The following is a 288,358-nucleotide window of genomic DNA, read 5'->3' as shown; positions in this document are numbered from 1 at the left end:
GCTCATGCAGCTTAATAACAAAAGAACAAACAACCCAATCCAAAAATGGGCAGAAGACCTAAATAGGCATTTCTCCAAAGAAGATATACAGACTGCCAACAAACACATGAAAGAATGCTCAACATCACTAATCATTAGAGAAATGCAAATCAAAACTACAATGAGATATCATCTCACACCAGTCAGAATGGCCATCATCAAAAAACCTAGAAACAATAAATGCTGGAGAGGGTGTGGAGAAAAGGGAACCCTCTTGCACTGTTGGTAGGAATGTAAATTGATACAGCCACTGTGGAGAACAGTATGGAGGTTCCTTAAAAACTACAAATAGAACTACCATATGACCCAGCAATCCCACTACTGGGCATATACCCTGAGAAAACCATAATTCAAAAAGAGTCATGTACCAAAATGTTCATTGCAGCTCTATTTACAATAGCCCGGAGATGGAAACAACCTAAGTGTCCATCATCAGATGAATGGATAAAGAAGATGTGGCACATATATACAATGGAATATTACTCAGCCATAAAAAGAAACGAAATTGAGCTATTTGTAATGAGGTGGATAGACCTAGAGTCTGTCATACAGAGTGAAGTAAGTCAGAAAGAGAGAGACAAATACCATATGCTAACACATATATATGGAATTTAAGAAAAAAAAATGTCATGAAGAACCTAGGGGTAAAACAGGAATAAAGACACAGACCTACCAGAGAATGGACTTGAGGATATGGGGAGGGGGAAGGGTAAGCTGTGACAAAGCGATAAAGAGGCATGGACATATATACACTACCAAACGTAAGGTAGATAGCTAGTGGGAAGCAGCCTCATAGCACAGGGAGATCAGCTCGGTGCTCTGTGACCACCTAGAGGGGTGGGATAGGGAGGGTGGGAGGGAGGGAGAGCAAGGGGGAAGAGATATGGGAACATATGTATATGTATAACTGATTCATTTTGTTGTGAAGCAGAAACTAACACACCATTGTAAAGCAATTATACTCCAATAAAGATGTTAAAAAAATAAATTAAAAAAAAGAATGGTGGACACCATATGCTGGTCAGGCACACTCCTACTCATCCTACAAGTCTCAACTCGAAGTTTCCTCTCTGCTGAGACTTTCCCTGGCTTCCCCAGGCAGGGTACATAGATGCCAGCCGTAAACACATGAAAGCATGGAAAGTTCAGAGTACTCTCCAGAGTTGGGTTTAACCAGCACATGAAATGTGAGGGAAGAGGAGGGGGAATGAGGTTAAACAAGCAGGTCTGCGCCAGGGAATAAGGAACCTTGTGTGCCAAGTATGAGTCAAACTTAGAAAGATTGGTCTGGTGACACGTGGAGGATAGGCCAGAGGATGTAAGATTAGAAAGACAGAAGCTAATCAAGAAGATGTTATAGGCAATGACAAACTGAACTTGCCTCCCAGCAGGAGGGATGGAGAAGAGTCATGATAAGAGAGATATTTAGGGGGTTGTCAAGACTTACTGATTTGATGCCAAGATTGAACAGATGAAGTCACAAATGACACCCTCATTTCTGGTTTTTACAATTAAATGACTATTTAGGAAGATAAGAGAATACAGGAAGGAAAGGGGGTTCAGCAGGGAGAAATCATGGGTTCAGTTTGCAGGATGCATTTGGTGCTAATGGTTTACCCATGTAAAAATGTCTAGCACATGCCTGAATACATGGTTTTGGAGCTCAAGAAAGAAGGATGAGATCAGACTGTATAGTCAGCTGAAATAAAGAAGACCAATAATAGGTCCCTGGGTAACAATAAAGTCTAAGGAACATGCAAAGTTAGAGAACTTTGAAAGGAAGGTCAGAAATGGCCAGAGGAGGAAGCAGAGAGTCAGGAGTGTAAGAAGAAAGCAGAGAAAGATAGAACTTCAAGGATGGAGAAGTCATCAGGGTCAAATGCTGCTACAGATGATAAGGTGGGGCTTCCCTGGTGGCGCAGTGGTTAAGAATCTGCCTGCCAGTGCAGGGGACATAGGTTCAAGCCCTGGTCTGGGAAGATCCCACATACCGTGGAGCAACTAAGCCCGTGCGCCACAGCTACTGAGCCTGCACTCTAGAGCCCGCGTGCCACAACTACTGAGCCCATGAGCCACAACTACTGAGCCCACGTGCCACAGCTACTGAAGCCCATACACCTAGAGCCCGTGCTCCACAACGAGAGAAGCCACCGCAATGAGAAGCCTGTGCACCGCAACACAGAGTAGCCCCTGCTCGCTGCAACTAGAGAAAGCCCGCTTGCAGCAATGAAGACCCAGCACAGCCAAAAATTTAAAAATAATAAAAAAAAATTTTTTAAATAAAGTGACTGTTATAGTTTGTTGGACTTATAAATTGAAAATAATTTTTAAAAAAAGATGATAAGGTGATGAGTCCCCTTTGGATATAGCAACTAAGGAGTCCCTGTAACTTAACAGGAGCTTTTCAGTGAGGACAATGTGGTGCATGGCACATTGCTAAACCTTTACAGTGAACGGAGTTAAAAAAAGAAGATAAAACCTGTATTTTTAAAGAAAAACCCATAAAGCTCTCCTTTCATAGGCTTATAAACCTCATATGTATGATAAATCATCCACGGGAGCAAATTTTTCATCGCTGCCGAAAATTTATAACCTTAACAGACTTTCTTGAAAAATTGTGTACTTCAAAATGTTCTTCAAGAGTTAAGCAAGTATTACTGGAATAGATGTTTGCTCACTTAAATTACCTGATTTCTTCTATGTCCTAATTTACACAATGGGTATAATCTTGGTTTGTTCTAGCTCCCTAATCTGAAAGTGGGCATAATAACAGAGTACCTGATCTCCCCTTCTTGTCAGAGTGCTTCTACGCAAGGATCCATTGATATCCTGAATATAAAAACTAAAAGCTCAGTATAAACTGGACAGTAATGTACAAATGTTGATTATTGTACGCAGGACCATCCTTAGGGAGGGCAAACCCAGGTTAGTCCATTAATTGGCAGGTTTGGAGGATGTGGAGGCATGGGACTGGAGCAGGGCATTACTGTCAGGGGCAACGCAGGGCTGCAAGAATCAGAAGCTCAGGCCAAACAGCCCACCAAGGAGAGATGCTCAGACTCCAAAGCAGAAAAGACGTGTGACGAGGCAAAAATAGACCTCTTTAGGCCAGGAATTCAGCAATTGAGCGCCACGATCAAGTGAGGAATAAGCGTGTGTGTGTGTGTGTGTGTGTATGTGTGAGATGGGTTCTTTTCCACAGGGGTCACATGCTAAAACCCATCAGGTTTTATGGGCCAACAGGTTCTTGACTCTTGGAATGGTCAAGATGATCACCTTGGAACAAAATCAGGAACAGTCACAAAGTCCCAAGTCCCAAGTCCATGGAAAGGTCAATATAATACCAACAGCCCATACAGACCGCTGCTTGAGCATGGATTACTGACTTCTAATAGTAAGGAGATGATCATTAACCTTTAAGAAGCACTAGATTCATCCATCAGGAAAGTATCTGTTGCACATAATATGAAACTATGATGCAAAGGGCTTCAACGATAGGGACATTAATTATCTCAACAAGAAATCCAAATGTAGGGCATCTCCAAGATTGGTGCTTTCTATTGGTTCTTTCTATTCCATCATGCTCCGTTTGTTGGCATTCCCCTCAGGCTTTGACAAACGTCGTATAAGAAGGTGGCTTCAAGGAGAAGCAGGACAATGTCTTTCTCATCCTGCATGTCCCATTTAATAGCTAAGAAATCCTTCCCTCGACATATATCCCCTCACAACACCTTGGCCAGAATTGCATAGCATGTTTATTGCTAAACCAGTCACTAGCAAGGGGAATGAGATTCCCATGATTAGTTCAGGTCAGTGTGGCACGAAGTATAGTCCCTTGGCCAGCAACACCGTGGCCTGGGACTTGTTAAAAATGCAATTTCTCAGGCCTGAATCACTGACTGGGGCTGGGGCCTCACAATCTGTTTTTTGTCCCAGTTTACTCTCCTTTTTATTTATGCATCATTCAAAAAAATATTTATTTTGTGCCTACTTTGTGCTAGGCACTATCAACACAATCATTATTAACATATCAGAGACAGTTTCTGCCCTCGTGGAGCTTACAACCAAAATAAAGAGACACCCACACATACCTCATCACAAATTCTTCACGATAAGCTACGAAGGAAAAGTACAGGGGTTTTCAAAGATCACAGGAACTTTAGACTAACTTGATATAGCCTGAAGGGTCTGGAAGAGTTTCCACAGGGAGAATGGTTCCCAGTGGGGGGCTAAAATTTTCTGTCCTAAATCCTATGAAACCAGGTTGTTAGAGAATCCTGGCTAAAATAGTCTAAGCAAAGGGAGCAGCATGGACAAAGCCCCTGAGAAGGGAAGAGATGTAACCAATTTGAAAAAAATGTAAGCAGCTCACTGTAGCTGAGGCACAGAGGTAGTGGAAAGAGGAAGCCAGACCACACAGGCCCTCCACAGCAGCAGACTTTTCCCAACCGGTAAGGCCAACTTTCAACACCCATGGGCGAGAACAGTCACATGGCAGTCAACGCCTAAAGAATTAACAACTGAATAATGACACAGTACACCATAAGTCAGAAAAAAAAAAAAAAAAAAAGGATGTAAATAAACTTATCCTGAATAAGGAATGCACTTTCAAGCTGTTCTAAAACTTTTAAGCATACAGTATTACACCATGTACTTCAAACTAAGACAGGCTGGGCCCTGGGCCCTGGGCCCCTTTGCTGCAGCACTTGTACCTGGACACACGTTTCCTGGAGCAACAGAATACAAAGAAACTATAAGGGACTAAAAATAACTGTGTGCATGTGCAGTTGGGGCACATGATGGACAAGATACAAAAAGACCAAAAAAAAAAAAAATCCCTTCTACTCCCTCAAAAGCTTCTTTTTTTTTTTTGCTTTAAGATAAAGAAAAGGCCATATTCCTATGATACTCTTTGTGAAAATTATCTCAATACAAGATGCAAAGATTTCCATTATTCAGTGTCCGTACTCAAAATCACCCACATGTACCAGGTACAATTTTCTGAACTTCACCACTGATGAGCCTATCCCAAAGTAGAATTCTTCAGCAATACAAAAGACACAGGCTAAAACAGTCCTCAGAATTATACTTTAAAATAAGTGTATTCAAAATATAAATATAATAACTCTCCAGACCATTATTTTTCCTAACAACTAAACTCTAAATTTGAAAAAAAAAAATAAAGGAGTTTTTCAAACTAATGATGTGTGCAGCCCATTCTCATGACACAGTCATTTAAACTTCTCATTCTGCATGAGAAAGTTTTGTTTCTTCCCTTTGTCTTGCAGAATAATTTAGGTTCCCACCTTGGATATGATTCAACAAGTGGAGTAAGACCACAGATAACAGTGACAAAGAAACACAGGCAATGAAGAAAACTTCTAAAAACAAATATCCCCGAGTATCCAATATCATGCCAGCAATGATGGAAATGATGGCCAACCCAAGATTCTGAATGGACTGCATGAAGCCATATGTGGTTCCCAGTTGATGTTCAGGAACTACAAATGCCACCATTGGCCACAATGCACAGGCAAGCAACAAATAGTAGAGTCCCAGGAGACACATAGCAATCCAAGTGTTCCACAGCATAAAGGCCAGCATCATGTGGGAAGCAAGCGTGGTCACCATTGCACACAGATGATGTTACTTCCCATTTTATCCACCAGCAGCCCAAACACTATACTGCTAATATCACTCGCTGTCTGGGAGAAAAATCCAAATTTCTCTGTAAAGAAATCTCTGTGAAGTCCAATGAAAGGGAACACGGCAACATAATAGCAGACACAGGTGATAAATATAGCCACAGGGGTAAGAAGAAGTCCTTCACATCAGTCAACTTAATAACTTCACCTGTTTTGCTTTGTTCTTTATGAAGGATTCTTTCTGCTGTCTGATCCAAATAAGCAAGGGCCAAGGCACAGACTAGTGAAAGAATACATGTTATACCCCCAGTCATAAGTGTGACCCCAAGGGTTGTGTGACCAGCAGAACCCAAGGAAGCTTAAACCTTAGAATACAGCCATCTCATGAGGTTCATGTTTACTGTTCTTCCAATTCCAGCCATGCTAAGCTGGAGTCCAACTTACACCAAACACCAAGTTTAATTCTTTGCCTTTAAACCAACTCACAGCATACGTATTCTGGGCAACTGCTAAAGAGTCCCCACCCATCCCAAACATAACCGTCCAAACTCCATCAGCCAAAAAGCATTAAATATTCCACCCAGGGCAAAAACAAATAGCAACTAAAAATAATGGTGCCCCATCGTATTCCAAATGCTTGCTCTATCAAAAAGCCACCAAAGAGGGGCTTCCCTGGTGGGCGCAGTGGTTGAGAGTCCGCCTGCCGATGCAGGGGACGCGGGTTCGTGCCCCGGTCCAGGAGGATCCCGCATGCCGCGGAGCGGCTGGGCCCGTGAGCCATGGCCGCTGAGCCTGCGCGTCCGGAGCCTGTGCTCCGCAACGGGAGAGGCCACAACAGTGAGAGGCCCGCGTACCGCAAACAAACAAACAAAAAGCCACCAAAGAAACACAAAACTACATTGGGCCAAGAATACCAGGCATACCGCAGCATGAATTTCGTGGTATTCACCTGCATATCCTTGTAACCTGAGTCTGAGGTCAGCAGGATTATCATAGCCGAAGCCAAGGAAGAAAGCAACAGCACCAAAAGCCTGTGCGCCAGGAACTGGGGTCGCAGAGGTCCGGCGGGGCAGCGGGGCGGCGGGGGCTCTTGTGCTGGCGTCGTCTGGGCCGCCTGGCAGCGCCCTCGCTTCCTCCCCCCCTCCCCCGGGCCGGCGGCGGGAGACCGAGAGATGACCGTGACCGCAACTTACCAGAGGAAGCCGCCGCCAGAGCCCCGCGAAAACTGTGCTCACGTGACCGCGGTCGTTCATGTGATGCGTCACAATCTTTTTAACAAGCCCTCCAGGTGATTCCAATGCAGGATAAATTTGAGAAGAACTGGTTTAGAACAGAAAGGGTTTCACCTGAACTGCGGCTAAATCCACCCATTCCGAAGTGTTTGGATACCTGAAGAAACTCAGGATTTATTAATGAAGAAGGGGAAATAGTTTTGTAGCATTGGGAAGGATGTTCAAACTTTCAGAGGCTGAATAAGACCCTCCACATCCATAGACCAAGGTCCCCAAAGGCCTCTCACCTCCATAACTATGGAACCACCTGTATCTTTAAAATGACATTGTCTGACCTGTAAACTTCATGAAGGCAGGAATTGGTCTACTTTGCTCACCAGTCTACCCTTGTCCCTAAATGGAACTTTGCCTGGCATACAGTAGGCACTCAAACACTTTCTAAATTAATAGAAGAATCCTTCTACAAATATTCAAATATCCTATAATATTTTGGTGTCATGGAGGAGGGGGTGATTCTAGAAGCAGAAGAATCTGAAAATGCATATTGACTCTTGCCCACCATTTAGAGTTCTGTCCAGTATCTGAACCCTTCAGTTACTGAAGCTTTCTTGGAACTAGTTATCCAAAACTCACCTAATCTTCACCATATGCTTTCTCCTTCTATCCAGTAGGTATGATTAAGCCTCAAAATAATTCAGGTTGGAGAATCTGAAGATCTAAGTCTCTAGTTCAATTGCCTGTTACACAAGTTCAATTGCAGGTTACAACCCCGTTGTTTCAATCCTGCCTCTTATCACTTTCTGATAGTATAATTTGGGAAAGTTACTTTACTTCTTAGGCCTCAGTTTCCTTGTCATTATAATGAACTAGTGTCGGTACATATTCCGTGAAGTAATTGTGAGGCTTAAGATAATCTACGTACAGCACTCAGTATAGTATTTGGGGCACACAGTAAGACAAATGTGTGTCTAAAAACTCAAGAGCTGTGGGAAACTTTTATGAGAATACTTACACTAAGGAAGCCTTAGTAAACTTTCTTCAGAGTTACAGGACATCACATTGCTGCCTAGCACATTATAGGGGGATTCTAGCAGTTGACTGTCCAATGGGTTTTTGAAGCCAAGCCACACCTGCCCTGTGCTGTGATGTGGTGGAAAGCCATCATGGGAGCCCTACAAGAGCACTGAATTTAGAGCCACAAGACCTGGCTCGGTCACAGATCAAGGCTTCCAACATTTCTGAGCCCCAGGTTTCTCCCCTCTGAAACTTGAAAATTAATGCCTGCTTGTCTGCCCGACCCACCAACCTCATGGGTTATCACTGAGGCCAGATGGCACAGGAGCAGGTGTGGAGGTGCTGCGACACACCTTCATACCACCAGGTCAAGCTTCAGTGCTTGTGCTCCCCCCCCAGAGTGCTCTCCCTGGAGCCCCATCAACCTCACTGCAGCTTCGGGTCTCTGCTTACTTGGCTTCTCATTTGCTGGCACAGTTGACCACTCCCTTCTTCTCCAACCCCCTCTCTCTCGGCTGCTGTGACACCACCCTCGCCCCCATCCTCTGCCCAGGCTCCTCTGCCCATTCTCCCTCTAGAACTCTCCAAGTCCCTTGGAACACTCTCCAAGGCTGCCTTCTTGCCGTACTTTCTCTGTAGGCAATCACATCTACTCCACCTTCCAATGCTATCCGTCAACAATTCCAAATGATTCCTAAGATTCAGTAAGCTATCCTTTTCTATTGCTGAGAAACATTCCATGGTATGGATTTTCCACAGTCTGTTTTGCCTTTCACCCACTGAAGGGCATCTGGATTGTTTCCAGTTTGGAAAGGGTGCAATTTCTGGGTCATATTTGCATGTTTAGTTTTTTTAAGAAACTATCAAGCTGTTTTCCAGAGCAGCTGGACCATTTCACATTCCCACCAGCAACGTGTAAGTGATTCAGTTTCTCCACAGCCTCACTAGCATTTGGTGTCATCATTATTTTCTATTTCAGTCATTCTGATAAGTTCATGTTGATATCTCACTGTGGTTCGCATTTGCATTTCACTAATGGTTAATGATGCTGAACATCTTTTCATGTGGTTATTTGTCATCTGTGTCTCCAATTTAGTGAAACAACTGTTCAAGTCTTTTGCCCATTTCATAATTGATTCTTTTTCACTATAGAATTTTGAGAGTCCTTTATATATTTTAGGTATATATGGTTTGCAAATATTTTCTCCTAGTCTGTAGTTTGTCTTTACATCCTCTTAACAGAGTGTTTTTCAGAGCCAAAGTTTTTCTCCGTTTTGATGAAGCCCAACTTAGTTATTTTTTCTTTTATGGATCTTCGTTTTAGCCATGTCTATGAACTCCTCACTTAGCCCTAGGTCCCAAAGACATTCTATATTTTCTTCTAAAAGTTTTATATTTTTACATTTAAAATCCATGATCTAATTATTAATTATACTGTGTGATGTTTACGTCAAGATTCACTTTGCACCTTTGGCACAAAGGGACTGTCCAGAATAAGGGTAGAAAGATCTCCCAGGAGGATGATGTGTGCAAGGCATGGGGGATAAACAGTCCAGATGGAACTGTGTGGCTAAAGAGACAGCCACGGTGAAGACGGCCACCATGATACCTTCTTCTGCTGCCCCATCTGACAATGTGCTCCAGCAAAACAAGCAACTCCACCAAGAAAGAAGGAGACTCAAGGCATCCCCAGGAGGAGACTGTGCAACAGACCGAGAGAGGTCAGTCCCTATGGAAGGAGAAGGAAGTGTCCAGGAGGGATTTTTTTTTTTTTTTGGCGGTACGCGGGCCTCTCACCGTTGTGGCCTCTCCCGTTGCGGAGCACAGGCTCTGGACGCGCAGGCTCAGCGGCCATGGCTTACGGGCCCAGCTGCTCCAGGGCATGTGGGATCTTCCCAGACCGGGGCACGAACCCGTGCCCCCTGCATCGGCAGGTGGACTCTCAACCACTGCGCCAGCAGGGATGCCCAGGAGGGATATTTTTAGGAAAAACAAAATGGAACACATATATACTGATATGATAGCACTTGTAGAAAAGTGCACCAAGAAGCCATTGGAAAGCGTAGAAAGAATTCGAAACAGGACTAAAAACAAGCAGATTGAAAGGGTTGAGGTGGGGGGAGGGTGGGCAGGGAGAGGCCATTATTAATTTTAGGAAAAGACAAAAAGTAGGAAAGCAAATATAATGTTCTGTACACTATAATGCTTAGCCTGAACAATATTTACAAAGGCACAATAATATCAACATGCAATTGTCAATTAAACAAAGGCTGTAATATGACCACTGTACTGGGATAGGAGAGAAAGGAAGCAGAAGGCATGGTGGTATAAGAGAACAAAAGGCTCAAATACCATAATAAGAAATTAATAGAGGTTAAATATCGATAAATCAAAAGAGAGCATAATACACAAATTAATTAGAAATATAGAGATGTGCACATGTCGGAAACAAAAAGCCAAAATTGTTGAAGGTGGTTGGGGAAGAGAACTAAGGGAAGGAATGAGATAAGACACCCCTGTAATGTGCTATAATCGCCTTAATAACATTTGACTTTTGAACTCTGTGTGCATAGATTACTTAAATAAAATAAAAACTAATTTTTTAAAATAATTAATCATGCCGTGTCTACATAGCAGAGACATGATGCTCCTGTTCTTTCCCTCCTTTGGGTCTGATTCAGTGATGTGGATTATATATTAAGATTCCAGGAGCTAAAGGGGCAACACATATTAAACATATTCCTTGGCTCGTGCCTCAGCCGCATTCTGGTAGTGACCTTACTTCTAAGGATTCTGCCTTACGATTTGTTAATCCTTTTCTGGTAACATTGCTTTCAAGCTTAACTGAGCACACTTCCTCCTTCAATGACAGGTAATGCAATTTCGGTGCCGAAAGGATGAAGAGCGTTCTTGAATCACATACAGAAAACTTCTGCTTGATTTGATTTAATCATTAAGTATGTTCCTGAAAAAAAAGTTAGATTCAGAGCAAATTGTTGTATATTAAATACTCTGCAGTAAATTTTAACCTGATGTTCTTAGGGGGGGAAGCAATGGGCCCTAACCAACAATAATGACAGTGAACTTTAAGACTCTCTACCCATTATTTTCCAAAAGCACTTGGAAGTCATTGATCTGTAGAGTCTGTTTACATGATTTTCCTACACAGCCAATGAAAGAAATCAGTCAAGGAGAAACTAACATTTACTGAGTGCCTATTGCGTGTCAGGCACTGTGCTGGGGACTTTAATAAATGTATTGTCTGCTTTAATCTTGGCAACGATCCAGAGAAGTAGATAGTATTATTCCCACTTTACATTTAAGGAAACCGGAGCCTAAAGATATTAAGTAATTTTCTCAAAGCCACACAGCTCGTAATTCAAACCAACCATCAAGTCTTTTCACAAGAAATGTATATAATTACAATTCCCAGTGTTAATTTGAGCTTTGAGTGCTCTGTGATTCCATAGGGCTTTAATATTTAAGCAACCACATATGATTTAGCATTATTCTAAGTGGGAAACTTAGAAGACGATGACCTAATTCGAATCTTTTAAGTATGACTACCTCTTTTGATGTAATAGCCTGGATACCAACAACTATTTATTGACCTAATGATTAACTAAAAGGCAATATGAGATTCAAATATCAATATTAAAAGAACATTGTACTAGGGAAAGAGTAACTCAAACCGAATCAAAATAACTGCACCTCTTCTGGTCCTGTGACTTGGAGCAACTTGCTTCAAATTTCTAGGATAAAACTGTAGAACTTGTAATATCTCTCTCTCAGGGTTGCTCTACCATTAAAACAGTGAGAACACTTTCCACTTTTGGATAAGCACATAGTAAAGTGAAAGCCCAGAGTAAGAATTTAAAATTTGCCATTATTATAAAAGTTTTATAGCTGCAGCTGAAGTAGTTTCCCCCAGTAGGTAAGTGAAATGACATCAAGTAGATGAAACTGAATGTTCACTGGAGTGTACAATGGGAGATTTACCTGTGTTGGCACCGAACAGAAAGCTGAGTGCCAAAATGTTGGTGCACCTCCCCTGACAGCCTTTGACTTAGGAAAGCAGCTATTTCTTATGGATTTCTAACTATGTTTTGACACTGGCCTTGATGCAAATGATGAAACCAAAAGATTCCCTTCCTGCATCATGTTACCCTTCCATCAGATATCCACCTCCTCCCTGTGCACATGTGACGTAATGAGCTGACACATCGACAAACCATAAAGAGAAAATATAACCTGGTGAACGGAGCATAACTGAATCAACCCTTTGAAAATGGAAATGAACAACTGCAGATAGCAAGTCACCCTTTACAGGATCTAGTTTACCCTGGGCCTGACCTGGAACCAGGTGACCAGCCAGAGAACATTACCTTGCGTGGTAACACATGACTTTTATTTACATCAGTGATTTTCTAATAAACAATAAAGTAGAATTATCTTTGTTTCCTGAGAGAGTCAAGATGTGCTGTGGAGCCCTGTTCTGAAAGGCCATGTCCTCTAGATCATTCATTTATTCCCCAAGTACAATATTTAATAAAATCTCATCAGCCATCCTCTGGTATTACTTTATTCTTCCCCATCCGCATTTACCACCTAACCACATCTCCTTCAAAGGGTATTGCAACATGATAGTGCTCTTACAATTTTAAGAAAAAAGCAAAAATTTATCAGATAATTTGGTCCACCTACTGTACTCACTCCTCAGAATTAAAGAAAATCAGGCTATTATTACCTGTAATGACAGATTGAAATTTTATTTCATTGCCACTTTTAGTACATTTCTTTTTACAAGTTGGTCATATTTTAACCAAGAAAGCATTCACATTTCTGCATTGGATGGTCATGCATTCAACAATAGTAAGAACTGTTATTGTCAGGCAGATGCCAGGTCCTAAAGACTCATTAGTGACCTGTCCTAGTGCTCACAGAGAGACACAGCACAGAGAGGAGTTAGTCCCTGGACTCTGAAGCCAGTTTTCCTGGGGTCAAATGCTGGCTCTAATACTTACCGGCTGTGTCACCTTGGGCAAGTAACTTAAGTTCTTAGTGTCTCAGTTACCTCATCTATAATAATAATAGTACCTATTTCACAGGGCTTTCAGGAAGATTAAATGACTTAATATTTATAAAGCAATTAGAAATGTACCCAGTACACAGAAAGTGTTCTGTAAATGATCATTAAATAAAATGGAACTCATTTTCTAGTGAGGGAGTCAGACAATAAATAAATAAGGAAATTATAATCTAGTCGCAGGGACAAACATCAAGCAAACAATTGACAATAAAATTAAAACACACCCACTCCTGTCAGTGGCAGCTAGGTTATTTGGCTGAATTCTCCTGCTGGAAAAAATTGGGCACCAAAACAACTTCAGTTTTCATAGCCCCCTGGAGCATAAGGGACAGAATTATAAGTGAGTGTAGGGCTCATCCAAAATAGAGCAATTAATAGAAGATTTTTCCCTTGATAAGTGTCAGACCCCAAAGGGCCATACCCTCAGGCTCCGGGCAGCTCAGAAGTAAACTATACCCATCCCCCCAACAGGTCTTCATGGACAATTAAGTTAATTTGGAGCAGAAAAGATGGGGAGGCGGGTAGGGAGGGAATGGACTTGTCCCTGGAGTGTGACTATAGGCTAATGGTCCTGTGGATCTCTTGTTTTTGGTTATCCCAAAATCCTCAAGCCATGAACTGAGTGTAAAGTGGTCCTGCCTGGTAGTGTCCCTAAACTCTTGAAAATCCTTTCTAGAAAAAGTGACTTTTGTCTTAGGTCTTAAATTTTCTTACAAATAATTTTTTAAGGAAAATGAGGAACATACAATGATATCCAAGAATACTAAAGGAACCAGATCCACAAAAGGAGGAGGTGTGGGAAGTTACAAAGAGTCAGCTGGTGTCGACTGAATTTTGCAGGGAGGCGGAACTGTACAAACCAGCCTTGCTTAGGTCAAGTGTGAAACTGACATGATTAGTCATATTTTGTGACTGTAATTTTGTTTGTTTTTTCTTTTTTTGCGGTACGCGGGCCTCTCACTGTTGTGGCCTCTCCCGTTGTGGAGCACAGGCTCCGGACGCACAGGCTCAGCGGCCATGGCTCACGGGCCCAGCCGCTCTGAGGCATGTGGGATCTTCCCGGACCGGGGCACGAACCCGTGTCCCCTGCATCGTCAGGCGGACTCTCAACCACTGCGCCACCAGGGAAGCCCGTGACTACAATTTTTATACTTCTAGGTATGCATTCATGTTAACCTGACAGGGCACAGGATGAGATGATGTGAACAGTGGATTCCAAATTCAGGCACAGGTGCAACACCCTCTCTTTAAAAGTTTACAGACTAGGGACTTGCCTGGTGGTGCAGTGGTTAAGAATTTGCCTGCCAGTGCAGCGGACACAGGTTCTAGCCCTGGTCCAGGAAGATCCCACATGCCCCAGAGCATCTAAGCCCGTGCCTCACAGCTACTGAAGCTCACACGCCTAGAGCCCGTGCTCTGCAACAGGAGAAGCCACCACAATGAGAAGCTTACGTACCACAATGAAGAGTAACCACCACTCGCCAGCAACTAGAGAAAGCCCACGCAAAACAACGAAGACCCAAGGCAACCAAAAATAAATAAATAAATAAATTTATTTTTAAAAGTTTACAGATTAAATCCAACAACACTGATGTGCATACACAGAAAGGAGAAAATAAATATTAAACTACAAGTACACGGGTGACTATAAAGGAAAAGGCCATAGGAGAGACAAATCTAATTTTCAAAGAATGGAAGAGTCCATAAAAGAAAAGGATGATGGAAGGGAGGGAAGGGGGATAGGGAAGGGGTAGGATGAATGGAGTAAATGTGAAAATGTGGGCCATAGTTTTCCTTGGGTGAAGAGACTATAAATCACCTTTATTTTCTTCATTTTGATTAGCTGTATATTTTTAACATCTTTATTGGAGTATAATTGCTTTACAGTGGTGTGTTTCTGCTTTATAACAAAGTGAATCAGCTATACATATACATATATCCCCATCCTCCCTCTTGCGTCTCCCTCCCACCCTCCCTATCCCACTCCTCTAAGTGGTCACAGAGCACTGAGCCGAACTCCCTGTGCTATGCAGCTGCTTCCCACTAGCTATCTGTTTTACATTAGGTAGTGTATATATCTCCATGCCACTCCCTCACTTCGTCCCAGCTTACCCTTCCCCCTCCCCATGTCCTCAAGTCCATTCTCTGCGTCTGTGTCTTTATTCCTGTCCTGCTCCTAGGTTTTTCAGAACTTTTTTCTTTTTTTTTTTTTTTAGATTCCATATATATGTGTTAGCATATGGTATTTGTTTTTCTCTTTCTTATTTCACTCTGTATGACAGACTCTAGGTCCATCCACCTCACTACAAATAACTCAACTTCGTTTCTTTTTATGGCTGAGTGATACTCCATTGTATATATGTGCCACATCTTCTTTATCCATTCATATGTCGATGGACACTTAGGTTGCTTCCATGTCCTGTCTATTGTAAATAGAGCTGCAATGAACACTGTGGTACATGACACTTTTTGAATTATGGTTTTCTCAGGGTATATGCCCAGTAGTGGGATTGTTGGATTGTATGGAAGTTCTATTTTTACTTTTTTAAGGAACCTCCATACTGTTCTCCATAGTGGCTGTATCAATTTACATTCCCACCAGTAGTGCAAGAGGGTTCCCTTTTCTCCACACCCTCTCCAGCGTTTATTGTTTGTAGACTTTTTGATGATGGCCATTCTGACTGGTGTGAGGTGATACCTCATTGTAGTTTTGATTTGCATTTCTCTAATGATTAGTGATGTTGAGCATTCTTTCATGTGTTTGTTGGCAATCTGTATATCTTCTTTGGAGAAATGTCTATTCAGGTCTTCTGCCCATTTTTGGATTGGGTTGTTTGTTTTTTTGATATTAAGCTGCATGAGCTGCTTGTAAATTTTGGAGATTAACCCCTTGTCAGTTGCTTCATTTGCAGATATTTTCTCCCATTCTGAGGGTTGTCTTTTTGTCTTGTTTATGTTTTCCTTTGTTGTGCAAAACCTTTTAAGTTTCATTGGGTCCCATTTGTTTATTTTTGGTTTTATTTCCATTTCTCTAGGAGGTGGGTCAAAAAGGATCTTGCTGTGATTTATGTCATAGAGTGTTCTGCCTATCTTTTCCGATTAGCTGTATTTCTTAACTTTTCTCATCATGTGTTTTCCTTTGCCCTGTTCCCACCATAAATGCTTTAAAGGAAGAGAATCAATTTCTCAGCCTCTGATACAATGCCAGATTTGCTAGGATTGCAAATGCCAAGTTGAACTTCTAAAGTTCCTCTTTTCATTTCTAGTATGCAAATCCTGCTCTCTAGAAATTCATTATCTATTGTCTTTTAGTGTAATCATTTATTGCACTTAAAGGGTCACCTGAGAAAGAAACAATTTAATTTTTTTTTTTTTTTTGCGGTACGTGGGCCTCTCACTGTTGTGGCCTCTCCCGTTGCGGAGCACAGGCTCCGGACGCACAGGCTCAGCGGCCATGGCTCATGGGCACAGCTGCTCCGCGGCATGTGGGATCTTCCCGGACCAGGGCACGAACCCATGTCCCCTGCATCGGCAGGCGGACTCTCAACCACTGCGCCACCAGGGAAGCCCCAACAATTTAATTTTTTTAAAAAAGAAGAGAAGAAAGAAACTGTGTCCTTTCTCAAACCATCAACACATTTTTGAAAAGTAAAAAATGACAAGAAAAAAATATTATAAAGAAATGTAAGCAATGCCCAATGTAAGCATATTTAAATTCTGTAACATTGAAAGTCCCCTACTATTCACCGGGTAGATAAATCAACCTTTAAATGCATCTATACTGTATTCATAGCTTACCAACACAGAGGTTTAGGACAGCCCATGTTCTCCTTATAGAAGCAAACAGCAGGATTCCTAGATCAATAGTTACAGAACACAACTATATTTGTTTAACACTAACTCTCTTTGTTGTTTTTTGGTTTGGGGTGGGTTATTTTTTTCATTTTTTTATTTTTTGGTACACGGGCCTCTCACTGTTGTGGCCTCTCCCGTTGCAGAGCACAGGCTCCGGACGCGCAGGCTCAGCGGCCATGGCTCACGGGCCCAGCCGCTCTGCGGCATGTGGGATCTTCCCGGACCGGGGCACGAACCCGTGTCCCCTGCATCAGCAGGCGGACCCCCAACCACTGCACCACCAGGGAAGCCCTGGGGTGGGTTTTTTTTCATGGGATTGGTTATGAAAATTTTTATAGATTTAAACAGTTCTAGATTCAATAAATGGAGGAAAATAAGTCAATTGTTTTGATTTAAAATTCTATCTTTAAAAGTCAAACTACCATGAGATCTCAGATAATCCGATGCTGCTTGCCACCGTATGTACACATGTACACATACCTTTATCCACTCATTCCCTTAACTCCAAGCCTCTTTTTTTTTTTTTTTTTTTTTTGGCCTTGCCATGTGGCATCTTAGTTCCCTGGCCAGGGATTGAACGCATGCCCCCTACATTGAGAGTGTGGCGTCTTAACCATCAGACCTCCAGGGAAGTTCCAACTCCAAGCCTTTTCAGTGAAGTGCCTTGTTTTGCAGATGCATCCCCACCTCTAAAAACTTCCCCATCACTTAAATATTTCACTAAGCCCTTCTTCCAGGAAGAACTTTTCATATTGGTCAAGGAAAAAATGTGACAACACTACCTTTTTGCCTTTTGAACAATATATGTTTTTTCTATAACTCTACTAGACTGTACCAAGAAGGAATGTTTGGGGCTGCAAGTAACGGAAAACTGTATTTAAAGCTGCGGTTAAACCATAGGAATCCACCTTATCTCACGGAACTAGTAGTCAAGAGATACGTCATCCCAGGGTTCTTTCAGGGGCTCACCAGTATCATGAAGGACCCAAACACTTGTCACACTCCCATGCCATCATCCTTAGTGTGCTGGGTTTTATTTCCATGTCTGTTGCCTCACTGTTGCACAATGGCTGCTGCACATCCTCACACTGTACTTAAACATAAGAATCAAGGGTATTGCAAAAGATGTTCTTCTCTCAGAAGGCTCTGTCCTGTATTATTTTTCAAATTTATTTAGTCATATTTATTTTTGGCTGTGTTGCGTCCTCGTTTCTGTGCGAGGGCTTTCTCTAGTTGCGGCAGGTGGGGGCCACTCTTCATCGCGGTGTGCGGGCCTCTCACTATCGCGGCCTCTCTTGTTGCCGAGAACAGGTTCCAGACGCACAGGCTCAGTAGTTGTGGCTCACGGGCCCAGTTGCTCCGCGGCACATGGGATCTTCCCAGACCAGGGCTCGAACCCGTGTCCCCTGCATTGGCAGGCAGATTCTCAACCACTGCGCCACCAGGCAAGCCCTCTGTCCTGTATTTAGGAAGAAACATTTCCAGAAGTCTTCCTTATAGCCCCATAAGTCAGAACTAGATCACATGCATGCTCCTAGTTACAAGGAAGACTGTAAAAGCATCTGTTTTAAGCCTCTAGTTAAACTCAGGCTCCTCTTTTGTATGAACTGAATGAAAGCGTGTCCTGTTGATTTTACCTCCTAACTCTCTTTTGCATACATCTAATTCTTCTCACCTCCCCCACTGCCAGCACCCTCCCACCAGCCATCAAAATATCCCACCTGAACTACCCCAACAGTTCCAGACTGGTTTTCCTGTAGCCCCACCTTGTCCACTCTACCATCCACTCTTTACAGTTTCAGTGATATTTTAAATGCAAATCTTACCATGTCACTTCCTCTATAATGGATTATGTTCAAAAGTCCTACCAGGTCCTGAAGGGTCTGGTCGCACCCACCTTTCTAGCTTTGTCTCCTGCGGTGCTTCAGCTCACTTTGTACTCAGATCACACTGACCACCTCTTTGCTCCTTAAAAATCCTAAGCTCCTTCACAGCTCATGGCTTTTGCACGTGCTATTCCCTCTGTCTGGAGGGACACCCATTCTCCACCTCCCTAGTCCCTTCTGCCTCATTTCTCCTTAGTTTTCATGTCTCCATTTAAATGTTTTTACTGCATGCAAGGGTTATTTATAAGGTGTTATCAAGTCAATGAAATACAGAAATATTCAAAGTTGTTAAATACAAACGGGAGGGATGGAAGAGAATGAATTTTTTAATTTCAGCAGTTAGCTGATGTTCATCTATTTAGAAAATGCTGGCCCTTTGTTAAATCATGCTAGATGAGAAGCCATTTGCAGGACTCATTTTCTTTTCCTAAATGTCTTCCTTCTTTCACCCATTTGATCAACAAACAACGTTTGGAACCCAGCTCCACCACTTTCTAGCGGTGAGGGTTCTTCAGACAGGACTTTCCTCCTTGGCACTATGACGATGTATCCCGTCCTCCTCTCATGGTTGGTGGCCTGTCTTTGTTCAGTTCTGGTGCTACGATTGCAAGTTTCCTCTCTAAAACGAATCCCAAGAAATATATGGAAATGTATCACTTTCAAATACACGCTGCTGTGCATATCATTTAAAAATCCAAGAATGCTAAACTAAGGATATAAAATATTCATATTTTACCAGATTTCATACATTGAAATACTCTATAACAATTTCTTCCTATGAATTCCATATTGTAAGTTATGCAATAGGTAGGCATCATGGCTTTCACTACTTCACCACTTTAGAAAATCCTCAGAACAAAGATGCTGGGATGTCAGTTGCTCCATACGCAGTCCTTCAGAGGAGTTACACACGAGCTCAGTGAACATCAAAATAGTTCTTTGAAAAATAAAAGCATCCTAGAAGATGCAGCCGGTTGCACCTCTGCCTTATTAGTGAAAATGCCCTATGTCAAAACCTTTCTGTCCAGGTAATAAAAAGCACCCATATGTTCCTGGGAACAAAAGCCTCCTGAAACTTGACGCCATCCGCGGGTTCACTTGACTTCCAGCTCAGGGCTGGATCTGTACTCCTCAGGCGCGGTGGCTGTCCACGGACTTCTAGACCTGAGGGAAGGAAATTCACATCCTCACTGAGTCACGCTAAGAGACCGACACTGACTGGCAGGCTGCGGTATAAGGTGCCGGTTAAGACCGCGGGAGCCGGAGTCAGGTCTCCAGGGTACAAATCCGGCTCTGCCACTCACCAGCCGTGCAACCTTGGCAACCCTTTAGCCTTTCAGAGCTAAGTTATCCTCAAGTGAGGATAACAGTAGTTCTTACCTCCTAGGGTTGCTGTGAGGAGGAGTAAATAAGTTAATCCACAGAAAGCGCTTGGAAGAGCGCCTGGCTGGCACATAACGAACTTGTTAATATTACAGCCTTTCAACTCAGGGCGCCTGCAACTCTGCAACACTGTGCCTGGGTATGGAACGGCTCCTGTAAGTTACAGAACTTGAGATTCTGGGAGCTGAGTGGCCACGGTTGGGGACGCGGAGAGGAAAGGAAAAAAAGAAATTGGGGTAGGGGCAGAGGGAGAGAGAGCTGCGACGTATATCCGCCGGAGCCCACCTGCAGCCTCGGTCTCCCGGCCTCCGGTGTCCTCTACCGTTTCTTCTTCAGGAGTCCGACTCGCGAGAGGCGCACGCAGCCTTTCTCCAATCAGACATCCCAAGGCTGGCGCCACGTAGGCGACCTGGTCCAATCTCGTCCCTGGAAGGCGGGAACGCGAACTTCCTACCTGCACCTGTGGCAGCAGTGGCCGCCTCCTGGGTTATTATTTTTTTCTTCCCGCTGCCCCGGGGCTCTGGTTTCTAGAATCACTTGGCGAATAACCAGCAGGTGAGCAGATGTCTTTCCCCGCGCGGAGGACCGACGCGGTAGGGAGCTTCAATGCATCAGACTGAGCCCCTGAGATCCCATCTCCCTGCGGCTCCCGGGCGGCGCTATCAGGGAAAGGGAGAATGAAAGGCTACTAGGCGGGAGAGACTGCCTGGCCATTCACCTGGGGCAGTGAGCCTGGCACTCACTCGCAGGGGCGGCCTCCGGTCGGAGCCAACAGTACTTCGAGCTCCGGGCTACTGCCGCCGCTGCGCCAGGAAGCTGGAGGAGCCAGGGGAGACCAGCAACAGCAATCGGCTTAGCTGGACTGCGGCGATTTCGGCTAGCACACCTTCCAGAAAGAAACCTGACCTCTCCAAGACCGCGCAGAGGGACGCCGCGCCCCGACTTCCAGATTAACCCAAGCGCACCCCCTCCCGACTCTGCGCGGGAAGAGAGGCGCGGAGCCGCGGGGTCCTGGGAAGCCCGAGCAGGTGAGCGATCAGGGTGATTCTCCGTCCGCCAAGACAGAGCCCATTCCGGGGTGTCACGCTGGGGCGCTCCCTCAGCGCCCGAGGAGAAGTTACTAGCTGCAGGCGTTCTGCGTAATTTGCAATCTTTCCCATGAGCAATTTGTGCAAAACCCTTCCGTGCATACAACGTTGATTGTGGAGAAGAAAGCGTAGGGTAGAAGACTGAAAGTAGCATCAGGAACACCCACCACTATCACCAGCACCACCACCACCAGAGAATAAGTTGGGGGTGCTTTTCCGATCTATAAAGCGGAGGGGGAATGGATGTTTGCAAACCCAACTGCAAACTGTGCCTGAGGGTGTGGGTGCCTTCTGTAAGGAAAGAACTTTTGGCCATTTTTTCTTCTATTGTTTTCAAGTCGAGTGTGCCCTCGGGGCGTTCTGGGGAGGAGCTGGTGCCAAGGTCTCCTTGCTCAGGGGAGGCCGCTGCGGCCGCCGGCGTAGGCCCTCCGGCTGTCTCCCCCCGGTTGGGGAAGGAGAACCTCCAAACCACAGACACCGCCGAATTTTCGCTCTCCAGAGCGGGCGAATCCCAGCAGCGCCGGGCGCGTGGGATGGGAAGGAGCCCAGCGGAAACCTGGAAATGAGCCGCGGCGCCAGCGAATCCTGCTTGTTCGTGGAGTTAGTGCCCAGCACAGAAAATGAGCAGAGGAGCCTCGCTTCCGATATTCGCACCTTAAGTGCTAACAAACAGCCTTTTCGCTCCGCAGTGCTATTTTAAAAGCTGGGAAGAGGCAAATTGGAGTTCTTGGTTGTGCGCTCTCTCCTTTGGAGGAGGGAATTGCGCAACGAAAAGAACAGAAGCCTTTAATTTGTAACTTAAAATCCCATGAGTTGAGTTGCCTAGTACAAACAGACGCGGTGCATATTTTAATACAGAACTAAGGGAAGGGGACTTGGGCTCATCTCAACCGCAGGCAGCGGGTGGCTTCAAAGAGACGCAAGATTGGTCTCTGGGGAATAAAAGGAAGCGTTAGGATGGCGGTTTTCAAGGCAAGTTAGGTCTAGACATGCTTCTCTGAAGGTCATCAGGCATAAGTTTTGTCGAAAGCAGAATTTAAAAGAAACAAACACCATGAGCTTGTCCCTCGCTCTTACTGGCCTGTAAATCCGCCCCCCACGCCCCGCCCCGCCCCGCCCCCGAAGAATCACATCAAAAAGGATCCCGGGACAGAAGTCCAGGGAACAAAAACCTTTGAGGGAAATTTCGGAACTGTTTGACAGGGATCTAATGTTCATGGCTCACCTATAGCGGGGGCGCGCTTGCTTCCGGGCGCCCTCCTCGCAGGTGCCCTTCTGGACCCGGTGGGTCACCTTTGGGCTTCGTCTACAAACGGGTGGAGTGACAGGACAGGCCATTTTCCCTCTGGGGCCTGGTTAATCCAGAAGCCCCGGCACCCACCCCTGGGTGGCCCTCGCGCGCGGACCACTGCGCTATCCTGGAAGCCAGACTAAGGCTGAGGCCAGGGAGTGCCAAGACTCAGTCTCGAGACCAGAGGGTGGCGCCCCGGAAGCCCTTGGTCCGCCTGCGCCGTGGCGGGGGGCGGGGGGGGGGGCGCGGCGGTGCCCTCTGCGGCCCGCGCGGCTGCGGACCCTCGGACCCCAGCCGCCCCGGTGCCAGACGGAGCCAAGGGGAGGAAGTGGGATTGAGGGGCACGTGACTTCGACAAACCCAGTAACGAAGTTTTGTTTTCCTCCCCAGCACAAGCCTCTGCTTCGGCGGCTCCCAGCCCGCAGCCCGCTTGCGAGAAGCCGGGGCAGGGCCGAGGTGGACGAGAGAGGCGCCGCTGCCGCTGAGGCCCTTCCCCGCTCGCCGCGCCCCCCGCCACTTGGCCCGCTGGCCATGGCCGACGGCGGCGGCACAGGCAGCTCGGGCTCCTGGTGGAGTTCGTTAAAGAACAGCAGGAAGAAAAGCAAGGACGCCGCGGGGGGTGCGAAGCCTCCCACCCAGCCTGACCCCGGGGAACCCGCGGCGCCCGCCCCGCCTGGCCCCGACTGGACTAGCAGTTCCCGGGAGAATCAGCATCCCAATCTCCTCGGGGGCGCCGGCGAGCCCCACAAGCCAGACAAGTTGGGCGGGGAGAAATCGGGCAACAGCCGCCGAAATTTGAAGATCTCGCGCTCGGGCCGCTTTAAGGAGAAGAGGAAAGTGCGCGCCACTCTGCTCCCCGAGGGAGTCAGGTCCTCGGAGGAGGCGAGCTTCTCTGGTGACCCGCACGAGGACAAGCAGTAGCCCAAGCGCTCCGGGACTCTCTTCGCACCACGCCTCCCCAACCCCCAGGTCTAAACCCGAGAATTCTGCCCCGCCCCTGTTCTTGGAGTCTCATCCCACCAAATTCAGAATATTCGCACAAGGCCTCCAGAGTTTATTTTCCTAGAAATTGACGTGACAAAACAACGTGTTCCGTGTATCACGACTCAAGGATGCATTAAATATTTATTCGTGGTAAGAGAAGATACCGCAGAGGAAGTTGGCACAATTTTTTTCAAAAAACTTCAGTGGCCTCGTTTGCGTCGCCCGTGGGAGTGAGAAGGGTACTTTTGTAAGAGACCTTAGCTCAGCTGGAATTGCGCAGCCCTCCACTGAGAACGGCATGCTCTGATTCCGAACTTGCTATTGGAAAGCAAATCACAGTGCTATCTTTAATGCCTGAGAAATGCACTTTAGGAGTACTTTTGTAGACACACCTTAAGTGAAGGGATGGAAGAGAGCAGGAAGCATTCTTAAGTAGAAGCATTTTAATTAAGGCAGGATTGCTTTTAATGTTGAACTGCAAAACTGTACTTGCCTGTTGTAGCGTGGACTATTAAAACTGTTGCACTGTAAGACTTAAGGTGACTTTTGTATTTTTTTTTCCATTGCAAGACTGAAGCTCATCATACTTAAAAGCAGGCATGCAAAATCCAGGGTGACAGAGTTAATCATTTGCCACATAACCTGACAGTTCCTCTTGAAAAGCTGCAGGGAGGAGACCATGTCTACAAACTACCAACACCCAGATAGGAAACAGCTAGCTGGATATCCCTATTTACAAACCAAGTTCGAGGAAGAGAGGGAGAGGTACCAATTAATTATTCCTAAGTTTTCTTTTTTACTTCAGTGCATCTTCATAGAGTAAGTCACAATGCTAATAATAATTCTTTCTGTATTCATTATTAACCTGATTCAGAATTGTCTAAAAATACTTATTCAAACAGGTGGACTGAACTCTCAGTTTGTGCAAAGCTGGCTTTTTTCCCACCCTCTTTGCTTCAAAAGCTAATTTCCTTAGTCTGAAGTAAGAATTTATCTAGGTGCAAGGCCTTAAAGATCTACCAACCTGTAGATTTTTAACAAAAATCTACCTGTTTGCTTTTGTTATGAACTTCAAGTAAAAGAGTAAATCAGTACTGAAATCACTTGCTTTCAGCAAATTACAAGAGAGTTATTGTAGTTGTTAAGATCCCTGGGACCTCTTCCCACCACAATTCAGTTCATTTATAACCATTTAGAAATGCATAGCGGGGAAATTATAATGATCGAAGTGTGTGTGTGTGTGTATATATATATATATATATACACACACATTGTACATATATATAATAGATATATAATATATATTATATTAATATATTTAATATATTAATAACATGTATAGTTATAAAGCAGAAACTAACACACCACTGTAAAGCAATTATACTCCAATAAAGATGTTAAAGAAAATAACATATGTAATATATATAATATATATAAATATATAAAATTCTGATTTCACTGAGTTGGGATTAAATCAGTGCATTCCTCCCACTGCATAATTAGGACTGCTTTAAAACTATGTAATTAAAAACCTCAACTGCCGATTGTGCATTGCACTCATATATATATATATATAAACTATATATATAATATATATATAATTTATATATGTGATGTCTACAATATATATATATATAATTATTATTATATATATTATATATATATAATGTGGATAATGACAGGCCAGAACTTGATTGGAGCTCCTGAATTTGTTATATATAGTTTTTGGTTTCTCTTAAATTAATAATTTATAACAAAGTAATTTATAACAAAGCATGTTGATTGTCCAAAGAGATTTAACAAAGAAACTTGCTGAAAATGGCTAAAATGGATTTAAATTAGTGAATCAAGCTTGGATACCAGCAAAATCATAGAGTTTACCATTTGATACATGCACTCCCACATACTAAAGGCTTACTCCAAAGGAAATTGTTTACATGGGGATTATGAACACCTTAGTTTCTTAAAAAAGAGTTTGTGAGGGTTTTTTTTTTTTTTTTTAATCAAGAAAAGTTTTTTTTTGCTTTGTATTCAGAATTGGGAAATACGTGACTGAAGTCTCATCAGGGTGAGCTTTCTGGATGAGGAAGACTTCACGTCAATTTTAAGTGGGTCTACCTACCATCTCTAGACTGACGAAGAAGAGGGAGTTGGGATATTGGACTCAGAAGAGGTTCGTGCTAAGGGAGGGGACTGTGGGCTGACCAGCAGTGGGAGTGAAGAGAGCAGACGCTGTCAAATCAGGCTTTGGAACACCTTCATACTATTTTAATTTCTGTAGAAGGTAATCAAAATTAGAGTAGATAACTACCCAAAATACTTCTCCCCTCCCAGGAAGACCAAGAGATTAGATCTGTACCCATTTATAAAAGTAAGCCAGCCATTGCATACTTTTAAAATCTTATACTAACCCTTTCATCCAGTTTTATTGTTTTAAAGAACTTTTTTTCCTTAAAAATTCCTTTAGATTCACAAAACATTGGCATTTTCCTGGGTTGTGTGTCTAGTTTTGGATCCCATCCAAGTCTGTAATTGCTGCAGATAATCAATAGCAGACATATAGCAGTGGAACTTATTAACATGACATCTTTCCCCACTGCTCTGAAAGAATTTAAAACCATGCTAATGGCAGTTATGACAATGAATGCAATGCACAATTGGCAGTTGAGGTTTGTAATTACATAGTTTTAAAGCAGTCCTAATTATGCAGTGGGAGGAATGCACTGACTTAATCCCAACTCAGTGAAATCAGAAACCAAGAAAAATTGGTGGGATAAAAGGATCATGAGTAAGATGAGATAATTTGACAAAGTGTCTTGCTGGGATTTATGTGCTCTGCAGATGATTAATTACATTCCCATAACATATATACAGATTTTGAAAATGTTTAAACCTCTTGATATTTTATAGTAAATAAAAGGAAAATGTTGAATTAAATTTGGAGTTAATTAGGTTGGAGACTTTTGTTTTCTTAAAATGCCTTACAAATGAAATTTCACTCACAAATTTGGAAACGATTAAAGAAATTCTTATGCCATGCTTCCAAATTATGTGAAAAAGGGACAAAAGTCTAGCAGCATGTTTGCTCAATATTTTCATACCCATGATAATTATATGCACAGGGTGGTTTTTACCTCAGGGACTGTCCTTGCAGTCGGTGGCTGAGCAGTAACTCATATTACAGGTCACCTGAACGTCCCTTTGTGTTCGTGCTTCTGTTGTTCCTCCCATTCTGATTTGCATTTCAAGAGCAGGGACTCTATTTTGTATACAGTTAGGACATTCTGCTTCATATAACACTGGGAAATATTTTTCTCTGCTTTGAAATGTAATGCAAACTCAGAACACTGATCTTGCCGAGTCCTTAGAAGGGAACTATAAACCTAATGAACGGTAGCATGGGCTGAAGCTCTGTCAGAAATAGTTCTTCTCATGGGATACACAGAAGAAAATCTGGGTGTCTTGAAATAAATAATAATAAAAGTGGGCACCTTTCAAATAAAAGGTGAACTGGAAAGGAATAAGGGGGAAAATAGGGCACTAATATCCAGTGATCACAAGGCACCTTTTATGAGAAAAAGAGAATATTATTTTTCCTTAGTTGAGGAGTATCAGCCAGACTAGAAACAAACACTAAAAAAAAGCTAGCATGATAGAGATGTAGGGGTAACTGATCTTTAAAAACTCTTATTTTATTTGCAGAGCATCTTATGATAATTACCCAGAAATGTAAGAGATCCTTTCTTGGAATAAGCATGAGTTTATCTCCATGGCAAGTAGAGGGTGGGACCAGAGATATTTTATACCCTTGGGTGTCAACATAACCAGTACCTTAGGCTAGAAACAAGTGTGCAGCCCAGGGTACACTGTCACTGACAAGCTGGCTGTCCCATCACAGCTTTGTTCTTCTCACCTGTTTCCTGTACCCTCGGCCCCATTCTCACCTCGCCTCTGAGCGATTACATGTGTGTAATGTATATGTAATGTACATGTAAAGGCTGAGAGACTGGAAGAGGGGCCGCCCGGAGGGAGGCACAGGGCCCTTCCCCAGCCTCCTGCAGCCACAGTGTATTAACAACCACTTTGTCAAAAGATGGCCCCGTACATCTGGAACATGGGATGAATAGCATTCGTGGCGAGAGAAGATTATCATTAAGGATATAAATTGTAAGGAAACGGCACAGGTCTTGCCCTGGCAGAGGACAATTGACCACAGTATAGAAGTGGTAGTAGCTAAAGATCACGATATATAAGACTGACAGAGGATATCATTGATCCTTCCAGGTATTCAAAACAAGGAATTCAGCCCTTCTTCCAAACCAAACTGTGCTGCGGATGACAAAGCGATGGATGCGTAACTGTCATGTCAGAGTTGTTGACATAACCTTGTGCAATAAAAAGATGGAGTATCTTCATCTCTGACATGTGTAACAAGACTGTTAACCCACGAGACAAAACTTTCCGGCCCTTAAACTAGAAACGTTCATGTTGAAGAAGATGAAGGTTCCTACCCCTGAAAGGAGTTGCTGACTCACCTGCCATTAAGTGGGGAATACGGGACCCATCCAGGACCTCCCTGTGCTTTTTCTGAAGGGATATTCCTTGAGTTACAAGTACCCTAGATTATTAATCTTTTTCTCGTGCCAGTCAACAAGCATATCCTACAAAGATGGCAGCAAAGAGCTCCTGCAAAGTTTTCCAAGACACCCGGTCATAATTCTCTCTCTCTCTTGCTCTTAGATGAATCTTAGATGATCTGGGTGTTGGTTTGCTCTTCTGTAAAATGATGGGATGGAGTCTATATTCCCACTTTAAAACTCTCTCTTAGGAATTTGCTATTTTGAACAACAGGCTGTGAAAGCTCATTCATAGAGTGCTCATTGTTTACTATAAAACACAAAGGCACCAACTGGCCAGTACTGATGGTCAGGTGGGAAGTTGGGAGGGAGGTAGAGAAGCATAAATGCAATAAAGCTGCCACGTTATCCTATGGTGCTGTCACCACACTGTCATCTGGCCCAATAATCAGGGTAATTCTGCTGTATAGGAGCATGGAGCCTCATTATTCATGCCTAGAATCAAATTGCAGCAAGGCTATATAATTATATACATATTATTTTAAAAGTGTGTTTTCACAACTATCATCTCAGTTCCTCATAACTAGCCCTCGAGGGCCCCAAATCCCACCAATCTACCTGATTCTGTACTCTTGTTTAAACTCATCTTTTTCCATTCTCATTGGTGGTGTCCTTGGTCAAGAATTCATCCCCTCTAGGCCAGGGGCCTGGAAACAATCATTTTTTAACTCTTCTCTACACTGTCTTTAAAACTGTGAAGGATAAGGTCAGACTCCTTCACAAGGGCTGCCACCCCTATCCAGCCATTCCATATTACTGACAATTCCCGAGAGTACCTTGCCATGCCTGCAGGCTTCTGTCTGTCCTGTTGCCTCTGCTTGGAATATTCTTTCTCCACTACCTGCCTGGCAAAGCCTCAATCAACCGTTAAAATTCAAGAGTCTCTTCCCACGCGCCTGTCATGGTCCTCCTTCACTCTGTTGGGAAACACCTATGCATAGGACATTCAAGTGCATGTTACCACTCCCACTGACCATATTATATGCATGTGATCACATGCCTCACTGCCCTTTTAGTCGAGGAGCTCAGGGAAATTCCAAGGGCAATGTTCATTCTTCACACCCCTTCATGAACTCCTGGCTAACCTACAAGGTCATGGGCCCTCCATGCTGTACTTGCATGTGATTCTTGGTGGGACCATAATCTTTTCTCCTCTAGGAAAGCAGGCTGTGTCTGGCTGATAGAAAAATTTAAGAGGGTTGTAATCAGTCAGAGCCTGATCAGGAGAGAGAAACCACACAGTAATTTGAACAGGGAGCATTTACTGTACAGAACTATTACCTGTGATACGGATTGCAGTGAGAAGGGATTGCCTGCTAAGAAGTAACAGGAACCCAAAAGAACACAGTAATAATATAAGGTGCAACTACGACCCCGGAGCTGAGATTAAGCGCTCAAAGGAGACCCCCTGTTCGCTCCAAACCCCTGCACCTTGTTGGAAAGGGCATGGCTAAGACACACTTGTAGGCAGAGAAATCACACCAGTGAAACTTGTTTGGAAATCCACCTACCAGAACTGGTTTTTTTGTGCCAGTGGGCACTAGAGCACTAATCACTAAATTATTTGAACAGCATGGGTAAAAATACAGGCAATATTGCTGTGTTAATACACTATGGGAGGGAACTGGTGTTTCTGTAGGCTGGGCTACATTCATTTCAAGAGGGCAATTGCTTGCCTATAAAGTGCCTGTGAGAGTGAGAAAAGGGGGCTACTTCCTCTGGGTGGGCTTCAGCCCCCCCCAACACTCCCATAGCAGGCACCCTTGTCCAGTAACAACCTACACGGCCTTATACAGCAGCTGTGAGTCCATGAATAGATGGAACTATGCCCTGAAGGTGATGGGCTTTGGTAAAGGACAGACTGGCCTGCCTGAAAGGAAGCCCAGGTTCTAGACCCATTTTTCTAACTGGTAGTTGTGTGGTCTCAGGCAAATCACTTAACTGCTCTGGGCTTTCATTTTCTCACCTGTAAAACAAGAAGTTCAGACACTTCAAGTTCAAAAATTCTGTTATTATAGTGTCTATTAAGAGAAGCAGTGTTTACCTTTATATTCAAAACAGACCAGATCTCCAACTACATGCAATAAATTTTACAGTAGGATTGTGGTCAACGTCATGTCCCTCACCATTGACATGATATTTTTCTGGGCTGTGATCAGATCTACCAATACCAGCTCTTCCAGCTAACTTGAAATTTCCTCCTTTGCATATATATTATTTTTATATATTATAAATATATATATATTATAAATAGCCATAAACGCCTACTCTTCCACTAAGTTTTAACTGTGACATTGGTTGCTTCGCTCAGAGCCTCCAAGATAGAGTTAGATGCCCTCGTCTGTGTCCCTGCCGTGGACACACAGACTCCTGCCGCAGCCCATCCCATGGACAGTATTGTTACTGTCTCTACCACCAGATGGTAAACTCTTAAAGGGGAGGGACTCTAATTTATGCTGGCTCTGCTGTGGCCAGCGCAGCGCCTAGCACGTAGTACTCATTAAATATTTGTTGAGCGAATGAGGACTTAAATTTCTTGCAGGAGCAGTGAAGTAATATAGTAGTTAAGACAGAGGGTTCTAAAGTCAGATGAGTTAGATTTAAATCCTGGCTTTTCCATTTACTGTCTGTGAACCTATTTGAGTTATACAACCTGCCATGCTTTAATTTTTGTTGTTGTTATTTGTTAGTTTTGTTTTGTTTGTGTTTGTGTTGTTTTTTTTTTGGTCCCGATATTGAGATATAATTGACATATAACATTGTATTAGTTTAAGGTTGACAACATAATGGTTGGATAGATTTATATATTGTGAAATGGTTACCACAGTAACTTTAGTTAACATCCACCATCGCACATAGTTTTTTTTCCTGTGATGAGAACTTGTAAGATCTACTCTCTTAGCAACTTCCAAATATACAATGTGATATTGTTAACTGCAGTCACCATGCTGTACATTACATCCCCAGAACTTACTCATCTTACAACTGGAAGTTTGTACCTTTTGACCACCTTCACCCATTTCCCCCACCCCCTCTGGCAACCACCAGTCTGTCCTCTGTTTCTATTCAGTTAGTTTTAGATTCCACATATAAGTGAGATCATACAGTATTTGTCTTTGATTTATTTTACTTTAATTTCTTTTCTTTCTTTTTTCTTTTTTTTTTTTTTTTTTTTTTGCAGTACGCGGGCCTCTCACTGTTGTGGCCTCTCCAGTCGTGGAGCACAGGCTCCAGCCTGTCGCAGAGCACAGGCTCCAGACGCGCAGGCTCAGCGGCCATGGCTCACAGGCCCAGCCGCTCTGCGGCATGTGGGATCCTCCCGGACTGGGGCACAAACCCGCATCCCCTGCATTGGCAGGCGGACTCTCAACCACTGCGCCACCAGGGAAGCCCTCCTCCCCCTCTCTTGCTGTTCTTCCTTCAGTGCTCTTAATTGCTCAAACCAGAAAACTAGAAGTCATTCTTGGTTCCTCATTCTTCCCAACTCACTGGCTCTCTTCATTGAATTGATCGGTCTGTTCTGTATTTTTAATAAACTCTTTCAAATCTGTCCACCTCTCTCCATTTTCCCTGCCACAAAGAGAATCTAAGGCACCAGTTTCTCTCCCCTGGCCCAGCGCAGCAGCCTGCTCTCTGGTCCTCTCTTTGTATCCACTCCTGCCCCTACTATAATCTGTTCCCCAACCCACCACTGAACTGAACTTCGTAAAAAGTTAGATTTCAAAACTTTTTAACATAGAAAGCTAATCCAGTACCTCCTTCCCCTGGTTAACACTCTCTGATGTATGATGAGACAGCATCCTCCAGATAAAATCCTAAACCAATAAACGTGCTTTAAGCACCCCGCTGGGTCCAACCTCTGCCCACTCCTCCGTGTCTCTCTCCCTGCCATCCCTTCCAACACGCTCTATTCCGGCCAAAGCAGGCTCCAGGTCTTGCACTATGTTCTCCCCTCTGCCTTGGAGGTCAGGTTTTCCAAGGTCCCAAGAGCTTGATGAACCTCTTTCGATAGACCCTTTCTTTGCAGACCTTCAGTGCTTTTGAGGACATTGCTGCTGCGTGAGCAGCCACGGGGAATGGAACTGGAGTGGAGTCATCTACCTTCTCCAGCTCAGGTTTCCTTGTGAATAAATGCAAATACCACTTCATGGTGTTTTGCTTGAACTAAGCACACATAAAAGCATACCTCTTAGAGATAAGCTGCGTAGCCCAGAGGAAGCCCTCAGTAATATCAGCTGTTTTTATTCTTGTTCCTGAGTGATGGGTTGAGATTGGCCTGAAGGAATTATTTCAGCAGTTTCCTTTAAACCCTGTCTGGAATGTGAAGGCTTCATTCCTTGGGGAATGCCAAGAGGCATTTTGGAAAACTGTGGTCATGTTTTTGTTTCAAAAACTCAAGGGCAGTTGGACATCTAGGAGATGGAGAAAAAGAAAGAACCTCAGGTCCAAGAGGACAAAATAAGAGAATCGGATTCCGTGCTGTCATCTATATGTTTAAGAACATACCCTGAATCTGGGATTATATGACGAATGTATTTTAAGGTGTTGTCAGACTCCCCAAAAAGGGAAGTAAAATTGGGAAGAAGAGGCAATTAGCTTAGTAGGGAAATGCAATGCTAAGTTTCAGGAATGCCTGGGGGATGGCTTAGGGATGTGGAGACACCACATTGTCAACAATAAAATCTCTAAAGCCCTGGGAGTGACCATCCTCCCTGCATTTCTGATCCTAGAGACGGTGAAGGACGAGAAAGCAGCTTCATCGCCATGATCCACCTGCTTCCCTCTAGCTGTCCACTGCTGTATTACTGCAGGTGGGGACTTCACATGGGACAACTTTTGCAGATAGTGGAAATCCAAGGCAGCCTTAGGTAGCTCACTGTCAGTTCCGAGGAATATGTCAACACCTATGAGCCCTGACAGACCACTCTCTGCAAGAAATCTCTCTCAGCCTGAGTTTGCAGAAGGGTACGTTTTGATTGAAGGAAGCCGCTCGCATCTTCACCCTTGGACATATTCTAAGTTTCTTTTACACTGAAGCCAATTCTCAGGAATTAGATGGAGAGATTGAGGCAGAGGGAGCACAGGGGGAGTAGGAGATGTAGCCTGGTGAGGCTCCCAACAGGCATGAGTTTTGAAAGAAAGTTCCCTGTCAGTCCCCCACTGATTGTAATGAGAACGAGGGGGCTGTAGGTGCCCCTGACCCTGGTATAGCCAAGGCTACAGGCACTAGGAAGTTTTTGGAGGGAAGAAGGTAGGTCTTTCCAGTCTACAGGGGCACAGAGCTATGGCTTTTCAGGAATGAAGGGTAGAATTTTGCCCATTGCACCTTTTAATTGGGACACTTAGCTGTCTTATTTTTGTAATGTAATATTTAATTTGGGGGCTATGTAACTTCACTGCAAATCAGCAAGTGTTTATTGAGTACATAGTACAAGGGCCTTGGGACAAAAAATAAAGTAGATACTAATATTTTTAGTCCTTCATATACTTTATAAATTTAAACCCTGACTGTGTCCTTCATTTATTTTGTATTGATTTATCAATTTATTGAAAAAATATTTATTGAGTTCATTCATTCTTGTATTTATTCAGTGTGCCTATTAGGTACCAGGCAGTGAACTAAACTGCACATGCAGAAGAAAGTAAGATCTTAATCTATACCTACTTATAATCTTACTGCAATACAGTGTAATACAAGCAATAATAGTTTGGAGACAGGCATTGGATCATTCAGGAACCATTCAAGATGTTTTGATGAGTTAATTACATCTCAGGTATTGTGAGTGACCTGAAGGTGTTAAACATGCTCCCAACCCCGGGGGGCAAATCACCCCCCTTGCTTCTGGACCAACATACCTGCCTACTTAAGCCAATACATAGGAGAGACTGCCAGCAGAGTGTGACGTTCTGCCTCTTAACTCCCCAAGTTTGCAGATTTCCAGAGGCTGAAGCCTCTCCCTTTATCCTCTCAACCCTTTTGACTTCTCAAGGTACACAGATCCACTTCCCAGGAACCACTACGTCTCCATTGCAGTCAGAGCGCCATGTCTATCCTCACCAATGAAAGAATGATGAAATATGCTATGCTGTATAATTTAACCTGTTCGCAGTTGGAACAGAAGCACCAGCTTGCCGGACTATCCGTTCTGACAGAATAACCTCTCTTTACCACAAGTGTCAGTAGGATTTCTGCTTGTAGCTCTGCGCAAGGACAGGAGATGATCGGGGAGATGATCAGGGCAAAGGCTTGTGAACCTGGACACAGTCTTCAGGACTCATGGGCAGGTCTTTCGATGAGAAAAGAGTCTGATGCTGTAGCCACAGATATTCCTCCCCGGCGGGCTGCCTCTTTGACTCAGCAGCCTCGTTTTTCCCTTGGTCTCTCAGGGAGGTGGTGAGCATGGATGACTAAGTTCACTAAATCCGACCTGATTTGCATCCTTCTTTTCTACTATTCATCCAGCCATCAAACTTCCTGTTCCTGAACTCACTGAGTGGGATACTCATTCAAATACTTATTTTCAGGCTTTTCTAGCTATGAAAATGCAGTCTTGCTTTCCGAAACCATGCTACTTCTCTGGTTAATTATAAAAATTATAGGACTTCAAAAAGGACAAAAATAAATACACAAAAATTTGTATAGAAGATTTATAGGACTTCATTCACTAGGCAGCGACTTTTACTAACTCCCTGGGAACAGTGTACTCCCCAGACACATCTATACAACCACATCACCTGGTAGTTAAGAAATGGTCACAACTGCCACAAAGCGCGACAGGCTGCATGCCATAGTTAACATTGCTATAGGGCTTTATGATTAAGGACGTGCCTTCATATCTGTAATTTCATGTGATCCATAGAAAAACTATGTGTGGCAGATGCTTTAGATTATTACTGCTATATCCATGACCCTTTGACAGGGGACTTTGCGGCTCCTCCCATCAAGATGTAGAGTCTATTTCCTAACGCTTTGTCTTTGGGCTTATTTCTAGTGTCTTGCTTTGGCCAATGGAATGCGGTAGAAGTGATATTTTGCCAACTCCAATTGTATTAGTCTGCTCAGGCTGTTATAACACCACAGACTGGGTGGCTTAACCAACAGAAATTTATTTGCTCACAGTTCTGGAGGCTAGAAGTTCAAGATCAAGGTACCATCAGGGTTGGTGTCTGGTGAGACCTCTCTTCTTGGCTTACAGAGCTTCTCACCTTAACCCCACATGGCCTTTCCTCTGTGCTTGTGCAAAGAGAGAGAGATCTCTGGTGTCTCTTCCTCTTCTTATGAGGACACGTCCTGTCAGATTAAGACCCCTCCTTTATGGTTTCATTTAACCTTTATTACTTCCTTATAGGTCTTGTCCCCAGATACAGTCACACTGGGGGTTGGGGCTTCAACATATGAATTTGGGGGAGGGGGACACAATTTGGTCCATAGCACCAAATCTAGGCTCCAAGGGGCCTTATGAGCTTTGACTCTCTCTCAGAAGCTGTCTCCAGCTTAAGGCAAGTCCAGGCTAGTCAACTGGAGAAGAGACCTCAGGAGCAGAGATAAGCTGTCTTCCTGAGGCTACCTGAGACCAGCTGGCTTGGCTGCTCACTGCAGAAGCAGGAGAGAGCCTAGATGAAACCAGAGCCACCCAGTTAAGCCAGGTCAAATGGTGACCTGCAGAACTGCGCATGAAATTCATTGTTTTAAGCCACTACGTTTTGGGTGGTTTGTTAGGCATCAAAAGCTAATTAATGTTGCAGCTATTACTTTGACACCCATTTTGTTGATGAGAAATGGAATCTCAAAGAAATTAAGTGATTGTTCAAGGTTCTATGGTTAGTGAGTCCTAAAGAGCTGCATCTTCTGAATTCAAATATTTGCTTTTTCCATTGTCCTCTGATTCTACGCTAGGAAAGATGGACTCAGAGTCTGGAAACATAAACATATTGATGTGGGGCAATTTATGATCCTTTTCCTGGCAAATTAATTCCTAATGCACTGGACTTTAGATTGGGTGAGTATGTATGTGCATGTGTGTGCATGTGTGTGTGTACGTGTACATGTACCTGTATTTCCTCTGAAGGGTACAGACCCAGGGTTTATCAGGCTATTTTATTCCAAATGAATAGTTTTATTGGCTGTGATAGATCTAGGCCCTGCATGTTTATGTTAGTGTGACTGGACCATCCTCTGGGTAAAAGTGGGCATGGGCTTCAATATGCCCCTTAGGTGTGGACCTCAATGAGAATGTTTCCCAAAACTTTGCATGAAATGCTGAACACAGTTGTAAAAACTAGGTCAGGAAGAAAGCAAGGCTGCAGAGAAATCCTTACTGGAATGGAAGATGATTGCTACTTGCGAAGAATGATAGACAAAGGCCAAGAAGGGAGGCTTGAGTCATGGGACCCCCGCCCCCCCATAATGACTTCCCTGGTACTGAGCCTCTACCTTCTTTAACAGTCATATTCCTCAGTTGCCCACTGCAAAATCTTTGGCTCATTTCCAATATTTTGCTCTTTAAGACAGTGCTATATAGAATAATTTGAACATAGATCATTTTGCACCTGTGTAAATTTTTTGGTAAAGTAACATCCTAGAAGCAGGCATGCTGGATCAAAGAATATATACTTCACAACATTTTTATAGATAAGTTTTAGAGATATCATCAAATCGCCACTGTCAGGGTTGTACCAATTTACACTTCACCCGCAATGTATGAAAGTGACTCTCTCCATAGCCTCACCAGGAGAGTATTACCAAACTTTTGGATTTTTGCTACATAACAGGTAAGAAATAGTATATATCCAAGGTAGTTTTAGTTTGCATTTCTTTTCTTATGAGTAAGCTTGAGCATCTTTTGGAACATTTAATTTCTATGTCTTTTATATGAACTCTCTGTTCACATCCTTTGTCTGTTTTTCTATCACGTTATTAGTTTAATTGCTCTTTAATCATGAGACATATGCTAGTCTTGTTTCTCTAACTAGATTACTCTTAATTATATTTTACATGGCATTATTGAACTATTGTGTTCTTTAACTTTCTTGTGTTATGTTTTATATGTGGGGGGTTGGGAGGAGAATTTATTGTGAATTTCCAACCACACTGTTGATTCTCTAAGTACAGGACCCATGAATTGCATTTACTTTTTACTTGCTCTATTCTAGTGTGAGGCTAAGTAATAATTCATCATCAGAACTACATGGCTTACTGAATGAGTGAGAACAGAAGAATCAAACGTTGTCTGGAGGTTGGAATCTCATTTGTCATGGGTTAAATGGTGCCCCTCCTCCCCAAAAAAGATATGTCCTAACCCTCAGAATCTATGAATATGATCTTATTTGGAAAAAAGGTCTTTGCAGATTCATAAATTAAGGATCTTAAAAACTGAGAAGAGGCCACGTGAAGAGGGGGGCAGAGATGGAGTCAGGCAGCCACAACCCAAGGAATGTCTGGAGAGGAAAGGAAGCATCCTCTCCTACAGCCTTCAGAGGGACTGCAGCCCTGCCAACACCTTGATTTCAAACTTTTGGCCTTCGGAATAAATTTGTGTTGTTTTAAACCACCAAGTTTATTGTAGTTTGTTATGGCAGCCACCAGAAGCTAATGGTCCTTCACGCCTTTGATCTTGTCTCTGCCATGTTCACTGAATACGTGTTATTCAGTTGACTGTGAAGAGAGAGAGGAATGAAGGAGATACAAAAGCACAGGAGAGGAGGGAAAATACAGGTTTGGGGGTGTAGGGGTGGAGAATGAGAAGAGAAGAGAGAGGAGAAGAAGGAAGAGAGAAAGAAAAAAATGAAATAAAAAAAGAGAAAAATGAGGTAAGGATGGGTTGGCATCTGCTCAGACATTTGGCCTTTTTCTTGGTCCTCATCTTTCTCCACGTGGCATCTCTTCTACTCTCCCTCAGCCTCTCCGGGCCCCTCAGGCATTCGGCCACACTAAGCAAGTTTATTTTTATGCTCTTTACATTTTTTGTCCCATCCCACGTTTCTGGTTTCCAACCTGCAAGCACCAGTGGGCTGGTTAGAAGCCTGAGCAGAGACACACGCTCACCCAGAAAGCTCCCCTCCACTGTTCCATCAGTCACCCTTAGCAGAGGCCTGGGATCCCGGCCATTCTAGTATTCGGGGCCTCCCCAGCCCAGGCAGGGCATTGCAAATCTATAAGCACCCACTTGGAATGCTTCTGCGGTCACATCAGCCCACTGTCTGCCGCCCACAGTACAAGTGAGGGAACAAAGGAAGTAACCCAGGATTGCCAAGTGTGCCCTCTGAAATATTCCAAAGGTGGGAAGAAGGTTTTGATTAATTTGCCATTTATCTTCTGGGTTTGACTAAAGTGCTTTAGACATCTCTGTACTGCCTCTAGTGGTCGCCAGCCGTTGTGTTCTCCTAAAGGACCTCATGGTTTGTAAATTCCTCACCCACTTTTTGAAATTTTCTCTGTGTTTTAGTTAGGAACTTCATTTAGAATTATTTTTACATAGAGAAGATATCTAAATATTTTTAGAATCAATTCCATTTTTTTCTTTTATGATCTCTATTATTTTAAAAAAATACTTCAAAATATTCATTCTGTGAGTTTTGATAAATTATAGCATGGTATAACAACCATCACAGTTAGGACACAGACAGTTCCTTCACTCCAAAAATTCCTCCGTGTTGCAACTTTATAGTCAAACCCCCTCCCCGCCACATACACACCCTTAAATCATAGTAAACAACTTTTGATCTTATTTCTATTCCTACAGTGTTGTTTTTTCCAGATATTCATATAAATGGAATCATGCAATATGTAACTTTTTGAGCCTTGCCTCTTTCACTTAGCGTAATATATTTGATAAACATAATGCATCAATGTTGTTGAGAATATCAATAATTCATTCCTTTTAATTCCTGAGTAGTATTTCATTTAATGGATGTACCTCTTTATCCATTTGCCCAGCTAAGGATACGTAGGTTGTTGCAGGTTTTTGTAGTTATGAATAATGCTGCTACGATGATTTGAATACAGGTTTTTGTGTGAACCTAAGTTTTCATTTCTCCAAGGTAAATACATAGAGGTAAGAGTGCTACATTTCTATGGCAAGTGCAAGTTTAACTTTACAAGAAACTGACAAACTGTTTTCTGGGGTAGCTGTACCATTTTCATTCCCATCAGTAGTGTATGAGAGTTCCAGATACTCCATATCCTTGTACTGTATTGGACTTGGTATTGTCAGTTTTTGTTTTTGTATTAAACATTTAAAAAGATGTGTAAAGGTATCATATTGTGGCTTTAATTTGCATTTCTCTAATGACTAATAACGTTGAGCATCATATCTTGTGTTTATTTACTATCTATATATCTTCTTTGGTGAAGTGTCTGTTCAAATCTTTGCCCAGGTTTTTAGGGGTTTTTTTTGTTGTTGAGTTATGAAACTTTTTATATATTATGGATATAATTCCTTTGTCAGAAATATGATTTGCAGATATTTTTTCCCAGTCTGTATCTTATCTACCACTCTCTTAACTGTGTCTTTCACAGAGCAAAAGTTTCTAATTTTGTGAATTCCAAGGTAGCAAATTTTTCTTTTATGTCTTGGACTTTTAATGTCATATCTAAGAACTTTTTGCCAAACCCAAGGACATAGAGATTTTCTTTAAAGTTTTCTTCCAAACTTTTATAATTTTATATTTCATTACATTTATTTTTTGCATATGTATACTCAATTGTTCTAGTACCATTTGTTGAAAAAACTACGGTTTCTCCAGTGAGTTATCTTGGCACCCTTGTCAAAAAATATATTGGGCGTATTTGTATGCATCAATTTATGGACTCTGTATTCTGTTCATTCATCTTTGTGTCTATCCTTTTACAAATACTTCACTGTCTCGATCGCTGTGACTTCATAGTAACTCTTAAGATCAAGCAACATGAATCTTCCAACCTGGTTTTTCTTTTTCCAAACCATTTTGTCTATTCTAATTATGTTGGCTTTCCATATAAAGTTTAGAATGATATTGTCAATAGCTACTGATAAAAAGAATCCTGCTGGGATTTTTATTGGGATTGTAATATATCTATAGATCAATTTGAGAATTATCATCTTTTTTTTTTTTTTTGAGAATTATCATCTTAATATTGTCTTTCAGTACACAAACACAATAAATGTAGTTCTTTGATTTCTTTCACCTGTGTTTTGTGGTCTTTATCATGCAAATTATGCTAATATTTTGTTGTTTATACCTAAATATTTCATTTTGGGGGCCATTGTAAATGATACTTCAGTATCTTTTACTTTTCCTTGCCTTATTGCACTGAGTAGTATGCTGCTAAATAGGAGTGGTGAGCATCTTGTCTCAGTCTTGAATCTTATTCCCATATCAAGGCAAAAGTATTTATTCTTCACCATTATGTATAATTTACTACATATAATTTATAATGTCTAATTATGTCTAATTTAGCTTTAAGTTTTAGTAGATGTTTGTTATCATATTGAGAAAAATTGCTGCTATTCCTAGTTTATTGAGAGTTTCTATCATAAATATATTTTTTATTTGTCAAATGATTTTTCTATAGATATTGATATAATTATGTAGTTTCTCCTTTTCAGTCTTCTTTAGTCAATGTAATCCACATTAATTTTGGAATGCTGAACTAGCCTTGCTTCTTGGTGTTCACCCCATTTTCTCATGATGTTATCTTTTGCATATGTTGCTGGATTTAACTTGCTAAAATCTTTTTGAGAATTGTTGAATCTATGTTCATGAGAATTATTGGTCTATAGTTTTCTTGTGTCTTTGTCTGGTTTTGGTATCAGGGTAATATGGGCCTTGTAAAATGAGTAGAGAGGTACTCTCTCCTCTTCAATTTTCCTAGAAGAGCGTTTGTAGAATTGGTATTATTTCTTCCTTAAATTTTTAGTAGAATTCACCAGAAAAGCCATATGAGTCTTGAATTGTCTTTGTTGGAAGGTTTTTTTTTTTTTTCTTTTTTGCAGTATGTGGGCCCCTCACTTTTGTGGCCTCTCCCGTTGCGGAGCACAGGCTCCGGACGTGCAGGCTCAGTGGCCATGGCTCACGGGCCTAGCCGCTCCCCAGCACGTGGGATCTTCCCGGACCAGGGCACGAACCCTTGTCCCCTGCATTGGCAGGCGGACTCTCAACCACTGCGCCACCAGGGAAGCCCTGTTGGAAGGTTTTTAACTACAAATTCAATTTCTTTAATAGATATATGACTAGTCAGATTACCTATTTTTGTGTATGTGAGCTTTGATAGTTTGTGTCTCTCAAGGAATTGGTCCTTTTCATTTAAGTTGTTGAATTTATGAGCATAACGTTGTTATAGTACTTCCTAATTATGCATTTAATGTTCACCCCTTCTTTGTCCAGCTTTTGCTTCTGGTATATTAATTTGTGTCTTCTATCTGTTTTTCTTGGCCATTCTTGCTAGAGCTTTATCAATTATATTGTTCTTTTTAAAGACCCAGTTTTTGGTTATGCTGACTTCCTCCATTGTTTTTTGTGTTTTCAGTTTCATTGACTTTCTATTCTTATCTTTATCCTTTTCTTTCTTTGCTTTGGGCTTAGTTTGCTCTGCTTTTTCTTATTATTTAAGGTGGAAGATTAGATTACTGATTTGAGACCTTTTTTTCCCCCCTAATATAAGCATTTATTGCTATAAATTTCTCTCTAAAAATGGCCATCATCAAAAAATCTAGAAACAATAAATGCTGGAGAGGGTGTGGAGAAAAGGGAACACTCTTGCACTGCTGGTGGGAATGTGAATTGGTACAGCCACTATGGAGAACAGTATAAAGGTTCCTTAAAAAACTACAAATAGAACTACCATATGACCCAGCAATCCCACTATTGGGCATATACCCTGAGAAAACCATAATTCAAAAAGAGTCATGTACCAAAATGTTCATTGCAGCTCTATTTACAATAACCCGGAGATGGAAACAACCTAAGTGTCCATCATTGGATGAATGGATAAAGAAGATGTGACACATATATACAATGGAATATTACTCAGCCATAAAAAGAAACGAAATTGAGCTATTTGTAATGAGGTGGATAGACCTAGAGTCTGTCATACAGAGTGCAGTAAGTCAGAAAGAGAAAGACAAATACCGTATGCTAACACATATATATGGAATTTAAGAAAAAAAATGTCATGAAAACCTAGGGGTAAGACAGGAATAAAGACACAGACCTACTAGAGAACAGACTTGAGGATATGGGGAGGGGGAAGGGTGAGCTGTGACAAAGCGAGAGAGAGGCATGGACATATATACACTACCAAACGTAAGGTAGATAGCTAGTGGGAAGCAGCAGCATAGCACAGGGAGATCAGCTCGGTGCTTTGTGACCACCTGGAGGGGTGGGATAGGGAGGGTGGGAGGGAGGGAGACGCAAGAGGGAAGAGATATGGGAACATATGTATATATATAACTGATTCACTTTGTTATACAGCAGAAACTAACACACCATTGTAAAGCAATTATACCCCAATAAAGATGTTTAAAAAAAAAGAAACCAGTAAAAAAAAAAAAAAAAAAATTTCTCTCTAAAAACTGTTTAGCTTCATTGTGCAAATTTGATGTGCTACATGTTTCTTTTCATTCAGTCCAAAATATTTTCTAATTTCCATTGAGACATTTTTTTGTCCCATGTGATATTTAGAAGTCTGTTGTTTAATTTCTAAATATGTGGGGATTTTCTAGATAAGTTTGCTATTAATTTTTGGTTTAATTTTATCATAGTCCTGATTTCAATTCATTTCAAAGTGTGCTAAGGTTTGCTTTATGGCCCAGAGTATTGTCTTTCTTGGTGAATGTTCTGTGTACACTTGAAAAGAATGTGTGTTCTGCTGTTGTTAGGTAGAGAAGTAGAGTTTGAAAATGAAAATATTTCAGTTCAATCAAGTTGCTTGATAGTGTTTAGGACTGCTATAGCTTTGGTGATTTTCTGTGTACAGTTACCCTTGAACAACATGGGGGTTAGAGGCACTGACACCCCACTGAGTCGAAAATACGAGTACTGCTATCTCTGCCTCAAAAACAAAGGAATTGATAAATGACTCACCCAAGGGCAGGAAGCTGAAACAGTGGATAGAATCAGGACTCAAACGCTAGTTCTTTTGATTCCACATATTGTGATCCTGTTGAACACAAACATTGCCCCACGTTAGTTAATTTGAGATCTGTAAAATGAAAATACAGGTACTATATTTATTTTCTTAAATCTGCGTATAAATGGACCTACACAGTTCAGCCTGTGCTTTTCAAAGTTCATTATCTGTCCCTCCCTACCAGAATGCGAGTGTCCCAAGTACAGGACTTTGTCTTATTCGCTGCTATATCCCGAGCATCTACATGCCTGATCTGACCCATAGTAAGTACGCAGTGAACATATGGTGAATGAAAGAAGACCTAGTGAGAAAACAAGCAAAAACACTATTCTCTTGTATATTTTAAAGAAGTTGATTTGCAATGACAGAATTTTGAAATGTCTAAGAGCACATGAAAGACTTTGAGATCATCTTATCTGGAGGTTATCAATCTTTATTTCTCTGAGCATATCTGAAGGATACAGAACAAGCCAAAGCCATAGATCTCAACTGGAAGGGATGCCCTTGCTGGGGGGAATATCAGAATAGGAGGGAGGAGGAGGACCTAGGTAGAGTTTATGGTTTGAGGAACCTTTCCAGGTGATAGGCTTTTCTCGGGAGACATGTTTGTTCATGCTCTTCTTTTCTAAGCTCCTTCCACTCCTACTTCCAAAGCCCCTTTGAAAAATACCAGTCTGGTCCAACTCCTTCCTTAAAGACAGTGATTCTGAAAGGTTAATGATTTGCCCAGAGTCAAGAAGCTAGTGGAACAGCTGAAGTAGAAACCAGTATCCTGACACTGTCCTATAGGATCAAATAAGGAGCACTGAGAGTCCAGATTGTCAAAATCCATATCTCTAGAGAAGAGTTTGGCACAAAGATTTGCGAAGGAGAATAGTATAGTGGTTAACGGAATTTGGAGCCAGACCGTCATGACTCCAAATGAAGTTATTAACTTCATTCAGTTTCATTTCCTCATATGTAAATTCTGGATTTACTTGAATATCCAATAACCACCTAAAACTCAGCACATCAAAAGTAAGTGCTCTTTTTTTCCTCACTCCAAAACCTTCTCCTCCTCTGTTCCAAATTTCATTAAATGCCAACTGCCTCTCCACAGAATCCCTTTCTCTTTCAACCTCCCTCACTCCCACCTTTGAGACCTACCAAATCTACATCCTAAACGTCTCTCAAATCAAATCACATTTTATCCATTCACATCGTCACTCCCCTGGTGTCAATCATTTTTTGTTTTGTTTTTGCCAAATGACTGCAACCTTTCTAATTCATTTTGTTGCCAACAGTCTTGCCTCTGCCCCCATCATTCAACCACATGGTTGATTATGTTTTATTTTGTCCATGTTGGTCCTCTCTGCTCCCACCATATTGAAAATTTTTTCAGTCCTTTTGGAAATGTCATGCATATTCCACCCTTTGGATATTTCTTCATGCTCATTTTTATTCTGGGATTTTTTTTTTTTTTGGTGGCCAATTCATCCTTTTATATCTGTTTGTGTGTGTGTGTGTGTGTGACACATACCTTCTCTTTATGCCTCAATAAAATGTGGGTCAGACACCCCTCCAGTGTGCTTCTGTAACACCCATACTTCTCCCACACAGCCCTCACCACTTTATATCATAACTGTTGATCTGTTTACACCTTGTCACTAATCTTAATCTCTATAAGGTCAGGGATTGTGCCTCCCATGTACACTATTATACCTCAGGTGCCTAGCAGGTACTAGGTACATAATGGCTGCTTAACAAATGATATCCATTGTCATCATCTTCCTTATCTTCATCACCATCATGATTGAATAGAGTCGTGATTTACGTAAAATGCTAAGCATGATGACTGGTTGACAGCAATACAGAGTAGTTTTAATTATTTAATATTCTTATTTTCTTCACCAAAAGTTAATATTTCTGAGCACATATATTATAATAAAACTCAAAGCAAAACACAATTACATCCGTTTGGTATTTTATCATAAGGTAACAAGTAATAAAAATATAAAATACTTAGCATTTACATGTATACGTGGACATACTAGTGATATTTTCTCCCCAAATTCACTGACGTTCTTGAGGAAGAGCAAAAACATGACTGGAAGTTCTCTTGCACTCTGCTGACTCACATAGTAAAGGTCAAATATTACTCTATGCGTTTAAAAAATCCTTTCTGTAAACAAATCATTTAAACTTTAGCCACACCTTAACTATTCCACGAACAGATACATTCTTAGTAGATGAACAGCTTGTAATAGGCAGCCTTATCTTTCCTAATTCTCTAACTTACTTTTAACACAGTATTGAATGGCAAAGGTCTTATAATAAGAATTGTTCCCTCTTCTATAAAGTTGGGGGGAGCAAGTTAATTATGATTGAGTTTTAAGATAATACAAGATCACTAAGGGACTCAATTTAAAATACTGACTAGCTGAAACAGAAAAAAAATCAGTTTAATCGTTTAGCAAAATTTTATTTTCCTTAGACTAATTCTAGAAATATACTTAAGAAAAATAATTTTCTTTCTATGGGGAATTAAAACTTGAAAGAAGTATTAATTTTCCCTCTGTTTGGGTAGATTCTAGGAGGGATTGTAGATTTTAAATTCACAGTGAGCGCCATAGTGGTTTTTTTTCCTAACTAGCAAAATTAAATGATAAGGGAATTCCCTGGTGGTCCAGTGGTTAGGGCTGGCTCTGCGCTCTCACTGCCGAGGGCTCGGGTCTGATAAAATCCCACAAGCCTCACAGTGCGGCCAAAAAAATAAAAATGTCATAAAAACCACTATTCTATACAAAACTTAGTTTATTTCACAACAAACAGAGCATGTTGAATATTAACAAAAATTTTGGTTTTTATTAGTTTGATTCCATGAAGTAAAGTTATTTACATAGATATTTCTACAGTGAAATCTCAACCTCTATATTTCAGGATTCACAGGGAACATTACTTATCAAAATCTTATATTTTTAGGTATGTCCCAGTGTAATAAACTGTAAGTTAAGAGAAGTTTGAATAGATAGAACAGATGACTGAGGGACAGAAGGTTTTTTTCATTACCAAAATTCTCTGCCAAAAGATTTGCCAAAAATATTCTTGAATTCAGAATCACCATAGTGCTTGTAGGTGCAGAAAAGACAAAAGGGAGAAATTCCCAAAATGAGACTAATGAAGCCCCAAATTGAAGATAAATTTATAAGCAAACAAAAATGGCTTGACTTTTAATGTAAGCTAATAGATAAATCTGATTTGCTTTGCCAAACATTGATTTATATAGGAGATACTATAAAATCTATAAAAGGAAATACAGTGCTTTACGTAGCAGATTGCATGTTTGGAAGATTCTGCACCTTAAAACAAACAAACAAAAAACCTTTAGTTAGGGTTAAATATAAACAGATACTAAATATTAGCAAAATTGGTACATAGAAATGTCACAATGTTAATTAAGCCAATAGTTTATTTCTACCTTATCTTGTTTCACAGAGTGTTGAAGAGCTTACAAAAATAACAAAAACAATAAAATAAATATTTAGACACCCAGAAATCATGGTCTTATAGTAAGTTACTTAATAAACACTTTCTGATTTTATTTGATAACTGATTATCAAATGGAACAAAAAACAAAGGTTGTAATCTCCAGTGGGGGAGATGCAGCGGTGGGCGAGTGGGCCAGAGGTAGCCGCTTAGAAGGAGAGGGAAGAGGGGGGTTTTTTGGTGTTTTTTGTTTGTTTGTTGTTTTTGGCCACTGCCGTGAGGCATATAGAATCTTAGTTCCCCGACCAGGGAACAACCCGTGCACCTTGCTTTGGGAGCACAGAGTCTTAACCACTGGACCGCCAGGGAAGTCCTGGGAGCAGTTTTTATGGTTCCTAAAATATCTCTAGGATAACTATAAAACATGATGCCAATTAATTCGGCTTGCCATACACAATTTCTCTTATGGCAAAATATAAATTACTTTTATACCTTTGAGTTAAATAGAAAAACATTTCTCTTTGGTGCTGACATTTCCCCTTCTCATTTCTTACAATGTTGAGCGTATTTTAAAAGAATAGGATATCAAATTATTAACCTACTTTGAGCACCAAGTTTTTATCAAACTGGGTTTGCACACATCTTGGTTTGGCTTAAGGATGGGGACCATATCTTGTTTTCAATGTGCTACAGCATTATAGGGGCCCAATAATATGTGTCGAATGCATGAATTAACAAATTAATGGTATTTGTAATCTCTGAAGATGACATGGAAAAAACTAACATATTCTTCAGCCAACCAGGACTGAATGGGACTATTGTCAGATTCAATATGATGTGTTATACTCATTCATTTCCATTTTCAGGCTCTAAAGCACATTAGAAGTCTTTCTAATGACAAGATGACCTGGGAAACCTCAAGATTATCTTGAGCAGTCCAGCTAGAAGCATAGAGTGTAGGAACTTTTCACCTAAAAGGGACTCTAAAGGATATTTTGTCCAACTTCAACCTTTTCAGATAAGGACATTAAGGCCTAGTTGAGTCACTTGCCTAGATGACATAGGTAATTAACATTATCGATGAAAATAATACCGTTTCCCAGTCTAGGGCTTTTTCCACCATACAGGCTGCTTTTCCTAATTCAATTATGGAGATGATCAAATAAGGAAGAAAAATTTTGCCTTGCTTTTTACCATTTTATAAAATTTGATTTCTTTCCCAAAATCAAGATATGTTGAAACTGGATCTAGTCAAATGTGGAGAGCCAAAGATGCTGGGAAGTTCCTGGAAGGCACTGCTGCAGAGAAATAAATGGACAGGAACTATCTTGCTCCACTCTCTGTGGTAGCTGGGAGGGGAGTGGATTGGGGAGGATTCAGGTCTGGCTTTCACAGAAGGGTAGCGCCCATCTCTGGCAAGATCTGACTCAGTTTGAGCGGTCGTTTGAGGGTATTGACTATGTTGACATGGCCAAAGAGATCTGAACAGAATATTATGTCCAAAAGTCGACTTACCAACTAGATAACAAACTCTTGGACAGATTTCTGGAGTGAAAATGTTGCTTGGAATGCAGTCGTATTCCAAGTAAGTGTTTTTGCAATAATATTCACAATTTTAGCCCACATACACCCACTCTTCCAAGCAGTAGTTAAGCAACATTATCATGCTGGTACAATCAAATGATTGCTGATCAAAAATATTGCTAGTGAAACAAAAGATGAATTGTAATATCTTTAAGCCCTAATTTTTAAAAATGTACATTTTGGAATGGTAATAGTTTTCTCTAAAAATCATTTATCACTGAATAACAGAATTACAATTCCAGGGCCTCACTGAATTAGCATATAAGGCGCTACACAAATACACATATGCATACATGCACATGCACAATACACCTATAAACATACAGTTGATTCGTACAGTTATTCATGGTAGTTATGTCCTATAAAGGTGCCACAAACACCGAATTGGCAAATATTGAACCATTGATGCTAGGGGAAATATAGAGTTAGGTCCTGTGAGTCTCTTGTTGCAATGCTTAAGTCCAACTGATGAATACATAACCTTATTTTGTGTGTTTTTGTGTTTAAAAGACCCCTTATTTAATATACACTGGTGTTTCATTAACACTGAACTCATGGCCAACAACACTATAAGTCACGCCTGAACGAAGCTCATCTAACACACATTTTCTCCATAAGGCACATCATAGCCTTCTGTGCTCAGGAACACTGCAGACACTTGGAGACCATTTGAACTAGGGAAATCACCAACAAACAGCACAAAAATGTGAGTAACATGGCATGATAGAGACCACGAAAAGGACACTGTTTATAGTATGAGAGTTGAGACAGGAAGCTAGAGAGTCACTTTGACCTCAGCGGGGAAAGTGCACATCTGGCAACTCAAATTTTCCACTGCTCTGTGCCTGTCTGTGAACGACACCAAGGTGCCCTGAGTGTGAATTTGAGGGATTACAAATAAATTTTTGCAAGTAGGCAAATTCACAAATATGGATTCTATGAGTAACGAGGACTGAGTAAACACATATCCTGTGTGTACATGCCTGTGTCTGTGTGTTCACATGGGCATCTCTCCAATGACCGAATAAGTCAGGCCAGTGTTGTTGGCAGCTGTGACTATTTGCAGTCTCAGTGTCATTTCTAAAATGTAACACGAGCCTGTTATTCCTTCACAGCAGGTTGACTATGTAAGTCCCCTGTGTTTTGGGGGTGTTTAGATAGCTATAAAATTTCCTTTCTTCTTATTCCTGCAGTCTTAGAACTGCACCTTTTCTTGAACCTTTTTCTCATTGCTATGCTTGAAATGAGACAATACTAAGGTTCCTCTTTTTTGAAAGTAGAAGGAAATCTGAAACTTAAAAACTTCCTCTATCTTTCCGGAGTTGGGAAGCGTGCGAGCCTACACCCTTGCCCCGGTCAAGAGCTACCAGGGCTTTTTATGTTACTTGGCATAAATCCATGTAAAGAGGGAGGGGTCTACAGACTTTAGATCTATTTATTGACTGGCTCTTCTTATTTCCTGAGTGGTCTTCATCTGTGAAATGAGAATAATAATGTCCACGTCCTGGTGGTGTTGTAACAAATAGAAAGATGTATGTTAAGTACTTTGTTCTCATTATCATTAACAAGAGCAACAAAAATCATACCCATACTAAACATGGAGAATATTGCAAATTCAGCTCCAAAAGGGATTCAAAGGCAATTTAACAAGATAAACATCTCCCTCCGTCACAGTAAGGCTACTCTATGTCCCTATAAACCTTGTCGTGATTAGCTTGGACCTCTGGCAGGACTGCTCTCTCCAGCACACTCAAGTGCCAATAATTCCAGGCTGTCAAAGCCGTCAGCTCTTCCAAGAGCAGTAATTGTTGCCCCACCCTCTGAAGAGCTCCAGTGTTCAAGGTCCATGTAAATGATTCCACCAAAGACAGCTGATCTTAGCTTAAGGCCACAGGAAGGAATGCTCAGTGCTAGTGAGGTTTCTTCTATGCCCCTTCTGTCTGTCCCTCACCCTTTGGTTTTGTCCTTCACCCTTTGGTCTTGCATCCACATCACCACCTCCCAGCTAGTAATTGTCATCTGCTATTGCTAAAGCATAAAGAATAGAAAATGTTGAAGAAAAAAAAAAAAAAGAATAGAAAATGTTGAGACTAAGGAATATGATAGGAAAAGAAGGTTTTCTGAAAAGAGGTAGAAATCAGAAGAGAAATATATATGCTAGACAAATGTTAATATATATTTCACATTTAATATATGTATAATATACAAAGAGAAGTCCAGATATTTGCTGTAAACATTTATCAGAAAACAAAAGAAGAGTAAAATTATTTGAAATCAAAATTTTCCTATGCAAAAAATGGGAGGGATTCACAAACAAAATCACCAGCAGCCTTGCAAGATAACGAGTTTCCTATCACTTGAGATAATCAGAAAAGACCAGTGACAACTTGCGAAGTGCACAGCAGTTGAGGGCTGGCTCATTCCCTCATTGAACCAGTCATCAGTCATGGAGCATCTGTGGTGTGGCTGTCACTGTGGGAAGCACGTGGTCTTTGCTTTTTGAGGAATTCATTGTCTGGAGGCATCACTTAGATGATTTCTTTAGAGACTTCCAGTATCTCCCAACTCAGGGATTCTATAATTCTCTATCTTTACTTTCAGCACTGACACTTAGCAGGTACGCACTGATAAGACCCCGTTGACTATTAAAATATTAAAATACTTCCATACTGGTTGGTAAACAGCCACTGTGGACCCTACCATGTGCTCCCATCCCCCAGGAGCCCTGGATCTCTCCAGGACCCAGTAACTAAAGAGTTAACTCTGTCCCAGGATTCGAACTCTAGGATTTGGCTCCACCCTAACAGCTAGAGTCCTCCCAATTGATCTGTGCCCACGTTTTACCAATTGCTAAGTAGCTTTTTCTTAAGATTTATTTTTATTTGTTTATTTATTTTGGTTGCACCAGGTCTCAGTTGCAGCATGTGGGATCCTTGCTGATGCATGCAGGATCTTTAGTTGCGGCATGCATGTGGGATCTAGTTCCCCGACCTGGGCCCCCTGCATTGGGAGTGCAGAGCCCTACCCACTGTACCACCAGGGAAGTCCCTACCAATTGCTAAGTAGTTTTAACATCACTTGTCCCTACATCAGTGTCTCTCAAACTTGTTAGACTTTGCAAAAGATCCCCTGCTCTTCTAGGCCACCTACTTCCACATCCTTTAGGAAAGGAAATCAATGAAAACAATGGAGTGTTTTATATGAACAAATGAGAGGGAGAACAATCATGTGTCTATCTATCTACTCTAACAGTAGAGGATTAGATGATTCTTACATGAAACACAATATAAGGTATCTCAAAAATCAAGTTATTGAAATATGATGGACCCCAACATTACTGATAAGAATATTCACCACTACCCACCGTTGAGTTAAACTACCTACAACAAAGTAAACCTTGAAGTTAAACTAAAAGTAATGTATAATTAAAAAGAAAAACATCAGTCAAAAATTACAATCACCTAAGACAGCAAGATGCTCACAAAGAATTCTCCCCCAGTTTGCTGAAATCACAGTATCTAGGTGTCCACATCCACAAGAGAAGCCTTTTATCTTTACAAGTCTTGTATGGCAGCAACTTTAACAGAGAAGTGAATGAGAGAACTCAGCAAACTCTAGAGTAGGAGGGGAAACCCTGCTGCTTTAAGGACCCTTTGCTGTTTATGCTCCTTACTTTGAGTGACTGCAGAATTCTTCTTTGGAAGAGATTTTATTTTTTTTAAACATCTAGATCAACATAACTCTTTTTCTTAATATAAATTTATTTATTTATTTATTTATTTTTGGCTGTGTTGGGTCTTTGTTGCTGTGCACAGGCCTTCTCTAGTTGCGGTGAGCTGGGGCTACTCTCGGTTGTGGTGCGCGGGCTTCCCATTGCGGTGGCTTCTCTTGTGGAGCATGGGCTCTAGGTGTGTGGGCTTCAGTAGTTGTGACTCGCAGGCTCTAGAGCACAGGTTCAATAGTTGTGGCGCATGGGCTTAGTTGCTCCGCGGCATGTGGGATCTTCCTGGACCAGGGCTTGAACCCGTCCCCTGCACTGACAGGCGGATTCTTAACCACTGTGCCACCAGGGAAGTCCAGAACAGATTTTTTTTTTTTAATTGGGAAAACACGTTAATGGGTGTTCTACTTACACTTAAGTAGAAAGGGCAGGAGTGGTTTGGACAAAACAAGGCTAAAACTTCTCTGTGTTAAAAAAGCTACTTTCTTTGGACAGAGATACACATCTGTTGTGCTGAGAGCTCCTAGGGTGTCCCCGGACTGGGTAGGAGGAAGCACTGGGGACCAAGGGGTAGGGACTCCCCATGGAGCAAAGATGGGAGAAGAGGCTCTGATTTGCAGAGAGTAGATGCCAGCCAGGGACAGGAGAGAGGCAGTATTCATGATGCTCATATGCCGTCACCCTCCCCCAAGCTTTCCTTTTCTGCACTGTGAAGCCTCCAATATTCAGTCTGTTAAGCCAGCAGCCTTGCTTGGTGATCCTGGGGAATTAGGAAGCGGCTGGGAGAGAAATCTTCAGTTTGCAGAGTGATGGCAAGAACGCCAGAGGTAACCAGTGGGAAACCAGGCACCGCCAAGCAAAACAAGATGGGATGGACGACAACCAGAAGGCCTTGGTAAGACCTTCCAAGATGAGGGCTGAGGCACTTATTTGGATTTGAAAGGCTGGAAAATGTGTGGAAACTTGAATTGCCCTAGAAACACTGCAATTTCCTTTATAAATATCAAATTGTAATCATCCTTAATAATTTATTTAGGAGGTTACCTGTGGTACATAACTAAATCTTACATAAAAATGAAATCCTTGGATGTACATTTGAGTCACTCACAAGTACCAAAACCAAAACCAAAACCAAGACCAAGGAACTTGCTTTTGGTTTTGTTGGTCAGTGGGCGGCAGAGGACACTTATGGCCCACCAGCGTGGCACGGACCCCATTTGGACTACACAGGGACAGTTAGTTGCCTTTTTTCTACTCACTCAGTCATCTTACAGACAGTTCCATCCTTCCTTTTTTTTTTTAATGGCTATATATTTTTTTAATTTTTATTTTATATTGGAGTATAGTTGATTTACAACATTGTGCTAGTTTCAGGTGTACAGCAAAGTGATTTAGCCATACACGTATCTAGTTTTTTCCAGATTCTTTTCCCATATAGATTATTACAGATTATTGAGTAGAGTTCCCTGTGCTATACAGTAGGTCCTTGTTGATTATCTATTTTATATATAGTAGTGTGTGTATTTGTTAATCCCAAACTCCTGATTTATCCCTCCCCACTCCCTCCTTTCCCCTTTGGTAACCATAAGTTTGTTTTCTATGTCTGTTAGTCTATTTCTGTTTTGTAAATCAGTTCATTTGTATCTTTTTTTAGATCCCACATATAGGTGGTATCATATGATATTTCTCTGACTTACTTCATTTAGTATGATAATCTCTAGGTCCGTCCATGTTGCTACAAATGGCAATATTCCATTGTATATATGTACCACATCTTCTTTATCCGTTCATCTGTCGATGGACATTAGGTTGCTGCACCAATAGTGGCTGCACCAATTTACATCCCCACCAACAGTGTAAGAGGGTTCCCTTTTCTCCACACCCTCTTCAGCATTTTTTGTTTCTAGACTTTTTGAAGTTGGCCATTCTGACGGGTGTGAGGTGATACCTCCTTGTAGGTTTGATTTGCATTTCTCTAATAATTAACGATGTTGAGCATCTTTTCATGTGCTTTTTGGCCATCTGTGTGTCTTCCTTGGAGAAACGTCTATTTAGATCTTCAGCCCATTTTTTGATTGGGTTCCGTCCTTCCTTAAAGAGCCCCTGTGATAATAATCTCAGGTGCTGAGCACCAGTGCCCTTGAAGCACAGAAGAGTACAAGTGTTCGACGTCAGTCATATCACAAAACTATAGCATTTTTGTTCATTCTGACCACGTGAGTAAATGTGCTTTGTAGTAACTTTGGAAAATAACAAAATTTATGAAAAGAGTTTTAACATTACCTATAATTTCAACTCTCCAAATCACATTAATATATGTAGGCATTTTCTCCCAGGCTTTTTTTCTATGTATTTTTAAAAACAAAACAAGTATGATACATTATGTATGATTCTATATTCCATTTTATTTATGTATGACTTTATATTCCACTTACCATATAATGAATGTTTCCATCATTTAAAAATCCTTTGAAAATATAGTTTTTAATGACTACATAGTATTCTATTGCATGAAATATATTAAACAACTTAGTTATTTCCAAGTTTTTAGTGTTATAAATACACCTAAAAGAAAAATGGGTAAATAACATGAAACAGGAGCTCACAGAATTTGAAGTGCAAATATCCTACAAACATACGAAGATATCCAAGTTTATTAATATTAAAGAACTGCAAATTAAACAATAAGATGTTAGTTTCACTTATAAATCACAACACATTTAAAACACTTGATAATTCCTCACGCTGGTGAGGACATAGAGAAAGAAAACAGTCTCCAAAACCAGAGAGCGGTGTAAATTAGTATAGAATCTTCTAAGGGCATTATGGCAATTGCAGTATTGTTTGTAATATAGAAACTTTAAAACAACCCAGATGTCCATAGAGGACTAACCAGGAAAATTACAGTAAATTAATACAAAGGAATATTATCGAGTGTTTAGAAAGAATGAGGTAGATTATATATACGCTGACATGGAGAGATATCCAGAATATATTGATTTTAAAGTTAAAAATTAAAAGGATAATGCCAACATACTTTGTACTCTATACACATACTCTATTTAGTGTAAGGGACTAATCAGTTCCTGGAAATGGGAGATGTAGCTGAGTCAGCTGGGTATGCACGTCCTTACAGCCCTGCCCGTAGGGAGCTGAATTTCTTAGATTCTACATTGGCAACTGCTTTTCCCTGCTCCTCCTTACATTCCTTGAAATAATCGAATGATTCCAGCTACAGTTTATGTAATTGTAGGTCCATTCTTCCAGTCTAAGCTGTTGTTTATGATGACCTTTACGATGTCAAGAGCTCCTACAATCACTAATTGCCTATTAATCTTTAGCCTCTGTTTCCTTGACTGTTTTCATGGAAGTACCTTGAAGTTTCATAACACTTTTCATTTTAACTTCTAAGCATAATTGTCTTCTGTCTCTTTGGGCCGGGTGTAGCACCACGAAACCCCAGCAAGTGTTCAAGCACTCCCTGTAAGCAGTAACACACCAGTAAATCCTTTGTTAGTAATAGTAGGTTAAACTGTCTTCCAGAATTCGAGATAAATAGCAGAAAAAGAAGCCATAGGTATTAAAGAAAATCTTAGGCTGTGATACACACCAAGGGTCCACGGCACTGTGTTGCATAAATTAGTTACATTCTTGATTAGTTAGTTTGGGTGGAGATAACGGGAGCTATCAATATTTAGATCCAGTTCCATGATTGAGAAACTAAGGCTTCAGAAAATAATCCTGTGAAATTAGCAGTTTTACCACTACTTCTCATAGCTTCCATTTATCGAGCTCTTGCTAAGTATCAGGTATGTGCTAAACACATTTACAGACGTCATTTAACCCTCAAAATAAATCCATCAGATTTGTGTTACTGTCTCCAGTTAAACGTAACGAAACAAAGGATCAAATCAGTTAAGTATTTTTGCAAGTCATCCAGCCTATAAGTAGCAGAGGGGGAATTTGAGCTGTTCGAAGCATGACATCTCATAGGTTCTCTCTGGGAGACTACGGAAGCTCCTTAAACTATACTCCTACTTAATTATGGGGGAAACGATCTGTAATGGGGGCTCCGTTTTATGTCTGGGTCCAAATACAGTTGAATAAAATATAGTGCTTCCTAAAAGTTTGTCCACCTCAGGCTACTTTGCCACAATGGATCCAAGTAAGGACCACACCTGAGGGGCTCAGTCAGACACAGCGCAAAGGCCTTCACTTTCCCTTATTCCGTTCGAGAACTGCATTCAACCGCTGACTCTCCAGACAGATGTTTCGAATTATAGAACTGGGAGCAAATTTAGAGCGCCTCAGATGGAGCCATTTCATTTAATGGATAAGAAAACTCAGGGGCAGAAATGTTAAGGAGCATGTCCAAGGCCACAGGATGGTTAGCAAAAGAGCTAAGACAAGAATTCAGGCCTCCTGACCCTCACCAGGACTTATTCCACAACACCACATTCACAGTTATGAAAAGGAACCTTTTGCTTTGCTCTACCTTTGACATTTTCATAAAATCTTTGTGCCAAATTAACGACTAACGACTTACTTCCTCTTTGCTTTAGTGAGAAAGATTCTACCAGGACTGCTTTCCAAGCTCAGGAAAAGTGTGAAGCAATATAAATTGCATGCACTATTTAAAATGAGATATGGGTAGAAGAAAAGAAATTTCATACAAAACTCTGAAAAGTAACACAGGCCTACAGCAGCACGCAGGGTGAGTCAGAGGGCGCGGTGAGAGAGCAGAAACAGAAAACTGATAATCACCCAGCCAGCTAAAGTGAATGCCATAGGATCTCCGTTCTTCTTGCTCAGGGACAAAGGCTAATAGGCATCTGGTGCTTGGAGGCTGGTATTTCATCCTCTGTAAAGAACAGGTCATGAATGGAAGAGCTAAGTGCACAGTGCTGAGAAACAGCTGCCCTTCTTCACCTCCGTCACTGCAGCAGCCTCGGAAATGGCCTCCACACCACATCACTGACAGTAGGCAGGGATTTGTCAGATTAATGCTGATTTGTCGGGTCAAGCCAGGCGGTCAATATCTCCTTGCATCTTACAGGGCAAAGTCTAAGCTCCTTAGCCAGCACCTAGGCCCTGCAGTCATCCAGGCCTCAGCCCGGCTGGCTGATCTGTTTTCCTCTCATTCTGTCGATTGGCTGTCTCACCATGCCCCAAGTATGCATTATCTATTCCTACTTTTACTCCCTCTACCCGAAATTCTCATACCTTCCCAGTCTCTCTTCTCCATGTTTCCCTGCCCTTTCTAAACCTTCAGACCCTTCATGAAGCTTCCTTGAGCATCCTAATACTCCATGTTAGTGACTCCTGGGGCTGCTGTGGCTGGTGGAGGTGGGTAAGGCGCATTGAGCTCCCCTACGCCAGACACTGTGCTGAGTGCTTCCTCCTGGATTATCTCATTAATCTACACAACAGTCCTGTGTGATAAGCATTGATTTCTTGGTGGCAAGTGATAGAAACTCCAACTCAAACTGGATTAACGCATGGAAAAGTTATTGTCTCACTTAAAAAGTCTAGGTTAAGAGATGGCTCCAAAGAGGTCACCAGGAACCAGTCTTTCCTCATGTCTTCGCTCAGCTTCTCCAGAGCAGCTCCCTTCTAAGGCTCAGGGAGGGGATGCTCAATTTCAGGTTCTCATCTCTCAACACTCAGTCCAGCAGGAGGCAACGGGAATCTTTCCCAGAATTCCCAGCAAAGGCCTCATTCTATCTCCAAGCTCTGAATAGGTGATTTGACCATCTCTGAGTTAACCATTGTGACCAGAGGAATGGAACTTGTGATTGCTTTCACCCAGATTCATGTGTCCTGCCTGCCCTTGCCACTTCTTCCAAGCACAAAGGCCAAAAGTCCCGTAACAAGGATATATTGTACAACACAGAGAATCTAGCCAATATTTTCTAATACCTATAAGTGGAACATAACATTTAAAAATTGCAAATCACTATGTTGTACACCTGAAGCTTATATAATGTTAGATATAAACTATACCTTAATAAAAAAAAAGAAAGGAAGAAATGGTCCTGTGAAAGGAAACAAAGTTGCTGGAAAGCCAAAACCCACACATATCACATGAGAGTCCCTGAAACATTTTAACAGCGAAAGAATTTCTGCACACTAAAAATAAAATGAGTCCTGCTTGTCTAGACAGCATGGGGAAGAGCTTTATTAATAAGTTTGAATGACAGATTACCATTTGGAGATTGGCCACCAGCAAGTATTTTCCAGTAAGCATTTTCCAGAGTTGCCTTTGGTTGAATCAAAAGATGAAAAATGTGAACTCAGTTTCCAAGTCAAATCACAAAGCATTGTTTGAAATCTGCTAAAATAAGATTACATTTTATTGTTGGAGCTAGTGTGGAAATGGACTTAAAATTTATTCATTTTTCTCAAAGAATTATTAGACCATTAATCTGAGTAAGTTTTCCTTTATTAGTTCCAATTGACTGAGACATTGTGGTATCCACGTGCCTGCTGAACACATATTTTCATGGGGAGCATGGCTACTTAGCAAGTGTAGTAAAGCAAATCTCATTAATCTGTCTAGGGCTTGGTGGTCATTCTTGCCATGAGGTAGCAGTTCTTCCTCTTCTTCTGGTGTGTGCTCCAGCTTCCACTAACTCTGTACTTTTGTAGTTCTTGAGTCAGTTTTTATCACACTGTATAATTTCTTGTGTCTGCTTTGTAAATCGCCTTTCAAAAATCAATAGTAAATTGACCTCTACAAGAAAGCATGCAAATAAATTCATATGTTCATGGTATATTCATTAAGGCTCCTTTTGAAATATTGCAGAAATGCAAAAAGAAAAGTTGTCTATGTTATAATAATTGTTTCATTGATAAGTCTGTATCAGGCACTAGAGTGACTGTCTTTTAGACTACCTCATCTACTTCTTACAGGGCTCTACGAGGCATGAAGATAACCTGGCTCCACCTAACAGATGGAGAAACTGAGGTTTGTAGAGATCAAGTCAATTACCCAAGGCCACTGGGCCAAGATGCAACCCAGACTGTTTGCCTTCAAGCTCCTTAACAAATGTTCTAGAAAATTCATTATTGACAACTAAGCAGGCTTTAGCAGCAATGAACATGCACTAAAACAATAGCATCAATGGTGAGGATAAAGGCGAAGCAAAGAAGCACGTTGATTAATCATGCACTGGCACAGGGGGGCATGTTTTCCTCCAGTCTCAGGAGAACATGTACTTCATGCTCTTAGACTGAGTCAACTGCAAATATTTAGTGAGATATCGCAATGGCATCGCATTCTCAAAGTGGCAAGTTCACATGTTGACTCCTTTTTAGATTTTCCCGTCTCAGGGACTGCTCAGTACATGCTCAACCCCTCCTCTCCTCTCCCTCCCCCAGCACAGAGGAGGTGAAACCTGCAAAAGTGACCTCAGAGGCAAGAAGACTTATCTCTTACCTTGAATGGTTGCTGCCTCTTTCCCCTGTACCCACCTGCAGCCCCAGATTCGGACCCGATGGATGGGGCGTAGGCAAAGAAGGCCAGTCAGTGTCCCACCACTACAGTCCTGTTTTTCATGTTTTGGGGACAACAGGACTCTGGGAGACCTTCTTGCTCAGTGCACGACTCCCACACCCACACCTCCATCATCCTAAAAACCCCAGCCTGCCTCCCTCCCAGTGACAGGCAGCTCATTGTCTTGAAGAATTAACCTTAAGCCTAAAATGTTCTCACATCTCATGAATAGCTTCTCCTTCAGAATTAACAGAGTTAATTCTGAATTAACAGTGGACGCATACCTGCCCTCACACTCCAAACTTCCTAGTAACCCTAAGCTATGTTCTCACTTATCCCATCTCTGCAACTCAGGGAGGAGAAGATATCTCTGACAGTTGAAAAGTAACCGGGTGTGGGTTCAGTCTTGGCCCAGGTGTGTATGGCTCAGCATTCAGAGGCTGCTCCCTGGACACAGCCCTCAAAGCCTCTTGGCCTACAAAGGAGAGGAGGCATCTCTTTTGGCTTCACAGCATGTGAAACAAAAATAAAGCCCTCCCCTTTTCAGTCAAACGTGAATCACTTCCCCTTTCCTTCTCCCAGGTTCTTGTTCTGTCCTTTGCCTCTCTCTGTCCCTCTCTCTCTCTCTGCCTCTCTGTCTCTGTCTCTCTCTTTCCCTCTTGACCTTTCCTTTTTGCTTCTCTTTCACTCTCCTTGTCTTTCTTTCCTCCTCTTTCTACCTCACTCTTTCCATGGACTACATTCCATACTACAGGTCTAGATGGAGTATGTGCCTGGCTAATGGAGTAGTATCAGTCCAAGTAATTCATCCCTCAATGACTGGGCTTAAGTTAGGAGGTACAGAACCTAGTGATGGGCTCACCAACACTTAGGTAAACATTGAGGAGTTGGGATGGTGCTATTAATAAATTCTGATGCTTTTAGGTGGTAGATGAAGGCGTCTCCAAATAGTGCCATCTAGTGGTTCATTGGAGTAAGGTCAGCCTCCCAGGGTTCTTCCCAGTGTCAAAGGTCAACAAGGGAAGGGAAGGTAAAGATCTTGTTCACTCACGTGGCAGCAGGTACTCAGCCAAGCAAGATGCTATTTGTCATCGCCTTACTGAGTGCTGACAACCATCTTGTGTTGTAGGCGTTATAATCTCTCCCGGTGAGGCACCAAGAGATTAAGTACCATGTGGGGCAGGGATCCTAACCCTCCCTTGACACCAAAACCAAGACCTTCTCCATAACACACCAAGGAAACTACAGAGCTGCATAGATGTGGTTTACAGGATTTGCACACCAGAATTTAGTAGGGGTGATATTGGCTTTTCCACGATTTTAAGTAGACTTTTTAGTTTATAGATTTTTTTTTTTTTTTTTAGTTTAGACTTAGTAGATTTTTAATTTAGAAGAGGAAGATTTCATAAATTTAAGGTTGAATGTTTAGGCACATTTTAGATATGTGGCTTTCTATTTCTATAGAACTTTATAAGATCCACTTCTGATTATAAAAAGACATACTTCGCCTAATTCTTTAGTTTTCAAGACAGAGGAGTATTTACATTTCTGTTCCCAGAATTGTGTTAAATTCATTTTTTTCATCAATGGTAAAAGAATATACCATCTCTACCATTGTGTTCAATTAAATATCAAGTTTTACCACAAAATAACAAACCTCCTCTTCTTCAAAAAAAAAGATTGGCATTTTTTTAAGAAATCTCATTAAAATTTATTAAATTGAAACAGCAGAAGTATCTCATGTAAATCCACACAAACAAAACTAGAGGCCACTTCAGGAGACCCTCACCCCATGTGCTGGTGGAGTCCAAGGTCACAGCAGTCACTGAACTAAACCCAAGATGCACTGCTCTTGGGGACCGGCCTGAGGAGAAGAGGTTGAGGGTGGACACTGTACACTTTCTAGTTGTCATCATGGTCTCTCCAGGGCCTTTGCCTTGAGGGCCTGTCTCTCCATAGCTGTGTGGAGAAGCAGCGTTCTGTGCAGCTGCCAAAAAAGTGATGCTGGGGACTTCCCTGGTGGCGCAGTGGTTAGGAATCCGCCTGCCAATGCAGGAGACATGGGTTCGAGCCCTGGTCCGGGAAGATGCCACATGCCGCGGAGCAACTAAGCCCATGTGCCACAACTACTGACCCTGCGCTCTAGAACCCTCGAGCCACAACTAATGAGCCCACATTCTGCACCTACTGAAGCCTGGGCACCTAGAGCCCGTGCTCTGCAACAAGAGGAGCCACCGCAGTGAGAAGCCAGTGTACCAAAACTAAGAGTAGCCCCAGCTCACCGCAACTAGAGAAAGTCGACGCGCAGCAACAAAGACCCAAAGCAGTCAAAAAAAAAAAAAAAAAAAAAAAAAGTGATGCTTACAGGCCGAGCCCTGGGGAGACGGCAGAAATGGTTGTTTCTCCCACCCAGGATTGCAGCAAGCCCTACTGGGCTCCCAGTGCATATTCACCACTATACCCTCTCCCACTGTGAGGGAAGAGAAGTCTTCCTCATTGTACCTGTGTCAATAAAGTACAGCACTGGGGCCCAGCTCTGTGGCTTTACTTGGAAAAGAGATTCATTGTTGGTCATGTGAAAAAGTCCTTGCAGATGAACTTCTTTGGGGCTCTAAGTTTTTTAGGACTCCCTACCTTAGTGAGGAGAAGGGTCTTAGAGAAGACTTCTGTATGTCATTCCGTGGAGGTTACTGGCTGACTTTCTTTTTTTCTAAATCCCTGTGAAATTGAGCCCTGACTCAGTAACGATCCCACCGTGCATCACTTCAGATTAAGTATGATATTTGAAACAAAGCCCTCCAACACCTCACTAGAGTATCAGACAGAAAGCAAGAGAGAGAATCCAAACACAATAATCCAACTGACTCATGAAGTCCCCAAAAAAAGTCTTTGCAGGAAGGAGCATAAAGAAAATGTCTCACACCTCGTCCAGTCCCCTAGGCAATGAGCGCTGAGTGTTTATATTGAGGAGTCATTGAGACAGGTGTGTCTACCTGGTGTGTCAGCAGCTAGTTGGGAACGCTTGCGTCACTCTTGGGTAAACCCTCCACGTTCAGAAGTGGCAGAGAAAGAGAGAGAAGAGGAGAAGGAGAAGCAAGGAGAGAACAAAAGCCCACAGCATCCATCTTTTCAGCCCCACTCGAGGAAGAGACAGTCTCTGTGCGCAAGAATGTTTGCAGCAGGCCCCAGAAAGCCCCAGTGCCCTAGTTACACAGTAATGAGTCGGGGTGGCCGAGAGTCTGCGGGGACTGGGTTGTCTCTTGTTTCACAGGCTGGCTGGCCACACCTGGCCACCAGGGGCTGCTGGGAGCAGGCAGTCGCCGGGCACCTGCTGTCCTGGCCTTGCCTTTTTCTCTCTGTGTGCTGACAGCCCTCCCAGGCTGCAGGATAGACAGTCGGTGGGAAGGCAGCAAGAAATCCCCCCAGGAGTGGGACTTGGTTTTCCAGCTAAACTGTCAATGTCATGAGAACCTCGGTGGGAGTGTGGGGTGTAGCCCTTGGGAGGACAGCAAAGAAGCGGGAACACAATTACGAGGCTGGCCAAAGAGAAGCTTCTGTGCTTTGCCGTCTCTGTTTTCTTCCAATCAATAAGACCTCCTTTCCCCTTTCATTTGCTTTGTCCAAATTGAGGACAGATGCTGCTCTGAGACGGTGTACCTGGAAACAAGAACGTTTTTCTTCCTTTCTTCCCACGCCCCCAACAGTTTACAAGAAAGGTTGGCTCAAGTCTTTTAAAGGGTCATAGAAACCCAAAGTTGACTGTGAATCAGAGAAAACAAAAGACATTAAAAAGGAGGAAGGTTAAATAGAAAGAGAGAGAAAGATTTTTTTTAAAGGGTCAGAAGACACAGGTTACTTACATTTCAGGTACCAGCTTTAGTCACATAGAAAATAAAGAATAGAGGAGGCACATTTTCCTCCACCTATGTCTCCTTTAGGCACTAAATCCCAAGCAGCTCTCCCATCAGAATCTTAAAATTTCCAAGCTGGAAGAGACCTCAGAGATCATCCCTTTGCATCTTTCATTTTCAGGATATAAAAAATGAGGCCAGCAAATTAAATCCCTTGTCCCGGGCTGGGCAGCGTTTCCATGATGCCTGCACCTCAATGAGACACTCCTTGAGTTGCACTGACCCACGCAGCTGAATGGCTCAGCGCAGCAGTAACAATGGGCTTGAATTTCTACAGAGACCACTTTCTGCATTTTGATACAGGCAAAGGGAAGAAGGGAGGGGATGGCCTTTTCACCACCAGCTCTTTTATTGAATAGCAGAACATCATGGGAATCTGCCTGCACTTTTTTAGTTGAACCGTATTACTTTACCCAATACCATATCCTGTGCCAACAGAGGTTCAAGAAGAAAAGAGGAGGCATCCGTGGTTTGTAGACCCCTCTGTAGCACCACTTTCTTTACCATCTGACCTTGGGGACACTGCCTAACATTTCTGGCCTCAATTTCCTTATCTGTAAAATGAGGCCATTGGAATTCCTACTTGGGCAGCACTTCTTTAAACTGACATTAATCCAGGACAGGGCATTATATTTGTCACATAAATACTACACGTTTAGGCTTGGTGTCATCCCTTTTATCAGTGTCATAGTGCCCGTTTTTATTTCCTGTGATCAAAAAATGCTTGTTGAATGAATGAATTTATTTTTCTTCTTTTTGGCCTCACCATGCGCGATCTTAGTTCCCCAACCAGGGATTGAACCCACGCCCCCTGCATTGGGAACGTGGAGTCTTAACCACTGGACTGCCAGCAAGTCCCAAGAATGAATGAATGTTTAAATTCCTAAGGCCAAGTCATTACAAATTGCACCCGACTGTTTGCTTTTAGTGACTCTGAATATAACTAGCATTCTGTTTTTAGTGTTTCCTCACAGGAAAATTTGGCTTAACGAAAATTCTTATAAAATGGGAGGCAGGTGGAGGTCAATTAAACCTCCACCCACGCCTGTCTCTCTGGGAGTAAAAGCCAAAGTCAGGACGATGACTTATAAGGCCCCCCAGGACCTGCAAGGCCCCCCTGCCCAGACCTCATTGCCTGCTACTCTTCCCCTTCACTCACACTGCTCGAGTCACCCCAGCTTCTTGGGCACATCAAGCAGGCTTCCACCTCAGGGCCTTTGCACTTGCTGTTCCCTCTGCCAGGAATTCTACTCCCTCATTTGCTCTTCTACTTCACCTTCAAATGTCACCATGTAGGTAATGCTTCCCAAGAACATCAGATCAAAAAGGTTTCCACCTTATCCCTGCCCCCAGCGCTTTATTTTCAGCTGTGGAAATCTCCTCTCTATCTGATATAGTATATATTTTACTTAATTATTTTGTTGATTGTCTGTACCTCCCTCATCTCACTAGAAGACATAGAATTCTGTCCATTTTGTCACTGCCATTTCCCCAGCACCCAGATCAGTGTTTAGCAGAGAGTAGGCACTCAGTACATATTTCTGGAATTAATGAATCTTGTCTCATTCAAATCCTTAGGGAATCAGGTTGTTAAATAAATAATAGAGGCTTACATTTATTAAGCACTTCCTAGGTGGTTCTAAGTATGTTACATGTGTTCATTTATCCCCTAACACCTACGAATTAAGAGCCCTATGAATAAGGACTTCCCTGGTGGCACAGTGGTTAAGAATCTGCCTGCCAATGCAGGGGACATGGGTTCGATCCCTGGTCCGGGAAGATCCCACATGCCATGGAGCAACTAAGTCCATGCACCACAACTACTGAGCCCATGAGCCACAACTACTGAAGCCCGCGTGCCTAGAGTCCGTGCTCCGTGACAAGACAAGCCACCACAATAAGAAGCCCACGCACCACAGCTAGAGAAAGCCCGCACGCAGCAATGAAGACCCAACACAGCTGAAAATAAATAAATAAAATTTAAAAAAAAGAGTTCTATGAATAAAGATCTGTTTTCCTTTCTTTGGCTGGTTCCTCTGTGCACTGGTGGGTCCCAGGATCAGTCTCAGAGGCTCTTCTCTTCTGCAACTATACTCACTTCCTAGGGGATCTCATTCAGTCTTATGGCTTCAAATGCCTTCTATATCTTGACTATTACTAAAAGTGTATCTTTCACCTGAGACCTCGCCCCTAAACTCCAGACTCATTTATATTGCCTATGCAATATTTCTCTTTGGATGTTTAATAAGTATTTCGATCTTAACATGTTTAAATTTGAACACTTAGATTATATCTTCCCCTCACTAAATATTTCCCTCTCTAAAAGGGGCAATTCCATTCTTGTGGTTTTTCACGCTAAAGTGTGGGAGTCGTCCTTGATTCCTGTCTTTTCTCAGGCCCACATCTAGGGTTGTCAGATTTAGCAAATAAAAATACAAGATTCCCAGTGAACTTTGAATTTCAGATAAACAATACATAGTGTTTTAGCATAAGTACGGCTCAAGCGAGATTTGGGACACACTAAAACATTATTTGCTAGTTATCTGAGATTCAAATTTCACTGGGCATCCTATATTTTATTCGGTATCCCTCCTCACAGCCAATCAATCAGAAAGCTCTCTGTATCTTCAAAATGTAACCCAGATCCACCCACTTTTCACCACTGCCATCTCTGCCACCTTTGCCCACCCTAGGATGATTGCAAGAGCTTCCCATCTGGTCTCTTTGCTCCTCCCTTTGTCCATTTCCTTGCAGCAATTGGAGCGATCATTTTAAAAGCAATGTCAAGTCATGTCACTCATCTGCTCAAACCCTCCAGTTGCCTCCCATCTGGTTGAGTTAAAATTTAAAACCCTTCTTTCCACAGCTTAAACAGCCATTGTGCTTTGCCCCACTTCTCTCTTCCCCTCTCGTCTCATTTCTTACTTCCTCTCTTGCTTCACTGGGCTTCAGCTACACAGGCCTCCTTTCCGCTTTTTGAATACAAGCACTCCCTACCTCAGAGCCTTTGCAGCAACTTTGCTGGTCCCTGTGCCCGAAACCCTCTGTCCCAGAAGTCTTCAGAACAAAGACCTTCGGAATGAAGGTTCTTGCCTTCATTTCACTCAAGTCTTCACTCAAATGTCAGCCTCTGACCACGCTCTTTAAAATAGCACCCTCCCAGCCATTCTTTTTCCTATTTTTTAAAAACTTTTATTATTAGCACATATCACCCCAGCATATATTTATTTGTCTCGTATCCCAGAATATAACTGTTTTGAGAAAAGGAATTCTGTCTGTTTTATTCACTGTTGTAACCCTGTGGCAAATGGGTGCTGGCACGTAGAAGATCCTCAATAAATCTCTGTTGAATGAATGAACCCTCATTTATAGGTGGAGAAACCGAGCCAAGGAGAGGTTAATTATTTTTCCTGAAGTCAAGAAATATTCAAGATGCTCTACTTTTGTCACAGCATTTTCAGTGTGAGACCTTGTTTGTTCTCAGGAACTCTGTGAGTTCAGAATGGACGGTCTTTAACCCCATATCACAGATGAGGAAACTGAGGCCCAGAGTTCTGTGATCATCAGAAAAATGATCAAAAGTAAAAAGTAAAATAAAAGTAAATCTACTAAAAGTAAATCCCAGGTTGTCTCACGGGTCTCAATCCCCCTTGTGAACTTTTTTCACTTTCTTCAATCTCTGAACATGTTTTAGGTCTTGTGTTTTAAAATTATATTTTCAAACCATCTCCTTCATATGTCAAATATGGCCTTGTGGAGTCTCATAAATCCTTGCACCAGAGGAGTCAAGGAAATGTATGTCCTTTTTTCCTCAAATAACCTGAAATCCCTTCTCCCTATTCTGGGATTCCTTAAGCCTCAGATAATGAATAGATATTACCAGTGGGGACCTCCCTGGTAATATTGGCATTTGCATCGTGAAAGCAAAACTGCTCTTAGAAATGACATTTTAAGATTCCTTCTAAGTTAGTAAATTCATGGACTATTTGCTGTTAATTTACACATTCTATTAAACATTTACTGTGTCTACCAAGTAAGGTGAGCAACGACCACAGTTTACTGAGGCTTCAGGGACCTCCCGGGATGCAAGACTTCCAGGGCTGAAATCCAAGAAAGTTTAAGACAAACCAGGATGAGTTGGTCATCCTAATAAACTGGGGGGCTTCTGTTGTTTGTTTGTCTGTCTGTTTGTTTTAATGTTACTATGGTAGGCTGAAGGATGGCCCTCCAAGAGTCACCATGTGTCACTTTCTTATTGGTAAACATATATGTACCATATGACCGAGTGTATTAGTTTTCTGTTGCTTCAGTAACAAACTATCACAAACTTAGTAGTGCAAAAACTATATAAATTTGTTCTGTAAGACGGAAGTCAAATACGAATCTCACGGAACCAAAATCAATGTGTCAGCCAAGTTGCATTCTTTCTGGAGGCTCCAGGGCAGAATCTGTTTTCTCTATTTTTCCAGGCCGCCTACTTTCCTTGGCTCATGGCCCCCTTCCTCCATCCTCAAAGCCAGGACCATCACATCTCTCTGACTCTTTTTTTCTCATCACATCTCCCACTCACCACATCCAGACAAGGTTCTCCACTTTTGAGGACTCATGTGGATTGGGCACACTAGATAATCCAGGGTAATCTCCCTATTTTAAGGTCAGCTGATTAGCTACTTTTCGTCTGCAAACTTAACTCCTCTTGGCCATATAATATAACATATTCATAGGTTTTATAGACTAGGATGCGTTCATCTTTGGGGGATCAGTATTACTTCCATACCCAGCAATTCTACTCCTAAGTATTTACCCAAGTAAAATGAAAAATGATGTTCAGATATAGGTGAATGTTTATAGCATCTTTATTTGTAATTGCCTCAAACTGGAAACAACCCCAATGTCTTTCCATTGGCGAGTGGATAAACAAACTGTACCTCTATACCAGGGAATACTACTCGACACTAAAAAGGAATGAAATATTGATACACACAACAATATAGATGAATCTCAAATACATATATGAAAGAAGCCAGATTCAAAAAGCTATGTATTGTATGATTCTATTTATACGGTATTCTGGAAAAGATAAGACTGTATAGACATAAATCAGTGGTTTACCAGTGGACAGAGAAGAGGGAAGGGTCTGACTACAAAGAGACATGAGCAAACATTTGACGGTGATGGAAATATCCTATAACTTGATAGTGGCTATAGGTTTACAAGTATATGTTATAAAAAATTCATAAACAGAAACCTAAATTAAATACAGTCAGGAGACCAGAAAGGGGAGCTCTCATGCCCTATGAAGATAGCAGAGCCACTGGAAAAAGAAAAACTTCCTCTTCTTTCCTGGCAAGAGCTCAGCCAATGAGAGACCATCACAATTCAGCCAATGAAAAGCCATGGGCTCTTTGTTCACTCTAGCCCCTCCCAACTTCCTTTTCCCCTTTATAATAGAGTTCTCCTCTCCATTTTTGCTGTGAACTTGCACATGGCTCACCATGGTTGCAGACCCCAAATTGCAATTTTTTGTGGATCCCAAATAAACCCATTTTTTTGCTGGAGAAATAACTGGCAGTCTATTTATTTTTAGATCAACAATGTATTTGTCAAAACTCACAGAGCTGAACAGTAAAAAGAATGAATTTTACTGTATGTAAATGAGACCTCAGTAAGCTTGAATTTTAAAATGGGGCATTTGGGGGAGGGGGAGAAACTCTGGTTGAAAGGTGTTATTTTTAAAAATTGGCTTCTGTCTTACACTGATGGTGGTGTCTGTTGTCCTGGAGAGGGGCACGCCAGTCTGTTTCCTTACTTATGTAGTAGGAGGTAGCTGTGATCAGGGCAGCATTATGACTTCGTGGGCCTCTTTCTCCATTAAAAAAATGTTGAAGATGATATTTTATGACTGTGTTGATATAACTTTTTAAAAAGTTATTTTAAAAGAAAGTATAATAAATCATTTTTTGTGGACCTTTAAGTGTCATGAGACCCAGGCACTGTGACTAAGGGAAAAGTCAGCCATGGACGTGACCAAAGCCTGCCAAAAAGGCAAATCAGGCTAGTAATTTCCTACAAGTGAATGACCAGGAGTAGAAAGTATGCATTCAGTCCCTAGTGCTATCACTGATTTTCCAATAGTTTCAAAAAACCCAGTTAACCTCTCCGGGTCTCAGTTCTCCAGTGTGTGAAAAAAGAATAACAAATTCAGCCTTCACTTAAAACCTGCTCCTAGTGTCTTAGATGTTAAAATTTCATTCAAAAAAAATTTGCTCTGTACCAAGCACTGTGTGGTGGATGCGGAATCTGGGATAAATCCTACATAGTTCCTAACCTTAGTTTGCTGCTGCATTCCCTTGAAGGAACGTTCATCATTAAAAATGCACAAAATAGAGGATTCTTGAAAAGGCACTTGTTTTTCCTTTGTCTGCATTTTTTCATTGTTCATTCAAATATTGATTATTCTGCATATATATCCAGGCTTATAGCCACAAGGATTTAATTATAAAAATAAATTCTGGAGAAATCATGCATTTCCAGTGGGAGATTTCCATCAACAATTTAAGTGAAAAAAAAAAATTCAAGTATTCAAGTGAGATTTCCTACAATGTATGTGTCTATAAACTGTTTATGAATGTCTTCATAAGTCAATGCATTCGACTGTTAAATTTTCTTTGACTCTACTCTTTAAGAACTGAGTTGATGGTGGTGGTAGTGGGCATATATAACATGGCATGATTAAAGGAAAGACCCTTTATCGAGAAACATCTCCCCTGCTAGCCTTCCCCTGATGACCCACTGCTAACTATTCTTTCCTTTGGTTAAATGTCTTTCCCCCATGAGATCTCTTTAAATTTTCAAATACTTCCTCTATCAAGTCAAATGGTTTTCCACTCTACTCCACTCCCATTACAATCGTACCCTAGTCTTGAGAGAGATTTCTTGTCAGTCAGTCAATAGATATTTATCCTGTAGCTCCTGTGCTGAAAGCCTAGGTTGAGAGGAAATATGTCTGTGTCAATTTCAATTAAAACTCTGTTGCCTTAATGACATCAACAACAAACTACCTCAGATGTCATCCATTATGTGTTGCTCTATTTTTAGAAATGAGCTGTGTATGCACTTCTTTCCCCATTTCTTTTCTGATTTTGTTCTAGCAACTACAGATCCAGAAGTACCCTGAGTAGCACTGCTCATTTTCCCAAATAGGCAAGAGCTTGAATAATACTCATAGTTGACTTTCTCATTATCTTAGTTTTCTATTTAATTATGTTTCTTAAATAGAAAATTATGTTTCCCTTGATAACTGATCTCTTTTGAGATAATAAATGTAATACATCAATCACTCAACCACTCATTTTAAAATTAGTCTTTTTTCTGCTCATCAGTTCCCCCTTCCTGGACTCCTAGAGGTGAAACAGAATGTGCTGGTGCCACATCTGAAGGTTTGTATATATTCATTACACTGGAAGGAGAGGTTGAAACTTTTACCGACAAATATTAAAAAGAATATTTCTCATCAAAAGAGTTTTATAACCCCAACAACTACAAGAGTTGAAAAACATTTCGCTTTCTCCTTAATATAACAACTCTCTTTCTCTATGGTCTTTCTGATCTCCAGTCACGTACATAGGTTTTACTTCTGTAACCTGAGTTTCCCAGGGTGCACAGGTCCAGGCAGACAATTAAGACGGTATGACTTACTGTTACAGTAGCAACAATCACATCCCTGATTTGAGCTTGTCTCCTTCCCCTCTACAGCAGAATCACTCCCTAAATCTATTTGGTTTCTGAGAAGGGTCCGGGGGGAGGTCATCCAGTTCATGGGCATCTCACCAGTGAAGATTTCCTTCCTAGGGCTGGTGGCAGCCATATTTGTTCTCCCGGTCTGATAACTATGAAGGGGAGCAGATAATGGTACAATCAGCTGCCCTCAAGGGGCTCACTGTCTGTTGACTAAGACCAACATCTAGAGAATTAAGTACAGTCCATGTGTTAAAGGCTATACCACATCCATCTGGAACAAAGCAATGATGGGTGGGAGTTTCAGGGAGGAAGGACATAATGGTCTATGGGATGCTGGAAGATTGAACTGAGGAGGCAACTCATTGAATGGACTTCATCAAAAGGACAAATGGGAAAGGCCACCCTAGACAGTAGTTCTCAATCCTGGTTGAAGCATTAAAATCTTCTGGGGAGTTTCAAAAAAAAAACAACCAATGGAGGCAGGACATCCCAAGTTTCTGATTTAATTGGCCTGAGTTGAGGCCCAGACAAAGACATTTAAAAATGTTCCCCAGGGAAGGTTAGAATGTGGTGCTGGATTAGAATTGAAGATATTAGTATGAGTTTATGTTTATTTTAATATATATACAGGTAGACACATGAATAAATAAATGTAAATATGTATGTATTCCTGGGGTAGTATGCACATGTTTCCTAGTTCTGTCCACTGAGAGGGCTTAGAGACAATGATAACCCAGCAATAAATGAACACACTTAACACCAGGTCTTAGTTTCTAGATACCAGTCTCCAATAAAAGGAAACAGGGCTCCCTGAAGAAATGACATATTCTCAGGCCTGAAGCAGGGAAAATATAAGACGACCCTGGAACATCTTTGTAGAAAATAAGGAAGTGTTATTTAAAAGAAAGAGGAGGATAGGAGTAAGGGGAGCATGTCACAAGGACATAGGGGCCAGCCTGAAACAGCTCCCAATGGCCAAAGCTGGAATAATTTGAGCAAAAAAATAAATAAGGGTAGTACTGGATTATAACCCAAAGCATAAAATAAATATCCACGAGTTCACACTGATAAATAACAATTAAATAAATGGGAAGGGGGTAGAAACTTCCTTACAGAAAAATTTCAGATTAATAAATGTAGAAGAAATGAAATAGAAAATCACCTTTAGAACACCACAGTAATAACTGCTGTAAGCAAAATCCACAGATAAATGTTAAAATCAGCAGACTAAACTTTAAGTAAAAAAAGGGATGTTTGCATAGCCCCAAAGTATTTCCTTCAAAATATTTATTTAACTTATGTTCACATTTTTAAAAATATGCTTCTCCCTACAAAGGGTGAGGCTTAATTCCCTTCCTTTTGAGTGTAGGCTGGACTTAGTGACTCGCTAACTAATATGTATTGTAAAAAAATTAATGAACGGAAGTCTCAATTAAATAGAGAGGAGAGACCAGCAGAAAGAAAAAAGATGACTCTTCTTTCCTGGCAAGGATTGGGCCAGTGAAAAGCCACGGACTCTGTTTACTATCCCAACTTCCTTTTCCTCCCCATAAAAGCATTCTCCTTCCCTTGCCGGGCAGGAACTTGCACGTGGTTGCAGACCCCGATTGCAATGCTCTGCGGATCCCGAATAAACCTTTGTTTGCTGGAGAAATATCTGGCAGGCTATTTATTTCAGCTCAGCAATATGGCCCAAGAAAAACAGTAACTTTTCAGTAGAAAAACCTGTCAGACACCACCTGACCAAGTGACCAGGGTTAACATCACCAAAAATAAGTCCTGTTGCTATCACGTGTCCCCTGACATGAAGCAACAGAAGGGTACTTAGCCTCTATGGTTTTCTCCCCCAAAACCCATAACCCCAGTTCAATCATGAGAAAACATCAGACAACCGGAGGGACATTCTACCAAATACCTGACTAGTGTGAAGATCCTGAAAAACAAAGAAAGATGGAGATTTTCACAGATCAGAGGAGACTAAAGAGACATGTCAAGTAAATACAATATGATTTCCTAGTTTTGCCCTTTGAACAGACAGAAGACACTCGTGGAAAAACTGATGAAATCCAAATGGAGCCTGTAGTTTACTTACTGATGTGCCAATGTCAGTTTCTCAGTTTTGGTAAATGTACCTGGTAATGTAAGATGTTAACATTAAGGGAAGCTGTGAAGGGTATATAGGAACTTTATATACTATCTTTATAACTTCTGTATATCTACAACCATTTAAAAATTTTAAACATGAAATATAAATAAAAGAAAGAAATTGTTTAAATGTGCTCCAGGTGGCGCTAATGGACGGCCAGGGTTGAGAAGCCCTACTCTAGGTAAAGGCAGACATTTGAGCTGAGTTACAAAGGGGTAATATATCCTGAGCCATTTGAGAGATATGATGAGAAGTTTGTTATCGTAGCACTTTTCTCTAGTGTACATAATAAGGTAGAAAATGAAGAAAGACGGGCAGTTGGTCAGATTATAAACAGTCTTCTTATCACACAGGATATGTTCTCTGCAGGCTTTGGGAAGCCATTATAATTTTTCAAGCAAAATGAAGTTGGAACTCATATTTGGGGTTAGTTTTTTTTTTTTTTTTTTTTGCGGTACGCGGGCCTCTCACTGTTGTGGCCTCTCCCGTTGCCGAGCACAGGCTCCGGACGCGCAGGCTCAGCGGCCATGGCTCACGGGCCCAGCCGCTCCGCGGCACGCGGAATCCTCCCAGACCGGGGCACGAACCCGCGTCCCCTGCATTGGCAGGCGGACTCTCAACCACTCACCACCAGGGAAGCCCCTAAATCTTGTTTTCATTTCGATTTGTTTAGTTACCAGGGAGTCTGGGCATCTTAATACATTATTTGCTATTTTCGTAAGAATTAAATTTTTGAATTGCCTTTTCATGTCCTGTGCTCATTTCATTTAAATTTTAATTTCTTGTTAACTTCCATGAAATCTTTCTATAATAAGGCCATGAGCTCACTGCTATAATAATTTTATAAATATTTATTCAATTTTATATTTTGTTTGCAGTGGTTTTTTAAATACATATACAGAAGTAATATGTGTTTTATATGGTCAAATGTATTATAAATATTTGTTTTATAGTATTTTTCTATTGATTTTTATGCCTGAGAAGTTCTTTCCCATCTCAAACTCAGATGTTTCTTATTCTTAGTTATTTTATAGCTAAATCATACACATCTAATTCTTTAGTTCATCTGGATTTTGTTTTGATGTGAGACCCTATGAGGTGAAGGTCTGTTTTTTTCCCAAATGGTTAACCAACTAATGAGATCCTAAAATATTACAATCTAAGGTCAGCTTAGACTTTAGGGTCTGTTACGTAATGGTTGGACCAGTTAGAGGGTTCTTTCTTCCAGAATTATTTGAAGTAGTTTGTAGTTCATTGTTTGCTAGAAGCAGTGTATAGAAATGAAAACCACTGGCAACTCCACTCCCCTGAACTTTCCTGGATCTGCACCTGTATTACCTTCCTGCTCCTGGCTTTGGTGAGCCAATGATAAAGCGTGTCCTCCTCCAGGTGCATGCATTATGTTAAACTGCAGCCCTTGAACAGAAGTGGAGAGGGGAGGCTGGTCTGGAGTGAGATGGCCCTGGCTGCCTCATAGAGCGGTCCCTGTGATAGAGAGATAACCGATGGTTGCTCATCTATAAAGACCCCACATCTCTGGAGCTTAGGGATGCAGGGAAACCTCTTACCATCCTGATGAGGAACCACTTAGACACTTAGGTTAATATAACTTCTCTTGGAATGTGACAGAGAGAACTAGTGTGTTTAATCTGCAGGGCAGTTGCGATTTGCCACTGATTTCTTAAATTATTTTAGAAAGTATGTTGGGGATGCCCAGCATCCTTCTTAACCCAAAAGTCCAGTAATTATGTTCATACTTATTATTTACTTCATTTGAATCAGCCCTTTAGAGGAGACTTCATACTTGCTGACCCATTGATTATGTAATGAATTTGTAATGTATGTAAAATATGTAAAGCACCTTACAGTGCTTTGCTTCACTATTCATAAGCTTGGGGCTTTTTTATCCCGGTATTTTTGCTGAAAAGATAAGTATATTTTAATTCTTCCAGTCATTGTAACTTGTAACTAATTATAGCAAAGGGAAAAAAGAGAAGGTTTCCAAATCAAACCTTTATCCCCCATAGCCCTCTCTTATCCCCCCAAAAAACTCTTCACCATAAACTTTCCTAAAACTTTACTTTTTGTGAAAAAATCCGTGCTCTGTTTTAATGCAGGTCTAATTTGTTGTGTGTCTTCAATAACTGTATCCCATTCCAGAATATGTAGCCAAAAATAACCCACTGGCAGTGGCGGCAGCTTCATCGTCTCCTCAGGATCTCCTGTACTTTATGGTTACTTGCTTTCTGAAAATAGTACAATCTCTCCTTAGTGAATTAATCTTTTAACAGAATTTCTTCTGCACTATTTAGCAAAATAACTCCATTCAGCTCTACCCCACCCTCTATAAGTAATTAGAGATAAGTATGTTTTAATGCATTTCTGAATATTCTGCTCTAATACGCTCTTCAGTCACAAATAAGCCCTGAAGCTACGTGCCCCTGGCGCTGTTGAGTCTGGGTTTGCACACGTAATCGTGCAGCACTTGATTCGTCTGACCGTGCCGTGACTCAAATTTGCCTTCCAAAGGGGCAGAATATAAAATAGCTAACAGGCTATCCTGAAATCTCAGATCAGTGGTGTATTTCCTTCTCCCTTCCACCAAATGTTAAGAAACTTAGCTGAGTTAGAAAAGTCGCTTCCACTACTCCCTCTGTCAGTATGTTCTATCCTCCACGGCTCCTAATTAGGGTTCAGCTTGGTTTTGTTTCCTACTCTGGCTCAAGGTGCATCTCTGTGGCTCCATCCACCCCCACTTGCATATGTATCACTCCCTCTGTTCCCGAGTCTGGCTGTTCGTCCAACCATTATAGTTTAGTTCATCCAAGATCAGTCCAAGCACTGCTAGAAAGGCCAGAGATGAGGTTAACGGGCATACGTGATTTCCAGACCATTAGGCACGTTGGAGCTCAGTGAGTCATTTTTCAAAAGTAGATACTATGTTTATTTTCCATTCTTTAGGAAAGAAAGAAAACTCAAAGTGCTTCTGAGACAAAAGGTAGACCCCAATGTTGGCATTAAAAGCAGAATCCATAAAATGCTATAGAACTAGACTTGCATAATTTTCATTCTCTTAATCCAAGGGGAGTTTTGCATTAGATCCTGTTGTTCTGGTTGTGACAATTTTTCAGATTCCATTTAGGATCATGGACATCTTCCCATGAAAGGCTTGGAGCAGTCCTGCTCTAAATATGGTCCACAACTTGGGGCTTGTCCACGACAAGACACGTACAGAAATCGGGGGCGATGCCCATTGTTGGCAAGGCTGTAGGACTCTCAGACATTGCTGGCTGGAGGGCGAAACTGTCTGGCCACTTTGGAAACAGTTTGATGGTTTCTTATAAAGTTAAGACACTTGGTACCCTTACCATACCACCTGGCAGTCCTACTCTGAGGTAGTTACTCAAGAGAAATATAATTTATGTCCACACAAAGACTTGTAGGTAGCAGCATTATTTACAATGGCGAGAAACTGGAGACAACCCAAATTTCTATCTGCCAGTAAGTGCATAAATAAACTGTGACATATCCATATTATGGGCTATTATACAGCAAGAAAAAAGGAATGAAGTAATACACACAACCACATGGATGAGTTTCAAAAATATTATTTTAGGTGAAAGACACCAAACACAAAAGACTACATACAGTATGATTCCATTTATGTGAAGTTCTACTAAAGGTAAAACTATACTGACAGCAGATCGGTGGTTGTCTGGGGCTGGGAATCAGGGTGGAGGGAATCTACTGAAAAGGGACAAGAGAGAACTTTTTAGAATGATGGAATCATTCTATCTGATTTTAGTGGAGGTTAAATGACTGTATACAATCATCCAAATACACACTTAAAGTGAGTGAATTGTATTGTAGTTGTTTGAAAGGGAAGAAAAATTTCACTGGGTCCTAAAAGGGGAACAATTTTGGGCCACAACCAATAAGCCTGAGGTAGAGGTATCTTTTATTTTGTGTTAATCTCAATGAGTTCTGAGAGTCCTCTGTAACCCAGGTGCAGGCAAACAAGACTAACATCCACATTTCAGTCTTGCTACATCATGTCAGCTGCTGAGTCGGGAGCGTCACTAGATCTAGGGTCAAATCCCTGCAATAGCGTGCTGTGTATACCTTCAGATCCAGCCTTGAAAGTGTGGGCCACTGACTCAAAACAAAATGTCATTCTTACTGTAACATTTATTTTGTGTTTTCCTTTTTACAAGCACCTCAAAGAATAGCATCAACAGCTTAATGTTTACCTCAATGAATCAAGGCTGTTTCCATAGCAACACCTCTAATTCTCTGGAACTGCAATTTTATATCAATTTACTATTAATGGAAGACAAAACAAAAGAAAGCAGACAGAACAGAGAAAACTTAATACCTAACACTGACAAGCAGAACAAGGAGGAAGGGAAGTAAACATGTCATTTGCAAGGTTTTTAATACTTAGTGGGCTATGATGTTATTCAGTAGTTAACCATTTCATGCTTAGATTCAGATAATGATTTCAAAGGACTATAAAGTCTTTGAATTAAAATGGCCTTGAGGGTTTCCCTAGTGGCCCAGTGGTTAAGAATCTGCCTGCCAGTGCAGGGGACACAGGTTCAAGCCTTGGTCCAGGAAGATCCCACATGCCACGGAGCAGCAAAGCCCATGCTCCACAACTACTGAGTCTGCGCTCTAGAGCCTGCGAGCCACAACTACTGAAGCCCACACGCCTAGAGCGCGTGCTCCGCAACAAGAGAAGCTACCACAATGAGAAGCCCGCACACCACAACGAAGAGTAGCCCCCGCTCGCTGCAACTAGAGAAAGCCCGTGCGCAGCAACAAAGACCCAACGCAGCCAAAAATAAATAAATAAAATATAAATAAATTAATAAATAAAATAAAATGGCCTTGAAAGCCATCTGGCACCTTTTATTTTAAAGTCTAGGAAACTCGTTCCCAGAAGAGGTAAGGGATTTAATTAAGGTCACTGGGCTGGTAAGGTGCAGAGCCAAGACCAGAGCACGGGCTACAGACTTGAAGCTTGGGGCTCTTTTTATGCACCACATGATACTGTCTCTGTCAGAATGTGATTTCTTTTGTGTTATGATTCCTACTCATCTTGTGTGAAAATTGTAGGATTCAACCTAAGCTGTGTTAAGTAGTTCAAAATGGAGTCACAGCGTCCTGTGTGAACTTCCATGGTAGCTGTTTTGAAACGTCTGGTATAGGACTGAGTGTCTTAGAATGATAAACTAGGAGTGTTTGGTACTGATGAACCTAGTGGCAAGGCAGGAGTAAAGATGCAGATATAAAGAACAGACTTGAAAATACGGGAGAGAAGGGGAAGCTGGGATGAAGTGAGAGAGTAGCAATGACACGTATACACTATATACACTACCAAATGTAAAATGGATAGCTAGTGGGAAGCAGCTGCATAGAGCACAGGGAGATCAGCTCGTTGCTTTGGGACAACCTAGAGGGGTGGCATAGGGAGGGTGGGAGGGAGGCTCAAGAGGGAGGGGATATGGGGATATATGTATACATTTAGCTGATTCACTTTGCTGTACAGCAGAAACTAACACAACATTGTAAAGCAATTATACTCCAATAAAGATATTTAAAAAAAGACACATGCACCCCAATGTTCATTGCAGCACTGTTTACAATAGCCAGGACATGGAAGCAACCTAAATGTCCTTCAACAGAGGAATAGATAAAGAAGATGTGGTACATATATACAATGGATATTATTCAGCCATAAAAAGGAATGAAATTGGGTCATTTGTAGAGACGTGGATGAACCTAGAGACTGCCATACAGAGTGAAGTAAGTCAGAAAGAGAAAAACAAACATCATATATTAACGCATATATGTGGAATTTAGAACAATGTTATAGATGATCTTAACTGCAAAGCAGAATAGAGACACAGACATAGAGATCAAAACGTATGGATACCAAGGAGGAAAGGGGGGTGGGATGCATTGGGAGATTGGGATTGACATATATACACTACTGATACTATGTATAAAATAGATAACTAATGAGAACCTACTGTATAGCACAGGAAACTCTACTCAGTGCTCTGCGGTGACCTAAATGGGAAGGAAATCCAAAAAAGAGTGGATATATGTGTACGTATAGCTGATTCACTTTGCTGTACAGCAGAAACTAACACAACATTGTAAAGCAGCTATACTCCAATAAAAATTAATTTAAAAAATAAAAAACAAGGGACTTACCTGGTGGCACAGTGGATAGGACTCCGTGCTCGCAGTGCAGGGGGCCCGGGTTCGATACCTGATCAGGGAACTAGATCCCACATCATGCCGCAACTGGGGGTTTGCATGTCACAATTGAGGAGCCCATGAGCTGTAAATGAGACCTGGTACAACCAAATAAATAAATATTTTAAAAATAAAATAAATAAAAAATAAAAGTTAAAAAAAAATCAGACACCATGTAGCAAGTATGTATTAGTCAGGATTCAATTACAGGAAGCAGAGACCACCATAGGGATTTTATGCAGAACGGGATTTAATAGTAGGAATTAGGTGCTCAGGAAATTGGTGGAAGGACGGCTGGACTGGGCTGTAGGCTAGGTCTCCAAGCATGATACTCAGAACACTACAGAACTGACCCACCAGGGAAGCTTTCACACCTGTCCCAACTAGGGAGGTGGAAAATCAAGGAGCTGCCATTGGAACTATTGAGTCCAAGAAAATGTCAGTGCACATAACATCCAGGATCAAGTACTTGGTATCCAGAGGTCACTGGCGCTCTCACCATCTACAAATCTGGGGATTAGACACTGGACCACTTCTCAGGGGTGAAACCACTATATTCCATAATCATACACAACATCAGAAACAGCCCCTAAAGTAACAGGAGATGCCTCAACCTCATTTCCACCTTCAAATTTCCAATGAAAGCATCTTATTGGCAGGATCTAATTTGTACCCAGCACTTTGCCTGTAGGGAAGTGTAAAAATCTAGTTTGGTTTAAAAGTTTTCCAATTTCTGCTGTACTGGAAGGTGCACTAAAAAGAGGAGTAAATGAAGGCTGAATATCAGTCGACTGCTTTCAGGTGAAGGAATTCATCAATCCAGTTGCTTAATGGATATTAGTATAAACCCACAATAACTGGAGCATGATATGGGGAAGTAGAATACCTGGACGGCTGAAAGTGGGGTAGACTATCCCAAAACACCGTCGATGGAGGGAATGGGAAGTGAGGCAGCCACGATACAGAGCAGTTGACCGAATCAGTTGAACATTTTAAAGCATGTAGCCTTTGACTCAGCAATCCAACCTACCTTTTTCTAACCAAGAGAAACAATTGCGCATGTGCACAAGGAGACCGGTATGAGAATGTTGACTTCAGCTCATTTGCAACAGCAAAATACTTAGAAGTACCATAATACTCATCATTAGGATAATAACTGAATGAACTATGGAGAATCTTTCCTAGGGAATTCACTATAGCAGTTACAAAAGTATAAGATAAGATGATATGCCCCGTCATTGAAGGATCTCTAGGACACACTGTAGAGTGAAAGAAATCAGTTTTAGTATATGAGATATGATGCTATTTATACAAAGAAAAGAGAGCAACCATGAAACAATTAACAAAGTTGTATGGGTACACAATTCAGCTACTAGAGTGATTGTGAAACAACCCCACATGAAAATGCACAAAGGAAATGGTCAGCACCAATTCCTACGCTTCTGATCCCCTCAGACAGATCAAGGATATAAAAAGAGGTCAGAGTGATGAGAAGAGAATTCGTAAGATTTCTTTGGGAGAGATTCCCAGGGGAGGGGAGAATCCCTGTTACTTTCTACTCTGGTCTAATGAGAGAGGTCCCAGTAGAAAACCTGGTGCGTGGTCCCTGACGTTGAGGACGGGGTATAGAATGGGTGGTGTCTGAGTACCGCCCAGGAAATCTAAAAGGGTGGACAATGGCTGACTAAGTGCTGAGGGGGAGCCAGAGAGCGCTACGATGCTGAGAAAGGCTCCCACTGTCAGCAGGAGAGATAAAGGATGGATGAGGGCATCTTGGGGCCAGGGTAGCCATGGGGGACAGAGAACCTTTGAAGTCCTGCCCAAGGGTACCCATCCACTGGGGTGAGGCTCCCAATTGCAGGAGACTATGTTAAATGGACTCTTGAGAACCACAGTTGGAGCAAGCAGCCCAGGGGAGCAAACACATCCCATGCCACAGAAGGGGAGCAGCCCCAGAGCTGGGAATGTCTGAACAAAGTGCGCTCCTTTCTCAGGGCTGCTGTAACAAAGTGCCACAGACCTACAAAGTCCTGAGTTAAACAGTGAGTCGGTAGTGATAGAGAATGGCGAGAGCTCAGAAGCTGATTCCAGAAGCCATAAAAGAGAGCCAGGGAACCTGAAGACTACAGAGAAGAAAGCAAGAATGAATTCATGGAAGAGATGGGAGTTACCAGGCTAACATGGGGGGCAGTGGTGCCACGCATGTCTATATTTAGTTTGCCCAGATGGGTCAGGTGTGGGTGGGTAGTCAGCATCTAGGGCCAATCCATTTCAAAATACAGCTTAGGGCTTCCCTGGTGGAGCAGTGGTTGAGAGTCCGCCTGCCTATGCAGGGCACACGGGTTCGTGCCCCAGTCCAGGAAGATCCCACATGCCGCGGAGCGGCTGGGCCCATGAGCCATGGCCGCTGAGCCTGCGCGTCCGGAGCCTGTGCTCCGAGGCCGCAACAGTGAGAGAGGCCCGCGTACCACAAAAAAAAAAAAAAAAAAAAAAATACAGCTTAGTACAAATGCCGAGCAAATGCATCCTTTCTTTTCTTGAGTCGTTGTTGCCGTGGAATTGTTATAGATCTGCCCTCCCCCACCCCTTACTACTATCCCCAGAAATAGTCAGCTGAGCAGGTTGTAAAAGTCAGTGCCTTTACCTTTCCTGACTACTCTGGAATAAATAAAGCCATCTCCTCCTGCCTATTATGATGAACTACTCCTGACGAGGAAATTGTGACTTCTCACCTACGAATTTGTGCACCTGGAGAAGGATTTACTTTATTTAGTTAAGAGTTTGGAAGAAATGCTTCTAATTGCATACTGCATAGTTATCCGATGTCTCTGTGTCTCAGTTTTATTTGCATTATAGTTACCGTTGAAAGAATAAAATCAAATTGAAAGATGTAGCAACATGGCCTTCTACAAGACAGAAAAAAAATCTTAAGGGTATTTGAAGATGCATAGGTATTATTTATTTAAATGTAAAGTCATTTTTTAAATATAATTTTATTTTTTGTTAGAGACAGCAGGCAGATAAGCCTAAGAGCCTTTTAACATATTTTTCTTGGTATTGCTAAACAGAAAATCTATTTTGTGTAAGTGGCAGCAGAGGGCGCTCTTCTTACAGATTCGTTTCTACCAGAACTTTTCTTAAAGGAAAACAGTTAAAATGCCTTTGTGTACCTACGTTAACAAGTTTATGACTCTTCTTAAACATGTGCATATATTTTATATAATATTTATTAAATAAATATATTTTATATATTTAAATTATATATAGGTATGTTATATATATTTATTAATTTATATAAGTATATATAAATATATATTTTATATACATATACATTTATATATTTAAGTTGTATATATGGCCATAAACTTGTTAATATACTCAAATATATATGTATATTGATTACTTTTATGGGTTTTTTCTTCCCTATCTATTAATACTGAAACCTGAAACCACATGTGATTCTGTTCTCTTGAATAATTACCACTTTTTTCTCCTTAAGCATGTCAACTTCCTGTTTCATCATGGAAACTTTCAATCTTGAGCTCAGAAAGTTGGGGCTTTGGGTACTGCCCTTCCATTCTCCACTTTATGTGCTTCCTCCTGTCTTCCAGACAGGACCCCAAGCCATTTTTGGAGCACGTCCAGGAGAAGAGGTAAATCTACTCCTCTTGTACAGGCTTTGGTCATGCTCTCTGCTGTGGACACGCTGCAAACCCCTCCAACATTCCTTCCCCCCTTCTCTTTTCTTTGTCTCACCTCCTCTCCTATATCTTTACTCCTCCAAGCCTTTCTTCACTATCCCATGCTTCTATCATTCTCCGCCCCTTCCAAGTCATAGGCATCACTATCTAAGCTTCCCACTTGCGGTGGCCAGCCTCCAAGATGATCCAGTGATCCCTGCCTACTTGTATATATACCACTTGCATCAAGCAGGGCTGACCTGTGTGACTGCTAGGATATTGCAGGAATGGCGTTGTACGACTTGCAAAGTTAAGGTCATAAAAGACATGTGGCTTCCACTTTGCTGTCTCTTGGATTACTGAGGCAGATGCCATGTTGTGAAAAGGCTCAAGTAGTCCTAGGGAGGGTCCATGTTTCAAAGAACAGAGCTTTCCTGCCAACAGCCCGTAGGGCCTTATCAACCATGTGAGTGAAGCACTTTGCCTCCAGCCCTAATAAAGCCTTTAGATGACTGCAACCCTGGTGGACATCTTGACTACAGCCTCATAAGAAACCCTGAGCTAGAACCACCCAACTAAGTCACTTCTGAACTCTTGAACCACAGGAACTGTGACATAATACATGTTTATTGTTTTAAGACATGAAGTTGGGGGTAATTTGTTATGCAGCAATAGAAACTAATACTCCCCTCATTATGCCTGATGACATGTTTAAAAAGGCTGTGTGTGGTTTCACATCCTTGTGGTTAAAGCTCTGCAATGGCTCAACATTAATTTCAGCATAAAATCCAGATCCCCTGACCTGGCATGAGGTCTTTCTTCTGATGCCTCCCAGCTTCACTCAGCTCACTTTCCCTTTCCTCTCCCATCTCTCCAGCTACCCTGAAACACCTTTCATTTCCCTAGATGTCGATAGATAAAAATGACAGATGAAATACAAGAGGCCCAGTTAAATTTGACTTTTAGATAAGCAAGTGATTTTTGCTGTTGCACAATATTTGGGGCCTATTTATATTAAAAATCTTGCATGGTACATATCTATTCCAAAAAGTTCTTTGTTGTTTATCTGAAATTCAAATTAAATGGGGCATTCTGTATTGTTAGTTGCTAAACCTGTCAACTCTACAGATGGGAAATGATTTCTCTCAGCTCCTGTTCCTTCCCCTGCCTGATCACTGCAGGTTCCCCTACCTTCCTGTCCTGCAAGACTTAGCCCAGACAGAGATGTCTCTAGAAAGCCTATGCTGTCTGACTCCACCACACACACCTAGGATGGCTCAGATGTGTCTGCTGCAGGCTCCCACCCCCACCCCACACCCGTCACGCCTCTTGCATACCACACACGTCACAATGATTAATTTGCTTATCTCTGTACTAGACTCCGAACTCCTGGAGGTCAGGTACTGTCTTAATCATCATGTAGCTTCACTGCCAAAAACATAGTATGATTATAGCTTACAATTATTGAACACTTACTGTAAGCTAATCATTGTTCTAAGATATTTGCATACATGACCTCATGAATCCTCACGTCAACCAGAAAGAAGTACCATTAATATCGCTTTTACTTTTACTGATGAGGAAACTGAGGCATGAAGAAGTTATGCAATGTCACTCAACAATTGCAGTGAGGTTGGAGTTCAAGCCCAGGAGTCTGACTCTAGAGCCTACTCCCTAATGACGAACTAGGGGCATTGCCTCTCTGTGGTGTTTGATGAGTATTTATCGAATGCATGCAAGAACTAATTATCAATCTAAGTGCCTCCAACTAGATAATTTCCTTTAAACAGGGACCATGTTGATCTTGGTCCTTTCTGCCTCTACGCTTCCTCACTCTCTCTCCATCACTGCCTAGCACAAAGCATGGGCCAAGAGCAAAGAATCATTCTGGTCTGTTTTTTCCTCTTCACATCCTTGTCACATTCATACCAGATGAAGGGTACCACTCTGTACCACATTTCCCTAAGGAAGAATGGACACAGCATGTGCTTTAGGAATAGAAACTAATAAGCCCTCTGGTTAATAGCGTGAGTTCTAGAGGAAAACTACCCAGGTTCTGATCTCAGCCCTACTACTTATTAGCTGTGTGGCTTTGGATGAGGTCCTGATACTTAGATTCTTCATCTGCAAAATGGAGATAACGATAGTTTGTAACTCACAGGGTGATGAGGATTAAATGAGATTAAATGAATTCCAGTGCCTGGAACATAGCACGTACGCAATAATAAGATCCAGGATGTTAACAGGCTTGCTTCTGTTGCACCGTATCTGCCAAGCCAAACACCAAGTACAGTACATTCCTTAGTGACATAAATTCCACAAGCTGCTCGCAAATTAGGAATATGTGCTCGTATAAATTTGAGAAACTGCATTCTCTCTAACTCCAAACACTTCTGTTCCAGTTTACAGATTATTCTTGTCCAGTGTTTTGATTCTATCTTGTTTTATTATCTACATAATATTATCATGTATAATGTCTATTACATAATATATAATGTTATCTATATAACAAATATATATTTCAAATATTAGTTTTATACATAAAAGTTTGTTTAGATTTATCACCTTTTGCAAATAATCTTTGTGCTCACCATTCCTTCTTATATCTCAGATCTTTCTCCTTTTCTTTTCCTAAAGGACAATCTTTTAGTGAAAAAGAACTAAAAGTTCCTTTTAGTGAAAGTCTGTTGGTGGCAAATTCCTAGTTTTTGTGTGTCTGAAATTGTCTTTATTTCTTAGAGGATAGTTTGATGCATATCAAATTCTATGTTGACAGTTACTTTTCCCCAGCATCCCACTCAACTTTCCACTGTTTTCCAGCGTTGGTGTTGTAAATAAGTCTGCTGTCATGCTATCAGATTAACAGACATTTCTCTGTATGGAATCTGCCTTTTACCTCTGACAAAATAAAAGATCTTTTCTGTCTTCATAGTTTCATTACAGTAGGTTTAGACACGAATTTATTTTTATTAGTTATACTTAGGGTTCATTGTGATTCCTAAATCTATGGATCTGTGCCTTTCTTAAATTCCATACTATTTCCTACCATTATCTATTCAGATATTATCTCTTTTCTTTCTCTCTATTCTCTCCTTCTGGAACTCCTATTGGACATAGTAACATCTGCACATTCTACCATTGCTTTTAAAATCTCCATATTTCTGCTTTTCTGTGCTGCCATCTGGACTTCTTCAGATTTATCTTCTAGTTTACAGATTTTTTTTTTAGCAACATCTTATCTATTACTTAATGTGAACATTGCATTTGTTTGAAATATAGTTGCTGTACAATATTATGTAAGTTACAGGTATACAACATAGTGATTGACATTTCTTAAAGGTTATACTCCATTTATAGTTGTTATAAAATATTGGCTATATTCCCCATGTTGTACAATATATCCCTGTAGCTTATTTTATACCTAAAAGTTTCTACCTCTTGCTCCCCTACCTCTGTATTGTCCCTCACCTCTTCCTTCTCCCCACTGGTAACTACTAGTTTGTTCTCTATATCTGTGAGTCTATTTCTTTTTTTGAACATTGAATTTTAATTTCAATAGCAATGTTTCTTATTCCTAGAAATTCTCTTTCTTTTTCAATTCTACTTGTTCTTTTAAAAAAGCACCTATCCTTGTTCATGTTTTCCATTTTCTCTTTCCTTTCTTTAAGTAATTTAAATACATTTATCTCAGACCCAATAATTTCAATATCTGAAATCCTTGGAGAAAAAATTCTGAGGTTAATTGTTTCTGCAAACTCATGATAGTTTGTTTCTTTATGTGTTTTGTAATTTTGAATTTTAAACTTGTATTCAAAGGTGTAAGTGGAGAAAGGTCCCTCCAGAAAGGATTTTTGATTTCTTGTTCCAGGCGCATGCATGAGAGCATCATAATCTGAAACTACAGTAAGTTAATTTCTTCCTTTGTGGTTTCTCAGATGATGAAGGTGGCCTATTATTATGAAGTACAATGTGAGACTTCTCCCCACATAAATAACATAGCTCAAGATAGAAATACTCCTTGTCATCTCCTTTTTCTTTAATGAATTTTCCCCCCTAGTTTCCCCTTTTATCTAACAGAGTAGACATTTGAGGATCCAAGCTTGGTGCAGGTGTCTCAGTTCCAATCCTTCTCTCTCATGCAGCTATTAAGCCTCTCAATGCTGGGTTCCCATTTTGGGAAATGTTCCCAGTTCAGACATGGCTTCAGCACTAGCTTACTGGTCTGGTTTCCTCCTTTTTATTTTTGCCTGTAGGCATTTCCCTAATTTTGCATAGCTGTGCATTTTATTTTTTTTAATATTTATTTTATTTATTTATCTATCTAGTTAGTTAGTTAGTTGCACCAGGTCTTAGTTGCAGCAGGCGGGCTCCTTTGCTGCAGCTCACCAGCTCCTTAGTTGTGGTATGCGAACTCTTAGTTGTGGTATGCGAACTCTTAGTTGTGGCATGCATGTGGGATCTAGTTCCCTGACCAGTGATCGAACCCAGGCCCCTGCATTGGGAGCATGAAGACTCAACTACTGCATCACCAAGGAAGTCCCTGTGCATTTTAAGTTACATAGTTTATCTAGAACTTCTATGTGTTTTGTGAAGAGAAGATTCTTCAGGATGTCTGGTTCACCATTTTATTGGAAAATGCATTCCCAAACTGCATTCTCTAGTTCACTCTTGATTCACCCTGAGTATCAATCAGCATATTCTGAGGTCCTGAAATAAATATACTCATGAAGACTTGTTTGAAACAGTATTTCTTGACTCTGAAACCCTTTGTTCAAATAATACCTATCCTTTAGAGCTGGGACACTCGTCAAGAAACATGGTCTAATGATCTGAACAGTGATAGTAATTGAGAGAGTCTGTCTGCTAGTGAACAGAACCCTTCTTGATAAACTTGGGGAATGGCCAGGAAAACTTCGTAAACTAATTGTTTTTGCATTCCTGAGGAATTTTTTGTTTTTGTTTTTGGTCCTATATGAAATCCAGAAACACTGTGTACGTTTGCTCCCCTCTTTGCCAACACACAGAGTTAATGTTATCTCTCTTTGCACAAGGAAGGAAAGGAAGTACTTTCCATTCTATCCCTTGTTTTCATGCCCAAAAGTTTCCATGATATTATTCTGGGTGTTGAAACTTTCCAAACCCAGTGTCACATGCAGTAAATTTGGTGCAACAGTTGTTTAAAATCTGTTCTGCCATTTTAGAATAAGGGAACTTATTATATTTATTTTTACACCATAAAATGTCTATTTTCCTGGCAGCTCAGGAACAACCAACACTGAAATAGAACTTCACATAGAGCTACTCCTGATTAAGGGACAGAAGTTAAGCTAGTTCTTCAAAAGTTGAGAAAAGTTTAAATGAGCTGCCTAAACAGAACATAATCCTACACGATGTTCAATTGAGTCACAGCAAATTAAATGGACGTGTCATAAAATTCTTTCACCCTGGAACACAGATAGTCCATGGACTTCTAGAACAAGAATTTTTTTAAATTGTGGAGTTGCATAGTTAGGGAAATTAATGCTGTGGATATTTTCAGGGACTTGGGGAGTAGGTCATTGTTATGGAAATTATAATAATGCATGTTAAAATTAAAATTTATATACAAAACAAACAGGAAAAACAAGATTTCTCTAGGGAATGGGGTTTTTTTAATAATAAATGGTGTACCATTTTTCAAAAATTTTATTGGAGTATAGTTGATTTACAATGTTGTGTTAGTTTCAGCTGTACAGCAAAGCGATTCAGTTATACATATACTACATTCATTCTTTTTCAGATTCTTTTCTCATATAGGTTAACACAGGATATTGAGTAGAGTTCCCTGTGTTACACCGTAGGTCCTTGTTGGTTATCTATCTTGTATATAGTAGTGTGTGTAATCTAGGGAATGTTTTTACTGTTTGGCTGGTTACAGTAAAAATTTATCAGAAGAACTGAGTCTCTTTCAGCCCTAAGGTCTGTCTGTAAATTTTCTTCACTGCACTTAGGAGTGCAGATTTACTAGACAGGCCTCTAAAACAAATAATCCAGAACAAAGAATGGCTGTCTTATTGGCAATATCTCCCTGTGGTTACTGGAAGAGGTTTCATCATGCACTTGGGAAGAAAATCTGGGTAAAATGGTTAACACTTTATCTTCATTCTTCCCATGGAAGTTCTGACATTGGAACCAGAGTCTAAGGACGTGGCTGCTGTCATCAAGGCTTGCGTCATTGTGAAGGGTCATATGTAACTCCCAAGGAACAAGCAGAATTAGGTTCAAGAAAAAGGCAAAGATGGGCCTGTCCACCGCATAGAGAAAGAGAAACCAGTCTTGGGGTCACACATTGCCAACCTGAGTCTGGTTCAAGGTGACCCTCTGCATCAATTTGGCATTGACATCAACTGCCCAGGGGACAGAAGCCCAATTGTGTAGGGCCAAGGTAAGCTGTTGTACCACTGTTACATGGAATCTGCTCCTGCGCCATTATCTGAGGGAGTAGAATATTGATAAAATCTCGTGTCCGGTTCAAGTTAAGGATGGCATACACAACAGACCATTGCCTGTGACACCCACAGAAGGCTGTTCTCCATTGCCTCCTCGTGTCTGGAATGGGAAAGAAGGAAAATAATTCATCCCTTTAGTTCCACCATCTTCCTGCTCAGATGTGTTCACTTGTAACCCTACCCTGGGTTGGTCCAGACCATCTAAACTTTCCCCGCAGTAAGAGCTCCATGGGGACAGGAGTGATCATTATGCAAACAGGCTACCTTCTCAAATGAAGGAGGGTCACTACAGAGAAGACGAGCCTTGCTACAAAGGCCTTATGTCAGAGGTATGTCCACTTCACAGAGGAAGAACAGGGTAGAAGCACAACAAATTCAACACAAAAAAAGTGTCAGACTTGCCTGCCTTGTGGCAATAACACAGAGATGATCTCAGAGGAGCATAAAGCATCCAAATTTACATCCATGAAGCTGTTCCCAAACCAGCAACCTCATCTGCCCGGTCACCCACAGAGGTCCAGGCAAGAATGAAAAAGGGAGGAAAGTGAGTAGGTATAGAGACTGCGGCTCTAACATGTCCAGTAGATTCTTCACCCCTGCATTGCTCCCTATACTCAGGCCCTGTGAAGTTTACCCACCACTTGTGAACTGGTCCTGATGTGCATGCTGTTACGCCACTTTCATCTCAAGCTCCCATGTAGGAGCTTGTGGTGGGTCCTGACTGCCTTGGACATATTCTAGTAATATGAGCTTACTGATCTCCTCTCCCTGGTTAAGAACATACAGACCATTAAGGCCTTAACTGCTACCTGTGTCGTGTACTAGAAAATCTCACTCATATACTTTGTTTTAAGGCCCTGGGAACATCATGATTTTTCCATGTATCAGATGAATTTTTCAATGGGTACCACCATCCTTCATGGTGGTTTTGTGACATTTGGGGTTTGAGCATGGATTCAGCAGGCCACCATGGATATGAGAAGCACTTGGGTTTGGTAAATTTTTCATCCAACTATTTTATTTAGGATGTGATCTCTTCTTATGGACATGTGCACAGATGAAGCTCAGAGCTGAGTTGTTGAATTTATTATCACAGAGAAATCTCATAAGTTTGGGCCCTTAATAGTCCAGTCCTGAATGACATAGTAGCCTGATTATACAACAAGTTCTCTAAGAATAACTCATGAGCCTGTGTACAAGTTGATTTCAGTCAATCCCAAGAAGGAGAATTCTATGGTTAGGAGCACCACTTGAAATTCCACCCATTTTCTAAGTCAGCCAATGCAGTACTCCATGGGACTTGTCTGCCTTGGAGGCAAGCTATACTATTGGTGAACAAGGCTTTCTTGTCAGGAGATAAATCTTGCATCTGGGACTTTTACTCAACCAGGAAGTCTAGCCATCAGGTGGGACTTTCAAAATACCTATTGGATGAACAACCACTTGCTCGTAAATTTGGATGAGAACTTGAGAACCAGATTTGACCTTCAGTTGGATGTATTGATACCATTTCTATATCATAATGGAATTTTCTTGGCATTTTCCCACCTCATGGGTCTTTGGCTCAGAGAGAGAATGAGGTGGGATGTCAGGTCAGCGAGTCATGAGCCATGGCCACTGAGCCTGCACATCCGGAGCCTGTGCTCCTCAACGGGAGAGGCCACAACAGTGAGAGGCCCGTATACCGCAAAAAAAAAAAAAAAAAAAAAAAAATCAAGTCCACTCCCCACCCTGAGATTTTTTGACCATCCAGACTGGACTGTTGAATGGTAGATAATGGGCATTTAATCTTTGCCTGCATTTACACTTATATGATAAGAATAATTCCTTTATACCCACCAAGTAAGTAATTCTGCTTCAACAGCACAATCCTTGTAGCATAAGAAGTGCAGGGAGCTCCCAGGAATACAAACAATTGTAATGGTTCCAGCAAAGGTTATAATGTGGATGCTCAGCTAGTGTCAGTGCCCCTTCATGGGGCTGATATTTAAGAATGTACATTCCAGTTAAGCAGTTCGACAAAGAAATCACAAGTACGGTCTGATCAAACAGGTCAAACACTCACATAGATGGTGACCCAGGGCTCTCAACTACAAGCAATATTTGTCCTGAATCCCGACAGAGGGGTTCATTTACCATGACTTAAGCCTTGAAATCTTTCTGAAGCTGTTGGGAAACAGGGTCTAGCCCTAGTCTTCTTTAAGTTTGAACAGGACTAAATTTGTATAGAGGGACTCTTTGGAGTTTGAACTCAGCCTCAGAAGGCAGTAACGAAGGCAGAAGCAGAGTATCTCTTTCTGTCTCTGTTTTCACTGTCATAGAATAAAAACAAAACAAGCAAACAAAAAAAACCACTGCCTTTTGAGGCCTCTTATTTCTATGTTCCATTTTAAGATGTGACATATATCTCCTAAGAATATTGTTCTAACCTTTAGGTACCCCCAGGTCAAAGGAGTAAAGATGGGGTCAGGTTCCAATTAGAAGGTTCTCCTCATTACTACCCATCCAGCATTCTCTCAATGGCATACAGTCAGAGTTTCTGCTGTCCTTGAATTTCATATATCCATGCTAAACTGTACACTATCTGAACATGGCTACTTCCTCAGCGAGGGCATTTCACTTTGTATGTGTGGTCCTGGGAAAGTCTCCTCTATGTGCATATGTGAATCAAATCTCAAGGGCAGGGCAGGGATGAAACCATTCCGTTTCTATTAGTTCTATCATTTAAATGAATAGTCTGGACTTTCAGAGATTCTTTTGATTGTTACTTATATAATTCTCAAAACAAGCCCAGTTTACTATTTGAACATAGTTTCTCTTCAATATGTACCTGATTTTCCCCCAAAGGCATAAGAGCAGGTATCAGATCTAAAGGACTGGTCTATACTAGTCCCCCCACGGTGACCAGTAGTGGGAAGGGTGTGGTTTGTGTTCTCCCATCCTTCTGATCTGTAGGGCTCAAAACAACTTCTAAACTTGTGAAGAAGAGGCAAGGAGCAATCTTATTTCCTTTAGCTTCTATTTAATAGTAGAACCATCATTCCAGAGTTTCTGCTACTTCCAAAAGACTCTAACCAGAGCAAGCAAATTTTATCCACATTGGATGCCAGCCATGTGACATTTCTTCATCTGCCTTGCTAGAGTGACCAATTGTCCTAGTTTGCCCAAGATGGAGGGATTTCCCAGGATGAAGAACTTTCAGTGCTAAAAAGAGGACAGTCAGGAGGAAATCAAGATGGTTGGAGATAAAGGCAAATACCATATACATTGTTACAAGGTATGGGTAGATGATCAGTTTTATTGAGGAAACATACAAGCCAAGGACCAGCAAGGAGGGAAAGGAAGTGCCGTGTTCTCTTCATACCTAGAGGTGTACCAGGGCCATGGCGATACAACTGGACATGCTGTGAGTTTGTTTTGGAGAGAGAGCCTCCATCCCCTTGGTGTCTATTTTCTTATGGTACAAATATGTGAACACCTTATATGTAGGTAATAAGCTCTCAGAACACAGAAACCGCTCTGGGTGATACACCAGCTGTGCAAATGTTTGTCTGACATCACCAACTACAAGCTCCTAGTGACCCTTTAAGAAACAGGATTCAAGCTGCCAGAGGGAAGGGAGACCTCATTCCTTTGAGAAGCTGAGTTTACCTTCCCCAGTGAGCCCATTCTGGGCAACTGGGCACATGGAATCGTCGACTGGACAATCCTGCCTGTTTCTCTCCACAGGAACATTGTCCTGAAGACTCAGAGGAAAATCCTACCTCTAATAAAGATCTGCTTCTGGAAAATTTTTAAACTTTTACCCTGTTGAAGAGGCCCTCAATAAGTTTCCAGAAGAAATAGCCTCTATGAAATAGAAACAGAAGTCACAGGCTGAATGAAAATACAGGAAGATAAATTTGAAATATAGATGGAAATATGAAGAAAAAATGCAAATAAATGAAAACTATTAGTGAATAAAAATTCATACCAGAGGCCATAAAAATTTAGACAATCACTGAAGAAACTCTAACCAAGAACATAGAAAAAACTTGAGAGTATCTCCCCAAATTCAGAGGAAAAGACAAAGATTATGAGAAAGAAGATAAGAGAGAACAAAGATTCAAGCTAACTATACAAGGTTTCAAAGTGAAAACGTGAGCAGAAGGGATGTACTAAACCAGGACGTCAATAAAAGAACTCAGTGAGAGTTGACGACCACAGTCAATGATTAGAGACCTACAACTGGGTACTGGAAAAACTTTCAAATGACATAGATGAATTAAAGTCCTACAAGCAACGAGGCAGTAAAAAATTGGTAAAAATAAATAATAAAAAGAAGGCTAACTTTTCTAAAAAAAAAAAAAGTTAACTTGTTTGCAATTTTAATTCATGAGGCTAAGGTAATAAAGTTGATTAAATTTTGTGAAGAAAAAACTCTGTAACTCCCAAATTTTATAGCCAATCAACAGAAAGCCATTTTTAAAAGCACTTCACAAGGACCTACTATATAGCACAGGGAACCATACTCAATATTTTGTGATATTCCATAAGGAAAAAGAATCTGAAAAAGAATAGATATATACACATGTATAACTGAATTACTTTGCTATACACCTGACACTAACACAACGTTGTAAATCAACTATACTTGAATTTTTAAAAAATTTTTAATTAAAAATTTTTTAAATAAATTAAAAGATAAATTTTTAAAAAGCTAAAAATAAAAATTTAAAAAGCACTTCAAATTCAACATATGCAAATGGAATTCATCACTTCCTCTCAAAATCCTGCCTTTCTTCATGGCTCACTCTTTCAGAGAATGGTATCACCATGTACTTATTTTCCTAGACCAAAGATCAGAAAAGATTTTTTGTCTCCTTCTCCTTCCTCATGCCCCACATTCCAGTATAAGTTGCAGCACTTCTACATTCTAATAAACTCAGTCCTTTTTCTTTATCCCCGATTCCTCTTTCCTAGTTCAGGTCACCATCAGCTGCCACCTGGATACTAACACAGCCTGCTAGACTATCTCCCTGATTCTACCTGGCTTTCCTTCTATCCATCTATCAGTGTAACCAGGCTCTTTCCTTGCCAAAACAGGTCAATGGCTCCCTAACACCCTTTAAGGAGTGTCTAAACACTCTTTTTTGGCTTATCTGGCCCCTGCCTTCCTCTCTAGCTACTTCTCTTGCCCTTTCCTTCTCACATGCTGCATTGTGGCCGTACTGTCTTTGAGTCTCCAAACACACCAGGCTCTCTTACATCTTTGCAAGTGATTTCTGGTTAGTTCCTATTCAACTTCTAGCCTCTGCTTAGATATTCCTTCTTTGAGGAAGATTCCTTGAGCCTATAAGTCTGGTTAGATGACATCCCATACAACTTCCTAGGATTCTGTGTGTCTATCACAGCACAGCATCTTTATTGCAGGTTACTTACTGGCCTATCTTTCCCACCAGAAAGTAAGTGCTGTATAGCTCCATATGGTCACTTCCATATGGTGACCTCAACAAATATTTTTGATGAATGAATGAATATAAGTTCAACTGCTCATAAGATATTCCTCTCATATACTTTTTGGGAAAAAAAATTATTTGAAGATATACTCTAGCCAAATGACAAATTAATAAAAATTAGCATGGGAAGAATGGGAAATTATAGTTGAAAAGGATAAGAAGACCTCCCCTTATTCAGCTTGCACCCCAACTTCAGGAATCTGGTTGAATTATATATTTTCAGATGGATCCTGCGGTCTCAGGATAAACTTTGACCTTGTGTCATTTCCACTAACTAGTCATCTTATTCTTTCCGTCCTCTCCCGGTGTAATGTTTCTTGAGCCATGATCTCCACCAACTAATCAGATGGAATCTCTTGACTTTGATGACTATTTAAAACAATAACTTCTGTTGTTCTTCCTGAACTTGCTAACAGTGGCGGAGTGTTTTCTCCATTTCTCTTCTGGAACACTGTGCCAGAAGAAACACTTAACAGAAAGTCTTTTTCCCCCTTTATAAAAGCAGAATTACATAGAACAACACAGTGGACATTTTTACTGTTGACCAATCTGAATAATGGTATTTTGGATCTATAAAACTTATTTTAAATGATTCTGACGAGTCTTTTAAATTGGGAAAATGTAATAAGCTACCCAGGGGTAGGTATCCCCTCCTGCCATATCTCTCTTCAGAGCGTCAGGACCTGCTAATACTCCTGGGTTAACTGGAGTTGAGAATACATGTAGTATGATCTTGACAATATGCTCTTCTTTTTTTCTTTTTTTTTTGAATTTTATTTTATTTATTTTTTATACAGCAGGTTCTTGTTAGTTATCTATTTTATACATATTAGTGTATACATGTCAATCCCAATCTCCCAATTCATCACACACACCCCACCCCCGCTTCCCCCCTTGGTGCCATACGTTTGTTCTCTACATCTGTGTCTCTATTTCTGCCTTGCAAACCGGTTCATCTGTACCATTTTTCTAGATTCCACATACATGCATTAATATACGTTATTTGTTTTTCTCTTTCTGACTTACTTCACTCTATATGACAGTCTCTAGTTCCATCCATGTCTCTACAAATCACCCAATTTAGTTCCTTTTTATGGCTGAGTAATATTCCATTGTATACATGTACCACATTGTCTTTATCCATTCGTCTGTCGATGGGCATTTAGGCTGTTTCCATGACCTGGCTATTGTAAATAGTGCTGCAATGAACACTGGGGTGCATGTGTCTTTTTGAAATATGGTTTTCTCTGGGTATATGCCCCATAGTGGGATTGCTGGGTCAGATGGTAATTCTACTTTTAGTTTTTTAAGGAACCTCCATACTGTTCTCCATAGTGGCTGTATTACGTTACATTCCCATCAACAGTGCAATAGGGTTCCCTTTTCTCCACACCCTCTCCAGCATTTGTTGTTTGTAGATTTTTGGATGATACCCATTCTAACCAGTGTGAGTTGATACCTCACTGTAGTTTTGATTTGCATTTCTCTAATAATTAGTGATGTTGAGCAGCTTTTCATGTGCTTCTTGGCCATATGTATGTCTTCTTTGGAGAAAAGTATATTTAGGTCTTCTGTGCATTTTTTGATTGGGTTGTTTGCTTGTTTAATATTGAGCTGCATGAGCTGTTTATATATTTTGGAGATTAACCCTTTGTCCTTTGATTCGTTTGCAAATATTTTCTCCCATTCTGAGGGTTGTCTTTTCATCTTGTTTATAGTTTCCTTTGCTGTGCAAAAGCTTTTAAGTTTCATTAGGTCCCATTTGTTTCATTTTGTTGTTATTTCTATTACTCTAGGAGGTGGGTCAAAAAAGATCTTGCTGTGATTTACGTCAAAGAGTGTTCTTCCTATGTTTTCCTCTAAGAGTTTTATAGTGTCCAGACTTACACTTAGGTCTTTAATCCATTTTGAGTTTATTTTTGTGTATGGTGTTAGGGAGTGTTCTAATTTCATTCTTTTACATGTAGCTGTCCAGTTTTCCCAGCACCACTTGTTGAAGAGACTGTCTTTTCTCCATTGTATATCCTTGCCTCCTTTGTTACAGATTAGTTGACCATGGGTGCATGGGTTTATCTCTGGGCTTTCTATCCTGTTCCATTGATCTATATTTCTGGTTTCGGCCAGTACCATATTATCTTGATTCCTGTAGCTTTGTAGTATAGTCTGAAGTCAGGGAGTATGATTCCTCCAGCTCCGTATTTTTCCCTCAAGACTGATTTGGCTGTTCAGGGTCTTTGTTGTCTCCAAACAAAATTTAAGATTTTTTTGTTCTAGTTCTATAAAAAATGCCATTGGTAATTTGATAGGGATTGCACTGAATCTGTAGGTTGCTTTGGTTAGTATAGTCATTTTCACATTTTTGATTCTTCCAATCCAAGGACATGGTATATCTCTCCATCTGTTTGTGTCAGCTTTGATTTCTTTCATCAGGGTCTTATAGTTTTCTGCATACAGGTCTTTTACCTCCTTAAGTAGGTTTATTCCTAGGTATTTTATTCTTTTTGTTGCAGTGGTGAATGGGATTGTTTCATTAATTTCTCTTTCTGATCTTCTGTTGTTAGTGTATAGGAATGCAAGAGATTTCTGTGCATTAATTTTGTATCCTGCAACTTTACCAAATTCATTGATTAGCTCTAGTAGTTTTCTGGTGGCATCTTTAGGATTCTCTATGTATAGTATCATATCATCTGCAAACAGTGACAGTTTTACTTCTTCTTTTCCAATTTGGATTCCTTTTATTTCTTTTTCTTCTCTGATTACCATGGCTATGACTTCCAAAACCATGTTGAATAATAGTGGCGAGAGTGGACATCCTTGTCTTGCTCCTGATCTTAGAGGAAATACTTTCAGTTTTTCACCATTGAGAATGATGTTTGCTGTAGGTTTGTCGTATATGGTCTTTATTATGTTGAGGTAGGTTCCCTCTATGCCCACTTTCTGGAGATTTTTTATAATAAATGGGTGTTGAATTTTGTCAAAAGCTTTTTCTCCATCTATTGAGATGATCATGTGGTTTTTATTCTTCAATTTGTCAATATGGTATATCACATTGATTGATTTGCATATATTAAAGAATCCTTACATCCCTGGGATAAATCCCACTTGATCATGGTGATCCTTTTAATGTGTTGTTGGATTCTGTTTGCTAGTATTCTGTTGAGGATTTTTGCATCTATATTCATCAGGGATATTGGTCTGTAATTTTCTTTTTTTGTAGTGTCTTTGTCTGGTTTTGGTATCAGGGTGATGATGGCCTTGCAGAATGAGTTTGGGAGTGTTCCTTTCTCTGCAACTTTTTGGAAGAGTTTGAGAAGGATGGGTGTTAGCTCTTCTCTAAATGTTTGATGGAATTCACCTGTGAAGCCATCTGGTCCTGGATTTTTGTTTGTTGGAAGATTTTTAATCATGACAATATACTCTTGACCATAAAAAATATATAGGAAAAAGACTATAAAGAAATATGTCAAAATGTATGGAGTGATTATTTCTACATATTGGGACTCTGGGAGATCTGATTTTTCTTTTTTTCTACCTTTCTATATTTTTGAATGAACTTTTTTTGTAATCATTAAAAGTGGATGTTATTTTTACAAAAATCAGAACATTTTACATATTTTGATTTCATATTCAGCTTTTACATATTCAGCTTCACAGTAGAATTCTGTCAAACATTTTTTTTTTGCGGTACGCGGGCCTCTCACTGTTGTGGCCTCTCCCGTTGTGGAGCACAGGCTCCGGACGCGCAGGCTCAGTGGCCATGGCTCACGGGCCTAGCCGCTCCGCAGCATGTGGGATCTTCCCGGACCGGGGCATGAACCCGTGTCCCCTGCATCGGTAGGTGGACTCTCAACCACTGCGCCACCAGGGAAGCCCTGTCTAACATTTAGAGAAGAGCTAACACCCATCCTTCTCAAACTCTTCCCAAAAATTGCAGAGGAAGGAACACTCCTGAGCTCATTCTATGAGGCCACCATCACCCTGATACCAAAACCAATCAGAACACATGTCCATAGTATTAACTAAGTGAAAAAGAAATGTATGAGGAAAAAAATGGCTGGAAGGAAGAATATCAGAATTTAACAGTTTCTGTTTGATTTCACTTCTGCTTTCTGGTTTTTTATGTTTCCCAATTTTTTGATAATTATCATAGCATATACTAGCATAATTAGCATGTAGCATAATTTTTAATGTAAAAAACACTTTATTTTCTTAAGTAAAAGGTAAATGATTAATGCAAGGCAATAAATGCCACACACACACAAAGTTCCAATAGTAAGCAAGAGGGGGAGTTCACTGTGGGCCGTGTGTTAAGAATTGCCTCATGGGAAAAAAAAAAAAAAGAATGGCCTAATCAGAGACAGAGCTTTTGCTGAGCCTTAAAGCATGGACAGGTGTGACTGGGCAAAGAGGAAGCGGGAAGGCACTTCAGGCCAGGAAAGTGGCCTGCTCACAGAGTGGAGGTGGGACATTCTTTCAGGGACAGAGAGCTCAGACAGGGCTGTGGTGGGTGATGAGCACAAAGTTGAGCTCCACTCAACTGGGGAGGGCTGTGGGTGTCCAGTGAAGTACCTTGAATTTATTTTGCAAGTGAAACATTGGAAGTTTATACCATACATGCCCAAAGCAGCCCAGGAGATGATTTGCAATTACATTCAGATAGTTGTTTCTACCAGCCATTGGCGCACTTCCAAAGTCAACAAGACTTTCATTGGTGCCATCCCATCACACTTTGTGACCTGTATTCCACCTCCTGCCGCTTTCTCTTTAATATCTTCCCCTCCACTCAAAGCTCTTGATTTCGTGGCTCCACACGGGATTTTCCCTCCTGCAGTGAGTTCCCTACTCTACAAAACCATCCCACATTCTTCCTCTCATCCTCCCCCAACCAAGAAAATGGTTCTTCCCTTAATGTTCTTGATGGCAGATAGGAAATTGTCTAGCTATAATAATTCATAACAAAGGAAAATTACTCATAAATTTACTTTCATGGGGTATTCACATTTTAAAAGAGGGGCTTGGTAACCCACTGGACTTAGAACAATGGAGGGAGGGAGGTTAATTTTTTGAGCGACTTGCCTCATCCTCAAACTAACAAAGCGGCCAATACAACTTCCCAGAGCCAACAACTTTGAAAACCTGTCAATCCTTTTAAATCCTTGTAAGCTGAAGACTGAGAGCTGTAGGAAACAGGATCCAAGTGATCCTCTGAGTTCTGGCCAATGTCAGGGAGTGCTGCAGCTGACAGCTGGTGATATTCTTCTCTAATTACATGCTGATCAATGCAGGTGAGTAGTGGTTTGACAAAGAAATGCAATCTTGGGATCCCAGGCAGAGCCAGGACTTCCTTTGACCCCTGGAGTTGGGTCATGTACTTTCCTGTTTATCCTACTGCCCACCTATTCAGGGTACATTCCTCTTGAGCTCATGCCCAAGGCCAGGAAGGAGGAGGAAGAGGGAAAGATATGCCTGGGACATAACTCTGAGCTGGAGAGGGCGAGGTGGGGTGATAGGTGGAACAGATGCAAGGGACGGTTATTATTAGTGCCCATGGTAAACAGGAGAGCTGCTTACACGGGGATGAAATCAGCTGGTTTTGTACTGCGGCAAGTTCCAAAGATACCTCTGCTCTCTTCCCAACCTGATCTGACTCTCTGAAACTTGGAAACTGCATCCCCTGCTTCTAGTTTCTCCACCCTCAGTGGACTTGCTGAAGCTAGATGCATAATAACAATAATGACAACAACTATTGTAAGCAACCATCCAGGAACAGTTCTAAGACTTGACATAGGTAAGCTCAATTTTCCTTACAACCACTCTCCGATGGAGGTGTTGTGGTTGTCACTGTTTTACAGATGGTGAGCTTGAAGGCCAAAGAGTTTAAGTCATTGCCCAAGGGCCATCAGCTGGTGAGTGGCAGGGCTGGGATTTGAACTATCCCTAACCATTCTGCTGCACTGCTTCATTTACCTGTCAGGAGAACCTATCCAATCATTTTGGTCTCTGGCTTCTTCTGGTAATGGTTCTCGCTGTCTCACTGTGACCCACATTACCAGCCCCTCTGCCACCTGCCTGGGTGTTCCCTTGGTCAGGACTTCTCATGCTAGTCCATGGGTCAAACTTTGATGTGCAAACTCAAAGTAACACCTGATTCTGGATAACAGATACCAGCTCTGTTTCCCTCTCTGACAGTGGCGAACACTCACAGGGCTGCCTCCAAGACAGGATCCCTCCTGGATCTACTGAAACACCTATGGAAATGCTCTCATCTGCAAAAACGCTACAATCCCAGTTGCTGCCCTGTGCCTTCTTCTTCCACTGCTTATTTCCCCTTTCTCTGCCTCTCCCCCGCCCCTTCCCCTCCCCTTTCTATATCTCCTTTCTCTGACCTATAACAGCTTCACTGAATAATCTTCACTACAGTTCTTGTTATTGGGCTTCTCACTAAACAAATGCAGCTAGTGTCTCTTGCTACCCAGAAATTCTGTAATTATAATAATAATGTCTACACACAATTTTGAACCAGTCTGAAGGCTGCTCACTACTGTGGGTTGTGTGTACAACACAAAAGAGGAGAAACGTGGGAAGGGAATCAGGAAATAAGCTTGGAAGAACATTCTGTACTCTATATTTTATTTACAAGGGGCCTTGATTATTTATTATGAGCATTACTATTCTTCCCTGTAATCACAAGAGAAAAGAAAGCATATTGTTGAAGTTGAGGGATATTAACGGAAAGCTGGGCGGCCTCTGGGGTTTTGCAAATAGCACAAACAGGATAACCAGGAGCTGAGGACTGCACCAAACACTTCCACTGCCTCCAAGGGGGCTGCCCATGCCCGATAGCCAATAAGCCACCTCATGGGTGTTTCCTTCATCACCATCCAACACGGTGACTCCTCTTTGTGTTTTTTATTTCATGGAACCTTTTGATAATGGGAATCTGATGAATGGGAGGCCTCTGTGTGCATAATCACACAAGCAAACATCACCTTCTTAAAATTTCAGGAGTTCACAGACTTCCCACAGACATGAGAAGGGGACCCTAGATTAAAAATTACCCATCTGTACTTCCCTGGTGGTGCAGTGGTTAAGAATCCACCTGCCAATGCAGGGGACATGGGTTTGATCCCTGGTCTGGGAAGATCCCACATATGGCGGAGCAACTAAGCCCGTGCACCACAACTACTGAGCCCATATGCCGAACTACTGAAGCCCACTCACCTAGAGCCCATGCTCCACAAGAAGAGAAGCCATTGCAATGAGAAGCCCACGCACCGCAATGAAGAGTAGCCCCCACTCGCAGCAACTAGAGAAAGCCCATGCACAGCAACAAAGACTCAACACAGCCAAAAATAAATAAATTAATTAAATTTAAAAAATTACCCATCTTTTATGGACTATAAGTTTGTGTCACCCCTAAATTCATATGTTGATGCTTTAATCCTCACTGCAATGGTATTTGGAGGTGGGGCCTTTGTGAGGTACTTAGGTTCAGATGAGGTCATGGGGGTGGGGCCCCCATGATGGAATTGGTGCCCTTATAAGGGGATAAAGGGACCAGAGCTCTCTCTCTTTCCCCCATGTAAGGATACAACAGGAAGTCAGCTGTCTGCAACAACAGAACCCAACCATGTTGGCACCCTGATCATGGGATTTCGGCCTCCAGACTGAGAAAAGTAAATTGTTCTTTAAGCCATCCAGTCTATGGTCTTGTGTTATAGCAGCCTGAGGTGATTAAGACACTATCTAAAAGCATGTTAAGAAAGATTAGTGCTCAAGAAATTGTACAGAAATGAAAGGTAGAATTGTTTAGTGCAAAGGAGATTTGATGTAGGGTTAGGTATGGATTCACATGCCAGGTCTGCCATCACTAGGACTATGACTCTGGGCACCTTACTTAACCTCTCTGAAGGATTTATCACTCTGCCTTAGAATGCTGCAGGGGTTTCTAAAAGGGGTGATTCTTTCTCAGAACAAGAGAGATCTATGTGTCTGGGTCCAAGTAAGAGAGATTTTACCCTTGCCTGCTCCCAAGGCTCTGGCCAGTTGATAAGAGGGGCTGTCTGCCTTACTGAACAGGGCTTAGGGTGTCCCAGAAAAATGCGTTAGACTGTCCTCTAGAGCATCAAGCAGCTGAAGGAACCCAAGGAGCCAGAGAGGTTTGCTTATTTAAGTCCTTGGTGAAAGTGCAACCTAAGGGCAATTGTATTTCTACGTTGAAGGGTTTTTTGGGTTTTTTTTTTAAATCAAATGGAAAGGTCAAGGCTTTAAACGGCATAATGATTGGTTGTTTATCTCCATTCTCCTCTGCTTCTGGTACTTCTGTGAACATGTTCTGACCTCAAACTGTGGGTGGGAAGGCAGGAAGGATGCTGTCTGTGCATTAGTGTGAGCCTTGAAGCTTGCCCGAGTACTTCTGAAACTGCCGAGATGAAATAAATAGCACACAGCCTCCCTCTGCATCTCAACCTGAAAGTGACACTGTAAATTTTGAATTCAAAGATTTCAGAATGTTGTGAACCATTTGATAGGTATTACTAGAAAGAGAGGTTGTGGCAATTAAATGAGAAAAATTTATTGGAGGCGAATCGTAGACTTAAATATGAAAGCAAAACCAATCAAGCTTCCAAAAGAAACGAGAGACTATCTTCCCGACCTTGGGGTAAGCAAAGATTTCTTAAGCAGAGCATTAAGAGGACTAATCACAAAAGAAAAAGAATTGATAAAAACAATTCTCTTTGGTATTACAAAATTTCTGTCCATCAAAAGACACCATAAAGAGAGTTACAAGGCAACTTATGAAGTGAGAGAAGATATTTGCAGTATGTGTATCTGTCTAAGAACTCCATGGTGAAAAAAGACCCTTACAAATTTTAAAAGACAAAACCAAAATTTTAAGTGATCAAGGGACTTGAGCAGGCACTTCATAGGGAAAGAAGCCCAAACGGCCCATGTGTGCATAAACAGGTACTCAACATCATTAGTCATCAGGGAAATGGTAATTAACAATCACAGTGGTAGACAACTACTCCCCCGCCAGAACGGCTAAAATAAAAGACTGACTGTACCAAGTGTGGAAGAGGATATGGAACAACTAACTGAACCCCCCCATACCCTACTGGTGGGAATGTAAATTGGTTCAAACGTATTCACAGGTGACCCCCATGAAGATGAGAGTCCTGAGACAGAAGAAGACACCTAGTGGTAGAAATAAAAATAAAGTGAGCCATGGTTGGGGAGGTGAGTATCAAGTCTTTCTTACCCTTGAGTCCACTTGAGGAAGCCCTTTGCTACTGATTGGTGCCCTGGGGGAATCCAGCTGGCCTTTACACAGTCCTCCTCTCCTTGTTCATGTTTCCTTCTTCCCTTTGGGTTTTGATCTCTAGGTCTGGGACCATTGATCTGGTTCCACCATCACCACCACCAATACCATTCCCAGTTCCAACAATTTATTTTTATTACTTCCAGGGGATAAACAAAGAAATAGACAGCAGGCTAACAGATTTACTCCCTATTGCTGCAAAATACATGCCTAAGCAACCCTTTCTCATGCTGGTACAGTTTTATTTGTCATAAGATTCTCAGGCTTAGTATAGACTGAAATATAGTCCTTCATGGCAATTATTCTTTATTAAGCATGAATGCCTGTGATTATCATCTTATTTAGTAAATTATCCTTGATCTTTCTTCACACCCACTACTTGGTTATTCTGTGTGCTTCTGGTGCCTGATTCCTACTACCCTTCCTGACACCCAACACTCCTGCTGTGGCCCTTACAACTGAACAATGCTCACAGTTCTATGAATTTCTCATTCAACCAATAGCATCATTTGCCAAGAAAAATTTGGGAATATTGGAACACAGCCTCCCTTCACAGTCTGTGAACATTTCTGTGCTTGAAGTTAGAGATATAGTTTTAGATAGTAAATGTTTAACTCCAGCCTAATCTCAATTTTCCTTAGATTTAGTGCACAGTGCACCAAAGTTCTTGTGGGTTATTTTCCTGGACGGTGTCTGATATTTGGGCCACTAAATGCTTCCATGTGTTTAATTCAAGTGGTCAAAGGAAGGACAGATTTGCATGCAAGACCATTTCTAGGAAATTTATCCCTGAGGCACTCACTAATTTTTTTCAGTGTCATAAACCCTGCTGACCTCCAACAATAGTTGGAACTTGCAGTACAAAATGGAAGTTTCTTTTGTTTTGTTTCTAGCCAGAATTATATGAGTGGGCTCTCCCTCTGTGGCAGACATGACTTACTGCCTACTCAATATTCATTTCCCACTACAACCATCCTACTCCTTCTCTGAATGCAGAACCCTGATTTTGCTCCAGGAAATATTGAGCAATGGATCTACACCAGGGATGGCATGCTCATCCCCTACCCTGGCCTATGATTGGTCTAGAGGTGGCCACATGACCCAGTTCTGCCAATGAGATATAAGCAGACACCTGCTAGGTGGAGCTTCTGGAGAAGTGGCTGCCTTCCTGATAAAAAGGTACAGGCTTACTTGTTGTGGCTCTTTGCCCCTTTGCTTTTACTTTCTTCTTTCCTCCTTTTTCCTACCTATAACACAAACATGATAGTTGAACAGCAGTAGCCACCTGTGATCAAAAGGAAACGGCCAAGAGAAATGCAGATATCAGCCTTAATGTTGTTGAGCTGTTGAATCAACATCAGGCAACTCCCACCTCCAACTTCTTATTATCTGAAAAAAATAAACCTCTAACAGTTGGAGCCTCTCTAGTTGGTCTTCTATTACTTGCAGCCAAAGGCACTCCTAGCAGATGCACTTTTTTTTATCACGGTGAGGTCAAGCAGAAGTAATACATATTGAGCAGTTTCTACACACTAGGGGTTGGGCTGTTTTAAATGTGCTAGCTCATTAGCCCCTCATATAACCCCATGAAGAAGCTCTTAGCCTCTGTCTACAGATGAGGACACTGAGTTCAAAGGGATTGAGGAAAAGGCAGATCTAAGATGAAACACAGGCCTGTCTGACTCCAGTGTCCAAGCGCTTTTCATCCCACCACATTGGCTGTCAACAGTTGGGTGGAGCAGATGGAGGCTTGCCCTGTTTTAGCTAAAATATGAACCTTCAGGCTGTGTGAAGTAGGGGCATCTGTTTGTTTGTTTGTGTTTGTTTTTATCTTTTTTGTTAATACCCTTAAGACAGTGTTCTACAAAGCGCTGGTCTAGAAGAAGTTTACTATCCTACCCCTATCTTGGTTTTATGTTCAAAAGTCAGGTAGAGGAAGGTATGCTCTTAAAAATAGGCAAAGGCACTTCAGATGGAAGAGTCAGAAAGGCTTCTTTGAGGAGGTAATATTTGAGCAGAGTCCTCAACAATAAGAAAGAGCCCTCCATGCAAAGCTGGGGAGTGGGGGGCAGTGTTCCAAACAGCATGTGGCAATAGCATGTGCAAAGGCCCTGAGATGCAAATAAACCTGATGTGCGACCACGACTGGGCATAATGAGTCAGGAAATAGGAGATGAAGTTGGAGAGGCAGAAAGGCCAGATTGTGTAGGGTTTTGTGGCCGTGGAAAAGTTTGCAAGGCACTGGAGGGCTTTACACAGGTGAGTGAACTGATCTGGCTTGCCTTTTAAAAAGGCCACTTTGGGGACTTCCCTGGTGGTCCAGTGGGTAAGACTCTGAGCTCCCAACGCAGGGGGCCTGGGTTCGATCCCTGGTTGGGGAACTAGATCGTACATGCTTGCCGCAACTAAGAGCCCGCATGCCAAAACAAAAACAAAAAAACAAGCCACTTTGCAGCTCCGTGGAGAATGGACTGTAAGGAGGCCAAGAGTGGAGGCAGGGCGACCACTTGGAAGGCTGCTGCAGTAATATAGGCGAGAGATGATGGCGGCTCAGACGAGGGTGGTAGCCGTGGAGATAGAAAAAGCACTGGGATTTGGGGGACATTTTAAAGGCAGAACAGGCTTGACTTGGATCTGTTGTGGGTGCTAATGGAAAGAGGAATCAAGGATAATTCCCAAGCCTCTTGTGGGATGGTGGTACCTTTTGCTGGGACAGAGAAGGCTAAGACGGATCATTTGGGGGAGGACGCTGTGGAAGGGAACCAACTCTTGGGAACCAAGTGCTGCAACGCACCCCAAGGTTCACTGCAGCACTATTTACAATAGCCAAGACATGGAAGCAATCTACATGTCCATCAGCAGATGAATGGATAAAGAATATGTGGTATATATACAATGGAATACTACTCAGCCATAAAAAAATGAAATAATGCCATTTGCAGCAACATGGATGCAACTAGAGATTATCATACTAAATGAAATGTCAGAAAGAGAAAGACAAATACCATATGGTATCACTTATAGGTGGAAACTAAAATATGACACAAATGAACCTATTTATGAAACAGAAACAGAATCATGGACATAGAGTTCCATTTTGGATATGCTACGTTTGAGATGATTACAAAACACAAATCAAGTTGTTGAATGGGCAGGTAAATAATACAGTAAGTAGCATAATTATAACCATGGTCATTGATTAGGCACCTGCTATCCACAAGGGTCCTCGTAAAGGTCACCACACTTCACACTCAATCTTATGAAATAGGTTTTACTACTGCCACTAACCCCAGAAATCTAGACAAGGAAAAATAGATTTTCCCAAAGGTCAGGCAACTTGCCCAAAATTCTACAAGGGAATGTGGCAGCCAAGGCATGAACTCAGGGCTTGTGATTCCAAAGCCCAATCCATGTTCTTCTCCCTGAGCCCACCCAGTGAGAGGAACCCTGGGGAGAGCTTTCCAAACCCTTTCTAAAGCTATTGTGTACATCCAGGGAAGTGGGACCTTCTTTGTAGGGCTGGGGCTTCCCTAGACCGGGCTACTAAGCTTCTCTAGGGCTCATTCTCTGGGCAACCTCAATCCCCTCTTAAGGAGACAGGGAGGAGATTTTTCATGGACCAATGAGATTTTTCACCTTCTAAGTTTTTTAAATCTGAAAAGCTCTCAGTTTTAGTCCAAAGATTGATGCTTTCCTATCACCTCTCTCAGGGCTTTTTAAAAGTTTGACATTACTTGACCACATAGAAAATATTCTCAGATGTACTTGTTGTGAAGGAGAGAGAGAACTTTTCAATTTCTGGGCTGGAGAAAGAGCAGCTGTCAATGAGAGTGCATTAAGATCTCTGCCTCTGATTATTTTAACCTTAACGATTTCTTTAAAAGCTCCTGCAAACCTGTGTGGTGGAAAATGGTGAATCCTGTCATTACTCAAACTGAAAATGAACCATGATTCCATCTTCCGAGGGCAGCCAAGCAGTAATATCAGCAAAATAAAGGTGGATGTCAGAGCTGGGAGTCTCTGCCAAGGTCAGAGCAAGTCCAGGTGATCTTACAGGTCCACAAAAGGACTCCAGGAGACACCTTATACCCAGATAGTGTAGTGGATGTTCCAATCTGAGGAATGGCAGACACCAAACTGAGCAGCATTTGAATCTCTGTCTCTAAGAAACATTTTCTTGTTCAAGTGCATTTGGGGACACAACCCAGATTTTCCTCCTCTTGGTGTGGAGAAAAGGGAACTTTCCTACACTGTTGGTGGGAATGTAAGTTGGTGCAGCGAATGTGGAAAATAGTGTGGAAGTTCCTCAAAAAACTAAAAATAGAACTACCACCTGATCCAGCAATCCCACTCCTGGGCATATATCTGGAGATACATGCACCCCAAGGTTCATTGCAGCACTATTTACAATAGCCAAGACATGGAAGCAATCTACATGTCCATCAGCAGATGAATGGATAAAGAAGATGTGGTATATATACAATGGAATACTACTCAGCCATAAAAAATGAAATAATGCCATTTGCAGCAACATGGATACAACTAGAGATTATCATACTAAATGAAATGTCAGAAAGAGAAAGATAAATACCATATGATATCACTTACAGGTGGAATCTAAAATATAACACAAATGAACCTATTTATGAAACAGAAACAGAATCATGGACATAGAGAACAAACTGGTGCTTGCCAAGGGAGAAGGGGTTGGGAGAGGGATGGAGTGGGAGGCTGGGGTTAGCAGATGTAAGCTTTTATATATAGAATGGATACACAACAAGGTCCTACTGTACAGCACAGAGAACTATATTCAATATCCCGTGATAAACCATAATGGAAAAGAATATATAAAAAGAATGTATATATATGTATAATGAATCACTTTCCTGTACAGCAGTAATTAACAACATTGTAAATCAACTATACTTCAATTTAAAAAAAAAAAACAGATTTCCATCCTCTTTCTCTGTTTTTCTCCCAGATAATTTCAAAGAGGAAAAAATCTGGCTCCTCCAACAGAATGCAATGAGTCGATGTCCTGAGATTGAACAAAGCTTGTTTTGCTTTTATCCCCCCGGCCTCTATCTTGTCTTTTGAGTCATATTAAACCTGACATTATCCAATGGCTTTTGCATTTACTGAGTTTTAAACTTGGTGCAATTTGTGGACAATTTCAATAATGTGTCTGATACATTTGTGCTGGAGTCATCAGAATCTGGTCCACCGGACAACCCTGAAGACATTGCTCTGTCAATCTTTTCTCTTCTCCCACCCTATTTCCTTAAGAAAAGAGATAAAGTATAATCCTGACTATTTACTGGGTCATATGCCATATTTCACCCCCAGTGAATTCAAAACCCAGGAACGGTCAAGCAACTTTACAAATATTCACTTGCCACTAAACCAAGTAAAACTTTATACTGGAGGGAGAGTGAGTGAGGAATAGAGAAGATTTCAGGACTAATTGATTTCAACTTCCTAAAGCAGCTAAGCGCATGTGGGGTTTGAATTATTATTTGCAAATCTACACCCGTCCCCAGAAAACAACCATAATGCATAATTAAGATAGAAGCCCAGCAGTTTCAATCCTAAGTGAGCACTTGTGCTTCAGAAAGGAGAAGTGGGATTATTGGTTTGGTCAGCTAATTAGCTGTTGCTTGCTTACCTGCTTAGAATTCTCTCGTTCCACTAATTCAATGACCTCATCAACACAAAGACTGGATTGTTTCGACTTTCACATATAGTCTCTCATTTCTTTATCATAACTGTACATGAGCTAGCTGTATTATTACCCTTATTTTCTAGATGGGGAAGACAGGGTTCAAGGAGGTACTACAAATTAAGACAGAGACCAAATATTTGGCTTTGATATTAAATTCCCCATGTGCTTATCCATTACATGGGATCAGCCAGATATGGTCTTAAACTTGTCTTAGAATTCCTTAATGAGAGATATTTTTAAGCCTCTTTTTAAAAGTTCAAACTAATAGCATGATGGTTCGTTTTATCCTTTAATAGGTAGAATCCTCTGATTGCATGCCTATAACTATTAAATACTTAAAAGACTAAGGGAGAGGGAGTACCGTGGAGTTTATCCTACCCAGAGACAGAACAGTTCCCTGCACAGAGTAGCTGATCTATCAAGATTTAATGAACGCATGCACTTCTGGGCAGTTACTACAAAATATAAAATATGGTTAATTTATTTTAAAACATAGTTGGGATAAAATTATACCCCAATTTCAAAAATGTCAATATTAGCATATGCATAAGGAAAATAATCCAGAAAAATATATACCAAATGTTTAATATCTGACACAATGTGACTTAAAAAGAAAATTAATGCAAAATTATGTACACGTAGTATATTTGTGCTACAGTTAGGAGTGGAGTCAAACAGACCTACTTATAAATTCCAGGCCCTTCACTGTCCACGGTAGGGTTCTGAGCAGGTTGTTTAACCCCACTGTATCTTCTTTTTCTCATTTGACAAGTGGGGGTAATAATAATGTGCACATCACTGTATTGCTGTAATGATTAAATCAGACAATGTGTGTGTGTGTGTGTGTGTATATATATATGTATATATATATATATATATATATATATATATATATATATATATATATATATACACACACAGAGAGAGAGAGAGAGAGAGAGAGCGCCTAGGATCTTGAAGAGAAACAGTGCCAGAAACAGAAGAAAACTTCCCCCAAAAAAGTATAGAGATAAGAGATGATATCACATCCATGAAACAAGAACACTCACAGAACAAGAAAGAACTCTTGGAAATTATAAAAGTGAATGCCAAAATTAAAATGAAAATTTTGAGAAAGACTCCGAGACATTTTAACAAAAAGCAACTAAGAGAAAACAATATGAAAATTAAAGTATTAATCTATCAATAGAAGGTCTCTATCAGATTAGGTTTGACTACATATAACAGGAAATCTAAAACAATAGTGACTTAAATGTGCAAGGGTTTATTGTCTCTTAAATGGAGGTAGGCATGCTCAGGTTTGTATGGCAGCTCCAGAGAGACTCCTATTTTGTACTCTGTCTTTTAGAGCATGTAGCTTCTTATCTTCAAATTTGTATCATGGTCCAAGATAGCTGCTGGAGCTCTGGACATCATGTCTGCATTCCAGTATCAGGAAAGAGGAATTCAGGAAGGACAGAGGGCACTTCTTCCAGCTAAGTCAGCTCCAAGAGCCATTTTCCAAGAAATCCTATACCAACTTCCACTTAGATCTCATTGGCCAGAACTTAGTAACGTGGTCCCATCTAGCTACAAATGAGTCTGGAAAATGTGTTCTTTCCTCTAGGTAGTTTACCATTAACAATGAATAAGTATTTTCCTACTAAGGAAGAAGGGGAGGATGTAAATATTTAGGTAGGCAACTAGCAGTCTTTATTACAGGGTCCAATTTCTGATTAATAGGAAGTCTACGAAGGGTGAATAGAGCAAAAGGATAGGAGGAAATTACAGAATTAGTACAAAGAAATCATATCTACCCATCGATGAACTGCCAATTATCAATCATAATGAATGAGAAAGGATCCCTCCAAAGCCCATCTCAAAAGATTTCAGATTACTGGACATAAAGAGAAGATCTGAGGGAATTCCCTGGTGGTCCAGTGGTTAGGACTCCACGCTTCCACTGCAGGGGGCCCAGGTTCTATCCCTGGTCAGGGGACTAAGATCCTGCAAGCTCAGCACGGCCGAAAAAATACCAAACAAACAAAGAAACAAACAAACAAAAAAAACCCAAAAACCAAAACAAACAAACAAAAAACCACGAAGATCTGAGGCAAGTTCCCAAAAAAGTATCAGGGCTAAAAATAGCAATGGACTTGCCAATGGCAGCACTGGGAGCTGGAAGACAGTACATCAGTACCATCAGCATTTTGAAGAACACATCCTAGAATTCCATACCTGGCAAAACTAACAGTCAAGTATGTAAAGTCTCAACCACTGAAGAATGTGCTAGGGAAGAAACCAAGAAGGAAGAAAATGTGCTTCCCAGGAAACAGGACATCCAGCATGGAAGGAAAGGTGAGAGTTTCCCAGGACGGCAGCTGCTTAGCAGGCCCAAGAGGCAACCAGCCCAGTTTGGAGTAGGAGGAAAGAATGGAGAGTTTATCTGAAATTTGTACTGAGAAACTAGAGAAGGGCATAAGAAAATTTAACAATAAATACAAAGAAACAAATTTAAAAATAAAGCAATTACAAAAGCTAAATCCCCATCTACCGTGATTGAAGTTAGAGGATAATGTCTAAAACAATAAATCGAGCAACAGTATTTTATGCATATTATTTGAAATATGGACATAGATAGAAAAAGAAAAAGCTAAAAGATTTGAGAGTGGTTGCCTCTGCAGAAGAGGAAAGTGGGAGGTGGAAAAGGAAATTCTATTTTTCATATAAGCTTTTTAGCATTATTTTAAAACTTATCCACATTAACACTTTGATTAAAAAAATCAATTTTAAAATATGAAAACAAATAACATGTTGTTGTCCTTTTACTAAATTATCCAAACTTTCTCAGTCGTGTCCTTCATTGAAATTATTGAGATAAAATAATAAATGAACTAAACTAATAGATTAATCTGGATTAATTTTATCCTTATTAGGAATTCAATATTGCTATCAGCTGATTCTGTGCCTCCTAGAAATCAAAGTTTCTCTGTTCTAAGTCTATCTATCTCAATCTCAGCACTTACAAGAAATGTCATTTTATCTCAGGAAGGTCGATACCAGACAGCAGACACACACACACACACACACACACACACACACACACACAGGGCATTTCTGTCCCTGTTTCACTGATTCAATTTGAAGGTTTTAGAACAAAAGATCCACTGGAATGGTTTATCAAATATGAAACTATTAAATTCCTGGGTCCTTAGAACCCAGTTTAACTGCTGATGAAAAAAAAAAGCAGCCAAAAGCCACTAATGAGATAAATTATGAATGGAAAGAATCTGTCAAACTGAATCGGGGAAGGAGACAACTAACAGAACATCTCTCCAAAGATAAGCGTTATTAGAAAACTCATTGTGCAAGTTTGTCACTAACAAATCCAGCTACTGAAGCATTTTCCTGGGCTGATAAAGATAACAGAATGTGTATGTCCTGTGCTATTTTACATGTGCCAAAGTACCCAGACCTTCCTTTATGTTATTTCTCTCTGAAAGAGGAGTTGATTGAAGAGCCCCAGGAAGCTTTTCTCTCTTTGTGGGTAACAACTGGAAGACAGTTAACGGGCCTTTAAAGTGTGTGTGACAGAGGTGAGCAAAATAAGAGCCGCTTCAAACCTCTCTCCTTGATTTCACGGGCTAAGCCGGGGTTCCGTGCTGACCCCCAAGAAGGAGAAAGAACAAGTGAGGCTCCATTCTGCCAGACCTGAGCTCCATGCCGTTCTTCTCTTTGCTCAACTATGATTTGATACCTAGTGAAATGTCTTTTCATTTTACAGATACATACTTTCCACATATGAGTGGCTGCTAGCCCTCAATCTTATTCCAGATAAAAGCTGGATTTTGAGACCCAGTTGCCCTTAAGAGTAATATCACTCCCAGGTTGACCCCTGAAATGAGGGGTGAACCACACCCAAGCTTCGGATGCCTAGGTCCCTCCATCTTACCACTGGACTACGTAATGACAAGGAAATTCGCTCATGAGGTAATGTTAAGTGAAAAAAGCAGAACATGTGTGTACACAAATGTTATATATATGGATGGGTATGTGTGTGTGTTTCAGAGAAATGCATGAAAATATCATCTGTGTCTGTGTTGTAGAATAATTATGGGTTATCTGCAAATTTTCTTCTTTGTAATGTTCTGTGTTTTCCAAATTCTCTCTACAGGGAGCCAAGAAAATATATTACTTTATCGTTAAAGACAAAATAAAAGAAACCTCAAATAGAACTTTTTTATAAAAGAAGACATATCGATGGCCTGCCTGGGAGAGAGGGGGAAAGGGGAGGAAACAGAGTCTGTTAATGGATTCACCACTGTGTGGTCTTTGCCCACACCTGGGAGATCTCAGTGAGCTCTGATGTCAGAGACAGGGTAGGGTGTCGGCTAAGAGGAGAGGCCAGAAGGTGGAACCCATTGTTCTTGTGAAAATGAGTGAATTGACACAAGTAAAGCACTTAGAATGGTGCCTGTTTAGTCACTGTTAGCTGTTTTGTTTTTTTTTCCCTCAGAGATTTTGGCTTCCCCATCACCCCTACAGCTCCTCTTCCCTTCAAGACAATGAACAATTATTTATTGCCCTGAAGGAACTTCCAGCATATTTTCCACCTGTTCGCATTTTCTCTGTTATAATGTGAATTTTGGATGTGTGGAGATATGCTGGAAGTTACACCCTGAAATTCCCATATGCATTTTTTCCTGGTCTGAGTCACATGGCCTTTGGTATCACAATTGGGCTTCCCTGCTGGGGTTTCATTCCTCAGCAGCCTTTTCCAGTGTCATTCCTTCCCCCATCCTCACTAAGTGCTTCCTGACTATTCACTTGAATTGCCAAGAAGAAGGATAAATACTTTCAGCTGATGTACTTTGAGTCGTGATCATCTCTTTTCAAGTGTTTTCAGGATGCAGTCTTTTATTCTCATTAAGAATAAAACAGGGAAACACAACTAATCTGGTATTTGAACTTGTTAACCCTATAGAAGTGAAAAGATGAAGACAGGTTTCTCTTTTTAAGAATTGACTAACCAAGGCCTGGCTGTGTCACCTGGTTGACTGACCTTTCAGACAGAGAAGCTGTCACTCTCCTTTGTTGCCATTAAATAGCAATTTAACACCATGTCACATCAGTCCTTGTTACCATCTTAATATGCAGAAGTCCAGGACCTTCAAAAGCAGTCAATTCTTGATCATCCTTGCAAATAGGGCGTCTCTGTTACGGCAGTATGAACACAGCCAGCCCAAAATGGCAGAAATTTTGAAAGCGAGTTTATTTAACCTTGGGCTACAATTTTAACATTTGAAATGTGTGAGGCTGCTGTTTAAAGGTTTGTACCACTTGAAACAAAAGAACAAAGCTACAAAGTTGAGATCTGATCCAGGAATTGCTCAGAAACTCTTTCTTATTCTATCATTCTGTTCCAAACTGCTCCATGATTTCACACCAAGCAGGTTTAGCCAGAGTCCTTTCTCACCAAAAAAAGAAATAAAACATCCCCGTTAGCTGACTTGTCACCTCTAAGCTGTTGTCTTTCGGGTGCAGAATCTTCCCTGGACAGGCGAGAAAAAGAGGGCTAGATATTTTTTTTTCTTAAAGATTTATTATTTATTTATTTTTGGCTTTGTTGGGTCTTAGTAGCAGCACGTGGGATCTTTCACTGCGGCATATAGACTTATCTCTAGTTATGGCAGCAGGTTTTCTCTTCTCTAGTCGTGGCACGTGGGCTCCAGAGTGCCTGGGCTCTGTAGCTGTGGAGCGTGGGTTCCAGAGCCTGTGGGCTCTGTAGTTTGCGGCACGCAGGCTCTCTAGTTGAGGCGTGCAAGCTCAGTAGTTGTGGCACGCAGGCTTAGTTGCCCTGCGGCATGTGGGATCTTAGTTCCCTGACCAGGGATAGAACTCGTGTCCCCTGCATTGTAAGGCAGATTCTTTACCACTGGACCACTAGGGAAGTCCCTAGATTTTTTGTTTTGTTTTGTTAATTACTCAAATATATACAGAGTACTGACTTGTTATATGACACCTAATGTGCTAGGTGCTGGTGGTATTGGGACAATGACACCATTTCTGCCCTTAAGGGTATAGACAAATAAATCAATAGCTATGACAACATAATCTAAGTGCTGCAGTACAAATAGAGGAAGAGAGTGTTAAATATTCAGAAGAGGGCCTTCCGGTCTACCTCAAGGGTTCAGAAAGCTTCCCTAGAGTAAGGGAGCATTGATACTGAAGGATGAGGAGGAGTTCTCCAGGGAACAAGGAGGGAAAAGGTATTCCAAGACAAGGAAATGGCTTGGGGGAAGGCAGAGTCAGGAGAGCATAGGGTGAATCCATGGGGTCCCAAGTCCTTTGGGGATAGCTGGCACACATTGTAATATGGAGAGGGAAGATGAGGGATGGGAGATGATGTGGGAGGGGTAGATTTTGCAGGACTTTATATGCAATACTAAGTTATTTAGGCTTTACCTCAAAAGCATGCAAGAGCAATTGAAGGATTTTAAGCAGGCGAATTAGGTAATTAAATTTTCACTTTAGGAAAATCACTGTGAATGCAGAGTAGAGAGCAGTTGGGAGGATCTGGGAGAACATTGGAGCCAGAGACACCAGTTTGAAGATGATGGCAGTGGACCAGCCCTGAACTAAAGCAGTGACAGAAGGGAATGACCAGGAAAATAACGTGTCTGGAAGGCAGAATGGACATGGTTTTGTGATGGATCAGGTGGAAGTCAGGGAGAAGGGAAGGATGACCCAGGTTTTTGGCTTGAGAGAATCGGTTACTGTTAGTGCCATTAACAGAAGCAAGTAATCCCAGAAGGAGGATAAAATCCATTTTAAAAGGCTTCCAGTATGGCAATGATAGCTCTTACCATGATGGAGATTGCATTAGGCACAACTAAGCTGAGATGGGAATGAGCCATTCATCTAGCCATGTATTCAAGGAATGTGTTCTACACCAGGCACTGTGCTGGGCAGTGACCTGAGAGTCCTGTACAAGAGATCGGTTTCCATTCACAATTCTACTCCTCACCAGCCCTGAGACTTTCACAAGCCCATTAACTTCTGAGCTTCCATTTCATCAACTGAAATATGGTGACCAAACCCATAGCTTGTTAGGATGATCATTATAACAACACTGGGGTAAATTGTAATCACTATAACCCAGACAATAATTTCAACAAAGAAGCTGAAAGCAGAGTTTGCCTTTAGGATAATGGACCATAGTGGCTACAGAAGAGCCAAGAAAACCAGGTGAAGAAAACTGTCACAGAGAAGTGTGACAGACCTGGATAGAAGTGAGGAGGGGACCCAGAAGGTCCATTACCCACTTCTTCCTACACCACATCGACTGCCCCTTTTACCCACAGCGTAAAGTAAGGTGACATTTTTTGTGGACAAAGGGAGATACTCTAAAACCACATAAGGGGGTTTGTAAAGCTGAGGACAGTTATCAGTAACATTTCTCATATTAAATAATAATTTTCAGACATGGGGGTAAGATGGTGGAGTAGAAAGACGTGTGCTCACTCCCTCTTGCGAGAGCACCGGAATCACAACTAACTGCTGAACGATCATTGACAGGAAGACACTGGAACTCACAAAAAAAGATACCCCACATCCAAAGACAAAGGAGAAACCACAATGAGATGGTAGGAGGGGCGCAATCACAAGAAAATCAAATCCCATAACCGCTGGGTGGGCTACTCACAATCTGGAGAACAATTATACCACAGAAGCCCACCCACTGGAGAGAAGGTTTTGAGCCCCACATCAGGCTTCCCAACCTGGGGGTCCAGCAACAGGAGGAGGAATTCCAGAGAATCAGAATTTGAAGGCTAGTGGGATTTGATTGCAGGATTTTGACAGGACTGCAGAGAACAGAGACTCCACTCTTGGAGGGCACACACAAAGTAGTGTGCACGCCAGGACCCAAGGGGAAGGAGCAGTGATCCCATAGGAGACTGAACAAGACCTACCTGTTAGTGTCGGAGGGTCTCCTGCAGAGGCGGGGGGTGGCTGTGTCTCACCATGGGGACAAGGACACTGGCAGCAGAAGTTCTGGGAAGTACGCCTTGGCGTGAGCCTTCCCGGAGTCCACCATTAGCCCCACAAAAGAGACTGTAAGCTCCAGTGCTGGGTCACCTCAGGCCAAAAAACCAACAGGGAGGGAACCCAGCCTCACCCATCAGCAGACAAGTGGATTAAAGTTTTACTGAGCTCTGCCCACCAGAGCAACACCCAGCTCTATCCACCACCAGTCCCTCCCAACAGGAAGCTTGCACAAGCCTCTTAGATAGCCTCATCCACCAGAGGACAGACAGCAGAAGCAAAAAGAACTATAATTCTGCAGCCTGTGGAATGAAAACCACATTCACAGAAAGACAGACAAAATGAAAAGGCAGAGGACTATGTACCAGATCAAGGAACAAGATAAAACCCCAGAAAAACAACTAAATGAAGTAGAGATAGGCAACCTACCAGAAAAAGAATTCAGAACAATGATAGTGAAGATGATCCAGGACCTCAGTAAAGAATGGAGGCAAAGATCAAGAAGATGCAAGAAATGTTTAACAAAGACCTAGAAGATTTAAGAACAAACAAACAGAGATGAACAATACAATAACTTAGATGAAGAATATACTAGAAGGAATCAATAGCATAATAACTGAGGCAGAAGAACAGATAAGTGACCTGGAAAATAGAATGGTGGAAAGCACTGCCATGGAACAGAATAAAGAAAAAGAATGAAAAGAAATGAAGACACACTAAGAAGACCTCTGGGACAATATTAAATGCACCAACATTTGCATTATAGGTGTCCCAGAAGGATAAGAGAGAGAGAAAGGACCTGAGAAAATATCTGAAGAGATTATAGTCGAAACTTCCCTAACATGGGAAAGGAAATAGCCACCCAAGTCCAGGAAGCGCAGAGATTCCCAGGCAGGATAAACCCAAAGAGAAACATGCTGAGACACACAGTAATCAAACTGACAAAAATTAAAGACAAAGAAAAATTATTAAAAGCAGCAAGGGAAAAATGACAAATAACATACAAGGGAACTCCCATAAGGTTAACAGCTGATTTCTCAGCAAAAACTCTACAAGCCAGAACGGAGTGGCATAACATATTGAAAGTGATGAAAGTGAAGAAGCTACAACCAAGATTACTCTACCCAGCAAGGATCTCATTCAGATTTGATGGCAAAATCAAGAGCTTTACAGACAAGCAAAAGCTAAGAGAATTCAGCATCACCAAACCAGCTCTACAACAAATGCTAAAGGAACTTCTCTAAGTGGGAAACACAAGAGAAGAAAAGGACCTACAAAAACAAACCCAAAACAATTACGAAAATGTTAATAGGAACATACATATCAATAATTACCTTAAACGTGAATGGATTAAATGCTCCAACCAAAAGACACAGGCTCGTTGAATGGATACAAAAAAAGAGCCATATATATGCTGTCTACAAGAGACCCACTTCAGACCTAAGGACACATACAGACTGAAAGTGAGGGGATTGAAAAAGACATTCCATGAAAATGGAAATCAAAAGAAAGCTGGAGTAGCAATACTCATATAAGATAAAGTAGATTTTAAAATGAAGAATGTTACAAGAGACAAGGAAGGACACTACATAATGATCAAGGGATCAATCCAAGAAGAAGATATAACAATTATAAATATATATGCACCCAACATAGGAGCACCTCAATACATAGGCAAATGCTAACAGTTATAAAAGAGGAAATTGACAGTAACACAGTAATAGTGGGGGACAATAACACCTCACTTACACCAATGGACAGATCATCCAGATAGAAAATTAATAAGGAAACACAAGCTTTAAATGACACAATAGACCAGATAGATTTAATTCATATGTATAGAACATTCCATCCAAAACAACAGGATACACTTCCTTCTCAAGTGTACACATAACATTCTCCAGGATAGATCACATCTTAGGTCACAAATCAAGCCTCGGTAAGTTTAAGAAAATTGAAATCATATCAAGCATCTTTTCTGACCACAAAACTATGAGATTAGAAATAAATTACAGGGAAAAAATACAAAAAACCCAAACACATGGAAGCTATACCATACATTATTAAATAACGAAGAGATCACTGAAGAAATCAGAAAATACCTATAGACAAATGACAATGAAAACACAACAATCCAAAACCTATGGGATGCAGCAAAAGCAGTTCTAAGAGGGAAGTTTATAGCAATACAATCCTACCTCAAGAAACAAGAAAAATGTCAAATAAACAATCTAACCTTACACATAAAGAAACTAGAAAAAGAAGAACAAACAAAACCCAAAGTTAGTAGAAGGAAAGAAATCATAAAGATCAGAACAGAAATAAATGAAATAGAAACAAAGAAAACAATAGCAAAGATCAATAAAACTAAAAGCTGGTTTTTTGAGAAGATAAACAAAATTGATAAACCTATAGCTAGACTCATCAAGAACAAGAGGGAGAGGACTCAAATCAATAAAATTAGAAATGAAAAAGAAGTTACAAAGGACACTGCAGAAATACAAAGCATCTTAAGAGACTACTACAAGCAACTCTATGCCAATAAAATGGACAACCTGGAAGAAATGGACAAATTCTTACAAAGGTATAACCTTCCAAGACTGAACCAGGAAGAAATAGAAAATATGAAAAGACCAATCACAAGTAATGAAATTGAAACTGTGACTAAAAATCTTCCAACAAACAAAAGTCCAGGACCAGATGGCTTCACAGGTGAATTCCATCAAATATTTAGAGAAGAGCTAACACCCATCCTTCTCAAACTCTTCCAAAAAGTTGCAGAGGAAGGAACACTCCCGAACTCATTCTACGAGGAGATCATCACCCTGATACCAAAACCAGACAAAGACACTACAAAAAAGAAAATTACAGACCAATATCACTAATGAATATAGATGCAAAAATCCTCAACAAAATACTAGCAAACAGAATCCAACAACACATTAAAAGGATCACCATGATCAAGTGGGATTTATCCCAGGGATGCAAGGATTCGTTAATATAGGCAAATCAATCAATGTGATACACCATATTAACAAATTGAAGAATAAAAACCACATGATCATCTCAATAGATGCAGAAAAAACTTTTGACAAAATTCAACACCCATTTATTATAAAAAATCTCCAGAAAGTGGGCATAGAGGGAACCTATCTCAACATAATAAAGGCCATATGAAACGAACGCACTGCAAACATCATTCTCAATGGTGAAAAACTGAAAGTATTTCCTCTAAGATCAGGAACAAGACAAGGATGTCCACTCTTGCCACTATTATCCAACATAGTTTTGGAAGTCCTAGCCATGGCAGTCAGAGAAGGAAAAGAAATAAAAGGAATACAAATTGGAAAAGAAGAAGTAAAACTGTCACTGTTTGCAGATGATATGATACTATACATAGAGAATCCTAAAGATGCCACCAGAAAACTACTAGAGCTAATCAATGAATTTGGTAAAGTTGCAGGATACAAAATTAATGCACAGAAATCTCTTGCATTCCTATACACTAACAACAGAAGATCAGAAAGAGAAATTAATGAAACAATCCCATTCACCACTGCAACAAAAAGAATAAAATACCTAGGAATAAACCTACTTAAGGAGGTAAAAGACCTGTATGCAGAAAACTATAAGACAGTGATGAAAGAAATCAAAGGTGACACAAACAGATGGAGAGATATACCATGTTCTTGGATTGGAAGAATCAATAATGTGAAAATGACTATACTACCCAAAGCAACCTACAGATTCAGTGCAATCCCTATCAAATTACCAATGGCATATTTTATAGAACTAGAACAAAAAAATCTTAAAATTTGTATGGAGACACAAAAGACTCCAAATAGCCAAATCAGTCTTGAGGGTAAAAAATGGAGCTGGAGGAATCATACTCCGTGACTTCAGACTATACTACAAAGCTACAGGAATCAAGACAATATTGTACAGGCACAAAAATAGAAATATAGATCAATGGAACAGGATAGAAAGCCCAGAGATAAACCCACGCGCCCATGGTCAACTAATCTGTAACAAAGGGGGCAAGGATATACAATGGAGAAAAGACAGTCTCTTCAACAAGTGGTGCTGGGAAAACTGGACAGCTACATGTAAAGGAATGAAATTAGAAAACTCCCTAACACCATACACAAAAATAAACTCACAATGGATTAAAGACCTAAGTGTAATTCCGGACACTATAAAACTCTTAGAGGAAAACATAGGAAGAACACTCTTTGACATAAATCACTGCAAGATCTTTTTTGACCTACCTCCTAGAGTAATGGAAATAAAAGCAAAAATAAACAAATGGGACCTAATGAAACTTAAAAGCTTTTGCACAGCAAAGGAAACTATAAACAAGATGAAAAGACAACCCTCAGAATGGGAGAAAATATTTACAAATGAATCAATGGACAAAGGATTAATTTCCAAAATATATAAACAGCTCATACAGCTCAATATTAAAAAAACAAACAACCCAATCAAAAAACGGGCAGAAGACCTAAGTAGACATTTCTGCAAAGAAGACATACATATGGCCAAGAAGCACATGAAAAGATGCTCAACATCACTAATTATTAGAGAAATGCAAATCAAAACTGCAATGATGTATTACCTCACACCGGTCAGAATGGCCATCATCAAAAAGTCTACAAACAGTAAATGCTGGAGAGGGTGTGGGAAAAGGGAACGCTGTTTCACTGTTGGTGGGAATGTAAATTGATACAGCCAGGATGGAGAACAGTATGGAGGTTCCTTAAAAAACTAAAAATAGAATTACCATATGACTCAGCAATCCCGCTACTGGGCATATACCCAGAGAAAACCATAATTCAAAAAGACACATGCGGGGCTTCCCTGGTGGCGCAGTGGTTGAGAATCCGCCTGCCAATGCAGGGGACACGGGTTCGAGCCCTGGTCCGGGAAGATCCCACATGCCGCAGAGCAACTAAGCCCGTGTGCCACAACTACTGAGCCCATGTGCCACAACTACTGAAGCCCACACGCCCAGAGCCCATGCTCCGCAACAAGAGAAGCCACACAATGAGAAGCCCGTGCACCGCAACAAAGAGTAGCCCCCGCTTGCAACTAGAGAAAAGCCCGAGCACAGCAACGAAGACCCAACACAGCCAAAATAAATAAATAAATAAAATAATAAAATAAATTTTAAAAAAAATTAAAAAAAAAAAGACACATGCATCCTAATGTTCATTGCAGCACTATTTACAATAGCCAGGTCATGGAAGCAACCTAAATGCTCATCAACAGACGAATGGATAAAGACGATGTCATACATGTATACAATGGAATATTACTCAGCCATAAAAAGAAATGAAATTGGGTCATTTGTAGAGATGTGGATGGACCTAGAGACTGTCATACAGAGTGAGGTAAGTCAGAAAGAGAAAAACAAATATCATGTATTAACGCATATATGTGGAATCTAGAAAAACGGTACAGATGAACCAGTTTGCAAGGCAGAAATAGAGACACAGATGTGGATAACAAACATATGGACACCAAGGCAGGAAAGCGGGGCAGGGTGGTGGTGGTGGGATGAATTGGGAGACTGGGATTGATAGATATACATTAATATGTATAAAATAGATAACTAATAATAAGACCTAAAAATGAAATAAAATAAATAATAATTTTCTTTTAGTTGGTGTTTCCAGTCAGTGCAGATTAATTTAAAATATGGTACAGTAATACAGGTAAAGTTCTTTACATTTCTGTGGCCCTAACAGTAAAACAAAGTGCTTTCAATTCTATGAATTTCATGGAATTCCCCTCTTGGTATTCTGATAATGACTCTGAGGCATGGCAGAAATCAATGCCCCCTTTTTGCAGATGAAAGAATTAAGATTTTGAAGATCTAACAAGCTATTAAAATAGTGAACATCACACAGCTAGTTGATAATAGCTTGAATCCACATCTTTTGTCTCCAAGATCAAGGTTTTTTTATACTATTTTATGTTATGTACTTAGAAGGATTAAAGGTTTTGAAAACTTTGTGAAATATTGTTCAGCAAATCCCTTCTCAGTTTCTCAAAGAATGAGTCTAAAAAGGTACTTCAGAAAATACCTCGCTATATTTCCAACTCCCTCGCTTTCCTAAACCTTGAAATCATTTCTCTATTGGGTCTTTTCTCTTAACCTACAATATGATAGAGTCTCTACTCTCCCTTGATCCTTTCTTCTCTTCTAGATTTAATCCTCTCTCCTCTCTTCTTGGTTGAAGTTTCTGAAAAAATAATGCACAAAGTATGGTCAATACTCCCTCAGCAACTTCTTATACTTCAACCCACTAAGATCAGCCTTCTGCTTGTTCTACTGCACTGAACTTGCAATTGCTAGAGTAACCGATGACCTCCTATTGTCGTATTTCTTGGCCCTTGAATGGGAATTCCATGCAGCATGATGCTGTCGGCCACGTCTTCTCTCTCCTTGGTTTCTGTACCCCCTTCTCTCCAGGCTCTTTCCTCTCTCTTTTTCCCTTCTCTCCCTCTTCCTTCATCAGTTGGATCCTCTTTCTCTGCCTGTTCAGTAAAATCCTGTGTTCTGCATGGGCCTCGACCTTCCTCTATTCTTACTCTGGAAGCAAGAAAGGTAGACTGCAACCTCTGGGTGTTTGCAGCACATTTTGGAAGAACAGTATAATTTTGGGAGGCAGCACGATGGGATTAAACGGCATCCACAGGTAGTGAACTATTCCTTTGGGCACTCTTTGGCACAGTGTTGCTGTTTAAATAGAACTGCCTGCTCTCTTTTTCGTGCTGTGCTCATGAAGTCGTTTCTCAGCCATCCCAGGAACCTGCAGAAATCAGCCCCAGCCTGATGTTAAGTGACAGAATGCCATGCTTCTTAACTCTTGCTCTCAGCAAGGTGGAGCCTCCTCCCTAGGCAGACACTTGCACGGAAGACTCATGGCTAAATTCTACCTGACAGGTAGCCCCACCCTCAGCCAGCTATGGGCTTGTGGTGCATGGGGTGATGCAGCAGTCTTTACAGAGGGTGGGAAACACTGCCCAAGACCCTCACACCCCTCTAAGGTTGTACCTATTTTTTAAAATTTATTTATTTTTGGCTGTGTTGGGTCTTCGTTGCTGCACATGGGGCTTTCTCTAGTTGCGGTGCGCGGGCTTCTCATTGTGGTGGCTTCTCTTGTAGAGCACGGGCTCTAGGCACACAGGCTTCAGCAGTTGTGGCTCGCGGGCTCTAGAGCACAGGCTCAGTAGTTGCAGTGCAGGAGCTTAGTTGCTCCGTGGCATGTGGGATCTTCCCGGACCAGGGCTCGAACCCGTGTCCCCTGCATTGGCAGGCGGATTCTTAACCACTGCGCCACCAGGGAAGTCCAGTTGTAACTTTTATTATTATTATTACCATCATCATCATCATCATTATTGTGGTAAAGTATACATAGCATAAAATTTATTCTTTTAACCATGTTAAAGTATACCATTCAATGGCATTAAGTACATTAAGTACATGCACAATGTTGTGCAATCATGACAACTATTTGGTTCCAGAACATTTTTACCCCCTAGTTGGAAACCCTGGTCACATTAAGCACCTGTGCTCCATCTTCCCCTCTCCTCAGCCCCTGGAAACCGCTAATCTGCTTCCTGTCTCCGTGGATTTGCCTATTCTGGGTAGTTCATATAAATGGAATTAAACAATATGCAGCCTTTTGTGTCTGCTTCTTTCACTTAGCCTAATGTTTTCAAGGCTCGTCCATGTTGTAGTATGTACCAGTATTTCATTCCTTTTTATTGTCAGATAATATTCCGTTATATGGATATATCACATTTTGTTTACCCATTCATCTGTTGATGGACATCTGGGTTGTTTACACCTTTTGGCTATTGTGAATAGTGCTGCTATGAACTTTCAGGTCCAAGTTTTATTCGAACTCTTGTGTTCCATTTTTTTCGGTATATGCCTAGGATTGGAATTTCTTGGTCTAATGGTAATTCTATGTTTAACTCTTCGAAGAAACATCAAACTGTTTTCCGCAGCAGCTGCACCATTTTACATTCCCACCATCAATGTATGAGGGTTCCAACTTCTCCACATCTTGTTGTTTTCCTTTTTTAAAAATTATGGCATCCTAGTGGGTGTGAAGTAGTTTTTCATTGTGATTCCAAGGTTTTATCTTTAAATGCTAATGATTCTTAAAACTATATCCCTAAGTATTTACCTAAAAGAAATAAAAACATTTATCTACGAAAAGACTTATACACAAATATTCAAAGCAGCTTTAATTGTAACATCCTAAAACTGGAATCAACCCAAATGTCCACCAACAGGTGAATGGATATACAAATACTGGCATTGTGAAATACAGTGAAATACTAACCAGCAATAAACAGGAATAAATTACACAAAACACATAGATGAAGCTCAAATACATTATGCTGAACAAAAAAGCCAGACACAAAAGAGTATATCATGTACATACAAAGCTCTAGAAAAGACAAAGCTAATAGTTCTGTGGTCGCCTGGGACTGGGAGTAGGGACTGGTTGCAAAGGGGCACAAGGGACCTTTTTGGGTTGTTTGAAATATTTGATAAGGGTAGAGGTTACATCAGAGAACATATCTGTTGGCATTTAACATGAGTACATTTTTTCATATGTAAATTACTTTTCAATAAGGTTGATATTAAAAGTTAAAAAATATATAGACTCTCAAATACTTAGGTCAAGACTCCAAGCCTCATTTGTTCATTTCTTTCATAACTCAACAAACATGTGTTGAGTGCCTACTATGTAGTAGTCTCTGTTCTGTGAGATAAGGATACAATAGAGACAGAGATAGTTCCTGAAGTCATGGATACCATGGTCTAGTCTGGGGGACAGACATTAATCAAATCATCAAACCAATAATGGCATCATTACAACTGTAATCAATGCTGCAATAGAAAGTTACATGGGATGATGAGCTCTTATAGTGGAAGGTGACATTGTCGAATTCCAGGTAAGTTATGGCTGAGTTAAGTTGAGATCTGAACAATGAGGAGGAGTTCATTTTGGGGATGTTCTCTTCAAAGAGGGAAAAGCATGTGCAAAGGGCGAGTGACAATAAAGGGTATTACGTGTTCAAGGATCTGAAAGCAGGCCAACACGACTGGAGTAAAGAGATCAAGGGAGAGGGAAAAGGCTGAGTAAGTCATGCTGTAGACTGTGAGTGCCTTCAGACAAAGCTCAGGACTTTGGTTATTATCATCAGAGGTTATTATCATCAGAGTAAAGCAAAAAGAATGAAATTACAGATAATGGGAGTTAAGATCAGCTTTGAGTTTCAAGACCATCTCTGGCCACACTGTGAGTACTGGTTTGGAAGAGAGAAGCAGCACGTTGCAGAATGACCAGCTAAGAGGCAACTGTGGAAGTGCTGGAGAGAGGTGACAGGCTCTGGTGGCAGGTGGCATTGGTGCAGAAGGGTAGAACCAGATGGGGCCAAGAGGCAAAATCCACTGAGGGGAGGTGCCATGAGGGAAAGGGAGCTGAGGGTTTGTTGGGTGGTTGGGTTGGATGGCTGGGGAGATGGGCAACACGGAGAATGGGTCAGGTTCAGTACAAAGACCATGAGTTCAATTTCAGACATGTGGAGTTTGAGGCTCCTGGTCCACCAACCTCTTTCAGATTTTCTCTTCCCTGAAATGGCTTTCCTTCCCCAGTTTCTGATGGGAAACTCCAGTTCATCCACGAAAGCCCAGCTCAGGCATTACTGTCTCCCTTCTCCCCGCCATCAGGCAGTGTTCATCATTTCTTCTCCTGTATTATCCCTCTCTCCAGGGAACTGTAATACTCTATTTACAAGCCGTGTCCTCTGCTAAGCTGTCAGCTCCCTGGAGGCAGGGCTGTGAATCCGTTTTAGCGCCCCCAGTACATTATCACCATCTAATAGCTGCTCTACAAATTCTTGAAGAATGGGTGCTGATACATGTATAAAACATTTAAGATTTCTATAGTGCTGTTCTCCTGAAAAGCTTAACAAGTCATGGCAGATATAAATATAAGTTTACAAGGAGAAAGTGTGAAAGGTGAGCTATTGCAGGCATTTGGTGAGCAGGGGGAGAAGAGATGTTTGCCCTTTATCAGGCCACGGTATCAGTTAGAAATACACTTGGCCATAAGGAATAGAAAACTCAGTCTCAGTGGCTTAAACTAGCGAGGGCTATCTTTCTCACATAAAAAGTTCAGAGGTGGGCTGTTGCTGGATTTCATCTGAATGCCCAGAAGTACCATACACACTTGCTCTATTTTCCACTCTGCCACCCTGATTATATTGGCTTTTTGGTCTCATGTTCATTGTCTCTTGGTTGTAATCTGGTTGCAGCATCACTAGCCATCTCATTTGTGTTCAAGGCACAAAGAACATGAAAAATGGAAAGTCAGAGCCTGCAAAGGAGGTCTCAGAAGCCCCCCAGCCAACTCCCTCTTTCAACTCATTGGCCAGAACCGGGTCAATGACTTCCTTAGCTTAGCTTCCTTAGCTTCTTAGCAAGAAAGACTGAGAAATCAGGAATGGGACTGTCATGGTAGTCTTGGACCAATCATAATCCTCAGTTCTGTTAATAGGGAGGAAAGGGAAAAGGGTTTGGCTATTGGGAAGGTGACTTACAGTACCTGTGACTAAACAAATACAGGCATATCTCGTTTTATTGCACTTCGAAGATCTTGCTTTTTTTTTTTTAAATTGAAGGTTTGTGGCAACCTTGCTTTATCAGATGATGGTCAGTCATTTTTTTTTGCAATAAAGTTTTTTTTTTAGGTAAGGTGTGTACTTTTTTTAGATATAATGCTATTGCACACTTAATAGAGTACAGTATAGTGTAAACATATGTACTGGAAACCAAAAAATTCATGTGACTCACTTTAGTGCAATATTTGCTTTATTGCTGTGTTCTGGAACTGAACCCACAATATCTCCAAGGTATGCCAGTATCATCCACCTGGAATAGCTAGTGCTATCCTGTAGTTATGTACATCCTGGTGGAGCCAGGGGGAATGGATCCTTCTCTAATGTCCATAAAAACAAGGCATCAATGGCACAGTTACGTCACATGGATATGAGACATTGGGCACCTGAAGCTTTCAGCACAAATGTCCCCACTTTCCAAATATTTTCCTCACTCACCATTTCTCTATCCTTTCCAACCAGTAGCCTTTTTGCACAAATTATTTGATCCACGCCAGCTCACAACTATCTCTTGAGATAACAGCCTCTCCATTCGACTAACTCCTGCTTGGGCCATTCAGCAGAAGACCTGGTGGGAACTCTGGGCTCATGCAAATGTCTTCTCTGCTCTTTTACCTTTCCTTCCTTTTGTATTAGAAAACTAGTAGTTTTGTATTTAATGAGAATACACATTAGGGATCCCAAGAAGGAAACGGTCTGGTAATGTTTCAAATGTTTTTCTTTTAGTGATCACCTGTGCAAAACGGTTTATGAATTTTAGGTTGAGCACAGTTTTTCACATTTCATGCCCATGCCCATTTATTTTGGTTCTAAAGGAGGAACGGCGTGAGTTGCATAGGACAAACAGGTGGGAAGCAAGTACCTCATTGGCTTCCAATGACTACACCTTCTTCACCTAAGTCAAACAGAAGCCCATGTTCTTGACGACACAGGAGGAAAGGCATGAGTTGCACAGGACAAACAGGTGGGAAGCAAGTACCTCATTGGCTTCCACTGACTACACCTTCTTCACCTAAGTCAAACAGAAGCCCACGTTCTTGACAACACAGGAAGGAACAGCATCAGGAGTGAATTATTTATCCTTGCTGTAAATATAAGCCTACACATTGTCAGCCTGTAAACACTAGTAATTAAGAAACCAGCTAAGGTCCGCTTGGGCAACATACTTTGACAGCAGCTGCTACAGAACCTGAACCTGGAGACAGTTTGCTATCCATGTGTGAGATCCCCCTCCCTACCAGCATTAACTGCTCTCTCACCTGTGTTCCCATGCATCTCATCCAAGCGCTGAGTACAGGTCTCTCCCCCACTGCAGACTTGTAGCTCCTTTTGCATAGAGACACAGCCTCCTTCCACAGCACATGCTAAGGGTCCTGCAGAGGGCCTGGCTCACAGATGCTCGGGTAAATTGCAGTGAACGGTCCACGAGTATCCTCTTAGCTCCTCCATTAGCGGGAATGCGCAGCACGTGGGAGATTCGAAATCCTCACCAACCAATCATGCGCCTAGTGGAATACATCCAGCCTCAGACACAATCTTTCTGCATCTTTCCAGGGGTCTGAACGTGAAGTGTGGCAAGGATTCACTGGACATACCAAGTTCTTTCGGTTCCTTAGACCCTTCAGTTTTCCGGCAGTCGGCTCCCTCTCCCCTTCGGCTCCACCTGGGACAATCTACCTCCCCAGGTCACTCCAACCGGATAATTCATGCACATCCTTCAGTTCTTTTAGCCACCACCTCCTCCAGAAGCCTTCCCTGACTTCCCCAAGTCTGGATCAGGGCCCCCTCTATGACCGCTCCCTCTTGGTTCTGCGGTGTAGTTGTCCATTAGTTGTTTCCCTTTTTAGACCGTGAATTCCGCAAGGGCACGAGACGATCTCGTTCTCTCTTTTGTCCCGCTTATGACGCTGCCTGGAGCATAGGAGCGGCTCAGAATATTTTGGAATAAATTGATGAAGGAGTGGAGTGTCCCCAGCCTGGCGGTGCTGGGCCGGGTGTTGCTCGCGTCACAGCCCCTCCTATGTGGGGAACTCCAGCCTTGGGCCGCAAGCTTAGACTCTCTCCTCAGATTAGACTCGGGCCTCCATCAGGCAGAGGCGCGCCCGGAGGCTAGGACCCGCCTCCCGGGTTCCAGAGCGACCCCGCCCGCCCGGGCCGCGTCCCTGCGCGCGGGCCGGCTGCGGCTCCTCGGCAGCAGCCTGAGGAGCAGGTGGGGGCGGCGGCCCCGCCTCCGCGTCCCGGCAGCCCCAGAGCTGGCGGCCGGGGAGTGAGCGGCGCTCACCGAGCGCAGCACCCAACGCAGCTTGGCCCCAGCGGCGTCGCCTGGAGCACGAACGCTGCGGGACAGAGCCCGGAGCCTAGAGGCGGCGGCGGCGGCGGGGACGTCGGCCAGAGACGAATCCTGTCCTGTCCTCGGCACGACCAGCGGCAGGTAGCGGCTCCGCGCGCGTGCCCGGGTCGGTGCCGGAGGGAGGAGGGACGAGCCGCAGCTGCGGGCGCTCGGGCCGTCCCGGAGCTGAGTGAAACGCCGGCGGGTGCAGGAGTGCTGCGTGCGCGCATGCGGGTGTCCGGGCGCCCCCAGCCCGGGGCGCTGCGCTGCGCTCCTCAGGAGCCTGCCGCCCGCTGCCCAGCGTCTCCGGGGCCCGGCCGTAACGGGACCGCGGAGGGAACGAGGTCACCGCGGGGTTGTCTGGTGACTTCCACTGACCCGACTATCCGGAGAGCGGCCCCTGGCGACAAGGCCGCCCGGGCCTGGTCTTCGCCAAGCTCTCCGTTCCTCCCTTCCCCGCTTCCCCCCCAGAACAAAAGGCTGGGGTCTCGCTGGGGAGGGGGCTGTCGCGGGATGAGCGGGAGCGAAGTAAAGAGCAGCTAGGAAATTGCAGAACTGAAGGTGGCTTGGGGGATACAGAAGCCCTCGATGAGGAAGCCAATCTCGGAGATGTAAAGTGACTTACACAAGGTCACACAGCTCGTGGTGACTGAAGTGGGGCCAGAGCGCAGGTCTCGGGACTCCCTTCCCAGTGCTCATCTCCAGGCCCCAGAGGTCAGTAGTCTGTGCTCCAGCGATTTAAGTCTGGCCATGCATGGGTTTTAAAGTCTCCTTTGGAGGAATAAGGGAGAAAGTGGCAGAGCCTATTCCCCGCCCTCCTCAGTACGCACCGGAGGCGGAGGTAGAGCGGGGATGCGGGAGCAGGGCTGGGGAAGAGGGCGCACCGAATCTCCGGGTGGGGCTTGGAGGACAGGGAGCCTAGCCCTATCCCCGTGGGCAGGCGGGCACTGGCTCGCAGGAACAGCGCCTTCTGAGCGTGGCTTGCTAGCCGCGTGGGTGTGCCTGCGACGGGAGCGGGGGCGGCGTGGGGACCCAGTGCGCGCTGCTCCCTAGAAAGAAGTTCTCTCCCGGGAGAGGCCGGGAGAGCTGTTCTGGCGCGCTGGGACGAGCCGACAACATCCCTGACGCTCGCGCTGTTTTGTGACGGGCTCTGTTTGGAAGGAAAGTTACTCTGCAGCAGGAAGGTGGGCTATCACTTCGCTTCTCCGAGCCTGGGGGTGTCCTTGTCTGCAAAATGAGGGCTTTGTTCTGCATAACCTGTGTGATTCAGAAAGTTCGTGCCTCTCTCCTCCTTTACAGAATCTTTATCTCTTTAGAGGGAAGAGAAGTACATTTCTTCTGGTCAGCAGTAGTAGTTATCGCAGGGACTCCAGCCTCCCCTAAAAACAAATTTTTTTTTTTTTAATTTTAGGCAAAGCTATTAATGGGGACGAAGCTTAGAAGAGGGGTTGGGTTGCCTTTGGGCCTGGTAATGACTTGGACAGAAAAGGAGGCTTCACAGGTGCCGGAAATGCTCCCTACCTCGACCTAAGTAGTGGTAACACAGGTGTACATATATAGATATTTGTGAGGTTATTCCCTTGAGATTCGTGCACTTATGCTTTCCCTCAGTAAAAAAGTAAATAAAAATTTAATGCTAAAAATCCACTCATTATAGTAGCACACAGATTACTGCAGTTTTCCAGCCAAGGAATTTTAGAGATACATTTAAAAACCACAGAAGCCAAATCAGAAAAATAAATAAATAAATAAGAACAGGGAGCAAAGAAAGTTTAGCAATAACGGGAAATGAAATACACACTGCAGAGGGCCTTACCAAATGCCTTTACACGAATCACCTCACATGATTCACATTTCCTTAAGGGCAGTATTGTTATTGTGCCTTTTTTTTTACAGACAAGAAAATAAAAGGTCACAGAGGTTAAACGCCTTACTCAGGGGAGCAGGGTTAAGAACCTGGGTACACAGATTTCAAATTCTATACGTGCAACCATAAACAAGCAATTTTCAGCCACCTGAATCAGGGCAGAGCCATCAGGGTGACAGAGACTTGAAGACTGGCTTCCTGCCGTGCCCCCTTTTAGTTCCTTTCCAGGAGCCTCTGTTGTTTTCATATAGTTGTGAGTGTGAGATTGTGTCACAGACTGAAGGTAGCCAGCAGCGGAAGGGGTGGAGGAAGTGTGTGTGTGTGTGTGTGTGTGTGTGTGTGTGTGTGTGCGTGCGTGCGTGTGTGTGTGTGTGTGTGTGTGTGTGTGTGTGTGTTTAAGAACATACAGTTTTAGGAACAGGAGAAAGCCAGCTGACCCAGCCTGGAAACACTGTTTTTAGGAGATTTATTGTTCAGAAATCATACAGTACAGGTTGTGATTTTGCAGTCACTTAAATACACACACAAAATAAATAATATAACCTAGAAAAGATCTGAGAAACCAAAATGTAATTTACTCTAGAGAACATGTAGGATTTTCACTAGGGAAAAACAGTCAACTTTCCTACATTCTAGAATTTATAAATATATGTTTATCAATGCTTATGTTTAAAAAAAACTTACAAAAATAACTCAGCAGAAGGACAGAAATTTGTTTTCCAGCAAACGTGTTGTAAATATACTTACATTTGGTGCAGAAACATTTGAAACTTTAGGGTACAGGAATATTTTATCTAGAGAGAAATCTTGAGAAATGTGTCCTGAAGTGTGTTCTTCTAGTGATTTTATCCTTCTGCCTAAAATTCAGAAGCCGGAGGAGTAGAATCGTGTTTGTTTTACCAGCTAATATCACATTGCAGAATTCAATGTTTGTCTCGTTCTTGGAATTAGAAGGTTTGGGTTTGAAGAAGCTGGATTAAGTGGGGCAGGTAAAGAGGTAGCTGGCTGGATCTGCTCAGCTGAGTACCATCAAGCGTGATTATGCATCACAAAGTTATCTTTAGGCGAGTTTTGCCATGTCACAGTTAGTGTTCCTGCCATCTGGCTGCTGGAATATTTAGAAAGGAATCATAATGTTTGACTGACTCTGCTGAGAGCATGACAAAACAGACTTCGAGAGGGAACTATTAAATATGAGTTAGGGTTGGTGATTAATTACTTGTTATTTAGCCACCGCACACAACCGAAGAGAGGGACGGTTCCCAGCTGATGCGGAGCAGGTGCAGCACATAAGTTTTCTCACTGACTTCAGCCAATAGTGCACTTGAAACTTCCCCTTTGCCCTTCTAGTTGGGTATTTCCTTAGGCCTGCCCAAGCAGGAACCCGACCCGTTTTGCAGCAGGGGAATCGTGTGGTGAACGGCCGTGCTGAAGTGCCAAAGAGATAGAGTGAAGCGGAGCAAATGTGGCAAAAATGCCAGGTGGGCATTATGTGGGCCAGGCTCTGTGAAAGATTTTCAAGTGCATCTTGAAGGAATATTCACCCTGTGTGGGCGATGTATTCCAGTGAGACACTGAATTTGAGATGGTGGCATCCAGAAAGGAAGTGGCAGGCCTGTCTATGGACTGTAAGCCTGTCAGCTCCTGGGAGTATCTAAGAGGAGGCAGTAGGGAGCTTGTGAGGACTTGGGCCCATGTGTGTGCAGGTGTGTGTCAGAGCAAGGTGCCCAGGCTGCCATCCACTGTGCCTTAAGAGCCAAAGGCTACCTCATACTGAATACTTGTGCCTGACTAGGCTAAGAGATTTCTACATATGAAATCAACCCAACAGCCCTATAAGGGAGCTGATTTTTCTTACTCCCATTATCAGATGGACAGAGAGGCCAAGGGCTAAACTGTTCTCAGAATGATCATGCCACACCCTGCCCTGGTCTGCTATCAGCCAACTCATAAGCCCAACATGCCCTTTACCTGTCTGACTCTCCCTTATTGCACCTGAACTCCTGGAGGACAGGTACTATATCTGTTTCATCTCTCTTCCCAGCAGCTGCATCATAGGTGGCATGTGATGAGTAGTGAATGAATGAGTGAGTGAATGAATGAATACCTTCATATTTAAAGGTCAAAAGTCAGTTTGGATTAACTGTCCTTTTGACTTTTACTGTCTCATTCCCCTCTGTTAATATGGGTCATCGGGCATGATTGTATGGACAAGATGTGTAATAGATATCTCCTTTAAAGCTGAAGGATGTTAAGCTCAGCTTGTAAGATCAGAAGGCCTCTGCTTCTTTTAGAAATTAAATATTATTATTTCTTCTTTTGTAAAACGGTTGTCATTTGAAACACCTGGGTTGGAATCTTTCCTTCATCATTTATTTGTTGTATGACCTTGGACAAATTACTTCACCTTCCTATGCCTCAGTTTTCTCATCTGTAAAGTGGGAATAGTAATAGTACTACTTATCTCATATTTAGGGTAAATAACTTAAAATAGGTCCAGTGCCTAGGACAGTGCTTGGTTCATAGTAATGTTCAATAAATTAGCTCTTTTTAAAATTATTATCATCTGATGCTTTTAAAAATTGTTTGCCTTAAGTGTTTCTGGTTCCATAAAGCATTTGAGGCATAAACAACATAAAATTAATAATGAAACTGGGGTAAAGAGAACACACAGATAAGGAAGCAAGATGAAATCAAAGGTAATTTAGTGAACAAGACTATGTTATAAGGTGCAGGTAATTTCTAGAGATGAGTTTACTGTAAGGTTTGGTGTAGTTTCAGGAGATGGGATTAAAAATTTGTCAGAGCTTCCCAGTAACCAAAACAAAGAGGAAAACACAAATAGTTACTCAATCCACAGTGACCATGAGATAAAATGAGATCAGTTACACAGCTTTTCCTGGTCCTGAAACTTGGGATGGCTTTCTCCTGGCGTTTCTTCAAAGCAGTCATTGTTGCCATAGAGATCTAAGTCTTCAACATGGTCCCTGCCATGAAGACAATGGAAGTTTTGTGGTAGAAGTTAATAATAAGTGTTTCTTAGAACGTCACTGACTGCAGTTCCAGAGACATACTCTCAGAGCACAGCCCAATAAAAGCTCTTCTGTGAAGGGCCAGAACACTGTGGTTTGGGGATGTTCTATTTCCTTAGCTATGCTTACTGAGTGCCTGGGAGAGTAGAAAGATTCTTCCAAAGATTATAATTCTTGTGAGAGTCAGGTGAACAATCCTATCTTTAAGAACATTTGTTCTGGCTGAAGCTATATAAATGAGCCAGATCAGTTGACTTTATCCAGAAAAAGTCCAAAGGGTGTCATCATACACATAAACTCATTAATAGATGTGTTCATGAATTTTCTTAATACTGGTAGTCCCATAATCTCCCTTTAGCTGCAGATTTTATCACACTGTTTGGAAAAAGAAATATCCAGTGCTCTGTACTACCTTTTAAGCCCTTTAATACTTTCAGTACTTCTTGGTATTAAGAATAAATGATATTTGATTTTTAAACTTGTTTTTTAGTACTTGAAATAATGGTCATGTCTTTTTAGTCTCATTACATATACATTAGCCCAAGTATGATTTGTATCAGTTAGGATTGCATTCAGCTGCCAAAACAAAACAAAAACAATGCACACATCAGAATCTGGCCTAAACAGATACAAGAGTGTCTTGTGGAGCTAGACTCCCAAGAAAGGCAGTCCAGGGGCGATGCAGGAGCTCAAACAGTACTATCAGAGAATCAGCCTTTCCCTGCTTCACCTTCTTCACCATGTAGGACATCATCCTAAATCTAGTTGCCTCATGGTCACAAGATGGCTGCTGTATCTCTAGGCTTACATCTTTAGGCAGGAAGAAAGGAAATGTGTAAATAGCTAAAGAGCAAGGGCCCTTCTATTAGGGAAGTTTTGCCTTTTTAGATAGAAAGTGATGCCCTCCCCAACTACTTCTGACGACATCTCATTGGCCAGGATGGTGTCACAATGTTGCTCTAAAATGTAAAGAGTCTGAGAAGTCAAATATTTTTAGCTGGGTAAACTGCAACTACCACCCCTCTCTCTAATTAGGGATTTTGCTCTAAGGAAGAAGAGGAAATGGTTATTGAGTAGGCAGCTAGAAGTATCAGCCACCTGACATAACTTCCATTATTAGCCATGTCCCTGACTTAATTAGAAATTACAGAAGTGACTCAGTAATTTAAAATGTTATACTTTTCTAGTTTTTCATACGATTAGCATTAGAGGATGAAACACACCCAATTGCCTTATGTAGATTCCTAAACCGCTGTCACCAGCCCTGCTTCTTTTCTAAATTTCAGATCTAAATTTCCATTTGCCAGAAGGACCTCATATGCTTCAAATTAAACTCACTTCTCCCCGCCCATTCACCACCGCCCAACACCCACACATTTTCTCCTGTCTTCCTTAATTAATATTAGATTGCCTTGGCAAGGAGCCTTGGGGTTGTCCTGGACTCTTTCTTCTCCCCACATCCCAGGCATCCAAACTGTTATCATCCTTGGCTCTGTCCCATTGCCATTACTCTAATTCAAATAAATATCCATCCTTGCTCATGTGGATCCCCAAATTGGTCTACCTGTTTGCTGCTTCTTCATTGCCCTATAATTCATTTTCCACACATGCCCCCAGTGTCTAACATCTCTCCTTTCTTTAGAAGCTTACAAACTAAAGCTCAACCTGGCTCTGTGAGCGCCATGCTTGCTGGGACTGGTTGCCACACACCCCAGACATTCCCACGTGGCAAAGTTTTGCTCACCCCCTCCCCACTCCCTTCAACTATAGAAGACCTCTCTCAGAGGTTTCTTATGCTTTTCATGGTCCATAAGCCATGGGAACAGTTAATTACCTTTGCATTTATGTTTCCAGAACACTTTATAATTTCTATTAATATGTTTTGCCCTGGATTCTATTTTGCCTGATATTAATCATGCTGCACCAGTTTTTTTAAAAAATAACTTTATTGGAGTATAATTCACATACCATAAAATTCACTCTTTTAAAGTATGTAATTCAGTGATTATTAGAATATTCACAGAGTCACACAACTATAACCATCATCTTAATTCCAGAACATTTTCATCACCTCAGAAAGAAACCCATTAGCAGTCACTTCCTATCCCCCCTCTCCTCAGCCCTGACAACCACTGATCTACTTTTTATTTCTATGGATTTACCTATTCTGGAATTTTCTATGTGTGGAATCATGCAGTATGTGACCTTTTGGGACTGGCTTCTTTCACTTAACATAGTCTCTTTTGGGTTTATCCATGCTATAGCATCTATCAGTACTTCATTCCTTTAATTAATTAATTAGTTAATTAATGGCGGGGTTGGGTCTTCGTTGCTGCGCTCGGGCTTTCTCTAGTTGCATCGAGCGGGAGCTACTCTTCGTTGCGGTGGGCAGGCTTCTGCTTGCGGTGGCTTCTCTTGTTGCGGAGCACAGGCTCTAGGTGTGCAGGCTTCAGTAGTTGTGGCACGTGGGCTCAGTAGTTGTGGCACGCGGGCTCTAGAGCACAGGCTCAGTAGTTGTGGCACACGGGCTTAGTTGCTCCGCGGCATGTGGGATCTTCCCGGACCAGGGCTTGAACCCGTGTCCCCTGCATTGGCAGGCGGATTCTTAACCACTGTGCCACCAGGGAAGTCCCCTTCATTACTTTTTATTGCTGAATAATATTACATTGCATGGCCCATACTACATTTTGTTAATCCACTCATAAGTTGATTGACGTTTGGGTTGTTTCTACATTTTGGCTGTAATGAGTAATGCTACTATAAACATTCATGTATAAGTTTTTGTGTGGGCAAATGTTTTCATTTTTCTGGATAGATACCTTGGAGTGGAATTACTGAGTCTTGTGATAATTCTGTTTAACATTTTGAGGAACTTACAAACTCTTCCAGAGTGGCTGCACCGTTTTACATTCCCACCAGCGAAGTATGAGGGCTCTATACCAGTTTTTAGTATCTACTTGGGCATTGTTTTCACTGTTTTATTTTCAAAGGTTTAAACATCATTTTGTGTTAGCTGCATTTCTTATAAAGGAGATATAGTTAATTTTTAAAGCAATTACAATATCTCTGTTCTTTAGCAAGAGAAGCTAATTATCTGTGTAACAATAGTTATTGTGGTTACTGATCTATTGGAACTTATTTTGTGCTTTTTATATACCATATGCTTTATTGTTGCCTCTTTTTTTTCTTCTTTTAGTCTGCCTTTTCCTAGCAAAGTGCCTGGCACATAGTAACTTTGAATATGTAAGTGTTATAAGCTATCATTTGTGGACAGGCGCCATGTATCTATAGATTTATTTATTCATCAAGTATTTATTGATTACCTGCTATTCATGTTTATAGTTTACTCAGTGGCTAGCATAGTGCCTAACATGTAGAAGGAGCTCAGTAAATATTTCCTGCATTGCATAGACTGTGCAAAGGCTGAGATGCCTGTCAGAAGCTGGGTAGAGTAATGGAGAGTGCGGAGGCTTAGGGGCAGCTCACTTGGGTTGGATGCGGCTGTTTCACGTCCCAGCTGTTTGATCTTGGACTATTACTTTACATCTTTGAGCCTTTGTTTCCTCGTCTGTGAAATGGGGATAATAATATCTTTCGTGCAGAGTTGTTTGGGGTGATGAAAGATGATTATGTAAATAACAATCACAATTGCTAGCACTGGGAATCCACGTAGTACATGTGAACTATTGTTTTTGTTAATGAATTGTTCAACAAAGAGCTCTCCCAACCACATATATCAGTATGAAATCATCAACCATGTCTGCCCAGGGAATAAACTTATAGTAAAAAATGATGCTGGCTCCTTTGCTATGTGTCTGACATAAATAATTACCAGAGAAATTTTTTCTCCTCATATGGTAGAACCAAGAAAAAGGACCAAAGATGGAATTGTACTTCCTCTTAATGACACAGAAATAGATTTTAAGTCTCCAGTATTCCTTAAAGCTGTCGTTTATTCTAATACTCTTCTAAACTTTTGAATGAAACGTGTTTTAGCCAATCGTCTTGCTCTCCAGTATTTCAGAGGAAGAATAAAGTAGCTTCAGAAATAGGTAAGATAACTGCCTAAAACAAGACAAGCAAGCAACATTTTCCCCTACATTTGAACAGCTTTTGCGTGACTTCTTTTCTGGTTTTCACCTCTATGTGTATGTTCGAAGGTTTTAGAAATTCACCTGCAGACTTTTAGAAGGAAGGCTAAAACCGATCTGGGTTCATGCCTGGTGTTGTGTGTTCCTGGTGGTCATGGATGGTCAGTGAGTTTTAAGTGATAGTGGTTGACCTGTAGTCATTTTGACATTATCTGTATAAATTACGTATGCCTAAGAATGATACCTGTCAGGATACCTGTCCGTAAGATCTAGGGGTGCCTTATTCTGTAGCTGGAGAAAGAAAGCCACCATTGTCATCTCAGACCCTGTGCATCCCCTTATGGTGCTCTCTTGTTTTCTCCCATTTGACGAATGACTAGGATCGGTTACAAATGGAACCAACTCACAAATGATTCATGCCTAATGGGCAATCATGTTTTAAGGCTGTTCCTCATTGTGTAGTAACCATGTATTAACAGAAGAATTAACTCTTAGGGCTTATGGATTGGTTTGAGGAGAATTATTTTACTCTACTCTTGGTTGTTTACCGAGCCCACTTGGTCAGTCACCTTCGATGCTTGTGGCTGGCTGCAGGGGATGGTTTCAGCTGTCATGGAAGTCTGCCTGCAAGGCCAGCCCAGCGAAACCCATGGTCAGGTCTCAGTGCTGTTCTTTGTGGATCCAGCTCACTTAGACCAAATTGTCAACACAAATTTATATTTTTCTTTATTCATCTATTCATTTGTATTTACCTTTTAGATGTAGAGGGGTCTCCTAACTCAGATGATGAAAAGCATTTAAAAAATTACTTCTTCACAATTGTCCCGAGTAAAGAAAGCAATCCAGAACTTTTATTTTTTAAGTTAGTTTTTCAAATGGGTAGTAATGCCCAGGATACATACTTCAAAAAGTATAAAAAGGATATATAGTATAAAGTAAGTCTTTCTCACACCCCAGTCTTGGACCACCTGGTTGTTATACATTCTTCCAGAGAGATTTCATATATGCATAAGCAGGTATGGGTATACCTATATTTACATATACCTGTATTTATAGGTATACACATACAATACAAATAAAGGCATATTCATTCTATATACATTTTCTGCTGCCTGCTTTTTTCACTTAATATAACCTGGAGATCATTCCATATTGGTACATATAGGGCTGCCATATTCCTTTAATGGCTACCTAGTATGCCATTTTAAGGTACCAACTGTAATTTAATAACCAGCTCCCAGTCAGTGTGTTTATAGGTTATTTCCAGCCTTTTGCTATTAAAAAGACTGCTGCAGTGAATGTCGCTGTATACATTATTTCTCGTAAGTGATACACTATGTGATAAGAAAAATTCCGAGAGTTAGAAAGTATATTAAAAATTTGATAATTTGCTCATTGCCCTTTACAGAAAGTTGTACTAATTTATATTTCCACCAGTAATTATGAGCGTCTGATGCCTTGCACCCTCTCTAATACATATTTGCCAAACCTCTGATCTTTGTCAATCTAAGTGAAAAATTGTATCTTGGTGTGGTTCTGACCTGTATTGTCTCATTATCAATAAGGTTCAGCACCTTCAAATGTGTTTAAATGCCATTTGTATTTCTTCATCTGTGATATGTTTGGCCCATTGTCCATTTTTCTGTTGGGTCATTGCTTTCTTTTCCTGTTAAACAAAGAATTGCTTTATCAATACAAACTATTAATACATACACACAAACTATAAAGTGCTAAGAAATCTAAATATCTAAGTCATAGCAAACAGGTAATCATTTCACAGTGTATACATATATCAAATCATTATGTTGTATACCTAAAACTAATACAATGTTGTATGTCAATTATATCTCAATTTTAAGAGATTTTAAAAATAAAGATTTTTTTAGCCACCTTTTGTCTGTAAGCTAAGGAACTTAATATATATATATATTATCTCTTGCTTTATCTTCCCTTTTACCTGACAACTTTTGTTAGTTATATCTTTCTATTTTGCCATGATTAATAGTAGTTATAGTCATTTCTGTTACCATAATTTCATAGGCTCTTCTGCCTTGGTTCTATGGTTAATTCAATACTGTCTTTCTTTTTGCCCTAATTTCTCTCTTCAACTCTTAATTGGCTGAAGTTTTTCCTATGGTAGTATCTTCAATATATATTCAGGAAACATAATTCTTGCATGTTTAAAAACATCTGTCATACTTGCTTTTTGACCACAGTGACAGTTTGGCTGGGTATAAACTTTTGGATCATACATTATTTCTCTGGGATACTGCGGCACGTCTAATATGTCTCCAAAACTATATCATTTTTCTTCGGATATCATGTGCCTTTTAATCTATAGAATTAAACCTTATTTTTTTATTTTTATTTTTTTGCGGTACGCGGACCTCTCACTGTTGTGGCCTCTCCCATTGCGGAGCACAGGCTCCAGATGCGCAGGCTCTGCGGCCATGGCTCACGAGCCTAGCCGCTCCACGGCATGTGGGATCTTCCCGGACCGGGGCACGAACCCGTGTCCCCTGCATCAGCAGGCGGACTCTCAACCACTGCACCACCAGGGAAGCTCTAAACCTTATTTTTGAAAATTTTTCTTACATTATATATTTGTGATTATGTATTTGAATATTTATTCTCTTCCATTCATTTGTGTCTTTTATTAAGTGAAACCATGTATCTTTTTTTGTCTGTCTTCCACATCTATCATTTTCTTTCTAATACTTTTAAATTCTTTGTCCATTTCTGTTTCATTTTATTTATTTTTCTCAATTCTCCATGGTCCTCAGTGTGTTTTCAACAATACCTGTTTTTCTTTGGGCTCTTTGTAGTGTGCTCTTCATTTTTTTAAATGGAAGTATAGTTGATTTACAATGTTGTGTTAGTTTCAGGTATTCAGCAAAGTGATTCAGTATATTCAGTGATATATATATATGCAAATATATATTCTTTTTCAAATTCTTTTCCATTATAGGTTATTAAAAGATATTGAATATAGCTCTCTGTGCTATACACTAGGACATTTTTTGGTCTTCATTTTTCTCTTTCACTTCTCCCACATTATATTTCATCTCCTATTGCCTTGCTACATCTTCTCAGAGTTCTTATATTTTTCCTTAGAGTCCTTAATTTAAAGGGATAACTGTTTCATAAAATTTTTTCAGTTAATAATTTTATACCTTGTCACTGTTTTCATCTGCTTCACAGAAGTATATTTTCTGATAAGTGTTTTTCATCTATCATCTGTCCTTTGTCCTGTTCCTTTTCCCACTTTTTTTTTCTAGTTTTCTTGTATAGATCTTGTGCTGGTTCTCTTCACCGTTTCCTTTTATTTAGTATTCATCTTAGAATGAGTTGAATTCTTCTTAGACCAACTATTTGCAGGAGATTTGTTTAAGGAAAAGATCAGGGCAGGTTCTAGACCAGGAAGAGTTCTCTTTAGGTCAGAGAAGTGCTCCTTATGACAGAGAGAGAGAGAGAGAAGAGAGAGGGAGAGGGAGAGGGAGGATGAGAGGAAGAGAGAGAAAGTGAGAGGCTTTAGGCTGCTCATAATTTACTCTCTCCCTCACCCTTCCTCATTTCTAGCCATGCACCCACTGGAATGGCTTGTCTTTGCCTCCTTCCCTGCTCCCTCATGTGTCTAGGGTCCAGGGTCGCTCCTGTGCCATCCTACACGCCCTTTTCCATTACTCTAAACAAGTGTTGGTGGGGCTTCCTCACTGAGGAGCCAGAGCTTCTTATTCTGGAGAATGACTCTGTGTGGACTTTGTCTGAGGTCTGCAGCCACAGGCTTACTCTCTACAACACCTTACCTAGACCCTGTATTTGATCATCCTGGGCAGCAGGCAGCCCTGTCTCATTTATTGAAATTCAGGGTTACAGAAATCTAGTTTTTACTTTCTGCAATTGAGTTTATATTTCTGAGATTCCCTTTCCTTCCTATTTTGAAATGGTTTCCAAGAAAAGGAAGGAACAGAGATATTTTCACTCCACCATCTGAAAACCAGAAGACCTCCTTGAACTCAACTTTATTTTGAAAAGTGTTTTCTAATTTAAAAGACTAAAGCCTCATCTCTGCTGTCCCTTAGGACAAGCGTTTCCATTTCCAGGAAGCCACCATATCCTTAATTTTAAAAATTACATTTGAAAGCACTTTGCTTTTTGGAGAGGATCATAAACTATTTTTGATTTGTTTAATAACTTATCTCAAAGCAATACTCATTTGGTCCTCACACTTATGCAAATCAGGAAAGAAGGAACATGCTTTACTTTTTTACAGATGGAGAAATAGATGACCATTAAAACCAGAACTAGAGACCAGTTCTCTCAACTGTCAAATTATTCCTCTTTGATGACAGCGTTTCTAACATGCCAGGTGAAGCTTTTCTAGTGAGCACTGGAAGCTTTGAGAATCCCACATCCAAAATACATTTTATTCCCACACTGATAATAAGGCCTACAGTTGGACAGGAATTTCTCCTGCCCTTTTCCTCCCTTCCTATTTTAGTTGGTAATATTTTTCTTTAAATATCATTAAGATAATTTTTTAATCTGTAGACACACAATTTACATAATGTGCTGCTGCCAAGGTGTGTCTCCATCTTTTGCTTAAGTAGTTGGCATGACCCCTGATATATATGTTTTCTATTTCTTCCCCATAGCGACAGCAAAGCAATGGTATTTGACACTACCTTTGGCCTTGGCAATACCAAGATACCTAAGACACAGTTCCTATCTTTGAACCTTCGAGGAGCCCGTGGTCCAGTGAAGGGAGACACACAGACATGTGAAAGGAAATTGCCAAAGTCCCTAGTGCCGTAATAAAATTGCGAACAAAGTACTATAGGAGGAGTTAGCTTTGGCATAGGAAGAAGAAAATCTGTGCAGAGAAGTTGGCACCTGAGTGTGTTTCAAAGGATTGGTAGAAATTTTCCAGGTGGTGAAGGCCATCACATGCAGCCTGCATAGCATGGACAAAGGCACAGAAATATAAAGAAAAGGTATGTAAGAAACCATCACAAGTGTGGTGTGGACAGAGGATAGGGTGCATAGAATAGAGTGGAGGATAAAATGGAGAACTTGACTCCATGACGAAGAGCCTTTAGGAAAGGAGTATATGTGAACTGGAGAGTGAAGCCCTGTAGTCTGAGAGGTAAGGCCTCCAGTCAGTGTATCAGGCTTGGCTGTCAGTGAACTGTGCTTGCTGCCACGGACAGAATGTGCCTGGTGACAGAGCTGAGGATGCCTCCTTGCCACAGGTTGTTTGAGATTCTAGCGAACTTCAAACTGGACAGGGAACTGGAGGCACCAGAACTTGGGCCAGCCATCCTGACCTGGCCCAGGCTGGCGCAGTATCCCTACTGTGAAAATACTGAAACTAAAATCTAAAGTCTCAGGAGTGAAACTAGAAAAGAAAGAATTTGTCTTGTAGACTTGTTCCCTGTGCCCCCTCCAGTCTGAACATTATTTCCTCAGTGATTCTCAGAACAGCATTTTTAGGAGTATTCACAATCCTAAGTGCAAAATGACCACCTTAGCCTTAGAAAGGAAAAAATGCCCTCCTTATAAAATCCAACATCATAAAATAAATTAAAGAGGTGGTAATTTATTTTGTAGAATGACTTATTATTTTATAACATTGATTATGGGTTTCCATTGAATAATAAACTCCTTTTGTATGCTTAAAGCATACCTCGATTTTTCCAGAATTAGAGATGCCATTTTTCAGAAGCATAACTGTTATGTAAAATGAGACTTACTTATAAATGTCTGATTAGTATCATGTATTTTTTTAAAGATTTTTTTAAAAGATTTTTTTGATGTGGACCATTTTTAAAGTCTTTATTAGATTTGTTACAATATTGCTTCTGTTTTATGCTTTGGTTTTTTGGCTGTGAGGCATGTGGTATCTTAGCTCCCTGACCAGGGATGGAACCCACACCCACTACATTGGAAGAAGTCTTAACCGCTGGACCGCCAGGGAGGTCCCCCATCATGTCTTTTTTTTTTTTTATTATATCTTTTTTTTTTTTTTTTTCCTGTACGCGGGCCTCTCACTGCTGTGGCCTCTCCCATTGTGGAGCACAGGCTCCAGCCGCGCAGGTTCAGCAGCCATGGCTCACGGGCCCAGCCGCTCCGCGGCATGTGGGATCCTCCCGCACCGGGGCACGAACCCGTGTCCCCTGCATCGGCAGGCAGACTCTCAACCACTGCGCCGCCAGGGAAGCCCTATCATATCTTTTTAATAAGCCTCGTTCTTCTTTTAGCTAATTCAAAGGCAGAAAAAAAAAGACAGGAAATCAATATTTTCTCCTTTAACTCTTGGGAAACACACACACAACGATTTTTATGGCATTTAGCCATAATTTATTTTATTTTTATTTATTTTTGGCTGCGTTGGGTCTTAGTTGCAGCATGCAGGATCTTTGTTGTGGCATGAGGGATCTTTCGTTGCATTGCACGGGCTTCTCTTTAGTTGTGGCACACAGGCTCCTGGGCATGTGGGCTCTCTAGTTGAGGCGTGTGAACTCAGTAGTTGTGGTGCGCTGGCTTAGTTCCCCCACAGCATGTGGAATCTTAGTTCCCTGACCAGGGGTTGAACCCGCGTCCCCTGCATTGTAAGGTGCATTCTTTACCACTGGACAACCAGGGAAGTCCATAATTAAAATGCTTGAGTCAATGATAAATATTATCAATATCACTATTTATATCTTTTCACCTAATACTGTTCAAATATTATAATGAATTCAATGATCTGGGAACAAATTTGCATTTCAATAAGTCTTATAAAAGGAAACAATTTCTGAGCTCACTGTAGGTGTGACTTAGTGGCTTCCGTATTAGATTGTGGTTAAAGTGTATCTTGGTTTTAGAACACACATGGACAATCTTCATAAATCCTTTAAGCATTTCAGCAGATAATTAATTATCATATCTGGTCAGGCCTGAGCAGATTCAACTTCAGGAGCTGCTGTCGAGGCTGGTGTATCTCAGGTGTGGGAAACCCTTCATATCACCTGTGGAAGAGGTGAATGGGCACTCAGCTCATGGGCACTCAGCTCAGTTTCTGTTTCCCTTGTGTGTCAATTCCAGTCCTAAGTACAGTGTGCCATTTTCATGGACCCAGACTGCTGAAATTAAACGGATCTACAGAAAAAAGAACCTTCTCAGTAGAGGACACAACTTCCAACTGTATGGGGCAGGGCATTTCATCATCCTGGTTGTTCTAGAGCAGGGCTTTTCAAACTTCAGTGGGCACAAAAATCACTTGCTGACAAGAGACTCCCAAAGATTCTGATTCAGTAGGTCTGGGGTGGAGATTGTGCCTTTCTTACAAGCTTCCACATTCTAGAGGTACTCAAGGTATGGATTCAGACCAACAGTATTGGCCTCGCCCAGGAGCTTGTTAGAAATGCAGGATCTCAGGCCCCACCCTAGAGCTACTGAATCAGAATCTGCATTTTAACAGGACCCCTTGGGTGATTCGTCCTCCATTAAAATTGGGGAAACACTGCTCTAGATCACTGTTCCCCAAAGCACCAAGGTTTAAGTATCACTATGGAAACCTGAAGTGAGTTTAGATGGTACATAGATGTATCTTAATAATCGTTAAGTTGATTTTTATTATTACCATCTATTTATGGCAAATAATATTGGTTTTCCATTTATGGTAATAATTTAAAGTTTCTTTCGCAAAATAAACAATTTTAAAGTAAGTTCAGGTGGTATGTGGATGTGACAAAAACTAAAAAGTCGTATGTTTACAAGTGACTTAAGTTAACATGGTGCTTAAGAGCATGGACTCTGGAGCAAGACACCCCGCGTTTGAATGCCTGCCCCTCCAGTAATTCACTGTGTGACTTTGGGCAAGTTTCTTAACCTCAGTGGGCCTTGGTTTCCTCATCTGAAGAATTGGGATATTGTGGGGCTTAAATATGTTCATATATGAAAAGTTCTAAGGATAGTGCCTGACACATCGCAAGGGCTGTATCAGGGCTAACTTACCTTACTATAATCTAGAACACAAATGTTCAAAGACATTTTTATCCTGTGCTTTTTATTTCCCCCTACCTTATCCCCTACTTCCTTGCTTACTCAGATCGACATGCCCCACCTACCCCAAAAAGCTAAATATTCCAGGAATTTTGTACCATTGAGGAGAGTGAGAGCAGCAACTTCCATTTGGCCAATAAGAGGATGGTCTTCACTTAACGAGGTGGTTGGTGGGGGGTGGGCATGAGAGCTTACAGGTGGGAAGTCCCAGGAGAGGACTGTGCCCAGAGAATTTGCTCTGAAACAATGAGGAAGTGACAAGAGAAAGTGACCACTCGTACATCATTTTCACCATAACCTGGAAAGAAGGTTTTTAAAAAATTCCTTTATTGTTTTACTTATAGCTTTGGCAACTTTACCACATGTTTTTCGAGAACATTTTGATGTGTGCTTTATATGCTCATGGGCTCTTGGGTTGTGACTTCCTGGTTGCAGGGCACCTTTGATAAATAAATGACTGATTGGTAGAGTGGCAGGACCCTGCTGAAACCACAGTGTGAGAAATGGACCGCCTCACGGGGTTCATTTGCCCGCATTAGTGCAGAGGTGAGAAATCTCTCTTCTCTTTTCCTGACTTCATAGGCAAAGAAACAAGGGACTCAGTAGGACAGTGTCATACAGAGTGAAGTAAGTCAGAAAGAGAAAGACAAATAACGTATGCTAACACATATACATGGAATCTAAGAAAAAAACCAAAAATGTCATGAAGAACCTAGGGGTAAGATGAGAATAAAGACACAGACGTACTAGAGAATGGACTTGAGGATATGGGGAGGGGGAAGGGTAAGCTGTGACAAAGTGAGAGAGTGGCATGGACATATATACGCTACCAAATGTAAAATAGATAGCTAGTGGGAAGCAGCTGCATAGCACAGGGAGATCAGCTCGGTGCTTTGTGACCACCTAGAGGGGTGGGTTAGGGAGGGTGGGAGGGAGGGAGATGCAAGAGGGCAGAGATATGGGAACATATGTATATGTATAACTGATTCACTTTGTTATAAGGCAGAAACTAACACACCATTGTAAAGCAATTATACTCCAATAAAGATGTAAAAACAAAACAAAACAACAACAACAAAAACAAGACCATAAAGAGTTATGAGTGCCCAGAGAAGCTTATTTTCAGATTCCTATTCAAATGTATTTTTAGAACCAGCAAAAGATGCTTTTGTCAAATAGTAGCTTATATTTTAAAAATAGGCACATTTTCTGTTTGTGAACAGCTGTGATCTGACAAACTATACTTAGGGGAGAAAAGTGATGATGACAAGAGCAACTAGTGTGTAAAATTGTAGAACATGAGTTATTTCTCTCTGAAATAACTCACAAAGCTCAGCATATTTAACTGTTTGTTTTTGGGGTTTTTTTTTTGCGGTACGCGGGCCTCTCACTGCTGTGGCCTCTCCCATTGCGGAGCACAGGCTCCGGACGCGCAGGCTCAGCGGCCATGGCTCACGGGCCCAGCCGCTCCGCGGCATGTGGGATCTTCCCGGACCGGGGCACGAACCCGTGTCCCCTGCATTGGCAGACGGACTCTCAACCACTGCGCCACCAGGGAAGCCCCACCTTTTCTTATTGTTACTTGTGGCAGTGGAGAGGATGGTGGTATGATGATGATAAATATAGCTTCAATTAAGTGTCTGCTTTGTGTCAGGACCTGTATTACGTTCTTCATCTACAGTCTTTGTTTTAATTCTGATAACAAACTAAGAGTTAAGCATGGTAGCTGTTTTACAAATAAAGAAAATGAGACTCAGTTAGGTTAAGTAACTTGACTAAGGCCACACAGCTGGGGAAAAGCAGCAGCAGAAGTAGAACCCAAGTCTGACTGTGAGACCAGCACTGTCCCCCACACTCGGGGTCTCACGTGGAAACAGTGTTAGTTCTGTTCCTCTTGCCACCCTCCCCTCTAATGGTGTTTGAAAACCTGCATCTCGATGCTGGTTTTCAGAGTTATTTCATGAGTTGGGAGAAAATATAAAAGCCTTTGAGAATCTGGCTTTTTTTATCCTAAGCATTTTTTAATACACTGCAGAGCAAAATGACATTTTTAAATGTACGGGAGAGCACAAAGCATCAAAGAGCTCATGGGTACAGCCTGTGACTTCCTGGAGCCCTGCATTCTTAACTGTCAGATTTTAACAAATACTTCTCTAGATAATTGCTTAATTACTGTATCTGTCAAGAAAAAGCCTTCACAGCCATCAAGTACTAAGTATAAAAATATGCTTTCATCCTGGAGTTTGAAAAATCATTCCTGAGATTTCAGCAAGACAGAAGCCCAGTGGCACATGGTCACTCTCAGATTTGTAAGGATAAAACTAGATGGAGAGTAAAGGATGCTGAGGTTAGGGGGAGCACATGGAAGAATTATATCGATACTTACCTGTAGGAGGTCCTTTTCACTCGAGGGTCTCTAAAATACTTTGCAAAATGGAAGTAGATAAGTAATATGATCTGAATTATACCAAGTTATTAAAACAAAGAAATGAGGTTTTGGATCAGAAAGGCCAGGGCTTTTATGCAGCTCTGGTACTCCTGCTGAAACTTAGCAGAAACTACATAACCTCTCTGAGACAAAATTTGGTTTATCTCTACTATGGAAATGTCAGCATCTACCATCGAGTTGTTGAGAGGATTAAATAAAACAGTGTATTATAAATACTTAGTACAGTGCTGAATATATATAGGGGGTCCAAAAAGTTATACAGTCAGTTCCCATTATTCATGGATTCCACAGTTTGCTAATCACCTACCCTCTAAACTTTATTTGTAACCCCAAAATCAATAGTCGGAGGTGACTTCACGGTTATTCACAGACATGCACAGGGAGGGGAAAAGCTCGAGTCGCGTCATGCACACGTTCCCAGCTGAGGCTGAACGAGCAGCACTCTGCCTTCTCGTTCCAGCTCTCACACTGTAAACAAGTGTCCTTTTCATATTCTATTTAGTGCCATGTTTTTCAAATTATTGTGCTTATTGTTGGTGATTTCACTTCAGTGCCCCCCCCGCCCGCCCCAGGTATAGTGCTATAGTGCTGCCTAGTGTTCTTGAACACAGGAAGGCTGTGATTTGCCTTATGGAGAAAATATGTATGTTAGATAAGCTTTGTTCAGGCATGAGTTATAATATGAATGAATCAACAATTTATTAAACATAGTATCTTTAATCAGAAACACTAATATATAAAACAAAGTTATATATTAATCAGCTGACAAAAATCTTGTGACCAGCGGCTCACATGGGCCTAACCCTTTGGTCTCTCCTAGGAGCAATGGTTCAGGTATTTGCTAACTCAGTGTTCATGGCAACTGTAAAGAACTTAGCTACCATGAATAATGAAAATCAGCTCTAAACTTATGGCTACCAGGGGGTAAGGGGGTGAGGGATAAATTGGAAGATTGGGATTGACATAAACACACTACTATATATAAAATAGATAACTAATAAGGACCTACTGTATAGCACAGGGAACTCTACTCAATACTCTGTAATGGCCTATATGGGAAAAGAATCTAAAAAAGAGTGGATATATATATTTGTATAATTGATTCATTTGCTGTACATCTGAAACTAACACAACATTGTAAATCAACTATACTCCAAAAAATTTTTTTAAAAATTTGAAAAAAGAAAAGGAGAATCAGTTCTATTCAATTTAGTTCCATATTAGGTTGGTTAAATATTAGTGACTCTAACAAATTAACTCCAGACTCTCCATGGTTTAACACAGAAGTTTATTTTTCATGAATGTAAAGTCTAATCAGGTGTTTGGCAGATGGCCTTAAAATGGAGAGTCAGGGACCCAGACTCATTACATCCATGGCTCTGCCCACAGTAGAACCTTTGCTTCCAGCCAGTGGATGGAGGAAGACAGAAAAGTAGTGGATGGAAAGTCTTTATGGGCCAGCCTAGAGACAGAGCACATCACTTCTGCCTTCATTCTGTTGGCCAGAGCTTAGTCACATGGTCACACCTAACTGCAAAGGAGGCTGGAAAATATAATGTGTGCTGAGGGCTTACATGAATAGTTGTGCCACAATTCTCCTTAAAATTATTTCCTACAGTCATTTTTCTTTGGATAAATGGCAAAACCCTTAGGTAAGAGACATTTAAGTTTTGTAAGTTACTCTTCTGAACCCATTACCATTCTGCACCAAGGGAAGCAGGTCTGTCTGCTCTCATGTGTCTTAGTTAAAAGATAAAATCCTTATATAATGAGACCATATTTTCTCTCGTTCTGTTACTACTTCAGCCAACCCTTTATTCCCTGCTATAAATTTTTGACTGAAATTATTTTGCCACTGAATTAAGGATCATGTAAAGAATATACCCAACGCCTTCTATGAAAGAAAGTGTTGAAATACAAACAACTGATCATTTATATTTGTTTCAAGTAATTTGTGGGCTCACATCCAACTTGCTTTAGCATTCAGCCAGTAAAATGCCAACTTTGTCTGACCCTATGTTACTGTGTGTATTAGATTATATAATAAAATAATATTGATGCTACCTGAAAGAAGTATTTACTGTCCTCTGGGATCTCTGCCCAATTCTACTATAGTTTTATGCTGTGGACTCTGATGAGTATTTTTTTTTTTTCAGTCTTTCTGTCCTAGTTTTACTATCAAGGAAAGAGGCAGTGACATAGTAATTATCAAGCCCCTTCTTTCAGGGGACTACTTTATAGGAAATTGTTGTCTTCTATATAGATCAGCTCACGCACCTCTTTGGAACTCTTAAGAAAACTATCATGGACTCTTTCTCCCCAGAATTGAACTTATACATATATTTTATACCATTCACAATGTCTATACCATTTTAGGGGATTCTAAAACAGGCCAGTACTGTATGATCCAGCAATTCCATTCCTAGGTATATGTCCAAACGAATTGACAGCAAGGTCTTGAAGAGATATTTGTACACCAGTGTTCATAGTAGTATTAGTCAAGATACCCAAAAGGTAGAAACAACCCAAGTGTCCATCGACAGATGAATGGATAAACAAAATGTGGCATATACATATAATTGAGTAATGAGGAATGAAATTCTGGTACATGCTACAACATGAATAAACTTTGAAGACATTATGTTAAGAGTAATAAGTCAGATACAAAAGGACAAATATTGTATGATTCCACTTATTTAAAGTACCTAGAATAAGCAAATTCACAGTAACAGAAAGTAGAGCAGAGGTTACCAGGGTTTGGAGGGAGTAGGAATGGGGAAGTATTGTTTAATGGGTGCAGAGTTTCTGTTTGGAATGATAAAAAAAAAAGTTCTGAGAATGGATAGTGGTGATGACTGTACTTGATACCACTGAATTGCATACTTTAAAACTGTTAAAATAATAAATTTTATGTTATGTATATTTTACTATAATTTTAAAAAAAACAATCACGTTGAAAAGAGCCTGGACGTGAGAACCTGATAAGCCTGGCTGGGTTCCAATCCCAGGTCTACCAGTTACCAGCTGTGTATGACTTTGGGTAAAGTACTTAGTGTCTCAGAATGTCATTTTCCCTACCTATAAAGTTGGGAATAAACTACCGACCTTAGAGGATTGTTGTGGAAATTAATGTGATTAGCCTGCCACATATAGCCACTATTTAAAAAGGTAAAGAAAACTAGTATATATTAAGCAAGCAAAATCCAGTGGACTGTGTTAAGAATAAAGTACCACGTTACATAATTGCTTTTCGCCTCTAGGAAATAAGAACATTAACACAGAATAATACAGGAGGGCAGCAACTGAGTCTATGGAGCTGCCCCAGGAACCAGAGCTGTCATATCCCCTCCTCTTCCGCCTCCCGTTGCAAACAGTAAAGGCCCTTCGTACAGTTAAAAAAAAAATTGAATAATACAAAGGAGGTAGGATTTTAGCATTGAAGAAACAGAGGTACAGGACTTGCTTGAGCTTTCCAGTGACTAGAAGGACAGAAAGAACACAAAATTACCCTTGCCTAAGTCTGAGGTTGATTTCTGTTTCTGCTTAAATTGTTTTTAGATTCTCTAGGTTTTCCTCATTTTTGTAAACTGTTGGGGATTTTCTGCAGTATAGGTTTTAAGTCTTTGCAGTGGGTCTTGATATAGATTTGAAAACACAAATCCATATTCAAACCTATGCATGCAAACACACACTCTACAGAGCAATGCCATATTTATCTGGAGATCAGACATCCTACAATATTAACTCTTTGGGACATAACCATTTTTGCAGAAGCATGCCCCAAAGCCCTCCGTGTAGCAAATGCCAGATATTAAGTCTTTGCTGAGAAGTGTCATGACCCCACGCAGATGACTGTATAGAAACCACAACAGAAAAAACAGCAAGCAAAGTTAAGAGTGACAGCAGAGAAGGAAGCAGGAAGATAGCTAATGCCCGTATAAGCCTGGCTGGAGGCTGGCAACATGAGTAACCGGTGAGCCTGCCACATTCAGAAAAGGTTAAATTTCATTCCATTTGCTCTGCTTAGGAAAATGGGGGTATGTGCAGAATATTTTTAAATTGCATCCAAAATGATAAAAGTTTAATGCTTAAAGAGGTAGAATCTGTTATTTGCAGTACTCATTATGGAGTGAAGTGTTGTTATTTATTAATACGCTCTGTTTACACTGAGACATAAATAGCTAAATTTTATCTGTTTTGTCACCTAATTCTTTCTAAAATCTAGCTATTTCTTTCAGTCTCCAGCACTTGACACAATGCCTGCCTCACAGTGGGCACTCAGTATTTATTGAAAGAAGGATGAATGAATGAATGAGCGGGCAAGTGAAGGAATGAAACTACCTATAACATTTGTATGCCTGCCTGACGTGTATTACCTGTGCGTGAATAAAGACATCCAAGTTTAAACTCACCGTTTTCTCCTTTTCAGAGCAGAGACCATTCTCCTGGGACCATTCCTAAGAAAGAAACACCCACGCTGTGACATATGCCACTGCCACCGCCACTGCCACCTCTGCCTCCGCCTCCCCCCCCATCAGCGCCCCCGGTAAGACCTGGGTTTTTCTTTTTCAGTCTGGTTTACTTGAATACACTTGAGCAGGTTTTAAATGTTCAGAATCAGCCACCACCCAGCTCTGCTATGGCAGGTGGCATCTTTGGTAGCTGGCTCTACGGCTCCAGGGTCTAATTCCAAACCAGCCTGGCCAGGTATTTCCCTTCCCGTTCCGTGGCAGCTCCCACCCTCTACCTCAGCGTCGTCTACATGATTTCTCTTCTAATTCCTGCTGCTCGATACAGGCTTCCCAGAGTCTCCCTAATCGACTGTTTCATCTCACGGGAAACCTCAGAGGGGAGGCCACGCTGAAGTGCATAGCCAAGGAGGCGTGTGCTCAGAGTCAAGTTCCAGTGTGTGATCTGGATGGTGCTAACAGTAGCTTGGGCTTCAGTTGCCAGGTTCTGGGACCAAGTAAGAGGAGTGTCATGTGAAATGCACAACAAAATATAAATCTCTAAATGAAATCTCCCCATCTGCACGAGACTGAACTCAGTCTGTTTCGCTTTGTGTTGTCTCCCTTGGAGTTTGGTTTGGGCTTAGGAGAGGCCCAGAGAGTGGTTATTTTGTTTTAGGACAGGGCTTCTCACCCTTACCACTGCTGACACTTGGGGCCAGGAATAGAGCCTTACCCGCTATCCTGCCGCTGGGGTGCACACCTCTCCACAGATGCGTGGATGACATGACCGCGGGAGTATAGGTTATGAAAGGAGGGTCTGAGGCCCTGCTGCACGGTCACCAGCCTTGGTGAGAACGAGGGTATGCTTGAGGTCATATGTCACCCCCATGACGTTAGCGTGGCACACTGACCGTATCTGAAGCGCTGGGGCATACACCTTCCTGAAACTTGGCCCTTGCCCTTGAAGAGAGTGGAAGGAAAGCACATGATGTGAGTTATACCTGAAAGCTCTCTGACCAATATATAGAAAGAATAGGAATCAGTACTGAATTTCCACTGCCGAATTTGACACAAAGAAGGCATGGAGATGAACAGTTTATAAGTGAAAGAAGCATACATGAAACTATAATGTGGGTCTCACACAGACTTGCTGGGCCTGAAGAAGCACAACTTAAAGTAACTCCCAATACCACAGTATGTCCATAAACTTAGCCAGAATAAATAAACTTATCAAAACCCATATTGTTGGGGACTTGGGGAAATGAACTCTTTTAAACATTGCTGGTGACATACCTGGGACTCAACAAATGTTGAATGAGTCTTTCCGGAGTGTTCTCTGACAAAAAACAATAAGCCTGAATATATTGCTTTTTCCCCTGGTAATCAAGTAGTTTTATTTTTGAGACTGACTTAAGAATTTAACCCTAAAGGAACCAAAAAAGAGTTTATACAGTATGTGCACAGCAACGCTATTTATTCTAGTGAAAAATTAGATCTTAAGTGGTTTATGAGAACTAAATGAACTGTATTGTCATGCTGTTAATTAAAAATTGCATTATGTTAAAGTGTTAATTAAAAATTACATTTATAACTGTGCTGATAATGGAAAGTAGATATGGAATGATGAATTAAAAACAAGGCACATTTTGTGCATCATGAAATCTGCTATATATGTAATAAATAGGAAAGACCAGAAAAGAATTTTGAATGCTGATAATAAAATTTTAAATTTCATTAGGGAGTCTTTTTCTTTTAATATGCTTAAGTTCATAATAAACAAAAATAATTCTGCATTTGGATAATTCTTGCATTCCCTTCCCCATTCCTAAATTTTTTTTTTTTTTTTTTTTTTGCTACCTATCTCATGGAGGAACTGATCAATTTAGGAGGAAAATAACCATGTAAATTTTAATTTTTTTTTTTTGTAAATTCATTTATTTATTTTTGGTTGCATTGGGTCGTCATTGCTGCGTTCGGGCTTTCTCTGGTTGTGGCTAGCGGGGGCTACTCTTCGTTGTGGTGCGCGGGCTTCTCATTGCGGTGGCTTCTCTTTGTTGCGGAGCATGGGCTCTAGGCATGTGGGCTTCAGTAGTTGTGGCACATGGGCTCAGTAGTTGTGGCTCGTGGGCTCTAGAGTGCAGGCTCAGTAGTTGTGGCTCACGGGGTTTAGTTGCTCTGCAGCATGTGGGATCTTCCTGGACCAGGGCTTGAACCCATGTCCCCTGCTAGGCGGATTCTTAACAACTGCACCACCAGGGAAGTCCTTTAATATTTTGTTAAGACGCATTTTTCTACAATCTGGGAAAAATATTTACAGTGCATATTATAGGCAAAGGATGAACAACCTGAGCATATAAAGAGCTCTTAGGGATCAATATGGAAAGGATGAGTAGAAAATGGGCCCAGGATATGACCAGGCAGAAGAAATACAAATGTTTCAACCTCACTATAATTGAATAAACACAAATTAAAATAATGAGAAATCATTTTCATCTATCAGTTTGGTGGTGGTACTTTTTAAATGTTGCCTGGAGTGTTAGGAACCAGGCACTTATAACATTTTTTTTTAGTGCTTGATTTATTTATTTACTGCTACAGGCACATCCATTGCCCCCTTCCCATTTACCCACCCCCACCATACACAAGGTTGGATGATTTGATTTAAGAAGTCTGTGGCATATAGTCATTTATTATACCAGGCACTTATACCTCTTAATAGGAGCAAATATTGGTATAATCCCCTAAAACACAATTTGTTAATATGGATTAAGTCCCTTTAAAAAGTGGTTGTACTCAATGACCTAGTTTCACTTCGAGTAATTTCCTTTCAGTAACTCATAGTGTAGAGAAATTTTTAGCTATAAATTATTAATGAGAGCATTATTGTGATAGCAACCAAAAAAAAAGAAAGAAAGGAAACAATCTAAATATTTAAAACCAGAAGATTCAATAAAAAATGATTATGTAATCCACAAAACAGTATTCTAGGTAGCACTGAAAATCATATCAAAATTATTTTGTAACTCCCAGTATAATAATTGATTCAGGCAAGGATCATTCGTGAAACCTAAAACCACTTAGGGAAATGTTTTGGAGAACAGGATGTTCACAGGATCCCAAGTGGCACCCACAGATTACTTCTAATTACAAAGGGGAAAATGTACCTTTAACAGGGATCAAAGTGTCACCTGTCATAGAATGACCTTTACACAGCCTTTTGCTGTGATGCAACAAGAAATACATAGCATCACCCTGCAGTGACCTGCCAAAAATTAGTGTTCTTTGAGCAAGCAACTAGGCATATCCAGAATGTGGGACCTTCTACGACAGAGGTTGGCAAACTAGAGCAGAGCCCATGGTCCAGTTTTGGTACAGCCCTCGAGCTAAGAATGGTTTTTACATTTTCAAGTGATTGAAAACAATCAAAAGAAAAATAATATTTTGTGCATATGAAAAATATATGAAATTCAAATTTTAGTCCATAAACAAAGTTTTATTGGACGACAGCAATGCTTATTCATTTGCATATTGTCTCTGGGTACTTTTATGTTACGGTGACAGAGCACCAATTAAACAACTTGTCTCCCCCCAAAGAAGAATTCTTTTCATCTCACTAGTTCACCTGTGTTTTAAAAATTATATTCAATTATTATTATTTTGTTTTGAATTTCATCAATAAAATTTTGTGGGAATTTGTTTTCTTTTTTGCTATATCGTACTTACAGAACATCCCTGATTTTGCCTCTTGGCCCACAAGGCCTAAAATACTTACTATCTGGCCCTTTACGGAAGAAGTTTTGCCAACACGTGTACCTACAAGATAGCTGGCTTCATTCAGCCTTCCTTTTGTCACCAGCAGCCAGTGATCTTGGTACACTTGCATCAGATCATGTCCCCTTCCCCATCACTTTTCAAGGGCTTCCCATCCCCCTCTTAACTGTGGGCCGCTCCACTTGCATGACCCGGCCCCTGCCTACCTCTCAGACCTCATATGGTGCCCCTCTCCCCATGTCTTCTACTCCAGGACTTTAGCATGGCTGTTTCTTCTGCTTGGAAAGCTCTTTCTGCTCAGCTCAGCCCAGGTGTCCCTTCCTTGAAGCATCATTTCCTCACACCCCACACTGGCATTCATAACATACTATTAAACCCCTCCTTCATAGCAGTTATCAGTTTTTCAGTTAGTTTTTATTTGACTGGGGTCCACATTTTCTGTTTTGTGGTCTTTTCTGTCCCTAGTGCCTGGCTCACAATAGCTACTCATTGAATGAATGGATGGATGGATGCATGACTGAATGAATATCTGTGTAAATAGCATTAGGAAATGGAGTTAAACTCTTCATAAGCAGTGTTCAGGACTTTAAACATCTACGCTTATGGACCAGCGTGGCAGATTTTATTATATGTAATCTTTGCAAGGAGGGGGCATTTTGTGTGATATGTCTGATCAGGTTTCACCTTAGCTCTGGAAGATCTGGGGATTAGACCAAGGCTAAAAGTGTTTTGATTTTTCCCTCCTAACCTCTCACCTTTCCCCTTCCTGCCCCTCCCATTCTCGTCTCCTCCTCTCCCTGATGTGCATCCTTTGGAACCGAGAAAAGGGCTGATGGGCCTTGCTGAAGTTCTGAAGCAGGCTCTAAGTGAAAGCCAGACAGCCCTCATCATCTGGTTTCCCTTCTTTTCTTGCCCCTATTTCCCTGTCTTTTGAGCACTACTCCTTTGTCTCATCCCTTTGAAATCCAGAAACCATATAAAAATTGCCCACATGGTACATTGGTCCACTTATAATGAAATTATTGTTGCTTTGGTTACACGATGTAACTTTTTTTAAAAATCTAAAGAAAATACAATGGATTTGATTTTTGAAACGCAGCAAAATTTTTACTGAGCTTTTGTTTTCAAATCTTCTTTGGCCTCTTGGTAGTGTCCAAGACGTGAGAAGGAACTCCTTGAGGGCCTGTGATTTCTCTTCTTTTTTGCCCCAATTGTGTAACATTATCTACAAAAGAGGAAGGGACTATATGGGTCTCTGACCAGATGATAAATTCTTTGGAGTTGGGTTGCCTAGGCAAAGCCTAAAAGAAGGTTTGTAAAGTTTTATAGCATTATTTTTTAATGTTGCTGTTCAAGCTTAAATATCCCAAGGAGGCAACAGTACTCCTGGGGGGGGGCTATGTCTTATTATTTAAAATCAAAAGGAAAACTGGCTTGATAATCATTTCTTTTCCATGATAAGCAAAACTCTAAGTAGAAAGACACCATGGATCCAGGTACTCCTCTGCCTGCCTGTTCCAGGGGTAACATTTAATAAAGTGCTGGAGGGAAATTACAATGAGAAGCATATTGTGGCCCCTCACTGTTCTGTTCCCTCATTACTCTTTGCCAGAGTCTTTGTTTGCATTCAGGAAACTCAGTGAGATGATTTTTCTCCTTGCAGTGTAACGATTGCATGATTCATGGGTGAGGTAGACTTCCCAGTGTCAGGAAATACCAGCTGAGGCTTACATGGGGAGGTTTTCCCACCATCTCTAGGATGCAGGAGCTCATGTGGTATAAAAAACATGTCAATCTGTGAAAGAAAATGTGGAAAATGAAGTGGTATCTGAAGCCCCATAAGAGCCTCTTTTGGAGTTTTGCGTTTGCTGTGGTTAAAAAAAAAAAAAAAAAGGCAGAGGTCGGGGGCCGTAGGTGGAAGGGGGCTCAGTAGAATTGCATATTACCCTATATTCTGGAAACGGTAATTTGCATGTTGACTGGTGCACTTAGAAGAATGAGAGGCTTAAAAACTCTTACATACTGTCACTCACTTAGATTCTCCTGACATTCTGGTGCTTTGATTAGTGTCACTAATGAGGGATTGGGGACGTTTACCCAGGGTTGACAGTGGCCACTGGGACAAGGAAAAGTCTTTTGCATTAGGCCAAGCTATTAGGAGAGTATTAAGTTGACATTTGGTCCTTGCTTAAAACAGTTTGCAGAAGTGCACGTTTGCCTTCAAGTAATTTTAAGAACGAGATCCTCCCTTTCTCCTCTGCCGGTTTGTACCTGCAAGCAGTAACAGGGCTTCAGTGAAAAAACGAGGCAGTCTGCAGCAGATTTACTTGGTCTGCAAGAGAGGTGTGTCAGGACCTGCCACTCATACTTCCAAAGGGCCATTCAGCACGATATTTAAATGTGTTTCTTTTTCACAGCTGTCAGGTGGGAGGGATGGCAGGAAAAAAAGGGGAAGCTTGCAGTGGTGTGCTGGGGGCAGCAATTGTGCACTCAGAACGCCTGGAACTTGGCAAGAAAAGCCTGCGAGCGCTTGTTAAAGGCCTTTATCAAATTGCATAGGAGCCCAGGAGCCTAAGCCGTTCGCACAGCGTCTGAGCCGAGGGATATGGCAGGAAGCTGCCATGGGCCAGGAGGCCAAAGGGCAGCCGTTGAAAGCCTCAGCCATCTCGGTAGCCGCAGTTACTATCTGGAGCTTAATTTTACTCTGGAATCTGCTGGCTCTTTGCCTTTGAAATCTTTTACAATTACAGTGTAACTAACAATTCCTAGAAAAACTGCCAGTGAACTACTTCCCCTACCCAGGGTTGTCTTTTCATATATGCACGGTTATACTGAGGAGGGCCACGTTGATTTGGAGCCTGGGCTCTTTGGGGCTATGTACCCCTTCCCCCAGACTGCGCTTTCCTTTCTTGCCATAAAAGAGAAAAAATGACCAACATCAGGTTGTTGCTGGCAATCAGATATCCAGCCCTGACCCGGTCGAGAAAGCTGCAAGCGAGGGATGAGGGGTGCTGTGATCTTGGGAGCACGAGCATATCCTTGCAGTGGGGTATTGGCAGCTAGAAAAAGTCATGTTTCCTAGTATGCTTAATGAAAAGACAGGTAACGTAAAGTGGAAAAGGCAGGCTACATATGGGTAATGTGGTCCCAACTCTGTAAAACAAAACTCTGTGTACTGCTCATTTGTGTGCTCTCAGATCAAGACAGTAAGGAAATAGTACACATACAATGATAACATTGCTGGTTATCTGGGGACCGTATGCATGATTTCTGTTTTCTCGTTTGTATGATTCCACATTTTCTCAAATATCTACATGGAGCATTTATTACTTTTATAAAGAGAAGAAAAGGTTTTAAGAAAGAAAAAGGAATGAATAATCATTTACCTACTAATCATATAATAATGATCTACAATAATAATAACAGGCATCTACTGAACAGCTATTGTATACCAGGTACTGCGCCAGGCGCTTAACGAGGATTATCTAAATTCATATTTACAGTAATCCAGTGAGGTGGGATGATAGTGCCCTTTTACAGATGAGGAAACGGAGGCACAGAGAGGTTACTAAGGTGCCCAGTGTCATACAGCCAGTAAGTGATGGAGGCTGGATTCCTCCCCAGGCTCTCTGAGAGCCTTACTGCTCTGTGTTCTACTGCTTCCAAATATATATACAGCTGGAATAAGCAGTGGATGACCACAGCATCAAACACTTATGTAGTGCTTACTGTATGCTTTGTGTTGTCCTAAGGTGCTTAGCGCATAATTGAATTAATCCTCACAGTAACCCTTTGAGGCAGGTACTGTTGTTATTCTCGAGGATGAGTTAACTGCGGCACGGAGGGGAAGTGACTTACACTGGATCACACAGCTAGTAACTGGCAGAGCCATGGTTTGCATGCTGGCAGAATGGCTCCAGAGTCTCTGCTCCGAACCACTAAACCAGCTGCCCTTTGCTGTAGACCTTCTCAGATTCAAGGGGTAGGGGTAGATTACCCCTACCCCTTGAATCTAAGAGCCAGGAGATCAATGGTTCCCCTTTCTCACACCTAGGACAGAGCTCCCAGATTTCTTCCTGTATCCCCAAGCCTCCTCCTAAGATTGCGCTTTTCTTTTTTTTTTCTTTCCTTTTCTTTATGGTTCCACCATTTCCCCTCACTTGCTTATTGGTTTTTTTCTCCTTTTTTAATAGAAAAAAAACATCTTGCAAGACACCCTCTGAATAAAACCCATGGTTTAAAAGCAGAGAGTCAGCATTAAAGAAGCAGGTACAATGCCAAAAAACCCTCCGTTTTGTCTTGTCTTTAGTTTACAGCTGGGCTTTTTATGGACTCAAGAAAACAGGCTCTCTGCTAACAGTGCAGGGCACACAGTGGAGACAATAAGTGCCTCTGAGCTCAATGACTGCAGACTGTGTCCTTAAATTTGACCAAACCATCATGCTAATTTACTGAGCTTTTGCTGCACGGAATTACCCAGTTTCTGCCTCTGAAGAGTTTAGAACCTGAATCCAGGGAAGACTGGACTCAGTCATGGAAGTGCTGAAAGTATAGTTGATTATTCCCAGACCAGAACACTGTCCCTTGCATTGCTTCTTCATTATGTATTTCCTACATATGGGACCCTTGAAGTCTTACCTTTAAAGAGCTCTCCTGTCCTCTGATTAGTCACCTTTCATCTTCCTAAGCTTACTTCTCTGAGCATCGGGCACTAGGTCTTGCTAATGCTTTGGGTTCTCTCCTAAACAGACGAGTCGAGGGATGAGAGGATCTTGGGGTCAGTGAACAATTAGTGAGTTACTCCGAGACAGGGATTCTGTGCCAAGGTTAGTACTAGGCACACAGTAGGCACCCAGTACCTAGCATGATTTCCTGAACTAGTGAGTTTAGTGAAGATACTGTAATTCACAAAGCAAACCCACTGTGAACTAACCAACCACTACTTTACATCTTCCACCTGTCTAAGCCCTGAAAGCCAGACACATTCTATGTTGTGTCCTATCAGAACACCATTAACACATTCACACTTTGCTGAGAATATTAGATCAGAAGTAACACATTCAGGGATAGCACAAGTTAACACCTGGGCTTTATTTCTAAAGCCATAAAATGTCCTTTGGTACAATCCTCCCCTTTCCAATTCGTTATTGTTTCTAAGAGAATAGACTAATAGACTTTGTACCTTGACTTTACATAAAGACATTTTAAAAAACCCAGGGAAAGCAACAGAGTGTACCCGCCTTGTACATGATAACAATAGATTCCCATTTGAATAAGGTCTGTTCACAGTGGAGGAGTGTGAATGTGTTTTCGAGCTGGTGAAAGCAGGATTCCACCTGTACCACATAAAGTATTTAAAACACAAAGGTGAAAAGTATGTCTGTTCCTATGTCACCATCTGTTCAGCACTCAGTGTACCAGGCCGTCGGTTTCAGTAGGGATCTCGTAATGATGCAGTGTGGTGTGTTCAAAAACAAAAACAAAGGCATGTGGGCTTTAAAGTCCAACAGACCGGAAACTGAATCCCTGCTGTGCCGTTTATTAGCTCTATCGTGTCAAGCAAATTACCTAGCAACTCTGAGCCTCAGTTTCCTCATCTGCAAATGGGAATAATAACCACCGCTTCCTAGGGCTCTGCCCTAGAGTGGAAGTTCCAGGAAGGGAGGGATTTGTGTCTGTTTTGCTCAGTGTATCCTCGACACCGGAGCAGTGCCTGCATGTAGTAGGCATTCGCCGTGTATGTGTTGAATGCACGAATCATGGGGTTGTTGTGAGAATCTAGTAAGATAACGAGAGAAGCAGTTGTTTACCAAGTGTCTGCTTAGTCAATGGCAGCTACTCTTATCCCAGGGACCAGAAAACAACCGGGCAAGTAACCAGATATGGGACTAAGTTGAGGGCAAATACTCTTGCAGTCAGTGCTACAGGAGGTCAGACACCAGAAGTCAAGATTAAGGCTGGGAGCCCAAGTTTTTCAAAGTGGGGAGTCAGGCCAGCAGTCTGAAAATAGTCCCCAAATAGGAGGGCAGAGGTTATCACTTCTAGGCTTCAGGGCTTCCAAGTCCAGGGTGCCAGTACCTGCTCCTGTAGCATGATCTGAACAGCTGGGTGGTTTGCCTTTTCTCCTCTCACTGCCTTGCCCTGAGTTGAGTGGCCTGAGTCCATGGGGTACCAGTGGGAGGTACGTGGAGTCGACCACAGATGGGAGTAATGAGCCCTCAGCAGTGGGATCGCAGCTGTGATGGAGAAGTACATGGGGATCCACAGGTGTCCTTTAGGATCCGCTCCAGTGAGATGGCAGCCTGATTCAAATATTTTAAACATTTAGAGGAGGCTCTGTTTTCTCAGCTGCTGTTTGGTTTGTCATTTTACAAGCAGCTTTGGCAGTATCAGGCCAAGAGGCTGCCTAGGGAAGGGGTACACGTTTGCCTGGAAGTTTTGTGTGTTTTTTTTTTAGTATCTTTATTGGAGTATAATTGCTTTACAATGTTGTATTAGTTTCTGCTGTATAACAAAGTGAATCAGCTATGTGTAAACATATATCCTCATATCCCCTCCCTCTTGCGTCTCCCTCCCACCCTCCCTATCCCACCCCTCTAGGTGGTCACAAAGCACCGAGCTGATCTCCCTGTGCTATGCAGCTGCTTCCCACGAGCTATTTATTTTACATTTGGTAGTGTCTATATGTCCATGCTACTCTCTCACTTCACCCTCCCCATGTCCTCAAGTCCATTCTCTACATCTGCGTCTTTATTCCTGTCCTGCCCCTAGGTTCATCAGAACCATTTAATGGTGATGCTTGTGCAAGAATTCTAGATCGCCTGGCTCTGAGCCCCTATCTAAAGCAGAGAAAGATGTTCTTTGGGCTTTGGGGAAGCTCAGGGATGCTGAGATTCAAACGCTATGGCTTGGTCTTTCTCTACCTGGTCCAAACTTTCATTTAAAACTTTACTGTTAGACCAGGTGAATTTGAACACTGATGGGATATTGGTTGATATGAAGAAATTATAGTTAATTTTATTTAATAATATTGCTACATTTTTAAGAACTCTTTTCTTTGATATCATACAATGTTGTATATCTGTTTTTTTTTTTTTTTTTGCGGTATGTGGGCCTCTCACTGTTGTGGCCTCTCCCGTTGCGGAGCACAGGCTCCGGACGCGCAGGCTCAGCAGCCATGGCTCACGGGCCCAGCCGCTCTACGGCATGTGGGATCTTCCCGGACCGGGGCATGAACCCGTGTCCCCTGCATCAGCAGGTGGACTCTCAACCACTGCGCCACCAGGGAAGCCCACATATCTGTTTTTTAATAAGCAGGGATTTGGAGGGGAAAAGCAGATCAGGGTAAAGAGAACAAGATTGGCTGTGAGTTGATAATTGTTGAAGCTGGATGGTGGTACATGAGGACTGATTATACTACTCAACTTTTGTCTATGTTAATGTTACATAATAAAAAAGGTTAATGGACATCAACAACCTCAAAATACGCAAAATAAAGATGATTTAACAGAACCAAAGAGGGAATTATGTAGCATGCTTTCACTAATTCAAATGGAGTTTGAGACCAAATAGTACATGCTTTTTAATTTAAAAAAAAATAAGCCCTATGCAGGCATAGAATGTCTGCTTAAAATTATCTATGTTGCCTCCTTCCCCCACATAATCCGGCTCCTGGTTTTCTAGGGATTAATGTTAAGGTTTTTTGCGCCACTACCAGCAGAGGTGTCATCTCTAATCACTGAGTGGATTTATGGATTATTTTTTTTCCTCCTAAGCCTTAGAATTGCTGCAGATGACTTTGAGTCAGAGTGTCAGGGAAACTGTGAAGCTGGCGGTCACAATCTCCCTTGCTACTTTTTATTTAAATAAACCTTGAGACCCAGTGCGAACACCAGATAACTAACAATTGTTTGTGAAACTGTTGCACGTACTGTCCTCTGCCTGGGTACAAGGACACCTCCCACTAGCTGGTGTTTTCTCCTCAGAGAAAGCACAGAGGACATAGTGGGAATTATTGAAGCAAAACTTTCCCAGCCGGCAACTCTTCTCAACACCAAGGTCACCCAGATATGGAAAAATTTTCACCTTCAGCATTCTTTCCTCTCTAACTAAATGCCTCTTGTGGTTGTTTGCCGAAGGATTGCTGAGGATGGTGAGGGGAAACAACCTTTAAAACCCACTCTGAGGCAAAACCTTTGGCCGTGGAGATAGCTTGGAAAGTGTGTTATGGCTTAAAACAGAAAACAAAAACAAAACAAACCCTTGTGGGTTCCTGAGCAGGTGAACAGCTATTCTTAAGAGGTCAGATCATAGGCACCCAGGGACTTCTTTAAACCTCGCAACTGTGAAATACAAATTTTTTTTAGCCCTTTTGGCATTGCAGACTATCAGATTTTCTGGAAGATATTATTGGTTTGACTAGAAGAAAAGAAATGTACAATAATGCTGAGGCTCAGATCTATGACAGCAAAGGAGTACAGCCGCCCCTGGAGGCTGGAGACTCAGCACGCAGGGCAAAAGGGCCCAGTACTACCCGGTCCTGTAGCTCAGGGGCCCCTTGTGCAAACACAGCTGAGGGCTGGTAAATGAGTTGCGGTTTTTTGCCATTAATTCACAACTATTGCTAAAAAATGCTCACCGAAAGCACACTGTTATATCCAATAGAAAGGATTTTTTGAAAAAAGGAAGCCAGTTGCTAAAGGAGAAGGCTCACTAGAAATATGGCCTATCTTTGCTCACTTCTGCAAAGGCCACCACGGAGATTTGGATGGACCCTGGGGAGCATGTCACCCTCCTTCCCCACCTTGAGAATCACTGCAGAGACCTAGAGTGGGGAAAAGTGGAGAGTCACCACCAATAATAATGGTGATTCCAGGGGAGCAGAGAGGACTGTGCCCAGTGGGCACACCTGTGCTGCCCCTGAGCAGTGGGAGGACACCTGAGCTGGTGAGGGAGAGCCACAGGCTTCTGTGTCAGATGGACCTGGATCCAAGCATAGTGGGTACTGGAACCTGGCCAAATCCTTTTAGACCTGTTTCCTCACCTGTGACATGCAAGTAATAATACTCTATGGGGTGATAAAGTAATTAATTGACATGATACTTTGAAAACATCAGCCCAGTGCCTGACACAGACAAGTATGCAGCTCTGTTCGTGGCAGCCCCTCCCCCGTTCCCTGCACCCCGGGATAGAGCACAGGCTCCCTGGGTGTCACACTCTTCTCTCCAGGAGTACACTAAACCCTCCCTGGTCACATCCAGCTATGCCAGGCCCTGCCTTGTCAGTTCCATCCACCTTAGTGGGATTTGATCGAGGAGCCTTCAGTTTCTGTGCCAGGAAAGGCTGCCTCCCGAGGATACTAAGAAAGGGGATGGAGAGACAGAGATGGGCAATTTCCCTTTGCCCTAATGCCAGTAATTTCTCAGCATATGCAAACTCACACTGCAGCCCCTCTTTCCCTTCTTGGGTCCATCCCTTTAGGCCAGCACCCTCCTTTTTTTGACCAGATTATTTCATTGATGCAGCTATTCCTGCCCCTCATCTGGAAAAAGCCATGGCTGTTTCTCCTCACCAGGGCCATTCAAGACCACGGCCTCCCTCCACTGACTTATGTTAACATAAATAATATAGTTTTGTGTTCAAGGCACATAGATTTTCCACTAGTAACAGGGCCACACTTGGTCTGTTTGGCTTGGATAAGAGCAGCAGTCAAATGATTGACCTGGAAGGCTCAGTAAACTTTGTGAAGTTCAACGGTGTTCCTTCCTGCTGCACTTTGGCACATAGGGACGCAGTCTGTGGGCAAGACCAGCCACATGCCCTTGCAGGTTAGGTGGCTCCAAGCAAGAGCCCCAGGAGCTGAGCTTCCTGCGCATCTGCCTCACCCATGCCCTCTGTGTAACCTTGGACTTCTCTGCCCTTCACCTCTCAGGCCACACAGTTGGGACAGTCCTATAGGGGAGAGAGGTGGGGCCACTGTTCATTTTATGTCATTTTGCTTTTGCTTTGTTTTATTTTAATTGTTGCTAGGTAACGCCTTAAGAGAAAATCTCTTCTGAAGGTTTAAACATGCTCTTTAAAGACTGGATTCTCGGGTGCAAAATGGAGGGAGGTCAGGTAGGGGGAGAAAAAGGGACATGACCATACCTCACCAGCCTCCTAGGGAGAATACAAGGAACCAGTGAGATTCCAGATGAAAACTGTAAACTCACACGAAAGCACGTGTACCCTTGGCTTAGCTCTTAGGCGAAATGAATGGATATATGGCAGCTGTATTAGGACACATCATTCTGGAATGTGTTACTTTTAAGGCCCGGACCCCAGGAAAACCGAGACCAGCAAGAATCGCCCAAGCACCCAGTTCCCTAACTCTGCTTGGATGTCCAGAGCACTAACCCTCAGCCTCCACCCAGACCCACTGTAACTTTTTGTGTATTGTCATCTTCCAGGTGACAGGCCCCTTACCTTCTTTACTTCAGGAATCAATGCATTTCACCAAACCTCTGGTTCTCTTTGTTGCCAAATATAGTTGCCCACGACCCCATATTTGGGGTTTCTGCCACAGACCCGTGATGATGGCTGAGTTTCATGTTGGGAGGACAAACCCGGAAAAAAAGAGGGAGTACGTTCGAAGTCACTTGTTGGCATGGACACTTTTCCAGAGTAATTAAAATAGTGCCTGTGTATTATTACTCAAAACAGCTTGACAATTGAACAAACACCTTCCCCTGGAGTCGCATTTGACCTTTCCACACCCTCGTTGAGATGGATCAGATCATTGTCTAATTTGGGATTTCCCTGGAAGTAGACTGGAGGGCTTCCCTGGTGGCGCAGTGGTTGAGAGTCCGCCTGCCAATGCAGCGGATGCGGGTTCGTGCCCCAGTCCAGGAAGATCCCACATGCCGGGGAGCTGCTGGGCCCGTGAGCCATGGCCGCTGAGCCTGTGCGTCTGGAGCCTGTGCTCTGCAACGGGAGAGGCCACAACAGTGAGAGGCCTGCGTACCGCAAAAAAAAAAAAAAAAAGTAGACTGGAGACAAGTGTTTGGGCCTAAAGTAGTTTATTTGGGAGGTGATTCCCAGAGGCTCTGGCAAGGGAGTGAGGAAGCCAGAGAGTGGAGGGAAGAAAGCCTTGAAGAATATGCGGAAAACCAGGCTGCTTCCTGCAGGTGGACACCGGAGAGCCTGCCCGGAGTTGAGCCACTGAGGGGCGAGGGGCTGGGGGTTTATCTACGGGCTCTTGTTCCTTTCAGTACTTCCAGCCGTCCTGCAGGGGCGAGCATTCCCATCTGGGGAACTCCTCTGGCAGAGACCAACAAGCAGTTAGCGCGTGTGGGAACTGTGAAGTCAGCCTCTGGGGTAGGCTGAGCGGATATGTGCAGGGCACCGGCAGCGTCTGCTTGTCGTACTTATCTCCGATTCATAGAGGAAGAATCTGAGGCACAGAGAGGTTCAATCTTTGCTCAGAGTCGCCCAGCTGGTGGTCTTTGGACTCTTTGACCTGCATTCTGTCCCTCGTACCGCGTTGCCTCTGAGGCTGCGGTTATGGCAGAGATGGCTGGGGCAGCCCTGATGGCCTTCTCACGTTTTGATTTCTACAGCAGCCTTTGCATGACTGGTGTGGCCCTTCTTTTAGAGGCATAGTGGTTAAGACTTCTGAGCCAGACTTCCTGTGTGTCTTTTTTGGAAATTGTGTGGGTAAATTACTTAAACTTTCTGTGCCTTGGTTTTGTTCTCTGTTAAAATACTGTCTACTTCACCATGTTGATGTGAAGACTAAATTAATTACTAATACATGCCAAGTGCTTAGCAGGGAATAAGAACCATGGACGTGTTCGTTGTTGGTGGTGTTATTGTGCATATGGATACTCACATTTCCCTGGCTTTAGAATTCATGTGAAGTCATTGCAAAACAAAAGCTCACATTTCATTGCCACATTCACGTCTGGGAAGCATCTCACCAAGTTTAAACATCATTACACTTCAGATGATTTGTTTATCATCCGTCTTCACTGCCTGTTGATAAACTCCCTAAGGACAGAGATCACGCCAGCCTTGCCCTCCGTGGAATGAGCGGTGCAGAGGGTGGTGCCTGGCCTTGGGTGCTGCTCTGGAAATTCACATTCAGTGAATGAGAGCGCACCCTCCCCAGGGCTCGATGGTGACAGCAAAGCTCATGTTACACAGCCAGGCCACCTGCTGGTGGTGACGTCAACATAAAAATAATTTTAAAAGTTGCACCAGAGATGTGCTCCTCCCAGAATTTTCTCTGTATTTATAGAACACTATTCTAAGGCCCTCAAAAGAATTTTCAGCTGAATTTTCAGAAAAATATTTCAACAGAATTCAACACCAATTTTGATGAAAAAAAGATAATAAACCACTCAGAAAGTTGGCATAGGGGAACCTACTCAACATATTAAAGGTCATGTATGACAAATCCATAGCGAACATCATCCTCAAGGGTGAAAAATTGAAACCATTTCCTCTAAGAACACAAACAAGACAAGATTGCTGTCTCATCACAGTTATTCAACACAGGTTTGGAACTTTTAGCCTCAGCAACCAGAGAAAAAAAAGAAATGAAAATAATCCAAATCAGAAAGGAATAATTAAAATTCTAATGTTTTGCAGATGACATGATAGTATACTTAGAGAATGCAAAGGAGGCTATCCAAAATCTATGAGAGCTGATCAATGAATTTTGTGAAGAAGCACGATACATAATGAATGCACAATAATCTCTAGGGTTCCTGTTCACTAACGATGAAAAATTTGACAGAGTCTAAGGAAACACTCCCTTTGAACATTGCAACAAAGTGCATAAAATCCCTAAGACTAAACATACCCACGGAGACTAAAACCAAGATTAATTAATCTTAATTAATCTGATTAATCCAATTAATCTGATAAATCTTTAATCAGATTAAAGAACTGAGCCCCAAGTGACTATAAGGTCACTTGGGGCTCAGTTCTTTAATCCTCAGTGAGATGAAATTGGAAGCTAAAATATGGTGTGTGGCATTCCGATGTCCAGTATTAACGTCTGCCAGTAATTATCAGTATTAATGTTTCATTATGGATAATGCTATGTGACAACAAGTGGGCTAATTTTAACATCCGTTTGACCTTGACACACTGTTATAATGAGTCAGGGACACATTGGGTGTCCTGTTTTACAAACAAGGAACTCAGACCCACTGAGGCATTAAGAGGACCCTGAAGCAGAACAAGCAACTAAGCTGTGTTGCTTGTTCACAGTTACCAAGTGCTTTTCGGTAAATGTCAGAGGCACCCAGTAGTGGGAAGTGGATGATGGTTATACAGCCTTGACACCATGTCATGGACCCAACATGTTATGGGCTGACTTGTGTCCCCCCTCCAAACTCATATGTGACTTATAGGTCTTTAAAGAGGAAACTAAGGTTAAATAAGGTGATGAGGGTAGGCCTTAATCCAGTATGACCGATGTCTTTATAAGAAGAGATTAGGACACAGACACACACATGGGGAAGACCTTGTGAAGATGCAGGGAGGAGATACTCATCTGCAAGCCAAGGAGAGAGGCCTCAGAAGAAACCAACCCTACCGACCCCCAGCTCTTGGACTTCCAGCCTCCAGGACTGTGAGAAAATACATTTCTGTTGTTTAAGCCACCCAGGCTGTGATTCTTTCTTATGGCAGCCCTAGCAAACAAATACACAAGGCCTGTATTAGTAGGCAGGGGCAGAAACTGCTCACCGGCTCCCTCGGATCAGTGACACCCCTCCTCTGTCCTCTCTATTGCTCTACCACACTGGGAGGAAAGGTCACTTGGGGCAAATCTAGTTCCAGAGTCAGTTCTCCCCAGAGGACTCTCCACAGAATCTGCATCTTGCATCTTCCCTCCCTGCTGTGTATGCACATCCTTTCCCCCAAGGCTTTCCACTTTTTTTTTCTGTTCTGTTCTTACTTGTTCTGTTTTGTCTTATCGTGTCTACTATTTAGAAAATGCAGACTCTCTGATTAGCAGGGGCCTTCTGTCTCTCAGACCTTGTTTAAAGGCCTTTGCTCCTAATGACATAAACGGCTGAGTGTGCTGCACAAGTAATGCATTTCAGAATCAATGAAGAGAGAACTTCTATTTCTAGAAGTTTTAGGGAGAACTGTGTCTAATCGTTGCCACCTTAGATGGTTTTAGCATCCATTATAGGTTGGTCTTTCAGCCATCAAAAAGCAAATCGCTCTGCTTGCAGGCCGCACAGCAGCTGTTGAATCCCTTCTTGGGACCTTGTTGTTATTGATTCTTGCTGGAGTAATGGGGCTCAGTTATGGCTGGAGTGGATGGGTAGACCCAGGGTAAGCCCTGCTGGCTCTTAATAGAAAATGGGATCACACCCTTGGACAGAAGGTAGATGGGGTGGGATTCATATCATGTAAAAACCTCATGGGCAGTATAAGAAGTTTGAGAAATACTTTTTTTTTTTTTTTTTTTTTTTTTACTTTAGTTACGTTTCATTAGTAAATCTTAAAATCCACCAGTCAGTAGGCATGTTACTCTAATGTCTGGGGTGTTTTTTTCAAATCATTGTGCTAGGCTGCGCGATTCCCAAATCAGTGGAGCCTGTTGGTGTCTACCTTCAGATAAAACACATGAAAAGATAGGAATACAAAGTAATGTGTATTCATCGCAGCAAGGACAAAAGAGTGTAGGTTAACCAGAACTGAGTGATAACAGACCATAATCATTAAAGGATCGTGTTAAAATAGCTGCCTTCCTCACCAAAGTGGAAAACAGTGCAGGTAGCACCCAGGCACTCACTCCAGGCACTTCCATACCCCCTCAATTTTGCACTCTGGGAGCCTCTCCCACCCCACTCTTGTCCTGGCTCCGTGACATAGTGCAATTAAACTTTACTTCCTCATAACCTAGCATTTCAGAAGCTAAACCAAGTTGTCTCCTTTTCAAAAATAATCGTGACACCATTTTTCTCAATTATTTGAGAAAAATATAAATAAATGAATTCTTCTTGATTTTTATTTCATTATGCTCCATCTCGTCCCACAAAGAGTTGACACAGCCGTCCTTTAAAATTCTGCTTCCGCAAACGTTTCCTAAACCCTTTCCACAGTATTTGGCTTCTACAGATTTTTTTCCCTGGTTTATCAGGTATTTAATTCATTGGTTAACCAAACAAATCAAAAAGTTCTGTACAGGCATCTGCTAATTCAGTGGTAAAACACACCTTCCAGATCTCCAACTCCTGGGGACTAGCTGTTGCCATTGGTGTCGTCTGAGGCATCCACTATTCCTTGACCCCCCCTCTAGACCATGACTTTGATGACTAGAGTGATTTAATATGACGATTTTCTTTAAAATATTTCCATATAAGCACTGGAATGTATCTGTGTGTGTATGTATGTGACTTGATTTTTTTTAATAGACTTTTTTTTAACGTCTTTATTGGAGTGTAATTGCTTTACAATGGTGTGTTAGTTTCTGCTATATAACAAAGTGAATCATCTATACGTATACCTATATCTCCATATCCCCTCCCTCTTGCCTCTCCCTCCCACCCTCCCCATCCCACCCCTCTAGGTGGACACAAAGCACTGAGCTGATCTCCCTGTGCCATGTGGCTGCTTCCCACTAGCTATCTGTTTTACATTTGGTAGTGTGTATATGTCCATGCCACTCTCTCATTTCATCCCATCTTACACTTCCCCCTCCGCATGTCCTCAAGTCCATTCTCTACATCTGCATCTTTATTCCTGTCCTGCCCCTAGGTTCTTCAGAACCAGTTTTTTTTTAGATTCCATATATATGCGTTAGCATACGGTATTTGTTTTCCTCTTTCTGACTTACTTCACTCTGTATGACAGACTCCAGGTCCATCCACCTCACTACAGATAACTCAGTTTCATTTCTTTTTATGGCTGAGTAATTTAATAGACTATTTTTTAAGCAGTCTTAGGTTCTCAGAAAATACAGAGAATTCCCTCATCCCTCCTGCCCCCCAGACACTCAGCCTCCCCTACTATCAACAGCTGATTTTTCATCAAGATTTAAATTCTGTGTTTCGTCCAATGTTCTTTATCTTGAAAACCATCCCTTTGATAGTGTTGTTACTCAAAATGAACAGAATAAGTACCAAAGATTAGTGGAATTTTAAAAACGTAGTTTACGTGTTAGTTTTTTACTGTCTTACATTCATGTAATGTAGTCATATTTTCTGCCAATAATACCAAGTATTATTGGTTCTTAAGATGGAATTAAATGTCTTAGAGATCAGAGTAGTAGCTGGCACATCAAAGGCAGTTAGTTTTTGTCGACTTCATTGATATTCTGTTCCTTAAAGAGTCTTGTGACTTCTAGATGGTTCATCATCTGAACAGACTTCAGCCTGGAAGAAGAATGGCTGCCATCACTGGTACCAGTAGCCTGGTGGTCTTTAAATGGCCTTTCCCCAAGCAGGACTGGAGCCCCTTCCTTGGGGTGAGGGGTTGACTTCATTGAGATGTCAATCCATCAGTGCAAAGGAAGGACAGTAGACGGGGAGATATCTCAGTTTGCAGAAGCAATGGTGTACCACTCTGACTGCATATAGCCTCAATCAGCAGGCCTAATTTTAGGAGATGTAAAACAAAAACTCAGTTGAGTGAAGTGAACTAAAAATAGACCCCCGTTTATTCTGTTATAATTCACTTCCTCAGATGATAGGTCTGTTCTATTTAAGCAAAATTCTTTCCGTCATAATTGTCATAAAGATGTTTTGACGATTATTAAGAACAATGAAAGCCTACATTTCATCTTGATTCATTGTAGCTGTCGTGACCTTCTATCTATTTCTGCTCTCCTCTAGAATTGCTGGCATTCAGTGAAACAGATGCTACTGTATTTTTAAGGGAGGGTTTGAGGTGGCCCCATTTTATTAAAAATATACAAGGAGTGTCATTAATAAGAGTATGTTGTATGAGTCACACTTTGGTGCCCTGGCAGGCCCTCCTGTGATTCTCATGACAAAAATGCTTGTTTTATTTTAAATTCACAGTGTATTTTCACATTAAATAACTAAGTTTATTTTAGTGAATTTCAGGCAGCGTTTATTATATATAAGGCGTTGTGCTGAGCACTGGAAAGGTTAAGACGTAATTTCTGCCTCAAGGAACTTACTTGGGGAGGACAGATGCCCATCAAGATGTGAAACATATGATCTCAGCAACTGGCACCAGAATCCTTCTTAAGGAGGGACCTGTCTTTGGGAACATACCTTTATAAACTATGAAGAGGTGGGGCGGGGCGTGGAACTTGAGGGCAGGAATGAAGCAATAACAAGAATGACTAAATGGAACCACACGAAGCAAGGGGAAGAATTTGCTTTGTTCCTAAGAGGTTGAGCAGAGGGAAAAGATAGTTAAGAAGGGAGCGAGGGCTTCCCTGGTGGCGCAGTGGTTGAGAGTCCGCCTGCCGATGCAGGGGACACAGGTTCGTGCCCCGGTCCGGGAAGATCCCACATGCCGCGGAGCGGCTGGGCCCGTGAGCCACAACTACTGAGCCTGTGCTCTAGAGCCCACGAGCCAGAACTACTGAGCCTACGTGCCACAACTACTGAAGCCTGCGTACCTACAGCCCGTGCTCTGCAACAAGAGAAGCCACTGCAATGAGAAGCCTGTGCACCGCAACAAAGAGGAGCCCCCGCGCGCTACAACTAGAGAAAGTCCACTCGCAGCAACAAAGACCCAACGCAGCCAAAAATAAATAAATAAATAAAGGAAGAACACTTGATATACACAACATGGATGACTCTCAAGTGAAGAAGTTAGGCTCATATAATTGCATACCATATGCTTATGTTTCAAAGACATTCTGGAAAAGGCAAAACTATAATGACAGAGAACAGATCAGTGTTTGCCAGGGGTAAAGGATGAGGAGGGTGTGACTACAAAGGAGTAGCACTGGGGAGTTTTTGGGTGATGGAACCACACTGTATCCTGATTGGGGTGGTGGTTACACAAATCTCTATGTGTGTTATACGTAATTCACAGGGATGTTACCGTTCCCTGAAAAAGTCAATCTTACTATATGCTAATTTAAAAAATAAAAACAAAATAAAAAATACAGCTGAGAAAATTTGGCAAGTGGAAGACAGAAAAGAGATGGAGCAAATGGTATGGGCACCAATGACCGCATTTCACAAAACAGAGGGCCCAAACGTAATGTCAAATGCTGACCCCAAACAACAGGAGTTCAAAGTGTATTCCTTAAAGTTACACAGTGTGATGGTAAATTTTGTGTGTCAGCTTGCTGGGCTAAGGGATTCCCAGATAGCTGGTAAAACATTATTAGAACTACCATATGGCCCAGCAATTCCACTCCTGGGTATATATCTGAAAAAAACCAAAACATTAATTCAAAAAGATACATGCACCCCAACATTCACAGCAGCATTATTTATAATTGCCAAGATATGGAAGCAATCTAAGTGTCCATCAACAGATGAATGGTTAAAGAAGATGTGAGATATATATACATGTATACACACACACACACACACACACACACACACACACACACACACACACACACACACACACACACACACACAGGAATACTACTCAGCCATAAAAAAGAATGAAATTTTACCATTTGCAGCAACATGGATGGACCTGCAGTGCATTATGCTAAGTGAAATACGTCAGACAAAGATAAATACTGTATAATATCACTTGTATGTGGAATCTAAAAAATACAACAAACTAGTGAATATAATGTAAAAGAAGCGGACTCCCAGATATACAGAACAAATTAGTGGTTACCAGTGGGGAGGGAGGGGAGGGGCAGGATAGGGGCAGGAGAGTGGGAGGTACAAGCTGTTGGGTGTAAGACAGGCTCAAGGATGTATTGTACAACATGAGAAATACAGCCAATATTCTGTAATAACTGTAAATGGAAAGTAACCTTTAAAAGTTGTATTAAGATCTTTTTTTAAATTTAAAATTTTGAAAAAATTATGTGGAACTGTAAAGAGTCAAATACACCTCCCCAAAAATGAAAAAACAGTAAACAATCAATATCTAACATAAATAAACAAATAACAGAGAAAGTAGTATAAAATACTATGTAATGTGTCAAAAGAAAGAAGGCAGGATTAAGACTATATGGTTCTTTCACCTTTCTGTCTGCCTTTTTCCCTATGTATTTTTTAAACCTCTTTTGTAAAGTTATATTTTTGTTATTAGGAAAATATTTGTTACATCTAGATATATATGGACAAAACGTCAAATATAAGTAAATACTGGAAATTAGGTACTTCTATGCCATAATTTGCAAGAAAAGTATAACTCCTTAGTTCTAACATTGCCAAACTGAGACTGTTGCTCTCGTGCATTCTACAACAAAATTCATTGAACATCTCCTATGGGCAGGGACAGAGCAGGTGGAAGCCAGACACTTCGACATATGACTTGCTGGGTAAGGTTCAGGAACGTGGCAGCAGAGCAGAAACCCCTGGAATCGACTCAGTCTACCTTTGGGCCTTGCTGGCACTTAGGCAACATACATAGGTCACCTCAAAATGAGTTGAGTTTGCAGCCCCAGGCTTATGTTTCCAACTGACTCCTGAACATCTCCACGTAAGTGTCCCACTAGCACCTTAAACTCAACACATCCAAAACAAGCTCACTATCTCCCACATATCATCCCCCAAATCACACACACACGTGCACACACCTGTGCACCTGTTACTCCTCTTGTGACATGGATCTCAGCAATATCCTTCATGTTAACCACCTCGAAACCAAGAACTTCCTGTATCATACTCTTGACTCCAGGCAGCATGTGGGATCTTCCCAGAGCAGAGCTCGAACCCATGTTCCCCACACTGGAAGGCAGACTCTTAACCACTGTGCCACAGGGAAGCCCAAGGGTTCTTCCTTTTTATTTTCTTATTTTTATTCTATTGCTGGGTAGGATTTTATACGTTTAATCCATTCACTCAATGAAGGACATGTGGGTTGTTTTCTGCTCTTGGAGATTGTGAATAAAGCAGATATAAACCTTCAGGTACAAGTTTTTGTACGAACATATGTCTTTGTTTGTCTAGGGTAAATACCCGGAAATGAGATTACTGGGTCATATGTTAAGTGTATGTTTAACTTCATATGAAACTGCGAAACTGTTTGCTAGAGTGGCTGTACTATTGCACAATCCCATCAACAATGTATAAGAGTTCCAGTTGTTCTTCATTCTTACCAGCACATAGTACTGTCAGGTTTTTGTTTTGTTTTGCTCTATTTAGCCATTCTAATAGGTGTGAGGTGATATCTCATCATGGTTTAAATTCCCCTAATGGCTAATGATATTGAACATCTTTTTATGTTTTTATTTGTTTTCTATATTTCTATATTCTATATTTCTATTTGTTTACTCTTTGGTAAAACACCTAAATTTTTTAACTAGGGTGTTTTTTTCTTACTGTTGAATTTTGGGAGTTCTTTATACATTTGGATGCAAATCCTTTGTTGCATCTGCAATTTGAAAATAGTTTCTCTCAATCCATAGCTTGTATTTTCATTCTCTTAGTAGTGTCTTTCCCAAAACAAAAGTTTAAAATTTTTGATAAAGTCCAATTTAGTAATTTTTTCTTTTAAAGGTTGTGCTTTTGGTGTCTTGCCTAAGAACTCTTTACCAAACTCCAGGCCACAAAGATTTCTCTGTTTTCTTCTAAAAATATTATAGTTTGACATTTTACATTTAGATCTACGATCCATTTTGAACTAATTTAAGTTTAAGGTATGAGGCTTAGGTTCAGTTTCATTTCTTTGCATATAGATGTCCAATTGTTCCAACATCATTTGTTGAAAAGACTAGCCTATCTCTATTAAATTGCCGTTGCACCTTTGTCAAAAACCAGTTGACCACCATTGTGTGGATCTATTTCTGAATTGTCTGTGCTGTTCCATTGATCTATGGATCTACTCCTTTGCAAGTACCATGCCACCTTGACTGCTGTGCCTGTAGTAAGTCTAAAGATCAGATAATGGGGAGTCCTCCAACTTTCACTTTGGCAAAATTGCTTTGGCTGTTTAGTTCCTTTCCCTTTCTATATAAATTTTAGAATCAGCATGTCTGTATCTATTTTAAAATCTTATTGAGATTTTAATGGGCATTGGAGAATTGAACTATATATCTATGTGTCTGTAAATATCTATAAGTCTCTGGGTCTTTACTATGCGGAGTCTTCCAATTCATGAACACAGTATATCTCTTCATTTATTTAGGCCTTCTTTATTTCGTCAGCATTTTAGTGGTATTTAGAATCCAGTATCCTATGCATATTTTGTTTGATTTATGCGTAAGTATTTCGTTTGCACTTGGACCTATTTTAAGGTATCATGGGGTTTTTTTTTAAATGCCAGTTTCCAGTTGTTTATGAGTAGTATATAAAAATACGATTAATTTTTGTGGGTTGACTTTGTATACAATAACCTTGCTAAACTGACTTTCACTTTTTGTGTATTGAAATTTTCTACATAGAAAATCATGTTGCCTATGAATAGGGGCAATTTTATTTCTTCCTTTCCAATCTGTGTACCATTTATTTCTTTGCTTTACCTTATTGTACTCACTAGGACTTCCATTTATGATGCTGAATAAGAGTGATGAGAGGGAGTATCCTTGCTTGGTCCTGATGTTAGAGGGAAAATATTTCATCATTAACTACAGTGTTAGCTATAGATTTTTTGTTGATGCCCTTTATCTAGTTGATAAAGTTCCCTTTCATTCCTACTTTTATGAGAGTTTTTGTCATGCATGGATATTGAATTTTTTCAGATGTTTTTTCTGCTTCAATGTATGTGATGATCATGTGATTTTTCTTCTTTAGACTGTTCATATGGTGGATTTTATTGATGGATTTTTCTATATTGAACCAGCCTTGTGTTCTCAGACTAAACCCCATGTAGTTGTAGTTTGTTATTCTTTTTATATATTACTTGATTCAAGTATATATTATTTGATTTTATATATATACTTGATTTATATATTACTTCTTCATAGTTAAGGATAATAACATTTGCCTTCTGTTATGTAACCATAATTAAGTGTTTCTTGTTTTGTCTCTAAAAGTTGAGTCCTGTAGAGGTAAGGTAACTTGCCTAAGCTATACCACTAATAAATGGTGGAGCCAGGATCCCATCCAAGATGAGGGGACTCTGGAACCCTCTTTTTTTTTTTTTTTTTTGCGGTACGCAGGCCTCTCACCGTTGTGGCCTCTCCCGTTGCGGAGCACAGGCTCCGGATGCGCAGGCTCAGCGGCCATGGCTCATGGGCCCAGCCGCTCCGTGGCATGTGGGATCCTCCCGGACCGGGGCACGAACCCGCGTCCCCTGCATCGGCAGGCAGACTCTCAACCACTGCACCACCAGGGAAGCCCCTGGAACCCTGATTTTTAACTGTAGAAACGTCTGTCTCCCACTGATAGAAGGCTGATGGGCCCCTCCATGGGTGACTCATTCTATCAAGACTGCTTGGCCCATGACAGACTGGACCCAGATGCTTCTGTAAGTGGTAACTCAGCCAGATCAGGATAGTACATTGTAGAACTGACCCTTGAGCCCAGCTCTTTCCACTATATCATACTGCCTTCTTAACAGCTAGCCAGCAAATAGACTTTTGGCAGCCCAGCAGCACCAAAAGAAGTGGCCAGGGAAGAACAAATGATGTCAGGAGCATGGACCACAGAGACATCAGGCGGGGTGTAGAGGATCACCTGCAGGCCAAAGAAGGACTCCTTGGGTGCTAAACAGAGAAGGGCGGGCCTGCCACTCTTCGTCAGTGGGGCCCAGAACTGGAGTGAGGTACAAGGGTGACAACGGAATTATAGAGCACATATGCCGAGCAGACTAGGTCTGTTGACCTAGGGGTCTGACCTAGAGGGGTTTGGAAGCGGGCTCTGTAATGGATGAGAATATCATCGGATCCAGCAGTGAGACCCTTTCAGTGCTGTCCTTGAGCTAAGCTGTAAGTCATTGTTTCTCTAGGGTCCAATCCAAGTCCAGACCCAGAGGCTTCTGTTGGATTCTCCATCCAAAGGACTCAGTAAAGTGACGGTGAGAAAAGAAAGTCTAGATACATTTACATTATCATCTGTAATAGGTGAAATACTTTGGAAACATCTTGAACTTTCTAGAAATTTTGGAATTTCCCATCTTTTGATTATTTTTGTTACCTTTGTCTCCTTTCATATTTGAGCAGTGCTCATAATCTTTATTTCAGAGTCAACAAAGGGAGGCCATATGCTGAAAACCCTGCATTTTTCCCTGCAGCCAGCAGGGAGGTGTGAAAGGAGAGTAGGGGACCTAGGTGGACCAACAGGGTTGGCCCACGCAAGCTTCTGTGTTACCTGAAGAGGGAGTTTCAGATACAGGCTATTTACAGTTGAGGGCATCAGCCTCACAGCATAGGGTTACTCTAAGCAGTTTCCATTTTAAGTGTTCTCAGCCCTCCCCCCTGCCAAGACAGCTGCTGGCTCACGTTTAATGCAGTAATCAGACTATTCTCAGAGTCCATCATTCAGCCTTGGCTGTCCTTTCTGGCCCTGGCAAAGGCCTAGCACTTAGCTCCTTGGGCCCCAGCCTCTCTCTCTCTCTCTCTCTCTCTGCCCTTCTTTTGCTTCCGATGCCCTTCCCTGCCCCTTCCTTCCTACTCTGGCTGTCACACTCCATGTGAAGCAACATCTGCCGTGGTCCTGGGTCAGAAGACAGTCGGGCCACTCCCCCTACCCAGCTGCAGGCTTGCCGTGTATTTCCGGGTGTTCAACCTTCACTGTTTTCCTGAGTGATGTCATTACTAAGGGTTTAGCATGGTGGTTAAGAGAGCCTGACTTGCCTGGGCTCACCTCTCAGCTCTCCACTTACTAGAGATAGATAGCCTGCTTCCCCTCTGTGCCTCATCTGTAAACTGGAGATGATACTCATAACTAGTACCTACATCATGAGATTGTCCAAGTGCCCTTTAAATAAAGTACTTGAAACAGTGCCGGGCACACACAAATGCCTTCCCATTTCTTTGTCTTATTGCTGTTGCTGTCACCCTTTGCATGTTGCAGCTTCCTTACCCAGACTCCAAAGTCACCTTTGTGTGCATAGTAAAGAGAAAGAACCAGATCTCAGTGAAAGTTGATTATTTCAAATGAAGGAGAGAAGGAGTCACAGGTTTCAAGCTTCGATGAATGGGAGAAAGCCTTTGACAGAAATGGTAATGCTGGGAGTGAGGAGCTAGAACCGATGACAGTATGGTTATCTCACTAGTTTGCAAATTAATCTGCTGGGATGGGAGCATATTTCTTTTTGATAGTACTTTTTGTCTAAAATAAATAGAAGATTTGAAACCTCAACCAGTTTTTGAGACAGTGTTCCAACTATGTATTATTTCTTAGCAGTTCCTAGCGCCGGGTCCTTGACTACCAATGCTAGGCTCTTTTTTGAGTTTACAAGGTTGTTCTTTCCAGGTCCAACACAGGTTTTTAAAGCAGCCTTTCTTATAATTTAAATTTTAGTCTTGAAAGCCTGGGAATGGTGGCATTATCGAATAAGAGAGAATGGTGCTGAATCCCCATTTCTTGGGACAAAGTGACTGAAGGATAAAAGTGTGAAGACAGTTTGAAGAATCAGGGCTGTGGCGTAACCTCAAAGGCAGTGGCTTCTCTTCCCATACCTGCATGTTTTGTTGCAGCAGACAGATGTCAAAAATCTAGGGACTTAAAGTTTATATAGATTTCATTTCAACAAAATACTGCTCAGTTTTTTTTAAAAGCTGGATATGCTGGTACTAATAAAGGAATGGCTTATTTTTTGCATGCTAAGAGTTGCCACTCAAAAATAAGAGGAAAAGCGATATGTAAAAGCTATAATATTTGGCAAGATATGAGTAGTGCTATAGAGAATTACAAATGATGTGCATATAAAGAAAAGGCTAGTTGAAGAAGTTTTAAAAAAAACATCTTGTATAGAAAACTGTTTTTGATATAGAGCTTAAAGGAGAAGAAAAAGTTTGGGCAGGTACAGCAGGGCTGAGGCAGCAGGAGTATTCCCAGAAGAGGCAGAAGCATGAGCACAGGATGGGAAGTACAGTTGTAGGTAGGGAGGCATTGCTCTACAAAGCTCTACATTGCTTTATTACACTGGTGTGGGTAGAAAAATGTTGGCATTTATAGGTAAACTCAGGGTAGAATACAGAAATCGTCAAGCCCAGCAGGTGATATTAATGAGGACTTTGACAAGGGAAATGGAAAACCATTGCAGGTTTTGAGCAGAGTCACTTGATCCGGGTGGCAGGGGCACTACTAAGGGTAAGCACGTTGTTCTAGGAACAAAAAAGGGCTCTTTATCTGGCCTTCCAGGATCAGGAGGCCTCCTGGAAAATAGCCAAGAGACAAGTGTGAAAAGAGCAGAGAGATTAGCTCAAGCCAAGGTCCAGAGGTGAGCTCCAGCCTGGAAGGCTCAAGGAGTGGAAGGTCTGGGCTGGTCATTAAGGGCCTTGTGCAACATGACGGGACCTGAACTTGATCCTGAGGGCAGTGGGGCACCAGCAGAGATTTTTATGGAGGGGAGGGACATGGTAAGTGACATGTCCCTTATACTGATCACTCTGATGGCTGTGTGGAAGAGGATGAGGCAGGAGGCAGGAAGACCAGGTGAGGGAATCCGGAAGTGCTGGTGGCCTGCATTAAGTCAGCATCACAGAGATGGAGAAAAGGAGCCAGATTCTAGAGTAATCACTCAGGAAAAATCAGCAGGAGTTTGTGATGGAGTGGCTGTTGAGAACAAGCAACAGGGAAGGGTCTGAGTTGGCCTCCAGGTCCTTGGGCAAGGAGGTAGCTGCCAGCATATGGTAACCAAAGTGATGCCAGGGGAAAGTTCATTTTCTCTGAAAATATTTCCTGTCTCTCTTTTGGATCTCAGGCTCTCTCTTCTCCTACATAAAGACGGTAGCAGCCGGAGGAAGGTAGTGCCAGTTCTGGCTGTCCTTGGGATTCAGATTTAGTAAAGAAATGCAAGTACCCTGGTGACTGATACCTGTCTGCCCCCAAGTTTGGAGGAAGCTGAGGGCTGGGCTAATGAGCAGGCTGTGTACCTGGAAACCTGAGTACTAATTTGAGGTTTAACAGCCACATTGGAGAAAGTCCCTTTGGGAGACTGCAAGGCTGGCATTGCACTGGAATGATTGGGTTTAGATCATCTTTGAGACAAGCAACCTGCTAGATTTGGATCAAACCCCTAGATTTTGATGAGGGTTTCTCACGGAAACCAGGATCACTCAGACAGATGTAGTAATGACATAGGGTGGCAGGGTCACTAAATAGCAGGAGGACATGCATTTCATTCCATTTGGGCTGGACTACTGTCCCCCTCCCCCAAACTGTACTGAAACCTGATCAACTCATTTGTTGGAACGACACATGGATATGCCAGAGCTTTTATAATTTATCAAGACAGGAGGACAGACACCTCATCACCCTTGGCCCAGTTAGTACTGTTTCTAATATTCCTGGTTCACTTCCGTTTTTCAGCTTGTATTTGGCCGGCGATGGGCTAATTTGCATTACTCTTCTACTATTTTGCCTCTTTTTAGGATCCAGGCTGTTCCACTGGAAGCTTGTTTTAGAAGAACCGAGTCAACAAAAGCTTTGTGTGGAACTCAGCAAATTGTCACACTCGATAACAATGTTAAGAAAGAACAGGAGCAAACTTCGAAATGATGTCTTAGTTTTTTGTTTTGTACGTAGGGGAACGGGGAGGCGTGTTTGGTGGGTATGTTTGCCATGGGAAAAGTGTTCAGGAGTGACTGTCTCTCTCGATTATATTTTCAGTGAAGTTGCCAATAATCAGGATTTACATAGAATAAAAGACCCAGTGAAGATTTGAAAATCTTCTCTTTTCCTGTTTCTGTCTACTGTAACCACGGTAACAAGACTTCTTAGGCTTGTAGATTTTTAAGAAAGCAAATTGCGGATGAATTGTTAATAAATATTGAAGATGGAGTAGAAACAACTGTCACGGTAAATATGGTCTTCAATGTGCAAATGAATATGTCCTTAGATGTCCTTTTGTACAAAACCAATTAAGCTGTAGTCCCCTTAGCCATGAAGTTATTCGCTCTTTCCTACCTCACAGGAGAGGACTGAAGGATACCATACTAATATCAGGTGAGGGAGAGCCCTCTGGTGGAAAATCATCGGGGCAGACAGTGGCACAGGAAAAAAAGCAGAGAAGTCAAAGAAGGAATGTTAAATTTAGTCCAGCGAGTTGAACTGCAAAACATAAACATGACGGGACTTGCCATATCCTCCTGCTGGTTTGGAAGATATTTATCAACAAGTCTGTCATGTGGAATTGTCAGGAATGTATTGAGGCTTGTGCCAAGTAGGAACTCAAATTAAAATCATTATTCCAAGGATACACAATGTTCTTCATAGCCCTCACCTAAAAAGCTTGGGATGGACGAGGTCAGGGAGTGGGGGGGGGGTGCATTTTGGTAATAAATTTAAAAATCGAAAGTAGATGAGACGAACACCACCACCCCTACTCAGGGGTTGTTAGAGATAGGGTTCCAGTTGCTTCTTTAAACAGAAGAATGCAATTCATTGTGTTGTTTTTCTTGTAACTAGGAAGAAAATTACAAAGCACTTTCACCCCCTAATCCCTGACCGTAATACATGCCTGAGATTATAATGCCACATTTTTACAAAAATGTTCATAGTCTCTTGGCTAGGGTCATGGTATTTCTGTTGGCCCTTTATTCTTATTACTAATTGTTTGTAAATATGAGAGGAGACTTTAAAAATCTTAAAATTTTGCAGTTTAAAATGCCTTACTGGCTAATTGTTTATAGAGAGAGATTTAAAAAATCATATTGTGTGGAAAATACCCCACTGTACATGTGCATTCATACATACATTCCTAAAAAACATATATCGTTAGGGTTGGGGCCCCTGGCTTATAGCTCTGTTATTGACCATCATCTGTGAGCCCCTCTCAAGGGGTCAAAAAGCATGTTTCCAGGCAACAAGAAACTCACTTTGAAGCTTATGCCCTACAAAACCTGTGTAAGATGCATCACCAGTGCAGTAGAGTCGGCCGGTGAAAATGTGGACCCAGCACCTTTTAGCTAAAACCACAATTGCCTTCATTTCCAGTCTGTGACACTGGAGAGTCTCCGACTGTCTAGTTGGCAAACCTGGTTTGTCCTTTTCTGACAAATGGCTGTATGGAGAAAATGGCTATAGCAAGAGCTTGTAAATCCTATCTGTCCTTCAAGGACCATCTAAGTAAGGTCTCCTGTCTTCCTTGCAGCCTGAACTCTCGGGGTCTTCCTCTCTGTGAGACTCACATGGGCGCTCAGTCACATGCTGCGTTGTATGGTGGCTTAACTCCTTGCACGGGTGTCCTGTCTCCCTGGTAGATGCGTATGCCCTTGAGGGCAAGGCCAGTGTATCCTGGGTCTAGTCATTCATACTCATTCATTCATTCCCTCATTCATTCATACAATAAATAGCTTTTGAGACTATCTGGGACCAAGTTTTACTCTCTGGAGATGTACTGGTGAACAAAACGAGCAAGATCTCTTTCCTGCCTGTGGGAGTGGTGAACCTTCAACTCATACCCACAACTGGAAATTTTCCACAAGGAAAGATAAATATAAGTATATACACTGTGATAAAACTTACAGAGGAAAAAAGAATATAGTGCCATAAGAGAGAACCCTGGGTGGCCTTATTTATGTTGGGGGTCAGAAAACACCACCGAAGTGGAAATGTTTAAGATGAAAACCAAAGACATGGTATTCCCCATGTACTAAAAAGTACTTCTTACTTTGAGAAATGTTTAATCGGCTCTCAGGTCACGTGGTATAATACTACTAACTGCAGAGGGTCCTCCTGGCTGTGTCTTCCAGTGCGACCACACCCTTCCCTTATTTGCCACCAACCAGTATATGGTCTTTCTGGTGCTCCCTAGTTCTAATAGCCCATGGAGACCCTGCCGTGTCAGCACAAGCTATAGTGGAAGTGAAACAGCTGGACCTCGGTGCTACTTGCAGAGATAGGACAAAGGTTCTTCTCGTGAACGTATTTACAAAGCATTTTAGCAGTCTAGAGAACAATTATGCTAACCACAGCACCGTGCCCTTGATGGCTGTAATGCTTCAAGATAAAAAGCATGTGGCCTTTGGAATTCAGCAGATCTGGGTTTGAAGCTAGCCCTGTGACCTTGAAGAGATTTCATAGTCTGTTTTCTCATCTGTAAAATGAGGGCAAACTCACTTGAAACTCACAAGGTTTTGTGAGGATTAACATAACGCACCCAGACACAGAAGAGAAGGCAGTCGCTAAACCTTCATTGCAATCCCCTGTACTTCTTTCTTTCTGGATTTGGTCCGGGAGGGACCTGGGGACACCAGCAGCGTAATTATTCAGAACCTGGAAGCTGGAGTCAGGAACACACAGACAGAAGCCCAGATAAGTGGGTGGGGCCCACGTAGGTGGAGAAAGAGGGGCTCCTTAAGACTTATGGGAGTTTGATCACAAGAAAGAGTCCGTTCTAGGTCCCCCAGGAGAGGGATGTGAGCAGGGCAAGAGGTAAGTTTCCCTCAAAACCTGAGACCCATAGGTAACTGCATTGGTGAGATGGGCCTTGGGAGTGGTGCAGGGGAGGGCAAACAGGAAAGGCAGGAAAGTATGGGAGGAGAAACTTACCTCGAATAGGACATACGGCTTGTCTTGCAAATGTCTGCAAATGTTATGATTATAATCAGATCCCTCTTAATCCTTTACAGGTAAGTACAGATGCTTCCAGCTTGAGAAAGACAGATCCCAAAGGTCGGAGTGCACTGTTGGCTGATATCCAGCAAGGAACTCGCCTACGAAAAGTCACACAGATCAATGACCGCAGTGCCCCGCAAATCGAGAGTAAGTGAGCACGTGGGCCAGGGCGGCTGAGAGCCAAGGGCAGGCCATGTGAGGCTCAGCCAGACACGCCTGGCTTGCTCAGGGCAGGAGCCACAAATGCTACCCAAGACACACATCAGGCCATCTCAGACCTGCTCAGTGTACAATTCACATGGGCGAGAGAATCAGAGCTACCCTTCCAGGTCTGCAGAGGGTGTATAGCATGTCTACCATCACTTTTCAAATGCTTAAAAAAAAACCTTCACGGTAAGATAATTTTTTAGTTGTGATAAAATACACATAATATAAAACTCACCATTTTAACCATTTTAAAGTGTCCAATTCAGTGGCATTTATCCATATACATTCAGAATGTTGTTGCATCCATCACCCCTGTCTAGTTCTAGAATATTTCCACCACCCCAAAAGGAAACCCATACCTATTAGCAATCCCTCCCTAGTCCCTCTATCTCCCCGAATCCCTGGCAACCACCAAGTCTACTTAGTGGATTTGCCTCTTCTGCGTACTTCATACAAATGGAATCTTATGATACGTGGCCTTTTGTGACTGGCTCCTTTTACTTCCCATAATGTTTTCAAGGCTCATCAACGCTATAGAATGTATCAGTACTTTACTCCTTTTTATTGTTGAAGAAGAGTTGGTTGTATGGATGTACCACTTTGTGTTTATCCACCGTGAGACAACATTTAAAGATCATTTACCCTGTGTCAACATAGTCCTCAAACTGAATGAGAGAAAAATTCAAGTCTCAACATTAACAAATGCACACAGATGTCCACAGAGCCTGGCAAAGTTTTTGTTTTTCACAAGGAAAAATATTTCTGCTGAATTCTCTCACAGGATCATATGACTGTATGTTTCTGTGACTTCTAGAGTATGATGGTGTAAAAGGAGCCCTGTGCCTGGGTCAGATGACCGTGTTGAGTTCTGATTCTGCTACTGGGCAAATCAGGGAAGCTCTCTGAGGCTCAGTTTGCTCATCTGCAAAATGGGGAGATAATAATACCCGCTCTCTTTTTTTTGTCAAGATTGTTGAAGGCTGAAATAATATATGCGGAAATATTTTTCAATGTAAGGTATTATTATGTCTCCATATATTTTGCTATGATACCTGATGGTAATTCTCAAAGATAGTCCTAAGATATAATTGTATCTAATATCTGTAATTATATATGTTAATGCACATGGATAGACAAATTATTTTAAGACATATTTTCAACATTGATTATAATAAAATTTAGTTTCTGGCTAGACCCACTATCTAATTAGTTAAGCCCAATTAACAGATAAATCCATTTTATTGGAACACTCATTTCTTTATCATTCTAGTGAAGAGGTAATGTATAATGTTAATACTTGGAATAATCTGGCCACATTCATCCACGAGTGGGCACTGTGCCCTGATTTCTCTGTGCCTATTAGCTTCAGGCTGTGAACATTTTCTGCCAGGAATTCTTGTAAGCTGTCTTCTCATTTTATGTAATCACATACATCTGGAAGGCTGGAATTAGTGACACCTCTCCTCAGGGGCTCATGAGCTTTCTCTTCCATAGAAAAAGAACCAGTGCAGGGAAGAACATGGGGCGCGGGGAGTGAGAGCTGGGGAGACAGAGAAGGAAAATGCCAAAGCAGAAATCACTGCAGACCTTCACTTCCTGCTTGCAAGTCCTGGGCCAGGCTCTGTGGACAAGAAGTTAAAATTACTGCCTGAATGAAATCTGTGGGTTTTCTTGGTCTAGTCCTCCCACAAAAGCAGTCAAGTGAAAATGGGGTCAGCTCTATACATACAGTGCCTGGGTTTTCTAATTTGAAAGGTACTACCAGTTCCCCCATTGGCATCTACTAAATGGCAGTATAAGGATGCTTTTTTTTTTTTTTTATCCCTTTTCAGAGTGGTCACTACTGATGGTTCTTTGGTAGCTTGGAGAGGGTGGCAGACAGGCCTGGGCACATGAGTCTATAGGGTATCAAGGCAGGGGGTTCTTGAGAAAGGTACTGGGTAGAAGGGTAACACTGGTGGTGAGAACAGGACGGCTGCCATAGGCAGTGTTAGACCACAGTCGGGGTGAGAGTTGGCCACTCAGCTCTGCTCACAGGTCCTCATCTACTCGCCTCTTCTCTCTAAAGTTTCTAAAGGAACCAACAAAGAAGGAGGGGGTCCTGCAAACTCTCGAGGCGGGAGCACGCCCCCAGCCCTGGGAGATCTGTTTGCTGGTGGCTTTCCAGTGTTACGACCAGCAGGCCAGAGGGATGCAGCAGGTAAGGAAGAGTTCAGACTGGCTACCCTGTGACCCTTGTCTCCTTACCTTGTAGAACCAACAGGACAATCCTCACCTGCCAGTAAGGGACATGTTGAGAGTAAACAGTTATATGGTAGGAGATCACATATTTGGAAGCCTGAGCACTGGAAGTTTCCAAAACACAGAATTGTTTTTAAGGGATCTTTGAAATCCTCATCCTGTTTAAATCATCCCACTGTAATCACTGAAGAATGAGTTGCCATAGTGTAGAGTGTTTAGCAACGGTGACATCGTGGCCCACACTGCAAAGTATGGATGTACATCACAATAGAAGATCTTAGTGACATCACTGTGGACTCGCTGGCAATGCTGAGTTGTGATGGTTCTCCAGCATTGTATCTGTTAGGTGTTGCTGTGTAACAAACCCTAAACCTGAGGGGCTTTGAATAACCATTTATTTAGCTTACAGCTCAGTGGGTTGGCAATTAGGGTGGCCTCAGCTGGGCCCCAGCTAGCATCTACAGGTTGCGTCAGTGGCTTTGCTAATCGTATATTTCTTATGTCTCTGGTGCCCCTGCTGGGACAACTGGCCTGACTGATCCGTCTGGTCTCTCAGGATCTAGCAGACTATTTAGGTTTGTCTTTATGGTGATGGCAGGATGGAGAGGACAGAGTACGTAAAGCCTCTTGAGGCTTAGTCTTTTTTTTTTTTAATAAATTTATTTATTTTCTTTATTTATTTTTGGTTGTGTTGGGTCTTCCTTGCTGCGCACAGGCTTCCTCTAGTTGCGGCGAGCAGGGGCTACTCTTCATTGTGGTGCACGGGCTTCTCATTGCGGTGGCTTCTCTTGTTGTGGAGCACGGGCTCTAGGCACGCGGGCTTCAGTAGTTGGGGCATACGGGCTCAGTAGCTGTGGCTTGCGGGCTCTAGAGCACAGGCTCAGTAGTTGTGGCGCATGGGCTTAGTTGCTCCGTGGCATGTGGGATCTTCCCGGACCAGGGCTCGAACCCATGTCTCCTGCATTGGCAGGCAGATTCTTAACCACTGCGCTACCAGAGAAGTCTTGGCTTAGTCTTGGAACTGGCAAAGCATCACTTCCTACCACAGCCTGTCGCCCGAAGCAAGTCGCAGGCCAGCTCAGAGACAAGGGTGAGCAAGAGACTTCAACTCTGATGAAAGGAACTGCAAAAATCACATTTCCAAGACTGTGGAATCAGGAATGCGTGGTTAATTGAGACCATTTTTGCAACCAGTCTACCACAGTCATTTGTGTTTTAACAGGTACCAGATGTTTTGAAAGCACTGAATTAAAATCGGGCAAATATATAATTATTATGTGCAAAAAAAAGTGTTTTTCCTATTACTGTGCTCTTTAGTCAGAAAGATATAACAAAATCCAAGAATTTCATTTGTCCAGGGACTATCAAGCCCCAAACATTCCTGGTCTAGAGTCTTCTACCGTGTGACTTCATTAACCTCTTCAATGGCCTCTGTGGCTGTTAGATGTTCCAGGGTGCATTTGCTGCCGTCACTTACTGATAAAGTCCAGTTTGAACCTTTGGAGCCATTTCATTTCCTCATCTTTGCTGAGACTTTGGCAGATAAGAATAAAGAGAGCTGGCATTCCTCAGTGCCCGCTTCTTTTTCAAGATTCCTGAGTTGGATCCAAAAAAAAAGTCCTCTGGGGTATAAAACTTCCACTGGTCTCTCTTCACACAAATAAAGATAGGAGAAATAACCGCCGGTGAGCTTTTAACAGGGACCGGCCAAAGGAAGTCAGCAGTGTTCTAACTTGTCTCCAATAGGACACAAGTGCCAGATGTTTGAGCCACTAGGTGAAAGACAAGAATTGACCTTTTTGGAGGCAACACAGTCCATAATGAAGTGACTAATTATGCCTGTTCCAGGATGGAAACTCAAGGACAAGCCAATAGGTAGATACACGGGCTGGGTGCCATGTCAGAGTAAGACAGACCATGGCTCTCCTCTCTCAGAACTCTCCTGTTGACCTCTGTGTCATTCAGAGAAAAGGACTTCAGCCCTTGCTGCCTGTCTCATCTTCTTTGCTACCACCCTCCTTGCTGTTCTTGCACATACCAGGCATGCTGCTACCACAGGGCCTTTGCACTGACCGCTCCTATGGCCTGAAACACTCTTCCTAAGGTGTCCACATGGCCCAGGCTCCCTTCCTTCAAGTCTCTGCTCAAGTGGCAGCTGATCAACCTATCAGGGAGGCTTTTACTCATCATCTCATATATTGATAAAATGAGTCCCACCCTCTCATTCTATATTCCCTCTACCTTGATTTATTTTTCTTATATTATCACCATCTGACATATTATTTATTAACTGGTTTCTTTCTTTATTTTCTGTCTTCTCCCTCTAAGTGTAAGCTCCATGAAGGCAGGAGCTGTGTTGTGTTCACTGCCTTACAAAGGCCTGGTGCATAGTGGGTGCTCAGTAAGTATTTGTTGAGTGGAATGTGTGAGTGGGTAGTGTGGTTACTTAGAGCCATCAGGCCCAGAAATCAGTGTCTAGTGCTCACAATACTTTTAGCGGCCCATGAAAATGTTTGAATTTCTTTTAAAATTTAAAAAACGTGAACTTTTAGGGTCAAAGATTATATTTGTCTTTATACCAAAGCAGTCAGGAAACATCATTTTAAAAACATGTTTTAAGGAGGAAGGGGCCCACAGAGGCAAAAGCGCCCAGGGTCTTTGAAAGTCATAATGTGGCCCTGGCTTAGAGCTCCGAGGGAGGGTTCGTTAAAATAAGATATGATGAGTAAACATCACTGGCTTGTATAGAATGTGTAATGAGACTTCCATGCAATCCAAGTTCTCTTGGAAACATAGACAGATGGAAAGAGGAAGCCATAGTTCATCTTTTGATAAACCCCAGGCTCTAAAAGCTGATTCCTTTCACATCAGTGAAGCCCCCTTGATGCTCTTGAGCTGGTCTTTCCCCACCCACTTCATGGTCTCCTCTCGTGTTTCTAATTGGATTTCTAGGGCTAGCATTCATGTTCTGAAGGAAAGCCTCCTTCCTTCCTTCCCTCGGTGCTTGCTCCCTCTTGGAGCCCTCTCTGCTGCCTGGTTTCCTCACCTGCACTGATGCTGATTCCCGTGGGTCTCACCTTCAATTCGTGCTGCCCAGCTCTCTGCTTCATCCTGGAACGGGCAGGAACATAAGCTGGGCAAGGTTTTGTGCTATCCTTGTTTCTGCTGCTCACATGATGATAAAAAAAAAAATGGCTTTCCCCATTTCTCATTAGGTTGGCCACTTAAAAGGTTTTGGAATCTCGGATACGTGGCGTTCCCAGACACTTAAGGGGTTGATTCTGTTCCTCAAACTTGTTATCCCTTTAAAGTTCATCTGGCAGATGGGCACAGAGGGAGGCCTTGCCTTGTTTAGAGAGCAGTCTGGATCCTCCATCTTCTTCTCTGTGTACTATGGAAACAGGTTTGAGACCTTGGATGCAGGAATCCCTGAGGCTGACACCTATATAAAATGTCTCACGTTGGAGTTGCAGGTGGTAGATCCTGTCCCTGGAAAGGCCAGGTGGGGACCTTCCACTCCTGGTCATGGTCAGTCAGCCATTCTGGAAATGCCCGCCTTAGACCTCCAGTGGCACCAAGTCCGCCAGGGTGGATGCATAGGTGCAAAGACATTATCTCCTCCACGACCACCTCAAAGAGAATTGCAACAGAGGATAATGACACCACCACCCTGCCTCAAGAACAGCGTTCCACAGTTGAGACTTGTCCTGAGTCGTGTTGTCCAGGTGGCTGTCACATCATAGCCAGGTTTGGAAAGCCAGATACCGCGGTCCTGCTCACTTAGTTTCAGCCCCAGGATCGCCTCTTCCATATCTTGCCTTGATTGGCCTGACTTGCGGCATCAAGTACTTTTAGGCATGATTTAGCACCTGATTGGGTAAACACGCTGGAGACTCATGGGCTGAAAAGCTCAGAACCATCAACAGCTGCTGGCGTTATAATCTGACATGAAAGCTGTGTTTCCTATTCTGCAGCACCAGGAAGTTGGAGGTGTGAGAAGCAAACATTTTTTTCAAGTGTTTTCCACATGTTTTCATGGAGATTATAAAATACAGGGGTGCTGGAATAGGAAACATGTATTCTCCAAAATTCCTTTTAGGAAGAGCAGTGTATTTATTCAGAAGAAATGTCTTAATATGCCTCCTGAGTGGAGGGTGATACTCCAAGGACATATTTAAGCGACTGCAGAACTTCGGTGCAGTAAACAGGGAGAGGAACTTTTTTCTCCTCAGAGCGACAGAAGGGAAAAAAGGGTAAGAAGTGGCAGTTGGGTGAAAAGGTGTGCAAAGAGTGAGGAGGCCCCAACAGGGGAGCACCCTCCACGCCAGTCGCCCATAATGTCCACCAAACACAAATGCTTACTGTGAGCAAGTCGTTGTTGCTGTTGAGTTCAAGAGGCATTGGATTTCAGGTTGGAGTTGATGTGGTAAAAGATCTATGGGGTGAGGAAGCCAGGTGACCAGGAGACAGAGAGCCCCTTAGAAATGGGCACAAGTCTTTGGGAAAGGGAGCTGTGAACTTCCAGAGTGCATGGAACTGGAAGGTTCAAGGTCATTGGACCTGGATCCCCAAGGCAAGGTGTCTTCCCACTGACTTCCAAATCACCTCGTCCATTCAGGGAACCTTGAATCTTCTGCTCTCGATGCAGAAACAAAGTCCTTGTTCACAAAGCGCTGGGAGTGGGGAAAACCTCCCTCGTCAGGAGCTTTTGGGTGGTACACCCGCAGATGTGGGCTGACTGGCCTAGTGGGTAACAGGGGACGAGTGTGCCGGCGGCCTTGAGCTGAGGAAGGGTGAAGGAGGTCGGGGCAGTTCTGTGTCCTGGGCTGGGGGCATGGAGCCCTGGGCAGATGACAGTGGAGGTAGAATGGAACAGGAAGGCTGGCGCCACACAGCAGACAACCTGGTGGCTTGAGCTGGGCTTCTCTGGCAGGAGGGGGACAGCGCGTTTGTTCTGGCAAGGACCTGGGGCTGGTCCAGCTGGCTCTCTTGTGTGATAGCTGCTGCATCTGAGGCCTCCACTGGACCCTCGGGAAGAGAGCATCCACCAGGCGGTTCACTGACGTGCTGGACAGCGTCCGTCACTGCCGCCCACACCCTTGCGTTTCTCCCAATTCTACCCACTGAGCTAACTCAGAACTCCTTTCACTTTCAGGCGGCAAGACAGGGCAGGGCCCTGGCTCCCGAGCGCCTTCTCCCCGGCTTCCCACCAAAACTATCAGCGGCCCGTTCAACCCCCCTGCATCTCCCAGGCTAGGCGACGCCTCCGAGGCGCATGGCGTGGCCGGGACGGTCCTTCCTCGCCCCAGCATGCCCGCCCCACCTCCCCCGCCCTTACCCCCGGCCCTGCCCCCGCCCTTACCCCCGGCCCTGCCCCCGTCCTCCCCCGCCAAAGCCCCGCTGGTGTCCCCACCTGGCCCACCGACCAAGGGGAGCGCTCCGGTGCTCGCACCCCCTCCGCCCTGTGCACCACCGCCTCCACCCCCGCCGCCCCCGCCCTTGGCTCCCAGTGACAAGGCGGTGAGGCCTCAGCTAGCCCGCTTGCACCTACCGCCCGTCCCGCCCCCGCTGCCTCTCCTCCCACCTTGCGGGTACCCTGGGCTCAGTGCGGACGCTGCCAGCCCTGCCCAAGATGTGCCGGAGCCTCCAGCCCCTCCGCTCCCGCCGCCCCCACCGCCCCCGCTCCCCACTTACGCCCCACGCACCCCCAGAGCCTCTCTGCCTGCGCCCCCTTTGCCAGGCGCTAACGACAGCGGTGAAGTCCCACCCCCACGGCCCCCCAAGTCCCCATGCTTCCAGGCCCAGCCCCCCGAGCCCAGCGCGCAGGCCTTGCCGGCGCCACCTGCCCTTCCGGGGTCTCAGACGTTCCCGCAGAAGAGGAGGCCCGGCCGAAGCCCCGGTAAGCACCCCTGTTCTTGTCCGCGGGGGCCGTACCACAGGATCATCTGGCTGTTGGGAGGTGCTAGGGACACAGCCAGAGGCCTGCTACTGTGGGCCACTTGGGAGCACCTCGGGATGTCTTACTCTTGGGATTTTGTTTTAGAACACACCTGTTCAGTGCCCCTGTGGAGCACAATGAAAACGTGTTGTGTGGGACTTTATGCTGGAGGTATTCAGGTTAGAGACAAGAAACCAAGGGTGAGGGAGGTCGCAAGACTTGTTCGAGATCGTGCAGACAACACGCGGGGGCTTCTGGCCTTCATCACCTCGCCATTACTAGCTGTGTGACCCAGGGCAATCACTTAGCCTCTCTGTGCTTCCTTCTCACCTGTGAAATGGGGATAGCAATGGTCCCCCCTCATGCGGTTGTTGGAACAGTGAGATCCAGAGAAGGGTTATTTATTTTTACTATCACCATTCAGACTTCAAATCTACTCCCAGGGGTCGAGGTGTCTGTGGGTGCGGTTGTTTCCAGAACCCGCTCTCCTGTTTAATTTTTGCCTAAGTTATTATAGTCTGGCACCTGGCCAGAATCTTCGCTGGCCCTCAGCAGATTAGCTTAGCATTTTGCCATATTTTGGGCAGGTTCTCCAGCTGACTCAGGAAAACGGAGGGTCCGTGTTTTCAGCCAAACATTAAAAATAATCCCTTCACGTATTCAGCAGAGATCATTCTAGATTGAATATACAGGCCCTATGACTGTGATTTCCATGAAGTGATGAGGCTTCGATCACCTTTGGTGTCCTTCTAAATGGAAAGCACGCTACACATCCACACACACCCGTGTACACACACACACTCATAAACATATGCACACACTCATGAACACACACAGCCCAACACACATCCACAGTTATACATACACACACATACTCTGGTTTTTCAGAAAACCTTTTGATGCAGAAAGTTTCTTAAATGTATGCCCTTGAATTAAAAATAATACAAGCTCATTGTAGAGAAAATAGAAAAAAATTGAAATCACGCATAATAACATCACTCAGAAATAAAAACTGTCATATTTGGGTATGTTTCCTTTCTCTTTTTTCTGAATATATCTACATATTTACAGGGTTAATATTAATACTATTTTGTATATACTATTTTCTATTCTGTTTTTATTTAGTATTATATTAAAAGCAATTTTGAATACACAACTATATATAAAATAGATAATCAACAAGGATCTACTGTATAGCACAGGGAACTCTACTCAATATTCTGTAATAACCTATATGGGAAATCTGAAAAAGAAGGGATATATGTAAATGTATAACTGAATCACTGTGCTGTACACCTGAAACTAACACAACATTGTAAATCAACTATACTCTAATATAAAATAAAAATTAAATTAAAAAAAGCAATTTTGATATAATTAGATATTTGTCAAATTGTTAAATGTATCTATAAGCATATTAATATGATCATTGATATATGCCATATTTCCAGCATTAGATATTTAAGTTGATTCCATTTTTTGTTATTATGAATAATATTGCAGGAAATACATTTATAGCAATTGTAGTCTACATTTTGGATTTTTTTTTTTAAAGACAGGTTCCTGCAAGGGAATTCCTGATACAAAAAGCAAGAATATTTTTAAGGCTTTTGGTCACAAGAGATAAGGTTTTAATCATTCTCTTTTCAGCTGACTAATCACCATAAGGTCCAGCATTAGTACTCATGAGCCCCTTCTGACGCTTGTGATTCTTAAATGTTAAAGATGTGGTGAAAAAAACCAATGCTTTAGATTCAGAGAGATCTGAATTCAAATCCTGCCTTCCCACCCACTCCTGTGTAACCTTAGGCCAGTCTTTTTTAATGCCCTTAAACCTTGCTTTTTTCTAATTTGACAAATGGAAATAATAACAATAAAACACCTTTCACATAGGACTGTTATGAATACTAAGTGAGGAAGTGTGCCTGAAGTGCTTTGCAAGGAGCCGGGGCTCAGCAGCGTGATTTCCTTTCCTTCCCTCTAACCAAGTGCAGGGGCAGCTTTTCACCCAGAAGAGGGGTCAGCAGCCCCTTAGCCTCTTTAGTCTGCTTGTGGGAGCAAGTAAATCCTAGTGGATTCTGGTACAGAGGAAGGGAAGACCAGCAAGGGAAAGGAAGGGGACTGGGAAAGGAGAAAGGCAGAGAGTGGAGCTGAGAGGGGAGGTGCTCTGATGGCCTTTGGGGAGGAGAGCAGCTGCGGCGGCCGGGTGCCTTTGCAGGCTCCAGAGCTGCACAGCCGAGGCCAGGAGTGGATGCTCGTCTGGCCCCTTTCACTGCGTCTTTGGATGTGAAACTTGGTTTTCCGTGAACAACATGAGGGTAATTTCTGCTTCAGGCCAACTGCAAGGAAGAGTAAGAGGTTGCAATTGTGAACATCTTGGCACAGATGATAAAGGAGCCATTGTCATCACTTCGAGAGCGAAGTGAAGAGTCAAGGACCTGGGTTGATGTGCCAAGGCAGTGGGTTATTAATTGCCAAGTGGGTCATACAAAAAAGTCTTGGCAAAGGAGAGTGAGCCTCCCACGGAGGTCATCAGGGAAGAATTGATGAAGTAGATGAGATCTGAGTTGGGCCCTGGTGGTCAGGTAGGGTTTAGATTGACTGGAAGGAGAAACGAGGGTCTGCAGTGCAGGGGAACAGCGTGAGCGGACCCAGGGGCAGGAGCAAGCCCCCCACAGCTTGTTCATCTAGCCCCGCTCTGAGCCTCACCTGCACACAGTCCTTCCCTTGCATAGGACTCTGCAGTGGGTCCACTTCTTTGGGCTGTACCATCTGATGATGAGGGTTGATATTATCACAGCAGCTAATATTTATTGAATGCTTACTACATGCCACTTGAATTTTTTTCTTTTTTTATTGGAGTATAGTTGCTTTATAATAATGTGTTAGTTTATACTGTACAGTAAAGTGAATCAGCTATACGTGTACATATATTCCCTCTTTTTTGGATTTCCTTCCCATTTAGTTCACCACAGAGCATCTAGTAGAGTTCCCTGTGCTATACAGTAGGTTCTCGTTAGTTACCTATTTTTACATGTGACTTGAATTAAATCAACTCGCTCAACCCTCTCAGCAAACCCAGGAGGTATGTATATTATTATTCCCATTTTATAGGTGAGGAAACTGAGGCACAAAGAGGTTGTGTTATTATCCCAGCAGGAGAACTGGGGTTCAGTCCCAAGCAACTTGCCTCCAGAGGCTGCCTTTTTATCACCGTATCATATTATATCCAAAGATCTCAATACCTCACCTCTCACAGAAGGTTATAGCATCCACCATGCCCTATCTGAAGGCCTGTATCTGAATACACTGTCCTCTTCTCTGTCAGCGACCAGTGGGGGAAAGCTGAACCCGCCCCCAGCACCCCCCGCCAGGTCACCCACCACGGAGCTTTCAAGCAGGAGCCAGCAGGCCCCAGCCTGGACCCTGACCCAGCAGCCTGGAGGTCAGCTGCGGAACGGAAGCCTGCACATCATTGGTGAGCAGGGCTGTGAGTGAGGAAATGGTTTCCCCTGGCTCAGGGATGGGGGGGCGGTCTCCCAGCCCACAGTGCCGTCATTTCAGGGTGCGTGCTTCACAAGAACAGGGGGCTCACTCTAGCACAGAACAACCTACAGGTTGTGTTAAATAAGGTTTCTCTTGCGGCTTTCTGGGAGGTTCCAGAAACCACTCTCCAACCTTCTTGAGATGGGAAAGTCATCTGGGGTCAGGTGTGACCAAAAGTCTTTGGATCCCTTTGTGGGCTGAACTACTGTCACACACAAAGCCTAGATCACAAAGCAGGGACTCAACTCATGAAAGGGCCACAAGACCCCTCTCCTCTTGCCATCAGGAGCTCAGGGCAGAACCCATTTGCTTTAGGATGCCCAGGTCCCCAAATGCACACAGGCTGTGCTCCTTCCCACCAGCCAGGCTGAGGACTCCCGTTCTGTCCACCTCTCCCTGCCAGAGTCCTCCCCAGGGACACAAGAGGGGCTTCAGGCCACAGGGACTTTGCTGGTCCCTTGTTGCTGCCAGTTTCCCCACCTCTGACTCTGGACCCTGGATAGGCCTGTGGCACTTCTGCTCCCTTTAGAAGCTTCCTTAAGATGCTGGTTGAAGTAAGTTGAGGTGGATGATGGGGAGAGTCTATGATTTCACTTTTCCTGATTCCCTCTTGCCCCAGCTAAATAGTAAAAATTAAGAGGTGAATGGATGTCTTAGGGGGGAATAGCTCTGCCATTAAAATCTTGCACTGGGCAGGAAAACCTGTATGCTCCTGGCAATGACCAAAACTTGGGTCCTCACAGTAACCAGAATAATTTTGGCATTTCCGTGTGTGCAGATGACTTTGAGTCTAAATTCACGTTCCATTCTATGGAAGATTTTCCTCCTCCGGATGAGTATAAACCATGCCAGAAGATTTACCCCAGCAAGATCCCCAGAAGTAAGTACCACCTTGATAAGACTCCTGGTTTTCCCTGACCCTCCAGAATTAGGTGCTTGGGTGCACTGACTGGCCACAGGCTGTGTAAAGTGTGACATCAGGATCTCACTGTCCTATTGCAGGGATGCGGCGATGTTCATACTTCTGGAAGTTTCAGAACATTTATTTGCCCTAATCTCCAAGGGTTCATGTAGAGGTTTTTTACAGAACACCAAGTTTAGTTATGTGGCATCGGATTTGGTTGCCTAAATTTACCACTGGTCCCTCCTCTCCCTGGGGCTTTTGACTGGGGAGCTAAACGCCCCAAGACAACAGCAAAATGGGATTCAGGAGCTTCGCATTAATAGTTGGGGAAGAACCCCAAAACCCCCAATTCAAAACTCTGGCAGACTCTGAAATAGAGAATGCCTTAGGTCAGTGGTTCCTACCTTGGTAATGCATTAGAATGACCTAGACAGCTTTTAAAAATCTGAAGGCCAGGCTGCACCTAGCGCAGGTAAGTCAGAATATCCAGGGTAGGACACAGATGTCAGTATTTTTGAAAATTGCCACGTGATTCCAATGTCCATCTAAGACTGAAAACCTCAGTCCAGTGAGAGCCTTCCTCCTCCCGATCTCATCGTGCGGCCAGGCCCCAAGAGAGGCCTTCACTTGGCTTACCTGCCCAGCCCTAAGAATCAAGGAAGGCTGGCCGGCCTGCCCTTCATGGCCCAACGGGCAGGGAGGCAGTACTTCAGGAGCACAGAAAGCAAAGAAGAGCACAGTAGTTGTTGACCACACAGTGATGCTGCCTGTTAACGTAATTCTTGTCTGCTGATTCAATCCAAGTGGGCAGGAGCTGGTAAGAGGGAGGCAGAGCCAGCAACCTGGGGTGAGGGTCCAATGTGTTTTCCACCCCACAACCCGAGTAAGGCCCCCAGCCCCAGACATCTGCAGACCAGCATGGAAAATCGTCAGTATCCAAGCTTAGCCCCAGACCGGGAACCTGGCTCTTTGACTGACTCCTTTCAAAGGGGCCTTGGTGAAGTCCCTTCCCCAGGGTTCAGCTTCCTGCAGGGCAGACCAAGGAGCACCAGCCTGCTCTCTGCTCAGGTGAGAGGTCCTCTCGGGATCAGCCTGGGCAGAACTTTCTCTGCGTGCCGGTGGATTGCACATTTAGAGAGAAGTGACTTGTATGTTTTTGTTTTGTTTTGTTTTGTTGCGGTACACGGGCCTCTCACCATTGTGGCCTCTCCCGTTGCGGAGCACAGGCTCTGGACGCGCAGGCTCAGCGGCCATGGCTCATGGGCCCAGCCGCTCCGCGGCATGTGGGATCTTCCCGGACCGGGGCACGAACCCGTGTCCCCTGCATCGGCAGGCGGACTCTCAGCCTCTGTGCCACCAGGGAAGCCCACTTGTATGTTTTTTAATAATATGTAAATACAGTTGACCCTTGAACAACGCAGGGCTTCATATGCATCGTTGGCCCTCCACATCCTTGGATGTGGAGGATTCCACCAACCACAGACTGTCGTACTGTAGTTTTACTACTGAAAAACATCCTCGTATAAGTGGACCCATGCAGTTCAAACCCATGTTGTTTCAGGGTCAACGGTACTCCTCTGAATTGAGAGAGAGAGAGGAAGAGAGAGGAGCGGGATAAAGATTGATGAAGGGAAATCACTCCACCTGGGGTTTAAATAGACCGTGGAGACGTGATGGTGGAGGACACGGGTGCTGGGTCAGGCTCCCATTCTTGCTCAGTTCGAGCTCAGCAGATGGGCGTGAACTGCCCACTGTACACTTGGCACCATGCTGGCCCCAGAGACTACGAGGTGTAAGCAACAAGGTCCCTACCACCAAGCCGCCAGCGTGCACACTCCCGAGATAGAAGTGTGAGACATTAACTAGATCACAACGGAGTGTCTTAATCACTGATTGTTTAAAGTGCAGGGGGCACCACAGCGGGCATGAGGGTGGAGGTGGAGACGGGACTTGAAGGCGTAGAGAGAGGTCACATTTCCACTGGGTGGAAAGGCTGAGCATGGCACACCCCCAGGAGAGAGGCACGATAGCGTTTGGGCCGTTTAAGAATGACAGGAAAGTCCTACGTGGTGTGTGAGGGCACACGGTGCCTGGAGAGGACCGCACCGGCTGCCAGAGATGTTAGCCTTCGCGGGGCAGAGGGTCAATAAATAATACTTCTTTTCCCATCATATGAAATGTTCACAGGTCAGACGGATGAAGATCTTAGTGTTTTTATTGGCAGAGCTTAGGTCACAGCAAACTCTAATACTGGGGGAGGTTTGCTGACTCCCCCAGGCCAGGGGATTTACAGGTGAGGAGACTGAGGCTGGCCTCCCCCTGCAGCCCCAGAGCAGCCTCACAGAGCTTTCCACATGGCCAGGAGGGCAGGACGGAATAGTCCTTAATACACAGCAGCCAGATTTCAAAGAGGGAACCTAGAAGGGGCCAGGCTGCACATGGCTAGTTCCCTCTGTTCAACTCACCAGAAAAAGAGGGCAGAGAGAGCCTAGGCGTGTTACCTACCCTACAGGAGGTGCCCACACATGAAGAGGACAAGGAGATATGTTCCCTCCTAATGTGAAGGATGTTTTATCCCTTCTAAGGGATATAAGCAGAACCTATAAGCAGAGCTGTCAGTGAAATACTAACCACCGCCAATACAGTAAGTGCTCCTGTCGTAGACCTGCTCAGATGTGCCTGGCATGGTTCTAGGTGCTTTGCAGACCTTATCATAAGTCCTTAATGTAGAAAGTTTTCATGTAGGGGAAAGGAGGTCCATACAGGCCAAGTGACTTGCCTAAGGCCTCACAGCAAGTTAGAGGCAGAGCCAGGAATTTCAGACCCAGGGGTGTCTGAGCCATGCAGCCATGGTGAACTCTGAGAAGGGATGTGGTTAGGTCTAGGTTGAGTTTGATAACTGGTGGTTTGATCAGAGGAGGTAGAGACCAAGGTCAGGAAACCTGTGGCTTTGAGAAGGGTCCATGCGAGGGAGGATGGATGGGGGTGAGGGTTGCCAGGGCTTGGGGATGCAGGCCATGAGAGGAACAAGAGAAGTAGAGGAGGAGCTGAGGGCCTCTGAGTACCAACCTGGGCCTGGATGGACGGTGCGGCACCAAGAAGAAGGAGCTGGAGAGGCGCAGGTTTCAGGAGGAGACGAAGTGATGGATCAGGGCGAGTGGAGGTGCCTGGAGGGCTGCAAGGGGGAGATGACCCGGGGCAGGTGGAACAGGGAGTACACAGGTCTGAGGCTGAGGGGTAAGGTCAGGAATGGGAACTAGCTCTGCGGGTCATCAGTTTGGAGCCTTACCCTAAACCAGGGCTCAGCAAGCATTTTCTTTAAAGGGCCAGAGAGGACATGCTGAGGTTCTGCCTGCCATCTGGCCTCTGTCACAACTACTCAGCTCTGCTGTTTTGACATGAGAACAGCCACAGACAACACGTAAAGAAATGGGCATGGCTGTCTTCCAGTAAAACTTAATCTGTGAAAGCAGTTGCTGGCTGAATTTGGTCTGCTGGCTGTATTTTGCTGATCTCTGCCCTCAACCACTTCAGAAAAACAGAGTCTTAAAAATCTCTTTGTTATACAGCCTTTCTCAGTAATGTGCTGTGGAGTCCTTCAATCTTCAGACTCAGTAAAATCGAACTTACCTGCATTTGGAGCCCGTGGTGCCTAGCCTCATCTCTGAGAACAGAAGAAAAGCTTCACCCCATACAGCTCACCAGGAGGGCAGAGGCGGCAGTCTGTGCTGTGTTCCTCTGCTTTCAGAGAAATGTTCAAATCAGTGCCCACACCAAAATAAATAATCTCCTGAGGATCAAGAAGGAGCAGTTAAAAAATAAAAACGCAACGTACTAATGAATTGACATCCTACAGACCAGAAAGGGCATTTGCCATTTCAAAAAGAAGATATAGCTTTAGACTGATGTGGCATTGGTGGACATAACATACTTCAGTAGCCTCCTGGCACAGTTAAATGAGCATGTTCCTGCCGTTCCTGCGAGCCGTGGGGGAGACGCTTGTTAATTATGTGGGTGTAGGTCATGCCTATCTGATGACATTTCTTCTCACAGTTTTTCTCTTGCATTCTGCCATTGACCTGTAACCCAAGGTTAGAGTTCTTCATGGTGTGGGAGACTGCGTTGGTTCCGTCAGATGAGGGTGTCCCTGTTGCTCTTTTGTAGCAGTTCTGGAGCTCTGTCTCCGCCCGCTTGCCTGCTTTCTCTCTGTCCTTCCGAGACACACACGCGCGCACACACACACGCACACGCACACACACACACACAGCACACAAATACCCTAAGGCTTAGCTCTTCCGGCGCCATCCTCCCTGTCTCCACTCTGCAAGTATGAGCCATGTTCTTTCTTTGGTAGATGATTTTGTCCAATTTTTAAGTGTTTTTAAAAGGCATGGGTTCCTCAATAAGTTAAACAGAATTACCGAATGACCTAGCAATTCCACTCCTGGGTGTATACCCCAAAGAATTGAAAACAGGTGTTCAAACAAGAGTTCATAGACAAATATTCACAGCAGCACTATTCACAGTAGCCAAAAGGTGACAACCCAAATGCCCATCAACTAGTAAATGGATAAACAAAATGTGGTGTAGTCATGCAATGGAATATTATTGGACAGTAAGAAAGAATGAAGCAGTGGTATGTGCTACAACATGGATGAACCTTGGAAACATTATGCTAAACGAAAGAAGCCAGACATAAAGCCCACATAAGATTCCATTGATATGAAATATCTAAAATAGGCAAATTCAAAGACACAGAAAGTGAATTTAGCAGTTGCCAAGGGCAGGGGAGTATGGAGAATGGGGAATGACTGCTAATGAGTCCTCTTGGGCTGATGAAAATGTTCTGCAACTAGATAGTGGTGATGGTTACACAACAACGGGAATGTACGAAGTGTCATTAATGGTAAATTGTATATTATATGTACTTTACCACAATGAAAAGAAAGTGAAAAAACCCTATCACTAAGAATCTTCGGGAAACATGCGTAGCTCACAAATATTCATTAACACAATGATGGTAGAAAGAGTGAAGTCATCCTCATATGGACAGATATTTATTGAGGCCCTCAGCTCTGGAGAGATTTAGACAAATGATCCCCCTGACTTACCCGTGAGAGATTCACACACTGGTGAAGGAAGGGAGGAGAGAAAGACACCCGAACATAACATTTCAGTCTGGTGTTCCCAGCAAAACCATCCTCATCACGATCAGTTCAGTGGGAAAGTGGGTGATTAAAAATTTGACCGTTTTCATCCCAACTCCTTTTTTCTTTACTTTTAATTGTGGTTAAAAAAGAACATAACGTGGGGACTTCCCTGGTGGTACAGTGGTTAAGAATCTGCCTGCCAATGCAGGGGACACAGGTTTGAGCCCTGGTCCGGGAAGATCCCACATGCTGCAGAGCAACTAAGCCCGTGCGCCACAACTACTGAGCCTGGGCTCTAGAGCCCACGAGCCACAACTACTGAAGCCCCGTGCACCCTAGGGCCTGCGAGCCACAACTACTGAGCCCATGTGCCACAACTATTGAAGCCCGTGCGCCTAGAGCCGGTGCTCTGCAACAAGAGAAGCCACTGCAATGAGAAGCCCGCGCACCGCAGTGAAGAATAGCTCCCACTCACCACAACTAGAGAAAACCCGCACGCAGCAACAAAGACCCAATGCAGCCAAAAAATATATATATATTATATATATATATATATATACACAAATAACATGAAACTGACCATTCTAACCATTTTTATGTGTACAGTTCAGTAGTGTGAAATGCATTTACATTGTTGTGCAACCAATTTCCAGAACTCTTTTCATCTCACAAAATTGAAACTCTGTACCCATTAAACAACTCCCCATTCTCCCCTCCCCCAACCCCCTGGTAACCACTGTTCTAGTTTCTAGCTCTGTGGCTCTATGAGTTTGACTACTCTTGGTATATAACTAGAATTGTGCTATACTTGACTTTTTTTTTAATTTTTTAAAAAAATTTATTTATATTTATTTATTTTTGGCTGTGTTGGGTCTTCGTTACAGCACGCGGGCTTTCTCTAGTTGCGGCGAGCGGGGACTACTCTTTGTTGAGGTGCGCAGACTTCTCATTGCGGTGGCTTCTCGTTTCGAAGCATGGGCTCTAGGCACGTGGGCTTCAGCAGTTGTGGCACGTGGGTTCAGTAGTTGTGGCTCTCAGGCTCTAGAGCGCAGGCTCAGTAGTTGTGGCGCATGGGCTTAGTTGCTCCGCGGCATGTGGGATCTTCCTGGACCAGGGCTTGAACCCGTGTCCCCTGCATTGGCAGATGGATTCTTAACCACTGTACCACCAGGGAAGCCCTACTTGACTTTTTGAGACTGGCTTATTTCACTTAGCATAATGTCCTCAAGGTTCATCCATGTTGTAGCGTATGTCACAATTTCCTTCCTTTTTAAGGCTGAATAATATTCCGTTGTATGTATTTACCACATTTTGTTTATCTATTCATCCATCAATAGACACTTGGGTTGCTTCCATCTTTTGGCTGTTGTGAACAATGCTGCTATGTACATGAGTGTACCAATAACTGTTTGAGACCCTGCTTTCAATTCTTTTGTGTATACACCCAGAAGTGGAATTACTGGATGATATGGTAATTCTATTTTTAATTTTTTGAGGAACCACCATACTGTTTTCCATTTTACATTCCTACCACCAGTACACAAGTGTTCCAGTTTCTCCACATCCTCTCCAACCCTTGTTATTTTCTGGTCTTGGTGCTTTGTTTTGTCTGTAGCCATCTTGATGGGTGTGAAGTGGTATCTCATTGTGGCCCAACTCCTTTTCTAAAATAGAGTTACTTTACACTTATAGCAAAACTGGCTACCATTACTTCCATTAGCAGAGAAACTTCTCCACCAGGCAGTGCAGTAACTTTAACAGTACAGGGTGGTTCACATCATAAAATCAAAGGATTAGATGTCCCCAGACTGAAAGAATCAGAAGACAAAGCCGGAGCCAGAGTCTTTCGCCTTTGTGGCGGGAGGGCAGTTGAGCAGTAAGGATCTCTGTCCTGGCTTACTTATCTTAGCCACGTCTGATTATTACTGGGGACCACAGCCCTCCATAAGCTATCTTCCAGCATCCCACTCTCTTACCACCTCCTGTCTTTCCAGGTTACTCCTTTATTCCTCTGAACCTGCAAAGATACTGTAATATCTATAAGTAATATCTCCCTTGGGAATTCCCTGGTGGTCCAGTGGTTAGGACTCTGCACTTTCACTGCCAAGGGTGCAGGTTCAATACCAGGTCGGAGAACTAAGATCCTGCAAACCACATGGCACGGCCAAAAAATTTTTTTTTAATCTTACCAGGTATTTATATATATATAAAAAAATCTCCCTTGACCTCCCCTGGGCCATTTCTCTGCTCTTCTTACAGGCAACACCATCTCCTCTCTCCATCCTCTCAGGCCTTCTCCCTTCACGCCATAGAAGGAGCCCTTGGCAAGGCTACCAGTGGACCCGAACGTGGCCAAATCCAGGGGTCAGAGGCGTCAGCTGCAGTCCATCACACCCTCCTCCTGAAGCGCTTCTTTGCTTAGATTTTCTGGCTGCCCCCTTTCTCCCCTCTCCTCCCACTGCAAGCCCACTGCTCCTCCATTTTTTGTCATACCAAAAACCTTAGAATCGTATTTGGCTTCTATTTTTCTCTTCTGCTCCCACATCCAATTTCCCAGTAAATTCTGGGACCTCCCCCTTGGAAATGCATCCCCAATCTGATCACGTGTCCTCTGTCACTCACCCCTGGCTGAAGCCACTGTCGTTTCTCACCTGGATGCTGCAAGCACCTACTAACCGGTGTCCCTGCTCCACACGGCAGCCCGAAGTGATTCCTCTAAAGCCCAGTCACGCTGCCCCTGCTTACAATCCTCCAGTGAATTCCCATCTCCCTCCAAGTCAATCAGAAATTCCCATCATGGCTTCTAAGACCCACATGAACTGCCCATTGCCGCCACTCTCCCCATCGTCACTTCCCTCCAACAGCATGGACCACCTACAATGTGTAGAACGCTCCAAGCACACCCCCCATCTCTGGGCGCTTTGCACTTGCCCTTCCTTCTATGGGCCACTTTCCTCAGGTATCCGCGAGACTTACCCCCTGCCTCCTTTAGGTCTTTTATTAAAATAGAGTTACTTTATACCTGTAGCACAACTAGCTACCATTATTCCCATTAGCAGAGAAACTTCTCCACCAAGCACTGCAGTAACGTTAACAGCTCTTGGTGGTTCATGCCGTAAATCAAAGGATTAGATGTCCCAAGACTGAGAGAATCAGAAGACAACGCCAGTGCCAGGGTGTGTCTTTCGCCCTTGTGGAGGGCAGTTAGGCAGTAAGGACCTCTGCCCTGGTGCACTTACCTTAGCCATGCCTGATTATTACCGGTGACTACACCCCTGCTTATGGCCTTCCCTGATGACCACTACAGATAAAATAACAGCACTTCCTGTCCTATCACTTGTGCTCTCTTTATGCTGCCTTATCGTTTTCTTCAAGGCATCTATCACCTCCTGACATGTTATATATTTACCTGTCTTCCCCAGTACAGTATAAGGCCCTGGAGGGCAGAGACGGCATCCATTTTTATTCACTGGTCTACCATCAGCTCCTGGCCTGAGGCCAGGCACACAGACACTCAGTAACCACTTGTTGAATTAATAATTAACAATATCCACACATATCTACACTGCTAAACCATTTACAGAAGAAATTTGAAAACAGCACAAATATCCAACAATAAATAAATTAATTAGTGCAGAGCCACAGGATGGAATGTTCTGCATCTGTTATAATAGCGCTGTTGAATATTTAGTGACGTGGGAAAATGCCAATGCTCCCATGAGAAAACAAAACAAAAAAACCTGGCATACTAAAATTACATTAAATAAAACCTAAATTTAATTTTAAAAAGAAAATATTTCATGAATTTATATGGAGAGGGAAAAGTGGACCAAATAAAGGAAAGAGAGAAGAGGCTAGAAATATATCCAGTACAGTGTTAAGAGTGGTTAGCCCTCAATGGTGGAATGCTGGGTGATTTTTATTTTCCTTATGCTTCACTATTTTGTCCAAGTGTTCGATAATAAATATATATTACTTTTAATAAGCGTTAAAACTAATTTTAAAATTCCAAATTATTGACAGAGAGACTATGATTAGCCCACCCCTGGTCTGAGTGCCCCGAGGTGTGTAGGGTGACAATGTAAGTTCTCTACGAGGGAGACGTGGGTCCCTCAGGCCAACGTCAACTATGGCAGTGACAGCAAGGAAGGAGAGGAAAGGCCAGGTAAGCAATTTCTGAGGCGTAGCCCTGGCAGATACTAGTATTATCATTTCCAATGAAACCTGTCATTTCCTTTAGTTAGAGAGCGTGAGAGGCTTCCAGCATTAGAACAGGGAAGGCCCTATGAGGTTTTCCAGCCCAGCTCCTTCAGGTCAGACTGAAATAACCGAGGCAGAAGTAGGGTGATCTGCCTCTGGTCACAGCTGGTGGCAAAGCCGGGGCTTGAGGTGAGGTTCTTTGTTCCATGTCACCTAAGAGAACCCCAGGCTTGTTCTTTTTTTTTTATTTTGTTTTTATTTTTTTTTCAGATCCATGAACTTTATTTATTTTTTTACATCTTTATTGGAGTATAATTGCTTTACAATGGTGTGTTAGTTTCTGCTTTATAACAAAGTGAATCAGTTACACATATACATATGTTCCCATATCTCTTCCCTCTTGCGTCTCCCTCCCTCCCACCCTCCCTATCCCACCCCTCTAGGTGGTCACAAAGCACCGAGCTGATCTCCCTGTGCTATGCAGCTGCTTCCCACTAGCTATCTGTTTTATGTTTGGTAGTGTATATATGTCCATGCCACTCTCTCACTTTGTCACAGCTTACCCTTCCCCCTCCCCACATCCTCAAGTCCATTCTCTAGTAGGTCTTTATTCCTGTCTTACCCCTAGGTTCTTCATGACATTTTTTTTTCTTAAATTCCATATATATGTGTTAGCATACGTTATTTGTCTTTCTCTTTCTGACTTACTTCACTCTGTATGACAGACGCTAGGTCCATCCACCTCACTACAAATAGCTCAATTTCATTTCCTTTTATGGCTGAGTAATATTCCATTGTATATATGTGCCACATCTTCTTTATCCATTCATCTGATGATGGACACTTAGGTTGTTTCCATCTCCAGGCTATTTTAAATAGAGCTGCAGTGAACATTTTGGTACATGACTCTTTCTGAATTATGGTTTTCTCAGGGTATATGCCCAGTAGTGGGATTGCTGGGTCATATGGTAGTTCTATTTGTAGCTTTTTAAGGAACCTCCATACTGTTCTCCATAGTGGCTGTACCAATTCACATTCCCACCAACAGTGCAAGAGTGTTCCCTTTTCTCCACACCCTCTCCAGCATTTATTGTTTCTAGATTTTTTGATGATGGCCATTCTGACTGGTGTGAGATGATATCTCATTGTAGTTTTGATTTGCATTTCTCTAATGATTAATGATGTTGAGCATTCTTTCATGTGTTTGTTGGCAGTCTGTATATCTTCTTTGGAGAAATGTCTATTTAGGTCTTCTGCCCATTTTTGGATTGGGTTGTTTGTTTTTTTGTTATTGAGCTGCATGAGCTGCTTATAAATTTTGGAGATTAATCCTTTGTCAGTTGCTTCATTTGCAAACATTTTCTCCCATTCTGAGGGTTGTCTTTTGGTCTTGTTTATGGTTTCCTTTGCTGTGCAAAAGCTTTGAAGTTTCATTAGGTCCCATTTGTTTATTTTTGTTTTTATTTCCATTTCTCTAGGAGGTGGGTCAAGAAGGATCTTGCTGTGATTTATGTCATAGAGTGTCCTGCCTATGTTTTCCTCTAAGAGTTTGATAGTTTCTGGCCTTACATTTAGGTCTTTAATCCATTTTGAGCTGATTTTTGTGTATGGTGTTAGGGAGTGATCTAATCTCATACTTTTACATGTACCTGTCCAGTTTTCCCAGCACCACTTATTGAAGAGGCTGTCCTTTCTCCACTGTACATTCCTGCCTCCTTTATCAAAGATAAGGTGACCAGGGCTTCCCTGGTGGTGCAGTGGTTGAGGGTCCGCCTGGTGATGCAGGGGACACGGGTTCGTGCCCCGGTCTGGGAGGATCCCACATGCCGCAGAGCGGCTGGGCCCATGAGCCATGGCCGCTGAGCCTGCGCGTCCAGAGCCTGTGCTCCACAATGGGAGAGGCCACAGCAGTGAGAGGCCCGCGTGCCCTAAAAAAAAAAAAAAAAAAGATAAGGTGACCATATGTGCGTGGGTTTATCTCTGGGCTTTCTATCCTGTCCCATTGATCTATCTTTCTGTTTTTGTGCCAGTACCATACTGTCTTGATTACTGTAGCTTTGTAGTATAGTCTGAAGTCAGGGAGCCTGATTCCTCCAGCTCCATTTTTTGTTCTCAAGATTGCTTTGGCTATTCAGGGTCTTTTGTGTTTCCATACAAATTGTGAAATTTTTTGTTCTAGTTCTGTGAAAAATGCCAGTGGTAGTTTGATAGGAATTGCATTGAATCTGTAGATTGCTTTGGGTAGTAGAGTCATTTTCACAATGTTGATTCTTCCAATCCAAGAACATGGTGTATCTCTCCATCTATTTGTATCATCTTTAATTTCTTTCATCAGTGTCTTATAATTTTCTGCATAGAGGTCTTTTGTCTCCTTAGGTAGGTTTATTCCTAGATATTTTATTCTTTTTGTTGCAATGGTAGATGGGAGTGTTTTCTTGATTTCACTTTCAGATTTTTCATCATTAGTGTATAGGAATGCCAGAGATTTCTGTGCATTAATTTTGTATCCTGCTGCTTTACCAAATTCATTGATTAGCTCTAGTAGTTTTCTCATAGCATCTTTAGGATTCTCTATGTATAGTATCATGTTGGCTGCCCAAAATACTGGAACAGCATAGAACCAATCCAAGGGTGTGTTCCACGCCTTCGTGAGTGAGGAGTCTCCATGTAGAGGCCTAGGAAGACCCCACTACATGCCCTAGGCTCACTTGAGAGGAAAGGATGAACTTGACATTAGAAAGGGAACTACCAACAGAACTCAGTGGCTCTGTATTGAAAAGGGAAAATGATGATTCCATGTTCCTTTTTAAAGTTCAAATCAACATCTTTCTGGATAAATATATTTTTTAGCAGAATCTTTTTATTATTTTTAAAAGATATAAAAACAACTACTCCCATCAGTAGCAATACAAGGTTTAACATTTTAACCAGATTTTCTCAGGCCTTTTTCAGATACCTTTAGTAGCTAATTATTTTGTCTACCCCTTCTGTAAACAATCATCACACAACATACAGAACCCTGGGGAAGACTGCTGAGGGCACCCTCACTCTGGCCCAGCCCATGTATTCATCCCCGCACTGAAATCCGCACTGAAATCACCTAGTAACAACATTCTCCTCTGTTTTCAACCGTTTCCTGTCTGTTGCACTGCTTTGGGGATGGGAAGGGAAACAGAAATTACCGTTCCACTTAATGTCTGTGTCATACAGTTAGCGTTGCCAGTGAAATGTTCCCAGTCACAGAGAATTGTGCTTTTGATTCCATCTAACCATCTGCCGTTCTTGTCGTGGTCTGGCCAACATTCCTTCTCTGCACGTGAGGCCGGTGTATGCAGCATCCCATTTGTTTCAGATACACAGCTTGGTTCTCTGCACCATACCTACTACTCTCCACCTTACGCCATGTGGACCCTACCTTAGAGAGAGACCGAGTTGGCGCAGAGATGACGGTTAGATGTGCTTCTCCTAGGAGTCCACTTTCTCCTCACCCAGCCCCTGGAATTGTACTCCAAGACTGGGAGGGGTCCTGGGAGACCCAGCTTTGATGGCCAACCAAGTTTGTAAATCCTTTCTGGGTGTTTTCCAAGCCCTGCAGTATTCAGCCTCTTGTTCATTGGCTACAGAACGGACTTTTTTTTTTTTCTTTTTTGACCTGAAAATATATCTCTGTCTGAGAAAAGGTACAAGCCTGGCTTGGTTTACAAGTGACAAAAAATAAAGTTGGAAACCAGCGTGGCCCTCAGGCCTGTGCTCCTCCAGCCCAAGCACAGACTTTCTTCTTTAAGCCCCACAGTTTAGCGAAGTCTTTCCTATCCGGCTGCTCTGTAGCCAGCAGCTTCTGCAACACAGTGTGTTGATAACTGGGGGAAGAGGCACCATCTGGTTACTAGGGGGCAGCAGCAGCGGTCCCTTGGGCTGCTCTGCATGCAGTAGACGCGTGTGACTGGATAGAGATGGGAAAGAGATTTCTTACTGTGCGCTGTGGTACCAAAAGTTTGAAAACCGCCATTTTAGCGAATCTGAAATACTCTTCTGTGGGCAAACAGCCCGTGTGAAGGACTGTTTCAAGCAGAAGGGCTCTACAGTTTAATTCTAAGAGATTCTAGTGGCATCTCGTAAGGGAAAACCCCCCAAGGAGATATTTGGATTAAAAGCATCCTGGGTAACCCTGGCAACTCTCAGCCACACATTCTAGCAGCAGTGAAATTTCTTTTACAACAAGGTGCAGAGTTTTCCTTTCTGTTTTAAGAAGAAATTGATTCTCCTTAGCTCTGTTGTTTCCAGTCGTATTTATGAAAACTAGTGGGCACTGCTTACCTATGGAGAAGCCTGTTTCGTTGCCCAGTCGTCCTCCAAGTGGGGGATTTTGCCCCCCAGGGGATATTCAGCACTGCCTGGAGACCTTTTTTGTTGATACAAATGGTCTGGGGCATGTGCTAGTGGCGTCTAGTGGGTAAAGACCAGGGATGCTGTGAAACTGCTTACAGCACACAGGCAACACCCCACAACAAAGAATTTTCCAGCCCCAAATGTCAGTAGAGCCAAGTTAAGAAACCCTGGTCTAGAGGAAGGCTTTTCTGTAGTAGACTGGAGTTTCGTAAATCTAAGAACAATAGTGTCAAGGCCATACTGCCGCGTGGAATTCGGTCAGGGGCTGTTTATCAGTGTCTCTTTACTTTTTGCTCAGTTGTAAATCTGACTAAAAACCTAGTACTCCCTATGCCATTGATCCAAAAATATCTTCATCCTAGAACAAGTGCACTCGGTAATTTTAAAAGTATTTTAATGAAAATTATAGTGTCCATTGGATTAATGTTTTGTAAGGTGTAGAGACCCTTCTATGTGGCAGTTCATTTAAAAAACTATATCTTACCATAACAGATTCTTAAGATGACTTATATGCCCATTGTAGAAAACTTGAAGAGTATTTTTAAGAGTTTTTAAAAAGCAGTAAATCCAAAAGGAATCAATTCAGTATATTATTTACATTTTTAAATGGATTTTTTAAAATAGTTGACATCTTGCTATGTATACAGTTTCTAGCCTGCTTTTTTGTCCTACATTTCAAACATCATCCCAAATTATTTGAGCCTTTGTAGACACTCAGATGGCTTCTTGGTGCTCCATCATACGATAATGAACCCTAGATTTCCTAAACACTTGTTGAATACAGGTTATTATCAGCTTTTCACTATCATAAATAATCTGGGATTGATATTTCTGCTTTTCATGTTGCTTTGTAAGTAGCACAGCAACGTGAATTGTTGGGAGGGCTTTGGGACATGGTTATTTAATTCCTAGCCTGTGACAGAAGCAGACAGAAAAGTCTTGCACCAAATGCAGCAGAGGAGACCCAGGGACACCATTTGGATCACCTGACTCACAGGAAAAGTTCTGGAATTCCTAGGAATGTGGATTTAAAACTTGGCTAGACCAACCAAACCATGTATCTACGTGTACACATGTCTATGTAAGTAAATGTCAAAAAGAAAAACAAAGCTGGAGGGATAAACAGCAGACTTTTAGCAGAGGCAACTCCGGGCTAATTAATTGGGATTAGAGAGAAGGGCAGGCAGAGAGGAAGCACTTGAGGGGGTATTTTTTCCTTATTATCTTTTCTATATTCTTTGAATTCTTAATTATGAGAATATATTCATATGTAACTTGTGTAATATTTAAACCTAATATGTTTTAGAGAGTGAGTTGGAGCCTCATGGAACAGGGTCTGAGCTATGTCAGCACACACTTTCACTCCTTTTTTAAGCAACCCTAGCACGACGCCGGCACATTTGGGGCCAGGACACACGAGCGAGTCTGCAGCTGATGCTGTGTTCAGAGCTGAGAAGCTCGCACCTGCGTTTAGATGAGAGGCCTTCATCACTTGTTCTCCTCCCAGCTCTGTGGACGTGATGCCTCTGTATCCACAGTGTGTGACATAGAGGCGGTGGGTAGAAACGCACAGTCTAGGGCCAGGAGCCCGAGGGTTTCAGGTTGACCGACTTACATTACCCTTGGTTCCTGTACCATTGCCCTAAGTGCTGGTTTAGCCAGACTTTCTCCGTGAAGCACATAGCCGGCCCTGGGCCAGCAGATGGTGGGATGGTTCCTGTGTCTTTCAGGCCGCACACCTGGTCCCTGGCTCCACACTGAGGCGGCCGGCCAGAGCTCCGATGACATCAAAGGCAGAAATGCTCAGGTAACACGGCCCTCTGGTCTCTGAGTGTGAAACTGGGAAACCTCAGGGAGCACAGAAATATTGAGGGTGTGCTTTCCTCTGAACAGCCTCCTGGTTTTCCTCAGGGAAAGCTATAGGGGTACCTTTGTTTCCAGCTGGGATGAAACACAATTTCAAAACCTGAAGAGTGAAAGGGGGGAGCTTCTCTGGAATCACCACCACACACAGAAGCAGCTTTGGCAACACAGAACCCCTTGGGAATCACTCTGCAACCATCACCCCGTTCGCTCCCATCATTCTTCCCTCGTTACTGTGGCCTGAGAAGCCTGAGAGGAGAGCTCTGTAACATGTATAAAACATAATTTGGTGTTCTCTCTCGTCTATAGAATACATGGTTTCTCATAGCACCCTGGGGTTTTTTCTCCCATCGACATTATCATTTACTTATTTTTTTAATTTTTACTTTATTTTTGGCCACACTGCACAGCATGTGGGATATTAGTTCCCTGAACAGGGATTGAACCCGTGCCCTCTGCAGCGGAAGCACGGTGTCTTAACCACTGGACTGCCAGGGAAGTCCCCAACATTATCATTTCTTTTGACCAAATGTAGCCACAAATTTTGCTGGTGGCTAGAGGAAGGCTGGGGGGAGGGGATCGGGGGAACCAGAGAGGTGCTTGTGTCATAATTATGAGTCTTTGAAGAAATGCCCTCGTGCTCACACGAGGCAACTTGGACACAGTGTTTTCTAACCTGGGCGGAGATGACATCTCTCACCGCAGACGACAGGGTCTCATCTTTAAAGGCCCTTCGTTTCTTTGAAAACATGCATTCCGTCCACCCTGGCCTCCTCCTGTTTCACAGTGCTGTGTAACAAAAGGGGTGGCCTGCTGTTAGATCAGAACCTCAAGGAAAGAGAGGTGAGAAAGAAGGAACTTAGGTTACTGGAAGTGGGGATGAGCTCCCTGAAGGACAAGCACCCCTCCCCTTTCTCACCATGGCTAATCCAAGAATTGCAATAACCGTTCTCAGATGACTGTAGGTTCAAAACTGGGTGTATGATTGCAGTTCAGAGAAAGTATGTATGCAGAGGAAAAAAGAAGACAGGAAAAATATACACAAAATTGTTCACAGGCATTCACTCTGCCAGCTGATGGCTGATTTTGACTTCTTAGGGGGCATTTCTGCAGTTTCTGAATGTTCCATAATAAATACATTACTCCTGTGATCAGAAAGATATAGTAATAATCAAAATAACATCTCCTACATTATATAGCTCTTTATATAGTTTAGATAACTTGCATATGTTATTTCATTTGCTCCTTTTAGCAACTCTGTGGTATAAGCTGGAGAGATACCTTTAATGCAAACTTTTTTTCATATGAGAAAACCAAGCTTCAAGAGGTTAAGGAACTCACCCAAGGTCAAGGTCACGTTCACAGACCTCTGACTCCTCGTCCAGTGCTCCTTCCACTGTACCTCACTGCTTTGCCTGGCATGTTAGAATTGACAGGACAGGAGTCACCCGCACCTTCAGACGTGGCAAGCACGATGGGACATTATGCACGGTCTGGTCCCTGACCTCATGGCAGGCACACATCTAAATCCCTGAGCCCATAAAGTCTAGTCAAGGATGAATTGTTAAGTCTCTCTTGGGCATCCCATTGTCAAGAAGATCTTCTTTATGTCTAGCTGGACACCATCTTAATTCATTTTCACTTCAGTGAGGCAAAAAGAAATCGCCCAGAGAAATCACGGGGTTCCAGACATGGTGAACAGCACCCTGGGGGTGCTCTTCTTTTATGGGTACAGAGCCCAAGTGATCCGTGCAAGGCTGGGAGCTCTGATATCTGAAAGCCTGGGACCCTTTCTCTGTTTTCTGTTGCCTTGTCTTGGGATCGCCACCAAGTTTTTTGCTTTTCTTGAGCTTCCCGTCAAGTGAGTCTGCTGGTGCTTGATCCCTTAAATGTTTTTGATGGGATTAGGTCCCCACCTGCCACAAGCTACACTTTTCATTCCTTTTCCACCCACAACCTCCTGGGTGAAAATCAGCACCTTATGTATGATGGGACCATCAGACCCTGGCAGCCTTGCATGCATGAGGGAAAGCTTCACTGCCCGGCCCCGGAGTATGTCATTTATGTGCTGTGAGTCCTCTGACCCCACCTGATAACACTGTCGTGTTTCCACAGTTATCGCTGAAGACACTCCGGTGAGAAGACAGATGAAGCCAACGTCCTGTGAGCCACCTGGGGGTCCATATGGCGGGGTGGACATCCCCAGGAGAACGTCAGACCTCACCCTTCTCAAGTTGTAATTCAGTTGACATACAGGCTCTGCACGGAGCATTTATTTATTGTAAATACGTGATTTGCACAGGCTTTAAATCAGTATTATAGTCGATTTTTATTTGAGTAATTTACAAAACACACACATCATTTCTCCATTGTTTAAAATGCATCTTGGCATTCATCTGTCAGCACAGATGACAGCCCTGACCCCACCACAGAGTGTCCATTCCATGACTGTTAATACGCGTGCAGGCTGGCCCTCCCTAGATTCGGAACCATTTTTAGAAGATTCCTTAGTTTCCCAAAGTCATAGTATCTACAACAGCTTCTTATTGGCATGATTTTCTAGTCTCATCACACAAACTGCAAAATCAAACCAGATAATGCCTTATAAATGACGCGGCTCACAGAGAGCAATGTGTCGCCACACCCAGACGATGCCACACGGCCTCCAGTGAACGAGATGCCACGTCTCGCTCCCGTCTTGCAGTACAGGGATTCTTTTGCTTCCTAATGTAAACATAACACAGTCAAAGGCAAGAGCGGGCTTGGCCTCTCCAAGGCCAACCACAGGGCCCCTTTTGTATCTGAATGATCCTGCAAGTAGCCAATGCTCTTACTGTTTACACTGCCCCTCGTGCCCATGTCTGCATGACGGTCCTCCTGTCCCTCCAAGTTCCCAGCCTCATCCTGGCAGACAAGGTGAGGTGAGCTGTATGAGATTTCAGTATTTTCCCTGCAAGTTAGAAACCTGTGTAAGTCATCATGAGTAAATTCCTAATTCTGTCTCAGAGCTCTTTTTTTTCCTCCTCTGAGTGCAGGGTTTTCGTGAAAAACATGACACGGAAAGTATAGACTGAAATGTATTCTGAAATATCTGCCTCAAATATCAGTGCCCCACGCCCGCCCTTAGGGAACCTGGAGCCACCCATCAGGCAAATCCTAGCTGCCTTCTGAGCCCGAGAACCTAAGTGGTCTGAGAGTCCCCCAGTCCCTGTGGTGGCACCTTTCTAGGTGGGGAGAAGTGTGTGAGTTCAGCCAGCCCTGACTATGGACCGGCTCAGGACTGGCTGTGACCTGTCCTCTCACACCCTTTTTCGGGAGCTGGCAAGGGAATGGCAGTGTGTTTTTGCTTGCTGCATGACCCCATCCTTGGTGGAAAAGCTGTGACAGAGGAAGGAGAGAAAATAGGAGGAAACAGACTGATCCCTCGTCTGTGCTCAAAATAGCTGCAGATTAAAGGAAATCAGGGAGGCAGAAGTGGGAAGAGCAGTGAAAAATAAGTTTCCTTTGAAACAGCCCACTCGTGCACTCACACCTCAAGGATGTAGTGCCCGGAACACGCCATCCACGAAAGGTAGCCATTAGGAGTGTTTTGGCAAACATGATAGTACACCCAACCTAGCTGCTGTCTGGAGTGGAGACTAAGATGGTGTCCTCCATCGTTGTTATGCTTTCTCATTCCAGACAGAAGCCACTGAGCGAGGTCAAGTTCCCTTCCCTGGGGAATAAATCATGCCAAGTTGTAACAGCTAAATCAATGGAAGAGAAGCTTTTGCAGGTCATCAGCTATGGGCATACCTGATTTGGTTTTTTTGGTTCTGCAAGGTTTCCAGAAGGTCAGAACTTCTGTTTATTACAGTATCCACTCCACCTCTCTCTCAGGTGTACAGAATAATTACAGGGGTTTTAATGATCATGATTAAGGAGGTGCTAGACCAAGGCTGTTCCACCTTCAGAGTAGACTGCCTGCCCTGGTGAGGTGTTTACACATTAATGTTCTGCACCACTGGGATGGAAATTCAGAATAAAACCATTCAAGGACAGAGGGAAGGAATGAGGAGAAACCAAAAATTGCAATTAGGGAGAAATTTCAGGAACCTGGGATCACATCCCTCCTCCAGACCCATCACTGAATTCTCGCCCTTTGAACTCTCACGGTGCCGGCCTCCGGCAGGACAAAGCCTTCACCCCTAGACCACAAACTTAAATGTAGCGCCCCTCCCATCCTCGCGTATGCTTGCTGGCGCTGTGGTCTGTGACTCCCCCAGTGTTTCACGTGTATTTTATATTTATTGATGTTCCCTCTGCAGATTTATTTCTTTGTATCCAATAAACTTTAATAAGTGGGAACGCTTCTAGCCATTCACTCGTTAAAGCCTATCGATGGTCACCAGCACCAACGCTTTTGTAGCTAACTAAACAAATGGGTATTTGGGAAAACCAACCAAGGGAAAAACTTTCTCACATGCATTCTGTAAAAAGTAGATAACACTATATTTACTGAGTTTTATTAAAATCAAATGGGCAGAGTATTGTTTACAAATTACTCTGACTTGTGTTAAAGTGGAACCGCTTTCAACCTAAAGTGCACTTAGCGCTGCCACCTCAACTAAGCAAACCCTCAAAAACTCTCCTATATGGAGCAGTAATCATCTCCATCGCCATTATAGTGTCTTCAGGTACAGGGGAGACGAGGTTTACCTGATAGGTAAGTTGGCTTAAGGGAAAACATGATTCTGAATCTCGATTTTGCATCTTACAAGTTTAGGGAAGTAACAATTTTAGCCAGTCTATGCCTCAGTTTCCTCATCTGTAAAATGGGGGCATAGATATGTATCTAAGCATATAGTAGTGAAGATGGGGTAACATAACCCCTGGGCTAGCCTTTAACCCTGGGGTCACAGGAGACCAAGGTATCAGTGCACGCATGTGCGCACACGCGCGCGCGCGCACACACACACACACACACACTCTAGGGTACAAGCGGTTTGTTTATTATACATTCAGTCACACACAGAGCTCTCGCTGCATTCCATTCAGATATTCACTGAGCTGCTCAGATCACTGGCTCTGCTGTTGGGTAACAAGGAGAGAGCAGTAATTAAAATTTATAGATGCTCCTGAAATAAATCTCATCTAGAAAGTAACTTCAAAGTTAGCTGCTACACACTTTGCAACTGAATTAGTTAAGGACCTGACTTGTTTTATCTGCTGTTTTATTAGTAGAGGCACAGATAAGCTTTTTCATGACCAAAAGGGCCCATCTGATTGGAGGAAAAAAAAGCAATGGCCCAAGATAATCGACAAAGTGGAGGATGGACTTTAAAGGCATTGACTGTAGAGGTATGTGAAGTGGCCATAGTTCTAGGCACCCCTGATGGAGTTCCGGGTGGGAGAGGTGGTGCCTAGAGGGGCGAGGGGAGCAGCTTAAAGGGACGGGCTGTGGACTCCAGAAGCATGTTCCAGGTTCTCAGACCGTGCCCCAGGAGGCTTGGCATCCTTCCTGAACCTGCTCTGTTATGAACTGAATTGTGTCCTCCAAAAATTCATATTTTGAAGTCCTAACCCCATACCTCAGAAAGTAGCCTTATTTGGGAATAGAGTTGCAGATGTAAGTTAAGATGAGGTCCTACTGAAGTAGGGTGGACCCCTAATCCACCCTATATGACTGGTGTCCTTATAAAAAGGGGAAGTTTGGACACAGACACATACACAGGGAGGATGCTATATGAAGATGAAAAGACAGATTAGGGTGACGCTTCTGGAGGCCAAGAAATGCTGACGATTGCCAGCAAACCACCAGAAGCTAGGTGGGACAGAATCTCCCTCACAGCCCTCAGGAGGAACCAACCCTGCCAACACCTTGATCTTGGACTTCTAGCCTCCAGAACTGTGAGATGATAAATCCCTGTCGTTTAAGCAACCCAGTTTGTGGTCCTTTGTTATGGCAGCCCTAGCAAACAGATACATGCTGTGTTACCTTGGAGCTTTGCAGGAGTTTACAGTTTGTGAAAAAAAGAGCTGAGAAGAAAGTTTAAAGAGTCAGCAGTTCCTTGTCATGTAAATGGGGCCATCATCTACTCTGACCTTGACACAGGTCACGTCTCGCTGGTAACTAAGTCCTATTTTCATGAACGAGACATTCAGTTGCATTTTGCCTGTCATGTGGAGACAAAACCATGGAAGCAATCTGGCATTTCTAGGTCACCAGAGTGGGAAGAGCTGGCTTTTTTCTTAAGTGGCACCCTCTCCTCTAGTGGAGTTTCTATGGCTTTAAAGTAAAGATGCTCGGCATAGGTGGCACCAGCCATTCTGATGATTTTTTAAAATTTGGTAAAATAAACATAAAATTTACCATTTTTAAGGGTACAGATCAGTCGTGTTAAGTACGTTCACGGTGTTGTGTGACCAGTCTCCAGAACTCTTTTATCATCTTGCAAAACTTAAACTCTGTGCCCCTTAAACAGTAACTCCCCATTCCCCTTCCCCCCTAGCCCCTGGCAACCACCATTCTACTTTCTGCCTCTATGAGACTGACTACTCTGGGTACCCCATAAAAGTGGAATCAAATAATATTTGACTTTTTGAGAGTGGCTTATTTCACTTAGCATAATGTCCTCAAGGTTCACTTATGCTGTAGCATGTGTCAGAACTTCCTTCCTTTTTAAGGCTGTATATTCCGTTGCCTGGATATACTCCATTTTGTTTGTCCATTCATTCATTGACGGAGACTTGGCTTGCTCCCACCTTTTGCTTATTGTAAATAACGCTGGTATGAACACGGGTGTAAAAATATCTGAGACTCTGCCTTCAGTTCTTCTGGGTATATACTCAAAAGTAAAATTGCTGGCTTATATGCTAATTTCTATTTTTAATTCTTTGAGGAACCTCCATACTGTTTTCCATATCAGCTGCACCATTTTATATGCCCATCAACAGTGCACAAGGGTTACAAATTCTCCATATCCTCACCAACGTTTATTTATTTGCTGTTTTTTTTTTTATAGTAACCATCCGGATGGGTGTGAGGTGGTATATCATGGTTTTGTGCTTATTTTTCAAGAGTGAATTTATCCACAGAATGGATAAATGGAGAAAACGCTGAACGGTTTGGTCTTCCGAAGATTCCAGTCATAAAATATATCCCCCTTCGTACATTTTCTATGTTGTGGCCAATGCCCACATCTATTAATGAAACACAAGATAGAAGAGGCCAAGAGACATTAATTTCAGTATTTTTTTTATTGTATGCTTGATGTATTTAGAGACAATTCCAAGGGCAAGCACTGGTTGGGGAAGTTATCTGGTTTGTAGATATGTGTACAAAAGGCTATTAAGACTACACGGTCAGTTCCCACTGCAGGAAGCAGAAAGGTTTTCCTTTTTATTATTCCCTGCCCCTAGCATTTTCCAGCTCACACATCTGACTTCTCACAACATGACTGCAAACATGTACGTATTCATCCCCACGAGAAATCGGCGTGTGACATCTCGGGATGTTTGGATTCAATCAGGTAAAGCACATTTGACACAAACCACAGGAGGGGAAGTTGGGACCTAGGACCCTATGGAATGAAATGCCAGGGCTACAGGGAAGCACAGGCACTGCTGGGTCAGCTGGTGCACGTGACCTGCCGCCCCTCCCCCTCCACACGAGAAAGGCCAGCTCAGTGGGTTCCCCTCCCTCCTTCCTCCCAAAAGCTGAGAGCTCAGCTGAAGACCTTCCCCAGAAATGACTTGACTGTCAGTCAAGAATGCAGTTAGTGCATTCATAACAGACACACTGGTCCCACCTGGCTTTCCTGCTGGGCTGTGCAGAGCTGTGCAACACCTGGACCCACGTGGGATGACATCAGGAAGCAAAGTACTTTGCCTGGTTGATAATTATTTTTTATACCTAATAATCCACCCGATAGTGAAGGAACTTCACTGCTAATATCTAATAGGCATACACCTTCTCTATTAGACAGCTTATGAGAAAGACTCTTTCTAACAATAACACTGTCTTATGTTATTGGGCACTAAAGAATTACCATAATTTCAAGTATATCCTTATTCTACCTAAAATTCCAAACCACCTCCAAGGATGAAAGAGTACTACTTCTGCTTTGCTAATTTACTTTTAGTGGAGCTTCTGCCCCTCCTCAGAGTATGAGTGGTAAATCCCAGCTACTAGCCAAGACTAACTAGCTTATGTTTGATTATGGGGCGCGGGGATAGGGGAGAGATTCTGTCCTTCACGGCCACGTCTTCTTTCTGCACGAGGCATACACAGCCCCCTCCCCCTCCCCCAGGTCTTAATGGATACACAAATGGTATTTTAGGAAGCTATTTACACGCCAACCTTTAAACATTATTTTCATAGTTCATCTTGAATATTCACTTTCCCCATACTGCCTTTAGAAAAGCAATCCCTGGTCAAGAAACTGTCCATGTAATGATAAGCACTTTTCAAAAGCAGAGTCTGTTAGGAGCATTTAAAAACAGACATCCCCCCAGCAATGGCGTACTCAAAATCCAACTACATGTTTCATGCTGTTAATATGTCACTAGAAGTGAGTATAGCCACATCAGCAGGCTCTTTGCTCTCTTCCTGTCTTTCCCCTCGCATCCCAATGCACAAAGAATCTGTCCACCGCTATTACTCAGGTTTTAACTGTACATAGAACATCTCTGTACAGCCTGATGGAAGCATCCCAGCCCCTTTTAACTTCTGCCACGAAAGGACTGCCACACCCTCTAGTGGTAAGACAGTGGCATCACAATTTTGATGTATAGCGTCAGCCAAGACATCTCTCAGAGTTGGCCCTTCTTTGGGTTGCTGGAATAAGGTCAATGTCCCTAACAGAAGTGGCCATTATGTTTCCCACTACACAATGGCTGGGCAATAGCATAAGTCTGGCTGGGTTATCCGTGACCTTTGCTTGGTCCATAATAATGAAAGCAGGCCTCTGGTGTAATTTATTCTCACTAGACTTCTTTGGGTCAAACCCCTAATCACCCTGGGTATCTCAGACATGCCAGGTCTGATGAAATGTTTCCACAATAGGGGGAGAGGATTCCACATGGTGAAATTTTAGAGTGGCTTTCTGCACTATCTTGTTTTAAATAACCACTCAGCAGGTAGGCTTGGGAGGGGATGAGGTACATATGTCACCCCCAAGCCTCACCCTTCCCCACTCAGCAGCTGTAGACAGACGCTCTCACAGTGGCTGCGCCACCTAAGAGGACACCCTAAGTTCACCCACAGTGAGAACCCAGGCCAAACCCCAACAAAACTCAGCAACCACAGGTCACCGTGAACAGCTGCTGTTAACTTTGTCAGCACAAATATTCCTCCCATCTCTCACCACTTGTAGTTAGTGACTTTACATACAGAATTTGCAAAACTGCTGGGCAGAAAGCTCACGGTGCTCTTATGCTTACGCCCTTACAGGGGAGTTGGTAGAAAATAGGATTTGTTCCAGTAAAACCTGTGACCCTCAGGGTCCACGTCTGTGTATGGGGCCCAAGCCCCTTCCAGCTCTCACGGCATATGATACACTGCAGCTGACAAGGAGTCACTAACTTGAAGTCACTTCCAAGACTACTGACACTCACAGTATTTCCATTTGGAAAGGCCTGTCGGTGATGAAGGTGATTAGGCCCACATGGTACAGGTGAGGCTGCATAATGAAGCCGCTGTCCTCCCTCCCACTGCGGTATTAACACACACACTTCTCCTCAGCATCTCTGCCCCCTTCCGTGTTAAGAGTGGTGGAGAGTATCAGTGGCTGGAAGTAAGCCCCCCCCCGCCCCCACCAGCACCTGCCCACTTCAACTACCGGTCTGAAGGCAGCTAATGGGCCATGCAGGGCGAGAGGAATAAAGGGAAGGACTGGGGAAAGCCAAGTGCTTCCTCCACAGCTTTGGGGGATATAACAGGCTGGGTAGGAAGGGCGGGGGTGGGACTGTCACCGTGGAGCCGAATGCTTCTCCATCCATCTGTCCCCTTCCTGCCCTCTGTCTTCCCTGTGCTGGGCCCATCTGGTCTCCCTCACATGCTTTCCTGGGCTCTGCTGGTAAGTCAAATCCTTCATGTGCCCACACATGGGAAACAAATCAGTTTAATTAAAGTCTCTGCTGAGATAATGGAGTGGCTGCTCAGATTCCAGCTACTTCAACTGTAATCTAAACAGCCCAGAGTTTCTCCTTTCTTTCCCTCATTAGCTGAGAAATTTGCAGCTTCGTGGGGTGGAACTTCTGCCACAGGGCCATTTAATTAATCCTAAACTAGACGGCGGTAACCAGGCCCAGAATCATCTCTAGACATACGCACGTCCTTGTGGCGCGTGAGCAGCCATGCAGGGAGAGCCCCGTGCCTCATGGGAGAGCCGCGCCGCGATCCAGGGTCGTCACACACAGCCGCCTCTGAATCTCTACAGTGGGCAGCTTCCAGCCCGCACGGCACGTGGAAGCTGTCTGCGGGTCCACCGCACACGAGCGCGGTGCACAGGTTCTTTCAGATCACAGGAATCGGGATGGAGGTGGGCCTGGAGAGGAGCCCCCTTTATTCCTTCCCACTTGTTTTGTCTCTCAGAAGACACAGCTGGAGACATTCTGCATTACAGGCCTGCGCTCAGCAGAAGGGAGGCCAGGCCCGGATGCCTCCCTTGAGCACACACACAAGAGCCCTGGGCCAAAGAAATGCCTTTTGTTAACCAGAAAGAAACCACTACTGAGAGAAAGAGTAAGACTTCAAAAGATTTTGCCTTCCCCTCAAACTCGGCGCAGTGGAGCCTGTCTTTCAAGGCTTGATGGACTCTAGTCCTCCCATGAAAAGGCTAATGTGTCCATTGTCACTGAAACACAATAAGAGCAGCTTAAAATCCACAATCAGTCATACAATCGCACAACAGGCAAATGGGATACATGTTTACACTGCAGAAGGAGGGGATCTATGTTGCAGAAGAAGGGGGTGTTGTGAGATCCGAGGCAGAACGCTAGGGAACAGTGTGACGTTAACACATCTGAACTTTCTCGTTTTTCTCGGACAGGAGAGCGGTTTGTTTTGCTGGTAATTTAGTAAGGTGGGAAATTTTAAATAAGAAGGGGAAAGGGAATGCTTACTTCACTTAAAGAACTTAATCTCCGTGTCAACACAGTCATAGAAGAGATCTCCCACTTCGGTGGGGTCCAGGGGGTCATTGCTGGTCAGGATTTCCTCCATGGCTTCCAGGCCTTGCTTCTCTAGTTCCAGCATCGTCTTCCTCAGCTTTTGACCTTGCTCCTGAGAAGGACGAAAACAGCGGGGGGTCATTACAATGGACGCTGAAAGCCCCCCGGGAGGGCCTGCCCCCCACCCCATTCAATCTGCTCCCCGCGGGACTGCCACGGGGATGGTTCTAAAATGCAGGTGTGGTGATGTCACTGCTCTGCTTGGAGTTCTTGCCTTCAGAATAAAAATCCAGACTGCTGAGTGACGCTGGAAAAGGCCCTTTGTAACATATGAGGCTCCAGCCTGCCTCGCCTTTGCCACGCCTCCCGCATCTCCTTGCTCTTCAGCCAGACCGAATTAGCTGCATTCCTCCAGCCCATGATACTTTCTCGCCACAGCACAGGCAACCCTGCTCCCCTCAACACTCGGTCAGCTTGCGGCCACCTTCAGGCTTCCGTGAACGCCTTTCCTCTAGGCTACCCCCCATCCAATGCCTTTCCTTCTGCCATGGTTGTTCTCTTTCTGTCTTGCGATGGTCTGTCTACTTACCTGTGTCCCCCATTAGACCACGATCTCCCAGGGAGGGAGACCCGGGCTTATCTCTATCCTCCTGCCTGGGACAGAGGAGGCACTCCCAATAATGTCTCTTGAAAGAATAAATGGATCAATGAATAACCACATGGCATGTCTATCCCCGATTTGCTTTTTTTCTGAGGGGGTGACATCTCTTCTTCCAGGTGGCAGTCACTCATTTACATACAGTGAATGACAATGAGAAGCTTTTACTTGCCCAATTAGTCCCAGAACAGAGAAGCCGCTGTCACCACCCATCGACCACTTCCTAGTGCTGCCTTAACTCAAACCAATGGTCATTGTCAAATTTCAAAGTCCACCCAACCTCATCGGTCTCATCTTTGAAATTTTGTGTAGGATACTTCAGAACACACGGCCCTTTCTGCCCCTGCCTTCATTTGCCAAATACCCACAAAACTGTGCACCAGGGAGTGACATTTCCCCCCTGCTCGGGCTTACTGTGATCCACCTAGAAAACACGCACTGTCGGCAGACGGGGAGGGCAGCCCTGGACGGAACTCTGTGTAATGCAGCTGTAGCATTCATGGTTCCAGGGAAGGGTCTGGCAGGGAGGGCAGATGTCAAATAACTGCGACTTTTACACGTCAGAATGGTCATTTCTGGGGCACACAAGAGCAAGTTCTATAAATAGTGAGACTACCCTTCTCAGAGATACTTTCTGAATTCACTTGGATTTACTGCTGTCCTTTCTTGCTACCCTTTTTAGAGAGTCCACTGTGCTGGATGTAAGAAAATAAGCTCACCCAGTCCACGCAAAATGCACGCACCAATTTACCTATAAGATGTCACTTTCTTCAGGACAAATTGGACCCTTACAAGTTGTTAAATAAATGCTTGGGAAGCAGATGAGCATCTAACAACCATGTTCCTTGCTTCTCCCTTCAGCAAAATAGAGGCTTGGATTTTATATGAAAGTCCACCACTAAGGGTTGCTGTGGGCATATATTGAGTGTTTGTCTTGTTTGAATTGATGTCTTGTAACTTTATTAATCAGAACTTTGGGTGGAGGAGGGAGGGCTGCACTTTGAAGAACAGCTATTTTAAAGCTAGAAACTTTAAAAAAACCTTTTTTGTATGAAAAAATATACGTAACAAAATTTACCATTTTAACCATTTTTAAGTGTACAGTTCAGTGGCATAAAGACATTCACTTTGCTGTGCAACCATCACCACCAACCGTCTCCAGAACTTTGTTAAACAACAACATGATGGCATCTTTGACGTGCTGCCGTTACGTACACATTTTTACCCCTAAAAGTACACAAAGAATTTTCGACAACAGAAAAGCAGTTCTGACTAGTACTGCACGTTTCTGTTATTTGCAGGTGAACAGTAAGTAAAAGAGGGAGATGCTTAGCCCACTGAGTTCTAGAATAACATCAAAAGCAGAGGCTTGGTTTCACTGGGTTTCAAGAGGCTGGGAGGAACAATTACCACCAGCATTCTAGCAGGGGCCCCGGGAGCCTGGGTTTCTGGAAGCAGACTTGCTGGAGAGGAGGAAGATGACGAGCTTGTTCAACACTGTCCTGCCTCCTTGCTAGGGACCCCGCCCGCGCCCGGGGCTCACAGCCAGGCTCACCTCGTCACTCTCCAGGACCGCCCGGGCCCACTCATGGGCCTTGTATAGCTCGTGGCGGCGGTCTGGCTTCTCCTGGAACCGAGGCTCCTTTCTGGCAGGGTCATCGCCTCCGAAACAGGGAGACTGTGCTTTGGGGACGAGTTTTACATCGTCGACAAAGATGAAAGGCTTGAATATGGACCTGGAGAGAAAGGAGAGGTGCTTCAGCCAAACCGAGCCTGGGGCTTGAGGACACCAGAGGCTGCCCTTTCCTTCAGCAAACATCTCCTGGGCCAGCTCACGGGGGCAGGCTGCCTGCCGGGAGAGACCCAACTGCATATCTTAGTAACGATTTTAGTAGAACTAACTGCTGTTTATAAGCTGCAAATTCTTCTATGTGCAGAGAGGAGACATCACAACAGACTGGCTTTGTTCGGGGAAGGCCATTTAGGAGCCCCTTTCAGTCACATGAAAGGAGGCAGATAGACACAGTGTTTTGAGGAAAGGGTGCAATGGGCCACCGATCAGAGCTGGTCTATCTCCACCATGCTCTGTGGAAAGGGGCCTCCTGGAAAGGCAGGGTCTGAGACCTCAACCTTTTTTTTTAGGTTCTACCTTATTTGAAAATGTTTGAAATATCTCTGACAGACTCAAGGTGGGACAGATTAAGACAGATGACAAAGAAAGAATCCCGGGGCCCCAGAGAGGGCACACCACAGAGGACAGAAGTCTGGTTGTGTGAGAGTGAGGCTGAGAGGATGGTAGGTGGCTAACCCAAGAACTCTTTGATTCAGCTCTTTTGGCACAAGGGATGTCTTAGGGGACATGGCTGTATGTGTGTGTGTGTGTGTGTGTGTGTGTGCATGTGCGCGCACCTGTGCATACCTGGGGACATTTCAACACATCCCCCCAGATGCGCACACACCCCAAAAGAGCCATGTGTCTAAGAAACTGCATCTTGGGATCCCAGGCCAACGGGGTCTGTGGCGACCACAGCTGACAGTAACACTAGAGGGAGAGAGCCTCACTCTCCCTGCTCTGCACCCAGAAAGAACACGGCTGGATCAAAGCAGTCCTCCTGGCAGAGCACAGGCACCTCTGGGCCCCGAGGGTGGCCTGTTTTCAATCACACCACGCGGGCACCTGCAATAACAATTGGAGAGAATGAGACACACACCCGCACCCCGTGTGTGCGGCTCAGGTTTGGGTTGTTTCCTCTCCTCTTAACTGGTACCTCCAGTGGGTGAGAAGTGAGCTGGGAGGTTGATTCCCTCAGCCCCGAGGTGCATGGACTTGAGGCGGCCAGAGCAGCCTTGCCGCTGTGTCACACAAACATTTTCACTATGCCACAATCTGCAAAGAACTGGAAACCCATGACCTTTGTACCCAAACTGTGTCCTTGGACTTGAGAGTCAGCATCACCCTCAGGCCCCATCCCCCACCCCACCCCCGACCCCCCACCCCCGTCCTGCTGAATAGAACCTGCTTGTTAAGGTCCCCAGGGGACTGATGACATCCAAGTCTGAGGAGCATGACCAGAGACCACAGTAACTAGCAGTGACCTCTTGAGTTTGTTCCCTGAGGTTGTCAAGGGAAAAGGGCTCAGGTGAAGAAGACCCTGATCACAGCATGAAAGGTCGGGCTCATCCTAATTTAATTTGAATATTGAAAGCAGTTGCTCCCAAAGCTGGCAAAGTGGGTGGTACAGGTTAAGGATAGTGTTGTGTTCTGCAGGTGATGCAAACGCAGGTGAAGCACAAGGCATGGGCATGTGGGTGGGACCTAATTCCACAAGGCCGAGTCCTCCCAAGGAACTTCCCTCCCCAAGATGCAGGGGAGCTACCTCATGCAGGGGGAACACACACTGCCACTTCCTACGGCCTCTGAAAATACCTCACTCCTCTTCCCTTCTCCTGAACGCTGAATGGGTGACTGTTGAAAGCGAAAGGAATTAATGCACAATTTTAAAGCGTCTAAAGAATTTTGATTACATGAAGTTGAATTCTCCAATTGGTCATTTGGTTGACTCTGCAAAAGGGCAGTTTGAGGGTTCACTGGCAGATGGTAATGGATGGGGAGGGAGAGGGGAGAGTGGGAGGGAGGGAGGGAGGGAAAGAGGTGGAAGAGGGTGGAGTCCGGCATAGAGACATCCAGGACTAACTGCCTCTGTGCCCCTCTGGCCTCTGACGACACAGCAGCCTCACAGCGGGCAAGTGTCCTCTCCTTCAGGGCCTGACAGCACTCGGGGTTTCCTGAAAAGGCAGTGCACACAACACACACCGTGTTCCGGCAGATGTGACCTGCAGCTTCCTTGGCCTGAGCTGAGAGCCCCTGAGCAACACTGGGCCCCGGGCTCCTGCCAAACACCCCAGAACCTGCACAGTTCACACCTCCTCCCCAGGCCCAGTGCTAGGCAGAGAGGGTCAGAGCCGGGGGATCCCCTGCTCTTGGCCTTGGAGGCGGGGTGGGTGCGGGCTTAGCCATGGCGAGCCAGGGAAACTGCAGTGTCCAGCAGAGCTGCTGAGCCCGGGCTGCTGAGGAGGTTCCTTGGGACAGGGGTTCTCCCGTATTACACCGGCCCCAGGCCACAGATGATGTTCACTCGCGTGATGCTACCCCAAACAACCCCCCGCACTGCACCTCTCTTCTCTACCCTTCAAAAGGCCATGTGGGAGTGACGTTTTCACTGGGAAATCGGTCACTCAGTTTCTGGAACCTCGGTGCTTTTCTTACCATGCGGCTCAGGACCATCCCGACACCGGCCCTGTGAGGGAGAAGGATGGCGCCGGTCTTGTTGAGCGACCATCCGGGTCTGCCTGCCTCGTGACAGTGGGGCAGGGAACTGGGCTGGGACTCAGAATGGGGGTGTGTGTCCCCTTGTCCCCTTTGAGTAACTATGGGGCCCATCATTTTCCCTCTCTGCCTCTCACTGGACTGAAACGATCTCTACGGTCCCTTTCAACTTTTAAAGCTATTGTGTTATTTCTCTTTCTATGTCATGCGGCCTGTGAACTTGTGTCTTCAAGAAGTTCATGCTAAGAACAATCATGGTCTTCTGCACCCAATATACAGGATAATAGCAGAGTAAAAGTCAGAACCCTCTATGTGATGGAACTTCAAACCAGTCCACACTCATTTTAACATCAGTGAGAGTGTCTGGTAGCATTTCTAAGACAGGAGGGACCATATGTTTAACCCTCCCATCTATCCATTTTAACTTTAAAAATAAATAAGTAAGTAATATGACGAGGTTCCCATAATATTCTAAGGCAGCCAAACCTCTCCAGGTGTTTTTTTCCAAAGTCTATAAGGAAGTCAGCACCCTCAGCTGCTAAAAACATGAACCATAGATGTGTCTGGTGGTTAAAGGTTTTTTTGAGATTGAATAAATAAAATTACTGCCAATAAGAAACTGCAATAATACTAATATACCAGGGTGTGGGAATTATCTATAACTCAGTCCTGATCATTTCTGTCCACATATCCAGAAAAGGGCATCGTGGATAACTCAGCAGTTTCCAAATGTTCTTATTTCCTGCCAATCCTTACAGAAAATCTCATTAAAAGTCCAAATAGGTGAGAAGATACTCGGACATCTTCCCACACTGAACCTCAGATGGTAGCTTCTTAAATGCCACTTGAGTAAATGTATGCTAAGTAATGGCCCAGAAAGAGGAAACGACTTGCCAAGGCCGCACGCCCAGCCAGCGGCAAAGCTGAACTGCCCTCTGGGTCGCGACCACCCCTCCAGGCCCACCCAGCCAGGGCGGTGCCCACTTCATCAGCCATGTGGAGAACCCCCAGAGGAGCCCGTGGGTGGCTCGGATGCAGGCAGGACACAGCTGAGGGAGCTCCGGAAGCTGATTCTGCCCCACCCTCAGAGCTGCCTCACAGACTGACCTTCAGAAAAGCCCCCTACCCCAGAGCTCACCCTGGTCACCCAGCCCCTCCACGGTGTGGTGTGACACAAATACAGGATGATAGGCCCAAAGGGGGAAGTGCTTCCACCAGCAAAGGTCGGCCCAGTAGCTGGTCAATGAGGAAGTTTAAAGGTGGCTGAGCTACGCTAAGGGGACCCTCGAGCAGGACAATTAAACAAAGACAGCCATGAGCAACATGAAAGGGAACCCCACCACTGAACCCGTCAGCTCTCACTGAGACAACGCGAGGGGCCACGGCATGCAGTCTGACGGCACGAAGCCAGCACGGGCTTGCAAGGCCTGCCTCAGAGTCTGCAGGAGTTTAGTCCTGGGTGACACTCTGAGCCACAACTAAGAAAGGCACTTGACTGGAGGCATCCTTGCCGTCTCCGTCCCTCGTTTCTTTCTAAAACCTTGAGACGGATGCACCAAGCCAGTGTAAAAAATCTGTTTTCCTCTCATTTGTCTCTCCCTTTGGAAGGAAGACAAAATCATCACGAAAGTCTCTAACATTTTACCATATATCATAATTTTCAAAGTGCTTTCATTCAGTTCTCAGGGAATTTCATTCATTCATTCATTCAATATGTGTGTAATGCTGAGATCCAGATACTATTCTAAGTACTAGGGATACAGCAGGGCAGCGGTCCCCAACCTTTTTGGCACCAGGGACTGGCTTCGTGGAAGACAATTTTTCCACGGACGGCGGGGGTGTGGGGTGATGGCTCAGGCAGTAATGTGAGGGCTGGGGAGCGGCTGTAAATACAGATGAAGCTTCGCTCGCTCGCCTGCCGCTCACCTCCTGCTGCGCAGCCCGGTTCCTAACAGGCTGCAGACCAGGGGTGGGTTGGGGACCCCTGCAGCAGTGAACAAGGCAGGGCAAAAACTTCTGTACCATTTCACAGATGAGATGACTGAGGCTCACAGAAGCTAAGTGCTTTGTCCACAGGTACATTCCTAATACGTGCCAGATGGAGAAGTAAATTCAGATCTTCTAAATCTAAAGTCATTTTCCCCCATTACCACTGACCCTTATATATCGCTTCTGCGGGTTTCTAAAATATATATATATACCCATTATGCTACTGCAGAAAAGCAAAATATTTTTGTGCTTTGGAATTTAAGTATCAGTGGCCAGCTCACATTTCTGACTTCAAACATGGCTCTGTTCACACAGAAGATGCAGAAATGCCCTGAGCGATGAAGCTGAGCTTATCCTGTGCCCTGGAGTCCCCAGCAGATCCGCTGGCGCAGAAAATAGCAGCACAAAGGCTCCTGCTTGGATGAATTTGCTAAACTTTGAACCAATCTGAAAAGGGCCTGGAAGAACCAGTTTCTCTCAACTGCAGGTGTCCCTCTGAATGGTTCATCCATGGGTCATCCCAGCTTGACTGTGAGTCACTTTAATCATATAGTCAAAGCCACATCTGGTGGAGAGCAGAACTCACCCACGAAGGGTGTTTTCATTTAGAGGGAAAGAGAACTAGTACTTTTGGAGCATGGGACACCCTGAGGGCTGGATCCAGATACTCTGGGCGGTTTTGGAAAGTGAAAACCGTGGGGTAGGAGAGAGGACAAAGACAGTGTTGGGAGAATTGGGAATGAAATCAGAGGCAGTGCTATTTTATGCAAGGCCCTCGGCTCTGTGTCTGTCTGTGCAGGCTGTGCCCCACTCTGTATTTACATAGTAAACTACGGTGTCTACAGCCCATGACATCATCTCCAATAATGAAAAGGTTCCACTTGTCACTAACATTTGAATTAACCAGACAAGACAGTCTCAGCTGATGCAATGTAGCCTCTCGAGCCTAGTACCTGGGAGAAGACGAAGAAAACACACACACACACACCATGTCCCTTGCGTGTCCCCATTCCCTGCCACTAAAGTGGGTCAAACACCCCCTTTTTCCTAGAACTTCCTCCCTATTTTCTGTTTACCAGGCTAAAGTACACGGCCTAATACAATTAAAGAAATGGGTGGGAAATAGCCTTCTAATATTTAAAATGGAAAATTTTTAATACTCTCCCCCTCTTGGTTTATCCATCCTGTATCTTGAGTGTTTGTGTGTTTTCTCAGATGCGGGGGCCTCTCAGTGGTGAAAATAACAAGCCCTAATTCATGATCTCTGCCGATTTCCAAGGTGTAAACACGCCCACTGGGGCCCATTTCAAGCTACCGATGTGATGTCACTGAACACAGGGTTGGGAAGAGATGACATCATCAGCTTCCATAGGCTCCGGCACACCACGAGACTCGGAATCTTACACTGCCTCCAAATGCGAAGGTACCTCTCTGCTCTTTCCCTCTCCAATTCTTCGTATCGATGAGCTTTGACAATTACTGCTTCCACGTAGGAAATGGCCTCCAAAGGTCAGAACCAGTGCACTAAAGCCAACGAGTGTAACTATATGGATGACCAAGGCACCAGCTGACTCACCAGAATATTAATAGGATGGAATTTGCCTGCTCAATACAATTAATTAAAGGTCTTTTGCATCTCCCACCCACTCTCAAACTGACTTCTGCATCTGCTTCCAACTCTCAAACTTACATAGTACCTGGTACATCTTAGGAGGAAGGGAGGAGAGAAGGGAGGGAAGGAGGAAGAAAAAAAGGGAATGTGAGAACAAGCTATATCAAGAAAAGGATCTATAATTGATGCAATGAGCAAGGAGTCAAGAAGTTCTGAAGCAGGCAGACCAATAGTAAGATGATGTCCTTTGGTTTCTAACATTAATTAGGAAGATAAATAATATAGTCTTCTTTGATCATAATCTTTTGCAAGTCCACTGCTCTGAAACTATTTCTTGCAAACATCTCTCTAATGTTTTTAGCATTAGCAGAAGCCGGTTAAAATTTCCCTAATTTTATTACCTAAAAACCCAAGAGTAGGTAATTACGCTTCCTGATGACAAAATACAAAATGTTGGAAATGCCCAATTACAGAGAAACCTTGAAATGCTGAATAGGAGGAAAAAAATCTATGGCAGTTCTATAGTCACAGTAGGAAATGTAGCTCATTTAACCAGAGAAGATAAAAATGAATGTCTTCCGGGAAGCCCTTAATAGGTCTTTTCAATTAACTTAACCATGAATAACTTTCTTTTAAAATTACTTGAAATTTTCCATTTTAGATATTAGAAAGCTATTTTCCAGCTCATTTTTAGAATTATATTAGGCCGTGTACTTTACCCTAGGAAACAGAATTGCTTTATCTTCACATCCTGGCAATCACAAGCCCTGTCTTCTAAGCACAGTTAGAGCAGCTGTCTGAGACATCAGGAACCAACGGGGTTGCTATGGTCATTCTTCAGTTCAACCTGCTCCTTCAAAGGCTCCTGTTCCCTGAAGAACAATGTCTAAATACCTCAGCAGAGTGTTCCAGACAGACTCTAAATGCCAACATGTACCCCGGCGGGCCAGCACAAAGTGCTCACAAAAGCCACCAGCAAGCGAGGTCAGTCCACAAGGGGAAGTCAGACACCAAGGAGAGGAAAGACAAGCCCCAGGTCTCATGGATCAAAAAGGGGGTGGGAGTGGGGCCATGGAACCAAGCATTCAGGACTGGAAGATAAAATCAAGAGAAAGCAGCTGGAGTCAAACAGAGGCGTGTCCTGAGAGGTTGCCTGGAATACTGCCCAGCGGGCAAGGCTCGCTGTCAGAGGCCAGCAGAGGTCCCATGTTGGGCTTGTGTACTGGTGGGGGGGCGGGGGTGAGGGGGCGGGTGGAGGAGGGATGGAAACATAAACTACAAGAGGATGCACAGCTGCAGTGTGTGCCATTCTGTCTCATGCCTCTCTGCCTTTGCATATGCTGTTCCCTCTACCCAGAATGTCATTCCTGCTTTTAGCACCTAACACACCTCTCTTCCTACAACCCCCAGTGCTCAAGAGTTCTTTCTCTATGGTTTCCCCCTTCATTGTCTCCTTCGTGCCACCTCTTATCTTGCGCACACTTTGTCTCTAGTACCCAACAAGCATAAGATTTGGTACACAGCAGGTGCCTAATAAGTGTTTGTTGAATGAATAATGAATGAATGAAAAACTAAGGATAGCTTATACCGAATTTAATAGGTCTTGCTAGAAAGATCTATTGATGTTGGCAGTAGTGAGGTCAAAGGGTCAGGAAAGGTACTTGGCTTCTCCCCTGAGTCATCGAACAGTCCCTAGCTGGACACTGCCATTGTCTTATATTCCTGAAACAATATGGGGAGAGTAAATACGTTCAGCTGGAAAGGGAATGAAATCAAACAGCTACAGATTCCCTGGTAGCAGAGTCAAAGGTTTGATACCCGACACTCAAATGATGATGGTTTTCAGCCAATGGAGCACATGAAAAATACCAAAGAACCTACTGAAATGGGCAGTCTTCTAGACCTCTCCAAACTGAGGATCAGACTCACCAGATAGATTCCTAAGCCCACCTTAAAGATTCTGATACAATAGGTTTGGGCCAAGGCATCTGTATTTTTCAAAAACTCCCCTAAGTGATTCTGATAATTTAGAAATCACTGGATGGTCGTGTCTAAGCCACTGATGACATGACTTGTGGTGTGCATGACTGAAAGTTACCGAGGAGAAGGGCTGCTGTCTACCTGGTAGATCAGAGATAGTCTTAATAAATAATACTTAAACCTACTATGCATTTACTTGGATTATCTCATTTAATCCTTCCCAAAAGCATATAACAGTAGGGGCTGGTATTGTGTCCATGGTACAGGACAGACACAAGCTTGGAGAGGTTAAGAGACTTACCAGTTACTAAGTGACAGAGGTGGAATTCAATTCTAGATGCCGTGTTCTTAAACACTGTGCAGTGCAAGCCCTTTGCTGAAGTGTGTGGGCAGAAAGCAATACCCTAAAACACAATGTCTTAGAGAAGAGGCCAGTGCACTTGAAGTGGCTTCAATGTGCATTGCCTCTGGACCATTCTGTCCCCTAACTCATAGGAACTGGTGGTTTGGATCAATCTTGGGCATTCCTGTATCTTTCTGTCTCACTGGGTCTTATTTATCTTTGCATCCCTCAAATACAGCACAATGCCTGGCCCATAATATATATTAATAAATGTTTGTTGAATTTAAAACAATTTGCTTCCATGATGGTGATGAATGGTATGTGACAAAAGCCAAGAACTTCCCTTCATCACAGCTCTTTGTGCTGCACTGGCCATGGTGAGATGACTAAAAAACGTGACTCAGCTATACAGCAGGAGGTGCAGGAACTCAGTGTGTGATTACTGGGTGAGCTCTCAAGGGAAGCACACGCTTGCCACCTGTGTGACTGTGTCTCAGACAAACCTGGAAGGATCTGGGGTCCCAGTGAAGTAGTGAATGCATGGCGAGCTTCTGTTCTGAGGCAGGACAGACACTACACTGGCTGTGGTAAGGAAAGACTCGGAGTCTATACAGACTCCACTGGCTTTGTCCCGTAAGATGTCAATCATAGTCTGCACAGTGATGCTTTCTGTAAAGAAAAGAGACAGAGAGGAGGCAAGCTGTAACCAAAATCCATCAGTCCTCTCCCTTTTTAGTAACAGAACCCCTGAAATTACAGCTGGGAACAGAACTGCCCAAGTAGGGACTATATTTCCCAGCTCCCCTTGTGGCTAGATGTGGTCACGTGGTAGATCCTGACCAACGGGAGGTGAGCAGAAATTATGCGTGCAACTTTCCCATTACATCCATAAAAAGGAGTGTTTGCCCTTCACTTTTTTCCCTCCCTTCCTGCTGGCTGGGAGATGCCAGTGAGTGGACCACAAAAGGAAGTCACGTGTTGAGGCAGAATAACCCACCCGCCCTGGACTGTCCATATACGTCTGAACTGTAACATGGGAGAGAAATAAATTTCCATTTTCTTTAAGCCACATTACTCTGGGGTCTCTGTGTGACAGCACTTGGCAATTCCTCAACTAGTACAGTATGCAACAGAATGATATTCATAAGAAAGTATGCAATCTATGCAGTGCACCAAGCCAGCTCTCTGGTACAATCTTGCTGGTTAGAGTCAATACTATATTTGGAGAATGACCTCCCTGCAGTGGGAAATATACACAGAGAGGTATTTAGAATATTTAGAGCCATGAGGACTATTGGCTCTGACTTCAGATAAACAGACTAACAAATCTTTTACTACACAGGATCCTGGTTCTACGTTTTCTCCCTCTGTTTATAATTCATTGAAACACTATTTTTTCAGTGTGTTCACAAAGATCAAATCAGAGCATCACATAGAGAAAAGGTGCCTTAAACTTCACTACCACGACTCACATCCTCTTTGTAAATCTCTGTGCATAACACATCACACCTAAAAGTATTAACAGTAAGTCCTTCTGTTCTTCAACTATCCAGGGTTCAAACTTCCTCACTGTTTCATAAATGAGTTTACTGATTTAAACCAGGATCCAACAGGTTGATAATGTCTCTTAAGACTCTCTTCGTCACTGCGTCTCATTTTTCCCCCTTGCATTTTATTTGTTGGGCCATTTCTCCTGAGTTTCTCACACTCTGGACTTTGCAGGACGGACTCTGTAGATGGTGTTTTGAATATTTTCCTCCATCCTCTGTATTTCTGGTAAACTAGTAGCTACATCCAGAAGCTTCATCCGATTTACGTTTGACATTTTGGCAGGACAACCTTACAACTGGTATTACATACTTTTACCAAGCTAGGTTTTTGAAGTGAAAAACTTTTAGGGTTTTTTATAAAGTTCCCATTTGTAAATGGATACTTTCTTACCTTCCTACCCAGAATTTATTAATTAAGTTCTATAGCAGAAGTCCTAAAGCGTTCTTCTAGATTGAGTCAGCCAACTTTTTCGTAAAGAACCAGATAGGAAATATGTTAAGCTTATGGGCCCTATAATCTCTGCCATAAGTTACCTGTCGCAACTGCTCAACTCTGCCACGTAGCATGGAAGTAGCCATAAGCAATAGGTAAATAAATGGGTGTGGCTGTGTTCTAATGAAATTGTATTTACAAAACAGGGAACAGCCAACAAGTTATAGTTTGCCAACTCCTGTTCTAAATGACCAATGGCAAATATAAAATGTGGCCACTGTGTTTATGTGGAAGGGTTTTCCACTCACGCATAAAAGTAACAAGCTATCCAGTCACCCACATCTACCTAAACATGGATTCTGACTAAGTCAATACTGGGTGGAAGATACAGGGTTCAGGAAAGGAATTCAGTTCAACAATTTGACTCAGCAAATGTTCATGGAACAAAGGACTATAACAAGCCTCACAAGGGGATCCTAAGATGAGCAAAAGACAACACCCCTGATGTCAAGACTCAGCAGGCTAACGGGAGAGGAAAATATATGAAGAAGATAAGTCAAATATACAAATGCTGAGGTATAAGCAAGGCTGGAATAAGTATCAAACAAGACAAGCATAAGGACATCAGCATTTAAAGGAGAAACAGGAAAAGGAAACATCCATGATGAGAAAGCATCATGTAAAAATAAATGCAAGTTGTCATCTTGCCTGCACAGCAAGGACTTCAGCACAAGTCGGTCTCTATATACAAGGTCTATTCTCCACTCTTCCTCTCTGCTCATTCGCCTAAGTTCAAACAAGGTCTCTGAAATAGCTGCAAGACAAAGGGTATGAGAGGGAGAATTGTAAGGGATACACTAACTCACCTTCTTGCTTTTCTAAGCTGTCTTTGCCTGCACAGCAGGCTAGATGGTCATCAGCTGGAGAAAAAACTTCAGAAAAATTGAACTCGTCCTCTCCCGTCCACCAGCCTTGACTCTGAGCATAACTCCTGAGTTCAGGATGCTCTGCATCAATCTTAGTCGTGAGCGAAAGCTGATTGCAAATGCACTTGACTCCCTCTGTAGAGAGTGCAAAACCCAGTTATTTAGAAATAGACTTACAAAGACTTAATCAAGAAATGGAAATTTACAGGGCGTCTCTCCCGTGCAACTTGACTCTTAAGTATAGGGAGGAATGGATTCTGTTTCTGAAGAGAGAAACAGATGATCCTTGGTTCTCTTTTAAGATTTCCCAGGAGGTGTGACCACTCCTGACACATTTTATCACATTTTCAATGAGCAACAGTCACTTGATCTGGCGAACTAAACCCCAAGCATTTACTACTCACAAGAAAAGTGAAAGGTTCTTTGAAAGAGGCGCTGTGCTACTAACAAGACTCATGAACGTCGCAGCTCCAGAGATTCCTCCTCCCCAATTTAGTCTCACGCCACCTGAAGGAACAGTTTATACTACTGCCCTCTGCTCAAATATACATATAGTTTTTTATTTTTTATTTATTTTTTTGCGGTACGCGGGCCTCTCATTGTTGTGGCCCCTCCCGTTGCGGAGCACAGGCTCTGGACATGCAGGCTCAGCGGCCATGGCTCACGGGCCCAGCCGCTCCGCGGCATGCGGGATCCTCCCACACTGGGGCACGAACCCGCATCCCCTGCATCGGCAGGCAGACCCCCAACCACTGCGCCACCAGGGAAGCCCTATATATAAAATATACTTCTTCATTCAAGTTTTTTTCAGGTCCCAACATTTAGAAAAACACAGTAGCCCTGATAATTAATTTTTTTATTTATTTATTAATTTAGGCCACACTGCACGGCTTATGGGATCTTAGTTCCCCGACCAGGGATTGAACCCAGGCCCCTGGCAGTGAGAGCACAGAGTCCTAACCACTGGACTACCAGGGAATTCCCGATAATGAATTGTTTTAAATTAATGGAACGTGTGTGCAAATATACATGTGTCTGGGTGCATGTGTGTGCACACGGATGTGCATGAGGTTGAGAAAAATCTCTGGGACTTTGTTTCTGTAACTAAGAATTGGGACTTGCCCCCAGGCAAACAGTCAATATGAAATGTCAGGTGTGTGCTTCCCAAGCATTGACATCCTTCACTCCAGGCTGAGGAAACCCCCGTTCCTCTCTAGAAGCAGAAGCCCAGAAATGAGAGGCACTCCAGAGCCTACACATGAAGCACAGAGGGTCTGCAACAGCAGCATGACTTCTCTAAGTGCAGGCACCATGGCCTCAGCTTTTCCTGTCCTCGAAACTCTCCACCGGCCACCCCACTCACCTGTGATTCTCTCCGCAGCCCAGTACTTCCCCACGGTCTCCAGCACCCAGGCTTCCTCACTGTCCACGATCAAATATGCACTTTGGAAGCTGTGGTAGGAGTTTGCATCTTCATAATAATTCCCGCCTTGTCCATGTTCTTCCAACAAGGCGACGATGACATCTAAGGCTTCTTTAGCTGTTGCCCCTCTCTCTAAACCAAGCCTGAAGTAAGAAAACCAGAAGCATACCTCTGTCATTCCTCACCACCTCATTATCAGCATAGGAACCAAAGGCTGGGATGGGGCTGAGCTATGAAGAATGCCAATGTGTGTAACTATGTTAAACACTCAAGCCAATATGCAAACAGATAAACAGCACTTGAACTCAGATACACAACTGTCACACATTCGGTTCAAAATCACGGGGGCATTTTCTGTCTTTGGACGCCCCCCTTGCATATCAGGAGCCCAGTGGCTTCTCCCTCTTGAAAGGAAGCTCGGCCACCTCTCTTTCTCTTTTCTAATTCTGACTCCCCTAGAGCTGGTCAGCTCAGTTGCAGCCCTTAGCAAGACCCCCTCTCTGTGGCTTGTTCTCCCTCCTGCCTCTGGGCAAAAGGAAACCTCTGCCCAGTCCAGCCTTGACCTCTATTATTCTACACCAGATGTTTTGTTTTTGTTTTGTTGTTGTTTTTAATTAATTTATTTTATTTATTTTTGCTGTGTTGGGTCTTCGTTTCTGTGCGAGGGCTTTCTCTAGTTGTGGCAAGTGGGGGCCACTCTTCATCGCGGTGCGCGGGCCTCTCTTGTTGCATAGCACAGGCTCCAGACGCGCAGGCTCAGTAGTTGTGGCTCATGGGCCTAGCTGCTCCGCGGCATGTGGGATCCTCCCAGACCAGGGCTCGAACCCGTGTCCCCTGCATTAGCGGGCAGATTCTCAACCACTGCGCCACCAGGGAAGCCCCACCAGATGTTTTGATTAGTAATAAAAGTGCTCCACAGCCAGCCATTGTCCTCTGTGCATATAATTCACTCACGATCTCCTTAGCGATGGGCGGCTGGTTTGTCCATGATCAGTCCTTTTTCTACATATTCTCCTCCTACCTATCAGCGCACCTCTACTGGTGTGGCTTACAGCTTCAGTCGTCCAAAAGGACATATTTCTTTCAAAGTGAAACAGCAGTCCCCTCCCAATTAATAGACCCCTTAAAGCAGACTGCCCTCTGTGTGACCCTGAGCAAGTTCCATAATATACTTGACCTTCAGTTTTACGTCACCTGTAAAATAAATACCTACATCACTGAGTACTATGAGGATGGGTTTTATGAGACAATGAACATGAAAATACATGGCTCTAGGGCCCAGCACCAAGTACGTGATCAGTAAGTTTCCAGACATAGCACACTGTGGCAGAAAAACAAACGACGCGGAGATAAAGGGACCTCAGTTCTAATTCTGGTTCTGCTATCCACCAGGGATAAACTTTCCGAACCTTGATTTTCTCATCTGTAAAGTGAAAACAGTACTACTTCCCTCTCAGGCTGATTTGAAAGAAGATGGCATGTAATGGGTGCCCGGTAAATGTCTACTTATTCATCTCTTCATTCAACTTGTACTTCTGGGGGCAGAAGCACAGAGCAGAGCAATGAGCCTGCTAAGATGATAGCAGAGGCCAGTCCTGGGTGAGTTTTCGACTTGAGATGCAATCGTTATTAAAATTCACCCAGCTTGATTCTTCCTGAAGGGACATTTCACTATGCTGCCGGATAATGCAACTCTGTGCTCTGGTCTTATCTTTGCAAGAGGCTTATTTTCGTAGGTAATTGTATATCAATTCATTTGGCATTTCTCAATTTAAGCTTATTTAGGGAGACTGGTGACAAGGCAATGCTTTGAGAAGCTGAAGCCTGAGACTTCATGGGAGTGATAAAAGAATAAACTCGTTAGAAGGTGGAATTAGTGGACTCTTCGTTGGTCAGTGCCATCTTCTCCAAAACGGCGTAGAGGAAATAAGTGCTCACCTTACCTTGAGGATCCAGAGCAAACAAGTGTGCTGTGAGTACCTCTCACAGCGCAGAGCTGGGCACACAGGAGGGGCCCTGCTTTCCACAGGTCCCTGGTGGCCCCTGGTTACACCGTCTTATGTACGTATTCCAGGGAGAACCCTGTGCCCAGGGCCTTTGCAGGGCCCCAACTTACCCGTGCAAATGTGTGCTAGGAGCCTGTGAATACCCAGCCGGGGCAATAGTGCCACGTCTGGAAGCTGTGACTTCTCTTGTGCAGTTTCTAACTTACTCTCCTGCTGTTCTGCCTGTTTGGGTCCCACGCTGAGATTCCAACACACGTGCCCTCCCAGACTGACTTTGATGCCCTCCTGCACGGCATCTGCAGGGGCGCCTCAGCGCTCATCCACAGACACGATTCTGATTATACCCCTCATGCCAGGACCATGGGGAGAAGATACGCCTTTGTCCCACCTGACCATTCCCTTGCGGTCTCTCTGCCATGGGCTGAGAACAGGACAACTGCCAGAGCTGTGAATGACAGCGGGTTACACCCTCTCCGCCTGAGACTCAGAGCTACAAATGCACCAGGCTATGCTGATCCAGGCCACGAGTCTCCCAACACTGAGGCCTGTTTTAAGCTTTTCATGACAGTTTCCCCTCCTAGATGAGGCAGATTCATCTGACGCAAAATGAGAACACAGCCTTGCTGGCCCCCATGCCTACTTTCACTTCGGGTGCTACACCTCATTATGGGCTTGACTGGAGCAGGAAAAGGAATGAAATTAACTGGGTCAATGTGAGAGTCTCGCTCTGACATCAACCTTCAGTGAAATTCAAATCCTTCCGAGGGTGTGCTTGGTCCGGGTTTTTCTGGATCTTGGAGTTAGATGCTCCCAAATCCAGATCCTTATTTTTTATGGGAAATCCCGGAGAAAATCCCTCTTTGGGGCCCATGACCTTTTCACTGGTATGTCAAGCTCACTCTGCCCATTCCTGAAAGGTTAACACAGCTCTCTAAGGAAGATGAGCACCGTGTGCACTCCCCTCATGCAAGCCCTCGTGTTTAGAAACTCAGCTTGCTTGTCTTTTTGACACCTATGTCTCCATCCATTAGGGAGACCCCTGTGCCTTTGAATCCCAATTAGGTAAAACTAAGTTATAACTAGATTTACCGTGGATATACAATCACTGCCCTGGGGAAAGTCATAAAAGTAGTCAACTCCCCTCCCCTTTTAGGGATGAGCTTGGTGTTCCTATAGGGATGTAGATGCAAACAATCTTCCTTCTCCCCCGCAGATCCAGGGGTCTGCAAAGCCCCTCTTGGTTCATGATGTTTTGGACATCAAACAATTCCCAGCCTCTAGCCAGAGGGATAGAAGCAGGAGGGGGGAAAAGTAGATGCTAAGGGCTGTACTGATTTGGAAGAAAGACGTGGGGAACCTTTTGACTAACCTCTGTCTCTTGGTATCCAGAGCTTCCTGGCTCCTGGAAAGGAGAAGTAACCTGCGATCTAGTACAGACAGGGGTCGCCTCCCTGAGGGGAGCGGGCCCCGGTACACCAGGCTCTGTCGACGCCTCAGGCAAGTCCCTTAACCTCAATTTCCTGTCTACCAAACGGAAGTAATCAGACCCACTTCACTGGATTGCTGTCAAAGTTAAATGAAATATTCTATGCAAAACGCATCATACAATAGTGTTCGCGAAATAGTAACTCTAATCCACAGGTTCTTTCCTCCTACAGATACTGGCTGGGCCCCCTTTCAGGTCACCTGTGGGTCCTCACACTCCCCACAACCTAAAGACAACCCTTGGCCCTTTCCAGTGATTACACTGGCCTCTTTTCAAGGACTTTTGTGTCTTTTTATACACTGAGGGTCTGATGGAAAGTGTCCAGAATTATCAGATGCTCTAAAATATTGAGATGGACTGGGTTTTAGTGACAAAGTTAAACCCAAACGGAGCAGCAAAAGTCAGTCTACAGAAAAAGAAGAGAACGGAGCAGTCATGCACAGGGAAGAAGAGGCGTGAAACACTGAACGAAGGCAGTGACGCGCTGGGGCCAGCTGCGCCAGCTCAGAGCAGACTGCTCTACATCAAGAATTTCGATCTAGTGGTTAAACCATCGGCAGCCTGAAATCAATCATCGTGGGAGCGTTTACACCATGGAAACTGGAAAAGGCTACAGATCAGAGCTGCCCCCACCATCCCGCCCCAGGCTGGTTATTAAACATTTACCAGAATGCCACTGATGGATGAGTTCTAAGAGCTTTCTAGTTCTCATCCAAGAGGCCAAGGCGCATTATCATGAGAGACAGACCTTGGATGGTAAGAGAGCCCTGACCTCCAGAAAATCAATTCCCATTTTTCTAGGCTAGCTCCATTCATCTTCTTTTTACTTGGTACCAACCTCCTGAAACATGCAAAAATGGAGTATATGTGTTTATGTGCCTTTTCCCTGGAGAAAGGGATTCGTTGACAGATTCTCACAGAGATCAGTGGATCGTAAGTAGCAGATGTTACTTAACATCATAAACATAAAGTGAAAATGAAATATAAAAACAGTATTGCCTAATGCTTGAATTCCCACAGCAAACCTCTAGGAAACACATACAAATTATACTTTTATCTTAAACTCAGTGCCCAATAAAGTGCTACCAACGTTCACTTAACAGCCCTTTGGACTGAGGCTGGATTTGACGTGCTGTTGGAAAGCACAAAAGATCAGAATCCGTAGAGGGGCAGCCGGCCCTGTATAATCTTTGAATAATCAACCCCAGGTCTAGCAAGCACTAGAAATAGAGTGTAAAGTGCAAAGAGCTTGCTCTCCCAGGAGCTGTCCAGGAAAGAACTGGCACCCAAGCCCAGTAGACAAGCACAGACAGAGGAAGGAGTGATCCCTCCGACAGCAATACCTTGGAGATACTGAGCCCAAATTGAAAGAACACAGCTCACGGACTGAAATTTTCCTCTAGCGCCCTGGTTCTCAACGCTTCGTGTGTATGGGAAGCACCTGGAGGGCACGTTCAAGCACGGATTACTGGTCCCACCCCCCAGAGTGCCTGATTCAGGAGGTCTGTGGTGGGGACCCAGAATCTACATTTCAAACAACTTTCCAGGTGATGCCAGAGCTACTGGGTCACCAGCCACACTTCGAGACCCACTGCTCTGGAACCCTGCTACTCAAACAGTGCTCTGTGTGCTTCAGCACCCATCACCTGGGAGCCTCTGAGACACTGACCTAGGAGGCCTTCTGGCTCAGGGGTCACGTTTAGCATTCGGTTAGTATGAACCGGCCCCTCGCTATCTGACTGGGCTCAGCTGAACTGATCATAGCTTGTATAAAGCTGAGACCCTGAGCTCACAAAGAGCCACTCGAGGTGCAGACACCTGCGGCAGAGTCCTCTTCACATACCTGGACATGGGTGGCCAGGGAAGGAGTTAAAGTTAAATGACTATGGTTAAATTCACCCTGTAATCTACTCCTGACACTTGTTAGTGTCCAGACCTTGGTAACTATCACAACCCCAGTTATGTGCCGAGTATATCTTCTCGGTCTACAGCCCCGCAGCGTTGTACACCCAGGTCACAGGCATCTTCTTCTCGAAGCATTCCTAAACAGACTCAGTCCATTATCATCTCTGAACATCCAGGGGTGTTTGCTGAGGGCCTGGGATTCTGTGCCATTCATGTGGCTACAAATCTCAGATTTGCCTTGAGACACGCCTCTCCTTCTGTCATCTTAAATTGGTCTTAAAATCTTGTATTGCTCAATTTTCTGTCTTCTCCCTGCAACCAGACTAAAATCTCTTTGCAGTTTTTGACCTTCTTCATGTGCCCACAGAGGCTAGCACAAAGCAGATATTCAGTAACTCTCGTTGCCTTCTAGGTTGATGAACTTGAGAAGATACATCAGAGGCTTTGAAGAAATTAAAAAAAAAATTCTTTTCTGTCGTCCCTTAGAAATCAACTGTTTAAATGGTGGTATTTGCCAGTTCTATAAATCCCCTGCCATAAAGTCAACGATAACTCAAAATGCAAGGCTATGAATGAGGCATAAAAGGGACATTATTTTTCATTGTTAACTCTTCACTTTTAGGATTTCTATTAAGCACAGAGGTAAAAATACTGGGACAACTGTCAAAACATAAGCTCAAAACTTGTTGTTATTCTATCCATTTCATTCTGTTGATCAAGAGAAAACTGATTATAAATATAAGGCTTTTCCCTCCTTTTCTCCAGCTCAGGGAACCTGCACCTTCTGAGTTTATAATAACCAGGAAGCGTAAGGAAGGGTGAGGAAGGTATAAAGGCGATATGGCATCAAAGGGGTGTCACAAACAGACCTGCCCGTCAGCTGGAAGAAGCTATGGGCCACGGAGGTCTCTATGTGCAATTTCTCCCTACAAAACCTACAAAATGTAAAAACCTCTATTCCTTTTTATAGGATGTTACATGTGGGAAGCTCTCTGGAGGTCACCCAGTCTAGGCCTCACATCGGACAAGTGACAAGTATCCACACTGAAGACCAAGACCTCCAGCTCCCAGCCCAATCGTCTTTCAATCAAGCCATGACTCTATTGCATTTCAGTATTTCAGAAAAAAGGAAGCCATTTCAGAACGTTGTTTCATTCCCACCCACCGTCTACTTTAGTCATTCTTTCCAAACTCAGTCGTTGATCAGCCACTACGTGCCAGGCACACAGCCCCTGGTGCTTGTGACGCAGTGGTGAACAAGCCGACAGAGACCCCCATCCTGCCGAGCTTACACGTCCGCTTCCCTCTGTTACACTGTGGCTGGAAGGGGAGGGAGAGGAAGAAAAGATGACCAAGACTTAGAGGGGAAAGGAGGGAAGTGATTTCTGTTCTTTTTTCCTTTACCTTTTATGTATTTTTAATATATTCTTTTTATTTTTATATATTATTAGATAGATACATTTCAAAGACCATAAACTTCATCCATTTAAAAGTGTAGTTCAGGGGTCTTTAGTATATTCATAAAGTTGTGCAACTATCACCATAATCTAAATTTAGAACATTCCAACACCCCAAGAAGAAGCACCATATCCATTAGGAATCACTCCCCATCCTCCACTCCAACCCCAGGCAACCACTAATCTACTTTCTGCTTCTATGAATTGGCATATTCAGGATATTTCATGTAAATGGAATCACACAATAATGACCTTTTGTGTCTGACTTCTTTCACTTAGTATAACGTTTTCAAGATTCATCATGTTATAGCAGGTATCGGTACTGAATTTTTTTTATTGCTGAATAATACTCCATTGTAATCTATTCTTTTTTCCATCAACTCCAAGTTTATATCAAAAGGCACAAGTCTTCTCTGGAAGGACTGTGTTAGGAAGTATGAGGTTTGGAGGGAGATAAATCCCATCCCCACACTCCACCTGTTCTGGGCAGTTGTTTCAAAGAATCACCAGGCAGTACCTGACCAGATCCATCCCCAGTAAGGCTTCCGTTTCAGCGGCTGGCTCTCTGGCATTGATGGCTTCATTGGCTATGCACACTCCATGTTCATTGGCTCCCATTTCTGCCCCCCAAAGCCAGGCAGGTCTGCTTATCACGATGGCATGGGTCCTGGGAACTTGGTCGATTGAAATGTAAGTGCACTAAAAAATGAAGACAGGAAAGAAAGGGTCATCACCTGTCAGGTACCACTTAGTTTTCACCTTGGTACTTACATTAAACCACCACATCGGTTACAAACAGAGCCGAGAAATAAAAGGCCTTGGGAACACCCAGACTTAAAAAACACCACACGTCTCAAAGCAGCTCAAAGGTTTCCCCAGTGAGTTTCAGTCTTGTCACTCACTCAGTTTTCTGTCTCTTTGGTTCAGGCCAATCTGTGCATAATGTTTACATCTACAGCAGTCCACCTTCTCGAACCAGGTATTCAAGCAATCTCTGCCCTGAATATTCTGTATCTAGCCTTTTCAATGGGCACAGATGGCCACCAGCATTTTAAACAAGCATAGCTATTCATCTGCAAAATTCCTTCTAGATCAGTGGTTTTCAAACTTTTTAAAAGTTATAGAGTCCTATCTATAAAAGAAACTTTACCTAGATGCCTAACATAGAAAGCAGATAAAAGGAAAGATGGTTTGTCTGGAGAAAAGAGGTCCCCTAAGCTTCCTGCAATGATCCCTAGGGCTCCCTGGAACACAGTCTGACAACCCACATGACTGCTCTAGGGGGAGAAAAGAGAAAATGATAGTGATACTTTACATTTAACTAACGCATTAAATGTACACTCTCTTATCCATTGTGCTTCCTGGTCTGTCCCATTTGATTCCCACACTAAGCCCATGAGGTGGACATATAAGGAAACAGTCCCAGAGAGGCATATTCCTAACTGCTGTCACAACTGCAGTACATAACCACTTAGAGCTGTGTCTTACTTCTCCAGGCTGCTGTGTCTTTACCTGGAAAATGAATGAGCTAATCTAGATCAAGCTACTTCTTTCCAAGTATTGATATTTTTAGCCTCAGAACACTTCCTCCATACAAACTCTTACATAAAAGCATAAAGACAATAAAACTGGTCAAAGTGTATTGAGGTGAATGGAAGAACAGGCATGGGACTGGGGATAGATAACTCAGAGCCTTTCCCCTCCCCATACCGGGCCCCTGGGAGGACTCGGCTAGAGCAGTTGGAAAAGCACTAAACTAGGCTGTCCACAGGAGCCTCCTGACGCTGATATGCTAGCAGTCTATGACACACATACTCTTCCCGTGGAAGCTGCAGTATGGAACTCAGGGCTCTAAATTACACAGAGCTTTTCAGCTCTCAGGGGAGAAATTTATCAGCCACAGCAGCCATTTGCATTTTAAATTGGGCACCTGAAAGCACTGGATCAACTGCAGCCTTAGATCATTTTTTTGATTCAAGACCCACTTATATGGACTGAATGCAGCCCAGAAAGCTACTCTGCATTGATTTTCCATAATCTCTAAACCTCAGGTAAGAGCTGAAATGCACACTCACTGGTCACGTGACATCCGTATCTTCACGATCCACGTTAGGTATTGCTCTGCACTGGGATAATGTTATTTCACTTGATAAGTATTTGTAAACTGAAAGCTAATTAAACCCGGAGGTTGTCAAGAGACCTTTGAGTTTTTCATGGCAAATTGATAGTAAAATATACGCTTGAAATGTTTTCCCCTATTCAGTTCCCGAAAGTTATTTATTGTTTTAAAAAGTGATTCTTTTACAGCAAAAAAGCTGGCCAAGGCGGTAAACAAGCTACAGTCCTCTGTGCTCTTCTAAATGGAATTGACGTTTATATGTTAGAATTGTACTATTTCATGCCAAAAGCAGCACTGATCAATACTTTCCAAAACCCCTGTATCCACTGAGGTCCAGTGACAAACTCTATCTTGAAAAGAGTAAGTAAATAGGCAAGGAATCTCAGATTCTTAAGCACAGATTTATCATAAAGTACTTTTTGTAAGGACAGGAAAAAAGCAAAATAGGAAATGAGCTTTTTATTTGCCCTCAAATTCATTTTGACACATTTGTTCCCATTTCACCAAGTATCTACGGAGCACCGACCACACACAAGGCATTTCGTGCTAAGTGCTGCTGGCAGATAAATCAGTGAGGAGACCCAGTCTCTGTCCCTTCAGTTGGGAAAGAAGGAGAAGGCACATACGCAGACTACGACCACAGGCCAACTTCAGTAAGTGTCACTGAGGCCTGTCCGCCTAATATGCACTGCATCTCGTCCCCTCCTCCCACCTCATACTCTGATCGACACGATCCTGCCCTTCCTTTTCCTTTCCCCGTTCCATGCCATTTTGACCCTTCCAAAATACTATATAACTGACTGACGTATCGTACGTGCTGTTTATGTATGCTATCTCCACCAGTTAGAATGTAAGCGCTATTGAGAGATTACAGAAGGGAAGGAGGGAGAGATCTTTGCTGTTCAGTTCATGACATATCCCAAATCTGGTATATAGTAGGCATCAATAAACCTTTTTTTGAATGAATGAATGGATAAATGAATGAACGAATGAATAACACAGGTCGGAGGGAGCATAATAGAGGTCAAAGGAAAGGGAACATAACCAAGCGGGCAGAGGTTTTATCAAGTGAGTGACATTTAGGTTGATCTTGAAAAGTAGGCCAGACATCAAGGTATTCCAGACAGAGGTAAGAGCCTGAGAAGAGACAGGTGGGGATGTCAAAAATGTGTTCACGGTTCAGGGAGGTCCTCCACCCTGCCACTTAGGGGAGCTACGATGGCACTGAGTCACAGGACTGCAAAAGCTCAGTAAGTACTGACAGATAAAAATGTTGAACACTGAATGCAAAAGACCATATGGTCTCTGTGGGAGTCCAAAATACATGCAGCCAACCTGACACTTTTCAGGCCAAACTTAGAATCATGAGGAAGGAAGGAGATCCCCAACTAGCCAGATGGGCTAAATCAGCACCTCCCAAGCACCAGGCTGCAAGCTGATGCCCCAGATCTCCTCACAGGCCACAGGGTCGGGGAACGGGAGGTGGGTGGGTGTGCACCCCAGCCTTAGTGAGCCTAGAACACATGCCCCTCGGGGCATCTTTGTCATGGACCACAGAAGTCTGGGCCTCACAAGGGCCCTTCTGTGGCTGCAATTCACACATGGTCCACTGGGTTTGAAATCTGTCTAATGACACCCAGGTGTAGGAGGGAGTAGGGAGGATGGACACACTTGTCTCATAGAGATCGGTTATTTAAAATCCCAGTTTGGGAGCAAACCTCACAAATAAGGAACATTTACACAAGATGTAATGAGTTAAACGTTGTAAAGTCAGCCATCTAGAACATGAACTCCGCAGGCAGTCATTTTCTTAAGTAAAATTCACTGACACTCACAATTGCCACATTATTAACAAGGCAGAGAAAAAGTGGGATTTGAGGTAGCAGGAAAGGTGTCTCTGGGGAAAAAAAATCCAAAAGTACCCAAAATTTTCTTTCAGCCTGGAAAAACAATTTAGTTCTAAAGTCAAAAGTCCTAGCCAAGTTTCTATGAGAAAAAAAGCAAAGAGAAAACGTTCACCCCTCAGAAGATCAGTCTTTACAGGGACAGTTCGGGCCTCACTTGGGTGATTAAGCTGTTCAAGGGGGCTTCAAAAAAAGAGGAGCAGTTCATCTTGCTGCCCCATGGCCACACCCACCCAGCCTTTAATAAAACAAATCTGTCAGCTAGTGTGACTTCTGGGGGCCAAGGCCACACAGCAACATAAGAATGCCCAGGGCAGGGGGCGTGGTGAGGCACACTTGTAAATGTCAGCCCTGCCTAATGCTAATCACTGAGCTTTTAAAAGTATTACCTGCACTGAGCTTGTCGCTCTCAGGTGGCTCCTGGGGACATATGCCAGGTTGGAAGATGGAAAGATAAACCTTGACAAGGCCTCGGAAACAAAAACAAATGACAATTCTTGTTCAGGGCAAACCCTTTATTATTTTGTGTGATGGTGTCCAAAATGAAAAGCAAAATCAGCGTCATGCTGTCGCCTACCCCTTGCACATTCCTGCGCACACTATTTCTGGGTATCACCCAGTGAAAGTGGAATAGAGACACTCACACAATAGACGTTTCAATTAATGAAACGCAATCATTGTGCCTTTCCTACTGTACTCAGATGGTGAACACAACCCTGGCACTACCAGCGAAAACCACTGTGAAATGAGTTGATGAGTCAGCCAGACTTCTTAGGGTGGGAAACAAAGGCAGGGAAAATGGGATGCTTCAGGGAAATAGTTTTAGTTTTAGAAAATTTGTGACTCTAAAGCAGCATTGCTAATTATCACTGAGGTTGCTCGTTTTTTAATTGTTTTATTCCAGTGTCCTGCCTGCTACTTGACTGGTTTTTGAAAATGTGCCCTTAAGGCTCATATGAGTCTAAACAAAGACAAAAGAAGATGCTGACCACACTTTAGAAGAGCTGCTTTTTATTCCCCTGAAGCTGTAAGATCTTTGAGGATGGACAATGCAAAGCCCTGGCGTCAGAAACAGGATTGGGAAAGGGGACGTGATGGAAGGAAGCCCCCTGCCGAGCCACTCTCCCACGGAGCAAGGGAGACGCTCTGACCGCACAGAAGGCTGGGGACTCCTGCTCCTGGGGCTGAAGAGAAGAAAATGGGAAAACAGGAAGAAAGACGCACAATCTACTTAGTGGCCATGGAGCTCTGGTCAGATTTCTTTGATTCCAGAATGACTTGTGCTCTCCTGCTGTAGGGGATAATCTTCAGAATTAACATTCAGGACCCACTCCCTGCCCCACCATGTACACACATACTCCACACACCACAAATACAGCCACCACCTAAACAATGCTACTAACAACACCACCAGCTATCACTAATTGGTAATTTTCTATTCTTCTTGCAAATACTTTCATTGGGGAAGAAAAGGGAAATGATCTACTAAAAACCCACCCCAATTGTGAAAGTTGTATAACCTTGCTGAGGATACTAATCCCACACTGAACTTCATACAGTAGAAAATAAAAATAAATTCAAACTAACTTTCGAAGAAAAGGAAACAATGAATTCTAAAGGAGAGAAAAATGGAGGTGAGGTTTAATATATAATAATAAGAGAATCTTTCAAAAAACATTATGTATCAAACTTGACTTGGCTATCAAGAATTCTGTCTCGGGCTTCCCTGGTGGCACAGTGGTTGGGAGTCCGCCTGCCAATGCAGGGGACGCGGGTTCGTGCCCCGGTCCAGGAGGATCCCATATACCGCGGAGCGGCTGGGCCCGTGGGCTGTGGCCGCTGGGCCTGAGCATCCGGAGCCTGTGCTCCGCAACGGGAGAGGTCGCAATGGTGAGAGGCCCGCGTACCACAAAAAAAAAAAAAAAAAAAAAAAAAGAATTCTGTCTCCATAAATTGTGGTATAATTACTCTCTTGGGTACCAAGTATGACTCATGTAAACTGTAGTTGAAATCCATTGTTCTTCCAGGAAAATATTCTAATGTTGGATCCATTTTTTTCTTAAATAGAAGGTTTAACCATTTAAGAATAGACCTATACCCATCCATGAGCACAGATGCACATCCACACACACACAAATGCACCCATGCACACACAGAACATCATAATCCAGGAAATTATGCATCTGATTCTTCAACGCCCCTACCCACAGGGAGAAGCAAGGCCTGAGGTAAAGGGAGATGAGTTCTGTGATGCACAGTGTACAGCATCCTCAGAAAGGACACAGGGGATTTCACAATTGGATACATACTTATCCATCCTATTCTGCAACCAGATGAGGAGTTGTTAAAAACCCAGAATCCACAGAAGAAAGACTAAAGAACAGAAAATAAAATGTTCCAATCTGCCAGCTGTGCATCTGAACAAAAATGTGCAGCGTAATTTTAGAAACTGAGGAACTCTGTGCTGGAGGACCCCATTTCTTATTCCTCCATCTCAAGCAAAGTGAACTGGACATAGAGTAGATGATAGATGGACAAGCAGGCCGATGGACAGACTGAGTGAAAGATGAAGGGTAAGAAAGGGAACGAACTGGAAGAGAAGACCGCCTGGTAGGATGGACCAGTTGGAAGGGTGGGTAGGTGGGCAGATGAGCAATCACAGTGACTCTTTTTTTAAATGAAACCTCCATTTAAAAAAAAAAAAACCCACAATTTCATTTATTTTTTTTTCTTTTGGCCACGCCGGATGGCATGCAGGATCTTAGTTCCCCAACCAGGGATTGAACCCGTGTCCCCTGCAGTGGACACGGGTTTGAGCCCTGGTCTGGGAAGATCTCACATGCCACGGAGCAACAAAGCCTGTGTGCCACAACTACTGAGCCTGCATTCTAGAGCCTGCGAGCCACAACTACTGAGCCCACATGCCACAACTACTGAAGCCCACACACCTAGGGCCCGTGCTCCGCAACAAGAGAAGCCACCACAGTGAGAAGCCTGCGCACTGCAACCACAAGCAGCCCCCGCTCACCGCAACTAGAGAAAGCCTGCGCGCAGCAACAAAGACCCAACGCAGCCAAAAATAAATAAATAAACAAACAAATAAATAAATAAATAAAAGATGGGAATCAGTAGACAGGAATAAGGGGAGATTAAGACTGCTTACTGTAAACCTTTTAATGTTATTAAATCTTTGAACCACACCAATATATCACCTATTCAAAACGTAAAATTACATTAAAAAGTATCTTTACCCAAATGAGTTGAAAATTTATGTCCATACAAAAACCTACGCACAAATTTTACAGCAACTTTGTTCAAAATTGCCAAAACTTGGATGCAACCAAGATGTCCTTCAATAGGTGAATGGAAGAATAAATTATGGTACATCCAGACACTGGAATATTATTCAGAGCTGAAAAGAAACGTTCTATCAAGCCTGGAAGAGACGTGAATGAATCTTCAATGTATATTAGTAAGTGAAAGAAGCCAATCTGAAAAGGCTACATATTATATGATTCCAACTAAATAACCTTCTAGAAAAGGGAAAACTATGGAGACAGTGAAAAGATCAGCGGTTGCCAGGGGTTAGGGGAAGGGAGAGATGACCAGGCAGAACACGGAGGATGTTTAGGGCAGTGGAACTACTCTGTATGACAGATACATGATATTAGAAACTGTCAAAACCCATACAATATATTACACAAAGAGTGACCTTTAATGTAAACTACTGCCTTTGTTAATAATAATGTATCAGTACAGCCTCATCAATTGCAACAAATGCACCATATTAAGGCAAAATGTTAATAACAGGGGAAACTGGGAGGCAGGGGGTTGGGGGGAGTTGAGGGGTTATATGAGAACTCTCTGTACTTATACTCATTTTTCTGGAAACTTAAATCTGCTCTGAAACTGTCTATTAATTGAAAAGAAAAGAAAGAAAAGTGAGCAGGGTGGGTGCCAATCAGGAAGAGCTGTGAATGGCATACAAATCAGCCTGGACTCTCATCCTATAAGCAACCAAACATTTTTAAGCAAGGCAATGACAAAGCTGTGATCTGGAAAGAAAATTCCGGTGACCCTGCAGGGAACAGAATTCAGGAGAAAGAGACCTGGGCACCAATAAGCAGATTAAAGCCGAAGGGAGATGGGGGTGGGTGTGAATGAGCTGGGGGCCGTGGAGTGGAGGTGGGGACACAGGAGAGAAAGCAACAAGACGCAGTGACAGCCACCCCCGTGCATCCACAGAGAAGTGGGAAAACGGGGGTCAGCACTTCTGTCTGGTTTCTAGATTAAACGATGAGGCAGACGATAGCGCTGTTAGGGGAACAAATGAGGCGGGGAAAGTGAATTTGGTTTTGGATCCCTAGAGTTATTTTACCTGCAGAGTATGGATGTGGAAACGTGCAGAGGCAACTCAGAACACAGATATGGAACTCAGAAAAAAGGTCAGGGCTGCCTTAGGGACTGACTCTGGTATGTATCGAGCTGCACTTATTTATGCAAAGGGACATAATGTAACCTATAGTGTATTTGAGCATTAATATACCATAGGTTAACTGGTGAAAGGAATCTCGTCTATTTCCTAAAATGACTGTAACCGTGAGTAAAATACAGACTTATTTAACCTATTCCCCAAAAAAGAAAACAAATTTTTTCTAAAATATTTATTTCAGCCATATTTATAAAAGGCTTTGTACAATATTGTAGTTACTATGGCTGCTAAAAAATGACCCCAAATCTAGTGGTGTAAAACAACCGTTTATTATGTTCGTGAATTTGATGAGTCAGGAATCTGGACAGGGCACAGAAGGGACGGTGTGTCTCTACTCCATAGAGCCTGAGGTCTGGAATCACTGAAATGTCATTCACTCACACATCTGGCAGCTGACACTAGCTGTAGGCTCTCCACGTGGGCCCCACCCCATGGTCTGTGTACATGGGTGTTTGGGTTCCCCCCAGCATGGTGCCTGGGATCTTAGGGCTAGAGTTCCAAAAGAGGGAGATGAGTGGAAGCTGAATCCTTTTATGACCCAGCCCTGGAGGTCACACAGCATCACCTCCGTCACGCTTCACTGCATGATGCCATCGGAAGTCCTCACCAAGATTCGTGGCAGGGGTGGGGGGGGCATAAACCCTCCACTCCATGGAGGCGTGTCTATCACACTGTGAGAAGTACATGTGGAATGGGATTTCGTATAGCCATCTTTGGGAAATTAAATCTGCCCACATGAAAATCAAAGTGTTGTTTCAGTTTTGCATGACTCTCTGGGAAAAAGAAACATTTAGGGAAGACAGACAGGGAAGGTCAGTAACAACGCAAACCAAGCCAACTTCATCCTTACCGAGTCCACTCTGTTCCAGGAACAGAAAGAAACATTCAGATGCAAACAACATGGACATTCAAACATTACTGAATACCCATTTAAAAGCTAGCATGAGCGCCAGAGAACCTAGCACTCTTTTCTGCCTGTATGAAAGGAAGGTCCCGCTGAAGCTTAGGGGCTTGGACCAAGTTAGTGGTGCAACACGAGAGGCAAGCGGTTCTGGCGAATATCCTGTGGGAGCCAGTCTGCCGCTGCCTCGACCACAGACTCATGCACTCTGCCTGTTCGTCTCAGTGTCTCTGTTGAATTCACCTCGCATAAGCAGCTCCTTGTAGAGTTCTGTTGCTCTGGTGATGCTTAATGCTTTTAAAGGATCGAAACAGATAAAGATTCAGATAAGAAAATGAAATACGCACTGATGAATACTCACTTAAAACCTAGCACAGTCACCAGAAAAATCAGTTTATTTTGTAAAGCATAGAACATCAAAGAATACAGATGATGTCAGGGGCAAGAGCTTGTTAATCTACTAGCTCCCATTTTTTTCATCCAAATTCTTCATCCTTCAACAAACAATTACAATTTAAACACATACAACTAAATATACCATAACCAAGAACTTTATTCCATGAATGCAAAGATGGTTCAACTTATCATTAAATAGGAAGAAAAAAATCAGGGGATTATCTCCATAATCACTGGAAAGATCTCTAACAAAATGCAACACCTATTCTTGAGGATTTAAAAGCAATCAAAGTATGAATTGATGTATACTTTTTAACATGACAAAACTATATAAATCTCTGTTCCCAAACCAGCATCTTACTTAATGTGGAAGCACTAGAGGCTGTCCCCCGCTCAGGTCAGGAACAAAGGCAAAGATATCCATTATCTCCCTCACTATTAATACTGAATCCAAGCTATAAGCCAAACAAACAAGAAAATAATTAGAGATGTAAGAACAATCAAACAATCTCTACTTGCAGGTTTTATAACAACATACCTGGAAAACCCAAGAGAATAATAAAAGCTGACACAACCAATAAAAGAATTTAGTAAAAGAGCAGAATGTAAAACTAACATGAGATAGCCATCATGAGAGTTTGACAACACACTCTGGGAATATGAACAAACAGGCACCGTCTTACATGGCTGGTGGGAACACAAAACGGTACGGTACACCAGCTATGGAAGGAGATTTGACCATATCTAACAAAAATTACCTATTTACATACCCTGTGACTCAGAAATCCCATTTCTAGGCACCTATTCCAAAGAAATACTGACTAAGCACTCAAAATAAGAACTGGTGGATAATTGTGAACATGATAAAAATATATAAACCAAGACCAGATACTGTGACAGATGCACAAGGCTATTATTCACTTCAGCACTATTTGTAAGAGCAAAAGACAGGAAAACAACCCAAATGTCCAGCAATATGGGACTGATTAAAGTCTGATTACATCCACAGAATGAAATACTACACAGCTGCAAATGAGGGATGAAGAATCTCTTTAGAGACCAGATGGAGTGACCTGCAAGATACAGTTTTAGTTGAAAAGAGCAAAGTGGAGAAAAGTGTATATAGCATGCTACCATCCATCTAAGAAGGGAGGAAAGGGACTGGGATAAACATTCATATGGATATGTATGTGTGTGTAGTTTACTCCATATATTAATATGTAATTTTTTAAATGGAAGGATAAACCCCCAAACTTCCAAAACATGATCACCTATAGAAGAAAAAGGCAATGGAGTGAATGATACAAAGGTAGAAGCTAGACTTCTATGAATATATCTTATTTCATAGATTTGACTTTGGAATTGTGTAAATATTTTACTTAAGTATAAAACATGGGCCATACCAACGAATGTAGAATTCTCCATGTGACCCTGTTTTTAAGGCTATGAACAAACCTGAATGGAAACAGGAATCAACAGAACCCACATGACAGTTCTGACTTGTGAGCAGGCTTCCAGGTTAAGACATCAAGGTACTGGACAAAGCCAGAGAAAGAGAATACATGTTAAGTGAGAGACAGTAACACGTGACTTACCTCAGCCTTGCTCTCGGGTTCATGATCAGCTGCTGAGAAATACACAATCTCTTGCACTTCGTCCCTGGGCCGAGCTGAATTTTTCCCAAATACCACCAGACCGTCCTTCGCACGTGGCGGGAAGGCCACAAAACAGTAACTTGGAGGAGCTAAAGCCATCCTGAAAAGAGAGAGAATGGAAGCAGGCCTAACATGGAACATTCCACCGGTGAGTTCTTCAAACATATTTCACCCACTAAGAGAGTTCTAGTATTGAACTGTGTGAAGCGAGCTCATTAAGAGAGCCCAGCTGGGGCTTCCCTGGTGGCGCAGTGGTTGAGAGTCCACCTGCCGATGCTGGGAACACGGGTTCGTGCCCTGGTCCGGGAAGATCCCACATGCCGCGGAGCGGCTGGGCCCGTGAGCCATGGCCGCTGAGCCTGCGCGTCCGGAGCCTGTGCTCCGCAACGGGAGAGGCCGCAGCGGTGAGAGGCCCGTGTACCGCAAAAAAAAAAAAAAAAAAAGAGCGCCCAGCTGGCAAATGAAGGTGGGGTGTCTGGAGTAGAATCACAAAACCACTGACACCAGATATTGTTTAGTACTCTGTGGGAATAAAGGATCTCAGGTTCGCCACAGACCGCAGTGACAGCCAAAAGTGCAAGGACGCAGGAGAATGGAAAGGTTATTGTTCCAGGCAGAAAACACACACGCTGCCATCTGTCACAGCAATACAAAAATAAATAAATATGCCTTGTAACAGTGCACTGCAGAAGTGCCTCTGATCTAGAGATGCACGGCTGCCATATGATAGTTTTTGAGGTGCTCGTGGGGAAATGGGTCTGGAGGTAAACCTAAAGATACGCCACTCTTTGATATATATCTTTCTCTACCTCAACGACATAACACTCAAGCACCTTTTGGCTTTCCTCCCGCCTCTCTAACTGCTCCTGGGCTGGCTAGTTCTCTTCTACTTGGCCATCGAGCATCCTCACTGCTTGGCCCTTCCTTCCTCATTTAATGCTCTTTTCTTTCTGGGAAAACTCATCCATGCCCAGAGCTTCGCTTGTCATTTACGAACCAGTGACCTACATATATAATTCCAGCTCAGTTCTCTCCTTGAGCTCCTGACCCACAGACCCAGCCTACCTGATATCCAAAGCTGAGTTCATCATTTTCCCTAAACTGGATCCCTTCCTAACGTTCCCTGTCTCAGCAGCCAGCTTCATCATCCATCCCACTGGAGCATCAGGAACTATCCTTACCATCTGCTTCTCCATTAAAATATAAATGAGAAGTAAAGCAATATTCTCAGAAAAGCAACTGGCATTCAAAACTCAGCCTCGTCACCTACTAGCTGTGTAACCTTGAGCAAATCACTTTACCACTCTGAGCCTCATGGATTTTTTTTTTTGTTTTTTAGGGTTTTTTTTTTTTGTGGTACGCGGGCCTCTCACTGTTGTGGCCTCTCCCGTTGTGGAGCACAGGCTCCGGACGCGCAGGCTCAGCAGCCATGGCTCACGGGCCCAGCCGCTCTGCGGCATGTGGGATCTTCCCAGACCGGGGCACGAACTCGTGTCCCCTGCATCAGCAGGTGGACTCTCAACCACTGCGCCACCAGGGAAGCCCTGAGCCTCATGTTTTGCCCCAGCCCACAGATGTATCATGAGCATCAAATGAAATGATTCTTGAGAACATATTTTGCAACTTGTAGAGGCTACGTGAGTATACGAGATATTTTCTTTGGGTTTTGACCACTCAAATAGAGCAGTGTCTCAAAATTTCTGTTGAGCAAGCCAATCAAAATCAACTCCCCTCACTCATTACTGGACCAGTTATCAAGTCACAGAGTCAGCAACATTCTACGTTTAGAAACATCTTTGTGAGGAACCATATTGCTACGTCTACATCCAGGCTACTTCAGGGCAGTCTGTGTACACACACCCCGGGCTGCCAGAGTTCCTCCTGGCAGTGCTTATGACAGGTCCCTCCCCAGGGCACAGAGAAGTAGGTAGTCCATAACTCTGCAAATAATTCCCTCCTAGCTCAGGAAAATAGCCCCTAGCCCCTTTGGGGGAAAGAAAAGGCAAGAAAATAAAAGGGACTCCAGTTCTTCCTCCTCTTAACCTTTCCCATTTTCACAAAACCACATTATCTTCAAACTTGAGGGGTAGAGAGGAATAAACCAAGACTCTGTATGTGTAAGGAAGACCTACAATAATTATAAGATAAAATGCCTTTATAGAGGATTCCTAGAATTTGGAGGTGGGAAGAATTGCTGGCTGAGCCAAATCAAGTGAAACAGACCCAGAAGAAGGTAAGATCGGGAAAGAACGCGTTGTCCTGTGTTTGTATGACTCTCGTATGTAATAGGACTTCCCTTCTGCCCCCATTGTTGGGCCATGTCAAAAGTGCTGGTGTCTGATCTATGAGCAGAACCTTACTTTACTCGATCCTTAAAAACAGTAAAAATCTGGGACTTCCCTGGTGGTCCGGTGGTGAAGAGTCCACCTTACGACGTGGGGGACGCAGGTTCGATCCCTGGTCAGGGAACTAAGATCCCACATGCCGTGGGACAACTGAGCCCGCGTGCCACAACTACAGAGCCCACGCACCCTGAAGCCTGCGTGCCGCAACCAAAGAAGAGAAAAACCCGCACACCACAGCGAGAGAGAAGGCCACGCACCACAACGAGGAGCCTGCACGTCGCAACGAAAGATGCCACATGCCTCAACAAGGATCCCACATGCTGCAACTAAGACCCGAAACAGCCAAAAATAAATTAATAAGTAAATAACAGATAAATCTTTTTTTTCTTTCTTCTTTTTTTTAACATCTTTATTGGAGTATAATTGCTTTACAATGGTGTGTTAGTTTCTGCTGTATAACAAAGCAAATCAGCTATACATATACACATACATCCCCATATCCCCTCCCTCTTGCGTGTCCCTCCCACACTCCCTGTCCCACCCCTCTAGGTGGTCACAAAGCACGGAGCTGATCTCCCCGTGCTATGCAGCTGCTTCCCACTAACATCTATTTTACATTTGGTAGTGTATATAAGTCCATGCCACTCTCGCACTTCGTCCCAGCTTACCCTCCCCCCTCCCCGTGTCCTCAAGTCCATTCTCTACGTCTGTGTCTTTATTCCTGTCCTGCCCCTAGGAGGTTTTGACTAGCACTTATTCTTCAGCTTGGACATCTGCTTGGTCTGCAGGTCATCTGAGTCACTTGACCATGACGAATACATAGGCAAAGGAAGCCCAGGGATATGTGGGCCCAGAGAAGCTGGCTTTTCTGCTGAATTCTGGGAATGACTGGGAATGCCAGAAGGGAGCAGAATTTTTATGTCATTTTTTTTGTAATGTTAGATGAACCCATAAACTGTGTATCACAACCTGTAGCAAACTAGCCAAAGCCAACTGTCCATTACTTTTCCTGGATCACCATTCTACACAATGACTAGCCTCAGAGATGACTCCGCTGGACCCTTGTCTGCTCTCTAGATCAGTGCTGTTCAGAACTTTCTACAATGACGAAAATGTTCCATCTCCACGGTGTAATACGGTGGCCACCAGCCTCAAGTGGCTATTGGCCTGTAGTTAGTGTAATTAAGGGATTAAATTTTTAATTTTATTACAAATTTTAATTCATTTCAATTTAAATAGCCACAGGTGGGTAATAGAAATCCTACTGAACAGAGCAACTTTACAACTTCCCAATAAACCCAGAAATGAGGACTTTCACAGTGAGGTTTCCAATGACCCCAAAAGTATTTATTTGTAAAGTCCTCCACTTATTCTATGACAAATCGTGCTATCACCCACATAAACTGAATTAGTCAGGAGGAGGTAGGACAATGCTACAAGACTGAGAAAAATAAACACAGGAAGTGGATACTGAACTCATCAGGTGAACTGAGTTTAAGCAAAGCTCTTTTCTCCAGAAGCTAAAAGTGATCACAGCCCTAGAGGACAATTCCATTTCCCTTGATGTGAAGCTCACATTCCTGACTCTGAATATACCCGGAAAGTGGCCCTCATTGCTACCTGGAAACCCCTTGTGTACTTTGTCTGGACAATTCCTCTCTTTAACTCGTAAATGCACTTTTGAGACTTTCACTTCTCTTCAAACTTCCAACCACTTCCTCTAAGTAGATACCTTACCTTATAGTCCACAAAGGACAGATGGGTGGGGGAGTGAGACTATTCCAGAGGGAGGCTATGCAGGTTTGAAGGCCCTGTGGCTGGAGAAAGGGGAAGGAGCCATTACATCCAATAGCCAGTGTGGCTGAGCCAGAGGTAACGGGGAAGAGGCTGGAGATGCAGGGAGAGAGGCTAGTTCATGTTGGGTCTTGAAGGCAACGGCAGGGACTTTAGTGTCTGTCCCATAATAAACACTAAAGCCACTGAAGCCTTTTAAGCCAGGTTTTAGGAAGGAAATGGAGCCAGTGCACACAGATGGCTTTTCAAAGAAGTTGGCTGTGACAGGGAGGAGACAGAGCAGTAGATGAAAGGGAGTTCCATTTCTGTGTATCTACTCTAAGGAAATGATCAGGAATATAGACAAGATTCATGCACAAAAGTGTGCATTACAGCGGTATTTATACAGGTGAAAAACTGATGGAAACTTAACTGTCCAGCATCAGAGAAGTGGCTAAAAATTTATGTTACATCTATATGGTAGAATACTATAAAACCATTAAAATGTTTGTGAAGAGTTTTTAATTGCATGGAGAAATGGTTTGGGGAGGTGAAGGGGGGGTGTCCAAAATAAATTATCTTAGGGCTTCCCTGGTGGCGCAGTGGTTGAGGGGCCGCCTGCCGATGCAGGGGACGTGGGTTCGAGCCCTGGTCCAGGAAGATCCCACATGCCGCGGAGCAGCTGGGCCTGTGCGCCATGACTGCTGAGCCCGTGCTCTGGAGCCTGTGAGCTGCAACTACTGAGCCCACATGCTGCAATTGCTGGAGCCCGCGTGCCTAGAGCCCGTGCTCCGCAGCAGGAGAGGCCACCGCAGTGAGAGGCCTGCCCACCGCGACGAAGAGTGGCCCCTGCTCGCCGCAACTAGAGAGAGCCCGCGAGCAGCAACAAAGACCCAGTGCAGCCAAAAATAAATAACTAAAATAAATAAATTTATTTGAAAAAAAATTATCTTAACTACATGAAAATATGCATAGAAAAAGACCAGAAGTGGTAGCCTGACCACTAAATTCTTTCTGTGTTTTTTTATATTTTCCTTTGTTTTCAATTTTCCTACAAGTATTTATACTTATATAATCACACACAAAAGATTAAAAAAAAATAAAACCAGGGGATATTACCGATTTAGGAATTTTATTTTAAGGAAAAAATTTGGTTCTATTTCTATGTCCCAACATCTAAAATTTCAAAAGTGGCAAATTCTTATTTGAGTTATAGTTAGGACAAGTTTTTTATTCAGCATTATTATAGTTATTCTCTAGTACTTTGTTTTCCTTTTTTTTTTTTCTTTACAGCCTGCCCAATTCAGAGTTACTCAGGGAGTACACAAATTTTCATTACTATTATTTACACAAATAGCGGGCAGGCCTCCTGCAGTCGCCTCCTTAAACAGGAAAAGAAAAACTGGCCCATCAGAAAGCCAATTTTCTGCTCACCCTGAGATGAAATTCTTTTGAAACTAATTCCAGGAATCTCAATTTTGTTCCCATTATTTGTCAAAATACTGGCTAACATACCAGGTTAAAAAATCTGAAAAGTTAACTCATCTATATACTGTATAAAACATGCATTTTGAAATCTCTGTTTACAGGATTTTTATAAACTGTTAAATCATTCATGTATGACACAAAAAACCGACTTTACCATTTTTCTCCCTTTCCCTCTATAATCTTATACAGCATTATGAAATGTCATAATCTCTTCCACAAAGAAAAATAAACTAAAATTTAACTCCCAATCACACATGCTAATGCAGAAATTTATTACATAGACTTTTTTAATCATTTATACTCAGCTTTGGAAAACAGTATAACCATTCAATAATGAATTTTCTATAACTACACTCTACTTAAGCCAGCATTAAAATCAGTGAACAAAGCTTACTCGGAAATAAAGCCATGATTGATGGCTTTTTTCTTAACTTGCTTGCTTTGAGGCACAATTCTGAAGCTGTCTTCTGAACCACAGGGATCCAGAGGTGGGGATGTGGGTACAGGGTTATACTACAGGCCTAAAACTGAACCCAGGAATGTCTATAGCAGTGTTTTCCAAATTCCATGTTGTGGCCCTTTTGTGGGTTATGAAATCAATATAGTGGACAAGATCAGCATTTTTTAGAAAAGAACGTGTGCATCTCACATAGTAAGAGTAAGCGCTCGTGCAAGAAACTTTAAGTTCAGATATACACATATAAGTATATGTATGTACTGGGTTGCAATATAACATTTCTCTCTTACTATGGTTTTCAAGTAAAAATCTTTAAAAGCAACAGGCTTAAAGAGCAAGTCTACTGAATAGGCTTCTTTGTGGTAAATACCAATTAGGATTCTTGCCAGGTTAGCAATAAACTAACAGTTCCAATTAATGAAACACTCCAATTTAACCCCCACAGACAATTAAACTTACAGGTATGTCCTAGGAAGTATTTGTTAAGAATATTTCAAAGTACATTTATCTGTACTTTATGCTAAGTAGAATAAGCCAGTCCCCAAAACGCAAATACTGTGTAATTTCACTTATATGAGGTCCCTAGAGTAGTCAAATTCATAGAGACAGAAAGTAGAATGGTGGTTACCAGGGGCTGGAGCAGGCGGGGGTGGGAGTGGGGAGGAGGACAGAGTTAGCTGTTTAATGGGTACACAGTGTCAGTGTCAGTTTTGCAGGATGAAAAATTTCTGGGGATGGGTTGCACAACAATATGAATATTCTTAACACAACTAAACTGTACACTTAAAAATGGTAAATCTTATGTTACGTGTATTTTTACCACAATTAACATTTTTTTAAAATCAAATAGCCTCATGTGGCTCAAGGCTACAAAACTGGACTGGACAGCTTTAGATATCGTGCTATCAGCTGTGGTAAAGTACCCCTAAGCTCAATTTCTAACCATCACTGTCCTTATCAAAGTCCTTTCAGGATTCATGACTTCCTCTTGGGAATTATAACTCCAGAGTCCCTGCAGCTCACAGCACAGGAGCTGCATCTCCCAACATCCACCCTCCGACTGGTGATAGGAGGCTGGGTACAGGCTTGGGGGGCTGGAGCACTGCACCCCCGTAACTAGGAGACTGCTTACAGAATGTCTAGACAAGGAGGGAGGAAGCTGCGTGGGAAAGAAGGTCTTTGTCTTCAAGTTCAGCGAGTAGTTATTGAAGGGCATGAATGCTCCAAGCCACGTAGGGGTTTTCTTTGCCTGAATGCCAAACTGCCCTGCCCTTTTATCTCAGTGAAGCTGCAGAGGCCCTCATTAGTCACCATACCCAGTAATAAGGAAGGCTTGAGTTGCCTGAGAGGAAGAAAATGACTGTCTATATACGCTATAGGCTTATTAACTCTCTTGCAAATAACTGTGACAAAGTACCTTTACTTGCACAAAGAAATGAAACCCAAATGTCCTTACTCTCCAAGCTCCCAGCTTTACTGAGAAGATTGGGTAAGCTTAAAGCCAACGTCTATGAATCACCTCCTTCCAGAAAAGCAAAGAAGAATGTATTTTATTATGTTATATTACTTATCAATAAAGTCATTTTTTAAACTGTTGACATTCCCACTGAACTGAAAACAGGACAAATGATACTCACTTATAAATTTATTTTCCTGTCCTATATCTGCTATTGAGATAGTAAAGAATAAATAGGTGTTTGGAAAAGGAATTATCTACCTGAATTGAGATGTAAACGCCAGCTGATGAAAGGTACGTAAATTAGCTCAGACTCATCAAGCTCTGCCTGAAAAAAAGAAAGATTCTTCTGTTTCACTGAAAGCTCAAGATAGTAGAGCATAAAGCTTTAGGGCTCCACAGCCAGTGATTTCCAGCTTCTAACATTCTATGCCTTGAATGAGGAACTACCTAATGGAAGAACGACCACATAGGGTATTAAGTAAGGAAGCAGGTTTTGGAGGCAACCTGGGTTCGAATCTCAGCCCCGTGTTACCGTTCTGTAACAGGGATAATGACAGGGTTGCGGTGAGGTTCAAATGAGCTGAAACATAAAGTGCTCAGAATGCTGTCTGGGGCACAGTAAGGACGCATCACCGTGAGGGTGAAGAAAGTTACATGATGAAGGCTGTTCCTTTGTCAAGGTCTGATCTGAACAGATGAGACTTCAGAAACTTGGCTTTCTCTTTACAGTATCTAAAGGCTCTCTCACCTTTTGAAGATGTGCTCCATTGTCACCTGATGTCTTTTAAGAGCTGCTTACTATTTCCTTTCTCTAAGGCCAAGGGCAACACCTACCTCTGACAGCTGACTCAGGCAGTCTTCAATGCCACTCTTCTGCAGACATACTTCCTAGCAGCATGGGGAGGTACGGGGGTGGCAGGCTGCACATTCATTTGGTTTGGTCCAGAGCACTGGCCTGAACAGTGTGGGTTTTTTTTTTTAAGTCAGAATTAGCAGCTAACATTTTTAAATCTAGAGATTTTCCACAGAAATTCAGATGCTTAGCGTCTCTTGAAAACTCAAAAGACCTAGCAACACTGGATCCACATGACAGCAGGACTGGAGCTGAGGGGGGCTCCTGCCACAGTCCTCTCCACTTCCCAACACTGAGGCCACTGGAAGCGCTGCCTATTATCACCCTTGGGCTGTTGCTTTTTTTGTTCTTTCTTTTTTCAGTGTCAGGTCAATTGTGCTCATTTACAATGCCTGGTTGGCCCTGTAGCCCCATGTGTACAGAGGCAAGAGAAGGACATACTTTAGAGACAAACAGACTCTTGTTCATATCCTGACTCCACCCACTAACCCTGGGAAACAGACAGGTTATGAACTCTCTCTGAGCCAGAGTTTCCGCATGAAAATGGGACTGATCCTCCATACACAACACAGCACATGTGTTTATCTGAGATCGTATGGAAAGTACCCGGTCCTGTGGCCGTATACAGCGGGATGCTCAATAAATGTTCCTTTTCCTCCCTCCTACTACTCACTGGGGATGGGTGTGCCACTTTTGCACCAGTCCCTACTATGCTCCTTCACCATCTCACCAATGGTTTGCCCCTGGCTCACAGACACACTCACGTTCCAATGTGCAACTAAAATGTGCTTAAAGGATCAGACTGGAATGGTGGAGCCTCTAGATTGAACCATCAGTTTACAGAGAATACAAATGACACCATGGGGATGAAATCAGCAGAATCTAGACTATGAGAAACTCTATAGGACAAATCTGACTTCTTCAACAAAAACCGCAAGAAAAAAAAGATGAAGAGACAAAGTTACTTAAGAGATGTATAAACCAACTGCAATGAGTGGAACTTATTTAGATCCTGATTTAAACAAACTACAAAAATTTTATGAGAGTTGAGGGGAATTCCCTGGCGGTCCAGTGGTGACGACTCTGCACTTTTGCTGCTAATCCCTGGTCGGGGAACTAGGATCCCGTGAGCCATGCTGCGTGGCCAAAAAAAAAAAAAACTATAATATTTGGAGTTTCCTGGTGCCTAGTGGTTAGGATTCCAGGCTTTCACTGCTGTGGCCCAGGTGCAATACCTAGTTGGGTAACTGAGATCCTGAAGGCCACACAGCGCGGCCAAAAAGTAAATTTAAAACAAAAGACAGTTGGGAAAACATAAATGCACTGAATATTTGATGATACTAAGGAATTATTGTTCATTTCTTAGACACAATGATATTCTATTTATGTCCGAAAAAAGGAGCCTATATTTTTAGAAATACATACTGAAATATTTCCATGTGAAATGATATAATGAAAGTAATCCAGGGTGAGGAGAAAGGGTGGGAAATTCAGATGAGACAAGATTCTCTAGGTAATAAAAATAACTGAAGCTGAGTGATGGGTACATAGTGGTTTATCATACTGTTCTCTTTACTTAAGAAGTAATGCATATGATAAGATGTTTAAAATTCTTTTAAGGTTAGAAATAGCACTAGACTGATCTAATATAGGAAATGCTTTCTTGGAGTCATAACTTATGAGTAAGTTATTTGGGGGCTCAGATATCTCTTTAAGGAAGGATTACCGGGGGCACGGAGGACGGGAAAGGATTTCAGTTGGCTTGGTATATTAGCGCACTGGGGGAAGAGGCAAGCCCCTGGTTTCCTCTACCTTGCTATATCTCTTTCCCTCAAGTTTTAAAACGCCTGTCTCTGCTCTTTAGACTATCAGCCCCATGAGGGCAAGGACATGTATGTAAATCCTTATTTCCCTGACACCTCGCGCAAAGACTGGCACATAATAAGACCTCAACAAATGTTTGTTGAACAAATGAAGGGGAAGGGGTATCGATATTTCATCTTCAATGAGAGAAAAAGAGCAGGAAAATCTGATTCTGACAAGGTGCTCCCAAGCTGTGGTTCAATACACGGGATTCACATTTGACAACACATCAAAATGATGGTCTGAGGAGCAGATTCCTAGTCATCCCCTCCTTGGAGATTCTGATTCAGTGGGTCTGAGCTGAGTTCCCAGTAAGAATATTTTTAACAAATGCCCAGGTGATTCTGATGCAGTCAGTTCAGACTGATGTGGAATATCCAGTTATAGGTTATTAAACCTCTTTGCTTCTCTAAAGTACTATTCATTTTTTTCTGCCCAGCTTTCTTTTTTTTTTTTTAGTGTGGAAACTTTCAACACACACATACAAGATTACAATAAGCTCCCTTAAGGCAAGGGCCATCAACTTTCTGCCATCTTGCTTCTCAATTTTATTTCTAAGGAAACCATTTAATTTTAATTGAATGTTGCTGAATTCAGCAACAGCATTGGCAGCAATACTCTCTGCCTTCGAGACGAAGGTGGTGAAACCCACCCCTGGGTAACTTGAGAGAAGTATGACAAATAAAGATGGAGGAGGCTATGTTTTCTTGGTCTTTGGCTTTAAAACTGGGAAATCAGACTAATCACACTACATGATAAACAGGAAGATCTGGATTGTTAATTGTCACTTAAATGTTTTGCAGTTTTCACTATTTTAAAGAAATAAAGTCTCACCCAAATCTTTAAAAATACCTTTTTTGTAAAAAAAAAAAAAAAGCATTCTTCATTTAACATAGATGCAAGGTAAATGATTTGGTAATGACCATGACTCCTCTGCCTTGGATAGAAAGTAAGAATTTAAGCCAGAAAAAAGAAGAGCTAGATATCATTTCATGTAGCTGAATATTTCTAAATCAGTAGGACCTGCAAAGAAATCTCCTTTGGATGCTTTCTTCTTAATGACTGAAATGATCACAAACTGATTTGCTCTTCCACTCCAAAACTACTGCAGTTTAGGTGATTAGCTAGAGGAAATGAAAAGAGTGTCTATTTCAAATTTGTAAAACCAAAGTTCCAGGTAATTAACAACTACTCAACTTCACGGTAACCCCTGATAATTTAATGGACCACTGCTGGTGCATCACCCTCTCCCAAAATACAGCCACTTAGATGATCATAAGAATCCAGCAACAAAACAAAACAAATGTATGATATTTAATTTGCTATCTGTACATATCATGGAAAGCTGGGAAATCTATCAATACGCAAGAACAAGCTGGTGAAATAAAAAGAGGTCACAAAGTTATATACGGTATCATTCAAATTATGTATATTATATAGACAGATGATGCAGAAAGATCATAAGGAAATGCAACAAAATTTTTAAGAGTAATAGTATTGCTGGGTTGCAGAAACACAGGCAATTTCTTAACCTATATATATTCAGGCACTTTCAAACTTCCCACATGAAAATACAGAATCTGTGATGAAAATACTTTAAAAAAAGAAGAAGAGGAAGAGTTGCAATAGAAATAATCTATTTTCTCAATATATTGCTGCTAATAAACACGGCCTTTCAATAAGGCAGAGACTCGGGGATTAAGGAGAACCCCACAGCTCAGTCATGGCAAATGAATTCATTTTATCTTTTGGCCACATCTGATTTTGCCTAATTTTCGAGATATGGTGACAATGAGAAATATGAATAAAGCAAAATGTCCAACTTAATGATTCACGTGACAGCTTAATAACTAAGGAAACGTAGACTTTTCTATAGTCAAGTGGAATGTTGTGCTTCAAAATCTACATTGCTTCATAGGATAAATTAGGGGGTAACTGGTCACTTAACAAAAGTATTCTTCAAATCACTCCAGAATTTCTCTATAATGTGAAATATTCTAATATGTTTCCCAACTTTTTAACATCAAAAAATTTTCATAGACACCCCACATAAGAGTGATTGTAGTTGGTTGGGAAAAATATGTAATGAATATATGTTATGAATTTAGTAACACTTTCAAAGCATTTGTACGTACTAACTGGTAATAGAATCCTTACACATCTGAAAAATAATGCTGTAGATATATATGGCTCATTATTTATTCTGTGTCCATTCAATGTTGGGACACATGTGAATTCAAGGCCCCCCTTCAAAAACTCCGCTACACCCAGTGATCTGTTCATCACTCTGGTGCATTTAAAATATGGTACCACGTAAAAGAAAACTCAGGCTGCGTGAGTATCACTTTTGCAGAGCTTCTAGGAATTTTAGAGTGAGGGGAAGAGAAGGGATTAGTTGAATGGCATCCGTTTCTCATAGATACAACCGTTTTTTTAACGTAGGAAGTAGTAGATAAAGAGTACAAGTGGGATTCATTTTTCATTCAAGCTAGCCAAATTAGAAAAATATAGTCAGATCAAGTTCACTCTAAGGAAGATGTTTTCCAATACATGGCAGGTTGAAAGACAGTTTTCCATCTTTTACAGTAATATAAAGAAAGAAAGAAAATGACTTACATCACATTAATAGTATACATTCGACCTGTGCAGTCAGAATAATCTATCCAAGAGGTTACATTATGGCTTTTTAAGAAAGAGTCAGATAGACCCAGATTCCGGGTGTAGCTCCTCCAACTACTAAGTTCTTCATCTATAAAACACGGCCATGATGTCTACTATGTACTGTTATGGGGATTAAATGTGCTAATAGATGCAGAGTATCTGGAATAGAGAAACATTCAAGAAAGGTTGGTTCTTAAAGATTAGGGTTCTGGGAATGTAATGATTATGGAGATAAAGGAAGAAGAATGTGTTTGAAATAGGCAGGTATGTGGTTAGCTGCCAAAAGCATTCCCTGTGGGAAAGACCTGGGAGCTACTGAACAAGCCACATCTAGGGTTCTTTCATTTCCTTGTGTTCTCATTTCTGACACTGCTGCCACTGTGTCCACTAATTTGGCAAGGTTGCTTTGAATGATGACCTTCCTATTCCCACCATCTGTTTTCCTCTCCCATATAAATAATGGATTGTCTATTCTCATCTTTTCCCAGTAATATGATTTGATACTACCTGTTAATGCTGTAAACTGGGATTTTAAAAAATCTTCCCAATCACTCTTTTTTTGGTTTTTTTTTTTTTTGCGTTATGCGGGCCTCTCACTGTTGTGGCCTCTCCTGTTGCGGAGCACAGGCTCCAGACGCGCAGGCTCAGCGGCCATGGCTCAAGGGCCCAGCCGCTCCGCGGCATGTGGGATCTTCCCGGACCGGGGCACGAACCCGTGTCCCCTGCATCGGCAGGCGGACTCTCAACCACTGCGCCACCAGGGAAGCCCCCCAATCACTCTTAAAACAGTGGTTTACACTCTGTCCCTGCAAAAAAATCAGCTAAACATTCATTTCCTACAGAAGAAATTTAAATCTTGCTAGTATGAAACCACAGGGTTACTTTACATCTAGCAAAACGGACTTAAAAACTACTTTGTAAATGCCCATTAATGCTAGACTCATTTGCTGTGTTTTTACCATTAGGAAATGTATCCCATTTTATTATCAAAAAGGAACCTATATACATATATATGAACATATTAGTGTGTGTATGTAAATACATATATATGTGGGTGTGAATATCCCCACTTATGCAAATATTTATAAGTATATACTATAGGTAGACAGGAGGGAGGGAAGGAAGGAAGGAAGGGAGGGAGGGAGGAACGGAGGAAGGAAAAACAAGGACCTGGAAGGATTAATATCTAACTGAGAGTTGGAAGTGGGACTAAATGTGGGCTATAGAGATGGAAACTTCACATTTCATCTACTTATGTCATTTAAAATTTCTCTATAACAAGCTCATATTACTTTATTGGATTTTTAATTATTTTTTAAAATCTGATTACTTCAGTGCTCAAGAAAGGACATTTTAAGACATTTCATTTAATTCTTTCAGGTCGCTAGGCACTGCTAAGTGCAATTTTAAAATACACTAAGGTTTCATTTTGAGAGGAGAAAAAGACTCAGAAGAGCCTTTGATCACTCCATCATTTTAACTAGGACTTTTAAGAAGTCATGTGAATTATCGATATGTAATCTGAGCCCCTAACCACCTATAAGCACCATGTGCAACCTAAGGGAAAATGGAGCTAAAAAGATCTTCTCAAGGTCTTCATCAACTAGAAGAAGAGGCACTCCTGTATACAACCAAGAGAGGAGGGCAATAATACAACTTAAAACGATGATCAGAAATGCTTATGGGAGCCTTCAAGAACACCTAGCTCACTTTAGGGTAGCACTGGGCGATTTAGGTTAAATATATAACCATTAAGAAGAGAAGGAGAAGGGAACATTAACCATATCAAGTTCCCTCACTCTGCTTCCAGTGAGGCTCAAGCTGAGAGGCCCCCAACTTCCTCCCCTTTCAGTCACCCACCCAGTTCAGTTCATTGCTCTCCCAGACTGGGTGGAGGCTCTGAGGATGCTGGGAGTTTCTGGGGAAGAGAGGACAGGTGGGTGTGATTGACATGTACATCACGTCAGTCATTCTCCACTCACCCCATCGCCTCCCCTCCAGTGTCTATTCAAACTTCCCTCACCTCCCACATCCATTTCTATGAACAGTATCACACACCTCAACCAACCTCCACTTTCTGCTAATGACCTAGACCGATGCAGCCCAATAGAAATATAATGGAAGACAGATGTGAATCACATATATAATTTTATGTTTTCCAGGACCCACATCTAAAAAAGTAAAGGGAAACTGGTGAAATTACTTTAAATAACATATTTTGTTTAAATCCAATATATCCAAAATATTAATTCAAAATACAGGCATACCTCATTTAATTGTGCTTTGCTTTATTGCGCTTCACAGATAATTGCATTTTTTACAAATTGAAGATTGGTGGCAACCCTGAGTGAAGCAAGACTATGGGCGCCATTTTCCCAATAGCGTTTGCTCACTTCCTGTCTGTGTCACATTTTGGCAATTCTCACAATATTTCAAGGTTTTTCATTATTGTTATATTTGTCATGGTGATCTGTGATCAGTGTTCTTTGATGTTAGCATAGAGAAAAGAGAACTCACTCTATCGTGTGAAGGCTCACACGATAGTTAGAATTTTTTAGCAATAAAGTATTTTTAAATTAAGGTATATACATTTTTTTAGACATAATGCTATTACACACTTAACAAACTACACTATAAACCTAAGTTTTATATGCCCTGGGAAACCAAATAATTCATGTGACTTGCTTTATTTTGATATTTGCTTTATTGCAGTGGTCTGGAACCCAACTCGCATTATCTCCAAAGTATGCCTGCATAATCAACGTAAAAGTCATTAATGAACTGTATCTGTTCATTGAAATCCTGCCATTTGCAACAATACGGATGAACCTAGAGGGTATTATGCTTAGTGAAATAAGTTAGACAGACAAAGACAGATACTGTATGTTATCACTTACATGAGAATCTAAAAAATAAAACAAACAAATGAGTATAACAAAACAGAAAGAGACTCACAGATATAGAGAACAAACTAGTGGTTACCAGTGGGGAGAGCGAAGGAAGGAAGAACCAGATAAGGGTACGGGGATTAAGAGGTACAGACTATTATGTATTAAAAAATAACCTACAAGGATATATTGTACAACACAGGGAACATAGCCATTCTTTTATAATAACTTAAAATGGAGTATAATCTATAAAATTTTGAATCACTACGTTGTATACCTGACAGTAACATAATACTATAAATCAACTATACTTTAATAAAAATAAATAAGTAAAATTATTAATGAAGTGTTTTAAATTCCTTTCCCTATAAATGTTTGAAATCTGATGTATATTTTACATTCACAACACATCACAATTCAGACCCTCCATGTTTCAAGTGCTCAATAGCATGTGGCCGGTGGCTAGTGGCTACTGAATTAGACAGCACAAGCCTGGGCTCTCACTCCAAGGAAAATACCCAAACTTTCAGAACGAATGATTATTGCTGAATAAAAGGATCATGGGTGGCTTTTTAAAAATAATCTTGGCTTATCTGTATTTTTTATTGTTTTCCAACAAACACAGATTGCACGTGTTTACTTTTTTTTAAAACTTGTGATTTTAAATATCTTTGACATACTGGGAGAATTTCAATGAAAGAACCTTAACATTCATGCTCTAATGCAAGTTATTGTTTTAATGGCACATGTGGCATCAGCATCTGTCTTCATTTCCACATTATCTGTCAATCCATACCTAGTTCCTATCTGCTTCACCATCATCAATTATTCTCTCAGTTCCCTGTAGCGCGCCCACCTTCACCTTCTGCAGATCACTGGGTTGACGGTACAGAATGCTCAGAAGAAATATTTCCCCTGCTCTCACCACCTCTGCACAAATATTTACTAACCCACACACAATCTCTAGTTCTGCTTTAGTAGAACTAGGGACACTGGTATATGACTCAGAGAACTCAAATTCAAATTCTAGAAAAAGACTCTGTCTTCAGTGCTGCTTCAAAGTTATTTTAAAATAGGTTTGTTATTTACTATTACTTAAACTTAGATATATCCAAAAGCTATTATATGTCCCACCTTGGTTTCTTTACAAAACCAGACAAGCAATACAAGCAACTAATTTTTTAATCAAAGAATGCACTTCTCACCTCAAAGATTCTGACATATTATAAAATGTAAAAACCATAAAATTATGGTTTGGGTGCTTAAATATAGAAGCAGTCTAGTCCCTGGAAAATGAGGTGGACACAGCTTAAGAAGTTAAATGGGCTTAAGTTAGGAAACTAAGGTGTGAGCACTTACTTTAAATAGTACAGATTTTTAAATCATGTTAAAGTTTGGTTTCATGAAGTGTTTGCCATGCTAATAATGATAGGTTTGCTCTTTTCCCCCAGGCTTTGATAGGCGGCATGTGGAACCCTAAAATGGGGAGTTACGACACCTGGATATTAGTTCTCACTGCGAGCTGCCAACCAGCTATATGACCTTGGGTGCAGTCCATTCACCCCGCTGGATTCAGCCTCCCAGGCTGTAAAGAGGGGTTGACAGCACAGCACTTTCTCAGGCTGCTTCCAGCTCACCATTCCTGACCTTTGCACTAATCTCCCTCCATCCCATTATCCCTGAAACATTTGCCTCCTCATGCATCTCCTCCTTGCTAAAAGAGAAGATGGCTGGCAGCACAGCAGTGAAATGGGAAAAAAAAAATGCTGTTAAAAAAAAAAATCCTAACATGAGTCACCTTTCAAGAATTTACCATCCTCTGGTGCCTGAGTGCTTGCTCGTGATGTTAAATCAGTTCTTCCAATGAAACTTGCTCTAAGAACCTGGTATTTGTCATATGTACTGTTCTTGGATGATGTTTATACCAGACACTCATCTCTTTTAAGAGCCACTTATAGGTACAAAACAGCACAGAAGTTATCAAACAGATATTGGCAGCCAGATACATCAACTTTAGAGAAGCCTGTAGAAAATCAGATCAAAATCACAGAGAGTTTTAATCAGGTCTTTGCACCTGAAGATAATTACAACTCCCCAAACTTCCCACATAACCTCCCCAGAACCTTGCTGCACCCTAAAATCTAGCCTGCTACAAGAATCTCTTCCTATCCCTTAGGGCCGGCTGCAGCGATACCCACGAGGGCCTTCCCTCCCGTAGATTCCTCCATCAATGCTTCAGTCAGGGGGCAGCTGATGTTAGTTCTGGTCTGTGTTGCTTCCGCCTGGCCTGATTTTTCATGCTGCCATTTTGAATTAACATAGGTTTCCTCTGCAACTGATGCATCTTCTAGTCAGGCTTGGAGCACAGTAGGCACACACGCACACACGCACACACACACATCGGGAAGCTGGACTACAAGCGCAATCCAAGACACCTGCAAGCCAGAATTAAACAGCAAATCCAGAAAGACCGTATTATTTAACAGAACACTACCAAGACAGTTTGGAGCCACAGCAAATGACTGCTTCTGCATTTGAGTTGAATGGACATTTTTAACCCCTAAATCTTAGTTCTCGTCAATTCTCTAAAGTTCAAGTGTCCCTCCTGCTTTGCAGATCACACTCGTCTCAGACCTCACAAGTGATGTAGCCCAATAATCCGCGCCCAGACAGACAAGCGAACCGAGGGCGCAAAGGCAAACTGAAGTGGATAATCATCTCAGAAATACGAGTGCCTTTTACCAATAAGTGCCCCGGCGCCACCGCCTTAACTTGCCCCGACACCCCCCCATCCCCAAGATCCGCCCCGGGTGTGGCTTGAGGAGGAGAGCGGTGTTATGTCAAGTCCTTCGGCCCTCGCAGACAACAACAGCAAGAGCCGACGCGTTTGCCCTTAGGGGGAGGGTAGTCCTCCGGACACGACTCGGCAACCGCAACCGCAGAACCGGCGGACGCGGGGGCAGAGCCGGGCCAAGGGCAGCAGGCCCGCCAGGCAGCCATGTTCCCGCGAGCCCGCCCGCGCGGCAGGTGCGACCGGTTAGGTGCCTGGCCCGCTCCGCCACCAGCTGTGTGCCCGTACGAGCCGGGAACCCCCGGAGCGGTCTGGGGGGGAGGGTGGGGGCCGTACTGAGCACACACCCCAGCGGGCCAGCAACTGAGATACCAAGCAATGGAAACACAGGAGAAGCGGCCTGGGGGAGTGAGGAGAGTTCAAAAGAGGTGGTGGGAAGGATGGGGTTGGGGGATGGAGAGCGGGGACAGGTTCCAACCAGGCTGCGGCGCCCGCGCCCTGGGGTGGGGCAGCCCTCTCCTGCGCCCCCGCAGCCTGTAGCTGGAGTCCCCCACCTCAACCCCGGGCTGAGGCCCCCTCTCTCCTGATCCCCTAGAGACCCCAGACAGCCCAAGCCAGCATCCGCGGGATTCCCACCCGCGGGTTTGGAGGGACAGCTGGAGGCGACGAGGCACAGGTGACGGCGATGGCGGATCCGGGTGAAACCCGCCGGGGGAAGCAGCCGCAGATTCCCTTTACTCCCAGGGGTGCCCGTCACAGCTCACCTGAGGGGCTGCGGGCTCCGGGCTCGGCTCTGCGGTACTGATGCTGAGGCCGGCGAGGGTGCGGGTGGTGCCGCGCCTGAGATCACTGTGGCGACATCGAGGGCTGCAGTTGCAGTGGCGGAGGCGGCCGTCGGGCGCTTCCCCCTCCCCAGACTCCCCGCGCTCTGGCCCGCCGCCCCCAGCTAACAGCTGGCCGGGCTCACGTGACCGCGGGGCCCGCCCCCGCCTCCGCCTCCGCCTCCGCCTCCGCCTCCGCCCCCGCTGCACGCCGGACCCGGGCCGCGCCGCGCCGCGCCCGCGCTCTGCCTGGCCCGGCGTGGCGCCTGGGAGCAGAAAAGGCGGCTGAGAAGACGAATCTCCTCGAAGAACGTGGCTCGCTCTTTGCGCGATTTTTATTTCTTGGTCACAGCGGGGTTGCGGCTTTCTGGAGAACTCGGGCTTTAAGGAGCCAGGCCCCGCTTTCTCCGGCGCCTCTCCCGGACTCCGCCGTCTGGGTTGCTACGTGCGGGCCTCTGTGCCTAAGCAAGCTTTCCCCGCGGAGAAACGTGTCCGGTACTTTGTTGACTCACAAGTCCAAGCCAACTCCTTGCCTGGGCTTAAAGGTACGGTTCTGCGCCATGTTGACAAGCCAGACCCTATGCCCGATACTTTTTTTTTTTTTTTTTTTTTTTTTGGTACGCGGGCCTCTCACTGTTGTGGCCTCTCCCGCTGCGGAGCACAGGCTCCGGACGCGCAGGCTCAGCGGCCATGGCTCACGGGCCCAGCCGCTCCGCGGCATGTGGGATCTTCCCGGAGCAGGGCACGAACCCGTGTCCCCTGCATCGGCAGGCGGACTCTCAACCACTGCGCCACCAGGGAAACCCCTATGCCCGATACTTAGACGCTAAAGCTCAAAGAGGTTAAGCAGCTCGCCCAAGATCACGCAGCAAGTAGCAAAGCCAAGATTCCAAACCTGAGTTAATAAATCCAGAGACAGGTGACAGGTGTGTTGATGCTGGCGTCAAGGTCATTGGTCAGGACATGACCATCCGTCTGTTACCGGAACACAGACTTTACCTTTTATAAACTAATAAGAAAAGACCATCTCAAAGGATATGAAGAGATAGTATAAAGGAAAAAAAAAATGCAGTACCACTTAGGCACGTGAAAAAATATTCAAGCTCACTTAACTGCAAATCGAATACATATACAAAGTAGCATTTCCACCTGTCAGAATAGCAAAAATCAAAGTTTTATAAAGTCCGTAGAGGACAACTCGGCAGTATCTCCCCAAATAACAAATACATATATAGTCTTTGACCTAAAGATTCCATTTCTGGAATTTATCCTACAGATATACCAACACGGGTGTGAAATGATATGCGTACAAGGTTATCCATTGCTACATTATTTGTGCTTGCAAAGATTAGAAGCGTATGCTCATCAATAGAGAACTGTTCAAATAAATTACAGCACATCAGCACAATGGTATGCTATCCAGCTGTTGAAAAAATGAGGAAGATCTATTTCTATGTACTGATATGAAAGATTTCCAACCTAAGCTAAGGGTGGGGGAAGCCATGTGAGAAACATTGTGTAAATGTGTTATCATTTGTGGGGGGAAAAATATGCCTGTACTCATTTGCAAATGCGTGGACAGCTTTGGAAGGATACCTAAGAAACTGTAATAGTAGATGCCACCAGGGAGGAGAACTGGGTGACTGAATGCAGGGCAAGGAAGGAGACTTTTTTTACATCTTTGAATGTTATGCCTGTGCTTGTGGTTTGCCAGGAGTGAATGGATAGTGGGAGAGGGCTGGGGGAATCAGTGCAGTTACTGCAGGATAGAGCAGTAGTGGTCTTAGACTCTTGGAGCACAAAGGGACCTGACTATGCATTTAAGGCCAACCAAGGAAACTGTCCTTTTACTTTTAGCCTTTATCTTTATATTCGATTGTCTTTGTTTGGACAGAATATAATTGGATCTTGCTTTTCATTCAGTCAGACACTCTTTGCCTTTTAATTGGAGTTCTTAGATCAGTGGCTCTTAAACGGGAGCATTTTTGCCCCCAGGGGACATTTGGCAATGTCTGGAGACATTTTTATTGTCACAGTGGCAGAGGTGAGGGAGGCCTCTACTGGCATCTAGCACATAGAGGCCAGGGATGCTGTTATACATCCTACAGTGCAAAGTACGAGTCCCCACAACTAAGAATTATCTGTTCCTAAATATCAGTAGCATTGGGGTTGAGAAACTCTGGTGTAGACCTTTTATATTTAATGTAATTATCAATATGATGGGTTTTAAATGTAACATCTTGCTACTTCTATTTGTTCTGTTCTTGTTTTTTTGTGTGTGTTTTTTTGCTCTTGCCTTTTTTTGAAGAATTGAGTATTTTTCATATTCCATCTTATACCCATTATTGGTTTATTAGCCATACTTCTTGTTTTATTTGTTGATTACCCTAGGATTTACAATATGCATCTTAAACTTATCACTGTCTACCTTCAAATAATATAATTTCAGATATAATGCAAAACACTTTCAGCAGGATACTTCTATCCCCCACCCCATCTTTATTGATATTGCTGTCATTTGTTGTAGGTGCAGGTTAGATGATAATGAGCTCTTTCAAGTTTTGTCTGAAAAAGTCATTACTTCACTTTCATTTTTGAAACATTTTTATTGGATACATAATTTTTGGTTGAGAGCTTCATTTCTTTCAGCACTTTAAAAGTACCATTCTATTGTCATAAGACATTGTCACAAGACTTGCAAAGTTTCTGAAGAAGAGTCTGTGTTTGATTATTTCTTCCCCTGTACGTAATGTGTCCTTTTTTCTCCTATGGCTGCTTTTAAGTGTTTTCTCCATAACACAGATTTTGAGCAATATGATTATAATGCACTTTGTTCTGTTTTGGGTTTTTTTCCTATTTCTATCCCATTGGGGCTAACTAAGCTTCTTGGATCTGTACGTTTATAGTTTTCATCAAATTAGGAAAAATTTTGGCCATTACATCTTTAAATATTTTACCCATTGTACCCCATCCCTCCCAAGTTCAGAGACTCCAGTTATACATATATTACACCACTTGATATTGTCCCACAGATCACTGAGAATCTATTCTTTCCCTCCCCACCCACCACTCTTTTTTCTCTCTTCATTTTGAATTTCTCTTGATATTTCTTAAAGTCTTCTTATCTTTTCTTCTACAGTCTCTAATCTAATCTACTAATGGTTAATACTGTCAATTAAAGGGTTTTTTTCTCTTTTTTGTGCCCCACCCCCAATCTCCTCTCCCAGCATTTTTAATGTGGCAGCATTGTGTTTGTTTTTATTTTTTTCAAAGGGGGTTTTGCAGTTCTCCTGGCCCGAGGACTCTCTCAGTCCCTCTCCATCCTTACAGTGGACACCTCAGGTCCACAGACCTCACCTGGCCCGGTCGAGATCTGGACCTGACCATCTCCTACAGCTTCAGGAAAGTCCAGATGGAGTGAAGCAAAGCTGCATGGTAAAAGGAATTAACTGCCACTGCCTGCTGATGAAAGTTTTATATCAGATATTTTATTCTTTATCTCTTTAAGTTCTATTTGGTTCTTTTATACCATCCATTTCTCATACACATTTTCCTTTAAATCTCAGATCATATTTATATTGTAATAGCTGTTTTAAAGTCTTTGTATGCTACTTCTATCATTTCTGTCTATTTTTAATCTTTTATTGGTTGTTTTATCTCCTGCTTCTTTGTCTCTCTCATAATTTTTCATTGGATATCAGACTTAGTGAATTTTATGTTGTTGAGTAATGGATTTTTAAAAATATTTCTTTTAAAGAAAGGTTGTAAACTTTGTTCTTAAGAATCGGCTTCACCCATTTGAGACTTGTTTATAAACTGTTTACAACAGCTCTAGGGTAACTTTAACTCTACGACTACTTTAACTCTTTACTAAGATATGACTCACATACGGGTTCTAATGAATGTTCCATGTAATCAGTAAGGTGATTCTGGCTAGTAGGAACTTGGACAATTCCCAGTTTTGTGTAAGCTCTGGGAATTTTTTTGTGCACAGCTCCCCAGTAGTTGTTCTTTCCTCAGGAGTTATTCTTCGCCCAACATTATGGTGATTCACCATATGCATGCAGCAATTGGTATTCACCCAATGACTCAAGGAAACCCTTATGCAAATTTCTGAAGTTTTTTTCTGCTTAGTTTTCTCTTATCCAGAGCTCTGCCTCACAAATTCTAGCTGCTTTGACCTCCCTGAACTCTGATCTCTGTTTCCTCAACCCCACAAGAGAACTGGGCTCTGTTTTGTTTCCCTCCTTTTTACCATGTATAGTTCAGGAATTGCCTCCAAGCAGAAAACTGGGATAATTGTAGCTCTTATCTCATTTGTTTCCTTTCTCTTGAGAATCACAGTCCTGCTCTGCCAGTTGCTCATTGGTTCTCCAATGTCTGACAAAATTTGTTTCATATATTTTGCCCAGTTTTCTAGTTGTTCCCAATAGGAGAGCAAGTCCTATAGCAATTCTTCCTTCATGGGCAGATGTGGAAGGCAAGGAACACTAATCTTAATGCCCGTAAGGAACCAAATGTCCTGGTACAACTAGAGTCATTATTTTAAGAACTGAAAATGCATAGTTTACTTATAGAACTTCTTCAACATACTGATATAACAAGAAACATTTATTGGACACCTGTATCAGGAATTGCACTATTGCTACAAAGGTGAAAAAGGCATATCAGTCCTACCTCTCAAGAAGTCAGGGGCAAGCAGGGAAATTAATTAAGTATAGAAGTAATATATGCATATATTGTATGTTGCTGTCAGGGTAACATAAGAGTTATGCATAGATAAATACATTAATCTAGCATGTTGGGAAATATAAACAAGTTTAAAAGATGATCATAAACGAGGGTTACCCAAACCTAGACCACTTAAAAAAATACATTGATGATGATTTTGCCTTTTCTTCTAACCAGTGTTATTTATTGTCTAAAGAACCCAATGCAGTAATTTTGAGGAGCCGAAGTACATGTAATTGAGAAATGCCTTTAACACATTGCATATAGAGATATTTTCCACTTAGTACTTCTTTTAGTGTGTAATTATAGCAGGAGGAAAAGGATCTGTCATTGGGCAACTCTCATGGGGATGAATGACAGACAATATTATGTGAATGAGACACTTATGTATGGGCAAGAAAGCCTCTGTAATTGCCTTGTATGTAATCTTATGAGAACCAAAGAAGGGAGCTGACAGGAAACCATGGGAAAATGAGAAGGAAAAGCACTAGTCAAGATTAGTCAGCCATCTGCCTTAATCCTATGACAACCATGTTTAAGAGGTTAGTTTTCTGAATTTGGTTACCATGGTAACAAACCTTTAAAATGCCCTTAAAACAATTTACAGAATTATTGTGCATGTTGAGTATAGGCAACACTGAGAGATTGTAAGTATTCAAATCTATTTAAAAATTATTTTTAAAATTTAAATGATCAATCAAGTCCTTTAGGTATGTACTTTAGACAACGATAAACTGTATTTTAGCAAAAAGGTGTAAAATCCTACTCATATAATTAGGTGATGGGTTTATCAGTTCAGTTATTCGAATGTGTGGTTTCAATGAGTGGCTCCTATTTAATTTTAAATAACAGTTCATGAATGTTCTGGACCTGGTTTCAGAAACAAATTATCATATATGCTTTACATTCATTGCTGCACCTCTAGGAATCATTCATGCGTTTAGCCAACTGTACAGATAATTTAAAGGACAATTGCTAAAACTTCATCTTGTGATCATCAAAGGGCAGACTAGAAGATTCTCTGATCAGACGTAGCAGTTTCAACCCAATCCTTTCTTGCTGATATGTTTTCCTAGTTTACATGTGTAGAAAAGGTTCACCTTATGCTATGTACGGTTTTAAAATAGGGCTTGCTTTTAATATTCTAGTGACACCTGAGGCCACCTTTTAATAGATGAAAGCTTATTTTGAATTGTAAATGTTGAGCTTTTTATGTTGACAATTTTAACACCACTGCTCACTTGAGATAATATATGACTTTATCAGAAGTTACTATTAGTTGTTTTCCAATTCTTCAGAAAAAACAAGGTCTGGTCTAAATTGCTGTAGGAATTTTAGGTTCAGTTAAAGGAAGACTTCCTTCATGCTATAAGTGATTATAAAATGATTTCACCTATTGAGAGAATGTGTGAAGTTTCTGACTCTAGAGAAAGAGTATTTTGTTTTGGGTGCTCTTCTGTGTTCTATAAAAGACCAAAAAACTGGCATTATTTCGTTTCTTGTTGGATTAATTTCAGAGAATTGAGAATAATCTAGACATAGAGAGATATTTTAGTTTTTAAATTCTTGATTATTCTTTACCCTCCATTCCACCGACTTTCTACCTTAATCATAAACCAAGTTCCTAGGTTTTTACTATTCTTAATAAATCTCTTATACCATTGGTTCTAGCTCTTACATTTGCAAAGGATTTGACTTTTTGCATATGTAGAGTGATTTATTCCTTAGAGCTGGAATCTGCGTTTGGTTCTAGTTGAATTTCAAAAAGCACTTCTCATATATATTTTTAATTTATTTTTGGCTGCACTGGGTCTTCGTTGCTGCACGCAGGCTTTCTCTAGTTGTGGCGAGCGGGGGCTACTCCTCAATGTGGTGCGCGGGCTTCTCACTGCGGTGGCTTCCCTTGTTGCGGAGCACAGGCTCTAGGCGCGTGGGCTTCAGTAGTTGCAGCGCGTGGGCTCAGTAGTTGCGGCACACAGGCCCTAGGGGTCGTGGGCTTCAGTAGTTGTGGCTCTCGAGCTCTAGAGCGCAGGCTCAGTAGTTGTGGCGCAAGGGCCTAGTTGTTCCGCGGCATGTGGGATCCTCCTGGACCAGGGATTGAAACCATGTCCCCTGCATTGGCAGGCGGATTCTTAACCACTGCGCCACCAGGGAAGTCCCACACTTTTCATATTTTTTGAAACAAAAATTAAAAGCAGAGATTATTTTACCATGATATGA

General features: G+C 42.7%; 3 protein-coding genes and 1 pseudogene across 6 annotated transcripts; 2 read left to right on the top strand and 2 right to left on the bottom strand.

Moving 5' to 3' along the window:
* Positions 1 to 5,283: 5,283 nt before the first annotated feature.
* Positions 5,284 to 6,814, bottom strand: LOC309827377 (lysosomal dipeptide transporter MFSD1-like; annotated as a pseudogene). The gene is made up of 2 exons: positions 6,564 to 6,814; positions 5,284 to 6,356 (listed from the first exon to the last, which is right to left on the bottom strand). The product of its transcript is annotated as a lysosomal dipeptide transporter MFSD1-like (transcript).
* A 14,283-nt stretch (positions 6,815 to 21,097) lies between these two features.
* Positions 21,098 to 24,148, top strand: PRR15 (proline rich 15). Of its 2 annotated transcripts, none has more exons than XM_082661781.1 (2): positions 21,098 to 21,171; positions 22,913 to 24,148. In XM_082661781.1, the coding sequence occupies exon 2, from the start codon at positions 23,054 to 23,056 to the stop codon at positions 23,441 to 23,443; it is 390 nt and encodes a 129-aa protein (XP_082517907.1). In that variant the 5' UTR covers positions 21,098 to 21,171; positions 22,913 to 23,053; the 3' UTR covers positions 23,444 to 24,148. The 2 variants fall into 2 exon arrangements, with proteins under 2 accessions (XP_082517907.1, XP_082517908.1); XM_082661782.1 differs by lacking the exon at positions 21,098 to 21,171 and adding an exon at positions 22,785 to 22,824.
* Positions 24,149 to 131,288: 107,140 nt separating this feature from the next.
* On the top strand, positions 131,289 to 222,261 carry WIPF3 (WAS/WASL interacting protein family member 3). 2 transcript variants are annotated; one of them, XM_082661422.1, is made up of 9 exons: positions 131,289 to 131,454; positions 155,267 to 155,383; positions 188,869 to 189,001; positions 191,130 to 191,261; positions 196,458 to 197,201; positions 200,569 to 200,718; positions 201,604 to 201,666; positions 217,160 to 217,236; positions 219,408 to 222,261. In XM_082661422.1, exons 2-9 carry the CDS (start codon positions 155,324 to 155,326, stop codon positions 219,429 to 219,431), a joined length of 1,383 nt encoding a protein of 460 aa, XP_082517548.1. In that variant the 5' UTR covers positions 131,289 to 131,454; positions 155,267 to 155,323; the 3' UTR covers positions 219,432 to 222,261. The 2 variants fall into 2 exon arrangements, with proteins under 2 accessions (XP_082517548.1, XP_082517547.1); XM_082661421.1 differs by having other exon boundaries at positions 201,565 to 201,666; positions 219,408 to 222,260.
* Positions 222,262 to 227,080: 4,819 nt separating this feature from the next.
* On the bottom strand, positions 227,081 to 281,462 carry SCRN1 (secernin 1). The gene is made up of 8 exons (XM_082661423.1): positions 281,351 to 281,462; positions 261,949 to 262,108; positions 251,059 to 251,240; positions 243,628 to 243,830; positions 242,205 to 242,399; positions 239,859 to 240,024; positions 230,660 to 230,840; positions 227,081 to 228,558 (listed from the first exon to the last, which is right to left on the bottom strand). The coding sequence occupies exons 2-8, from the start codon at positions 262,105 to 262,107 to the stop codon at positions 228,400 to 228,402; spliced, it is 1,245 nt and encodes a 414-aa protein (XP_082517549.1). The 5' UTR covers position 262,108; positions 281,351 to 281,462; the 3' UTR covers positions 227,081 to 228,399.
* Positions 281,463 to 288,358: the final 6,896 nt, after the last annotated feature.

The sequence above is a fragment of the Grampus griseus genome, assembly GCF_964374135.1.
Source record: "Grampus griseus genome assembly, chromosome: 9".
NCBI classification, from domain to species: domain Eukaryota; kingdom Metazoa; phylum Chordata; class Mammalia; order Artiodactyla; family Delphinidae; genus Grampus; species Grampus griseus.
This window is presented reverse-complemented; position numbering and strand designations above follow the sequence as displayed.

Excerpts from the sequence above, each read along its gene's own strand:
- PRR15 (XM_082661781.1), top strand. The coding sequence starts at position 23,054 with ATGGCCGACGGCGGCGGCACAGGCAGCTCGGGCTCCTGGTGGAGTTCG.
- WIPF3 (XM_082661421.1), top strand. The coding sequence starts at position 155,324 with ATGCCACTGCCACCGCCACTGCCACCTCTGCCTCCGCCTCCCCCCCCA. Across the intron at positions 191,262-196,457 it reads AGGCCAGAGGGATGCAGCAG|GCGGCAAGACAGGGCAGGGC; the intron begins GTAAGGAAGAGT and ends TTTCACTTTCAG. Across the intron at positions 217,237-219,407 it reads TCAAAGGCAGAAATGCTCAG|TTATCGCTGAAGACACTCCG; the intron begins GTAACACGGCCC and ends GTGTTTCCACAG.
- SCRN1 (XM_082661423.1), bottom strand. The coding sequence starts at position 262,107 with ATGGCTTTAGCTCCTCCAAGTTACTGTTTTGTGGCCTTCCCGCCACGT. Across the intron at positions 240,025-242,204 it reads CAGCTTAGAAAAGCAAGAAG|AAAGCATCACTGTGCAGACT; the intron begins GTGAGTTAGTGT and ends TTTTCTTTACAG. Across the intron at positions 230,841-239,858 it reads GGGACCCCAGATCCTTCCAG|GTCCATATTCAAGCCTTTCA; the intron begins GTTTGTCTGAGA and ends CTTTCTCTCCAG.